The sequence below is a fragment of the Apodemus sylvaticus genome, chromosome 22, assembly GCF_947179515.1.
Source record: "Apodemus sylvaticus chromosome 22, mApoSyl1.1, whole genome shotgun sequence".
Lineage (NCBI taxonomy): Eukaryota > Metazoa > Chordata > Mammalia > Rodentia > Muridae > Apodemus > Apodemus sylvaticus.
Window position 1 is genome coordinate 48,486,613 of NC_067493.1, and position 279,326 is coordinate 48,765,938.

At 52.4% G+C, this 279,326-nt stretch overlaps 10 protein-coding genes and 1 non-coding gene across 17 annotated transcripts in view; 6 read left to right on the forward strand and 5 right to left on the reverse strand.

Moving 5' to 3' along the window:
- Cfap73 (cilia and flagella associated protein 73) overlaps positions 1-4,094 on the forward strand; it is a 6,446-nt gene extending 2,352 nt beyond the window's left edge. Inside the window, exons 3-7 of the mRNA XM_052167645.1 lie at positions 488-592; positions 852-1,046; positions 2,552-2,773; positions 2,954-3,112; positions 4,017-4,094. Coding sequence (XP_052023605.1) covers positions 488-592; positions 852-1,046; positions 2,552-2,773; positions 2,954-3,112; positions 4,017-4,094 — 759 coding nt within the window. The remainder of the gene's footprint in view (positions 1-487; positions 593-851; positions 1,047-2,551; positions 2,774-2,953; positions 3,113-4,016) is intronic.
- A 670-nt stretch (positions 4,095-4,764) lies between these two features.
- Ddx54 (DEAD-box helicase 54) lies at positions 4,765-19,648 on the reverse strand. Its single transcript, XM_052168010.1, has 20 exons — positions 19,433-19,648; positions 15,498-15,627; positions 14,366-14,436; positions 13,822-14,010; positions 13,679-13,728; positions 12,973-13,014; positions 12,755-12,850; positions 12,266-12,387; positions 12,115-12,176; positions 11,904-12,035; positions 10,834-11,044; positions 9,176-9,310; positions 8,685-8,915; positions 8,528-8,601; positions 7,718-7,915; positions 6,587-6,729; positions 6,390-6,503; positions 5,886-5,990; positions 5,432-5,547; positions 4,765-5,325 (listed from the first exon to the last, which is right to left on the reverse strand). The coding sequence occupies exons 1-20, from the start codon at positions 19,601-19,603 to the stop codon at positions 5,093-5,095; spliced, it is 2,625 nt and encodes an 874-aa protein (XP_052023970.1). The 5' UTR covers positions 19,604-19,648; the 3' UTR covers positions 4,765-5,092.
- A 496-nt stretch (positions 19,649-20,144) lies between these two features.
- Positions 20,145-24,041, forward strand: Rita1 (RBPJ interacting and tubulin associated 1). Of its 3 annotated transcripts, none has more exons than XM_052168622.1 (3): positions 20,145-20,435; positions 20,988-21,362; positions 23,093-24,041. In XM_052168622.1, exons 2-3 carry the CDS (start codon positions 21,094-21,096, stop codon positions 23,583-23,585), a joined length of 762 nt encoding a protein of 253 aa, XP_052024582.1. In that variant the 5' UTR covers positions 20,145-20,435; positions 20,988-21,093; the 3' UTR covers positions 23,586-24,041. The 3 variants fall into 3 exon arrangements, with proteins under 3 accessions (XP_052024582.1, XP_052024581.1, XP_052024583.1); XM_052168621.1 differs by having other exon boundaries at positions 21,010-21,362; XM_052168623.1 differs by lacking the exon at positions 20,145-20,435 and adding an exon at positions 20,634-20,760 and having other exon boundaries at positions 21,010-21,362.
- Positions 24,042-25,850: 1,809 nt separating this feature from the next.
- On the reverse strand, positions 25,851-39,442 carry Iqcd (IQ motif containing D). The gene is made up of 5 exons (XM_052168004.1): positions 39,375-39,442; positions 32,329-33,119; positions 30,176-30,409; positions 28,221-28,292; positions 25,851-26,322 (listed from the first exon to the last, which is right to left on the reverse strand). The coding sequence occupies exons 2-5, from the start codon at positions 33,046-33,048 to the stop codon at positions 25,972-25,974; spliced, it is 1,377 nt and encodes a 458-aa protein (XP_052023964.1). The 5' UTR covers positions 33,049-33,119; positions 39,375-39,442; the 3' UTR covers positions 25,851-25,971.
- Positions 39,443-39,792: 350 nt separating this feature from the next.
- On the forward strand, positions 39,793-95,293 carry Tpcn1 (two pore segment channel 1). 2 transcript variants are annotated; one of them, XM_052167489.1, is made up of 28 exons: positions 39,793-39,965; positions 42,945-43,188; positions 67,037-67,164; positions 70,921-71,097; positions 72,411-72,524; positions 72,986-73,116; positions 73,857-73,945; positions 74,532-74,566; positions 75,025-75,083; positions 75,327-75,426; positions 79,015-79,131; positions 79,303-79,427; positions 80,495-80,543; positions 80,862-80,925; positions 81,561-81,605; positions 84,778-84,834; positions 84,920-84,973; positions 85,263-85,335; positions 86,763-86,870; positions 87,847-87,918; positions 88,393-88,482; positions 89,310-89,425; positions 89,993-90,039; positions 90,481-90,549; positions 90,663-90,747; positions 91,875-92,014; positions 92,188-92,268; positions 93,207-95,293. In XM_052167489.1, the coding sequence occupies exons 2-28, from the start codon at positions 43,077-43,079 to the stop codon at positions 93,321-93,323; spliced, it is 2,454 nt and encodes an 817-aa protein (XP_052023449.1). In that variant the 5' UTR covers positions 39,793-39,965; positions 42,945-43,076; the 3' UTR covers positions 93,324-95,293. The 2 variants fall into 2 exon arrangements, with proteins under 2 accessions (XP_052023449.1, XP_052023450.1); XM_052167490.1 differs by having other exon boundaries at positions 39,793-39,950.
- Positions 95,294-95,605: 312 nt separating this feature from the next.
- Slc8b1 (solute carrier family 8 member B1) lies at positions 95,606-119,913 on the reverse strand. Of its 2 annotated transcripts, XM_052168016.1 has the most exons (17): positions 119,813-119,913; positions 119,381-119,539; positions 117,921-118,133; positions 110,546-110,698; positions 110,411-110,463; positions 109,557-109,615; positions 109,331-109,435; positions 109,079-109,246; positions 108,420-108,527; positions 105,831-105,890; positions 105,525-105,655; positions 104,208-104,349; positions 101,704-101,825; positions 99,736-99,889; positions 98,649-98,729; positions 98,119-98,186; positions 95,606-96,370 (listed from the first exon to the last, which is right to left on the reverse strand). In XM_052168016.1, the coding sequence occupies exons 3-17, from the start codon at positions 118,074-118,076 to the stop codon at positions 96,173-96,175; spliced, it is 1,758 nt and encodes a 585-aa protein (XP_052023976.1). In that variant the 5' UTR covers positions 118,077-118,133; positions 119,381-119,539; positions 119,813-119,913; the 3' UTR covers positions 95,606-96,172. The 2 variants fall into 2 exon arrangements, with proteins under 2 accessions (XP_052023976.1, XP_052023975.1); XM_052168015.1 differs by lacking the exon at positions 119,381-119,539.
- On the forward strand, positions 102,620-102,726 carry LOC127673439 (U6 spliceosomal RNA). The gene has a single exon (XR_007975170.1). It is a non-coding gene; the product is annotated as a U6 spliceosomal RNA (small nuclear RNA).
- Positions 119,914-128,832: 8,919 nt separating the features above from the next.
- Positions 128,833-146,738, forward strand: Plbd2 (phospholipase B domain containing 2). 2 transcript variants are annotated; one of them, XM_052168024.1, is made up of 12 exons: positions 128,833-129,156; positions 132,624-132,717; positions 137,386-137,544; positions 138,800-138,900; positions 139,097-139,340; positions 140,764-140,898; positions 143,429-143,589; positions 144,196-144,291; positions 144,460-144,531; positions 145,182-145,334; positions 145,784-145,946; positions 146,149-146,738. In XM_052168024.1, the coding sequence occupies exons 1-12, from the start codon at positions 128,870-128,872 to the stop codon at positions 146,314-146,316; spliced, it is 1,833 nt and encodes a 610-aa protein (XP_052023984.1). In that variant the 5' UTR covers positions 128,833-128,869; the 3' UTR covers positions 146,317-146,738. The 2 variants fall into 2 exon arrangements, with proteins under 2 accessions (XP_052023984.1, XP_052023985.1); XM_052168025.1 differs by having other exon boundaries at positions 139,097-139,311; positions 140,801-140,898.
- Positions 146,739-148,073: 1,335 nt separating this feature from the next.
- Sds (serine dehydratase) lies at positions 148,074-155,770 on the reverse strand. The gene is made up of 8 exons (XM_052168026.1): positions 155,523-155,770; positions 153,177-153,331; positions 151,877-151,916; positions 151,510-151,649; positions 151,338-151,429; positions 150,590-150,817; positions 148,855-148,979; positions 148,074-148,411 (listed from the first exon to the last, which is right to left on the reverse strand). The coding sequence occupies exons 2-8, from the start codon at positions 153,327-153,329 to the stop codon at positions 148,206-148,208; spliced, it is 984 nt and encodes a 327-aa protein (XP_052023986.1). The 5' UTR covers positions 153,330-153,331; positions 155,523-155,770; the 3' UTR covers positions 148,074-148,205.
- An 8,904-nt stretch (positions 155,771-164,674) lies between these two features.
- On the forward strand, positions 164,675-175,267 carry Sdsl (serine dehydratase like). Of its 2 annotated transcripts, none has more exons than XM_052168381.1 (8): positions 164,675-164,766; positions 169,184-169,352; positions 169,564-169,603; positions 170,304-170,443; positions 172,246-172,334; positions 172,944-173,171; positions 173,909-174,033; positions 174,917-175,267. In XM_052168381.1, the coding sequence occupies exons 2-8, from the start codon at positions 169,194-169,196 to the stop codon at positions 175,108-175,110; spliced, it is 975 nt and encodes a 324-aa protein (XP_052024341.1). In that variant the 5' UTR covers positions 164,675-164,766; positions 169,184-169,193; the 3' UTR covers positions 175,111-175,267. The 2 variants fall into 2 exon arrangements, with proteins under 2 accessions (XP_052024341.1, XP_052024342.1); XM_052168382.1 differs by lacking the exon at positions 164,675-164,766 and adding an exon at positions 164,974-165,063.
- A 17,066-nt stretch (positions 175,268-192,333) lies between these two features.
- Lhx5 (LIM homeobox 5) lies at positions 192,334-200,169 on the reverse strand. Its single transcript, XM_052169001.1, has 5 exons — positions 199,997-200,169; positions 197,722-197,945; positions 196,855-197,132; positions 196,028-196,193; positions 192,334-192,701 (listed from the first exon to the last, which is right to left on the reverse strand). Exons 1-5 carry the CDS (start codon positions 200,167-200,169, stop codon positions 192,334-192,336), a joined length of 1,209 nt encoding a protein of 402 aa, XP_052024961.1.
- Positions 200,170-279,326: the final 79,157 nt, after the last annotated feature.

Below are 279,326 nucleotides of genomic sequence, written 5' to 3' on the forward strand. Positions count from 1 at the left end.
GGATCCAGCGCCCTCTTCTGGCCTCTAAGGACACTAAACTCACATGCACACATCCCTCCCCTAGATACACACAATTTAAAACATAAAAATACGCCGGGCAGGTGGTGCATGCCTTTAATCCCAGCACTTGGGAGGCAGAGGCAGAGGCAGGTGGATTTCTGAGTTCGAGGCCAGCCTGGTCTACAGAGTGAGTTCCAGGACAGCCAGGACTACACAGAGAAACCCTGTCTCGGAAAACAAAACAAAACAAAACAATTTAAAAAAACCAAACCAAACAAACAAACAAAAAAAGCTCAGGGAGTCAGGTAGCCGGAACATGGAGTGTGTAGAAGAGAGGTTGGGGCCCGGGGGGAGGGGGAGGAGGGGATAGACAGATACACTAGCATTCGGAAGGGCACAGGAAGGGGTTGTGTGTGAGCAGGGGAGCAACTGCAGTTGGGAGTATTAGGTGAGCAGACACATACCTCTAACTGGATCCTACTCCAAGGAATTCCGCAGCACAATGCAGTCGGTGAACCAGCGCTGGACAGAGCTGGAGCAGAAAGGGCAGGCGCTAAAGGGCTCCGTCATCTGCTTTGACAAACTCCGGAAGGTCAGTGGAGCCTGAGGGCTGGAGGCAGGCTGCAGGGTCTCCTGCTTGCCAACTTTAGAGTAGCCCCTAAGTAGGAAAGCCACGTGGGTGATGACGGGGTGGGGGTGGGGTGCAGATCAGGTTGTCAGGAGGCTCAATTCGGACCTCGAATCCTAGCACCGGGTGGCTTAGAGCGCAAAGGTTGTGGTTTGGTGGAAGCTGAAGAGCACGGCAAGCCCCAGAGTTCTGAAGCTTCCCTGACAGCCACCCTCCTTCCCAGGAAACTGAGACCCGGCTTGCGGTGCGGAAAGCCGTAGAGGAGCGGCACAGAACGCGCAACCTGGACGGAGAGCTGCTGCGGCTGCGTGCACAGCTGAAGCAACTGCGGCTGCAACGTGCAAGGCTACAGCGCAAAGTGCAGCGCCTGGAGCCCTGCGCGCGCGTGCTGGAGAGCGCCCTGGAGCTGCGGCCGGTGGTGAGCAGGGCTGAGGGCCTGGGAAGCGCTCTGGTCCAGGGCGGTGCACTAGTTGAACTCTGACTGTATGCAAGAGACAGCACTCACTGAGCGCTCACTGAATACTAGGGACCTGCTTTGTCCTCCAGGCACCCCCTAAATCCGGTCAAATGAATCCTGTTGTCCACCCCGTTTTACGTGTCAGAAAAAGTTGCAGAAAGTTTATTAGCACTCAAGGTCATGATGTGAAGCAGGTGTGTGTGTGTGTGTGTGTGTGTGTGTGAGAGAGAGAGAGAGAGAGAGAAAAAGAGAGAGAGAGAGAAGAAGTTACTGGTGACAACATGAGGACAGACAATATTATAAATTTTATTTATATTATTTGTGGAAGGTTAGATTTTTAGAGAGAAATGTATGTGTGTCTTTGGTTGGTTTATTGAGACAGGTTTGATTGATTTGATTTGATTTTTTAAAAAAATGATTTATTTTATTTTATGTATATGAGTACACTGTAGCTGTACAGATGGTTATGAGCCTTCATGTGGTTGCTGGGAATTGATTTTAGGACCTCTGCTCCCTCTGGTCGGCCCAGCATACTCCGGCTCGAAAATTTATTTATTATTATAAATAAGTACACTGTAGCTGTCTTCAGACACTAGAAGAGGGCGTTTGATCTCATTATGGATGGTTGTGAGCCATCATGTGGTTTCTGGATTTGAACTCAGGAACTTCGGAAGAGCAGTCAGTGCTCTTAACCACTGAGCCACCTCTCCAGCCCTTGATTTGATTTTTGAGACATGAGACTATAGCCCAGGCTAGTCCTGAACTCCCTACATAGCCAAGGCCAACCTTCAACTCTGGGGGGGGGGGGGCGGCGTTGGTTTGTTTTAGTTTTAGTTTTGGTTGTTTTGTTTTCCTGAAACAGTTTTTCTCTTTATAGCCCTGGCTGGCCTTGAACTCAGAGATCCACCTGCCTCTGCCTCCGGAGTGCTGGGATTAAGGGCGTGTGTGTTATCACGCCCCTACATCAACTACTTTTCTACTTTACACTTGTGCTGCCACCAAGCTCGGCTCCATTGGGGCGGGGCAGGGCGGGGAGGGGGCGGGGGTGGGTGGGGAGGAGCGGGTGTTGGGGATTGGGGGTTGGGGGGATGGAGAGGGGCATTGAGACAGAGTCCCATTCTGTAGCCCTAGCTAACCAAGTACTCGATCTGTAGTCGAGGCTGGCCTTGAGCTTGAGGCAACTAACTCTCCTGCCTCAGCCTCCCAAGTGCTGGCATTCCAGGCATCAGCCACAAAGTTCTCCCAGTCAAAAACAAAGTAGTGTCACCAACAAGCCGTGGCGCCTAGTTAGTTCACTAGGTTTGATCACAGAGGCAGGAAGGACATGAACAGGGCTCAAATTTTTACACATTTCAGAGCCTGAGATGTCCCATGGCACACCTAGCCTGAGGACGCCCCCAGGGTGTGTTGGCAAGCCAGGTGGGCAATGGAGGAAGATTGCAGGCCATGTGAGACCCCTTCTTCAGTTTCAGGAGGTTTCCGACCTGGTGGCGCGCTTCGAGAGCCTGGTAGACACACAGGAGGCACTGAAGCTGGCCGAGCAAAAACGACAGGTGGAGATGGAGGAGACCCGCGCGAAGCTGCGTAATCTGCGGAAAGCGAAGCAGGATGAGATGCTCCGTCTGAGCCAGCAGCGTACGCAACTGTGCGCGCGGCTGGAGGCAGCGCGCGAGCTCACACAGCAGTGGGTGCGCATCCCCCGGGGACCCACCCGCTGTGCTAGCCAGGGGGGTTGAGGCAAGTACTTTCACCACTGGGCATCAGAGGCAGTGCTTGTCACCGAGAACACCTGTTAGGCAGATATAGGGCCTCCCCGACCCTAGGGCCGGGTCCCCGTTCAGTGGCGAATCTGGGCGTGCGTCCCACAGGAATCCAAGTGGACTGAAATTCAGAACGCAGCATCGGAAAAGACGCTGCTCCTGGGACGCGCTAGGATGGCTGTGCTCAACCTGTACCAGCTTGTTCGCCTGAAACGGGGTCGGAAGCAAATCCTGGACATGGAGGACATAGAGGGGCAGCTGGAGGAGGTGAGGTGCTCAGAATCACTCAGTGCTCCACACTCCTTTTGGGAAAGCCCACTGTTGGGACACCTAGAGGTTAACGGCCTTTTACAGGTAGTGTCCTACTACGCAGCCAGAAAACCACACTCAGTTGCTGGGGACTTCTACCCACCAGAACTGCAAGTGGACCAGTGTGTCCCATGCAGTGTCCATTAGATTCACTGAGGCCATTGTCCGATTGTGAGTTGCCCTGGTCCTTGGGATAACACATGGCAAATCCAGGAGGGTCTCAAGGTCATGTGAACCAGGCAGTCTTTGGCAGGGTCTCATCTAGCCCAGGTTTACCCCAGACTCTCTTAAGTAGCTGGTGATTCTGAACTCCCCCTTCTCCTGAGTGTTGGGATTATAGGGGTGCAGTGCCCTCTGGCTCAGGGCAGCGGGGCTATAGGTGTCCGTTAAGTTCCTATAGGCGAGCAATTGGCACAAAATGAAAGATGCTATGCCCGTGAGGGTACAAGGCAACACAGTAAGCATGATCCAAGGGAGACATGACCTGGCGTGGTGGGGGGTGGGACACCAGGCTGGCCGGGAGCCAGCTGGAAAGCTGTGAAGGGTCTGGTTAAGATTCATTTGGTGGCTGGGCAAAGTGGCAGCACACGCCTTTAACCCCTTTAACCCCAGCACTCAGGAGGCAGAACCAGGTGGAGTTTGAGGCTAGCCTGGTTTACAGAGGCCCTGACTCAAAAAAAAAAAAATCTGTGTTAGAGGCCAAGTTTGATTTGTACTTTACCAATAAACATAACGGTGGAAGACTTGTAGGAGGCTGGACTAGGCACTACCAGTGCCTCTCCAGTGAGGTTTCTGGGCCCGTCCCTGCCCTGGGCCTCCCTTTGTGGGGGTTGTAATCTGACCATGTCATCCCTGCCCCCAGGTGAAGCTGTTTATCGTGAGCGTGTCCGCCACACTGGCCAACTGTTCTGAGGCTAAGCCCGCAAATACTGCCCCCTAATCTGGCCAGGCGAATGGAGTGGGACCTGACGGACCAAGTCCCACATTTCTCGGTGTGCAGGCTCAACACAACTACTCTCTGAATATCCTTTCTCCTGGGGCAAGTTGGAGCGGTGGTGGCTCACGCCGTTGTGAGCCTTCCACAGGACACTTCAGTATGAACTCAAGTTAAGTAGACAATGGGGTTGACAGCTGGGCTGGTCACTCCATCTACAACAGGCTGGGGACAGGCCTCTCCCAGCTGGCTGGGGGCATTGGACAAGCTCAGACAGGACTGGTGCACTCCAAGATGGCCACTTGCTGTGGATCTGAGCAGCAGGTGACTATTGGTACCATCTGCTCTTCGGGCCCAACAAGGTGGTCTCCAATGTGTGTGCCTGGCTGCACTGGGGGCCCAGCTGCTGGAGGATGCCTGACACCCCTCCCCTTACCCCCAGAACCTCAAGCAAGAGGTGGAGAAAGCCACCAGCAGAATGGAGGACCGGAGGGATGGCGCAGGCTGGCTCTCTCTTCCACATGCAGAAGGCCAATGTGACCACAGCCTCCACCCCGCAGCGGTCCCGAGCTGCCTCCAGTGACTGGATCCAACCTCATCTTCCTCATCTCAGTGGCCAGGAGGGACACACAGCTGAGACACCTTCTAACATCTGAAGGAAACCACACTCTTGGTCTACTAGAGGCAGTCAAGTTTATTACATTAAAACTCAATACTGGGTTAGAGGCATCCACATGGCCCTGATCTCTGAACCCTGAATGCATGGAAACAAAAGCAGCTGACCTGCAGGCTCCGGACTTGGTCTGCCTGCTTTGCATAGCTAGACTCCTATGCATCCTTTAAGAGCTCACCCAACATCCCAGTCAAAAGCAGCCGTTGTTTTCTGTGGCCATACGGTACTGCTCCTCTAAGAGCAGCTCCTGTGGAACTGCTCAGCACAGGGAAACATGTCCTTGATATCCACACCCGGGCTACTAGGAAAGCCCGGGGCTGAGTCTGGCTCCTTACATCCTTTTCCTCATCTTGCCCTTCCTAGAGGGAGCACCCCGGCCAAAGGCGCTCTGGCGCAGCTCCTGGGCGCGGCGGCGGTTGCGTGCTGAGAGCTGCTTCAGGCCCCCTCGCTGCAGGAAGCGCTGCTTCTGGGCTTGACGACGCTGCTTGAGGATCTGTTCCTTGGTCTTGAGTTCTGAGCGCATGCGGCCTGTGGGTACACCGGATGTTCGGGGCTGGGATGCACCTGTCAACACAGGGATTTGGGGGAGCTCAGCCTTCGGCTCATATCCATCCCTGAACCTCACCGTGCCTGACTTTCTCCCTATTTCACCACCACCTGCTCTGCCCACCTTGACTACGACCTCGCTTTCCACCTCTGCGCGGCCCAGGGCCTCGCTGGTTGGATGGCCCTTCTTCCTCGGAGTCCCGGTCATCAATTTTCTGCTTCTGTTTCCACTTCTGGTAGCTAAAAGCCTCGTTAAGTAATTAACAAGTAGCACCCAAGAAGGGAAAGGCCTCTTATTAGGGGGATGATGAGAAAGCCACTCAATCCTATCCTAGACACAGCCCGCTCCTATAGAAGCAGCAGCTGAATGCCCGCTACCCGAGGCAGCTACTCCTATAGGAGCAGCAGGACACTCGGCCCCGCCCCTAGACGCAGCTACTCCTATAGGAGCAGCAGGACACTCGGCCCCGCCCCTAGAAGCAGCCCCTCCTATAGGGCCCGAACCAGACATAGCCTCTTCTATAGGGGCTGCAGCAGGAAGCTGCCTGGCCCCTCCACAGCCCAGCCTCTCAGGATACAGGTCGCGCTTGTAAGAGCTGCTGATAAAGCGGCCACTCTCGGTCTTGATCTTTTTCTTGTCCTCTTGGCCTGACTGCCCCACAAACCGCTTCTTCTTCCGGTCCCTGAAATGGAGATGGGAGGTTCCACTTTGAGGAGCCCGTTCCCTCCCTTATCGGTCAACTGCAGCCAGCCAGCAGAGGATTAAAGGAGAACAGCCAGCCACCCCAGGTCTGCCCTGGACACTCAGTTCCTCAACCACCCCTTCACCTTCCCTGGACAGCCCAAGTCTCAAAAGGAGCATGGGGGTTGGAGACTCGGGGCTCGGTCCCCACAATATATTCGAGCCCCGTGTGTATTGGGGGAGCTGCATCAGAGTCCTTGTGGGCAGAGCAGGTACGTGGCCGGCCAGGAAAGGCCAGCTACAAACATGGGTATGGAGCAGGGAAGGAGTCGCCACCCTGCTGAGCAGTCAAAAGGGGACCCAGAAGGCCAGGCCAGGGGCGCAGGGACCGACCACTCACCACTTGAGCTGCTGCCGGCCCCGGTTCATGTTCTGCGCTTCATCCCCCATCAGGTCAAGGACCGCACCAGCCACCTGCTGCTCGAAGGCCCCTCCGGCCGCACTGACTCTCAGCCTGCAGGTGGTTCGTGTGGGAGATTGATTCATGGGGCCCGGAGCCTCTGTCCACCCCACGCTGGGCCCGAAGTTCACACTCACCCCTGCTCACTGTCGAAATCCTTGGGTCGGTAGGGGACATAAAACTCCTGGTCTCGCTGGCGGGCCTCCTTCCTCCGCCTCTTGGCTTCTTGGTTGGGTCCTGGCCTAGGCCGTTTCTGGCCCACAACCTCTGTGAAGACACCCTGGCAGGCAGAGGCCCAGTGTCACCCTTGTGGCCTTGAGGAGCCCCACTAGAACTGAGGGCAGGACTTCCCTTTTCCTCTGCCAGAAGACATCTCCTCATGTCCTCACCTGCACGCACGGCGAACCAGCAGTGCACCCGGGCAGCAGGGGCGGGGCTGATGCAATATGCCACCACGCCCCTCCAGCCCAGATCTAGCCCTGACTGCACTTGGTACTGGCTCCTCCTGTACAAATAGGTTGCACCTAGGGTTTGGAGACTGGGCCTTCACAACTGTGGCTGTCCCTGCCTTGCTGGGACAGAGGGATGGAGTGGAGGGGGAGGAGGGACGGCTACCACGGGGGTGGGGGGGATACCACCCTCCAGCCCCACCTGCTGGGGCATCTCCCCCACAGGACCTCAGGCTGAACCCTTAACCACAGCCCAGGCCACAACATCTGGGAAACGAGCTCTGTCTTTTTTTAAGATTTTATTTTTAGTGGTGTATGTATGTGTGTGTGTGTGTGCGTGTAAATACACGGGGGTGCTGGATCTCCTGGAACTGGACACACGGGCAGTTGTGAACATATAACGTGGTGCTAGGAACTGAATGCCAATCCCGTGACAGCAGAAGGCCTCTGCTGATTTTGAGACAGGGTCTCAGTATGGAGACTTGCTGTCTACAGGCTGGCCCTGACCTGACAGAGATGTACAAGCCTGTGCTGCCCACGTGCTGGCATCAAAGGTGTATGCCAGGACAGCCGGTGGAACACGGGCTCTGAATTGCTTAACGGCTGACCAGCTCTCTGGTTACCAAGACAGAACCAGGCTGTAGCTTAGGCTAGCCTCGAACATGTAGCTGTCATCCTGACTTCATCTCCACACCCCTCTCCTGCACTGTAAGCTGAGACGATGCCCCGCTTCCACGGATGGCATGGGGAAATGGGGCTGCACCACTGGCTGTCCCTAGCTGTGTGTCCCCCAGCGCCAGCTGCCCCTGCAGTCCATACCTCCACAGTGTCAGCCATGTCCTCCTCTTCCTCTTCCTTCTGAGGCAGCTCCTTCTGGGGGACTGGGTTGGATGGGCCTTCCTGCCTTTCCTGTCGCCCCTGCTGGAAGCTGGCAATAGCTTTTCGGTCCCGCTGCCGCTTGGCACGCATCATCTGGCTACTTGGGTCCTTGCTGGAGGCATTGATCTCGAAGATGGTCTGCAAAAGAATACCATGTCTACTGATGACTAACTACCCACCTACCCCAGCCCTACCCCAAGCCAGCTGCAACCTGTATGCATGTTCAAGTCTTCACTGTGGGAGGTGGGACCCCAGACACCAGTAATGCACAATTAGAGGGCTGCCCAGAGAAAGTGGGTGTCTTGCACAAGGCCACACAGCTAGGAAAAGCCAGAACCCGGACATCATACTGAGGGGACCGGGCTTTGAACCAGTGCTTACTACTTTATCTGTGTCACTCTGGGTTTGCACTGGTCACCTGGTGGGCCCTCCTCGTCTCTGTCTCTGAACCCCGCCCACTGCACACGCCTGCCCACAGCTACTCAGGAGGAATGAACGGGCAGGGAGGATCACGGCTGGGGACGGAGGGCTCTTCAGGCCTCAGGAAGACAGAGAACCAACCACATCCCTAAAGGGATTCAGCCCATCTTTGAGTGGTAGGAAGTGGTGGTGACCTGCTGCCAAGGGTCACAGGAAGGCTCCAGAACAAGGGAAGGGCCTATGAGTGGCACCTGAGGAAGCTGTGAGCTCACAAGGAACCCTCCCTGTCCCGCCCCCCACTCCCAGTGTGGCCCTGGGTCCACCACTCACTGTGCGTGTGCGATAGTTCTTGATGCTGTCCACCAACCTCAGGCGCTGGAGCTCTCCCTCCTCAAAGCACGAGCCTGCAGGGTCAGGAAGTGCATGAGGCCAGGCTGGGCTGGGCCGGGCCAGGCCACCCCCGCCCCTCCACCCTGCCCCATCTCACTGAAGAGGGGGTGCAAGCCCAGCTCTGCCAGGTCCAGCGCCTTGGCTCTCTTGACGGATTCAGGCGAGGGCGCTGGCCGCGAGCGCACATACTGCTGCTGGGCGTTGTTGGCCACGCGGTGCAGGCCCTGGAGGTCCAGGGACGCCTCCATGGCGGTCTGCAGGCTGCTGTCCTCGTCGTCCACTACACTCTGTGGCACCCGGCCCAGCACTCCGTCCCTGCCAATTGCACCTGCCAGCAACAGGGCACCCTGAGGAGTCGGCCCACAGTCTATCCCTCATGGCCTATGGACACTCAACCAGACCCCCACTCTGGCAGCCACAGCCCAAGAGTAACCCCAGCACCCAAGGCCATCCCACAGACGCCGGTGGCTACCTCCTGGGGAGTGTAGTCAGACCCAGCACCCATCACCCGAAGCCAGACCACTGCACCCCTGCCTGCTCATGACCGCCACGGAGTGGGGGCCTGAGCCCTGTCCACCTTCATCTCACCTGAGGGCTCCTCATGAGGCCGGGCTAGGGTGACAGAGCGGCCCAGGAACAGGTGTAGGTCAAGCAGGTAGGGGACCTCATCTGGGGCCACCAAGGAATACGCTGTGCCACTTCGGCCTGCTCGGGCCACACGGCCTGCGGGGGAGAAAAGTTAAGTTTCAGCCAAGGGACCCCAACTCCCTGAGGGCTAGAGCTAGGCCAGGGCCTTTCCTGAACTGCTGTCCCCACCTACAGGGTAGGTGATCAGGGGTGGGCACAGGTTGGTACTGAGTGACCAAAAGCGGGGCAAGTACCCCTTAGCACAGGACTCAAAGTCGTGGGCCCTCCCACTTTGGGAAGATTTTCCCCCAAGGAATAATTAAGACTGCAAATTCTCGAGGGGCAGTGGTGGCGCACGCCTGTAATCCCAGCACTTGGGAGGCAGAGGCAGGTGGATTTCTGAGTTTGAGGCCAGCCTGGTCTACAGAGTGAGTTCCAGGACAGCCAGGGCTACAGAGAAACCCTGTCTCAGAAACAAAAACAAAAAACAAAAAAAACAAAAAAAGGTTTGGGCTAAACTTCTGAAAGGTCAGAGGACTGACTGGCCAACGCGCTGATGACCACCAGGGAATTGCAGAGCTGAGGACAGGGAGCCCCACCTGTCCCACCACTTGTTTGAACAATAAAGCCTGATGGGCACACAGCCAAGCCCGCTCATTTACGTATTCCCAGTGGAACTTTCCACTTAGTACTGTAGACTGAATTAGCTACAACAAAGATGGTTCAGTGCAGCATGTAGAAACAGTCACCCCTTTGGCCCTTTACTGCAAATGTGCCACCATGAAGGAGGACGTCACAGTAAAGGAAAACGTGTGTCAACGCCAGAGACCTGAACAGTGGCAGCTGGTGGGAAACAGCCCAAGAGGACCCCAGCAGAGTGTGGGGTGAACCGCAGGTGTCACATGTCAGCTAGGCTTACTGTTTGTGACAGTGTCTACATAGCCTTGGCTGGCCTCGAACTCCTGATCCTCCTGCTTCAGCATTCTAAGTGCTATGACCACAGATGTGCCCTGCCACGCCCAGCTTTCTCCCTTGTCTCCCCTCATTTGCAGGTTTCAGCCGGAATGGTCCGTCATGTGGCACCTGAGGAATTCCCCTAGTAGCTCTGGAAACCCCCCAGACGGGGAACCAGCTGCCCCGAGAGCAAAGGAGACTTGGAGATGGCAGGCAGCCACCAGCAAGGTGGGGCTCTGGGCCCCACAGCAGGAGACACGGCCAGGGTCTCCTGCAGGCCTTACAGCGAAGTGTCAGGACACAGACGCCTGCCCAGCAGCTGCCCCATCTCTGCCCTGCAGACGCGCATGTGAATCCAACCACACAGTCACACAGAGCACACCTCTTCCCTGTGCCCTGCTTCACTCCCATGCGTATTTTAATCTGTCTGCATTCACGAACACAGAACACAACTTGGTCTGCTGCAGTTTGCCCAGCATGAGCGACACCGTGGATTCTGTCCCCAACACCAAAAGAAAGGAAGCTCTGGGAGCTGAGGGATGCCTGTCGGGATCCACCTAAGGAACATTACTTAAGGCCTCAGTTTCTCCAAATTCCCAGCTGCCAGCACGGTACAGGGTCCCCCACCCCACCCCCCCAGGCCACCCGTGCAGCCGGCTCCTCACCCACTCGGTGCAGGAAGAGCTTGCCCTTGGCAGGGAAACTATAGTTGATGACATTGTCCAGCAGGGGGATGTCCAGGCCCCGGGCGGCCAGGTCCGTGACGATGAGGGTGGAACATTTGTTGTGTGTGAACTTGGCCAAGTTGATCTTGCGGGCCGTCTGGTCCAAGGCACTGTAGATATGGGCGCAGGTCACGCCCTGGCCCGTCAGCAACTGTTGAGAGCCAAGGTGGTGAGGTGGGGAAGCTTGGAGGAGCGCGGGCTGGAGGTGGGGCCTGGGCCAGGGTGATAGGCACTGTGGGTCTGAACTGCTCCCTGCATCAGCCTAAGAGCAGTGCCTGCCACCTCCCAGTTCTGCAAGGCTGCTGGATCCTGTGTGACCATGGGCAAATTACTCAAGCTCTCTGTGAGGGCCTCTCAGGACTAAGTGGTTAATGCACCATTGAGAATAAGCGAGCCCGAAACACAGGAAGCCGGTGAGAGCATCGACTGCTCTCTCCATGTTACTATTTCAGTCTCAGACGCTGGGGGGTGGGGGGCACCGTTAACATGTCGGGTAAATGAGACTCAGGCACCCGTGTGTCCTCAACAGCGCCCAGGTGTGCCTATTGGGGCGAGTCTGGCTAGGCAGCCCCTCCCCCAGCCTTCCAGGCTGCTGGGACTCCCCAGACTTGCATCTAGCTGCGGGTCACACAGGTGTGAATAGACAGAAAAGAAAAAGCCAAGGGCACGCCACCCCGCTAACATGCTCGCATTGTGCCTAGATGCCAGGCACGTAACAAACTGGAAATTCACCCCAAAAGATCCAGGTCCACTGGGAGTTGCTGCAGATGATCTGGACAGAAAGCCAGACAGGCGAAAATCAGCTTGGGGGTGCTGACAGTGGCTGCACCCTCACAAATGGCTTGCCAGTGTCTTCAGATGTCAGCGGGTGGAAAAGCCCCACCCAGGCTCATGGGCGCTCTGTTGCCGCCCTCTGGTGGCCTCCCTTGGAAGTGCAACTCTGGGTGCCGGGTGAAGCTGGTGTGAGACCTCTTGGGTTTCTCCATCCCAGAGTCCAGGTAATGGCTCACCTCTGTGAGGTACTCTGCATGGTGCTTTGTGGCTACAAACACCACGGTCTGGTCTTGGGGCCGAACGACATTCTGCAGCAGGTAGAGGAGCACGGCAGCCTTGGTGTCCTCACGCACAAGGAGGAAGGAGGTCTGTGGGGAGAGGGATGGACGTGGGCTCTGGGCCATGGCTGGCAGACCCTGCCTGAGGAAGGGGCCCAACGCTGCCTACCTTGAGCTGCTCATTCAGCTTGGCGTCTACATCCAGGCGGATGAGCACAGGCTCTGTGAGGCCTGTGGGGTGTCGGGAGAGATTGCAGGGGTCACAAAGAGGAGGCCCCCAGCCCCCACCCTGAGTCCAGCGCCACGCCCCACTGGCTCACCAGCCCGTGCAAATTCCACCAGCAGTTTGGGCAGTGTGGCCGAGAACAGGACCGTCTGGTGGCCCCCAGGAAGGCGGCCGATGATCTCCTGCAGCTGCTCGGCAAAGCCCATCTCAAAGAGCCTGCGGTGATAGGTGGGCGGGGAGGGTCAAGAGAGGCGCTCCTACCCTAACGAGCTTGGAACCCTGGCTGCCCTCACCCCAGGACCCCTGCCATGTGGTAGCGTCAATCTTCCCGTGTCTATCTCTCCACTGTAGGGGAGTGAACTCAGCCTTACGCGTCCTCAGCGAGCGCTCTCTACTGCCCACAGTCAGCATGGTATGGAACGTTCTTCTCAGTACTAAGACGGAAACTTACGACAACTACCATAGGTGCCCAGGGAAGAGTCTACTCCTACATGCATTCCTGTCTCCCATGGCCTCACCTCTCTCTGCTTCCTGGGCTCTGGGGACAACCCTGACAGTTGCCGGGGTACACCCGTGGTCTCACCTGTCTGCTTCATCAAAAACCACATACTCCACACTCTGGAGTTTTAAGTTCATCTCCACAGCCACGTGCACCAGCCGTCCAGGGGTGGCGATGATTCTGGAAGGAATACAGGCCAGGTCACCCCAGGCCCAGGGCCACCACCACAGCCCTCAACAACCCCCTCCCTGCCACTCTCTGTGAAGGGACCCCAGAGCATCACCTCCCATCAACAAACTCACATGTCGGGGTTCTCGTGCAGGGCTGCAAACTGGTCTTCCATTCTAGGGGGGAATCAAGGGCAGCCTGAGACTCAGTGCTTTTGGGTCTGCCCTCCCCACCCCACAGCCAAGCATCCCACACCCCGCCGTGGAACACACACTACAGGTATGGAAGCGAGAAAGGCTTACTGGGGAGACACTTAGCCAGGGCACTGCCCCCGACTGAGAAACCAGGGAGAACCTCAGACACAGGCTTCCTCTCCAGCAAAGCGCCGCCTAGTGACTCAGCCTGGAATTGCCAGCTTCACCTAGAACCCTAATTCCCCTAGGGCTAAGTGTCTGTTCCTGTCTTCCCATGAATCCCTGGTGCAGCCGCAGAAGTGGGGATCCTGGCTCCATGTAGCTTGGGGAGGCTGGGCTTTCTGACAATCACAGACTACACCCCTTGGAGGGGGCTAGAACACAGGAACAGGGCAGTCTAACCCCAGCCTCAGCACCCAGACAATGACGTACCCTGTATAACCAAAGTCTCGCCAACACTGTAAGCTGACGGTGTGTAAGATGTCCCTCTGCCCCGGCCCTGTCCCAGCTTCCACCACGTGAAGCCCTGGCCAGCTTGTCTGAACACACGGAGTTGTTGTAACTGACTAGCAACTCAGGCCCACAAAGGGAACCCACAGGGGTGGGCCTGCACAGGGAAGCTGGGCGTGGGGTAAGGAGGCCTTACTTGTCTCCTCCCAGGACCAAGGCGGTCTTGAGGCCGGTGAACTTGCCTAGCTGTGGAGAGAGGCAGGCAGAGGGGTCAAGGGCCGGCGGGGGCCAGCTGCTCCGGCCTCCTCCTGGCTTCCCACCAGGCCCAGCCTCGCATACCTCTTTAGTGAACTTCATGGTCTGCAGGGCCAGCTCCCGGGTGGGTGAGAGGATGAGGGCCCGAGCCCCCGTCTGTGCACTGCGTGCCTTCAGCCGCTCAAACATCGGGAGGAGGAAGCAGGCCGTCTTGCCGCTGCCCGTCCGGGCCATGGCCACCACATCCTTGCCATCCAAGATCACGGGGATGGTCTGCCAGACACAGGATGGAGGCACTGTCAGCTCTGGCCCCAGCATGGCTGGGCACGGGTGGGCCACAGGCCTATCAGCACACCTCCAGGAATGAGCACCCCAACTCCTGTGTTAGGAGACGCTGCCTCCCAAGTTGGGTCTCCACCTTGTCTCGCATGCAGCTAGCGTGCTGGGTGGTGATGATGGGTGCGTGTGTGCCGCCTGGGCAGGCCCAGCTCTGCGGGCCCAACCGTCTCCCCTCACAAGGGCTCAGCCGCATGAGCTTTAGCCACAGAAGACAGCAAGCAAGATGGCAGCTGGGCCCAGCGAGAGCTGTCACACGGCCGGTACTCACAGCCGCCCTGCTGCTCCTTACCTTCCTCTGGATGGGCGTTGGCACCTTGTAGCCCTTCTTCATGATCCCCTTGAACACAGGGTAGCTCAAGCCTAGGAGAGACATGGGCGTGGTCAGGGGCTGCGGGCCACAGCAGCCACCAGGACTATGCTGTCCACCGACACACAGAGAAAAACAGAAAGCAGAAAACAGAAGGCTAAAGGAGAAGACGACGCTAACCCGAGGCAGAGACGCCCTGCCTGATCCCTGTTGGAGTTCACTCACGCCAATATTTCTGTCCAAGACAGGGCCTTGAACTTGTCTCTGCGCTGCCTGAGTGCTGGGATCACAGCCTTGGGCCACTCCGACAGCTGTGACAGGGATGGGTGTTGGGAGATGGGGCCAGTGTGGGTAGGAGAGTGGCCCTTGGGGATCAAACAGACCCGGACCGAGGAGCTGGGAACCGACAGAAGGCCCAAAGACCAGTAACCAGTTCTACCTGTTGTCTGGTCAATCCTTCATCTTCACCATGGCCCCATGTCTGTCTCGGCTTGATCCCCTCATTATCGAGAGTCAGCACTGTGCTCTTGATCTAAACAGCCGTCTTCATCACTTCTCTGAGTCAACTACTTGGTTTCTTTACTCCATTCTCCCAAGGCTTTTGTCCTTATTGATTTGTAAGAACTCTTTACATATTGTAGATAACCTTCTGTCTGTCCCTTAGGCTGCAGGTATTTTTTTATTTTGTTGTGAGACAGGGTTTTATTATGTAGCCTTGGCTGCATGATATATATGCCAGCAGCTACTCACCACCATGCCCAGCTCCTTTGTGTTGCTATTAAAGCTCATTCAGTGGGCACCTCAATCATTGCCCTGGCAGCTACTGTTTGGTCAAGAGCAGAACACTTGAACTGCACTTCCCACACAAGTGTCCTGACAGCACTGCATCATCCTGTGGCTGTCTCTTCAAGGTTGTCCTCTTATCCAACACGGAAGCCTCTGCCACCTCCTGCGCCTGCAGGGGTGAGCCCTTTCCAGGCCTGCCTCAGTCCCACCTGACACCTCCCATACTTCCAGGTCTACGGTAGACATCAGTAGCCAAGAGGAGAAGGCACGACGTTACCCCCCCCCCCCTCAACCCTCACGGCCCCAGCAACCCAGCCTGTTTACCCACCCATGGACTGGAAGCCTCCGGACTTCTTCTTTTTCTTGTTCTGGGCTCGCACCATCTCGCGGGTGTCGGGCTCCACGTCTGACACGCACTCTGAGGTAGGGAATGAGGGCAAGGCTCTGCCAGGGCCCAGCTGTGGGGAGGACAGAGTCGGCTTCACTCCAGTTCTGACAGACCACATGGTGGCAGCCCCAGAAGCTGGGCTCGTGAGCTCTCCTTGGGTCAGGCTGGGGCAGAGGTGCAGGCTAGTTCCACAGAGAGGCTGGGATGCGCTGTGGAATGGCCACAGCACCAGCTGTCCCGGAACTCACTCTGTAGCTCAGGGTGGCCTCGAACTCAGAGCCCCGCCTGCTTCTGCCTCCCGAGTGCTGGGATTAAAGGTGTGCACCACCACTGCCTGGCTTCCTGTTTCTAATTTTTTAACAGCAATTTATTTCTTTTTTCTATTCTTTATAAAAATTCTGATCTCACTTCATGGTTCAGGTTAAGACTCCCTCTGGTGGTACCAAGGACGGAACCCAGTCCCCTGCTCATGAGACAAAATCCTACCACTGAACTATATCCCCAGCCGTCTTCTTATTCTTTATTTTTGAGACAAGGTCTTACTAAATTGTCCAGGCTAGCTTTGAATTCCACACGTAGCCCAGGTTGGCCTTGAACCTGCAATCCTCTGCGCCTCAGTCTCTTATGCAGCTGGAACCACAGACCATCAGATCTGACCTATTTCTGCTCCGTTCTTAGTTTTCATTTTGAAATTATTTAATTATTTCATCTGTCCGAGACTCTAAGCCTGCTATCATGTAGCTATAAAAATAAGATGAACCCAGATTCTGTAACCAAACACCAGGGATCTGATGCTGCAAGCTGACCAGCTATTTAAGACGCCCTGTTTGGTGGCTGCTATGCTGAACAACACAGACACACCATTTCCTTCAATAGAGTGCTCACTAAGCACAGTGCTGTCTTCCGTGCTGTCCTTTAAAAACGTATCATTACTGCAGTGTGCATGTGCACACATGGAGGCCCAAGTATGTGGTAACCATGGCCGACTTTCAAGAATCAGCTCGCTCTCTCCACCCTGGTGACGCAGGGTCTCTCATTTCTGCCGTTGGTGCACTCCTGGAGAGCATGCCTGTGAGCCTCTCCTCAATTCTCCTGCCTCCACTTTCTGGGGAGGTTGGGGTGGCAGACACATGTTTCGCCTGCATAGATTATGGGCACCATATGCGTGCAGTACCCAAGGAGACCACAAGATGGCGGTGGATTCCCTTGGAACTGGGTGAACTGAGTCCCAATCCGCTTTTACATTCAGCCTTGTAAGGTAGGTTCCAGGGATCAAATCAGACCATCAGGTTTAACAGGTAGGTGTTTCTACCTCCTGGGCCACCTCTCTGATTTCTCAATCTATTTTCTGGCTTAAAAAAAAAAAAAGGTTTTAAGCGTCTTTGTATAACTTTTCTGTTTCGCTTTTGGTCTTTTCCTGACAGGGTCTCCAGTGCCCAGGCTGGCTCTTTGAACCCCCAACCCGCTTGCCTCCACCTTCGGAGAGCTGAAATGGCAGGTGGGTGGCTCCAGAGTCAGTGCCTTCACTGTACTCCTTTTGATGACGTTCATCGGGTGCCTTTTAGATTCTAAAACTTCAGAGAGAGGCGATTGTATAACTTCTTGCGGGCCTTAGAAAAGAATGTGGTGGTACACATCTGTCATCCCAGCAGCAGGGAAGCAGGAGGATCAAGAGATCAAACCTGGGCTGGAGAGATGGCTCAGCAGTTAAGAGCACTGACTGCTTTTCTGAAGGTCCTGAGTTCAAATCCCAGCAACCACATGTTGGCTCACAACCATCTGTAATGAGATATGACGCCCTCTTCTGGTGTGTCTGAAGAAAGCTACAGTGTACTTATATATAACAATAAATAAATCTTTGGGACAGAGCAAGCAGAGGTCCTGAGTTCATTTCCTGCAACCACATGATGGCTCACAACCATCTGTACAACTACAGTGTGCTCATAGAAATAAAATAAATACACAAATTTTGAGAGAGAGAGAGAGAGAGACAGAGAGAGAGAGAGAGAGATATCAAACCCATCCCTGTCTCCTCCTGAGTCCAAGGCTGCTTAGGGCTACACAAGACCCTGCCTGACACCTTAACATGATAGGCAACGGCAGTCACCCCAATAGCCTCAGCATTCAGGAGGATCTCTGTCAGTTCAAGACCAGCCTGGGCTACACGGCAAGACCCTATCTCAAATCAAAACATAAGATGGGCGGTAGTGGCTCACGCCTGTAATCCCAGCACTCTGGGAGGCAGAGGCAGGCGGATTTCTGAGTTCAAGGCCAGCCTGGTCTACAGAGTGAGCTCCAGGACAGCCATGGCTACACAGAGAAACCCTGTTTCGAAAAAACCAAATCCCCCCCCCCAAAAAAAAGAAAAGCCATAACAAGTAAATAAAAGAAAAATTTAAAAAAGTTAATATAAGGCCAATAACTCTCCTGATGATTGTTAAGCTTTGCTCGTTGGGTTTTTCTTACTAGTTTAAGCATTCTGCTTGGGGATTCCATCCCTACCCCTTCTCCCAAGTTTGAAGATAATTAGGCCAGGATGACTTGAAATAACAGAGGCATGCCTAGCACAGCCAGCGCCCTGCCCAGACTAAAGGTGGGGGGGCAGGGCGGGAAGATGAAAAAGGCTGTCCCCACTGATCCTAAGTCGACAGACTAAGCACCCCAGGCAATATTTTGGTTTCACTTCACTGCACAAAGATATTGGTTTTTTGGGGGGGTGCTTTTTCAGTTTTATTTATTTATTTTTGGTGAAGGATAAGCCAGCTCAATGGTATAGTGTGGGCTTGGCTGCTCTCCCAGACATGTTTACATCAGGTGTGTGACAGATCTTTAATAAGCATGTGTTTCCCGGATTTGAGAAGCTTTGGTTGTTGTTTTTTCGAGACAGGGTTTCTCTGTGTAGCCCTGGCTGTCCTGGAACTCACTCTGTAGACCAGGCTGGCCTCGAACTCAGAAATCCGCCTGCCTCTGCCTCCCAAGTGCTGGGATTAAAGGCGTGTGCCAACAATGCCCGGTAAAATATTCAGAAATGATGGTAGAGCTCTTCCCAGCTCACTAGAAAGCCAAGTGTGGCCTTGAACTCCTGATCCTCCACCACTCCTACCCTGGGAGCTAAGATTACAGGTGTGTGCCACACACCAGCTTTTATGTGGAGACGGCATTCAAAGCCAGTGCTTTGCACACGCCAGGCAAGCGCTGTACCAGCCAAGCGACATTCAGAGCCCACAGGCTGGGTTTTGACTTGTAAAAAAACCTCTATGAGCAGCTTATGTCTTACTACAGCCTGTGCCGGGTTGGGCCTCAGCAAAGTCCTTGGCCTGAACCACGTGTGCAGCCTTGTATTTGCCAATGAATACCTGCATTCTCATGGCCTCTAGCAGTTTCTGCACATTTACTGACCACCTAATGGGTGCAGCTCATTGACTGAGCTGTGAAGGAGAAATCGAACAGTAGATATACCCGCTCTGCTCAAGGCGATGGGCGTCATGAACCGTAGGCTTTTCTGCCCCACTTGGTGCTTACACCTATGGCCCCAGGTGGATAGATACAATTGGAACCAGACCATTCCCAGTTTCAGTCCTGCTGTCCTCTCTGACAGTGCTGGTGAGCCTTGCATAAAGCACGACAAAAGTCCGTAAACACTAGTTTAGTGTAAAACCGGCTTCTCAGAAGAGTGGTCGGCCACTCCTTTTAATTTTATCAGCTAAGACCGCCCCAAACTCAGGCCGACCTTCCGCATTTGCACTTTCTATTGGCTGCTTAAACTGGATCCCGCCCCCCACGCGAAGGGACCCAATGAGGGCCCGCGATTAGTGAGACGGACAAACGGAAGGGCGCAGGCCGAGAGCCCGAGACCAGGGACCCCACGCTATTACCTTCCGCGCCCGAGCGTCATCCTCTGCCTGAATCTCGAACTCGCCATCCTCCGAATCGCTGTCGCGGCCCTGGGAAGCCCCAGTTCGGCGTTTCCGCAGCCTCTTCTTCTTCCAGGGCGCCATGGCGGGACGTGACCGCGCGCTAGGCCCCACGCGTCTGCCGGCAGCCATGCGGGCCGGGCACTCAGACCCGGAAGAGGGCGGGGCCTTCGGGGCGCTTAGACTGCGCGGGGGCGGAGCCTGTGGGACTAATGAGCCGCATCGGGATCCAGGCTTCACCCGTAGGGTGGAGCCTGAGGGACCAATCAGGTTCGCAGGCACGGAGCGCAACGTGGCTTGGCCAATGGGCGAAGCCAGAAGAACGAACCAACAGAACGGGGGCGTGGCCTAAGTGTTGTATCTGGGGGGCAGAGGCGGGGCCTGAGGGACAAACCAACTAGTAGGGGCGGAGTGTACCAACTGAACCGTGATAGATGCCTAAGGGACCTACTAACTGCGCGGACACTAAGCTCTAAGGGATGTGAAAACTGTAGAGAGATTAGAGCCCGAGGAACATAACAACTCAAGGTGTGGAATAACTTGAGGAATGTACCAACAACGCAGGGGCGGGGCCTAATGGCTGCACATTCAAGAAGGGGGTGTGGACTGTGGAACGTATCATCAGCGCGGGGGCGGGGTGTAGTGACGTACCAGTGCGCAGGGGCGGGGCATCGCTCCGGTTGCCCAGCACGGGATGCGTGTGGCGCGTGTAGCTGTGGGGCCGCTGCGGATTCTGTGCTATGAGGGTATCTGTGGCAGAGACGGAGCTTGCTGGCCGGAAGCTACAGTAGAAAAAGCACCAGGCATGGAGTACCCGTGACGCCTGCGCTTTCAGCTTTGTAATCTGTCTGGTGCGCGGTACTCCGCCGTTTGGAGCCTGAACTGTACTCGGGAAAATGGATTGAATTTGAGACTGGTTGGCGAGGACTAGAACGTACCACGTTTACAAAGCGCCTTGCACCAGGTAGGAATGGGGACGATAGTGTCGTGGGAGCCCCTTTCCCTCTTCCACCATAATTAGTTTGTCTGGTTGGTGCCACTCCCCTGCACGCCCGCAGTTGTACTATAAATATTTGTTGAGCATACACTGTAGGGTATAATTGTCTATTTACTTATTCATTAAGTATTTGCTGACGGCATTTCCCCCTGTCTTCGCCACTAAAAAGACAGGAGTGCCTGCTTAGCTCGCGGCATGCACAAAGCAGGGGGTTCGAACCCATGCATCTCAGACGCCAGGCGGTCGCGCAGTTCTACGTGGGAAGTAGAAGCGGGAGGAGCCGGAGTTAAAGGTCATTCTTGGCTATATAATAAAGTTTAATATAATGAGTTTCAGGCCACCTTGGACTACGGAAACCGGGTGGGGGATGGGCAAGAAAGTGAAGCATTTCCAAGGTGCCCACTAGACAACAGTCATCCTTTGAGAAGAAAACCAATCGCTTTCCCTCAGCAAGAAAAAGCCCTTTTGCCCTTGGGCTTGTTATTCCAAGCTATTCCTCTTACTTGTCCCTGATCATAGCTCACTCCGACCCCTTGCACAGGGAGCCCTCGGAGTCTGAGGCTGACTGGCACAGCATACTCGCTGGGCAGCGCAAAGAACCTGGTGGGACTGGCCCAGCGTCAGAATGCAAGCCCTCCATCTTCAGCACCGCAGCCCCAGCAGCTACAGGGTCAAGGCCAGCGCATCCTATGTGGATGAGACCCTGTTTGGCAGCCCGACAGGAACCCGGCCCACTCTACCAGACTTTGACCCACCCTGGGTGCAGAGTCGGAACAGATCCAGAGGAGCCGGCCCAGGACCGCCGAAGGTCTCTCCAACCAAGAAAGTCTGTGAGTCCCCCTCTTCCAGGGGCAGTACTCCAAACCTCACCCCAAGGAAGAAAAACAAATACAGGTGAGTGGGGGGTGCACTCCTGTACTGAGGCTGGCTGTCTTGGTCCCTTTCCTGGTTGCTATGATAAAATAATTCTTGGCAGAAGAAACTTGGTCGAGAAAGGGTTTATTCTGGCTGGTGGTTTGAGTTGCCCTCTGTAGTTATAAGAAATTGCAGCAGCGCGGGGTGGGGACGGCTGGGTCATGTTGCAAGTTTGCTGCTTAGTTCTCTCTCTCTCTCTTCCTTTCATTCATTCCCAGGGCATCTGACCCTCCCTCCCTTCTGACATCCCAGCCGTGTGCAGCTCACACCCCACACGGTGCACACTGGTGTGTTTGCGGGCACATGCGCATAAACACTAGTACTGAGGGGAAGGTCTGTCGTAGGCATAGCCGCCGGCCAGCCTGACATTGCTGGTTCCTCTCTGCCGCTCTCCTCCCTGGTGATTTCAGATCCTGCCAAGTTGACAATTGGAACTGACCACCAGAGTAGCCAACAGGCCTCCTGGGACTGCGTGCTGGTGACCTGCTGTGTGGCCATGGGCAAGCGCCTTGATTCTCGGAGCTGTGCATTTCCTCATGACATGTGGGACAAGTGTCCCCATTAAATGAGAGTGGGGGTAGCCTTGGCACAGCGGCCGATGCTTAGGAAGGTCTCGATGACGGCTGGTGTGGACTGGTGTGGCCTGGTGAGATGGCTCAGTGGGTAAGGGGTCTTACCTCGAAAGCCTGGTGGCCCGTGATTGCTGGAACCTTCGTAAAGGAGGACGAGAACTGACCCCACAGAGTTGACCTCTGACCTCTCCACTTGTGTGCCACTACCTGCATATACACACATATACACACCATGCACACGACAGTAATAATAGATTTAAAAGAAATTTTTTAAAGGAGATTCTTGAGAAAAAGATTTCCTTTGATTCAAGCAAAAAAAAAAAAACTTGTATCTCAGAGCTGGAGAGATGGCTCGGGGTAAGAGCACGACTGTTCTTCCGAAGGTCGTGAGTTCAAATCCCAGCATGCACATGTTGGCTCACACCCATACGTAAAGAGATCTGACGCCCTCTTCTAGTGTCTGAAGACAGCTACAGTATATTATATAACAAATTTTTTCTTAAAAAAATTGTATCCCTGCTGAGCTCATATAGACTTTTCTGGGGAAAAGTACATTTGTTTTTGGTTGCTCTTGGATGGGAGGGGCGTATACTGGTAGAGGTCAAAGGACAACTTGTAGGAGTCAGTTTTTCCTTCTACCATGTGCACCCTGAGGACTTGGCTTGGCCACAAGCACCCTTGCCCACTGAGCCATCTTGCTGGCCCACACTCCTATGGAGGTTTTTGCGGTCCCTGAACAACAGCATCTGCTGCTTCTGTGTTTGTGGCACTTGATGGACCTAACCAGTCCATTCATCTGGAGCTGAGCAGAGTCAGGAGGGGGTCTGTCATGTGACGCCTGAGCCTTGAGCGTGTACAGGTAGATATTCACAGGGGCGCCTGGAGTGATCTACCCTGCTCTCCCCATGCCAGTTAAAGGCCGTATTGGGAGTCCTGATGGTGGGGCTCCTAATGAGGTGCTCCCCTCCCCAGTGTGTCCCTCTCTCCTTAGAAGAGAGAGCGAGGCCCCCAGCTGCCTCAGACGGACACCTGTCGGTGTGTTAAAGACTGTTAGTTAGGCTTATTCATGATTGCCGGGCAGGCTCTGCTGCTTCCGAGGGGCGTGGCCCCAGGTCACCACGCCCTTCTCTTTTCCAGGTTGATTGGCCACACCCCGTCCTACTGCGATGAGTCTCTGTTCGGCACCAGCAGGCAGGGGTCTCGGACAGCCGTGGAGGATGCCGCCAAGCTCCGGACCCTTTTCTGGACCCCACCAGCCACCCCCAGGGGCAGCCACTCACCTCGCCCCAGGGAGACCCCACTGCGAGCCGTTCACCCAGCTGGACCCTCCGGGACAGAGCCCGGAGTGGCCACAGGCTCCCGGAAGGTGTCCCAGGATGGGTTGGGTGTCCCCCGCCCTCTGGGACAGAGGCGTTCCCATTCACTCACCCACCTAACTGTCCCCAGCACGGGGCATCCGGCGTCCAGTGCTCCCCAGACCAACGGGCCTTGGAGTCCCCAGCCTTCCATATCAAGGGCGACTGTCCAGAGTCCCCTGGTCACTCCCAAGGTATGCTCAGGCAGTGTCTCAGGGCCAGCCACCCCTCGGCGGGGGACCTGTCCCCGCAAGCCAAAGCCTCCTTGGAAATGAGATTGTTACCAGGAATGCCTTTGGTTCAAAGCTAGGACTCGAGCTCAGGTAGGGTCCTCTGGAGACAATGGTCCCCAGGGCCAACAAATGCTGGAGAAGCCTCCAGGGGGCTCCATGGTGAGGATGGGTCATATTTTCCTTAGTCCCCACAAGCTCAGGATGTCCCCAGCCTTCTCTGACGGGTGTTTGGGGTCTTTGAGTTGTCTCCTAGCTGTGTCTCAGCCGCCTTCTGTATTGGTGCCAAGTCCTACCCAGCTCCCTGCAAAGGATTCAGTTCCTACAGGGGTCTGGAGGCCTTGGGGGTGTCCTGGGCTGCTTATGGACCCCAGGGGTGGAGCATGGGGAGACGTTATTTTAATATTCATGTATTTATTCCGCGGATGAAATGTATTTGTATCACTGAAATGGTAGTGTGTTACTTTTTCCCCCTTAAGTAAAGGCCTCGGTCAATTTCAACAGACGTGAACCAGACAATGGGCGATCAGAGGATGTGATTAGATGTGACAAAAATGTCAGTGGCTGCTGAGGTCTGAAGACCTCAAGCAATGCTTTGTCTGCCCAAGGCCTGTCTCAGTCCTTCGACTCCACCAGTAGGTTGGTGGGCGGTTCTTGTCACCCCTGGACAGAGAGTCCTTTTCTAGCAATTGTCTTGTTAGGGGCGGGGATATAATTCATGGTAGAGTGTTTGCCTAGCATACAGGAATGGCCCCTGGATTCAGGCCCCAGCAACCTCCACCCCAACAAAACAGCAGGGCTTAGTGATGAGTCTCACCACTGTCTAGGGGTAGGCCAGGCCCGGGGACACCTGCAGAGGTGCCACAGGCATGCCCCAGAACAGACACACTTTGCGCTTTAGCCGTGTGGGATAGTTAAGCTTCTAGAGCTTGCTTACATGAAGAATTGGTTGGTTTACCTCTTGTTTTTCTGTCCCATCCCTCCATGTTGATAGACTCAGGCTAGAAACACATTCTTTCATCTGCACTAAAGGTTGGCTGAAGCCCCGGGTGATGCCACCAGCTAGCTGACACCAGGCCTGGAGTCTGGCTGCAGAGAGGCAACACAAAAGGTGGAAGGAAGGAGGGAGGCTGGAGAGAGGACCCAGCAGCTGAGAGTGCTTGCTGCTCTTCCAGAAGACCTGGGTTTGGCTCCTAGCCCTCACCTCAGATGGCTCATAACTGCCTGTAACTCCACTTCCAAGGGAGCCAGTACCATCTGATCTCTGCAGGCTCCGGGTACACGTGTGATGCACATATAAGGGTGTATGTGCATGCACACACACACACACAAAGATAAAAATAAACTATGAACGGAAGGGGTGGCTTGTGGGTTACTGCTTTGTCAGAGGGCCTGAGTTCAGGTCTCAGCACCCTCTAAGTGGCTCAGAAGGCCGTGAGCTCCAATTCCAATGAACTACACACCCAGCTGTGGCCTCTGTAGGCACACCCACATAAAGAAACCTTCTGTTTTTGCAAGACAGGATTAACACACACACACACACACACACACACACACACACACGTAACTCTTGTGGTCCTAGAACCAGCTTGGTAGACTAAGCTAGCCTCAAACTCAGAGATCTGCCTGCCTCTACCTGAGTGGAGGGATTAAAGGCAAGGGGGGGGGCGCTAGTGCCCCGCCCCCAACCCACCTCCTGCGACCGTTCTTTGTGTTTCAAAGTGGAAGGAGTCAGCCCAATGAAGTAGCAGGAGCTAGTAATTTCGGCATTTAGGAATCAGAAGCAGGGGGATCACCTTAAGTTCAAGATCACTCTTGGCTACATGGAAATAAAGTTACAGGATGGTTGCCGCTGCCCCGTGGGAGACCCAGGGCCCGGGGAACTGAGATGTCCCTTGCAGAAAGGACTTGTTAAGTATCTATGGGCAAAGTCTCAATTCATGAAATTCTAGCAACTAATACTTTTTTAAACTCATGGAGGAACAGTCTGAACACACAAAACCCTCTTGCTGCCATCCTGACAGTTCGGAGCGAAGGGGCAGATGCTGTGAGTAGCAGGCAGTCCCCACCCAGCAGGCCCGGGAAGCCTGGTGTTAATGTCTCCTGGCAGTCACCATAGCTTCTGGGCTAAGACTAGGGCCTCTTTTTATTTTTCAATGAAGATGTGGGAGAGGGTGGGGTTCAAAGTTTGCCCCCTCAGGACGGTGCGCCCACAGCCTCAGCATGGGGCAGACACTCTGTTGAAGGGTGATCCATTGAGTATAGTTTAAAATGGGTTTTGTTGTTGTTTTCTTTCTTTCTTTCTTTCTTTTTTAATTATAGCCATCATTAAAGCCAGGGATGGAAGGGTTGGGGCAGAACAGGGGCACAACCAGGAGACGGTGGGGCGTGGTTGAAGCTGGGCGGGGGGCGGGGCCAGCCCAGGCTGTGGTCACTTCTTCTTGCCTTTGGCCTTGGCCTTGGGTTTCTTCTCTTTGCCCTTCTCTTCCTTGGACTTCTCCTTGCCCTTCCCCTTGTCTTTGCCCTTGCCCTTGCCCCGCTTCTTCTTCTTGGACCTGAGCATGGAGCGCACCAGGTAGCCCTTCCACACGGCCTGGATGAGTGTGGCGGCTCTCACCATGCGCACCATCTCGCGCTCTGCCTCCACCCGCTTCTTGGAATTGATCTCGCTCTCGGCGCGGATCTGGGAGAACTCCTCCACCAGCACTGCGTGCCTCTCCTTCAGCTCCTCCAGCTGCAGCTTCTCCTCCTTGTGGATGCTCTCCAGGTCCTCGTATTCGTCCTAGGCGAGGGGCGTGGCTGGAGGCGCGCAGTGCCTGGTGCCCTGTTCCCCATGCGCCCGGCTTCCAGCCCAGCTAGGTAGGATGCAGAGCCTGTCTATATATTTATACCTGGGCTCGCTCCAGGAAAAGACCCGACTGAGCGGATCTCGGAATGGAGGGAGGAAGGAGCAAGGGTTGTGAGTTGTGCAAACCTGTGTGCTTTTGTTCTTGTGTAAAAGTACATGTAAATGAATGCTGTGTGTGTGTGTGTGTGTGTGTGTGTGCTGCGCTTGCTTGCTTGCGTAAGTGGAGACTTGAGGTCAAGGTCAGGTATCCTACGTCTTTCCACCTACTTCCTGCGTCAGGCTCTCTCACAGAACCTGGCGTTTGCTGATGTGGCTGAGCTAGTGAACAACAAACCCCCAGGATCAGCCTGTCTCTGCCCCCCTCCCCGGCGCTGTGAGTACAGGTGCACATTGCATGACAGGCATCCTACCGAGCTAGCCCGGCAGCTGTTGGCCCTGGGCTTGAAGTCTAGCTTGTCTTCGCCTTTAGGAGATTCCCCCCCTTAAGCTCCTGGTTTTCCTCGCTTGGAACCCTGGGACAATTCCAAATACCGGGGCCAGTTTCTGGGATCCAGAGACCTTTGGGCTTCGGTGTGAACTGGGTCCTTCACAGACACCTGGGTTGGAGGCCTGGTGCCCACTAGGTGGCGCTGTTGAGTAGTGACTGAATCGTGAAAGCGCCAAGGTTACCCAGTGGATACATTGATCGCTAAACAGACTGGAGGAGTAGGGCCCTTCTGGAAGGAAGTAGTTCGTGGAGGGAGAGCGGGGCGAACCCTTGAAAAGTATCTTTTTGGTGTGTGTCTACCTCCTCCTGTCTCCTCCTCCTCTTTCCTCTCTTGTCCCCGGCTACCCTGTCCCCCTCCATCCTGCACTCTATCCCTCCCTCCCACCAGCATCTACTAAGATGGGCAGAATACTTTGAGAACCAGAGCCAGGCAGACAGCATCCCCGCCAGCAAAGACCTGTGGTCTCACTGGAGTCTGTCTGTGGGGTTTGTTTTGTAGGACTAGACCCTATGCGCAGTAGGCAGGCACTGAACCACACAACCGCGTTCCCCAGCCAGTCAACCTCCACAGGGACCCATGAAACAACACCAACAGCCCCGCGGCTCCTGTATCGGGAAGGCACTGTGGTCAGGCTGAGATGGACCCTGTTTAACTTTCTCTGGGCAAGCCTGGGCTTAAACTGTCCTGGTGTGAATCCCCTGCTCTCCCGGGCAGCCCAGATCAGGGCCAGGAGCCACCTGTGTCACCTGCAAGTGGGTGGGGCCATACAGGGTCACCAGACCCAGTCCGGGGCTCAGGTTCAACAACTGTGTCTCAATGACCCTACCGCCGGGATACCAGGACAGAAGTCACAGCCTGTGTTCCTCACGGTCAGACACAAGCTGGAAACACTCAGCGGGTATATCGGGGCACAGCTCATGAGCGATGCCAGTTTGAAATCTTCAGACCGACAGTGAGGACTGTCTCGCTACCCTGCCTTATCCGGGAACCTGGCACCTGGGCCTTTTGGGTGCAGAGTGATGGTGGCAGGGGGTGGGGTGGGGGGATGTCACCTGTGAGCCGGCAGGAGCGGAGCCGGCTGGAGGAGAGGACCACGGGAGGATGCTATTAGGTGGAGCCACGTGCTTCAGGGTGAGTATGGGTTTCAGCTTTTCCTTGCTTCCTACCCTGTACCCAATACACACACACACACACACACACTGCACATATACCCGCCACACACACCTGGACATGCCCCTACAGACATAGGATCTCCGGGGGAGCCTCATACCTCGGTCACCGTAAGCAGCTCCTACCCGACCTCCCATCCCTCCCAAGTCCTCAGAAGGAACCCCCAGCACCCACCTGCTTCTCGCTCATCTCCATGTCATATTTCTGGATCCAGTTCTCGATTTCTGTCTCCACTTTGTATTTTTTCTTAAAACAAACAAACAAACAAAAAAGTCCAGGCAGGGCCTGTCAAGATGGCTCAGTAGGTAGGTAGAGGCACTTAGGAATGAGTTTAATTCTCTGACGCCACAAGGGGGCAGCAGAGAGCTGATAACAGAGTTGTTCTCAGATCTCCACACAGCCTTGTGGTACCTGTATGTATACAGATACATACACACAGAGACACAACATGCATACGCCCAATAATAATTCTTTAAAGGGTTAGCTCCAGCTGTAGGTGAGGCTCAAATCCTTTGCCTAGCATAGTCCCAGTATTTAGAAATTAAATTTAAAAAACATTTGGGGCTGGAGAGAGGGCTCAGCAGTTAAGAACACTAGTTTCTCTTCCAGAGGACCTAAATTCAATTCCCAGCAACCACATGGTAGCTCACGACCCTTGGTTACTCCAGTTCCAGAGGATCAACATCCTCTTCTGGGCCTCTGATGACCCTGTACACATGCAGTGCACAGACATACACATAGGCAATACAACCATGTACATAAAATCGAAATTGAAAGAAGGGCTAGCAGGGCAGTTGTGGCACACGCCTTTAATCCCAGCACTTGGGAGGCAGAGGAAGGCAGATTTCTGAGTTCGAGGCCAGCCTGGTACACAGAATGAGTTCCAGGACAGCCAGGGCTACACAGAGAAAGCCTGTCTCAAAAAAAAAAAAAAAAAAAAAAAAAAAAAAGGAAAAAGAAAAGAAGGAAAGAAAGAAGAAGGGCTGGAGAGATGGCTCGGTGGTTAAGAGCACTGACAGCTCTTCCAGAGGTCCTGAGGTCAATTCCCAGCCACCACATGGTGGCTCACAACCATCTGTAATGGGATCTGATGCCCTCTTCTTCACTGTGTCTGAAGACAGCGACAGTGTGCTCATTAATAAATAAATAAATCTTTAAAGAAGAAGGAAGAGGAGGAGGAGTTGGGTCTCTCCTGCCACCACGTGGGTCCCGGGGAGCAGAGTCGGGCTAGCGGGCCTGGCAGCAGGCTCCATCGCAGACTGAGCTCTCTTGTTGTGTGCTCCCTTCACCCCCCAGCGCCCCCTCTAGACAGGTTGCAAGAAACTATAGGTATGACACTGAGTGGGCCCCTTTTAGATGGATATTTGCATTTTATGCAGATTTTTGCCTCAAGTGAAAAGAAGCAGATACCTGGGTGTTGCGATGGGCGCCTGTGATCACAGCCCTTGGCAACGAGGGGTAGCCAACTGCTGTGATTCAGAGACTTCCCTGGGGTACACTGACTGACACGGTCTTTACATTGGTGTGTGGGTGTGTGTGTCTGTATAAGTGTGTATGTGTGCAAGCACAAGGTGAGCTATGGGCAGAGGGCAGAGGTCAACTTGCAGGAACTGGTTCTCTCCTACCATATGGATCCTGGGATTGAACTCAGGGTATCAGGCGGTGGCAGGCTGGCTTCAGCACCCCGTACCCCCACCCTCCCGCCTGACACACATCTTCCACGAGATGCTCAAAGAGCAGGACACTGGAAAAGACTGGGGACTGGTGTGTAAGACGGGGTCCTCGGAAAGAGACTTGAAAGGTGGCCGGGGCACGGCTGCGACGGGGAACAAATGAAGCAGCTGGGCTTGGCGCATGTTTCATTTCGGAGCTCCTCGGAACCAGACACAGAGGGGTCCTGTTCAGTTTGCCTGAGGGATGCAAGCTACTTCAATAAGGGGTCCTCATGCGCTGGGCTCCAGGGAGTCAAGGAACGTTTTGGAGGTCACAGAGCTTCGGTGCCCTAATTCTGGGATAGGGATTTGGCCTCCTTGCTCCCAGCTCTTGGCTTGGGTGCCTTCCAGGAGATCCGCACCCCTGGGCCAGCCCCGCCCCACCCCCACACTGTACCCCCTGAGACCTCGGGGCACCTTTCTCAGCGCCTGCTCCGCCTCCCGGTTCTCCATGACCAGGTTGTGGTACTGTGCGCGCAGCGCAAGGATATCTTGCTGCGTCTTGGCCAGCCTGGCCTGGGAGGCCCGGTAATCCACCTTCTGCTGCTTCTCCGCCTCCTGCTTCGTGCGGAGGAGGCTGCTCTCTGAGAACTTGAACACCTGGTGCAGGTGATTCTTCAGCTCCTGGATCACAAAGTTCTCCTTCTCCACCTAGGCCGGGATGCCCACAATCACAGGGCAGCTCGCCGTTGGCTCTGCCCCTCCCCCCCTAAGGTTCCAAACCCGCCTTGCTTATCTCAGGCCTGGGACCACAAGCTCCCCTCCCCTAGGGAAGGGGGTTGACCAACTAAGGCCTCCAGGCCAAAGGCAGCCAGCCCTATCTGTCAATAAAGTATGACTGGGACACGGGCCTTCAGTCCTGATACTGCCCATGGCTGCTTCCACACTAACAGCAGAGGCGTGTTGAGACCGCTAGCCTGATGAGTGTAGTGTGTGGAATGTGTGACCCTTTGGAGATGGGGTACAGAGCCAGAAAGAAAGCCTGCTGGCTGTCGCTCACCTGTGGCAAGTGTGCAGGAAGACAGTAGCCACAGAGGACCCACAGCCACCAAGATGCAACAGATCTGAGACTCATTATAATATGCTAGTGAGTAAAATCTGGGTGGGGCATGAGGCCGGTTGGAGGGCGGGGGATGGGGGCCAGTTGGAATGCACATACAGGTGCACCTTAAGCTGTCTGCAGAAACTTTTGGGTTTGTTTTTGTTTTGTTTTGTTTTGTTTTGTTTTGTTTTTCGAGACAGGGTTTCTCTGTGTAGCCCTGGCTGTCCTGGAACTCACTCTGTAGACCAGGCTGGCCTTGAACTCAGAAGTCCACTTGCCTCTGCCTCCCAAGTGCTGGGATTAAAGGCGTGCGCCACCACCACTCCTGCAGAAGCTTTGGATATTCAAATAGTCAAACTCTTCTGTAAGATGCAACACAGCTCTGTGTTGACAGCTAGAGTGGCCTGCATGTGTGCAAGCGTGTGCATGTGTGTGCTTGTGTGTACAGCCTCAGCAGTCATCCACCTCTCTCTTTGGCCTGGAGCTTGCTGGCTATGCTAGGCTGGTGGGCCACTGACTCCTAGGGGCCCTCTTGTCCCTGCCTGCCCATGCTCAGATGACAGAGCTCACTTTCAGGTCCCCAGGCTTGCACAGGAGGCTTTGTCTTCAGGGAGTCATGCCCAGCCCTGTGCACGTGAATGCAGGTGCCTGTGGTGTCCAGCAGAGGGCGGGAGATTCCCCTGGGAGCTGGAATTCCCAATGTTTGCAAGCTGCTGGACATAGGGCCTGGGAACTGACCTCTCTTGCTCTGTAAGAGTAATGTGGCCCCACAGTGGTGGCGCACGCCTGTAATCCCAGCACTCTGGGAGGCAGAGGCAGGTGGATTTCTGAGTTTGAGGCCATCCTGGTCTACAAAGTGAGTTCCAGGACAGCCAGGGCTATACAGAGAAACCCTGTCTCGAAAAAAAGTAATGTGCATTGGGGGTGGTGGTGCATGCTTTTAATCCAACACTTGGGAGGCACGGGCAGGCGGAAGTCTGTGAGTTCCAGGTCGGACTGGTCTATGGCATGCCAGGCCAGTCAAGGCCGGATAGTGAGACCCTGTCTCAAATGGACAAAGCATGCGCTTTAGCCTCTGAGCCATCTCTCCACCTGCCCCCCACACCACATACCTGGTGTCTATCCTACATGAGACAAAGAACCCACTTAGCTGGTGACACAGACCCTTTGCCAACCCCTGGCTGGGAAGGTCTTCCTTGCTTGTCTGGCTTAACCCTGCTTTCCGTGCCCTCCTTGTGTTAGTTAGTGGCGCTGTCCCTGGTCCTTCTGGCCGGAGTTCGGTTCTCTTGAATCATCCATTGATAGCGCCCTGTCCTTGTCCTTCACTGAGCTCTGGAGGTTGGGCTTACCTACAGACATTTTACCTCCTAGTAAAATGCTCAGAACGATCTCTGACAAATAAACAAGGGAAAGAGCTATTGGAACCCGGGAGAGAAAACGCAAGTTCCGGAGGGGAGGGTTGGCCTGTTGGGGCGCGGTTTCTTCTCTCCCTCCCGGGATGCGCATGCGGGGTGCGCGGGAGGCGTACCTCTGACTCCTTGTTCTTGAGCACGTCGGCCAGCTCAGCCTGGAGGCCGTCGATGACCTCCTGGTTCCTCTCGCTCCTCCGGCTGATGTCCTGGATGAACTGGTTCTTCTCCTTCACCTCCATGGGGCTGGTGAGGAGCTTCTCGAAGAGGAAGCTGCGGAGCTCCACCAGGCCGTCGAGGAGGCACTGGGCCCCTGGGCTCCTGCCCGGGGCCTGCATCTGCAGCAGCCTGCTCAAATGGGGCTGGCTGAGCAGGAGCCTCAGGACGGTCTTGGTGGAGTCTCGGAACTGGTGCGTCAGCGGCCACAGGCTGGCCTTCTGCACCTCCAGCGACAGGAGGCGCTCCCGGATCCAGGCTTCCTCCGCTTCCTCCTCTTCCTCCAGCTGCTTCTGTTTCCTCTGCAGGATGCCGGCCATCTCCACCAGGGTCTGGCCGATGTCCACATGCTCTCTCATGGTGTTCACGAAATCCTCAGGCAGCGCGCCCTCCAGGGCCTCTGGGTGGGACTCCATGTAGGACATCAGGGTTATCAGCTCTACCTTGTATATGGCCTCGTCCAGCACGGACATGATCCTCTTGGCTTCAATGGTGCTGAGCTTGGATTTGGACGGGACCAAGGTCTTCATCGGCTCTGCCGGGACTATACCTGTCCGCAGCGGGATCCTTTGGATGGCCAGCCCGGGGTAGGAGGGGGGTATGCTTAGGTGCTCCAAGGCCATCTCCAGAGAGGCTGCCACTGAGGAGGCGGCCAACTCAAAGGCTCTCCTGGACTTCACACTCTCTGGCAACCCTGCAAAGGAAGGGGTGGCTGTTAGGCACAACACATCACCACTGGACAGAACCTCAAAGCTGCTTTTAGCTCTTTTGTCTTTGAGGTTTGGTTTGGTTTGGTTTTTGGGATATGGTCTCTTATAGCCCAGGCTGTCCCTTCCTCCCTATCTGAGGGCAACAATTAGAGGCGTGTACCACCCTGTCAGGTTTATCTTTCAGCTTCCTGATGGTGCTTGAGCCAGTGGGGTAGGAGGCCCGAGGGCGGAGGTTGAGGCCCCAGGCACATATGTCAGGCAAAAAGCAGCCCCTGTCCTGAGGACCAACCTTTGTAGGTTATCCCAGAGGCAGAAATAGAGAGGTCAGCTTGGGGCAGCTGAGGTCTCCCAGCAGTGTCAGCAGCAGGAAGCCTCGTGTGTAGGGCTCAACCTCCAGGGGCAGCAGACCCCCCGAGGAGTTGTAGCTGTGGCTGGAAGCGCTGTTTGGCCAGAGATTGACCCTAAACCAGCAGGAAACCAACCCAAGAGCCTGGGGTCACTGGTGTCCTCAGCCTGCTTCTTCTTCACGCCCCTGCTGACTGGCTCTGGCATCCCCTCACGGATCTGATTAACTATTTACTCTCTTTCCCTTCCCCGAAGAAGCAGGGTCTGCCAACACCATCAGGGGCTCGTCAGGGTGTGTGACACACTTCTATGACTGGGGAAGGCTGGAGAGAGCATTTGGAGGGGGGTGGGGGAGGGCAGAGGACTCGCTCTCAGAGCCCAGGCTCCTCAACCTCAGGCTTGGACCTTGGATTCCTTGAGGTCTTAGCCGCCAGCCCCGGAGGGGACCGTGGCGCCTATGTCTCTGTGGAGGCCTGTGTCCTCCACAGGTGAAGGCACCCAGGCGTCCCTCAGGCAGCAGCCTCTCCCTGCCATAGGTGCTCGTGCTTTATGCAAACCCCACAGTGTGTTAGAGCGTGGGTTCCCAGCCGACGGAGCTGTGCAGGGGTGTGGGTGGCACGTTTCTTTAAGAGGTGGGGTCTGGTGGGGATTTCCTTTTTGGGGGATGGGTGAGTGCTGAGACCGAGTCTTACTGTTTGCCTTGACTGGCCTGAAACTCACTGTGTAGATCAGGCCGGCTTTGAACTCACAGAGAACCACCTTCCTCTGCCTCTGGCTCCTGAGCGTTGGGACTGAAAGCTGTTGGTAACCATACTTACTACCTTTGTCTGGTTCAAGGTTCTTGGGTCATTAGGGGTGTGCCCTTGAAGGGGACACTCACATTGTGCCTCTGTGTCTGTCTGTCTGTCTGTCTGTCTGTCTCTCTCTCTCTCTCTCTCTCTCACACACACACACACACACACACACACACACATCTCGAAACCACTGAGATGTGAAGAAGCTCCTCTCTCACAGGCTCTGCCGTGATGTGACAGTGCAGTCCCACCACAGTCTCCTAAACAGCAGAGCCTCTAACCACAGACCAAGCCAGCCTTTCTCCCTCCCAGTCATTCACCTCAGGGGCTGTGTCCTGCTGAGAAAGCTGAACGGACCCTGCTGTTGGTGGAACTGTCCGTCAAATAGTTCTGCCCACTGAGTCCGGGAGCAGGAACTCTGACTGAGGGGAAGCGGCAGGGGTGGGAAATGCCAAGCTCCCTGCTCCTTCTTGAAAACCCTGCTAATCCAGACCCTGAAGTGTGTGTCTCTGTGTGTGTGTGTGTGTGTGTGTGTGTATGTGTGTGTGTGTGTGTCGCGCGTGCGCCCGCTCCTTGGCTGCTGTCTGAGCTCTGGCCCAGCCGTCATTTGTGTTTGCCATGAGAGAGACTCAGCTGATCACGTTTGCAATCCAAGAGCCTAGGCCACAAATGGCAAGGCAAGGGTAAGTAACTAACGCGGCCGGCGTCTAAGGACAGAGGAGAGAGGCGCCAGGTCGGCTGTGAAGGATGGCTGTGAGGAGCCTCCCTGGCCAATCAGAACGCACCCAGAGCCAGACCTTCTTAGAGGCTGAAGACTCAGCCCGAAGTGGCGCCATCTTGCTTTCCTGGGACTCGCTCATTCCCTCTTCCTGCTCTCTCTCTCATCCCACAGGCCCTAGGGGCCTTTTCCTGACTATAGAGTGTCCTGGGCGGCTGCGGTGCCTCTCCCAGGTCCCTCAGATGAGGAGTCCCTGCCCCAAGGCCACAGGACGAAGGAAGGAAGTGTTGGACGGACGGATGGACAGATGGGCAGGCACACTTTTCTGCTTGTCCTCGGAGTTCTCCCGGGCATTAATCAAAACTCCCAGAATTCCCCGAGAGACGAAGGCTGGGAACTCAGAGCCACAGGGAATGCTTCCGATTTGCTTTCAGCCAAATTGCCTCTTTTGCTTTAAAGGGCAAGCTTGTTTTCTTTGATTACCAAGACGCCCATCAGCTCTTGACAGCTCATTTGGGTGAACAGGGGGGAGAATGCGAGAAGGGGACCGGTGTGGGGAGAGGGGGTAGATGATGACGCCAGCGAAAATTACCCAAGAGTCGACTCCTTGAATTCTAACATGATGGTCTCCCTGTCCTTTTCGATAGCACCGAACTACTTCTTCAAATTGTTGCCAACCCTGCCTCCCTTTGCGAGATTCCTGCCCAGAGAGTAAAACTGCTGGACCGGGGCTTTAATTGTCATGAATTCTATTGATTCATCTTTATCATGCAAATGTGCCTCCGCTTCATTCACATAGGCCTTTGGGATATTTATTACTGCTCTCTTATTTTGAAATAAATTTTTTTCAGCTAATGGAGCCCCACAAATACTTGGAGAGAAGCTGGAAGAAGGAACCCCATCACCTGTGACTATGGGAGGTCAGGTTTAAGAACAAGAACTTTTTTAAAAAAAAATACTAGCCAATATTAGAACTTATCTATGTGCCCAATTGTTTTAAATACACAAGTGATCCCAGCTCTCTGAAGGTGGGGGGCAGGATCAGAAAAGTACAAGACCATCCTTGGCTACACAGTGAGTTGAAGGCTATCCTGGGCTACACAGTGAGCTGTAGGCTATCCCAGGCTACACAGGGAGACTGTCTCAAATGAAATAAAAAATCAAGAAGTACTCTCTGTTTTGTTTCTTGTTTGTTTTCAAGAAGAGTTTCTCTGTGTAACCCTGGCTGTCCTGAAACTCTGTAAACCAAGCTGGCCTTGAAACCACGCTCAGGGGCTAAAGATGCTGGTTACCAACAAAAGGATCTGAGTTCAATTCCTGCAGCCTACAGCAGAAGGAGAAAACCAACTCCTGAGAGTTCTTGACTTCCATACATGTGCTGCAGTGGCATGCCAGCACATTAACACACACACACATACACACACACACACACACACACACAAATACTACTACTACTACTACTTTTACCGTAAGCAGGAGTTTGCTGGGGTTGGTGTCTTCCAACATACATGAGGAACTCAAGCCCCAGGTTCAGAGAAAAACCCTTTCTCAGAGGAACACACTGAGAGCCACAGAGGACACTTAATCTCTCTTCTGGTTTGCGTGTCAGATGCCTTGAATTCCTTTCTTGGTCACAGCGAGCTTTAGAAGTGTGCATTTCTGGTCATATATGACTGTATTTTTGTTTTGTTTTTGTTTTTTTCGAAGCAGGGTTTCTCTGTGTAGCCCTGGCTATCCTGGAACTCACTCTGTAGACCAGGCTGGCCTCGAAATCCACCTGCCTCTGCCTCCCAAGTGCTGGGATTAAAGGCATGCGCCACCACTGCTCAGCCATATATGACTGTACAATGAATTATTTTGATTGTTTAAAAAAGAAGGAAGGGCTGAGAGTGACACATTTGCTTAGCATGTGTGAGGTCCTGGCTTCCATTATAGCACTAATGCATGTACGCATGTACATGTGCACACACATATACACATATGCATACACATGCATACACATATTCATGCACACACATACACACAAATAACTACATGAATACACATATACATGCACGCACACATGCATGCACGAATGCACAAGCATGTATGCACACATATATACAGACATACACATGAATACACATATACATGCACACACACATACACACATATATGCACATCCATATACATACATACACATGCATATGCATACACACATATCACACACATACGTACACACAAGCATACACATACACACATGCACATTCATCCATCTACACACATGCATCATACATGCATAACACATACAGACATGCACACACTAAGAAAATAAAACAGAATTTAAAATTCAGGCTAGAGAGATGGCACTGGGAGTGAGATGCTTGCTTGCTGCTTGAATCTGAAGCTCCTTAACACCCATGAAAAAGCCAGATGTGACACACAGAGGAAAAATGAACCCTCCATCTCTAAAAAATATTAATCACCAGAGTGTAAGATATCAATATAATTAATGCATGTAGGGAGCACAGACTTCGTATTTGCCTGGTGTTTTGGTGCTGGGAAGTAAACTACTGCCACCCGACTGCAGTTTGAGCCCACGGTATTCTTTCAATATTTAAGCCTGCACTGAGGCTAGGAGGGAAATGCATTTCTTTGTCCATTAAAAGAAAAAAAGTCTCCTGAATTCGAAAGCATTTGGGTTAAAGTATTTTCACTGGCTACAGGATCTAGCCTGTTGCTGTAACGAAAGTTCAAATATACTTTCCCCTGATGCTCTGTTTGTTTCAAATGTCCTTGGTTTTTGATCACTTTTAATTCCAAGAACTACGGCATCAAAGAAAAAATGTGTGTGTGTGTGTGTGTGTGTGTGTGTGTGTGTCTGTGTCCATATAAGTGCAGGTGTCGTTGGGGCCAGAAGAGGGCACCAGATCACTTGGAAGTCGAGTTACAGGCAGTTGTGACTCACTTGATGTGGGTCCTGGGAACTGAGGCTCCTCTGTGAGAGCAGTGTGTGCTCTTAATAGCTGAGCCATCTCTCCTGCCTCCCAAACCCACCCATCCTCCATTTTATGAGACAGGATTTCGTGCAACTCAAACTGCCTCCACTAACCACACTAAGCATTCGATAAACCCTGTTAACTGTGTGAATTATTCCCTGTATGAGCCGAGAGAATGTCCTAGGGAGTGTTTAGACACAGAGAGTCAGGGTAGAATGAGTCATGGTGGGGAATCACCACCATTAGCTGGGCAGTCATTCTGTGGCTGTGCCCACGCGGGCTCTGCATTGCCTCTCCCCATTCAATCTTTCCAAGAAATTCTTCTTTGTCTTCGGGATGCACAAGGAAATCACATTTTAAGGATATGAGCTAAACTGTAAAGCTAATGTCAAAGGCAAACTCCTGTGTATGTGAGGAAAATAGCCAGGCAGGAGAGATGTCTCAGTGTTTAACAGTACTGGCTGCTCTTGAGGAGAATCTGGCCTTAGTTCCTAGCATACACGTACCAGCTCACAACCACCTGTAACTCTAGGTCCAGGGGATCCAGTTCCCACTTCTGGCTTCCTCAGTCACAGCACACACACACACTGTGCACATACCCTGTGCGCACACATACATTTAGGCACCTACAGACACATATAAAGCAAAAATAAACACATCTTTACATTATTTTTAAAAGAGTGAGTAATGGCTTTTTCAGGGGACTAGAGTTTAGTTCCCTGCACTCAACTGAGTCAGGAGGCTCAACAATTGCCTGCCAGTAATTAATTTCAGCTCCAGACTTTAGATGGTCCAAATCCCCTTTCCTGTATTCACATTCACATCCCCCGCCAATACAGGCACAGTGATCAAAATAATAATAAAAAACTATAACAGACAACAAATAAGGGGGGAAAACTAGTTAGACCAGGGGTGGTGGCACATGCCTTTAATTCCAATACTTAAAGGCAAAGACTGGTGGATCTCTGTGAGTCTGAGACTAGGCTGGTCTACAGAGTGAGTTTGAGGCTACATAGTGAGACCCTGTTTCAAAAACAAACAACAACTCTTATTTTAAGCATACACCGAAGGGAACAGTTGACCTGGCAAGCTCATCTCGGAACATAGTGGTGCAACCAACCCATCCCATTACTTGAACTAAGTTCGCTCGATGTCTTCATAAATCGTACCAGTGAGGGAGGGGCGGGGCTGTGAAATGACAGGTGGACCAGACAGGACTATCACCAGAGGATGCTGGGGGTCCTTGCAGGAGGCCTAGAGGAGGACTTGATGGAAGTAAGGCAGGGGAGTGAGGCCCTGGAGCTGGACCGGATGGCCGTGGGGACTCCTGGGGGTGGGTCACTGGACAGATTGCTTACTAGGTGCACACAGCTTGCAGCCCCGGGCTTCCCCGCTGTCACTTACCGACTCCTAAAGATGCAAGTTTCTCTGCCCACAGTTAACAAACTCGGTGGCCCCTGTGTTGCTAGGTTACGAGCCACTCTTATAAGGCGGGACTTTGCGTTTGACTGACCTGCTTTTTCACCATTCAACTTCTAATCGGGTTGCCCTAGCTCCGCCTCCTAAAAGATGGCCAATCAAAATTACCGACTCTCTCTGACGTTTCGCCAATGGAAAGACCCAGGATTCCCGTTGGTTGAGAGAGTGAGGCGGGGGAAAAGGGGTGGTGCTTCCTCGCCCCGCCCTCTCTACGGGAGGAGGGATGTGAGAACAGTGAGTGATGTATAGTTTATCCTGTCAAATTTCATTGCGACCTCTCGAATGGCCAATAGGCTGTGGCGTAGCGCCGTGGGCGGGGCCCGCGGGACTGAGTGACAGGAGTCGGCGGATGCGAGGGCTGGTGCAGCTGCCGCTGTGGCAGCGGTGAGGCGGTGGTGGCGGCTGCTGAGACTCTGCTGTAGGGATATTGGCGGCAGCAGCTGCGGGCTGAGCTGCGCTGTGCAGACCCGGTGCACGGTGCGGGATCCTGGGACGGCGCGTGTAAGAATCCGAGGGGTACGCAATCTTGGCCCGAGGGCAAGGGTCAGGGGTCAGAGGGTGCAGAGAAGGGGCTGAGACTGGGGCTGGGTGCTCCCGAAGCCCGAGGCGGGGCCCTGAGAAGTGGCTCGCGTGCTCTCTCTTTGCAGATCCCCTTCTCTCTGCACCCCTTTTCTTTGGCCTGACTTCCTGGGGCGACCCGGATCGCCACGGGGATCGTGGGGAGCTAGATCCCCAAGCGAACCTTTCTCCCTGCTCACCTCCCAACTGCGTTCTCTTGTGACTCGGCCAGGGACTCCTGCCCGGGCCAGTCTGCCCCAGGGGACAGACCGCAGGATGGCAGCTAGCTGTCTGATCCCGGGACCTTCTTCCAGGGGTGACCTTACCCCAGGGGTGACTCTCTGGGTCCTCGCTAGAGTAAGAACCGAGGTCTGCCAAAGGGCAGTACCTGAGGAGCTCCGAGTCTGAGTCTGCTGTGTGACCTTGGACAGTTTCCTTCCCCTCTCTGGGCCCTGTTCTTTTTTTCTTTGAAAAGTCAGGCTCTTTGGGAGGCAGAGGCAGAAGGATGGCAACTTCAAAGCTATCCAAGGCTCGATAGGGATATCCCCGTGTCAAAAGAAAAAAAAACAAGGAAGCGGTTGGTGGATTTCACTTAAGTGGAGTGCAGTTTCTAGGAATAGTTGTGGGGCCGCGCTGAAGTGGAAAAGTGCCACCTGCATTCTGTGACTACTTGTGGCTGTTTACTGGTGAGAGGCGAGTTAGCCACGCTAAGTGGCCTCATCTATAAAGTGGGCGCTAGCCAGCCCAGGCTCTATCTGGGGCAGAGCTGTTGAGTCCGAGCCAGGAGGTTGTTTCCTGTGGGTGGGGTCTCAACTGTGTACTGTAGATGTTCAGTGGCCTCTCTGGACCCCCCTCGAGATCAGTCCCAAATTGTGACGCTGGAAATATTTCTAGACGGTGGAGATAAAGTCACTCCAGGCGAGAGCCGTTGAGGTAAGACTAGGGCACAAGAATGACGTTGTACAGTCTGTTAAGAGAGAATCCACTGGGAAGATCTCACTAGGATGCTAGCGGCGAACATTAGAAACCTGTTGTCAGGAGTTGGGAGTGTCTTACTTTCCAAATGTATAGAGAATACACGGTTAGAGCCTCCTCATGGCTTCAAAGAACATTCTTGTAACCCCTCTGCCGTGGACTGTGTTAGAAGAGTGAACGAAGCCTGTGCAAGGCACTGGGGGATGAGAGAGTTAAGTCAAAATTCAAGACACAGTGTCCGCTCTCCAGTCAGCCAATTGACGGTATCTTGTGGGAGTTCCTCTTCTGTCTCCCCTTGTTGAGATTTCAAAGCAAAATAAATCCTCAAATCTGGAAAAGGACAAAACAAAACAAACAACTCCCCCTCCTCCCCACAAACTCTACTTGCAGGAAGTTTGCCAGGCAGAGCCTTTCAGGATTCGCTGGCCGCGGCTGCACAGAGTGGTGTTTATCTCCGCCGCCACCACCGCCTCTGTGCTCCGCCTGTTGATGTTCCCATCTTTCCCCGGAAAGGAGCCCTTGCCCAGTTGTGCTGCGGTGGCGTTGGTTTGGAGGCATAGGCCACAGCTGGAGGCAGCAACCTGCTGCTGTCTCTGAGTTCAAAGGTCACCAGGCCGGATCTGCTGAGTCCTGCTTTTCTTTTTATCTCAGTAAGCAGAAGTGGTCTGTGTAAACAGCTGCTGGAACGGGACAGTCCCGAGGGTTTAAACCTGGAGGGAAGGCTGGGCTTCTGAAAAGGACTCTGATTATAAGTTGTAAAGAATAGGCCTGCGGTTTTTCCTTATCCGAACATCTCTGTCTTGTCAAGGGGGGAAAGGGTTGGAGGGGGGGATGCACAAAGTCCATGCAGAAACAATGCAGCCACCTGCAAAGCCAGGATTATCTTGTGTATTCCCAAGAGTAATTACTGCCCCCTGAGGACAAGACGTGGAGACTTTAGGAGGCGCCATACCTGGTTGAGTGGGAGGAATGTGGGCCTGGAGTCATACTGTGCAAGGCAAAAAGCTGTGGGCACTCTGTAACGTCACCTGTTGCCTCTGTTCCTACCTGATGTATAGAGGTTTTCGGGTATTTTTTGCTTTTGTTTTTCTCAGCTGTGTAGCCCTGGCTGTCCTGGAACACACTCTGTAGACTGGGCTGGCCTCGAATTCACAGAGATCCACCTGCCCTATCTCTGAGTTCTAGGATTAAATTAAATGCATGTGCCATCACACCAGACTCTGATTTTATTTGTTGAGACTGTCTCTTATAAATCAGGCTGTGTAGCCCAGGCTAGCCTTCTTGAACTCTGACTTTCCTGCTTTGGGCCTCCCAAGTGCTGGGATTATAAGCTTGGGTCATCACACCTAGTCTGACCTTCTTCATATGTTAGTGCGCCTATAGCACCATAACACACACACTAACACACACTCACTCTCTCTCTCTGTAAGTAGACTTACTATACAGTCCAACAGTCCTTAAACTGTGTCACTCTCCTGCCTCAACCTCCCAACCACAGCAGATGTGGCAAATCCTTACTCTTTTTTTTTTTTTAAGTCGCAATCCAGTGTGGTGTGGGCTGTGGCTTAGCGAATAGAGTGAGGTCTAGCACACAGTCCTGGGTTCAGGCCTCAGTTCTCTATAAACTGGTCATGGTACACACTTGTAATCCCAGCAGAGGCAGGGGATCAGATGTTCAAAGTCATCTTTTACTTCATAGCAAGTGTGAAACCAGTGTGGGCTGCATAAGTCTCTCTGTCTCTCTCTCTCTCTCTCTCTCTCTCTCTCTCTCATTCATATACACACACATACACATAATTTTCATACTGTAAGTTGCCATGATAAAAGATAAACCTGGTTTTAGCCTGGCCTCTGGTTGTACATCCATTGCTGCTACCTGACTCCAGAATATGTTCATCAGTAACAATTATGTTTTAATTGTTACCTTTCTTTCTTTCCTTTTTTTTTTTTTTTTATCCTCAGACCCTAGAAGATGCCTCTGATGGAACAGGCTCTGGGAAGCTTCTCTGGCCTCGTGGCTTTAAACAGGAGCCCAAGCCAGAGGCCATTTAAAGCCCTGGCCATTGTATCCTGAGGACCGCAGGTCGGGAAAAGATGGCTGTAAGTTTAGATGACGACGTGCCGCTCATCCTGACCTTGGACGAGACTGAGAGCGCTCCGCTGGCTCCTTCCAAAGGCCTGGGCCAGGAAGAGCAGCCCAGCAAAAGTAAGCGGGTGGGTGGGCCAGTGGGCGGGCAGCTCAGAGCTTGTCTGTTCAGAGAGAGATGGTGGGTGGGCTTCGGTCTCCGGGAGATGAAGGACCCTGTCACCCATCTCAAGGGTGACACAGACTTTGCTCTTAGGTGACTGTGGGTGTCTGATGCCGCAGCCCAGCTGTGCAGTGCTTTTGCCCCCACCCCCACCCCGCACCCTCACTTCTGGCACAGCTTTGACCCTGTGCCAGGAGATGTCAGGCAGGTCTCTCTTCCTTGCCTCAATCCTTGTTAACAGAACATCTCTGTGGGTCCCCACCTGAAGCCGGCTGTGGAGATGAGCTGCTCGCTGCCGTCTCGGGATGGGGGCAGAGGGCGAGCCTTGTGGTGTATTGATCAGGGCTTTGGGGTTTCACATTGCCTTTCTGGGAATGGAAGTCTGTTACAGAGTAAACCCCAGAGAGGAGAGGGGGTGAGCTGGAGGCGTCTTTAAGTGTCTTTCTGGCAAGAGGGAGAGGCCTTAAAACCCTTCCTGGTTCCCATCCCGAAACCATCTCCTCATTCGCTCAGGGTGAGGGTTCCGGAGAGGCTTAAAATAACTTGCCTTTGCCGGGCGGTGGTGGTGCATGCCTTTGATTCCAGCACTCTGGGAGGCAGAGGCAGGTGGATTTCTGAGTTCTTGAGGCCAGCCTGGTCTACAGAGTGAGTTCCAGGACAGCCAGGGCTATACAGAGAAACCCTGTCTCGAAAAATCAATATATATATATATATAATAACTTGCCTTTGTGAAGAGTCCTGAAAAGTTAGGGAACAGGGCTTGAAGGCCTCCGGTGAGTGCAGTCCGCCTGCCAGGGTGGAGGGTCAAAGGATACCACACAGGCCCACGGGGAAGATGCCATGGACCAAGCGGCATTGAGCCTGGCACTCCCATCTCCTTTGTCCACAGTTGAGCTTTGGGGATCTCGGAGGCTTTCCGGGATGGAGGAGACAGTGCCCCGGGGTGAGGAAGCTGGAGAGGACTGACTCCCTACAAACCACCAACGCTGCCCCCTCACGCTCACTGCCATCCCAAGTGGCTGTGCTGGGTGGTCCCAGAGGATCAGACAGGGAGGAGAGACCTATTTCTCCTGCGGGCCGTGCAGGCTTGCAGAACTCTGCCTCTGACTCCAGTCTTGACCAGCTTTCTTGCCAGGAGCTCTTCCACAGAAGGCTGTAGCTTTCCTGTTTTACAAAGGAAGAAACTTAAGAGAGGTTGTGAGTTTCCCAAGGCCACACAGCCAGCTCAGGAGTGAGGAAAGGTTTGAATTCTGACCCGTCTGACTAAAGTTTGTTCCCTTCTTCCTTTTTTCTTCCTCTTCCTCACAGTCCTCCTCCTTCTCCTTCCCCCTCCTGTTTTTCTTCACCAGCTCTTAACACGCATGGGTGGAGGAGGCCCTTACTTAGGGTTGGCTGCTATTTTTATTTGAGTTCATTTATTTGTTGTCTTGAGGTTTCAACCCAGGGCCTGGCAGAAGCTAAGCTTGTCTTGTGACTTCAAGACAGTTATTGAGGAAAAAAAAAAAAGACAGTTATTGCTACCTGTATTTTATAGAGAAGGAAATGAGCTCACTTGACCAGGGTCACACAGCCAGTGGGCAGAGCCCTCTCTGCTTGCTGCTTCCATATCACTGCAGAGCTGCTCTGAGGAGAGAGGGGGGGGGGCAAATGAGTCAGCGTCAGGGGACACCCCTTCAGGAGGATCTCTGTCACCTGCAAAAGGGAGTGGACTGAATGGGGTAGGGTGGCTTGCTTGTGCCTGCCAAGAGGCGGGTCCATTTCTAAATGGGAACCTTGGCTGTCTTCAAGCTCTTCGATCTCTCCAGAGTGCCCGGGCTTGGGGTGGGGTCCTGTTCTCCCATGCCAGGACATTTCTGAGAGTGACCCAGTTCTGTAAGCAGGCCTTCAGCTCGGGCCACCAGTGAGGCCACTGGATCTTGCTGAAGTCTGTTGCTGATTCTCGCTTCAGAACAGAAAATGACATATCCCTTGCCACAGGGCATTGTTTTCGGCTCGAGGTACCTGTGCCTCAGTCTCCCCTCTCACACTGTACTTTCTAAAAGCTCTGAGAAGCAGAGGCTACGTGCCCCTATAGCTGGCTGAAAGCCAGGGCCTCTCTAAGGAGAGATGTTGTCTTATTCATGGTTTCTACGGCTGGGATAAAACACCATACCCCAAAGCAACTTGGGTTAGGAAAGTTTTCTTCTTAGATTTCTAGGTAGCTCCCATAATGGGAGGAACTTAAGGCAGGAACCTGGAGGCAGGAGCTGATGCAGAGGCCATGGAGGGGTGCTGCTTACTGACTTGCTTCCCCTGGCTTGCTCACCCTGCTTTCTTATAGAACCCAAAACTACAAGCCCAGGCATAGCCCCACCCACAATGGGCGGGGCCCTCCCATACCAATTATCAATTAAAAAAATATACTGCAGACTTCCTACAGAACAGACTGATAGGCAGCATTTTTCTCAAGTGAGATTCCCTCTTCTAAAAGGACTCTGGTTTGTCTCCAGGTGAGAGAGGAAGCCCACAGACCTTCATTCAGGCATAGCTATTTCATGCTTAGATGCTTAGATTTTTCATTGTCCTGAGGTCCCCTACTGTCTGAGCTGTCAACATGAACCACACCCAACCCAGCAATTTCCTCCTGTCCTAAAACTGTTTGGGGACTCTCCCTTCCCTCCACGGTGGACCCAAGCGGTTTTGCTCAGTGTCCCACGCCTTCTTTCCTGCCTGATCCTGTTTGGGGGGGGGCGGGGGGAGGATGCCAATGACATTAGCCTGCCTCCAGTCCGGTGAGTCTCCAGTGCTGTGTTCAGCCTGGGGTCTGGTCGGGCAGTCGGTCCGGAAGACATTCCTGAGCCTTCTGTTTGCTTAGAGGATTCCAGTTGGAGCTGAAAATTCCTTCTGCTCATGCAAGTCCTTTGGGACCTTGTCAGCCTCCAGACAAGACAGAGAGAGTTAATGAGTCACTTTCTTGCTGTCTCCATGGGCAGGGAGATAGCCACCTGTGGTAATGAATGATTCAGCCATCCGGTCACCTGCTGGGTCCTGACTCCATTTATCTTTGGACCCCTTAGCTCAGCGCCTGCAGGAGCCGGGGACTTCTCAGGCGAGAAGTCCGTGCTGGAAATGAACCGAGCTGATAGGGGCCTCTGCGCTGGTAGGTGTGGCTGACAAGTGGGCCCTGTCGGATGTGATTGACATCCTGCCTTGCCAGTGGCTAGAGTCTCATCTCTCCCAGTAAATACTTCATGGTCCTGGAGATCCCAGGCCCTGGTCGACCGTGGCTGCAAACCCCGGGGACCTTCGTTTTACCTCGGTGACCTCTAAAGATACCATCTTGAAACCTAAGCGCCATATTCTGAGGCTTTGGGAGTCAGCCTGTCGCCGTACGGGGTTGTTTTCTCATTCGTTTACTTCATTTGTTTTTGTGTGTGTGCATGTGTATGTGCTATGGCGCCTGTGTAGAGGTCAGAGGTCAGCCTGTAGGACTCGGTTCTGTTCACCGTGTGGATCCCAGGAATCAAACTCTGCTTATTGGACTTGGCAGCTGGGGTCTTTACCCACTGGGCCATCTCCCCAGCCCTGGGAATTTTTTTTCTTTTCATTGTTTTGTTGAGGGGGAGAGGGTTTGAGATTGGGTCTGTCTGGGTTGCCAAGGCTGATCTGGGAACTCAATCCTCCTGTCTCCCTTGAGTGACAGGGAGTGGACCACCACACCTATCTCACATGGTCTTTGAAGCCCACAGTGCTGGTGACCTTTCCTTCAGTGACTCCCGACTTCCTCGGGTGGTTTCAGTTTAGGAAATACACAGTGTGGATCTGGAGACATGTGGATTTTATATGAGAACGCTAACATCTTTGATTCTAAGGGCGGCTGGTAAGATGATGCTAGGTGACTCACAGGCAGAAGGGTGTCAGGCTGAGGATAGAGAAGGTAGTTAGCGGTGAGGTATTTAAAACTTAGAAATGAGGGAAGAACCTTTAAAAGGGTCCTGGGGCCAGCGGATGGCTGAATGGTTAGAGACGATCAGTTATCCGCATGCGTTCGAGGCAGTGATCTCGGCTGTGTGTGCATGCCAGTCTGTACAGTGAGTGTGCCCCGTGGCTCCTGGCAACTCACACTAGGATTTGCCCCCCAACCCACCCCCGTTTAGGCCCACACACGTGTTTTTTGGTGAGGAATGGACTGGAGACATGTGGATGGATATACCACGGGCTCCTGGCTCCTTTGGTGTGATACTGTTGTAGTTTCTTTTTTTTGGGATTTGGTTTTTTCGAGACAGGGTTTCTCTGTATAGCCCCGGCTGTCCTGGAACTCAACTCTGTAGACCAGGCTGGCCTCGAACGCAGAAATCCACCTGCCTCTGCCTCCCAGAGTGCTGGGATTACAGGCGTGCGCCACCACCGCCTGGCTGCTGTTGTAGTTTCTGGGTGACAAGCTGGTCAGGGATGAGGCCTGAGGGGACAGAGCAGAGAGTCTTGATCCTTGGGCCTTGGACACTGTGCCATGTCTATAGGGAAGGCCACCGTCCCCACAGGAGCCTGTGACACCCAGGCTCCTTCTCTAGAGACTTTATACGGCCTGAGCCAGCTGGTACCAGGTACCATCTAGATGACCAGAGCTGCCGGCCTCAAGCAGATGCAGCCAGGAGGAGCTGGGAGGGTGTGGTGGGACCGTTCTCAAAGGATGGTCAGCCCAGTGGTCCCTCTGTGCAGAAGTCTCCCTCCCTGTATAGCTCTTTAGCTCGGGTTTTGTTGTTGTTGTTGTTGTTGTTTTTGTTTTGTTTTGTTTTTTTGAGACAGGGTTTCTCTGTGTAGCCCTGGAACTCACTCTGTAGACCAGGCTGGCTTCGAACTCAGAAATCCTCCTGCCTTTGCCTCCCAAGTACTGGGATTAAAGGCGTGCGCCACCACTACCCTGCTGAATAGCTCTTTCTTGGGCCAAACTTTTCAACATGCTTGTCAAAGAGGCAAGGACACCCGAGTGCCCTCGGCTGCTTTTGTCCCGTGGAGCCTGTGTGGCGGGGTGGCTGTGTGGGTTCTGGAGTCAAGCCCCAGGCCTCCGTTTCTAGCTGAGAACATAACTCGCTTTGACTAGCTGCCGTAACCCTAGCTGTACGTCAGTGTTCTTACTGCCCTGCACCGGACAGGGGGGCGGGGACTTGGTGAGATGCCGCAGGTCACGTGTTCGGTGCGTGGCGGGCTATGACATAGATAGGCGATGAGGCCGCGGACTGGGCTCTTCCGTGGAACGTCTGCAGTGTATTTGAGATGTCAACCTCAATCTCGGCGCTCCCACCCCAGCAGGTGCCTCCGCCACGCCAGGACTCCGAGGCAGTGTAGCGGTTGGAAACCAAGAACAATTAAGTTTCCACCGCCTCCCGCTTGGCCTGGCCACCTGGCCCTGCCGGAGTCATTCCTCTGGCTTTTATAGGGCTTTACCAAGGCAGAGTGCCGGATGTCACCAGATTGTTGGTGGTACCAATTAAAATGAGGGAGCACCCAGCACGCTGAGATGGAGCCTCATAATGGAGACTCCAAACCTTACGCTTCCTGGCCCTCCGCATCTTCATGGGGGGGATCCTGTCTGTCGCCTCGGGGCCCCCTGCCACGAAATGCCATCTCTCCCTATGCACGGAGAAAGCCACCGCCTCTAAATGGCAGGCACAGCAGCTGGGTGCGGGCCGGCACCTGCTGCCCTGTTCCGCCAAGCACCCGAAGGAGGTCTGAGATCGCATGTGCTCTGGAAGTAGTTTATGAGCCAGAACAGTTGACCTCCCAGCCTCCAAGTCAGGGAGGGGAGGGACACGGGAGCAGCTGGAGGATTTACTGTGCTGTTGATCTCGTGGTTTCTGGCCACGGTGTCTCCTGGGATTGTCTTGAATAACAGCGCAAGGCCCCTGGAGGGAAACCCCATGCATACCCTTACAGAAAAGAACCAAGATCGATGCCCGAAGCGTTGGGGCCCTTCGTGCTCAGGGACCTGAGGGGTAGGTAGCTCTTCCTTCTGATCTTGCCTGAGCAGATTCCCTGACGTGACGGCTCTCTGGCTCAAATTCCTCTCCCACTGCCTGCGCAGTCAGTCTGAGAAAGTTCACCGAAAAGTCCCAGTGAGCTGGGGCGGCTCCTGGGACGCAGTGCGCACGTCTCCTGTGGCATCGTGACACCCCCCCATCCCCCACCCCCTACCCCCCGCAGACATCTAGGTCAGAGCTTTCAAGATCCTCCCACTGGGAGGGATCTGAGGTTTTCAGAGGTCGAAGCCTGTCCCGTGTCATAAAGGCACGCTGGAATCCAAGCATCCTAGCTCTGTGCCTCCATCAGGGAGTGGAGGGAGGTTGAGGGGGCGGGATTGGGGGGGGGTCTCACTCCCAAGTTGGTTTCTAGCTTCGGTTTTCCGAACTGCTGTTCCGCGCGGTGCTGGCGGTGCTGGCTGGCATCCGAGGCAGCGTTCCGTGGTGTCAGAATGGCCACCCTGGTGGTTGGTGTTTCGTTGTACAACGTCTGTGGGATCACCAGCACCGGGTGGCCTGGACAGAGGGCAAGGGAAAACCCCAGCTTCCGGTGCTGAGCCGCGGCTTCCTCCTCCGCGCACCCTCCCCCACCTGCCTTCACTACCATCCCCTTACGCCAGCTCCACACTGGAGCCTCTGGGTTTGTTTTGGCTATGAAAATAGGATGTGTCAGGAACCAAGATTAAGGATCAGGAAAGGAAGGACCTAGGGAGGCTTGGAGGCGGGGATAGCCGCAGGCCATGTGGATCCCAGACGTTGGGTCCCTGTGGCAGGCGACCAATATGGAAATCGATTGGGAGATGCCCCAGACTGGGGGCCGCTGGCGATTACGTCTTTGATTCCTGCGACCCTTGACCTTGCTTACGTTCTGTCTGGGTGTGTAGCTGGTGTTGGAACCCTTGGGCCAGGCGTCGTCGTTGTGTGTTTGTATAATCCTGCCCCGGAAGGCTGAGGCAGGTGGATCATTATGTCAAACCCGGAAAGTGTAGTTGTGAACTCTCGGAGCTTTTGCGATTGAAGAAGCAGCCTTGGACCTGCTGGCACGTGTGCTCTCCGCAGGGCCAGCTGCCACCCTGCTCTGTCCAGTCGTCACAGGGTCACAGGCTGGCACTGCCAGAGCCAGCTAAGGACGTCTTAACGTTGGCTGCATCCTTACGCCTACTCACGTCAAGGAAAGCCGTGCCCACATGGCCAGCCACCTGTCCTGGTCTGAGGTCATCTCCCCTGGGTGTCATTCAGGGAGCATCAGAACCGGTTGAAGCAGGCTTAGCTTGTCAGGCAGAAAATGGAGAGTGCAGAGGGACCAGTTTTTATCCTGCCTGGGTTCAGGCCATCTTTCTTTACCAGTTTTGGGGTTTTGTGCTACAGCCCCAACCCCAAACCCCTCGGAGCACACCACAGGGGTGCAGCACCGAGCCACACCCCTCTTTCGGTGACTTCAGTCATGATAGCTGAGGACTCCACCACTGAGCTACACCCCCCAGCCTAAAGGTGTTTACGTGTACGGGTGTGTTCTGTCTTTGACTTGGTGTACACGTGTATTCTGTCTTTGACTTTGGGATATGGAGTGGAGATTCAAGGAGAAGTTACACGTTTAAACAAATAATTATGTGGGGTTTGGAGAGGTAGGTAGATTAGTGGTGAGGAGCACTGGTTACTCGGAAAGAGGACCTGGGGTTCTGTTCCCAGGACCTACGTTAGGTGGCTCATAGCCACCTGCAACTACAGTTCCAGGCTGAACTGGCGCCCTCTTTTGGTCCCCGTGGGTACTGCACTCACATGGTATGCTGTCGAGCAGGCGCACTTGGGCACAGAACACAAATACACAAATAAAAATAAACGGTGCTTTTAAAAGTGTTTTTTTAATGTAATGATTTGTTGTCTGGCCCTTCTTAAACCTTTGCCGTCTTGGTCAGCTATGAAGGTGGCTCTTTCTGCTGGCTGGCTCGTTTGTCTGAAGGACAGTGCCCTGGTGGTTGCCAGAAATGGCCTGTGGAGGTGTTGACAGGCTGGGGAACATTTAGTGTACCCGTTTTGTCCCATGTAATTTTGCTTGCTCCTGAATCGCAACACACATATTTTTTTGGAGGTAGAGGTTTGCCGGAGGGGTCGCGACCCACAGGTTGAGAATCACCGCCCCAGCGATTTGCGGTGGTGCGTGCCCCACATTTTAAAGGGATAGTGATCAGGAAGTGAAAGCCTGTTCCCGGAGAAGGAGTCAGACAAAGCTGTGTTGTCGCGCGGTTGAGTGGCACAGCAGGGTTTTAATTACAGGGTGGGGTGGGGAGGCAGGATTCCCAGGGTGCCTTGCCTGCACCCCAGGCCTGCGCTGAGATGTGGAAAGAACACCAGAGTGATGGAGAGGCCACAGGTGCCTCAAGCAGGGGCTGCTGTCCTGCCGCAGGGCTCTGAAGGGTCACCCCATCCACCTCCAGAAAGGTGCTGGAAATAGTGACAGGACCAGGTGGGGACTGGGGGCGTCGCTGAGCGTCTACAAGGCCCTGGGTTCAATCCCAACCAGCCACAAAAGGGAAGGAGAGTTAGGGGAGGAGGAAATGACAACCTGGAGGCGGGCCAGGACACCATGGTGCCCCTTTGGTTGGGCTCGGTGTTTAGGGGGCACCTGGGTGGGTAGTCAAGTAGGCATTGTACTTGTTCGAGCCTTACCTTCTGAAACCCCAGTCTCCCACATTCTCATATGTGCCTGGCGCCTTAGGCACAGAGTTTATAGCCCTGGCGGTGAGTTCTGATTGCCCGACTGTGGTAGGAGACATTAGAGCACAGAGAGACATTGCTTAGTGTGAAGGAGCTGCATCCATTCAGGTAGCCGGGTGGGCACGGGCAGGGCTTCTCAAACTGTTTCTATTATAAGCCCTTTGCTTTGTTACATTAAAAAATCACACACTCACACACACACACACACACACACACACACACACTGTAGCTGTCTTCAGACACACCAGAAGAGGGCATCAGATCCCATTACAGATGGTTGTGAGCCACCATGTGGTTGCTGGGATTTGAACTCAGAACTCAGAACCATTTCTCCAGCCCCCTTACAGCCACTTCTTTACAATATTTTTAAGCATTATTTACTGTGTGTGTGTACCCATGTGTGTGTGTATGTGTGTGTCTGTGTGTGTGTACCCATGTGTGTGTGTATGTGTGTGTCTGTGTGTGTGTGTGTGTCTGTGTGTATGTGTCTGTGTGTGTGTGTCTGTGTGTCTGTGGGTGTGTGTGCACGCACACACACATGTGGCAATCAGAGAGCAGTTTATGGGACTCAGTTCTCTCCTTTTAACATGTGGGATGTGAGTATCAAATTCAGGCTGTGAGGTCTGAAGGCAGGGCCTCTATCCACTGGGTCATCGCGGTGGCCCAAGAAATTTATTTTAAAGCAATTCTTTGGTATATATAATTTTACCATTTATTAAAGATGAAGGCCGATTACATTCTAAGTGAGAATGATGTGACTGTTTGCTTTTACACGCAGGATCAAATCTTGGCTGAGTACTTGACGCTGCAGGCTGCAGGGACTCCATTTCCTAGAGCTGATCAATATTTGGAGTTGATCGACAATACTGAGAGCACTGCTTTGCATAAATACTTAGTGCACAGAGGCAGGAGCGAGTTTGGGATCCTCTCAAACGGTTGAAATTTCTGTCCTAATCCTAAACCAGAATTGATTGAGTGATTTTTTTTTTCTTTTTAAAATTTAAGAAACCCAAGTTAGCAGCTAAACCGTCAGTATTTAAGATCAAACATTCTAACCGGACAGTGGTGGTGCATGCCTTTAATCCCAGCACTTGGGAAGCAGAGGCAGGCGGATTTCTGAGTTCGAGGCCAGCCTGGTCTACAGAGTGAGTTCCAGGACAGCCAGGGCTACGCAGAGAAACCCTGTCTCGAAAAAAAAAAAAAAAGATTGAATGTTCTAATATTCTGACAATACAATACAAAGATATATGCCAGAGAAAGACGATAGGAAAAAAATTTAAAGTTTTTGTTTTTCATAACTAGGCCCCTGTATTCAGTAGGTCTCCACCACAGTTTTTAAAAATGGGATCTGGGGAGAATAGGGGTCACAGCGGGGATGAGGGGCCAGGCCTCTCTGGCAGGGGATACTGATGCGTAGGCATGTGTAGACAGAGGAAGTGTGATGCGGCCTTTGGGACAGGGTGGGAAGAGCGTAGCAAGGGTGTAGAGTATGGGATGAGCCTGGGCTCTGGGGTCAGGTCAGCTGAGTGTCCCTGGTCAGCACATCTCTCAGCTTGGGTCCCCTCATTCATAAAGACACAGTCACACACAGACTGTCCTTGGATCAGTCCTGAGATTGAAATGGGAGGCCTCCGAGTGAGCACACGGCCTGGAGCATTCCAGGTGATGGCTTCTGGAGCTAGCAGTCACAGCACACAGAGAGGCCATCCCACCGTGAAGTGCCCAAGCTGTGAAGTGCGTTGGGTGGGACTGTCGTATGATGATGTCATAGATGGCTGTCCCACGGGGTGGGTTGGTCTTGGAGACTCTCTGTCCATGTGGTGGGGGCAGAGCCAGGTTTGGCGGTTTACTCTTTGGTCCAGGCTCCCCACTGTCCCCCGAGCTCCCCCCAAGGCCACATGCCTCACGCCCTGCTCACCCTGGCAGCAGGAGGCAGGGGCAGGAAGTGAGAGCTGACCTCAGCACCCTCCCGTGCCCTCCCTCATCCCTTCCGCCCAGACCCAGATCACAGAGGCCTCCCAGTCCAGGCCGACTGTCCCAAGCACCTGCTGTGCTGCACTTTCCACCCAGTCCCCAAGCCTCCTCCATCCCGACCAACCAGGGATGGACAAGAGCCTCACTGCTGTGGCCGAGCTCCATGACTCTGGTCCGCACAAAGCAGAAACCTGCTCTCCGGAGCTGTGATGCAGGGCACGATTTCTTCATGGAAGACCCCATTATAATCGAGGGGACTCCCTGGAGAAACTTGTGGAGGCGTCCCGGCGTACTGGCCAGTCCTTCCTCATTCTCCGCAGGTGTCACGCTCGCTCCTTGTAAAGAAGCCACAAGCAAAGTGACATTGATGCCACCTAATGACAGTCTCCTCAGCCACCATCACTGCCCTTGCTCTGTGTGTGTGTGTGTGTGTGTGTGTGTGCGCGTGCGCGAGCACACTCCAACAAACACTTGTGAGCCACCTTGGCCAGGTGACAGAGAAGGTGATGACCTCAGGGCCTTGTTCTGGCTGCTTTAGGCCAAGTGTCTGCTCAAAATCCAGGTCATTCCATTAATAGAGTTCAAGGCCAGCCTGGGCTGCAGCGTTTGAGACCTTAGCTCAGAACAAACAAAAGAGAAGGAGAAAAGTTGACACTGTCAGGCTGTCAGGAAAAGATGGGAGAAGATGCCCGAATCCTGGGTGTCTCTAGAAAGGCCGATTCTCAAGCTAGAGAAGACGCCCTCTAGGGGGCAGCCTGCTGACCTGTTCACGCCTCAGGCTGCCTGGCAGGGAGGGGCCGAATCTTAGGGACTGCCCAGGAGACTGGAAGCGTGAGTTCCCAGCCACGTTCCCACCTGAGTTAGATGGGGGTAGGGGGGTCCCATTTTAGTTACTAAGTCCGTTGATGTTCTTTCACAGGGGATAAACCGTGCAGAACTACGTTAGGCTTCAGCTAACAAGAAATAGTACACTTTTTTTTTTCTGGAGTCAGGATGACATGTAGCTCATGTGTAGCCAAGAATGATCTTGAATTTCTGATCCTCCTGCCTCTACATCCTGAGTGCTGGGAACACTGAACCATCTGTCCAGACCCAGTTTTTAAACTTGCATTCATTGATTGATTCTTGGTTTTTTTTTGTTTTTTGTATTTGGTTTTTCAAGACAGGGTTTCTCTGTGTAGTCCTGGCTGTCCTGGAACTCACTCTGTAGACCAGGCTGGCCTTGAACTCAGAAATCTGCCTGCCTCTGCCTCCCAAATGCTGGGATTACAGCGTGCACCACCACCGCCAGGCGATTGATTCTTATTATGTATTTATGTGTGTGTGCGCGCGCGTGTATGCGGGTGTGCTAGGGTTCACATGAGGGGACCAGAGGATGACTTGTGGGAGTCACTTCTCTCCTTCCACCTGTGGGTTCCTGAGATGGAGCTCAGCCGGTCCGGTGTGGCCTCAGGCACCTGTGCCCAGTGAGCCATCTTGGTAGTCCTGCTGTTTGTTGTTCGTTTGTTTTTTGAGACAGAGTCTTACCATGTGGCCTTTGACTGGCCTGGGATTTATAGACCAGGCTGGCCTTACACTCCAAGAAATCTACCTGTTTCGGCTTCCCAAGTTCGGGGTCTTTGTGTCTCCAGTGCTCTTCCTGCCTTGGAGGCCCGGCTCCTTCCCTTCCACCCCCAGCCTTGACTCGATGCCATGCAGCTGATCCCAGATCCCGTCCACCCTGGGCTCTACCCCGCCGCACCGCGGCCACTCACAGCCCAGCTCCTGGAGACCCCCATTTGTTGTTATCTAAATCTGGGTTCGCCCTGCAGAGTGATGGGTTCATTAACAGTCGTGAGAAAATGGAATTTTGGCAAACTGTTGGAGAATCAAAATATGATTATCCCCTCCTCATTCACCCAGCTCAGGCAGGGTTTGTCAGTGTAGTCCAGTTGGTGGGACCAGTTTGAGCTGGCTGGCTGGGATGGGGTGGGAAGGTCGAGGTAGGTGGCTGTTGTTTCTGAGTTGTTTGTTGGTCACACTGCTCTGCTGTTCCTGGCACTACAGGCTTCACAAAGGCCAGGCCAGGCCTTGTCTATCTTCCCCGTGCACTTAATATTTGAGATGGAGTCACAGCTTCACCAGCCCCTGGAGTCCTCTGGGGTAAGGAAGAGGCTCCCTCACGTTCATGTGACCACCCCAGAATAGCCTGAGTGAGGCCTGCTTTGCAGAGCAGCCTACATTTGGAGCATGGAGGCCTCCCTCAGCCTCCAGCCTGCCTGCATGTATTCTAGTTACAGCGTCGGCCTGTACTGCTTGGTGCCCCCTCCCCCGCCCCCTATCTTCCTTCGTATCTGAACTCTCCAACCCTGCCATTTGGAGACCGCCTGCCATTGCTTAAAGCTCTCTTTCCTTAGTGGAAATGCTACACGTTGACGTTTCCTTCTCCGCTCAGCTCTTGTGTAAAGTCAGCTGGGTGACAACTGAGCTCGGCCCTCGCTAACAGCCTGGAGCCGGTCCAGGCCACCGGCTGCATCAGCTCGCCCTTGTGGGCGGTCGAGAGCAAACGTTGTATCTTCTCTCTGTGGCTCTCGAGGGTCCCCTCTCCTCACGAGCCCGGCTGTTCACACTTGGCTGGCTTGCCCCATCGTTTGCGATCACGGTCATCGTGGTGCAGACCCCGAAGCGGGTTCTGGGACCTCCCTCACCAAGGCTCGGTTTTATTAGTATTGAAGCCACTTGGCCCCTAGGCCAGTCAGTCGTTTTAGTCCGTGACATAGTGGGTTTCTTCCCCCCTCATTTTTATTTGAAGCCTGGGCAATGTCCCAGAATGTGGAGGGACAGCAGAGCCTGGAGCTGAGGGATGACTTGGGAGAATTCTTAGGCCATAGGACTCTGTGATGGAGGGGCAGAGTGGTGGTAATGGCCACAGATAGTCAGGGATTTTAACGTTTCTTCAGTTGTGCAGGCTTATTTTTCAGCACAAGAAAGAAGTTGGTGTGGTCGCTGAACAACTTGGAACAAAACTGTAAGCTTGTTTTGTTTGTTTGCTTGTTTGTTTGTTTGTTGGGCTGAGCCTCAATTCTTCATCTGCGAGATGATCTCATTACCGGCTAAGTGAGAGTCTGTATAGAGGTTAACAGATTAAATGGGTGGTTCTCTGTGTAATCCAGTCACAAGGGAAGGCCCGGCTTCAGAAGCTCAGTAACAAAGTGTCAAGGTCCTGTCATCAACAAAGTAGCATCATCATCAACAAAGTAGCATCGTCATCAACAAAGTAGCCACATTGCAGGTATTGCCCTCATGAGTTCTGACTCAGAGGAGAAGCTCCCTCTCTGAGCCCAGCTCTTCCTCATTCTGGTGTGACTTCCTCTTAGGGAATGGGAACTGGTTTTCTGACTCTGGTTATCCTGGCTGAGCATCTGAGGATAATTAACTTCCTTGATTCCCCAATCCTTCCCCTGATCCCCACCCCCATGCCCTGGGCAGTCAGGAGCTCCCCTCCAGGGCTCTAGAGTGAGTTTCTTCACGATGTCTCTTTCAGGCTGTTGTCCTACTAGACAGAAAGGGAGACTGAGGCAAAAGGACACAGTACTTAGTTCAGGCCTGGTCAAATGACCACCCAGGGTTTCAGCTTCCTGGGAGGCCCATTGTGCCCCAACATCTAAGTCTTCTAGGACATAGACTTCTTCCTAATGTCACTTTCTGGAGATGCCTGTATTGGGGAGGCCGCTTTGCCCCTGACTGCTGCTTTTCTGAACAGAGTGGCAGCAGCCCCAGCCCCAGATGCTGCAGATGCTGCAGGTGCAGCGTTCACAGAGCTGGATCCAAGAAGCCTTCTTTGTGAGTGACCCTGAGTAGCCACTGGGTAGGGACTATGTGGATTCTGGCAGGGCACAGCTGCAGCCTTGGACTGTTTGGAGTTGGGAGCCAGTACGCCCTCTGAGCATGGGCTATCTGCTGGGCCCAAAGGGGCCCCAAGAGCCCCTGGTTCTTCTGCAGACCTCTCCTATTTCTGGAGGTGGGTGGGTCTCCCAGTATCCCAGGTGCTTCCAAGTAACCATGGGTCAGGTGTCTGTATAGACGCTGGTCTGCTGTAAGAAGCGGCGGATGGATTAGTGTGTATGTGTGCATGTGTGCACATGTATATCTTGAGCATGTCTGCGATATTTGTGATATTCTGAGGACTTTGTTAGGTGAGCCACTAGTCAGTTCAGAGAATAAGGAGTAGTGGTGGGCAAAGAGTCCCACTTTGGGACATACCCCACGACTGGAGAGCAGGTGTTAACAGTCCAGGCTGGCCCTCAAAATTCATGGCCTGCAGAAGGTGGTTCCAATTTATGGATTAGCTAACCACTGGGGATGACTGGGATCTGACAGCTTTATGCCCAGAATAGCGTCGAGGGGGCTGGGATCATTGTGGCTGTGGTTGGTCTCTGGTGCAGGCGTGCCGTGGCCGCCATGGAGCTTGTAGCTTGACTCAGGTAGAGTGAGAATAGTCAGGCTTGAGTAAAGGCCGCGTGGGTGTGTGTCCTCAGGTGGCTCACTGCTGAGTGGCCGGAGCCGTCCTTGGAAGTCGGTGGCCCAAGTCTGTGTCTGTCAACGGGCCTGTGCGCCAGCCGCCTCCCATCCCACAACCTGGGGCTGTCAGAAGCAGCAGAGGAGGGATGAGAACTCAGGCTCCACCTCTGGCCTTGGGAAAGTCTCTTTTCTGCCCAATAGCGCCCCCAGTCTGTGGATGGTGGGAACGCAGCAGATTCCAGCTCCTGAGGTGGGTCAAGGCATGGTCCCCAGGGACTCCAGTGGCTAGCTTCACTGTGGTCAGTCCCCTGCCTCAGCCTTACCTCTTCTCTGTGACTCTCTATGTGTCTGGACTTTGGCACTCTCTGTGCCCCCCCCACTTATCTGCCCCCCAAGTGCGAGGGTTATAAGACATGGCTAGTGCCTTCTCTTGGGGGTTTGGGGGCAGGGGGTGCACACTGCTGACGGTACCACCTGCAATGCTAGTGATACCGCTGGTCTCCTTTCTCTGAATCCCCTGCCTGCCCGTACCCCTCCCCGACCCCTTCCAGACTCTCAAGGCCAGCTGGTTCTGACCTGTTCCCTCCTGCCTTCCCCTTCTTAAGTTTATTGCTTTCAACCTTCTGGTCCCTTGCCTGCCAAGTCCTAGGAGGGCAAACTGCACTGACGAATCCCTTTGGATTCGGCCGTTCAATCTCGGCCAGGTGGTTGAAGATAGCTAGAGGCGGCACACTGCTTTATCCTGACCGCTTCCGAGCCAGAATTTCTTCTAGAACAGAGCTTGACCCGTGAGCTGTCCTACGGCGCCTTCTGTGCCTCCTTGGGTCCAAGTAACCTTTTGGCAGGACCGACGTTGGGTTGCTGCCAGACACTGAACTAGGGAGGGTCCTGGGTCCCAGAGGCCACCCTGTGCCTGGGTATGCCTTCACTAGACAAGCTGATACCGGGATCCACGCTCCACCCCACCTCCCAGCCAATTACCAGAAAGCAGAGGTTTGGAAGAGGGCAGCGTGCCTCCTGGCTTCTCCGCATTCTGCTTGGCTTCTATCTGGGAGTCCTCGAAGTGCCACCCGCACAGGAGCAGTGCAGCGCCATGGCCCAGGCGAACGCTCCAGGCTCCAGCAACGCTCTGCTTTCTAACCCCCCCCCCCCCCCACCTTCGGCTTTGCTCGTGGTGTGGGACTCTCAGTGACAACTGGCAAACAGTTGCGAGACTGCTCATTGTCATTCTGGTGGGCTCTGGTTTCCAGAGGGCTCCAAGGGCTTTCCGGGTATTTGCATTTATTTCTGCTGTGCTCAGAGCACAGCTGGCATGGGTCCCAGTGCACGGTGGAGAAACTGAGGCTCCACGGAAGAGGATTACTGTGTGGCAGGGGTATTTTGCGATCAAAGAGGGACATGCATGCCTGGTGCATTTTTAAGAGCGTGAGTGGCCTAGGGCAGTTTGGAAAGGAGAGTGCGGCGGACTTCCAGTTCTAGTCTCCTGGATCGGGCCAAGTCACTCATTTCTGGTTTTTTGGATCAGAGCTCCTACCCAGGCAGCTCCCGGGCATTTTACCCAAAGCTACCTCTCCAGGCCTCAAGGCCAACCGGGGCTGGCCTGCCTGCTGGATGTGTGGAGGCAGAGCAGCCCCTCTCCTGCCCACCCACTCCCTCTGGTCTTCCCCCCTCCCTCGCCTCTCCTCCCCTGCTTTATAGCTGGCATATGGAAGCCATTTCTATTTATCCACAGCGCCAGGATGCTGCTTCTTGCTGTGCTCCAGCGAGCGGAATCCTCGGATTCCCCGCAGGGCCATTTCAGAGGCTGCATGCGAAGCAGCCAGCTGTTTGCAGGGAGCGCCTGGGCCCGTTACATCAGCGTAGAGGCGGCATGGCCATCTGTGCACGCAGGTCATCCTGGGCTGTCTGAGACTCGGGGTTGGAGGCGGTGGTTGTGTTCTGGCCTATTGCTTTCTAGTCCCTCTCTCTGTCCTCCAGTAACGTCTCATGTCTCTGGGCCCATGGCCAGGGCTTAGGGATGGAATTCCGGGGCAGGGACCACATAGACCTTTAGTGGTCAAGGTTTTCATGTCTGTCCACTCAGCTCGATTTCCAAGAGTACTGCCCGGGGCACTGACAGTGCTGAACACACTGTGTACTTCTAGGGAACTTTTCCCCAGGCTCAGGGGGTCAACTTCCTGTTGGCTGAGTGCCCCCACCCATCCACCCAGCCACCTTCTCTGGTTTGTTCCAAACTGTGCGTGCCAGAGCCAGGGAATCTGTGCTTCCACTGCCCACGCAGGCCGGTCCCTGCATCCGGGCGAATTTCTAGCTGCCTCCCAGACAAGTGGAAATTCAAAGGCCCAGGGCAGCGGTTGTCCTGAGGAGGCTGGGGAAGGCTAACTCCAGGACCATTCCCTGATGATGTCATTCTGACCTCTCCATCGTGGTGCTTGTGGTATGTCTTGCCTCCTGGCCGCACAGGTCGCCTGAAACGGTGACCTGCCAAACTCCCAGGGGCTGATGGGGTCTTTAACGGGCTAAGTTGGAGAGGGCCTGTCACAGTAGTCCATGATGAGAGGCTACACCAGGGTAGCCTCTTTTACCTGAAGACCCATCATCTATTTCTCATGGGAGGCTCTTCAGGAGGAGGCTGGGCAGGTCCTGTTACCAGGGTAGGTTTGTGCCAGTGGTCACTGGGGCTGGGACTGCAGCCAGGGATTCTGTAGCAGATTCAGGGAGTCCATCCTCAGTGGGACAGGGGATATAGATCATGCACTGTGGTGACTTACAGAGGAGCCACAGGGCAGTCTCCGTTTACTTCCAAACTGGCCTGTGTTCATGGGAGCCAGGCCCCGGGAGCAGTTCCCCACCTGAATTTGCCCGAATTTGCCCGCCACACAGTCCACCTTCTGCCCTTCCATGGGGTTCTTAATTGTCCTTTCCTGTGGCACCCTGCCAAGCCCCTGAGCACAGCTCACACAATAGGCCCTTAAGAGCTGGAGCGACTCCAGCCTCAGAGCTAGGCAGACACGCAGGCTCGGGCAGGGGGTTGCAGCTTAGACTGCAAGAGGCTTTGGACCCAAAGCCACCAAAACCTCCACATGAAAGGGCTGGGAGGGCTGATGGCTCCCTGCCCACCACTTATGACCTTTCTGTAATCCCTCAATATCCTAGCCAGCCACCTGCATGACTGAAGGAGGGTTTGCAGAGTCACCTGTGGCTTCCTTGAAAAGCCCTTCAGTGACCCTGGTTACCCAGAGCCTTTCAGGCCTGTCCCCACGTGAGAGCCACTAACAAGTCCCAGGCCTTGCCAGGGTTTGTGTTGCGTCTTCTACAGCGAAGGGTTACATGCTTGGAGGCACAGGCGTGGGAGGGGGAGCTCAGATCCCTTGCCCGGACATTGTTTTCCCTTTCTGTGCTTTCTGAAAGGTCTGTCCTGGTTCCCCTTTGTATAGATCCCCCCCCTCCACCTTTAAAAGAGTACAGAGGACCATGGCATGCCCATTAACACCCCCGAGTGCTGCCTGGTGCGCTCTGGGTAAATGCTGCCGGGTCCTGCACCCAGCCCCGGGCCCTCTGCTCCTCGCCACCTGTTGTTCAGTGCTCTGTAGGCGTGTGTGATCTTCAGGCGAGATCCTCCAATTCACATCAGTCCTGATAGATTTGTTGACTCTTTACACACTGGGCTCACACACACGCACACACACACACTCACGCACACACACACGTTCTATGCTTTGAAGACACCATAGAGACCATAACAAAGGCCCGTGTCCCTACGGAGCTGACATCTGGCCAGGGGAACAGGCAAACATGCCAGGTTCTGAGCATTCCGGGACCATGTAGGGGTCAGAGGTCAGAGACAGACAGATGGTCACGGGAGTTCACAGCGGAGCCAAGGGCAGCCTCTCCTGAGACAATGTGAGGGCGGGAAGTTGAAAGACCTGAGAAAGCTGACTGCTTAAAGGTCCCCTGGGCAGAAAGTTCCAGAATAACGAGGGGCCAAGATGGTGATGGAGAAGAAAACGTGAAGGGATCAGAAGATGGGAAGGAGGGCCTTTTCAACTGGACTGTGTGTTGAGAGTAAATGCTCACAGTTTCCCAGGGAGGCAGACACTCTATTTCTGAAGCAGAAGACTAATACCAGCTGACTTAGGTGTGTGTGTGTGTGTGTGTGTGTGTGTGTGTGTGTGTGTGTGTTGTGCTGGGCATGTGGGGGTGGGTATACATGCTCCATACGTGTATGGAGGCTAGAGGTTAGATTCCAGTGTCCTATTTGAGACATTGAGTCTCTTGTTGAACCCAGAGCTTACATTTTCAGCTAGACTGGCTGGCCAGCGAGCCCCCAGGACCCACCTGACTCCCCGTCTCAGTCTCAGTGCTGCTGTTATAGCTCACCACATGCAGTTCCGGGTGGGGGGCTTCATGTTTATGCTGCAAGCACCTTCTCAGCTGAGCTGTCTCCCCGGCCGGTCCTGCTGTGGTTTTCTTTAGGTGGTTATGTGGAACTGGGAAGTTAACACACACACACATATACACACACATACACAAACACACACATACACAAACACACATATGCACACACATACACACACACACACACACATATGCAGGCACGCATGCACATTCCAGATTTCTCTGGTGTAGAAAAGGTCTTGGGGCAGGATGTTGTAAGAACAAGCCCAAGGGAGTGTCTGGGTTGGTCCAGGGGTGAGATGGCTCCAGCTGTGGCAAGCAGAAGAGCCTGTGAGAAGATTAAAAAGACAATTAACAGCCTGGGCTATACAGAGTGAGTTCAAGAACAGCTAAGGCCACACAGAAAGACCCTGTCTGGAAAAAACGATAAACACACACGCACACACACACACATACACACACACACACACAAAGACAATTAAACTGACACGTGTACCTATTTTATACAGTATTTGGTGCTTGTTGGCAGTGGTCAGACAAGGAAGGGTTTGAAGCAGGAATCTGTGTGGAATCTTTTTGATCCCGGGGGCGGGGCCTGTCAACTTCCTGAGGCCCCCTCGGCCTGTGTTGATTCAGCTGTTGCCTGTGCAGTTACAGGCCGAGGACAGTACACTCTTAGCACCCCTCCCCCAGCCTGCCTCCTCAGAGGGGCCGTGCTCCTCTGCCATCCCGAATCCCCCAGGCACATCCCAAGAGCCCCAATCACCCATCCACTGAGTCCAGACAACGTTACTCACATCTGGACTCAGTGCCAGCTGCAGAAGTGCAGAAAGACTCGCTCTCTCCCTCGCGACGAAGAAGCCACTCTGTATCTGGTGCACAAGCCAGGCCCTGTAGGTGTTTGTCATTTTAGTGCAGGCTAGAGCGGCTGGTGGGCTGTGGTCCATGTGTGCTAACAGTGTTACTGTTATCTCAGAGCCGAGCAGCTGGGCAGTGATGTTGGGCACAGTCCTAGAGCTGGTCAGCCCTCAGGGCAGTGCCGGAGTGCGGAGTTGTTTCTCGGACCACCCGCATCTGCCTGCCTGCTTTTGTTGGCTGGTTTGTTGGTGTTTTGTTTTATTTTTGTTGGTTTTATGAAGCTGAGGATGGCCAAGGCTTAGGTGGCCGGAAGGAGTGGAGAATGATTGTTATTAGGAATTTGTTTGGTGCATTTTTCTTCTTCCTTTGGAGGCAGGGTCTCACTATAACCCAAGCTTGCTAGGATCTTCCTGTGCCAGTCCCCAAAACGCTGGGATTGAGTGCATTAGGCCAGCCACTGTGCCTGGCCTAGTTTGGGCTTCAGGTTAGTTGGTCACCTGACCTCTAGGTGTTTATTTACACCCACGAATGAGATTGCTCCACAGCCTGGCCCTCAGCGGCTGCCCCCGGCAGTATCACCAGAAGTCAGGGCAGACACCGGATACTCACACAGGACAGAATGGAGTATACTCAGTAACCCAGAACTGACAGACTCTCCACACAACGAGAATGCATTTCAGATTGCATAGACTGAGGGGACGAGGCAGGCAGATGCGCAGACTGGACAGTCCGTCCTCTTACAGAATGCCGTAAGGCGTGCAGGGGCATCAGACAGGGTGACGGCTAAGTGATTCTCTGCGGCCGGACGGGAGGCAGAGGAAGCCGTGGTTCTTTCACTCTTTTATTTAGATTTATTTTTTTTTTTAATGTATTTTTGGTCTTTCAAGATAGGGTTTCTCTATGTAGCCCAGGCTCTCCTGGAACTCACTTTGTAGACCAGGCTGGCCTTGAATTCAAAGATCTGCCTGCTTCTGTCTCCTGAGTGCTGGGATTAAAGGTGTGCACTGCCGCCTCCGCTTGGCTTTATTTTGTTCATCGTTTTAGTTTAGTTTTTATGGTGCTGGGGATTGACTCTGGGCCTCGTACACACTAAGGTTGTGCTTGCTTGCTGAGCTGTGCTTCTGGCCTTTTGATGTGTGTGTGTGTGTGTGTGTGCGCGCGCGCGAGTGCGTGCATGCGTGCCCGTGTGTGTGTGTGTGTGTGTGTGTGTGTGCATACCTATCTATCTGTCCATCCATCCATCCATTCATCATCCATCCATCTATTATCTATCTATCTATCTATCTATCTATCTATCTATCTATCTATCTGAGACAAGAGTCTTGTTATAGCCCCAGCTGATCTGACCTTGCTATATAGACCAGGCTAGCCTTGACCTTAAAGGGATTCACCTACCCCCACCACTTAAGTGCTGTGACCAAAAGCATGTGCCATCAGACCTGGCTTATTTTCAAACTCCTAATACGTGTGTTTATTTACCATGTCCGTTTGTACATCGTGCACCTGTGGAAGTTAGAGGCCAAGGCAGGGATCAGTTCTCTACTTCATCCGTGGTGGGTCCTGGGGGTCAAACTCAGGTCATCAGGCCTGGTAGCAAGAGCCTTCCTCTAACCCGCTGGCCCTCTCTCCAGTGACTCCTATATTTTATTCTGAGGCAGAGATTTCAAGTCTGGGCTGGACTTGAACTCTGTAACCCAGACAGGCTTTCAATTTGCAGTCCTCCTGCCTCACACAAAGCCGCTACACCAGGCCTGTGTTACACAGCCCCTCACCCCCTTGTTTAACTTCTTGGTGTAGCTGCTGCTTTCACAAGTATGCATGGACGTAAAACATGCGGTTGGGCTGAGGGTGTAGCTCAGCAATAGAGTGTCCACAGGGTCCTGGGTTCCACTCCCCATGTCTCCAAAAACACAATTGTCAAGCCGTGCACTTTAAAACGTGTATGTTTCAGTGTCAACGGTCCCTTCCCTGTGGTTTTATAAATTTGTGGGGAGAGCCTTGTGGATGGCTGTACCCAGTGACCCTGGCCTGCATTTCCAGATTAGAGAGATCTTGGGACCTGGGGACCCCAGCAGCCCCAGCCTCTTTTGTTCTAGCCTGTGTTGTGTGTGCACCACACAACTGCTTCCCACCAGCTGTGCAGGTAACAGCGCCCAAACATTGGGTTCCTCCTATGGTAACCTCATTTGCTGTGGGTCTCAGGGAATCTGCTTGTCATAGAATAATTTCTTCTCAGTAAATTAACCGCGCGCGCATGCGCGGGACTCACTGCCCCTTGTTCACATTCACTGAGGGCATCCGGGAGACCGAGGATTGTGACAAGCCAGGCTGACAAGCTTTGGAAGTCAAAGGGTCCGGTTGACCCTTTCTCCCGAGGCCGCGGGAGCACAGAAAGAGCTCCTCCTTCCCGGCTGACCCAGGACAGGTGCCAGACTCAGCTCCAGTTGGCTGGCTCCAGTGCTCACCACGGTCCCCAGGCTCTGCTGGCAAGCCCTGGTCAGCTAGCTGCCTGCGAGCCAGGGCCGCCTCTGTCCAATCCAAACTCTGTGGCTGGGGGTGGGAGAGGGCACTGCGCCAGAACAAAGCAGGCACGGGTTCTAGGAGAGGTGAGCAGGGCTGGGGGCAGGAAAGCAACAGATGGTCCTGTCCGTGCACCGCCCCCCCCACCCCCCGCGGGGGAGGAGAGGAGTCACTGCGGTTAGATGTCTGACTCAGCCGGATCTCCACAAGCTTCCAAAAGTTAAAAGTCTGTGCAGCGAGCCCTCCCTTCTGACCGTCCTCAGTCCTCCCAGATAGGCGGATTCTTTCTTGTTTTCCTTCCTGTGTTTCTTTTTCTGAATATGTATAGACATGTGTGGGTTCAGCCTTTCCCTCCCCCACTCCCTCTGCTCTTTTGTGCTTCTTTTTCTTTTTTAAGAGAATTACATGCATTTGTTTATTGGAGGAGTTGCCGTGTCTACACGCCCCTCCTCCCACCATGGGAGTCCTGGGAGTGAACTCAGGTCATGCGGCTTGGTGAAGAGTGCCTTTATCTGTTGAGCCAACTTGCTGGCACATTTTTTTTTTCTTTTCTTATTTAAAAGAAAGTATTTTTGACCGGCCACCCTGATGCTTGTCGGTAGCAGTACAGGTTGGCACACTGACAGACGGACCACCCACTGGCAGCAGGAGACTGTGCCACACTGGGCGTAGCTTGATCTTAGGAGACCTCAAAGCCCGCCCCCACAGTGACACGCTTCCACCAACAAGGCCACACCTCCTACAGTACCCCTCCCTGAACCAAGGATTCAAACACACGAGTCTATGGGGGTCATTCCTCTTCAAACCACCACAGTTTCTGAGTTTCTCCCCTCTTCTAACACAGATGGGGGCAGCCACAGCGTCCACAACTCCCAGGTTCCCAGTCTGGTCTCCGGAGCCGACGGTTCCCCCTCCAGTCCCACCGGACACAACTGGGAGATGAATTATCAAGAGGCGGCTATCTACCTCCAGGTGGGTGTGTCTGGGTCGGTGCCCGGGGGTGGGGAGGTGGGGGGGTGGGCACTGGAGGCTGGACTGAGGGGGAGGGGTGTGCTCAGCTCAAGAGCTCAGAAGCTCAGAGCTCAGAAGTGTGGCTCTGGTCTGCATAGTTGTCCCTGCTCTAGACTAGAAGTGGAGGTGGGGGGTGGGGGAGTGGAGAATGAGGTGGGGGAGCTCATCTGGTTGTGCCCTAGGAGCTTGTGTGCCGGGTCCTCCTCTGAGCCCCATTTGTGCCCTGGGTCCCCAGTCTGTCCCTTCTGTCTTCCAGGACCACACACACAGCCCCAGTCAGTCCTTAGGGAACTGTGTCTGCCTTGTACTGTAGCAAAGGATTGTTCATGCAGTGGGCATGTTTGTTGTTGGGGGAGGGTTTTGTTTTTGTTTTTTGAGAAAGGGTCACTTTATGCACTCTGGAACTCACAGGGATTCTCCTGCCTCTGCCTCCTGAGTGTTGGGATCAAAAACATGTGCCACCATGGCTGGAAGTGTTTAGGGAATTTTTTTTTTTAAGTAATACTTTTCTTTAAAACTATTACATGTTTGTTAACAAAAATTCAGATAGTCTCAGGCAACATAATTTCTCCCTTTTGTTTAAGGGACTTGCTCTTGCTGTGTAGCCCTAGCTGCCCTGAAATTTCTTATGTAGACCTGGTTAGCCTCAATCTCACAGAGCCCTGCTAGCCTCTGCTTCGGGAGTGCTGGGATTTCAAGTGTGCGCCTCCTGCAGCCATTCTGGGGAAGGCCCTGTTTAGCTATATCTGGGATGCAGGCCCTGGGTCATCAAGGGCACTGCTGCCAGTGGCTTCCTCTGCTCAGAGATTTACCTATTAACTTTCTCACCCTGGGGAACCGTGAGTGTAGAGATTCTGGTGCCCTGGAGAACCCCAGAGAGCAGAGGTCTGGGGTGCACAGTCTGTATACAAACCCAGAGCTCTCTCTCTCTCTCTCTCTCTCTCTCTCTCTCTCTCTCTCTCTCTCTCTCTCTCAAAGATTTATTTATATGTAAGTACACTGTAGCTGTCTTCAGACACCAGAAGAGGGCGTCTGATCTCATTATAGATGGTTGTGAGCCGGTATTTGAACTCAGGACCTCCGGAAGAGCAGACAGTTCTCCTAACTGCTGAGCCATCTCTCCAGCCCAACCCAGAGCTCTCTTTGGGAGCTGATTTAGATATTACGATGTGGATACTCAGCCCCTCTCTGCTGGTAGAGACAAATGTCCCCTACTGGCCATCCCCTGTGTGGTTAAGGATCCTGGAGTTGGGGAACTGAACCTCCTATCAGGCTGTCTCTCGTCACACCTTCTTCCCTAGCTGTTGGTTGGAAAAATTGCACAAGAATTGTATTGTTTAAGTAATTTAAAACAGAAGCTTTTGGGCCTTCTGGGCCCCTGACATGGTGGGAGACCCCACCCTGCTCAGACCACAGGGCTCTTCTGCGGCCTCCCCTGGTCACGACCTGCCTCTGCTTCCTCCATCTGGCCTGCGGTTTGTCTTCAGACACCGACAAGTGCAGCAGCCTGTGGCTTTAGAGAAGTGACTGTGTCTCCCATCAGCTATGGCCATAGCCTCCTGGGAAGGGGAAGAGGGTCGTGGGGAAGGCAGGGTGGTCCCCCGGCGTGATTGCTCTCACCACGGCATTCCCAGATGTGGGTATCTGCCGCAGCCATTTTCTCTGGGACTCTGAGCTACCGAGGTGTGGGTGAGTGAGGTGCCAGCCTCAGTTCTGTGACATTTGCGGTGCATTGTTCCTCCTGGGGGGCTGTCCTGTGCATCAAAGGATACTGAGGGGCGTCCTGGAGTCTGTACAAATTGGGGTGCTGCAGTCTGCCACATTACAAAAACAAAACCCTAAGCAAGGAGCTACGTGTACACAAAGTACAACAGAGGCTCTACTGGGCGGGGCTGTACACTATAGGAGTCTCACTGGGCATAGCCGCTGGGCGGGGCTGTACACTATAGGAGTCTCACTGGGCATAGCCGCTGGGCAGGGCTGTGCACTATAGGAGTCTCAGTGGGCATAGCCGCTGGGCGGGGCTGTGCACTATAGGAGTCTCACTGGGCATAGCCGCTGGGCGGGGCTGTGCACTATAGGAGTCTCACTGGGCATAGCCGCTGGGCGGGGCTGTGCACTATAGGAGTCTCACTGGGCATAGCCGCTGGGCGGGGCTGTACGCTATAGGAGTCTCAGTGGGCATAGCCGCTGGGCGGGGCTGTGCGCTATAGGAGTCTCAGTGGGCATAGCCGCTGGGCGGGGCTGTGCGCTATAGGAGTCTCAGTGGGCATAGCCGCTGGGCGGGGCTGTGCACTATAGGAGTCTCACTGGGCATAGCCGCTGGGCGGGGCTGTGCACTATAGGAGTCTCACTGGGCATAGCCGCTGGGCGGGGCTGTGCACTATAGGAGTCTCACTGGGCATAGCTGCTGGGCAGGGATGTGCACTATAGGAGTCTCAGTGAGCATAGCCGCTGGGCGGGGCTGTGCACTATAGGAGTCTCAGTGGGCATAGCCGCTGGGCAGGGATGTGCACTATAAGAGTCTCACTGGGCATAGCCGCTGGGCGGGGCTGTGCACTATAGGAGTCTCAGTGGGCATAGCCGCTGGGCGGGGCTGTGCACTATAGGAGTCTCACTGGGCATAGCCACTGGGCGGGGCTGTGCACTATAGGAGTCTCACTGGGCATAGCCGCTGGGCGGGGCTGTACACTATAGGAGTCTCAGTGGGCATAGCCGCTGGGCGGGAATGTGCACTATAGGAGTCTCACTGGGCATAGCCGCTGGGCGGGGCTGTGCACTATAGGAGTCTCTGTGGGCATAGCCGCTGGGCGGGGCTGTGCACTATAGGAGTCTCAGTGGGCATAGCCGCTGGGCGGGGCTGTGCACTATAGGAGTCTCTGTGGGCATAGCCGCTGGGCAGGGCTGTGCACTATAGGAGTCTCACTGGGCATAGCCGCTGGGCGGGGCTGTGCACTATAGGAGTCTCACTGGGCATAGCCGCTGGGTGGGGCTGTACACTATAGGAGTCTCAGTGGGCATAGCCGCTGGGCGGGGATGTGCACTATAGGAGTCTCACTGGGCATAGCCGCTGGGCGGGGCTGTGCACTATAGGAGTCTCTGTGGGCATAGCCGCTGGGCGGGGCTGTGCACTATAGGAGTCTCAGTGGGCATAGCCGCTGGGCGGGGCTGTGCACTATAGGAGTCTCTGTGGGCATAGCCGCTGGGCAGGGATGTGCACTATAGGAGTCTCACTGGGCATAGCCGCTGGGCGGGGCTGTGCACTATAGGAGTCTCACTGGTCCTTCTACACGATACCATCACTCAGTGGCCCGTCCCTTGGCCACTGTTTGGTGTGCTGGCCGTCAGACTTCTGGCATCAGTTCCCCATCTTCAGTCTCTGGGAAGCTCCAGCCTTGTCCTGTTCACCATTGTGGAGGAAGGCAAGGAACTTTACCTTGCCCACAGAGAAGGCTGAGAAAGCCTGGCCCAGACCGATAGTTTAGCCTTTGCGTAGACTTTTTACTTCAAGCCTAAGTGGTCGTCCCCTGTAAGGATCAGACACTTTTCCGAGCTCCAGAGACCTCCTGGCTTGGCAGATTTAAGCAGCAAAGGTGGGGCTAACCTGTCTACGGCCTGAACCATGTGTCACCCTCTGCGACCTGCCCCTCTTTCTGCCCTACCACCCCCCCTCAGGCACCTCTGTGCTCGCCCGCTCACGCTCTCCTGTCTCTGTAGGAAGGCCAGAACAACGACAAGTTCTTCACCCACCCCAAGGATGCCAGGGCGCTGGCCGCCTACCTCTTTGTTCACAACCACTTCTTCTACATGATGGAGCTGCTCACGGCCCTGCTCCTGCTGCTGCTGTCACTCTGCGAGTCACCTGCTGTCCCCGTGCTCCAGCTGCACACTTACGTGAGTGCCCTGGGAAAGGGAGGCATGACGCCTTGTCAGTGATTTCAGGGGACCTAGCGCGGAACGTTCTGGAAATATAGAGAAGAGGTGCAACTGCTCCCTGCTCCCAGCTGGAAGGGGTGCGCCTCGGTTTCCCAGTGACACTGTGGACAGGCTGGGGCCTTGCAGAGTTCACTCAGAGACCTGTCACACTGGGCTACCCTGTGGTCAGGCCTGGGAGGGCCATGGCCCACATGGGTGTGAATGAAGCCCCACTGTGGGTCTTCCTGGGGCCATTATCCTGCCATCCTTTGGGGAAGCACCAGTAGAGAGTTGGCTGTTCATATGTCCTTCTTTTTCAAAGAAATTAGTTATTAGCGTGTGTGTGTGTGTGTGTGTGTGTATGTGTGTGTGTGTGTGAGTGTCTGTGTCTGTATGTGTGTGAATATGTGTGTATCCGCATGTACATGTGTGAGTGTGTGAGTGTATTTGTGAGTGTCTGATTGTCTGCATGTCTATGTGGTTATGTGTGTGTGTGTGTCTATGTCTGTGTGTCTGTGAGCATCTGTGTGTATGTGTGTGCATCTGTGTATCTGTGTGCATGTCTGTGTTTATATGTTTGTGTTTCTGTGTGTCTGTGTATATCTGTGTGAGTGTCTGTATGTCTGTGTGAGTATGTGTGAGTGTTTGTGTGTGTGAATATGTGTGTACATGTGAATATCTGTGTGTATGCATGTGTGTATACGTGTGTGTGTGTGTGTGTGTGTGTGTGTGTGTGTTGTATACCAGTACTCATGCCACAGCACATGTACCGGGTCAGAGGACAAGTGTGGAGTGGGTTCTCTTCTGTCTGTATATGGGTTCAGGGGATGGAGTGCAGGTGTCTTTACCCACTGAGTCATCTCCCCAGCCCTCGCAGCCGACTTAGAAGTAGTTAGTTATCTTTGGTGTCTTTCGCCTTCTTTTTGTTTTTAATCCCTGTTTTTGTTTCCCGAATGCCTTTTGTGGATTTTCTTCTATAAGTACCGCACAGTTTTCCCCAGAACAAGACTTTTATGTTCCTTTTAGAGTCTTAGACTCCTTCCTTCCTAACTGTATACAATGTGGGTCTGCATTTCCATCTCTTGAATGTCAGGTTTATTCTTAGCTGTCTGGGAAAAGCTCTGTCTCCAAGCCTTGTCTGGCATCTTGAGGTTTAGTAGATGTCTCTCTCTCTCTCTCTATCTCTCTCTCTCTCTCTCTCTCTCTCTCTCTCTGGTATTTGTGGTGTGTGTGTGTGTGTGTGTGTTCCATGGGTGGCCTCCTTGAAGACGCTTTTCACTCTGTGGCTGCAGGTCCATGCTACCCTGGAGCTCTTCGCCCTCATGGTGGTGGTATTTGAACTCTGCATGAAATTGCGGTGGCTGGGCTTGCACACCTTCATCCGGCACAAGCGCACCATGGTTAAGGTAATGTAGCTTATCTTCCTTCTGGGCCCTGTCACATCAGCGTCTACGGCTCCATTTAAAATCCCCAGGCCCCAGTGTATGCTCCGGAGTGTGGCCAGGTGAGGTGATTTGCATATGCCAGGAACCTATAGGGTTATGTGGGGGCAAATGCCCTGGCATCCCCAAATGAGCAGGGCTGGAAAGAGCTGAGTCCTGAAGGCCTTCCTGGTGCTGTGAGGTTGTCGGGAGAACATCAGTGGGCACCCAGGGTGGTGTTTCACTGTCGAGAGGACCCGCACGCGCGCACACACACACAGCTTCATCTCAGGCCACATCTGTACCGGCCGCAGGAGGGCTCACTGATGTTGTTGAGAGAGGCAGAAATGGAAGGAGCCCTGCTGGTCCCTGTGCTCATCGGTGTCTGCTCAGTACGATGGAGGCTGGGTCAGGGAGCTAAGCGTGTCCTGACCTGTCATCCCCAGACGTCTGTCCTCATGGTGCAGTTCATCGAGGCCATTGTGGTGCTGGTGCGGCAGACGTCCCACATGCGGGTGACCCGGGCACTGCGCTGCATTTTCCTGGTGGACTGTCGGTACTGTGGCGGTGTGCGGCGGTAAGGCCCGGGCACTGGGTAGGCAGGGCCCTCCCCTGTCTGGGTGTGTCACCTCTCCAGCCCTGCAACTGTAGAGTCAGGCAGACTTCTCAGCCCTGTCCTGCAGGCTCCTCCCACCCAGTTCAGAGCCCTGAACTCAAGAGCCGACCCGACCCAGAATTAAACCCAGCCTTGGAGACTTCATCTGGTTACTTGGCCAGGGACGTGCTGATGACAGGGAATTGACCCTTTATGTCCAAAGCTAGAAACAACTATCCTGGGGTGTGTGGCTTAGTATGCGTGTGTGCATGTCCCCCACTTCCTGTGGATAATGACCTTGGACCCGAAGGTGATGTAGCCTTCTGCCATGCCTTCCCTCTTAAGGGACCGTCACCTGGTGGAGGTGACTGAGCTAGAGCACACACACACACACACACACACACACACACACACGTACACACACATGTACACACATGCACACGTGCACACACACACATGTACACACACGCACACATGTACACACATGCACACGTGTACACACACACACACACGTACACACACACACACACACACACACACTGTTGTTGTCCCCCTAACCTGCTGAGTGGAGGCCTCGGCTCGGGTACATTAGGACTGAGCTAAGCATGGTGCCCTTCTGGGTCAGTAGGTCATGTATACCAGACGCATCTCCACTAGCGCATCCCTCCACCTCAGCCCTCCCACCCCGCCTCCTCCCCTCAGCTGACCATCTTCTTCCCCAGCAACCTGCGGCAGATCTTCCAGTCACTGCCGCCCTTCATGGACATCCTCCTGTTGCTGCTCTTCTTCATGATTATCTTCGCCATCCTTGGTGAGCGCCCCGGATCCTGCCGGCCGGTCTTCAGTCTCAGGCCCCATAGGCTGAGAAGGCTGCTATCTGGCGCTTCTCACTACATCCCCACGTGGTAGAGGGGCCGGCGCAGCTGGGTCTCGCTGTGTAGCCCGGGCTGGCTTAGAACCCTCGAATGTCTTGCCTCAGTCTCCTGAGGAAGGGAGGCGTAACATCCCTGCCCAAGGCCTGGCTTGCCTTTTGCATGATTGGCTGCCGTGTGCTCATAGTGCAGAGCTAACTATGAGCAGCCTGCATATATGATCCAGCCCACGGATGGGATCTGTTTAGGTTGAAAACCTCGAACTGTCAGCCTACAATTCAATCTTACACAATAATAATGATAATAATAATAATAATAATAATAAACAGATTTCCAGCCCTTTTTAAAGAATAGAACTGAGAAAGCCTAGTTCCTAGGTGTCAGCAGGCTTGCACACAGGGGCATGACCCCCATTTGCTGGCTTGTGTGTTCCCCAGAGCCCTGTAGTCCTCACCGAACCCTCCCTCCCCTCCCCCCAACTCTGCTCTAACTCCAGTCTTGGTCTGTTTTTCTCCCACATTCTAGGTTTCTACTTATTCTCCACGAACCCTTCCGACCCTGTAAGTAATGCATTCTTGGTCCCTTGTCAGACGGGGTAGCCGGGAGGACCCTGGCCATGTTAGGAAGGGCTCCCTGCCTGGTTTCTGGTTCCCAAGAGTCCCCCAACCCTCAGACCTGAGCCACAACTTTCCCTGAGAGCCGAGGGGACACCCCCCTCTCTGTTCTTACAGGTGGGTGGGGTGGGTGGGCGGAGCTTCCAGGATCAGGTTTGGAAAGTTGGGGCATTTCAGCACAGTGGAGGAGGGGAGCTCCTCACAGGGACACGTGACACGTGACACCCGGGAAGCTCCCTCATTCCCTTAGCTGGTAGCCTGCTCCTTCCATCAGCGCAGGCTCAGAAAGCACAGGCTCCCGTGTGCACCATACCTCTGCCCTTGCATTCTGAGGCGGAAGGGGGAGAGGCACTCCGGAGGAGACTGTCCAGACCTGACAACACCCCCCAACCCTTCCCTTGCAGTACTTCAACACCCTGGAGAACAGCATCGTCAACCTGTTCGTTCTCCTGACCACAGCCAAGTAAGTCTGGGGTCACTCCCACCACTGACCTATGTCCCAGCTCCAGCCCAGAGATGTTTCTCGCCTCGCCTCGCCTCCCCCCCACCCCCACCCCCATTCCCTGACCCCTGGGTCTCAGTGCACACAGGGCTGAGTGGAGGGAAGGGGGTGATCTGGGAGTGCGGGGGGGGGGGGGCGGGGAGACAGCTGTCCCTCACAAGGTGCATCCTTAGAGGCTAAGGTGCCCCTCCGCCACGCACACAGCTTTCCAGACGTCATGATGCCCTCCTACTCCCGGAACCCCTGGTCCTGCATCTTCTTCATCGTGTACCTCTCCATCGAGCTGTACTTCATCATGAACCTGGTGAGTGTCTCCCTTGGCTCCACCGCAGTAGTGGGCCCCTCGGACGTAGACGTGGGGACACCAAGCAGGTGCGTCCCAGGCCCACAGTCTGGTGTGGCACTCTGCAGAATGCTGTGAGGATGGCTGGGGTTTCCCAGCTCTGTGTGGCCACTTTGTAGATGGTGCTGGATCTTTTCTTACCCTATGGTGAGAATTTTGCCCTAAGGAAACCAGCCAGGCTCTGTGCAGAGAGGACTGTGTACAGATCCAATGGCACTGCATCCTGCCCCTCCGTGAATCTTGAGAAAAAAATCTATGCAGGGTGCATCCTGTGAGGGGCACGGAGCTCCTGCTCACACTGATGCCGTGAAGACACTTGCCGGGGCTCAGGGCCACCAGGAATGTTTGCTGACAGCACAGGCCATAGCCAACACCAGGCCGAGACCCACAGCAACAGCGGAGTGAGCAGAGACCAGGGCGTCCCATAGCCTTTGGGTTTTGTGGTGCCGTGAATCAAACCCAAATCCTCTCAGATGCTGGCCAAGCTCTGTACCCCTGGGCCACCCCAAGCCTGCTGGATTTGAGATTACAGGGGTGGGCCAACACACCTGGCTTTATGTGGTGCTGGGCATGGAACTGGGGCCTCGTCCATGTTGGGCAAACACTCTGCCAGCTGAGCAATGTACTGCCCTTGGGGAGGACCTGGGCTCCATTCCCAGCACATAGTGACAATCAGGAAGCAGGAGCTGATGCAGAGGCCATGGAGGGATGTCACTTACTGGCTTGCTTCCCCTGGCTTGCTCAGCTTGCTCTCTTATAGAACCCAAGAGCACTGGCCCAGAGATGGCACCACCCACAAGAGGTCCTCCCCCCTTGATCACTAATTGAGAAAATGCCCCACAGCTGGATCTCATGGAGGCACTTCCCCAACTGAAGCTCCTTTCTCTGTGATAACTCCAGCCTGTGTCAAGTTGACACACACAACCAGCCAGTACAATTGACCCCTTGTCAACTTGATACACAAACACATCACTATTAAGCCTCAACCCTTACTTTCTTATTCATCCCCAAGATCTAAATAACTTTAAAAGTCCCACTGTCTTTACATATTAAATTTTCAATCCCTTTAAAACATCCAATCTCTTTTAAAATTCAAAGCCTTTTTACAATTAAAAGTCTCTTAACTGTGGGCTCTACTAAAGTACTTTCTTCCTTCAAGAGGGAAAAATATCAGGGCACAGTCACAATCAAAAGCAAAATCAAACTAACCGTCCAATGTCTGGGATCCACTCAGGATCTTCTGGATTCCTCCGAGGGTTTGGGTCACCTCTCCAGCTCTGCCCTTTGTAGCAGTTCTTCTGACCTCCAAGGACTCCTGCACACGCATCTGCACACACATCTGCACACGCATGCTGCACACGCATCTGCACACACATCTGTACACGCATGCTCAAGCACACACATATGAATTAATAAAATCAAAAGATAGACAAGAAGTGAAAATGCTCTCTCTGTGGTTTGGTGAAATCTGAAAATTTGAAGACTTAACAAAGAAAGTTCTTTCCCCCTCTCTCCTCCCTCCCTTCCTCCTTCCCTCCCTTCCTCCCTCCCTCTCTCTCTCCTTTCCTACCTTCCTTCCTTCCTCCCTTCCTTCCTTCCTTCCTCCTTCCCTCCCTCCCTTCCTCCCTCCCTCTCTCTCTTCTTTCCTACCTTCCTTCCTTCCTCCCTCCCTTCCCTTCTTCCTTCCTTCCTTCCTCCCTCCCTTCCTTTCTTCCTTCCTTCCTCCCTCCTTCCCTCCCTCCCTCCCTTCCTTCCTTTCTTCCTTCCTTCCTTCCTCCCTCCCTCCCTCCCTCCCTTCCTCCCTCCCTCTCTCTCTCCTTTCCTACCTTCCTTCCTTCCCTCCTCCCTCCCTCCCTCTCTCTCTCCTTTCCTACCTTCCTTCCTTCCTCCCTCCCTCCCTCCCTTCCTTCCTTCCTTCCTTCCTTCCTTCCTTCCTTCCTTCCTTCCTTCCTTCCTTTCTTCCTTCCTTCCTTCCTTCCCTCACATCACAAAGTAACACACCAGCTGCCTCCTGAAGTGGTTTTAAGTTGTCATCTACTGAGAGGCACCAGGAGAAGCAGACTCTTTTTCTTTACTCTCACCATAGTCTCTGGAGACTCGAGAAACCCCACAAGGCAAGGGTCTCCTCCCCACCAACCGGCAAGCAACGCCACAGCGGACACTGACTGGTGTCCTCAATACAGTTCCGTGTGATGCAGTCCACTGTCACTCACCTCTGTGGGTGACATTTACTCTGGGACTAAATATGCGTGGCCATGGCCTGGGAACACGGATCGAGGTTACCCCAAACCCCGTGTTCTGGGAGTAACTCTGCCACCATGAGAGTTTGTCTGAACAGAACAAAGACATGTCATAAGTCAAGGCACTTTTCAAATACATTGGTGGAAACACCACTAAGGAGAAGGCCAATTCTGCCGTGGACCTCCTGTGCTGACTGAGGGTGTTTGTAGCCTTTGGATCGACGCTCTATTTGTACATACGTTCTGAAGGATTTCCCTAATAGCCACCAAGGCGTTAAGTCAGTGCAGAGGTGCATAGGAAATGGCTGTGAAGAACCCTGGGCTCACTCCCCGGAACTTCAGGCAACTGTAAGCACCAGAAAACAAATTCCTTTGCTTCTGGCTCACTAGCTACATATCGGGGTTTCCCCGTCATTTTCTCAAGTGACTCGCAGAACCAGGGAGAAGTGTTTACAGCTTTTCCGTAAAGGAATTGTGAGGAGTACAGATGGAGGTTTGCGTGGGCACCCTCCCGCCCTCTCCAGACATCCCCCTGCAGGAACCTCCCTGTGTGAGGCTCTCTGGAGCACCCCCAAACTCTGTTTTCACAGAGACTCCATCACACAGGCATGATGGGACAGCCACAGGAAACTGTATAGAAAGGGTGGCTGCCAGGCTGATTGGACAAAGCCTGTGTCTGTCAACATTCCCTTCTAGAAAGAGGCGGGACTTTGGGATACCAATGTTCGGATGAGTAGAACGAGGGAAAAATCAGAGAATTTCCATGTGGCTGGCACTGAGTCTGAACAGCTGGGAAGGCTTGGGCTTGGTGCCACATGCCTGTAACCCTGGCACATGGGAGGTGAGGCAGGGGGATATCAAGTTCCAGACTAGCCATGGCTATATAGTAAGACTATATCTCAAAATCTAAGAGAGAGGGCCAGGGGGATAGCTCAGCAGGTAAAGGTACTTTTCTACAAGCCTCACAGCCTGAGTAGGAAAAGCAAACCCTGTCCCCCCAATTGTCTTCTGACCCCCCTCCACACACTGTAGCATGCAGCACACACAGACACACACATGCATGCATGTGTAATTATTTTTGGTAAGTCGGGGGTGTTTTTGGTACCCAAACATACCCCTGTCTTTATTCTCATCTGTAGCTCATCTCCTTAGAACAGTCCAACCACAGGGCTGAGTAAACTTACGACAGAGCTTGTCTGCCCATGCACCCTAAGTCTTTCCTATGTCCCCTGCCTGGGGACAGAGGGTGACCCCTGGATCCTGCAGGCTCCCTCAGGACAGCCAAGGACTCCATGCTTGTCCTTCACAGCTCCTGGCCGTGGTGTTTGACACCTTCAACGACATCGAAAAGCACAAGTTCAAGTCTTTGCTGCTGCATAAGCGGACGGCCATCCAGCACGCCTACCGTCTGCTCATCAGCCAGCGGGTAGGGCCGCGGGGGCAGGGTCACAAAGAGGGACTTCATTCTCTCCCCCTACCATTTTGGCTTGGCAGAGCTAGTGACCCTGTGGCCGTCGTATTGCCCATGGGAGAAATGGAGGTGCCGTCTGTGTCCCCACGTCCCCCTGTTCTACCGACTGCCCTCCCTCTCCCACAGAGGCCGGCCGGCATCTCCTACCGGCAGTTCGAAGGCTTGATGCGCTTCTACAAGCCCCGGATGAGTGCTAGGGAGCACTTCCTGACTTTCAAGGCCCTGAATCAGAGCAACACACCTCTGCTCAGGTAAGAGCGAGGCAGCGGCATGTCAGGGCAGCGCTACCAGACTTTCCAAACCTATGGTGAAGTGGTTCCGGGCATTAGGAGGTGGGTGTGGGGAAGCCTTTGAGAGATGCGGATTACACCACAACTCTGGCATGGTCATGTCCCCTGGTAATCTCTTACAAGCCACAGAAGCCAAACAATAGTCTGTTTTCAGTCTAGGCTGAAAAGAAATGTTTGAGGCTGGGTGCGATGTTGCCTGTCTCTGTGGCCTGAGGCAGGAGGATCGGAAACTTAATGCTGCCCTCAGCTATGTAGAGGGTTTGAGACCAGCTTGGACTATTTCAGACCTTGCCAATACTACTACTACCACTACTGCTACTAACAACAACAATAATACGCTGGGTGGTGGTGGCGCACGCCTGTAATCCCAGCACTTGGGAGGCAGAGGCAGGCGGATTTCTGAGTTCAAGGCCAGCCTGGTCTACAGAGTGAGTTCCAGGATAGCCAGGGCTACACAGAGAAACTCTGTCTCAAAAAACCAAATAATAATAATAGTAATAATAATAATAATAACAATAATAATAATAATGAAGGCAAGTTGGCTCAGCAGTGAAAGCACTTTTGCCAAATCTGATGACTTGAGTTTCATTCCTGGGACCCACATGGTGGAAGGAAGAATCAGCCCCTGAAAGTTGTCCCCCGACCTAAGGGAAAGCGTCCACCCCTCACCCTCCCACTCCCCCCCCCCCCCAGGCACACATGCATGTGTGCACCAGAGCTTGGAGGACTGGGAGTTCCCCCTGCTCTGAAAGTGAGGGCAGCAGGCTCTTTGAGCAAGACTTATTCTGCCAGTCCCCAGAGGACTCTCTTGCCCTCAGGGGCCGCCTCTGCAGGACAGAGGTAGTCAGGGCCAACTGAGTCATCCTAGCCCGGGGAGAACAGAGGCAATCGGAGAACAGAGGCAATCAGCTCGGGGCTAGGTCCCGTAGGGTGTCCATCTTCCTGTGAGGGGCAGCCTTGGGCAGGTGGGAGGAGCAGAGGATCAGTGTCCCACGTCACCTTCCATCCTTTCACTTTGCTTGTGACAGCCTGAAGGACTTCTATGATATTTATGAAGTTGCTGCTCTGCAGTGGAAGGTGAGTGCCCCTGCATCCACGCCCAGCAGTGAGGAGGGCAGCTCAGCCTTCAGTGGCTCGCGTACCTCAGCCCCAGCTACTGGAATCCAGACCCCCACGACCCAGCCTTCCCAAGGCTTCTCTGAGAGAACAGCCAAGTGCAAATGTGGTCCACACGTGGGCCTCAGCCCCAGCTGTCCAGTTTATCATCCTGATCCCTAAACGTCACTGCTGCTCCCAGTTTAGCAGCAGGAGCAGGAGGCTAGCCCCTGTGGAGGACTGGGCTAGGCTCCGGTCCCCCGCCCTGCCCTCACCTCCTCTGGGTCCTCTGCACTGCAGGCAAAGAAGAACAGACAGCATTGGTTTGACGAGCTTCCCCGGACAGCCTTCCTCATCTTCAAAGGTGAGTGTGGGGGACCAAGCATGGAAGTGAGCAGTCAGCTCAGGGAGGACCGGGAAGGACCCGGATCAGCAGTTCAGAATCCAAGGGCCAGGCAGGCGCCCGTAACCACAGCAAGGCAGAGTCTCAGACAACAGGAAGATGGCAAGTTTGCGATCATTCTGCGCTACATAGCAAACCCCATTTCGAAAATAAACAAACATGGGCAGTGGTGGTGCAAGCCTTTAATCCTGGTTCTTGGGAGGCAGAGGCAGGTGGATTTTTGAGTTCGAGACCAGCCTGGTCTGCAGAGTGAGTTCTAAGACAGCCAGGGCTATACAGAGAAACCCTGTCTCAAAAAACCAAAATAAGTAGATAAACAAACAAATAAGTAAAAGAATGTTAAGCCAGATACCCACTGTTTTTCATGGTATAGTCACCTTTTAGTTGAAGGCCAGGTTTGTTTTGTTTTGAGACAGAGTTTCTCTGTGTAGCCCTGGCTGTCCTAGAATTCACTCTGTAGACCAGGCTGGTTTCAAACTCAGAAATCTACCTGCCTCTCCTCTGCCTCTGAGTGCTGAGTGCTAGGCTAAAGGTACATGCCCATGCCCGGCCTACCTGGAACCCTCTAACCTTTACATTTTCTTCTTTTCAAACAGGGATTAACATCCTAGTGAATTCCAAGGCCTTCCAGTATTTCATGTGTAAGTGCAAACCACCACATCTCTGGGCCCCTGTCCTCCCGAGTCCTTTGTTCTTGAAGGTAGAGAGACATGAGATCAGAAGGTGCCAAGCACCGGGTTCTGTCCCCAGTACTCCTCAAAAAACAAACAAAACAAAAAGTCAGCAAATCTAGGCACGCCTGGATCGCCACGCTTTTTACGCACACGTGTAGTCACTTCTTGGTCCTCTGCTCCCTTCCTTCACCCCCTCACTTCAGTTCTGTGTCTCTGTTGCACGCCTGGGTCCTTTGACAGGGCCCCTCCTGTCTCAGATTGCTTCCTCAGCAGACACGAGCCCTTCACCGAGTTTAGTTAAGGAAGTGGGTCTGTTTTCACTCTGCCCGCGTATCTAAGTCCTTATAATTTGGTACTTAAGTTCAGAGTCGTGTGGTCTGACATAGTAGCCATAGAACATGAAATTCTCCACGTTTAAGCCAGTTGAGGGGTGGGGAACCTAGCTGAGCGTGGTGGCTCATGACTGTAGTCCCAGCACTCGGGAGGCTGAGTGGTTGTCACAGATTCAGGGCCAGTCTGGCCCAACAGCAAGCTCTTATCTGAAGAAAAAAAATTCAGCGGCTGGAAATATCACTTGGTGGCAGAGTGTTCACCTGTCATGTCCCCGGTTCCCCCAGCGTCACACAGAGGTAATTATAGAGTAACAGACAGTTCAAGGCCCCAGCATGTCTCATGCACTCGACAGCCAGGAGGGGCTGGGGCAGCACCCTCTGAGCTTCCGCGGATTCTGTCCGGCCGCGGAGCTCTGATTCCTTCTGAGAAGACATGATGTTCAGAGGCCACGGTCTGAGGAGCAGACTGACTGCTCCCAGGCTTTCTGCAGACGCAGCCAGGGTTCTGTTTATTATTGACTTAGTACTTATTTGTGAAGGTGATCATTTGATTCAGAGGTCTTATTTGAAGCGAGGAGGCAGAAACCCATAGAAACACAGCTCCTCTGTAGATTTTCTTTTTATTAAAAAAAAAAAAAAAGATTTATTTGCCGGTCAGTGGTGGCACACGCCTTTAATCCCAGCACTTGGGAGGCAGAGGCAGGCGGATTTCTGAGTTCGAGGCCAGCCTGGTCTACAGAGTGAGTTCCAGGACAGCCAGTGCTACACAGAGAAACCCTGTCTCAAAAAAACCAAATCCAAAACACCAAAAAAAAAAAAAAAAAAAAAGAGAGAGAGAGAGAGAGAGAGAGAGAGAGAAATTTATTTATTTATTTTATGTACATGAGTACACAGTAGCTGTACAGATGGTTGTGAGCCACCATGTGGTTGCTGGGATTTGAACTCAGGACCTTCGGAAGAGCAGTCAGTGCTCTTCACCGCTGAACCATCTCTCCAGCCCCTCTGTAGATTTTCTTTGAGTAGTGTTGGCTGTTCTGGAGCTAGCTCTGTAGACCAGGCTGGCCTTGGAACTCACAGAGATCCTCCTGCCTCTGCCTCCTAAATGTTGGGATGAAAGGTGTGAATCACTGCCGACCAGCTGGTGCTTCAGATCTTTAACCCCAGGGCTTTTACCTACCTCTACTATTCTGACATGAGGCACAAGTCCCCAGGGTCCTAGCAGCAGCCCCAGCACAGGACCGTGTCAGCTGGAGTATCACCTAGGGACATGTTTACTTGGTGCACAGAAAAAGTTCCTGCCTCTCTATATGAGGGCAGGTTGCCAAGCCTTTTATTGTTCTGAGACAACCTGGCTGGTTGGTCTAGAACTCACAGAAATCCCCCTGCCTCTGCTTTCCCTAGTGCGGGGATGAAAGATGTATGTCACTGTAGTGCCCATCTTTATTTCATTTTATTTCAGATTTTCAGGGCTTCCCTGTTCTCATTAAACTTTGTATCATAATTCGTAGTGTATCATATGGCTTCAAATCGTACTTTCAGAACCAAATATGTTCCAGTAAAGTATAGAGAATATCCTTTACCTCCCAGTGGCTGACTTTTATTTTGACTTATTTTTCCATTGTTTAAAAGCTATAAGAAGGTCAGCAAGATGGCTCAGGGGGGACTGGAGCTGTTGCCAAGCCTGAAGGTCTGAGGCAGTTCCCTCGGACCCACACAGTGGAGGGAGGAAACCAACTCCCACAAGTTGTCCCCTGAGTGCCACAGACACCTGGTGCCACACATCCCACCCTGGTCCCCACAAATAAATAGCAAATAAATAGGAGAGAGAGAGAGAGAGAGAGAGAGAGAGAGAGAGAGAGAGAGAGAGAGTATTTAAAACTGTAAGAACGGGGCATAGTGGCTAAAGCCTGTAAGTCCAGCAGTCCCGGTGTGGAGGCAGGAGGATCGTCAGGATTTTGAGGATAGCTTGTGAGTACATAGCAAAGTCCAGGCTAGTCAAGGCTATATAACAAAATCCTGTTATACATACATACATATATATATATATATATATATATGCAAATAGCTTAGATATAGGAGCACTGTTAGGCTCTCTTCCTCCTCTGTAATGTGTTCCCATGGTCGGGAAGTAGAGACCACAGCACAAGTGACACACAGAGAGGGACCACATGGCTGTATGGCTGTGGGTGGCATGCTCCCCTCCCCAGGAAGGAGCCAATCCATCAGCCAATCCCTGACCCCCATCATGTACATGTCTCCTGTGTCTAGATTCTGCTCCTGGGATGGATCCCAGAAGGGAGAGTGTTGTGTAGACGATCCATGACTGTGCGATGTGGCGTGTTCAATGTAGTCATTCCAGGGGGGGAAAAAGTTTTACTTTCACTTTATTATTTTACGAGTGTTTTGCCTGCCTCTGTTATCGGTGGACCATGAGTGTGTTGGAGCACGCGGAGGTCAAAAGAGGGCGTCAGATCCCTGGGACTGGAGTTACGGATGGTTGCAAACCACCATCTTGGGTTCTGGGAACTGAACCCAGGTCCTGTACAGGAGCAACCACTTTTACCATCCCGGTCATTTTAAAGGCAGACAGGCCCACATATGCCAGCTATCTGGGTCGGCAACTTGGATTTGTCTGAGCCCGGTTGCTATAGGGATGTAAGCTGTGCCGTTAGCCACTCCTGCCTGTTTCCCTAAAGGATAGTCCCTGGTCGATGCTGGTCTATAGTAGGAATCCTCCAGGGAAGATGTGTGGCCCAGTGCCCCACCCCTACCCCCTCTGACTCCCTCTCACGGCTTTTCCATCACAGACCTGGTGGTGGCTGTCAATGGTGTCTGGATCCTGGTAGAGACGTTCATGTTGAAAGGTGAGCTCCGGCAGGGGGCCCCTCCCTGATTTCCTCAGAGCCCCCAGGCTGACCGCACCCGCCATGCCTGCCACCTGTCTTCTAGGTGGGAATTTCATCTCAAAGAACGTGCCCTGGAGTTACCTCGTGTTCCTTACCAGTAAGTGTGCTGCCCGGCTCTGGCCCAGCTGCCTGCTCCACCCAACTGTGAGAGCTCCAATCAGCTACAGCATTTCATAGCCCTTCCCTGAAACCCATCTTTGAGCCCCCTGCTTCAAATCCCTGCACTTCTTACTGCCTCCTGGTCACACAAGGTGCTCCACCATGTCCCTCAGCCTGGCCTTTAACTGGCCCCCAACATGTCCCTCAGCCTGGCCTCTAGCTGGCTTTCTTCCCCAGTGGGCTAGGAAGAGCCCAGATCAGCCCCTGACGTCTCCCTCTTGTCATAGTCTATGGAGTTGAACTGTTCATGAAGGTGGCTGGCCTGGGCCCTGTGGAGTACCTGTCCTCTGGATGGAACCTGTAAGTAGAACACACCATCACCCCGAGGCAGAGGTGTCCACGGTGGCCACCTTCCCCACACCCGAAGGGCAGGTGGCTCTGGGGACATGGGGACACCCCTGGAAGTGCAGAGGACAGCAAGGTCTGTCTGCTTGTGACCCAACACTGCTCTGTACTGTTACCTATAGCCGCTGGGGCCACCCACACCGGTCCCCACTGGTCCCCACTCTCCCCAGAGTCATCCTAGTCAGATGTCTTCCTGGTCATCGGACCTCGTCTCTTTCATAAGGGCCACAGAAGAAATCACCTCCTCTTGGCTGGCAGTGAAAAAACCACAGGGCAGAGCTGATCTGACAGCATGGGCGGTCATCCCAGCACTCAGGAGCAGAGGCAGGAAGAGCAGGAGTCCAAGGACTCCAGAAAACAGCTAGATATTTGTCCCTAGCTGGGCTATGCAAGACCCTGGGTGTTCTGTTCTGTTCTGTTCTATTCAAGATCAGGCTGGCCTCAAACTCAACAGGAATGTGTCTGCCTCTGTCTCCTGAGTGTTGGGATTAAAGGTCTACACCACCTCTACCCAGCTATGAGACACTTTACAAAAACAACAACAAGCTGGATGGTGGTGGCACACACCTGTAATCCCAGCACTTGGGAGGCAGAGACAGGTGGATTTCTGAGTTCGAGGCCAGCCTGGTCTACAGAGTGAGCTCTAGGACAGCCAGGGCTATATAGAGAAACCCTGTCTCAAAAAAACCAAACAACAACAACAACAACAACAAAACAAATAAAAAATGAGAAGGGCCGCGTGGCCTCCATGTGGCTCTGGAGGCCATGTTCCCTCCTTGAGTTAAAGCTAACTCATGCGTGAAGTCAGGCCACACTTACGAGGGCTTGGGTCATCAAAATAAAACCAGAGAGATGGAGAAGAAATCAGGGTGACGCCCCACCCATCTCCACTTAGGGTGGGGTACAGGGTTTATCCCTCAAACCCAGAAGTCCAAGTTCAGACCTGGACAACACAGAGTTACCGTATCAAAGCGGCGACACACACACACACACACACACACACATATGGGCAAAAGACAAATGGGCTGAAGGTTTGTGTGTCACCCCTGCGTGTCCCTTCCCAGACACCTTGCCACACAAGGTGTGTCTTGAGTCCTGCCTTCAGTGTGGCCAGCAATCTAGGGGCTACCGAGGCAGTTTCTGGGCACATGTGCCCTGGGGTCAGAACGCCCAAGGACGACTCTCAGACCTGAGCTGCGGCTGGGGGACGGCCAGCTAGCTGTAGGACATTGTCCTGAGCACACCGGGCAGGCACAGCCCCACTGTGCGCTGTGGCTGGTCCCCACTGTCTCCGTGGAAGCCAGCTAGGAGCAGGGCTGCGGGAGGAAACTGGAAGGGAAGCCTGGAAGGCCACTGACAAACCGGCTCCTTCCCGGCCCCAGGTTTGACTTCTCGGTCACAGCGTTCGCCTTCCTGGGACTGCTCGCCCTGACGCTCAACATGGAGCCCTTCTATTTCATTGTGGTCCTGCGTCCCCTTCAGCTGCTGAGGTGACCTGCAGGCTTGGGAGTGGGCAGTGAGCGTTGAGGGCTGGGGACCCTTGGGACCAGCCCATGAGATTTTTTCAGCTGGTGGCGGGGGTGGGGGCGCATCTTTAGCCTGAGCTGTTCAGGATAGGGGCACACTGCTCTCGACGGGCAGAGTGGCCCAGCCCGCAGCCCAGGAAGAGCCACACTGCCGCCTTGGCAGTCTTCAGTCAGGGCATCTTACCTTGTCTGACTGGAGGTCCCTGGTCGTTTCTCTTTCCTGTTTCACCCTGTGTTCCTGGGCACTCTGTTCCTGCTGCCTGGCTTTCTCAGGTCCCTGTGGAGTCGTTCCCACTTGCCCATGTCTACCTCAGGGCTTGGGTTCTTAGAGACCCGGAGTCAGGGCTGTCTGGACTGCCTTCCATGTCCCCACTCTCCTCCATTCCTCCAGGCCTACTAGAGGGGTCGAGTGATTGTGTACCCCATTTCCTGAGCTTGTCCGATTGCGCACCACCTTTCCTGAGCTTGTCTGATTGTGCACCCCCTTTCCTGAGCTTGTCTGATTGTGCACCCCCTTTCCTGAGCTTGTCCGATTGTGCACCCCCTTTCCTGAGCTTGTCTGATTGTGCACCCCCTTTCCTGAGCTTGTCCGATTGTGCACACCCTTTCCTGAGCTTGTCGTGTTTCTGAGCTGCTGGCTTCACCTGTTCTCTCCAGTGGAACACTTGCTGCATTTTTTAAAAACCTCATGATATAATTTGGCTAGCTCAGCCTGTGACTCCTTGGAGAGTCTTGGCCTGGCCCCAGTGTCCCGGATCTGTCCCGTCCAGTGCCACAGTTGATGAGTCCCCAGGGAAGTGAGCTCTGCTGTGCAAGGTTTCTCAGCCTTGCCTTGATGTGGGGAGAGGAGGGCTTACAAGGCTCTGGCCCATCTGAGGAAGGAGCCGTGTGGCCATGCCCCTGCCTCTGCGGTCCCAGCAGCCCCGTTCTCGCCTCTCAGGTTATTTAAACTGAAGAAACGCTACCGCAACGTGTTGGACACCATGTTTGAACTGCTGCCGCGAATGGCCAGGTACTGCCCATCTCTGAGCCTGCAGGTCCAGGCGGCATGAGGCTCGTGTAGGGGTTTGGGGAAGCGGGAACAAGGAGGAGTCTCAGGAAGGCTGGATTCAGGGGTTCGGTGGGGTGACCTTCAAAGAGACAGAATCTGGACCCTGCGGGTCCCCTCGGCAGCGCTGGCCTGGCTGGATTGTCTAGCGGGGAGGGCAGGGGGCCGTCGACTTACCACCTGTGTCTACGTTCACAGGTAAGGGGTCACCTGTGAGCCTACCTTCACAGGTAAGGGGTGCATCTCTGGTCAAGGGGCATCTGTCCCTAGCGTCCCCCACCGTGAGCCACGTGGGCCCTCCCCTGCAGACACTCTGCGATGGTCACTTGGCCAGGGCTAGGGGCATGCCTCCCGCAGTCAGTGCCGGGGGAACCAGGACGCGCTGCAGCGGCCCCCGTCCCCTCCCGCCCTGACCTCCCTGTCCCTCTGCCTCCCCAGCCTCGGCCTCACGCTGCTCACCTTCTACTACTCCTTCGCCATCGTGGGCATGGAGTTCTTCAACGGGCGGCTGTCCCCCAACTGCTGCAAGTAAGTGGCTCGAGAGGCTCCAGGCCTGGTCAGCACTGGGCTTTGCCGCTAGGCTGGGCACACAGAGCCGAGTGACGGTGTGGAAGCCAGAGAATGCCGTGTGGGAGCCAGCATCACCCGTCCCTAGATGGGCTCAGGCTTCGGTCGACACACCCCTCCCCTAGCAGAGTAACCCTTTCCCCCCGATATACTCCAGGAGACCAGAGAGATGACACATGGCCAAAAGGTCGCAGGGCTGAGGGACAAAGAGAGAGGGTGACACCTCTGTGGCCCTGCCCCTCCTCTCCAAAAGGGGACGAGCTTAACCCACCATCACTGTGACCGGTTATGACTGCCCACGCAGCCTTGGCCACTGATAGGCCACCAGTGACCCTTGAATGTATCCAGCTGGTGGACAGCTGTACCAAGAGTCCATAAGCGATGGTCACCGTCTCTCATTCCAGCCCTCCTTCTCGGTCTGTGTCCCTGTCAGGCCGGGGACACAGGGCATAGCCTTGCTAGTGAGCGCTCCCTGGGACTGTGAGCACCTAACTCTTACAAATAGCAGAGGATTATAAAGCTGTGATAAACAGGGTCCCCTCCATGTGGAGCAACTGGGTCAAAGCAGGGACACATAGGAGCCTGGGAGAACAGAGGAGACCCCCATCTCACCACCCCTGCCTCCTCCACGGCAGGTTGCAGACATGCGCAGCAGTGGTGCATGGGGCAGGATATGGGTGGCTCTGAGAGGCGAGGGGACGCCTAGCCAGACCTCGGTTTGCATGCTTGTCCCGGAGACGGTGGTCAGTCATCTTGTAACCCTCCTGCCCTCTTGTCTCCCTCGGCAGCACCAGCACGGTGGCCGACGCCTACCGATTCATCAATCACACCGTGGGTAACAAGACCAAGGTGGAGGAGGGCTACTATTATCTCAACAACTTCGACAACATCCTCAACAGCTTCGGTGAGCGAGTCCTAGAGGGCACTCTCCCTCCGTAGCCTCTGGGCACCCTTCCTGAGGTCCCTTCTACAGCAGTGCTGTGCGGTTGTAGAACAGGCGGGATCCAGGCTGGCCCGGGCACCAGACCTCACAGTGGCAGAGAGATAAGGAGCCGTAGCTGGAAGGCTGGGGTGTCAGCATGGCAGTGGCTTGGTGCCAGCAGGAGGGTGGGGGAGGGGCAGCACTTTTGCCATCTCAACAGTCACACAGCCCCTGACGGAGGTCCCGGGGCTCCTCTCTGCTCCCTGGTCCCTTGCGGAAAGCCTGACAAGGGGATGATGTCCCCGTGTTGGACATGGCCTCTCAAAGGAAGGGAGAGCCAGCCCCTCATGGCTCCCATCCACACCCAGTAAAGTCTGCTACTCTTCCTCGCTGCCAGCCTTAGCCTGAGCTGGCCTGCCATGGACTCTTTAGTCAAAGGGCATGCCTTTTGGGGAGAGGTTGGGCACAGGCCTCCTTGCCTGCACAGTTACTCTCGGACAGACCGGGGCTGTGACATTGGTCTGAGGCGAACCTCCATTTCCCCTGCAGTGACCTTGTTTGAACTCACCGTTGTCAACAACTGGTACATCATCATGGTAAGCTCTGGGGCTCCTCCCCTCCCACCCCACCCCACTTTGTCCTCTCTCAGGGCCAGGGAGCCATTTTTCTTCCCATTCCCACAGGGTGTAGGGTCCTTTATCATCCTCTAGTGGAAGGTCCCCCAGTTGCGGATGTCATCGCCTCTCTGCCTTGTGCGGCTGGCTGTCTCCCCTCTCTGTGCACCCTGACAGCCTCTGGGTATCTGACTGTTAGTCAGCAGTATACCATGCCAGGCCCTGTGGTGTGAACCTGGAGTATCAGCTGCTTGGGAGATTGAGGCAGGAGAGGGGGGAGGGGCGCAGACTATCTGTGCTGACCTGGGCTCCAGTCAGCCATACTGGAAAGCGCCAGGCGCTCAAATCCGAGGTTTGGGTTCAGGAGATGGTGGCTGGTGCTCCCCACAATTCACTCACTCACTCACTCACTGCCCCCTCCAGGAAGGTGTCACCTCGCAGACCTCCCACTGGAGCCGCCTGTACTTCATGACCTTTTACATCGTGACCATGGTAGGTCACACTACAATCATTCTCACCCCCACCTCCACCCGGGGGTACAGTGTTCCAGAGGAAGGGCCTCATCTGACAGGACTACAACCCCCACAATGCCTCTCTCTGGCCAGGTGGTGATGACCATCATCGTGGCCTTCATCCTGGAGGCCTTCGTCTTCCGCATGAACTACAACCGCAAGAGCCAGGACACGGAAGGTCTGTACGGGCCACACCCCCAGCACTGGCCGCTCCGCTGGCCATCTGTCCTGCTGGCCATCTGTCCCGCTGGCTGTCCGCAGGCCTGTGGTCTCTGCTGTGGCAGCTCAGCTTCTGCATTTGCCTTCTCTGTCTCGGTCTCATTTGTATCCATTAGAAATCTAACGGAAAAATGCCCACAGTTTCCAAATGTATGACAAGCAGCCGCCATCCCTTCACCCTGCGTAGGAAAGGCTGTGGGAGGAGCGGCCCTTCATCTCTGTAGAGACTGTACAGTGGCCCTGTAGACTCTGTAGTGGCCCTGTAGAGACTCTGACCAGTGCATACTAAGAGCCAGGACAGAGAGACAGCTAGTCGTGTTAGCCGACACCATGTTTCCCTATAGTACACCCCAGCGGGAGCCTTTGGTGCAGCCACCACAGTTCCCTGACATTACACTCAGACCACCACAGGTCCCTATTCTGGGCGTGAGCAGTTCACCACAGAGGTGAACAGTGTCCCTCCTATAGCCCGGTGGCCTGGCTGTGCTCGCTACTTCCTGCATGGGCACCCATCTTCCTTCTTAGCTATGTGGCCGCTCAGGGGTTTCCGTGTGCAGCAATGTACAACACCCGGATTGCAACCCCGAACTGAAGAAAGGAAAGGACACATGAACATCAGAGCAGACCTCCCGTTCCTACCTGCTGTTAAACCAAGTGGTAGCAGGCTAGTTTGTTTTATAGATGCACACAAACGTGTGATTACAGTCAGTCTCACTATGTAAGTGATCCTCAAATCTCTGCATCCTCAGTGCCACCTGATGCTTTTCTGTCTTCTTGGAGACTTTCTCTTCAAGCCTCTCTCTGTGACATAGGTGCTCATGTAGCCCAGGCTGACCACAGACTTGCTAGGCAGCCAAGACTGGCCTTGAGGTGGTCCATCCACTCTCCATCCCCTAATACTGAGACTACCACACCCTGCTCTCCCCGATGGCCCATGTCCCTGTAAGCTGTTGGCTAGACACAGTACCTTCCCAATGCACACACCCGCTAGCAAGGGGAGGGAAGGAGGGACCACTGCTTGGGACGGAAGATCAGACTCCACAGTGGGGGAAAGCAGTTATGGGACCCGGCTGTCCTCGCCCTCAGTGGACAGTGGCATCGTCATCGAGAAGGAAATGTCCAAGGAGGAGCTTCTGGCCGTCTTAGAGCTTTATCGCGAGGAGCGAGGCACCTCCTCTGATGTCACCCGGCTGCTTGACACCCTCTCTCAGATGGAGAAATACCAGGTAAGGGGCCACAGGCTCTGCAGCTGCAGAGGGGGCGGGGCCTGCCACTTCAAGCTGGTGGCACCCACGTAGAAACGCCAGTGGGGTAGGAGCAGCCCCCGTGGCTCAGCCCTAGGGCCCAGCCCCAGGTGAGTCCGTGCCACACATATTTCACAGACTCCGTTTCTCCCTAGCAAAATTCCATGGTGTTTCTGGGACGGCGATCAAGAACCAAAAGTGACCTGAGTCTGAAGATGTACCAGGAGGAAATCCAGGTAGGAGCCGGGGCCCTGGGAGGCAGGTGGCCTCCTTGTGGAGGGCCCAGGGCTGAGGCTTGGCAGCCTCGACGCTGATGTATCGTCTGACACATTGCTGCATTCCTCGGGTGGCTGCTCTCCCGCCCTGTCCACTGCGTGTCCATGCTGCTCCTTGGAAGGCTAGGCCCCCGGTGGATCCTCTGGGGTCTCTGGGACTTCCTCAGCAGCAGCTCCCTTATCACAAGGCGTTTTGGTTGGTTCCCTTGCATATGTGGAGGACACTGAGTCTTGGTGTCACTGACAGACCCCACCCCCAAGTGACAGAACAGTCTGTCCCTCAAAGAGCAGTGGGGGCAACTGTACTGTCCAGGAGCACTCAGGCCACCTAGAGGCCAGGCCACCCGTAGCTTCTCCCAGCCTGCCCAGCCTCTCTGGTGTCAGTTTCCCCTCTGCTAATGAGGGCACAGCTATGGGCTGTCTCTGGAGAATTCTTTAAGCTCTGATGGTCTGTGGCTTGGGTTCTGTTTCTTTAAATATGGCGGAGCTGTTTAAATACGGGGTTAGCTTGCACTACCGGAGTACCCCAGACCCTGGAAGCAACTGGCTTTCTGGGGAAGCTGGGAGGAAGTGGCTACGAGTTTCTAAAAGGCATCCCCTGTGGCCCGTTGGAAGGCAGCAGCAGCCACGTCTGAGCCAGGACCTGGCCTCCTCCAGAGCCTATGTGACCTGGCTCAGGCTTTTAGCTTTTTCTCTATTGGGGGCCATTGTCTGTATCTCCAGGGTTGTGTTGGGGAGGTTCTCTCAGTGGGTAGGCCTGGCTCTGGCTCTGCTGCCCTCCCTTCCCCCAAGGAGAGGTTCTTCTGCTGTCCCTCTGGGTGGGGCCTGTGTGTCCCTCACATCAGCTGAGGGAGAGTTGGCAGGCGAGCCACCCTGGGCAGCACCCGTCTCTTTTCTAGGAGTGGTACGAGGAACATGCCCGGGAACAGGAGCAGCAGCAGCTCAGGGGCGGTGTGCCCGGACCCACAGCCCAGCAGCCCCCTGGTGGTCGCCAGCGCTCCCAGACCGTCACCTAGTGGATTTCATCAACCAAGCCAGCCTCTTCTATGCAATAACACCATAGTATTATGTACTACGATGTATGGAAACCACGAGTGTACGTAAACACACTCACATATATGCACATATTTACACAGAGACAGAAAAGGACTAGCCAGGGTCCGTTGGAATCACCTCACTCTGTCTTCCTGAGCTCTAGACATCGGCTTAGGCTGGAGGCCCGGGCCTGGCTGAGTTCTTCCTACCATGGAAAACTCTAGAAGCCCTCTGTTCAAGAAGCCCCTCAAATAGGCTGTCTCGTCTTAGCAATGCCGGCTTTCCTGGGGCCGGGGGGGGGGCGGGGTGAGGGGCTTGACTGCCTCCCTGCTGCAGACTCGGGCTTGGTCCCTGCATCGTCCCTACCTGTCCCCCAGCCACCACAGGTATCTGTGTCTGGTATTAGGGACAAAACCACTAGGAAGAAACCCCACATCCTGCAGGATGGCGTCTGTAGATGACAGTGTTCGCAGGTTCCCTTGAGGGATCAGGGCTCCGGACCCAGCGGGAAGCCTGACAGAGGCCAGAGATGGCTGAAGACAGCGGGGCATCCTCTCAGGCTTCCAGACCTTTCTTGTTGCTGAAACCCTACCACAGCCTCTCTGGGAAGCTCTCCCAGCAGGAGAAGGCAAACTGAGGCCCTGGGAATTTGACTTGCTCAGGAGAGTTCATCTGAACTGGCGCCGAAGGCAGCCCCCCTCACCCCCCATACCGTCATACATGCAGTAGACACTGTTTGGTGAGGGGGCCACACCCAGCACAGGGACACTTATCGTCCGTCACAGCAGTCCCTGGCTGGCCACCACACCACAGATAGCTGCTAAGGTTCTCATAAGCTAGGTGGGGAGGGGAGGCGGGTCAGGTGACCATTTCAGCCGCCTTGTATGAGGCCTTGTGGGAGTTCTTTTGGGTACTGAGGTGACAGAGGGACGGAGCCCTGGTCACTTCATCCTGCTGTCTTGTCCACAAGGGGCTGAAGATGGACAGGGCTGCCGGAAGTTGCCTGGTACCCTGGCCCTTCCAAACCTGCTGTTGCTTGGGAGTTGGAGTGGGCGGGCATAGGTCGCCTCCTGTTCTCCCAGCTGTAGAACCAGGGGCCAAGCTGGAAAGTGGATGCTTTGACTTAAAATAAAGCACAGCCCCCCTCCCTACCACACCCCCAGGAAAACCTCTGGTTTCCACAGAGTCAGGAGACTGGTAAAGTCCCTTCCACTTCAAAGAGCTCTTTTGGCCTCCACCAGAGCTCAACCTGGACTCTAGGCTACAGCCCTGAGAAGCAGCTTCATTTTCATAGCTGGCTGCCTTAGCTTCTATGTACAAGTGGCGAGTGGCGCAGAGGCCTAGAAGGATGGCCTAGGGCCTCTGAGCAACCAGCCTGGTTCTAGGCCCAGGCACCGCAGTGAGGGGAGCAGGCTCAGGGGGAGGAAGTGGTCTTGGGGCCGCCCAATGTGGAGGCACTAAAACCCCTGGGTTTAGCACATACCAGCCAGGTGCCTGAGGAAGACAGAGAGCTGTTAGGCCAAACTGCAGCCTGTCGTGTAGCCTGAGAAAACCTGTCCCCACAGAGTCACCTTGAGCACACACCAAGCTGACCCTCAGACTTGCTAGCCACACAGGGAACAGACTGTGTCACCCAGGGCTTTAAGCTGATGCCCCCTCCCTCAATTCAGCTGAGTGGGAACTGGTGGCTCAGTGTCACAGCCTAGCAGGGGCAGCTACAGAACCACGCTTCTCCAGACTGGGGATGAGGCACACTCTGTGGGGACAGTGTCCAGCCCCTCCCCCTTGCTTCTCCAGCCCCCACCCCAGCCTTACTCCACACCGTGCAGACAATCATTTTGTATGGGTTGAGAGCCACGTCGTCGTCAGAAGGTTTTATACAGTGATTTGTTACCTACGAACCCACTGTGCCCAGATTTCTGGTGTGCCAATAAAGAGCCTCTGCTTTCTAGACACGGCTGCAGCCTCTGATTTCCAGCTTGTTGGTGGGTGGGCCACTACTGACCCCACATCTCCCGGAACCCAGCCTTAAGGTCATCTGCCCAGGCAAAGAACCAATGAGACCCGTGGGACTCTTCCGGCACCCTTGAAATAACTTGCCTTTTATTTTTTGGGAACAACAACAACAAAAGCCCCAAAACAACAGTCAAGTCTCTTAGTTACAGCTGAAGGCAGTCAGGGAATGAGTGGCATTTTTAAAAGGCTGGTCACACCACTTGCAAGACCCCCCCCCCCCCGTCAGTCCCCCAACCCCCATCCCCATCCCCAGCTCCCCTTGAGGTAGGCACAGGGCCCAGGCTGGCTCCTGTTTTGTAGAAGGGGGAGCCAGAGTTCGGAACACAAAGTTCTAGAAGTGTTTAGATCCACAGTCCAATGCAGCAGCCACCTTTTGGGAAGGGCAGTGCCTGCCGCTGTCAACTTGACCTGTTTCCTCTGGCTGACCTGGCTGAGCAACCCAGTGTGGTTTCCACGTGTGGAGTGTGTTCAGTCCATCCTGCTGGTGCGCAGGACTCAGAGAGTGGGAGAACCTACGAGGGAGCCACAGGGCTGTCCAAAGCCCAGCAGGCATGGGAGCTAACGGGCTGCCCTCCCCAGAGCCTCTGCTGTCATTCAGATCCCGTCATTCCCACCTGGGGGCTGTCCCCAGCAAAGCCAGCCTCCAGATCCCCACACTAAGGCTGTCAGTACCAACAGTCAGGACCTTCCCATCCATGCAGAGCTCTGGCGGTGACAGACTACCTTCTCAGGAGCTACACGGGCCTCCCCACTCCTGTTCTCCCCTCAGAGGCGAGCAGGATCACCCCTAAACCTCCAGGCCAAGCAGCTTCAGTCAGACTTTCTTCAAGTGAATCACCCCGAACTCCGTGAGTAGGACCGTGACAAGGAAACAGAAATAAAAGAGGAGGAGGCAGAGGCCATAGGCCTTGCTGAGCCGGAAACACTGGAGAGGAACGGAAACCAGGGAGAAGACCAGGCTGAGCCCCAGGGCACTGGCCAGCACCCACACCAGCAGTCCGTCTGGCTCCAGCTGTGGGGAGAATGGAAGTTGTTCAATACCCACCCTGGAAGCCCATGTGCATCATGAAGGGGTGATTGGGTCATCGGTACACAGCTATAGGGTCTGCCAAGTGGGACAGCAAGACTCGATTTTGTTGCTAATGTCTAGACCTTATCTATCAGCTTCCGCATCCGCCTGCTCCGCCATTTCTTCCTGGCCTCCTACGTTAGCAATGATAGACACGTCCTGTCCTGGGGGGTGCTGGGGATTCAAACCCAGGGCTTTGTGCATGCTGGGGGAACACCCTGCTAACAGAGCCACAGCCTCAATCACTCAATGCCCTTGCCCTGTAGCTTAGTCTGGCTTGGAACTTGGGGCAATCCTCCTGCCTCAGTCTCCTGAGTACCAGGATTACAAGTGTGTGCCGTGTCTGGCTCTGGCTGCATACTGCTACATAACTGACTTTTTATGTAGCTGAGGGTGTGATCCTGCATCAAGACACTGTGGTGGCAGAATGCAGGAAGCAAGCATAGGAGGGTGGGGGAAAGAGGACCAGGGCTGGGTATGGAAGTGTCCGTTAGACACATCTTTTAGCCCTTCCGTGTTTGAACGGTGGAGTTGAAGAAACAGCAGTTGTGTGAATGAATGCATGTGTTCGGGGCTTGCTGTCTGTCCAGCCCTTCTTTACCAGGCCTGACTTCTGTGCAACAGTATGGGTGGCCTCAGGTGCAGTACCTAGCACTTAAACTGAGTGTGCAGTGTTAGCTTTATACAACCTCTTCCTGAATAAGGTCACTGAGGCATCCTGCCTTGACATGGGGGGGGGGGTGTCTAGTCTGAGGAGGCCCACATGTCTGTATTGGTGTCTAGTCCTGCCTTCTGGAGTTTTCCAGCCTTTGAGTTTCTTAGGTGGAATCTCTTGAATAACAGACTCAGGCCCCAAAGAATCTTGTTTAAAATGCAGATGCCAGTGTGTTTGCTTGGCTAAATGAGAGCCTGTATCAAAAGAAGGAAGCGTGGCCAGAGATGGAGCCATTGGTAAGAGATGCTTGCAGCACAAACATGATGACCCTGGGTTTGGCTCTCCTAACATGCCTGTAACCGTAGCACGGGAGGGTGGAGACAGAAGGATTGCTACTAGCCTAGCCCTAAATCAGTGAGCACCAGATTCGGTGAACTAGCTCCCTGTCTGGAGAGACTGAGGAAGAAAGTCACGGGAGGTCACTCAATGACCGCCTTCAGTTTCTGTGTCTGTACAGGTGTGTATAACTGTACGTACACACACACACACACACACACACAGAGAGAGAGAGAGAGAGAGAGAGAGAGAGAGAGATCGCAGGTTTCAGGGTGGCTAGCTAGGGGCACAGTAATAGTACGATGCTCAGCATGTGTGAGCCACAGGTTTGACTCTCCCCAGGTTCCCACAAACTGCAGACCCCAGATTCCACTTCCCAGAGCACACGTCTTAGCATCCACAAGAGCCCAGGCTATCCTGTGTTTAAAACCCCTCCCTTAGTATGCGGACCCCACCTCGTCTTCTCCCAGCTCCTCCCTGGAGCTATCAAGGAAGCGGGGTGTGCTATCATCACTCCCCATCACTGGGACCCCACCCAGTTACAAAGCCAACCTTTCAGTCCTGGGCCTGGGACCAAAGCCTCAGGCCACCTGCCCATTCCACACAGGCTGTATCTTAGTTGCTTGTCCAGCTGGCAGGGAAACTCCTTCCAACCCCCATGCAAAATATTTTCCTGACACTCTGCAATCACACTACCGACCTTCACCTCCGAAGCATGGTTCCGGATGATCTGCAGCAGGCAGCCCAGCCCCACGCCAACCAGGATGTCTGATTATGTTCAGGAAGCATTGCTGGAGCCCACACCCAACCTAGCAGCCCCACCTCACAGCTGCTCCACCCCTGCCCTGGGCTCCAGGGTTAATGCCTCTAATAAACCGGGTGTCAAGAACCCAGTTTGCCCTCGGCCTATGGGAGTCAAGTGGAGCGTCAGAGATGCCTGATACCTGTGAGTGCTCCGCAGTTGGGGGAAACTGAGGCACCTCTATGCCTTACAGAAGCTAAAGATGCGACAGGCTAGGGGACAAGGCCGCAACCCCTATGGCTCACTCCAGGTTGTTTTGTACTAACCCGAGGTCATCACAAGAGTCCCACAAGATTGGAATCTCGATTCCCCATCTACAAAAGCCACAGGTCCCCAGCTTGTCCCTAGAGTGGGGTGCTCAGAGTCTGCCTGTGACTCTCAGAGCCGAGACACTGCACAGAGGCTCACAGAAACACCGCAAAGGATACTGAAGATGATGCCGCCAAAACAGGCGGAGAAGGCCATCCGGGGGTATCCCTGGCGGGCCAGTGTGAAATCTGAGAACGCGTCTGCACAGAGAGAATACATTGTGAGGGGCGGGGTCCTGTTTGCGTGACTAGTCAGTCAACAAACACAGATAAAGGCCTGCGCTCCCTTGGGGGTGTAGCACTATACCCCACAAGCTTTCGGCACCTCTGTGTGCTTTGGCTAAGATGCTCAAAGAGCTGACTGAGAACAGGTAGATCCTGGGCTCCCAGCTCCATGCTAGAATGGTCCAGTTCCTTGTGCAACCCACACAGCCATAACTGGCTGCTGTGGCTAAACAAGTGCCAATAGGCTGTGTATCACCCCACGCCAACACACACACACACACACACACACACACATACACACACATACACACACACGCGCGCGCATGCATGCACATACACACACATACACACATACACACACATACACGCGCGCATGCATGCACATACACACACATATACACATACACACACACATACACACACACATACACTCACACATACACACACACACATATACACACACTCATACATACACACACACATACACACACATACACACATACACACACGCGCGCGCATGCATGCACATACACACACATACACACATACACACACATACACGCGCGCATGCATGCACATACACACACATATACACATACACACACACATACACACACACATACACTCACACATACACACACACATATACACACACTCATACATACACACACACATACACACACATACACACATACACACACATACACACACACACACACACACTAAACATGGTTGTAATGGGTTTCACATCCTTTCTGAATTCTGGGGATCTACAGAGATTTTCAAGCACCAAACTAGGAAAGCCGCTATGGGATGTTCCAGTCCAGTGGCGGTTTAGTGACACGCTCCCCAGCCTCTCAGTGTCACTCAAAAGTGACAGCGGGCACCCCGCTGCTGGTGCAGAGGAAACACACCCTGGATGTCCTCTCCAGTTACAAGTCTGGCTAGGGAGAAGAAGAGCCACCCTGGAGCTCCCAGTTACCTCCGATGCTGTTGCCCCAGGCCAGGAGGGTTAGCCCTAGCACGGTGTTGCTCAGGCGGAAGACCACACCCAGGGACCTCAGGATGTTCACCACCTCCGTGGCAGCTGCATTGATCCACAGGGCGCTGGTCAGGAAACCCAGGAAAGCAAAGAGCTGCGGAGGGAATGGGGATGCTGATGGGACGCGTCCTATCTGTAAACTGGGCAGCAGGTACCTACAACACAGTGGCAGAGTAGCGGTGCAGGTGGGACCCAGACAAATCAAAGGTTCGATGCTCGCCGGCAGGCCTGAGGCCTTGGGTGCCACCCCAACACAGCCTTCTTCAGATCAGGGATGGCCCTTAAAGACACAACTGCCATCAAGAGACCAGGCACAAAAGACACAGGCTACTATGATGTCCTCAATGCCTGGGATGCAGCTGGGGTGTGATGGGCACAGCGCAGCAGCCCAGGTGGGAACATCTCAAGTTCAAGTCCAGCTTGCTTAGCAAGACCCCCAAAGAGGGCTGAGGATATGGCTCAGTGGTGAATGCTTGTCTAGCACCACAAAGGAGGGAGGAAGGGATGGATGGATGGAAAGACAGACGGGCGGAGGGAGGATGGGCAAAGGAATTTGCTCTCAAGTCTGACATCCAACACTCAGTCTTCCAAATCCACAAAAGTAGGAGAAAGCCAACTTCCACAGGGTGTCTCTGACCTCTACAAACACACACACACACACACACGTGCACACACACACACACACAAGTGCACGCACACATGTAGATGCATATGAATGTAATAAAAATAAATAAATATATAATATAAATATATTTATATTACATTAAATATATTTATAATATATTATAAATATATTTATATTACATTAAGTATATTTATAATATATTATAAATATATTTATATTATATACATATACATATATTTATGATATAATATAAATATATAAGAGGGACGGGGCCAGGCATTGGTGGCACACGCTTTTAATCCCAGCACTTGGGAGGCAGAGGCAGGCAGATTTCTGAGTTCAAGGCCAGCCTGGTCTACAGAGTGAGTTCCAGGACAGCCAGGGCTACACAGAGAAACCCTGTCTTGGGAAAAAAAGAAAAACAAAACCAAAAAAACCAAAAACCAAACAAATAAAAAAAAAAAGAAAGAAGGAGGGGGAGAAAAAATCCAGAATAAGCAAAACTAGAGAGACAGACAGACAGACAGACGGAGAAAAAGTTACAGGGGCTGGTTGGGGCCGCGGCTACCAGGCACACAGCTCTGAGGAGGTGAAATGGCCTGAAACTGCTCACACCACTCTGAAGAGGACACACCCATTGGCACGGGGGTGGGGGTGGGGGTGGGGGGAGGGCCCAGCAAGGCAGAGCACTGGCCTAGTGTGCTTGAACTCTTGAGTTCTAGCCTCAGCCCCCTGAAACAACCACACCTGATCCCAGCACGGGGAGTCGGAGGCAGGGGGATCCTGAGTTCAAGGTCATTCTGGGCTACATAAGGCTTTGCGCCATAAAAGCAGGAAGCAGGACCCGGAAGGGTTGGCTCTGTCTGCACTTAAGAGCATTTGCTGCTCCAGCAGAGGATCTGGGTCACTTCCCCATGTCCACATTAGGTGGCCCATAAGCGCAGGTAATCCTGTTGCAGGGGATCCAGCGCCCTCTTCTGGCCTCTTAGGGTACTAGGCATACGCATGGTGCACAGACACATGTGCAAACCAAACACGCAAGTCATACACATAAAAATAAATAAATCTAGAAAACACAAAAAGGGAGCAAACAAAAATAAAAACAAAAACATAAAAGCTGAAACTGACATGTGAGTAATATCTTAATAAAAATAAGCTGTTCACCTCAAAGTAAAAAGAAACCCAAACAGGCAAATGGCTTGGGGTTCGGCTCACCTGCAGGGTAGACTCTGCCATTCACCATACCTCTCCAGAAACACACCAGGCTAGCTGCCAGTTCTTACCCGGTGCAGTCTAGGGGGTTCTCTGTTAGATGTGGCAAAGAAGGTCACTGAAGCCAGGGCTGTGCCCACGATCACCACCACAGCCCAGACCGGAAGGAGGCCGCCAATCTCATAGACGCCATCTGTGGGACAAGAAAGGGAACTGGGTTTCCCCCAGGCCTGGCTCCCCACTTCCTCTCACCAGTGCCCACAGTGACCCAGGGGGGTTAAATAGGTTCAGAAGTTCAAGGCCAGCCTCAGCTAAGTAGAGAGTTGAAGGCTGTCATGACGTAAATGAAACACTGTGTCAAAAATGTCAGAAAGGGGGTGGGGGGCAGCATTCTGAGGAAGCAGCTGGCTCGGTAGACAGTGCGTAGCATGCACGAAGCCTGGGTTCTTCAGCATCACATAAACCAGGCATGGTGGTACATGCCTGTAATCTTAGCTCTCGGGAGTCGGGAGATGGGGGATGGGAGGTAGGGGATTGTGGGGGTGGACAGGGGCAGAAAGATCAGGAGGTGTATGGTCATCCTCTGCTGTGTAGTGAGTTCAAAGCCAGTCTGGGATACCCACTGAGACTCTCTGAAATTAAAAAAATTAGTGAGGGGCTGGAGAGATGGTTCAGTGGTTAAAAGAATTGGCTGCTCTTCCAGAGGACCCAGGGCTCAATTCCCAGCACCCACAACAACAGCGACAGCTAACATCTGTTTGTAACCCCAATTCTGGGATATCTGACACAGACACACATGTAGGCAAAATACCAACTCACATTAAAAACATAAAATAAGCAGCCAGGCAGTGGTGGCTCATGCCTTTAATCCCAGCACTTGGAAGGCAGAGGCAGGCAGATTTCTGAGTTTGAGGCCAGCCTGGTCTACAGAGTGAGTTCCAGGACAGCCCAACACAGAGAAAACCTGTCTCGAAAAACCAAAAAACTGTGTTTGCTTCGGCAGCACATATACTAAAATTGGAACGATACAGAGAGGATTAGCATGGCCCCTGTGCAAGGATGACACGCAAATTTGTGAAGTGTTCCATATTTTTTTCTCTGATAAGTGAATATTAATTAGCCCAGAAGCTCTGAATGCCCAAGGCACAAATAGCATAACAAATGACTCCCATGAAGAAGTATGGAGAGGGTCCTGATCCTGGAAAGGATTGATCTAACATTGGAGGGGAGTATCAGGACAGAGAAAAAGGAGAGAGGTGATTGGAGAATGGGTGGAGAGAAGAAAGTTTATGGGACATATGGGGAGGGGGGATCTGGGAAAGGGGAAATCATTTGGAATGTAAACAAAGAATATAGAAAATAAAAAACCAAAAGACCAACAACCAACCAAAAAACAAAAAACCATAAAATAAAATAAAAGGTGAGAGCTGGGATCAAAGCACAGGCCTGCTCACATTTAGCTGTGTGAGGCCCTGGGTTCCACCCTAGAGAAAGCCCCAGTCAGGGGCTGTAAAGTAGGCTCCAGACTTTCCCTGGTGAGAGGCAGGGCTATGACTCCCCCAGGGACAGAGGCTGCAGGGGACTAGGCTCCCAGGCACCCATCTGCCTGCTTCCCCCTTCAACACACATCCCTCCACAAACGTGCTTCTGGGTTCGCCCTGGCGTGAAATTCATGCAATGTGCACCCACGCCTTTGGACGCAGGCTCCCACCCCACCAACCTTGGGTTGAAGGGCGCTGCCAGAAGAGAGAGAAAGGAGGTGCGGGTCACCTCAGGACATAAGAAAAAAAAAAAACAAGGGCAAACCCAGAAAGTGCCTGGTGAGTCTATGTGCTCTTCAGCCAAAGCAAGGCAACTGCCATCCTGGGACCGATGGGGAAATCCACCGTGCTGGATCCAATGTCATTCTGGGGCCCATGGAGGGTTCCGGGGTCATACGAGCTGCCTACACCCGTTCAAGAGCCACCTCTGGATTCTGCCACGCGTTCCTTCAGGACTCAGGTCCAGATCTCAAGACTTTGATAAACCTGGGAGATTTAGTGTGAAATCTCCCATTTGGTAATTTTTTTTTTTTTTTTAAAAACAAGGTCTCACTGTATATAGTTCTGGCTGTTCTGGAACTCACTGTGTAGACCAGGCTGGCCTCAAACTCAGAGATCTACCTGCTTGTGCCTCTCGAGGGCTGGGGTTGGTTAAAGGAGCTTGCTACCACACGCGGCCTTGTTCTGTAAATTTTCTTGATAGTAGAACTGGACGTGAAATCCAGCACCTCAGCTGCTAGGCAGGTGTTCTATCTCTGACCTCATCCATCCGGCCGCCCTCCTCAAGCCTTTGGTGGACAGACGGTTGGACTTGGCCCGAGAGCCACCTCTCTACAGTTCTACCTGCAGGCAGCAGGACTGAGCTGCTGATAGGGAAAAGATTCTTGGATATGCATGCCCTGGTCTGATGAGACTCTGGGATAGAAGGAGGAGGAGGAGGAGGGGGAGGAGAAGGGGGGGGGAGGAAGACGACGACGATGATGACCTCAACTACGGAGGCAGCGGGGGTGGAGGGGTGGGGGAGGGGTACTCACAGACCCCCGACTGCAGGGTCAGGACCAGGACCAAGGGGCTGATAACTAGCTGCAGACAGTTGAGTGGCCGTTTCCAATTCCGATCATCCTTGTCGGGGTCCACAACGGGTACTGTAAGTAGCAACAAGAACTCCACAGGCAGCTGGGGGAGTGGGAGGGCATCAGCCGGAGTGGGGGGGGTTCAGCAGACCTCCCCTCCTCTGGAGTGCTGGGTTGCTGCAAAGCACCCACAAGCAGGCCCAGCCCCACGCCTGCATGCATGCTGTCCCCCTCTCTGCTTCCGCCTCCTCAGAGCCAGGATTAGAGGATTGTTCCCACACTCCATGCATGCAGTGCGGGGATGGGACCCAGGGCTCCATGAGTGTTAGGTGAGTGCTCTACCAGCGAGCTATGTCTCCAGCCCAACAATCCCCATTTTATACTGAAGAAAATAGGTTCAAATGACATCATAGCCACGGGTGGGAACATAGTTCATTCTTTATTCCTGAGACTAAATAGAGGCCTAAAATCTACCCAGGACACCGATGGGTTTTCCTGTGCAGGAAAGACACCTTTCTTCCTTTATAGAGTGTAGACAGCCCTGGGTCAGGTCACTAGCCAAGCTTGAGGACTCAGTTTCCCCACTACATCCCAGACTGGACACTAAAAGGGCATTTCAGTGGACTCCAGCTGACAGGCCACAGTGGTTGCGGATGATGGCATACAGCTTTAACCTCAAGACTCAGGGAGCAGAGGCAGGTAGATCTCTGTGAGTTCACAGTCAGCTTGGTCTACACAGCAAGTTCCAGACCAGCCAGAACTACACAAGTAAGACCTGCGTGATGGTTTGTTTTATATATGCTCGGCCCAGGGAGTGGCACTATTAGAGGGGTATGGTCTTGTTGGAGTGGGTGTGGCCCTGTTGGAGTGGGTGTGGTCTTGTTGGTGTGGTTGTGTCACTGTGGGCGTGGGCTTTAAGACCCTCATCCTAGCTGTCTGGAAGTCAATCTTCTCCTAGCCACCTTCAGATGAAGAGGTACAACTCTCAGCTCCTCCTGCACCATGCCTGCCTGGACACTGCCATGTTCCCACCTTGATGATAATGGACAGAATCTCTGAACCTGTAAGCCAGCCCCAATTAAATGTCCTTATAAGAGTTGACTTGGTTTCAAAAAAACCAAAAAAAAAAAAAAAAAAAAAAAAAAAAAAGAGTTGTCTTGGCCATGGTGTCTGTTCACAGCAGTCAAACCCTAACTAAGACAACCTGTCTCAAAGCAAAACAGGAGCCTACAGTGTATTAGTCACAAGGCTGGAGCCCACAGCCTGGGCCTTTCTTACCTTGACCACCTTCAGAAGCCTCCAGGATCTCGACTGAGTTCTCCACTTCCTGTAGTCCAGGGGGTTCAGGGCTTGGATCAGGATCTGGGCAGTGGTCTCCTGACCCAGCAACAGAGGCCGGTACTCATCTCCTGTGTGGTCCAGGCAGGGCAGGTGTGGCCACGAACGGCTCACCCAGGAAGGTGTATTCACATTGCCTTCCGTGCCCTCCCAGCCCGGCAGAGGGTCTCTGAACCAGCCCTAGCTCAGCCCAGGGAAGGCTGACCCCGGTGCCCTTCTGCCCATGGGTCCAGGACCCGCCCTCACCATAGTCATAGCTGTTGGCGTTGGAAGACATCTGGTCCTCCTCTGACTCAGACAGCAACTCTGTGGGAAACAGGAGCAGGGCAGGCATGGTCATCATCGTGTCCTCATGACATCCCAGAACCTTCCAGAACCATGCCGGCTCAGGGGCTCACCCCGGGACAAGCGTCCAGGCCTTCCTTCCTCCCTCCATCCCTTCCTCTTTATCCCCCTCCTTCCTTGGCAGGGTCTCATATAGCCCAGGCTGGCCCTGAACTTCTTCCCGCCTCCATTACCCTAGTGTTGGGATAATAGGGTCACACCGCCGTGCCTGCTTTATACAACGCTGACAATGGGACCCACAACCCTGACCGTGCGAGGCACACACTCTCCCTGTGCCCTTAACTTTAGCTTTCTCAGCAATGGCTACACACACTCAGACATCCCTACACTGTGGGAGCATGACCCTCAGACCTCAAGCTGTGGCAAACAATACCAAACAGGCAGGTTAGTGCCTAGATGCTACATTGGTGCTCTCTGTCTCTCTCCCTCTGTCTGTCTGTCTGTCTCTCCATCTTTTTCTCTGCTATATATTCCAGGCTATCCTAGAATATCTACATATACCCCCACATATATAACATTTATTTATTGGATGTATGTGTATGCATATTTTCATGTGCACCCATGTAGAGGTCAGAGGACAACTAATGGGACTTGTTCCCCCCCCCAATATAAGGATCCCGCGTCCCCTTGAACCCAGGTCCTCAGGCCTGGCGGCAAGCATCTTTACCTGCTGAGCTATCTTGCTGCCCCCAGCCCTGAGCTTTTGATCCTCCTGCTTCTGCCAGCACCCCCAACAAACGACTACAGCGCTTTCTGCTTTGTCTAGAAGGTTCCTTTAAAGTTCCAGCTCTCAATAGGCTTGGAATCTGGGAAGAAAAGCCTCGGAGGAAAGTGGCCCCCAGCCCTCACCAGACAGGGGCAGGTCCAGACTTCTTTCTGCCTCCTTGTGACCTCAGCCTCTCTCAGAATCACTTGTCTCTTCCCATGTCAACCAGCCAAGCTTCCATGTATCTGCATACCCAGCAGAGGGACAGGCTCTGAATTCTAATGGCTTGCTTAGTGGAGAGGGGAGAAATCCTGGTGGGCTTCCTGGAGGAGGGCCCTCTGTCTCTGCTCTATGCCAGAAACAAGACAGCACTGCCCTCTGCAGGCTCACAGGCACACACACACACAGGCTTTGTGCAGACTGGTAACAGAATGGCTGGCAGGTTCCCAGGTGCAGCCTTTGGGGTCTGGGTCAGCACCTCATGATGGAGTACTAGTTCCCTACTCCAGCTCCTTGGCCTTGAGAGGACTTGATTTCTCCCTGTGTCAGGAGTGATGTAAGAGTCCCCATCCAAAAGAAGTGTCACCAAGGGGATGGAATCACATGACATACCTGGCCTGCGTAAACCCTTGCATCCTGTGCTCTGCTCTTATCTCTGTTGAGTGGGTATTTGTGAGTGTGTTTGTTTGCATATGTGCAGTGTATTGCATGTGTGCATACATGCATGTTCATGTGTGCAGTGTATTGTGTACAGTGTATTGTATGTGTGGATCTATGTAGTATATTGCATGTGTGCAGTGTATTGCATGTGTGTAGTGTATTGCATGTGTGCAGTGTATTGCATGTGTGCATGTGTGCAATATATTGCATGTGTGCAATGTATTTCATGTGTGGAATATATTTCATGTTGCAGTATAATTCATGTGGGCACGTGTGCAGTGTATTGCATGTGTGGAGTATATTGCATGTGTGCAGTATATTTCATGTGGGCATGTGTGCAGTATATTGCATATGTGCAGTGTATTACATGTTTGCATGTATGTATGCAGTGTATTTTATGTGTGGATCTGTATAGTGTATTGCATGTGTGCAGTGTGTTATGTGTGTACAGAGTATTGCATGTGTGGATCTATGTAGTGTATTTCATGTGTGCAGTGTATTTCATGTGTGCAATGTATTGCACGTGTACAGTGTATTGCGTGTGCGCATATACTCAGTGTATTACATGTGTGCAGAGTATTGCATGTGTGGATCTATGTAGTGTACTGCACGTGTGCAGTGTACTTCATGTGTGCATGTGTGCAGTATATTTCTTGTGTGCATGCATTCAGTGTATTATGTGTGTGCATGTGTGCAGTGTATTATGTGTGCCTTCTGTGGACCCTGTTTTGCATGCTGTGCATCTTTGTGTATTTTGTATGTGCTTGTTATGTACATATGTGCATGGGCAGATGTGTGGTGCACTTGTGTGTATGTGTGTGCGCGCCTGCGCTCTGTACATGTGCCTAGAGGGTTCATCTGCACTCTTCCCAAGGGCAGAGGTGCACACAACCTGTACCAATGAGGTCGACTACAGTAATGCGTGGAGACCTGTGACCCTGGACTTGAATGTTCTACAGCTCACCAGCACAAACCCGGGTATGGATGTGGTCCAAGAGGGCGGAAACTATGGCAAAGAGACAAAGAGATGGCCGGGCGGGACATGGCCTGGCTTTGGGGGACACGAGGCAGCAGTGAAGAACAGAGGTACACGTCCCCTCTGTCCCCTCGTGACGGTTACTCACCTGGTGTCTCCGATACGGAGTGGACCAGAGACCTGCTTCGCTGCCGTTGGTAGACCCAGGTGCAGATGATGACTGTGACCACGTAGAACACGTAGAGGCCCAGGTAACCTGCAGGCAGAGGTGCAGATTGTCACCAGGTGTCCTGGGGAGTGAGAGGCCATCTCTGTGGCTCTACCTTGCCTATGTACCACAAAGCCCCTCAGTCAGAGAAGAAAGCATGGGCGCTCAGTACCCGGTAAGCCACCATGCAGGAGCCTAGAGCAGCAGGCAAGCGGGCTCTGGGCCGCCCTGTCTCTGGCCAAGTCCCTTCTATGGCTCCAGCTCTTGCCAGGCTCCCATTTACCAACCCCTGCCTTCTTGCCAGGGAAATGGGGGAGTAAGTCCCCTCTGTGGCTGATCCCTGGGCCATGTGTCCCTTCCTGACTTCCCTGGCAGTCTTTTGGGCCTCTCTTAATCAGAATTGACCCAGTTTGCTGTGAGGCCCCCTGGGGTTACGATCACATCTGAAAACCACCCGGTTCCCACCCCTCCCTCTCCTCCCCCTATTCTCTCTGCTCATCCTTAGCTGGCTTAAGCACTGCTTGTCACTTTGGATAAAATCAACCCTGTCCCCAGACAGTTCCAGAGATTCTGTCCTGGAGTTGCCCCCGACTGCTCACCCAGTGCCCACGCCAGCGTGATCCTGCCAAGATAGAGGGCGGTGAAGGTTAGGAACACGGCCACCATATAGAAAGCGATGTCCCTGAGGAAGGGCCTGGAGGCAGCCATGAAGGGATGCAGGATGGTGATACCTCCGGCCACCACAGTGGTGACCAACACCCCTGCACCTAGAAGACCAGAGACCAGAGCTCAGGAGGCTGCACCCTGGGTCATCCCCAACACCTCCTATACCCCAATGGGGCTGTGCTCACCAAACAGAGCCCCGATGGCCAGGCCAGCAGTACGTGGGTCCGAGAAAGCCACTAGAGCGCTGAAGATGTCTGGAGCGCCATTCCCAAAGGCCAGGAAGGTGACACCATGGGGGAATATGTCAAGGGGATTCCAGGAAGACCATGCCCCGGCCCCAGAGCCGCCACCCACCCTGAAACCCTGCCTCCCTCGCCCACCCTCTCCTACAGGGAGCTGGACCAAAAGATACTGCCACGTTGTGGGAGAGCTTGAGGCTGGTGGAGATGGCTGACAGGTTTGGGCAGAAGCTAAAGGAGGAAGAGCCAGCTGTCAGGTCTGCTGGGAGGCAACCCGGCCAGTAAAGTGTTTGTCTTGTAAACATGAGCATCTGCACAATCCCCGGAACCCATGTGAAAAAGCTGGGCGTGGTGGCGTGTCTTTGTAATCCCTAGTGCTGGAGAGGCAGGGGTTCACTGGCCAGCCAGTCTAGACCAATCAGCGAGCCCGGGCCAGTGAGAAATCCCCATCTCGAAAGAGAATGCCTAGTTAGTGTCCTTAAGAACAACCAACACCCGCAGCCAGGTGGTGGCAGCACATACTTATAATCCCAGAACTCAGGAGGCAGAGATAGGTGGATCTCCGAGTTCAAGGCCAGCCTGGGCTACAGAGTAAGTTCCAGGACAGCCAGGTTTACACAGAACAACCTTGACTTGAAAAGCAAGCAAGCAAACAAACAAACAAACAAACCCAACACCCGAGATTGACTTCTGGGCTCCAGAAGCAGCATACACGCATGCGTGAAGACCCTCTTCTAGAAGCACAGAGATACGCATGCGCGAAGACCCTCCGCCATAAGCACGTGTGTACGCATGCGTGAGGACCCTCGGCCGTAAGCACATGTGTACGCATGCTCGAGGATGTTCTGACATAAGCACATGTATACGCATGCGTGAAGACCTTTCACTAAAGCATGGCCACCAACGAGCACGCCACAGTGATTGGCCCCTGCCCCATCAATTTCCCGAAAGCATGTCATTGGATCTCAGCTCTCAGGATTGCATTTTCCCGTCTATAAGCTGGACAAGAGCCCAGGCCACACTCACAACTTGGCCGCAGTGACTCCCAGGATCAGGAAGAGGTAAAGGAGCCAGAAAACCTGGTGGGGACCAGAAAAGTAGACTGAGTTATGTCCCTCCGCAGACCGGTGCCAGTTACCAGGTCCCAGGGCACAGACTCACATAGAGGGTGATGGCCAGAGGGAGGAGGTTGGGGGCGAAGTAGCAGAAGATGCCCTCGAGGTAGTCCAGGTAGCCGCCCTCGCTGCGGCAGTCGGGATTCCTCCTGACGAAGTCACAGCGGTCAGATGTGTTCAGGCTACACACAGTGCGGCACTGCGGAAAGGGAAGGCAGGGGATATGGGTGACAGAGCCACCCTAGTGTAAGCACTTGAATACCATCTCCCTTCAGTCTGTCCTTAACCCCCTTCAAACCCAAAGGAATCCACCGGACATTTTTCGTTTTAAAAAAAAAAACAAAAACGTGTGGGCCAGCAAGATGTCTCTGTGGGTAAAGGTGCTCACTGAGGACCAAGCCTGGTGGCCTGAATTTGATCGCCAGGTCCCAAGTGGTGGCGATGACTCCACAAGTTGTCCTCTGATTTCCACATTCATACCTTTATTTACATAAAATAAACATTTAAAAATGCGATCAATTTAGCTTAGCAAGGTAATTCACGAATACAAGTTTGTTCCAAATTAAAACAGTATGGGCTGGAGAGATGGCTCAGTGATCAAGAGCAGAGAGGGTCAGAGTTATGGTCCCAGCACCTACATCTGGTAGCTCACATCTGTCAGGGAATCTGATGCCACTGGCCTACTAAGGCACCCGTATCATGTGTACACACCCGAACACAAATACACAATTAAAAATAATAAAAAAAATGCTTAAAAAACAATATATAAAATGACTACGGCCGGGCGGTGGTGGCGCACGCCTGTAATCCCAGCACTCTGGGAGGCAGAGGCAGGCGGATTTCTGAGTTTGAGGCCAGCCTGATCTACAGAGTGAGTTCCAGGACAGCCAGGGCTACACAGAGAAACCCTGTCTCGGAAAAACCAAATCCAAAAAACCAAAAAAAAAAAAAAAAAAAAAAAAAAAAAAAGACTACATCTCCTGTCCCCAGCCCCCGCCCACCGTCTCCCTCTCTGGCTGCTCTGTTGCCACTTTCAAGCACAAACCGCCTAACGGAAACTTGCCCTTTCCTTTACGCTAGTACAGATATGGTCTGTCACTTGCTCTACAGAAACTAGGAGACCCCGAATCAATCTCATTTCTGCGACTTGCTTTATTATCAAGGAACGTCACCTATAAGGAACATTCGTAGAGAAAAAAACCCACAGCAGGGACTGAGTACACCAGGTACGGTGTGGGAGCTCTAAACACGGATGTGGGCCGAGTCTGATAAGGAAACTAAGACAACATTGAAGGGGCAAGAGTCTGGTGGGACCAGGACAGACAGACAGACACGCCATAGCTTCCATCCCCCCTCTGTTCCCCTCCTTTTGAGGCACCTTCTTTTCTGGCTCTACTGTGTAGCCCTGCTGTCCTGGAACTTGCTAAGTAGACCAGGCGAGCCTCAAACTTGGAGATCCACCTGCCTCTGCTTCCCAAGTGTACAAGTGGGATTCCAGGGCCGGGCAAGCCACCGTTCGCCCCCCCAACCCCCACCTCACTGTAGTCTTTCCGATGACAATGGCTGCATTCTCAAGCTCCCGGGACACTCAGAGGTCTCCCTCAGGGAGGGACTCACTCAGCCCACAGTGAACTTTCTCACACACGACTTGACAAGTCAGAATATTTGTTCAGGGAAAGGCCGGAGAAGTGAAAGTCCTGAGTGGGGTGTCCCGGGGCTGGGCCGTGGCCTCTAGAAGCTGAGGCGAGCGATGTGTGTGTGTCACACAGCAGGAGGCGTGCCAGAGAGGTGCACACGATGTCATTGATGTCATTACAGGACAGAGGAGGTTAGGAATGGACACAGCCTGAAAGCAGGGCCGCTGGCTGCACTGTGACCCCAGGAGCTCTGGCACTGGAGAAGGGAGTCAGGAGTGAGCCAGCACCTCTCCTCTGTCACCAGTGAGGCATGCTGGGAGAATTTTATGGGGTTAAGGTCTTATGTAGCACAGGTTGGCCTGGGGATATGTGCTGTGCTGGGGATATGTGCTGGGGATAACCTTGCATATTTCTCTCTCTCTCTCTCTCTCTCTCTCTCTCTCTGATTTATTTATATGTAACTATACTGTAGCTGTCTTCAGACACTCCAGAAAAGGGTGTCAGATCTCATTACGGATGGTTGTGAGCCACCATGTGGTTGCTGAGATTTGAACTCAGAACCTTTGGAAGAACAGTCGGTGCTCTTAACCGATTCTCCAGACCCAACCTTGTATTTCTGATCCTCCTGCCTCCACCTCCCTAGACTTGGATCCCAGGCAAGCACTACTATGGTTTATGCAGTGCTGGAGAGGGAACCCAGGGCCTTGTACATCCATGACACCACTCTGCAGAAGCACTCTATAAGCAGCTCCCTGTCAGAAAGCGGCCCCACTGTGGGCTCACAGACTTGGACACCAAGGAAGCCTGGGAAATAGCTCAATAGATTTTAATGCCTAAGGGAGAAACTGAGGCACAGAGAGGGAAAGGGTCACCCCACCCCCACAACCACACAGCCAGCTATTGCTAGACTTGTTTCATTCGGTTTCACCCAGCTCTCCCCGGCAACGGGCAGCTACAGCTATAGCTGCAGCACAGTGAGCCCTCTTTTTGTTCAGTCTCTCACTCCTGCTCCCTCATCCCCATCCTCAGGGTCAGCCTAAGGAACACAGACAGAAGACAGGCAGACAGACAGACAGACAGTCACACACACAAGAATGCAGGACGATGACACACGGGACACTCCCAGTGTCCCAGAGACACTAGAATGAGTCAGCAAGGCAAGTCCTCTGACAGTGGCCTCCCGTCACATGGCCTGACCGCCCAGCCCCTGCCAGAGCTGGATCTCCCTCCCTCTCTCCCCCAGGCCCAGCCCTCTCCCAGCCTACACTCCCTGAGCAGCACAGGCCCCAGAGCAGCAGTGCTCTGGGTCTGGCCTAAGGAACACATCCACATCCCCACAACCCTGCCACCCTCTCCCCTGAGACTTCACTTCAGCTCAGGAGAACTCAAAGGACTCAGGGGTCAGGCCTGGGCAGCCAGTTCCACGCCTGGGGAACCACACAGATTGCAGAAATGCTAAACACACAGGGCCGCTTGGCCTTCTGGGAAGTCACGTGCCCTTCTGAAAGACATCCAAGTTCTAAAGCAAAAACAACCTCCTGTCCCTCGGAAGCCAGGGAGCCAGGCAAGTGGCAAACCGGATGTGGCCTGGGACCACAGTGTCTCCCTCTATCCAGCCGGGTTATTGCGAAGGACAGTCAAAACTGGGCGGTCAGCAGCCCCTGAGTGTCCAGCTATGTGACCTCTGGACATGGCTGCGGTCTCTGAACTCTGATTTCTTCACTCAAAGTGCTCTGGCCACTGTCACCTTGGTGTCATTTGTCCCTGCATCCTCCACTGCCCTCCCTCTGCAGTCTGATGGGGATTGAGGCTGTCGGAGCCCTCCTGAGTCCAGGAAGAAGCCAATCAGTCCACTAGGAAGGCAGGAACCTTTAAACCCTTAATCTCTGTCAGCAGCAGCCAGGAAAGCCCGACTCTTGTGTGCACTGAGATGTCCCCAAAGTGCCAGCGCAGGTACCTGAATACACACAGACAGATACACAGACAGACCGGCACACAGACAGAGCTACACAGACACAGACAGACAGACACAGACATATCACACAGCTACTTGACCACCCTGTCTAGCTGAGCTTATGGAAATAGTGTTCAGGCCCCAAGCCCTGGCTAGACCTATGTGCTGATTACCGTGGTCATGGTTGAGGGCCTGACAGCACTCTGGGAGGCAGAGGCAGGTGGATTTCTGAGTTCGAGGCCAGTCTGGTCTATAGAGTGAGTTCCAGGACAGCCAGGGCTATACAAAGAAACCCTGTCTCAAAAAAAAAATCAAATCCAAAAAACAAAACAAAACAAAAAACCCCAACAAAACAAAACAAAACAAAACCAAAACCAAACAAACAAACAAAAAAACAAACCACTGAGGGCCTGAGCGTCATGTTCTCTGGGATTAGCTGGTGGCCTGGAGATCCTCCCGAGAGAGTGGAAGGATGGTCAGACCAAGGAAGGCAATGGGAGAGAGACCATAGGGGAAACCGAGGAAGGACCCAGATCCAGCTCAGGGCAACTCCTGGAGACTAGCGAGGCGGGACAACCACAGAGGAGTCTCAGGACCGAGCAAGCCCCACCACACCAGGCCGAGCCCCAGAACCAGAGGTAACCTGTGCCTTTGCCAGGACCCAGCTGGCCTTGAGTTCCTGACCCTCCCGCCTCCAGGTTCCAAGTGCTGGGATTATAGCTGTGCACCACCACCAGCAGGAGCTGTGTTGTTTTGAACTTGCAGCAATCGCCCCCCTCCCCTCCATCAACCACGGTACCTAATGGCCTGGGTTCAATTCCTAGAACCCACATGATAAGAGAGAAGTTTGTACATTGAACTCTGACCTCCACAAGCCTGCTGTAGCACACACACACACACACACACACACACACACACACACACCCCACAGATAAATCTAAAGATAAAAAGGAAGGTACTGTAATGGTTTGAAATTGTTGAGCTGAGCCTCCGCCTTTATGCGGGGCCTCCCTTTTTCTCGCTTTTGCACAGTATTCCAGGCACAGGGCCCTCCCTCAGTGAAAAAAACATCACCTTGCCCCTGTGCCAGGGCCTCTGCACCTACTGATCAGACCTCAATAAAAACACCACAGCACATCTTTGATCCAACACTCAGGAGGCAGAGGCAAACCAATCTCAGAGTTCGAAGCCAGCCTAGTCTACAGGGAGAATTCCAGGACAGCCAGGGCGACACAGAAAAACCCTGTCTCCAAAACCCAAGGAGAAAAGAAAAGAGAATGAAAAGCTTGCTTCCCAGAGCCCTGCCCTGACGGCCGGAGGCGAAGCAGCTGGCTTTCGCCATCTCGCACCACACCCACATTCTTTTAACCCCGTTCTTTTTTACTTTCTGTTATTCTACGGTTTATTTCTTGGCCTGTTTCCAGAGCAGTGGAAGCTACAGGGAGGACAGGATGGCTCTATAAGTTCTCTGTCCAATTCTTGCACACTGCAGGGGCTCAATAAACATTAGGTACCCCGCCAGGCACAGTGGCACAAATAACTTAGTCCCAGTACTCAGGAGGCAAAGTTCCAGGCCAGCCTGTCTACATATAGAGACACTGTCTAAAACACACACACACACTCACATACACACAAATCCTCACACTCTCTCTCTCACACACACACTCACACACAACCCCCCCCCTCTCTATCTCACACACACACAGCAGCTACCAGCACAGCAGCTCGTGTCTGTAATCCCAGTACTAAGGAAACTTAAACAGTAAACATTAAACTCTTGAGTTTAGGCCAGCCTGGGTAGCCTGGGCTACAGCGAGAGTTCTGGTGTAAGAACAAAACAAAACAAAACAACAAAAGCAGAGGCTGCACAGTTGCATACACTGAGGATGGTGGCCCTCAGGCTCCAGGCACAGGGTCAAATGTCCTGCTCTGGAAGTGTTGATGGAGCCCGTCCCAGGGGAACGAGGCCCTAAAGACGAAGGTTTGGTTTGTCACAAGGGAGCCATGGCGCCACTCAGCTCACAGCCAACTTCACAACCTTGACCCTCAGAGTCAGGAAAGCAGCAACCACATTGATAAGCCAGTAACTGCAAACTGCCCACCCGTCTGTAAAATGGGCTTAATTGCCTAATTGCCTTCTCAGAGGGCGGGGTGAAGACATCCCTGCCTTGTAAACTTGGTGTAGGCAGCAAGACTCTCAGAGCAGGTGACTTGAGCCTGTGATTTCTGACACAGAAAATGCAGGTGCCAGGGCGTGACTCAGTGGGTAGGGTTACGTGCCTAGCATGCTTGAGGCCCTGCGTTCTACCCGTAGATCTACGTAAAGCAACCAGGCATGGTGGCACATGCCCGGACTCGCAGCCCTCGGGAGTGGAAGGCTGGAGGATCGGTTCAGGGTCACTACATAGTGAGTTTGAACCAACCTGAACAACATGAAAGCCCGTCTCGGTCGAACAAAAGAAAGGGCTGGGTGGATGGCTCAGTGGTTAGAGCTGCCCACCCAGTACGTATGAATCCTGGAGTATGGATGCCCCAAGAAACCACTTAAATGCTGGGTGGACACTGAAGCCACCTGTGATCCCAATCTCAGAAGGAAGAGGGGGTCCACAGCTCAGGGTGGCTAGTCAGCATGGCCATATCTGTTGGTGAGCTCTGGGTTTGACTGAGAGAGCCTAGTCAGTGGGCACAATGGGAGAACAAGCCATCTTGACATCAACTGCAGGCTTACCCTTGCTCACACACACACACACACACACACACACACACACACGTTCGTGTGTACCTGTCGGATGCAAGCCTCTACATATGCAAACATGCATGCACGCACATACATATTACACTACATATCCCCTCTCACATATACATACACATTTCACACACACACATATACACACACACACAAACACACACACGGGGAAAGAAAAAGTACAGGTAGAGCTCCCAGGTGCCCCTGCCTTGGGATGTATGGTGGCCTCTGTCCATCTGCCTTTGTCTAACCCACCACTCCTCCCCCAGGGACCCCCAGCCACTAGGACACCCTCAGCTGATCAGGCTGGAGCCGTGGGGACGCCATCCTCACCTCCGCCTGCTCTCTGCCCGATCCACCCGTGTATTCCCTTTTTTGTGTCTCCAGCACTACTCCAGACCCAACCACCATGTTCCCAGGCTCCCAGCCTGGAGGCGGCAGGGGGAGTGGAATGGGGGGCGGGGGTCCCCATCCCTCCATCGGGCTCTCCTCTCTCAAGCTAGCCTCTTCGCAGTAGCCAGAGGGACTCTATAAATCAGGGTTTGACCATCCTGTCCCTCGGTTTAAAAATCCCTCCTCTGGCTCCCGATTCTCACCCTCTGCCTCAGTCCACGTAGCCTTTTATTATCAGGCCCACATCAGCTCTCCCGCCCACCTGGTTAAACCTTACACACACTGATCAGCCCTTCCGGCCTCCCTGCTGTTCGGGAACACACTAAGCTAGAACCTGCCGCGGGGCCTTTGCACGTGTTCCTAGTCTTTCCCCCACATGTCTGTCCGTGAAAGAGGCTTCCTCCCTTCCTTTAAGGCCTGGCTCCAAGATGATCGGTTCACAGAGTAAGTTGGTCACAGACCACCGGCCACTGCGGACAGTCACAGCCTCCCCACACACTGTTACTGGCTACACAGTTCACTGTTGTCTGAAATCTCTAACTTTATCTGCGGGTCGAGCAGACTGAGCGCCTGTAGATTCCCAGAGTCACATGCCTAATGATTAGCTGGGATTAGAACAGACACGCCCCCACCCCTACCCCCACCCCACCCCACTCCCCGACCCACCTTCCTGCCCTGCCAAGGTACTCACATCCGCCATGGAAGCCTGGTTGACACCTCCAGCGGAAAATTGGATGTGTCCATGGGCTTTTGTGGATGGGTCTCCGGCCCCAGAGGCCGTCTCCAGTATCAGAGCCACACAGAGAAAGCCAGGCGCCCAGAGCAGTCCCAGCCATCTGCCTGCCATGGGCCCCCCTTGGGGCCTGACCAGCGCCCTCTGCTCACGGGCTGGCCACTCCAGTGCCTGCAGGGTGGGGTAGGAGGAGGGGATTTTATCACTGCAGGCTCCAGGAAGGAGCCCAGAGATCTTTTCCCGCAGAGCCAAGTCCCTATCCACCCATTCCCATTCAATAGCCCTCCTGGACCTGTATCACGTGCTTCCTGCTCTGGAGCGAACCCGCCCCCCTCACTCCCCTAGGTGTCTCCCTGACACCTGCTCCTCCGGAGGGCGTCAGGCCTGCAAGAGACTTAGGAAGGAGCCAGAGGCTGAAGGGGATCAGTGTGAGAAGTATCTATCCAGTCGGTGAGAACGAGGAACTCAGACTTTTTTTCTTTCTTTTTTGCTTTTTTTGGGTGGGACATCAAAGATGGACCCTAGCGATTTACATATGCTAGACAAGCACTCTACCACTGGGCTATAATCTCTAGCCTTGGTGATTTTTAGTTGTTTGTTTGTTGAGACAGGCTAGCCTGGAACTCACTAGGTAGCCCAGGTTGCCCTTGGGCTAGTGACAGTCCTCTCGCTTATGGTTCCGAAGTGTTGGGATTATAAATTTGAGCCACAGCCCGCTTCCTACTTTTTATTTTGAGGCAGGATCTCCTAAGTCTGCCAGGCTGACCTGGAGCTCATCGGTGGCTGAAATGTCAGACGTGCACTAGCCACTGGGTCCCAGCCTTAAAAAGCACACTTTTTAGTGTGGACCTGGCTGTGACCAAGGAGGCTGGTGCATCGAAACCTCACAACCTGCTGTTGTATCCCTCCGTGGGGAAACTGAGGCACAGCAGGCAACCTCACTCTCATTCCTCACTGTCAGCTGAAGCGCCACCCCACATCGCCCTCTCAGTGTTCAGAGAGCTGAGAATAAAAGTTCTCCAGGCTTCCCAGAGTCGTGTGGCAAGGAAGAAAGCCACGAAGCCAACCGTCCTTGCATGGGGAAATCGAGGCCCGGAGGGAAGTGAGTTGCTCAAAGCCGCCTAAACGGGGACCAGCCAGGGCGGCGGGTGGGGCAGCAGTAAGAATAACCCACTTCCTCCAGCCAGGGGGGAAAGAGCTTTATTCTTCAGTCCAAGCAGAAAACTGGCTCGAGTCTTAGGCAAGCTGCCTCCAATGTTTTGTGCATTTTATTTTCTGCAATCTGGGATGCAAAGGCCATCAGAGATTTTTTTTTTGAGGGGGTGTGATTCTTTGCACAAGCATTTCTAAGTCGCCACCCCTCAAAAAATCGCAGGAGGGAAAAGGACAAGTTGAGGGGACCCCAACCTCTTCCTCACCTGTTGACAGGGAATGAGTCTTTTCCCTTCTTTTTCTAGCTACTCCACTTGGCACGGACGTGGAGTGGAAAAACACACAGCCCTCCAGTTCCCTGTCTGCATTTTCTGGTGTGAGCAGCCTTGGGGGAAAATCTGGGCTTATGGCCCCTGGGTCCGCATCTGTAAAATGGATTCGAGCGCTGACCCAAGGGGCAGCCAGACACCGCATCCCCAACACAAGCCACCTCTACACCGTCCGCCGGTTTCTTTTCCTCATTTCCAAATAAAGCACTTATTGAGTGCCTCCGCATGCGGACACCTGTGTGCAGCGTTGACCGCGAGGGATGGGGATGGGAACCGGGCAGTGCTTTCTGATTTGGGGTCCCAGCTGGAACCGCATTTGAGAAGCTGAAGTTGGGGTGACGGGTGCTCGGGCTGCGTAGCTCCTCTTACCTCGGGCGGTGCCTGGATCCGTGGGCTCGGAGTCTTCCTCTAGCCGGATGGCCAGCGCCACAACCTTCCGCCCCTAGAGTCCCGGCCCGGCCCGGAGCAGCCAGGCCACGCCCCCACAACCCCGCCCCACCTACTTACCAGTGGGACCACGCCCAGGTCCCCCTCTATCCCCACCCAGGACACGCCCTTTATGGCTCGCTCCGCCCCAGTCCTTAAAGACACAGTCTCCAAGCCGAGGGTGGGGGTGTGTGAGCTGTCCCCATTCTCCACCTGCTTTCTGTCCCCAGCCTGTCACTTCTGCTTTCAGGCAGAAGCTATATTGAAAGCACAAGCACGTGGGTTATAGACTTCGGGAGGCCCGAGAGAAGTCTGAGGGGAAAGCTTGAAACTTCTGTGGGGTGGAAGAGTGAGAGCTGTGGTAAATTAAGGGGAAATGTCACGTGTACCCATAGTCCCGGCACTCCGGAGGCAGAGGCAGGAGGATTGTGATTTTAAGGCCAGTGTGAACATCACAGCAAGACATTTTCTTAGTATGATGGTGATAAAAACGTTGGTGATGATGGTGGTGGTGGTGGTGATTTCTAAGTACTCCCAGTGAAAACTGTCTCCTGTCCTGCAAGCCGTCTGACTGTAGAGCCTGGAACTCTCTTCAGCATTCGCCTCTACAGTATCCCTTGGATGCTAGGCACACACTAAGCCCCTGAGCTGCACCCCAGCCTCGAAGACTACAGCAAACATCAAGATGAGCTGTAGTATAGCCCTGCAACCTCAGCGTCTTAGGAGGCTGGTGGGATTAAAAGCAAATTCAAAAGCCTGCCCGGGTTCCCGTTCAAGGACAGCCTCAGCATTCAGTAAGAGCATTTCCCAGAATGCAAAGTAAAAAGGTGAGCTGCGGTGCCGTGAGAAATTCAGTGGCACTGCGCTTTGCTTTCACAGTGTTCTCAGAGCCTTAGGATTAGTCCCCAGAGCCACGGTTAACTAAAGAGCACACCGGGGCTGCTGGGATGGCTCACTGGGTAATGTGGGCACTGACGCTAAACCCCACAACCTGAGCTTACTCGATCCCTGGAACCCAACAGTGACAGAAATCTTACTCCTGGAGGTTGTCTTCTGGCTTCCGCACGTGCACCATGGTATGTGCACGCGCGCGCGAACACACACACACACACATGCACACACACACATATGCACATGTGTTCACACACACAGATGCACACACAGGCATGCACACACGCACGTGTGCACGAACAAACACACCCCAAATAAACAAATATATTAAGTAAGCTGCATGTAGTATAACATCTGGCATGGTAAGAGTTGAACAGGTGGGAGGGAGAGGAAACCAGTCAGGATGTAAAATAATAATAACAATAATAATAATTATTATTATTACCCCGTTGCTGGCACCACTATGCTTTCTGTTTGTTTCCTTGCTTTGAGACGGGATCTCCCTATGTAGCCCTCATTGTCCCAGAACCAGCCACAAGCTCACAGAGTTCTGCCTTCCTCCATCTCCCTAGTGGTAGGATTAAAAGTGTGTGCCACCAAGCCCCACCATCCTTACCACAATTTTCAAGTGTACAGGACCTGCTTCAATGTGCCGTGTGTCACAAAGAGCAGGTAGCAGTATTGAATTCCTCCCCTCAAAGGGGAAGGTTTCTGAAATGTATCAGTTAGCTATTGCTTCATAACAACAACCCCCAAAGCCACAGATCTTATCCACCAGCATCTTGGTGATGCTGAGTATATGTCTGATGTATACTCAGCTGAGTATATATGACTGATATATGTCTGAGCATCTGAGACACACGATTTTGGGAGAAACTCTGTGTTAAGGTTCTGACCTAAGCCCTTCTCCTGCCTGCATCTCCAGCCCGAGGCTGAGGCTGCTCAGACATTTCCCTTCCCCTGCATAGCCTCAGGGCTTCTCTCCTGTTGTCCCCTCTGCATAGCTGATTCCTGGGCCCGACTGGTAAGTAGGTGGGGCTCATATGATACCTCAGGGGGAGCCAGCACAAGGGACTGGAGAGCAGAGGGGGAGCTATACCCACTTCTGGGAATTTATGGTGGAAGTTAAGAGTGAAGAATAGTACTACTTCCTCCAGAGCCACTGTGGAGAGGAAACAGCCCCTGACTCTGCCAGGGCATGTGAGACTCAAGACTCTGATGGGACCATATTTGGAAAGTATCAGCTGCCTCTGCTTTCTGGTCCACGGAAGTGTCCAGCAGGGCCTTTTGTGAGGACCAGAGTGGGACAGTATTGTGTGTCAGGAAGGGAAAGACCCCCAAAGTCCCGCTGAGTGGATGACTGCTTGTAGCATCGTAAGCAGGCTTGCCCTGTCTTCAGTCTCTATTTTGAGGCAAGGTCTCTCTATGTAGCCCAGACTGCCTTGGACTCCTGATCCTCCTGCCTCACTCAACCTCTTAAGTGCTTGGATCACAGGTATGTGCCGGCATGCGGCACCTGTCCCCAGTCCTTTAGGAACTAAATCAACAAAAGCTGGCCTGGGCTGGGCTGTACACCTCTGAAGCCCTGGGTTCCATCCCCCGTATTACATAAGCCCGAAGTGCTGGGGCTTACCTGTAACCCCAGTGCTCAGGAGAGGATTGGGAGGAGTATTAGTCAGCGTTTTCTAGGGTCACAGAACTTATGGGATGTCTCTATATATTAAGGGAATTTGTTGTAATGCCTTATAGTCTGTAGTCCGACTTCCCAACAATGGGCAGCTGTGGATGAGAAGTCCAGGGATCTAGTAGTCGCTCAGTCCCACGAGGCTGGGTGTTTTAGCGGGTCTTCTGTAGAAGCAGACTGCAACAGATGTACTGGCCAGTAAGTGCAAACAGGCAAAGAAGAGCAAATCTTCCTTCTTCCAGTGTCTTTATGTAGGCCTCCTTCAGAAGGTGTGGCCCAGATTGACAGTGTGTACTATCACTCTTGGATCTGGGACTTGTTTTGTCCCAGGCTGACCTTGCATTTAGAGATCTCCTTGCCTTAGCCTCCTGGGATTGAAGGTGTATACCACCTTACCTGGGCCTAAGCTTTCCATGGCCACTATGCCTCAAGATCTCCATGCCAAGATCCAGATCAGACACTTGTGTCTTCCAGCCTCAATACCTAGATCACAGGTGAGCCCTCCAATTCTGGATTGTAGTTCATTTCAGATGCAGTCAAGTTGACAACCAGGAATAGTCATAACAGGAGGTCTAGGCCAACTTTGGCTACTGAGCAAATTCACCTGGGCTACAAAAGATTCCATCTCACCGAGCGGTGGTGGCACACGCCTGTAATCCCAGCACTCTGGGTGGCAGAGGCAGGCGGATTTCTGAGTTCGAGGCCAGCCTGGTCTACAGAGTGAGTTCCAGGACAGCCAGGGCTACACAGAGAAACCTTGTCTCCAAAAAACCAAATCCAAAAAAACAAAACAAAACAAAACAAAAAAGATTCCATCTCATAAAAATTCAAAACAAAACTGGGTGGTGGTGGTGGTAGGCTGCAGCAGAGGCACTTGTATGCCTTGGATGCAAAAGGCAGGTGGATCTCTGAGTTCAAGGCCAGCCTGATCTACAGAGGGGCTTCCAGGATAGCCAGGGTTACACACAGAGACCTTGTTTCAAACAACAACAACAACAACAACAACAACAACCAAAACCAAGCAACCACAGCAAACTGAAGCTACTGACTGGGATCTACAATACTTGTGACTATGAGTCCGACAGGAGAGGAGCTGTAGTCTCCATTTCACTGATGGGAGAAACAGCTGCTTAGGGCGATGAAGTGTTTGTCTCCAGGGCCTGCACTGGGATGAGGAAAAGTCTGGATGGCAGCCGGACCTTTCCCTCCAGGCTCGACCTCCTGGTTCGCACACGGGTAAGGCCAAATCTGCCCCCCTACTTAGGTAGCAAGCCACCAGTTTCGGAGGTCAGGGTGTGGGTGGCAGCTGGGACATGGTACAAGAACATGGGGACAGTTCTAGCAGAAGTGGTAAGGGGTAGCTAAAGTGGAGAGAGAAATGGAACTTTCTATTTCAGTCTAAGAGACCTTGAGACCAACAGGTTCCTTAAAGAATCAGGAACCTTACCTTAACTAGTACCCTTCTCAAAGATGCTAGCTTCCGTGGGCAGAGCCACAGGGCATGTGGTTAAATCCAGAGCCGGGAGCTTGTTACTGTTGAGGGAGCTGAAGAAGTAGCTGACAGTGTCACTGCTAGAGAAGTTTCTTATGGGCTCTGCCTGTCCCCTGGGCACTCCTCAGCTGGGATGTCCCTTCAGGAAACAGTTGAAAATGGTTCTTGTGGATCACAAGGGCCTTGGAAATTCTTGTGTCCTTTGCCTCTCCTGCGTGACTCTGAGCTTTTTTGAAGTCACAGCAGGAAAGGTTAGGCATGGCTCAGAAGGAAAGTGCTGGCTGCAGCAGTTGGTCCAGCACACTTGTGCAATAACCAGAAGCTAGCCAAGTGCTCGCTCGCTCGCTCGCTCGCTTGGCACAGGGGATTGGATGGGAATACCGCTGCTTGCCTGTGGACACTGCTTCAGCGATGTGTACAACAGCTGGGCATGGCGGCTTACGCCCCTCATTCCAGAGCATGAGGTAGAGGAAGGAGGATCTCCGTGAGCTCTAGGCCAGGCAGGTGTACAAAGTGAGTTCCAGGCTATCCACAGTTGTGTAGTGAGACCCTGTCTGAAACAACCAAAAACATAAAAAAACAAACAAAAAATCCAAACCCAAACACACACACACACACACACACACACACACACACAACTATACATGTAGTAAAAAATAAATATGTAATCCCATTCATGTAATATAATATAAAGCCTGGACTTTCAGGCTCTTTTTGTAAAATTTATTTTATGTATGTGAATACACTGTCACTCTCTTCAGACACACCAGAAAGGGGCATCTGACCCCATTACAGATGGTTGTGAGCCACCATGTGGTTGCTGGGATTTGAACTCAGGATCTCTGGAAGAGCAGTCAGTGCTCTTAACTGTGGAGCCATCTCTCTAGCCCTAGTGGGGCTGGACTCAAGGCCTCAGGCTGCTAAACATATGCTAATGATCAAACTTGCATGTGGATACCAAAGGTTAAAATTATATGTCTTTCTCAATTATTCTCCACCTTAATAATAATAATAATAATAAATATATTATGTAAACATACTATATAATGTAGTTTTATAAAATATATATTATAAATATATTATATGTTATATAATATATTATGTAAATAGTTATTATTATTACTATTTTGAGTCAAGGTCTTTCTATGTAGCCCTGGATGGCCTGGAACTCATAGAGAACCAGTATGTCTGGCTCCACCTTATTTGTTTGTTTGTTTGAGACAGGGTTTCTCTGTGTAGCCCAGGCTGTCCTGGCACTCACTCTGTAGACCAGGCTGGCCTTGAACTAAGAAATCTGCCTGCCTCTGCCTCTGCCTCCCAAGTGCTGGGATTACAGGCATGTGCTAGCCTGGCTTAACTCAGGTCCGTAGGTATGCATTTCCCTGTGTAGAGGCTTTAGAGTAGCAGCTCTCAACCCGTGGGTTGTGACTCCCTTGTGGAGATTGAATGACCATTTCACAGGGGTCACATGTCATTTCTGATATTTACATTATGTCACGATTCATAACAGTAGTGAAATTACAGTTAAGAAGTAGTAAGGAAATAATTTTATGTTGGGGAGGGGTTTCACCATAACATGAGGAACTGTGTTAAAGGGTTGAGAATCACTGGTTTAGACTATTACAACACGCTTAGAAGGCACACCCAGCCTGGGGACTAGCATAGACTTGCATTTGTGAGTGTGTGTGCATGCGTGCGCCTATGCGCATGCTCTGTGTATATTATTCCCAAGCGATCACACACCTCTCTTGTGCCTTGCTGGTGTGCCTAGCATCTGGTAGCTTTCCTGTCGGTTAAGGTTAAGCTGTGTTCATTTAGTCCATTGCAGAGGTGAGTCCAGCGACCCTCGGATCCTGACACCATCTATGATCAAGGGAGGATTGGAACCCAAAGCAGGCTCCTCCCCCTCCAGCCAGGGCCAGGCCTTCCAGAGGGAGGCAGAAAAGTCCTGCGTGGCCGAGGTTGTGTGCGCCCCCTGGTGGCTGGGAAGGGCAGTGTCCATGGTGCTTCCGAACTGTTCGACTCCCTGTGCTGAATGAAGAAGGTTCTAGTTTTGTGACTAGAAGTCATTTTACCTGATGGGGCCTCAGCTTCCCCAGCCTGTTAGGGTCTTGGCGACAGAAAGTGTCTGCAGTAAGGGATTAACAGATGACAACAGTGACTCGGATTTATGCCAGAGAATGCCAAGGAAGTACCTCTAGGATAAACAGGCAGTTACGTGTTAAAGGTAGTATCGTTTTTATGGTTTGATTTTTTTTTTAAAAATTTGAATGTGTATGACAAAAGTTCTTCTTTTTTATTAGACTTATTTATTTATTTATTGTAGAGTACACTGTTGAGGTCTTCAGACACACCAGAAGAAGGCATCAGATTCCATTACAGATGACTTTGATCCACCATGTGGTTGCTGGGAACTGAACTCAGGACCTCTGGAAGAGCAGTCAGCGCTCCTAACCACTGGGCCATCTCTCCAGCCCCTGTTTATGTTTTTAGGTAGAGCCTAATGTCCCCCCCCCCCAATGTCCTTTAACTTAGTGCATATCTGAGGCTAACTTTGAACTCCTGATCCTTCTGCTTCTGCCTCTAGAGTGCTGAGTTTAAAAGTTTAAGTTAAAGGACATTGTGTTTTTTGGATTTGTTTTTTTCGAGACAGGGTTTCTCTGTATAGCCCTGGCTATCCTGGAACTCACTCTCTACTTTTTCTCTTCTTTAAAGATGGGTCTGGGCTGGAGAGATGGTTCAGTGGTTAAGAGCAATGGCTGCTCTTCCGGAGGACCAATTCCCAGCAACCAATGGTAACTCCAGTTCCAGGGGAAATAGAGAGAGAGCTGAGACCTGGTGCCCAGACATGCCATGCAGGCAAGCCACTCATTCATATATATAATATATGAATTATATATATATATATATATGTATATATATATATATATATATATACATATATATATATATATATATATATAATGGGGTCTTACTATTTAGTCTATGTAAGTCTCAAGTTGGTGATCCTCCTGCCTTAGCCCTGTGACTGCTGGGCTTACAGGTGTGTGTCTTTAAATATGTCCCTCAGGAAGCACCTTTCCTGTCCTGTGAAACAGTCCAGAAAGTTATGCATCAGGGTAGGGGTAGAAGAACAAGTTCTTTTTTGGTGTGGGGACAATGTCTCACACTGCAGTCGAGGCTTGTCTGAACCTCTTGCAATCCTCCTGTCTCAGCCCTCCTCAGTGCTAGAATCATAGGCATGAGTCACTTCGTGGTTGGCCAGAGGCACAGTTGGCCAGCAACTTGACCGAACATGTTGATCTGAGGTGAGGACAGCTTATATGTTCACGCCCTTGGCTTCTGGGGTCTGGGGTTGCTGGTTGAAGGTCTGACACTTGGCATTGGTTGAAATGCCAATCACCACCTCCCTTTGTGTTACTTTTTTACATAAATTCTCACTTTTTATTCCAGATCAGTTTTGCAGTCTTCGAGAGCACGGGTACAGGTCCTCCAACATCTAGCTTTAAAAAAAAATTTTTTTTGAGACAGGGTTTCATACTAGGCTAGTCTGGAATTAACTCTGTAGCTCAGGCTAGCCTGGGTAACATATTGGGACTACTTCATTCATGGACAAATAGGAAAAAGAAGTTGTGGGCTGGGAGATGGTCCAGCAGTAAAGAAGACTTGATGTTCTTGCAGAGGACTTGAGTTCGAATCCCAGCACCCACATTCAGGCAGTTCACAACAGAGCCTCGGGGAATGTAACACTCTTCTCTGGCCTCCACCTGCATCTGCATTCTCAAACACACACACACACACACACACACACACACACATACACACACACACACATACCGTGTACATGCACGCACACACATGCACACACACAGACACACATGTACACACACGCACACGTGGGCACACACACGGACACATACACGTGCACATGCACACACACATGCACACACATACACACATGCACACATGTGTACACATACATGCACACACACGTGCACACACACACACACACACACATACACACACGGGTGCATGCACATGTACACCCTACAGATAAATTCTTAAAAGTAAAGGAAAATCAAGGCTGGAGAGAGGGTTCAGTGGTTAAGAGTACTTGTTACTCTAAGGAGAACCTGGGTTCAGTTCCCAGCATCCATACGGTGGCTCACAAGGATCATAATGCCAATTCTAGGGGATCCTAGTTCTAGGAGATCCTATGCCCTCTTCTGACCTTTGAGGACACCCACATGCTGCACATATACACACACATGCGTACAGATCATACATAATATAAAAGAAATAAATCTAAAAATATTAAAAATTAAAAGAGCTGGGCAGTGATGGTGCACGCCTTTAATCCCAGCACTTGAGAGGCAGAGGCAGGCGGATTTCTGAGTTCGAGGCCAGCCTGGTCTACAGTGTGAGTTCCAGGACAGCCAGGGCTACACAGAGAAACTCTGCCTCGAAAAGCCATAATAAATAAATAAATAAGTAAATAAATAAATAAAATAAAAGAAGTTGAGGAAGAGGAAGAATAAGTAAAGAGGTGAGGAAGAGGAAGGATAATTAAAAATCAAAACAAGCCTGCAGTCAGGAGGTAGAGGCAGGCGGATCTCTTGAATTCGAGACCAGCCTGGTCTACAGAGTGAGTTCCAAGACAGCCAGGACTACACAGAGAAACCCTGTCTCAAAAACAAACAAACAAACAAATTCCGCAAAAAATCAAAACAAAACAAAAGCAAACAAAAACCGGAAAGAAAAAGAATACACTAATTCCTAGGGAGGGAAGGATGCTGAGTGCTTTCCCACAGAGAGCGCGAGCCCTTTAAGGCAGGCCCCGCCCCTGCCGGGCCACAGATCCCGCCCACCCCGGAAGTCCAGACGCAGACCCCGCCCCTCGGGACCGAGTCACGTGGACCGGCTGCGGCTCGCGATGGCGGCCCCCATGGATGGGAGCCCCGGCGGCCGGGCGGCCCGGGCACTGCGGCGGGCGCTGGCGCTGGCCTCGCTGGCCTCGCTGGCCGGGCTATTGCTGAGCGTCCCGGCGAGCGCTCTCCCCACCCTGGGGCCCGGCTGGCAGAGCCAAACCCGCGACCCGCCGGTCTCCCGCATCCGCTCGCTGCTGCTGGACGCCGCGTCGGGCCAGCTGCGCCTGGAGGATGGCTTCCAGCCCGGCGCGGTGGCCTGGGCCAACCTCACCAACGCCATCCGCGAGACCGGGTAAGGGTTGGCCGTCCCCGTCACGGCCTGGTGGGTGTCAGGGCCCTGGACTGCCGCCCTGGGGAGTTCACAGCCGGGTCTGGCCCAGGGCTGGTGGGTGACTCAGTAACTCCTATCCCCAACCACAGGGGTTCTCCCCGAGGGGTCAGGGGACCTGCCCTCTTGTCCACATGGACCCCGCACTTACAGCGACCTGGACTAGAACTTGTCATGTAGACTAGGCGGCCTTGGAACTCACACAGACCCGCCTGCCTCTGCCTCCCCGTTCTGGGTCTAAAAAAAATGCTTACTCTACTGCCCTTTTGTCCCCTGCCTAAGGGACAGTGACAGTTGTCAGGAGCCCAGGCCATTGTCTCGCTCCAAGCCAGAGGGAAAGTTGCAGGTCCCTAAATTCACAAACGCAGGCATTAACCTTGTTAGGTGTTGCCGTTTCTGCCCATCCCAGGAATGAGTCCAATTCTCCAGAGTTAGGTGGTCAGTGTGATCGCTTGGCACTCTTGGAACATAGGCTGGCCCTGTGATCTGTTGCCTCTCACTAACTCCTCTGCTTTTTTGGGTCCCCACATCACCTCTGTGAACCCAGAACTTGATCGTGGCTTCTTGCTGGGGTCTGCACCAGGAATAACAACTTGTGCTCAGCTATTCTTATCCTGGTGTGTGGTCTTCAAGGACCTAGAGCTAAACAAGATTCAGGCTGGGAGAGATATGGGCAAGTCCCACAGGAAGCCGGAGCCAGCCAACCTGCCTGGAAACCCAGATTTGGGCTGTGTAAAGGGAGCATCTAGAACCTGCGTGTCCCCATTGGGTCCTCGGAGGGCACAGTCTCTTGCTGCGTGAGTTCTCATAGGTTTAGGGAACACAGTATGCTAAATAAATCTCCAGGCTTGGTGGTCCTTGGAAGGTTGCTGCAGACATCACAGCTGGGTGAGGTCAAGTTGGAACAGCTTCCTGGGAGAGAAGGCCGATGACTTGACTGCTACTTGAAGGGAACCCCAGCTCTGGCTGACATCAGGGGCACCCCCTGTGACTTGATCTGGTGGCTTGTTTCTCTGCTGACTCACAGTTTTGCTTTTGTTTAGCAGGGCATGACAAATCTCCGCTTGGATGCAGAGGCCTAGGAGTGTGTGTGTGTGTGTTGGGGACAGGGCTGGGGACTGGGACTCAGGAGACATCAAGTGGGCTGGGGATGCTTCCAGTTACGGGACTCATGGGGACAGGTCTTCCTTGGTTGTGTTGGGAATTTCCTGCAGTCTCATGTCCACTGTTGTGTGACCCAGAGCAGCGAGTGTCTCCCCTTCTCTGAACCTGTTTTCTTGCCCAAGGTGGGGTTCAAAGGACCACATAGTTTCTTTGAGACTTAGGAAGCACCACTGTTGGTGTGAGGTGAAATGAGGGAAGAAAAGGAGAAAGGGTCCTTTCAGCCACTTTTTGATTGGGGAAACTGAGGCCCGTCACCATGCTGGCATATTTCCTGTCATCTCTCTCCTATGGCATGTACCCGTTCACTGCGAGACTCCAGCAATACAGGGAGTTCATGATGGGAGACCCGTTTACAGGCAGGGAAACAGACCCTTGAGGACTTGGGTCAAATAGACACCTGGCCAGGCCTGGCCTGGTCCCCAGCGATGGAAGCTCAAGCCTTGGGGTGTCTGGCTCACTTTTGTGGAAGGTCAGGAGGTAGACTCTCCTGGAATTTGTGTCCCCCGTTTCTGGGATTTTCACCCTTGCCAATTCTGGGATTTTTGTTGGTAAATTCTCCTCTCCCCTCCTCCTCCCTTTCTGCTGCTCTGAGTTTGGCTTTCTATTGCTTTATTATTTATTTATTTGTTTATTTATTTATGGGGTGTGGTGGGGTGTCACCTGCACTATGGTGTGTATGGAGGTCAGGACGGCTTGAAGAATCATGTCTCTCCAGTAAGTCCTGGGGATCAAACTCAGCTCATAAGGCTTGGTGGTAGTTGTCTTTACCCACTGAGCCACCCTGCTGGCCCATGAGTCTGACTTTGGCTCACCACCCAGCACAGCCCTGAGACTGTTTGAGAACTCCATCTGTTCTCAGTGACTTTGAACCTGTGATCCTCTGTCCCCCTTCTGAATGCCGAGGATACAGTCGTGCGCCGTGATGCCCAGTGTAGGCAGGGCTGGGGACAGAACCCAGGGCTCAGCGCGTGCTAGGTGAGCACTCTGCCACCTGAGCTGCTTGTTTAAGCAGGGTGTGGTAATGCATGCCTTGAATCCAGCATTCAGGAGTTCGAAGCCAGCCTGGTCTACAAAGCTAGTTCCAGGACAACCACACAAACCCTGTCTCCAAAACAAAGCAAATAATTATGTATTTATGTCAGTGTCTATGTGAGACTTCGTGTGGCATGTATGTGCCTCAGGCCTGCAGAGTTACTTTGCTCTTGTGAGTTACCTGATGGGGGTGTTGGGAATGAACTTGGGTCCTCTGTAAGAACGGCCCTATGGTCGTAACTGCTGAGCCATCTCTCCAGCCTCTGGAGAAATTATTTTAAAGGCAAATCTATAAAGAAACTGAAAACAAGGGTGGAGGGGATCATTTAGAACACCTCCATGCTGGGGGGAGGTAGAGATTTGGGGAAATCAGATTCCAGTGAGAGACTTCATCTCAAAAAAAAAAAAGATTGTATCCTGACTTGACAGGAATCTTGTTCTGCCCTTGGTGACCTCTGACCCTCTATCACTGGGCATTGGGCAGCAGTGCTCCATATTAACAGTCCCAACGGCTGCTGACCCTCAGGGTGCTGAGCAAGCCACCTGTGCGACCTAGTGCAGAGGGACATGTGGGCAGAGCACATGGTCATGGGTGGGGACATTGCAGAGCCTCACAAAGTGGGACACGGGGCATCCGTCACTGTGAGGACGAGCTCTGTGCCTCAGTCCCCTCCTCTTCCATGTGGTGGGACCAGTAACAGTGCCTGCCTGGAAGGACTGTGCAGTTGCCACTGGACAAATTGGACGGCTCAGAAGGGCCGGCCAGCATGACTGGGAACATCTATTGGCATAGGTGGGGGAGAGGAGGCTGGTTAGCCTTTGTTTGAAGTACATCCTCTGCCCCAGCACTTCCTGTCTCGCTGTGTAGCCCAGCAGGTTTGCAGGTGCAGACAGGCAGGCCAACGTGTGTATGGGCAGCCCCTGCTCACCAGGCTGTCTAGACTAAAGGCTAGGCAGGCACGGTGTCACACATCTGTGATCTCAGCACCTGGAAAGCTGAGGCAGGAGGATTGGAGTCCCAGGCCAGCCTGGGCTACATAGTGAGACTGTGTTTGAAAAAGGGACAGGAACAAAAACGGGGCTGGAGCAGTTGCCTGGCACATGAAGGCCTGCATTCCATCTGTGGTGTAATGAACAAGAAGCCATACCCGAGGCTGCCTACAGCTGTGGGTCTGGCTGTCGCGGCTGGCTCTGCAGGGTCCCTGCTGCTGACTGAATGTCCTTCTCCCCTCCAGGTGGGCCTATCTGGACCTGAGCACAAATGGCAGCTACAACGACAGCCTGCAGGCCTATGCGGCTGGTGTGGTGGAGGCCTCTGTGTCCGAGGAGGTAAGGCCAGTGTGGGAGTCCAGGGTCCAGCTGCCTGCCCCAGGCCAAGCCAGGGCAGCCTTAGGGCCTCAGATGGGTCGCTGCATATGCTGAGAAGGGTCTCCACCTCCTGCCCTCTGTTAGGGGACAAAAAGCGCCTGCTCTTCAAGAACAGCACCTAAGCTGGGCCTCGGCAAACTCACCTGTCATTGCACAGCGCGGAAGGCTGAGGCAGACTGCTGAGTTTAATGACAAGGGTCAGGGCCCACCCCCCAAAAAGGGAAAACAGTGTAATCTATTGGCTTGGGGGTACAGTTCTAGGGTTGTGCAGTCAGACCACTCTCCAGTTCTAGAGTGTCTTCATCACCACAGAAGGACATCCTGTCCAGCCGACACTCCCCTCAGCCTGAGGCTTCACTAAGGCCGCAGTACCACGTGGATTATGTCATTCTGAATGTCTCATAGAGGTGCAATCATATGGTGAGGGTACCATCTCCTGGCTCCGGTGTTTGTTTTGAGGTAGGGGTTCATGTAGCCCTGGTTGGCCATACCTCAACTTGTAGCCAAGGATGTCTCAGAACTTCTGATTCTCCTGCCTCCCATTTCCCTAGTGCCAGGGCCACAGTAGTGTGTCACCACCCAGTCTATACAGTGCAGGGATGGAGCCCAGGCCCAGGCCACAGTAGTGTGTCAGCCCTTGGTCTATACAGTGTGGGGATGGGGCCCAGGCCCAGGCCACAGCAGTGTGTCAGCCCTTGGTCTATACAGTATGGGGATGGGGCCCAGGCCCAGGCCACAGCAGTGTGTCAGCCCTTGGTCTATACAGTATGGGGATGGGGCCCAGGGCACATGATGTGTGCCGGGAAGTGAAAACTTTTTAATAACTTGGCATAATGTTTTCTTTTGTTGTTGTTGTATTTATATATTATAAAGAAATGTTTTTTTAGGTTAGGTCATGTACAAAATAATAGGTTTCTTGGTGACATTTTAAAATTGATTGCATTTTAACTTATTTTGTGCATTTCTGTGTCTGCACATGAGTAGGTACGTGTGAGTTTGTGTGTGGATGGGTTCATGTATGTCAGGATTCATACATGGAGGTCAGAAGATACCTTTCTGAGGCCTGTTCTTCTCACCATGTGAGCCAAGGCCACCCCTTTACCGCTGAGTGGCCTTGATAGAACTTTTTTTTTCACATTATGATTTTCTTCCTTCTTTTCCCCCTTTTAAAAATTGAATATAATCTTCATTTACATTTCAAATGCTAAAACTTTTCCGTTTCCCCCTCCCCAAAACCCCCTACCCTTCCTCCCACTCCCTGCCTCCAAGCATATGCCCTTCCACCCAACCCACTCCCGCCAATAGAACATTTGTATTCATCCATGTTACTGTATTTACCTGTGCCCTCTGCTGCGTTCTCTATTCTTCGCATTTTGGGTGACCAGGAGATTGTCAGCTCTCCCGGAGCTGGAGTTGTTTTACAAAGGTTCAGGGAACCAAACTCTGGTCCTTCACAGGAGAAGCAAGCACCACGGAGCCATCTTCCCAGCTCCATCTTAAGGTGTTTAGAGACAGGGTTTCACTGTGGCTCAGGCTGATTTCTAATTCAAGATCCTCCTGCCTCAGCCTCCTAGGCTGGGATTACAGAGGTGTGTCCCCTCCCCCGCCTTTCTGATCCTGGAGATTAAGCCTGGGCCTCCCGCGTGTTGGGTCAGCTCTCTCCCACTAATCTCTACCCCCGGCTTCTTTGCACTGTTTGTTGTGAGACAGTCTCACAAACTTGCCCAGCCTGACCTTGAACTCACTCTGTTGGCCAGGCCGGCCTCGAACTTGTGACCTTCCTGCCTCTGCCTCCTGAGCACTGATAGACATCACCTCACCTGGCTCCTACTTTTGTTAAAGTAGCTCTCCTGCTTGTGTCAAGTCCCCAAAGAGCACAGTCTCTTGCTCATCTGGTTTGGAACTATAAAAATGGCAGTCACTGTCAGCCACGTGTCCGACTCATCAGCGATCAGCTTGGCTGTGGTAGCAGCTTTCCCAACACTTGGCTGCGTGGGAGGTGGACGCCCATTCTGGGAAATTACTGGGCATCAACTTATAAACTGAAACCCACTCAGGGTCCAGTGCCCACTACTTGAGTTTGTGTTCCATTGGTGACCCATGGACATGCAAGGGGTGTCCCAAGTGGTTTTAAGAACACCCAACATGGCATATGTGTAGCTGGTCATTGCTACTTTGGGGGTTCTTCTTTTTCCCACCCTTTATCCTCACACCCACATTTCACCCCCTATCGCTAGATAGAGGAAGAAGGACAGGGCGGGGGGTGGGAGGGAGACAGGGAAGAGAGAGAGAAGAGAGATCCCTGAATCTGATTTTTCTTGTTTCTTCTTTGAGCATGACTAAACAAACCACAGGTAACACTCCGGCTCAACCAACAACCACCCACCCTGCCTCTCAGGGCTCTAGCATTTATAGACCCTCTGAAAAATTCACAGAATTTCAGATATCACACAACTGTAAAAACTATCTGCAGCTGGCAAAATCACATCCCTGTTAGAGTACGAGGCAAGTCACAGTCAGTCTGAAGAGGCCCCACATCCCCGCACCTGGGATTAAAGTGAAAACGTATTCTTACAATAAGTCTTCATTTTTGAAAGAAATCAAAATTCCAGACTTGTCACTATGTAGGCAGGACTAGGCTGAAGGCCGGTCCTGCTGGGGCAGTGACAGACAGTGGGGGACCATGAGGCTGATGGATGTGCTGTGGGGGTGGGGGTCACGGAAGCAGCCTCTGTGGGATTCTGTTCTGCTGGGACAGTGACAGTGACAGTGGGGGACCATGGGTCCTGGGAGGTGAAGGTTAAATAGCCATTCAAGCTGGGGAGCAGCATTCGAATCCAGCTCCGTCTGGCCCAAGGCTCCAGGCAGGACAGTTTGCTCTATTGCTGCTTCCTGGAGATGGGCAGCTGAGCTTCAGGTGGGGTAGGGCAGGGCAGTGGGCAGTGCTCTGGAGGCCCTGCAAAGTACAAGAAGACAGGGGGCATTAGTGTGGCCTGAACATGAGCAGGGTCTGGGGTGTGTCACTGGGTGGGTGGCCCTCCTGGTGGGGAGTCTTCTGGTGGGGTGGGATAGGCTGGAAGTTACCTTTAGCAGCTGCCCAGAGAGTGTGGGGATTTGGGATTTTGCAAAAACAAAACAAACAAAAAACTGACCCGTGCATTGTGGCATGGGCCCCAGTCAGGCCTGTGATGTGGCATCTGGGTGTTTTGGGAACACAGGTACGTGCCCACCTGTGCCTCAGTTTCCCCAGCTGTAAAGTGGATGTGTTGGTTTCACTTCACTGTAAGGAAATACCCAAGACAAGGACCTCATAAAGCCTCACGGCTCCCACGATTCCAGTGCAAGGCCAGGCAGGTTATTGCCTTGGGCCTCTGCTGGGGTCTGGACAGCAGTGGCAGGGACATACAATGGCAGAGCAAGATGCTCCCTTCATGAGCCAGAGGGCAAACATGGCGGAGGACGAGAGTGGGATCCTAGAGTCCCCTTCCAGGACAGGCCTCAGAGACCTTAGGCTCTCCCTCTAGACCCTGCCTTCCAGCAGTGCCACCCAGTGGACCAACCCCATAACAGCTTCTGCACAGCCAGCCCAGGCTGGACCACTGTGTGGGAATGGCACCTACACGCCTTGCTCAGAGCGTTGGCGGCTGTGGCGTGTCCACCGTCTGCTGCTCACCAGCTAGAGGCACGGGCCAGCAGTCCCCACCCCCAGGAGGCATCCGCTGTGTGCCCTGGCCATTCCGGGCCAGGCTGACCTTGGTGGGCTCACCTGTGCTGCTGCAGTCGGCTGGCTGGGCGGCCTGGGATGACCTCATTCGTGTCCAGCAGCTGGAGGACAGGGCATGCTGGCCGTTGTTTCCCTCTGCCAGCAGGCAAGTCTAAGCTCCTGCACACTGCCCCCGGGCAGCCAGCAGCCGGGCACGCTCCGCTGGCCCAGTGAGTCACAGGGGGACTTGTTTTGTTTCCTCCATGCTTGGAACAGAGCAGGGAGCTGCTCAGAAACACATTCATCTGGCCAAGAGTCAGGGTTCATGTTTGCGGTGCCTGGAGTCATCCTAGCAGGCCAGATGCTAAGGCGTGTGAGCCGTCTATGGAGCCGGCAATGGCTGGGCATGTGGCTGCATTAGTAGGCAGCCTGCCTGGCAGGCACAGCTTCCTTCCCCAGCACGCTGAAAGCAGGCTTGGTGTGCACACCTGCGATCCAGCACTTGGCAGGCGGAGGCAGCAAGATTAGGGATTCAAGGCCAGTCTTGTGGACGACCCCACCTCTAAACAACAAAAGAAAACAAAATCAGACCTCAGGGCCGGGCTGCGGCCCAGTGGCCGGTGGCCTACCGAACATTTGCTCGGCCTCCCTGAAGCCCAGGGTGCAGTCTCCAGTACTCCAGCCACCGACAGAGACAACCCACGACCCTATGAATGATGGCAGAGCACATGGCTCAATCCAGGCCGCAGCAACAGAGGCGCTGCAGCCTAGTAGGCTTTCTACATCACAGGCCCCAGAGCAGGGAGACCTAAGAGGATGTGGCCCTGAAGGGGGCTGAGAGCCACGCTGCAGGTTTGGTAGTCCGCTAGCCTGGGGGCTGCTCCTCAGGGTCCAGCACACAGCAGCTGCCTGCCCTCTCTCCACAGCTCATCTACATGCACTGGATGAACACGGTGGTCAATTACTGTGGCCCCTTCGAATACGAAGTCGGCTACTGTGAGAAGCTTAAGAGCTTCCTGGAGGCCAACCTGGAGTGGATGCAGAGGGAGATGGAGCTCAGCCCGGACTCTCCGTACTGGCACCAGGTGGGCCAGGCTGCCCTGCTCGCGGGAAGGGAGGGAGGGATAGGAGAGGGAAAGAGGGTGTTCTTGGGTGTTCCCGGCTCCTGTGCAGCCCCTGGCTGGCCCTGAGGGAGCCGGAAGCGGCCCGTTCTCATGTCCATCAGCATCTGCACCCCCTCCCCAAGCTGCCATCCTTCCATCTGTCCGCTTGCGGACCTCCAGCTGCCTATGCTGGCCCAGATGCCCGGCCCCACTCTCCTGCTGTCAGAGAACCTCGCTAAGTGGTGGCGCGTGGCTCTCGCTGTCAGGAAGGCGGCAGAAGGCTGGACACAGGCGAACACAATTTCAGCGGAGAGAGGGAGAGATGAGCACACAACATAGCTGTGCCTGGCGTTCCCTCCCTAGATTGGGTGCCAAGGACAGACAGGTCCTGGGTGGCTGGCGTGGTTGTCAGTGCAAAAACCACAGACTCTGAATTCTCGGCAGACATGAGGGTTTAGCTGTGCGGCACAGGCCACACACATGTCATTACCACCCCTCCCCCATGGTTCTCCCTGCCAACCCATCTCCTGCCCTCACTGCTTCAGGTTTTCCTCCCTCACATACCCATCCACCCACCAACACACAGCAACCCATCTACCCTTCAGACCACCCTTCCCGTGTGCCTGCTCCCTTCTGTCCCATTCATCCGTCTGTCAGTCCGTCCATCCATCCATCTACTTATGAAAGTACCCATATACCAAACGATACATCTACTTAGCCACCCACAGGTGCACACATCACCCATCCATCCTCCAAGCCATCCATCCACTTTCCTGTTGATCTATCCATCCTTCTGTCTGTCCGTCTATCCCTTCTGTTGATCCATCCCATCCTGTCCCCCAATCTATCTTGTCTATACTTAAGTTCTCTGTGCATGCCCAGCACCAGTCAAGACCAGTGAGGGTCAGGGTGACGCCTCTAGTTATACTGCTGAGGCAGAACAGACAGCAGGGAGAAGGCACAGGTGCCAGGGGCAGCGACACAGCCAGTGTCTAAGACTAGGGAGGTGTTGGCAAGGGGCTTCAGCCAAACTGGAAGGCTTTGTGGAAGAGATGGCTTTTGGCCAGGTTCTTAACTGAGGGTGACATGGGATCAGTATGAGGATGTGTCATAGTGTTTATTCGTTGAAAGCAGGAGAGGGGTCAGGGCTGGCTGGAGTTAGTGGTGCCTGAGCCAGGTCAGAGCCCCTGCAATTATGAACTCGGGGTGCTTCATCCTCCCTCTGCCCCTCCCCTAGGTGCGGCTGACCCTCCTGCAGCTGAAAGGCCTGGAGGACAGCTATGAAGGCCGTTTAACCTTTCCAACTGGAAGGTTCACCATCAAACCCTTGGGGTTCCTGTAAGTTCCCCCCCCACCCCCACGCCACCCCAGCCTGCGCAGGGTGGGTACGGAGCTGTGAACTTCCTACTTATCCTGGTTCCGTGCCAGCTCTGCCACTTCCTATTCCCAGAACACAATGGGTCGATTGACCCACTAAGCTTCAGCTGTGACATGGCACAGAGTAGCCGCTGACCCTCCCGTCCTGCCTCTTAAGCCTGCTGCAGATTGCTGGAGACCTGGAAGACCTAGAGCCAGCCCTGAATAAGACCAACACCAGGCCTACCCTTGGTTCGGGTTCGTGCTCTGCCCTCATCAAGCTGCTGCCTGGCGGGCACGACCTCCTGGTGGCGCACAACACGTGGAACTCCTACCAGAGCATGTTACGCATCATCAAGAAGTACCGGCTGCAGTTCCGGGAGGGGCCGCAAGGTGGGAGGAGGGAGCATCCTTGCGGGAGGGTGAGCATGGGCATGCGCACAGGGAGGGGCTTTGGGCGGAGTTCTGGAGCAGTGCAGGAATTCTTACTTGGCAAGCAGGGCATCTCCTTCAGCTGACTCCCAAGTTTACCAGCACCATCTGCCCCTCTGCCTGCATCTACCCTCCTACCTTCTTCTTACTCTATCTATTCCTGGGTCTCCTGACCAGAAAGCGCTGCCTCATGTCCCCGCTGGCCTTGAACCTGTGTGTGCCCAACATAGACCGGCACCCAGTGAGGCAGGCAAACAGAGGCAGCTAGGAGAAAACAGTTGCACACGGTGGGGTGGTGCTGAATTAGAAATCCTCCTGCCTCAGTTTCTGTCTTACTGGGATGACAGGCACTGGCCACGATTTCTTACATTTGTAAGCCTTTAAAACCCTGTTGGAGGGTTGGGGACAGAGCGCCACAGCAGAATTCTTGCCTACCTGAGCAAATCTCCCTAAAGCAGTTCCACCAGCACGGTGTGGGCTGTGGAAGTCGGGTATAGAGGAAATCCCACCAAGCACTGCGGCCCTCTTGCACATGACACCCACAGCCCTTGGGAGGTTCTCCCTGCGGATTGGTTGTTTTCTGGTCGCTATTCTAAGGGCCTTTTCAATTTTTGTATTGCCTTCTTTCTCCTGTGGTATCAGTTGTATACAGTGACAAATCTCGAGGGTCCAGAGGAGATGCCCACCGCCTCACCTAGAGCTCCCCACGCACAGACCCTTCTGAAGAAGTTAGATCCAGCTACATTTTAAAATGAATTTATTTGCACATTTTAAAAACTAATGCACCAGCCCGGCAGTGGTGGCGCATGCCTTTAATCCCAGCACTCGGGAGGCAGAGGCAGGTAGATTTCTGAGTTCAAGGCCAGCCTGGTCTACAAGAGTGAGTTCCAGGACAGCTAGGGCTACAGAGAAACCCTGACTCAAAAAAGCAAAAAAACAAAACCAAAAACAAACCCACAAAAAACCCCCTAATACACTGTTCAGCAGTGTTTATGGAAAGCTGGTTTCCAGCTACGCTGAGGGGCACCTTGCTGTTCATCCTATTGCAAATTTGTGATGGGGGCAGTCGAGACAGTCAGCAGGGAACATCCCTGCAGCGGGGTGCCTCCCCCATTCCTTCTGCTCCTTCTGCCTGCCACCTTTTCTTCCTCCTCCCTTCCCCCTCCCCATCCTCCTCCTCCTCTCCTTCCTCTATCTCCTCATCTTCCTCCTCCTCTACCTCCTCCTCTTCCTTTCTGAATCAGTCTCACTGTGTAGCCCAGGTGGCTTTGAATTTGGGTCCTCCTCATGGTAGCATTCCAGGCAGGTGCCACCCACACATTTCATTTGAAGGGATGAGAGTGGCCTCGAGGGGACTGCTTGTTCCTCACTTGAGACCCCAGCCTTGTGGGATGGGGGATGGGTTGCCTACAGAGCCTGCCTGACCAGCTCCTGCACCACCCCCCACCAGAGGATTACCCCCTGATTGCTGGCAACAACTTGGTTTTTTCGTCTTACCCGGGCACCATCTTCTCCGGTGATGACTTCTACATCCTCGGCAGTGGGCTGGTGAGTGGCAGAGTCATGTGCTCCCTGGGGACATGGCGCATAGAGGCTCTGGGGCTAACATGAAGAAGATGAGGCTTGCAGGGCTTCTGAGCTCTGAAAGCACCTAGGTCCTTAGGAATTGCTGGTCTGGGGCCTCTGCACAGCCCCTCAGTGCAGTGACCTTGTTTCTATGTTCAGTGCAGACACCTCCTTTTTGTCAGTCTCTGCCCTGCCTTCCCCTCTGCCCACCCCAAACCAGGCCCCATCCTGAGGAGCCGCTTTGTTTCCCCTGCTCCCCTGGCTGGCGTCCAGGCCTCTTTAGAAGTCTGTTCCTGGTGCCTGAGATCTCACACTGATGCTGCCAGGAGACTCCATTAGCTGCAGTGTGTCCAGGCTGCAGCGGATGCACGGGGCACTCTGGGGCACGGTGGGGCTCATGTCCCTGTGTTCCTCGTGTGGGAGAGGCAGCCCCTGGGGACCTTAGTCACAGGAGCCCCAGGCCAACAAGCTTCCCCCACTTCCCACCCCCCATTGGGTTAGAGAGAGAGAGACAGAGATAGAGACAAAGAGGGAGAGAAGGGTGGGGAATGGAACCATGGGCCTCGTCGCTGGCCCAGCCCAGGAGGCTGTGGGACCCGCTGCCTTTCCTTGTGTTTGTGTCCTAGACCCCTTTACAGTGCAGGACGCTGGCGGCCTTCTCACACTCTCTGATTTATTTACTAACTTTCTTATTTTACTTATCGTGAGTCACAGTCTCACTGCATAGTCCTGGTTGCCCTGGACTGTGCCCTATAGACCAGGCTGGTCTTGAACAGAGAGCTCGCCCTGCCCGTGCTTCCCAAGTGCTGGGATTAAAGGCATGCGCCACCACTGTCTGGCCCTTTTTGTGCTTTTGTTTGTTTGTTTGACTGACTTATTTATTTATCTTTAAGGCAGTGCATCTCTCTATAGCCCAGCTATCCTGGACTCAGCCCAGGCCAGCAGCCCTCCTCCTCAGCCTTTTGAGTAGACTGAAATTACACACCTGTGCCAGGCCTGCTTAGATGCCATTTTTATTTTTCTTCTCTTTATATTTTTCATTCTGATTTTTTAAAACAGAGTCTCATGTAGCCCAGGCTGGCCTATGTAGCTGTCACTTCCTTGAGCCCCTGGTCCTCCTGCCTCCACCTCCCTAGGGCTAGGATAAAAGGTGTGCAGCACTGTGCCTGGCTTCGATGTCGCCTTCGTTGTCTTCTTCATCATCTTCTTCCTCCTCCTCCTCCTTCTTCTTCTTCTTCAGATTTATTTGTTTTATATATATATAGATGCACACTGTAGCTGTCTTCATGTCTTTAGACACACCAGAAAAGGGCAACGGATCCCATTACAGATGGTTGTGAGCCACCATGTGGTTTCTGAGAATTGAACTCAGGACCTCTGGAAGAGCAGTCAGGGCTCTTAACTGCTGATCCATCTCAGCAGCCCTTGATGGCTTCTTTAAAACACCGGCCTAAGCTCACACCTGAACTCCATTCCTTGGGTCGTGGAGGCAGGAGAATAACCAAGAAGAGTTTGAAGCCAGCATGGTCCACTGTGTGAAAATGTAAATGCCTCCAACATAAGTAAAACTTGGAAACACTCTCCTGGGTGGGCCTGCCAGCTTTTGGCTCCTTTTAGCCTCCTTGTATAAAGGAAGACTCAGGCCAGCACCCTTCAGGGCACAGGGGATTAAACTCTGCCTGGGGTGGGGTGGGGTGGGGGTTAGGGGTTGGTAGGAGCCTGGCCCATCTGCTCAGCACCCATGAACAGCTGGTTCTTAGCTTCTCCTGTCTCCCAGGAGGAGGCATCGGTGCCCTACTGTGTCTCTGGGGAGGCTGGGACTCAACCATCTAGATTCACCCTCCAGCTGCCGGGGTGTGGCCACTTGAGTTAAGGGTCCCGGGCTCTGCTTGGATGTTGACCCAGCAGATGTCAACGCTGAGATCTGACCAGTTCTGTTGTTTGGATGGAGACCAGACTCACCTTGAACTTGTGTCAGTCCTTTCCGCCTCTGCCTCTAGCGTCCTGGGTTAGAGGCGTGTACCACCTCGCCTGGCTGGTTCCCTGCTGGCTCTAATTGATGACACCAAGGTGTGTTGATGCGGACATGGGGCGGGGCTCCAGGGATAGTGAGGAGAGGCTCCCTAGCAGCCCTGGTGGCTGTGACTCTGAGACAGAGTGAGCTGGGCTGGGGTCTTCCCAAGGTCGCCAGCTGCTGGGGCTCCAGGTGAAGAGCTTCTCCTGCAGAGCTGAGAGAAAGGAGGGGTGGGCTGCTGGCTCTTGGGGGAGCGCCCCCCCCCTGTGATGGGGAGGCTCCTAGGAATGGCACTCCGGTCTCCAGAGCAGAGCTGGGGGCAAGATCCTGAGTCTCCCCCAAGCCGAGTACTTTTCCAAGGAACCCCTGAGGGGCGTGCACCAAAGCAGTGTGCACCAAAGCAGCTTGGGCTTGTGAGAAAAACATAAATATTTGACTTCTGAGCCAAGACCTGCAGGGCTGCCACAGAGAGTCTGCAGCCCACCCTGTCTCTCACAGGTCACCCTGGAGACCACCATTGGCAACAAGAACCCAGCCCTGTGGAAGTACGTGCAGCCCCAGGGCTGTGTGCTGGAGTGGATACGCAACATCGTGGCCAACCGCCTGGCCCTGGATGGGGCCACCTGGGCAGATGTCTTCAAGCAATTCAACAGCGGCACGTGAGCGCCATCCTGTTCCACTGCCCCTACTCGGGGACCCGTGGGGTTCCAGGGCCCTCTGCTCAGCCCCTTCTTGCAGATATGCTCACTGGGGTAGCTTGAACCCCCTCGTTTTATACGTGGGGAAACTGAGGCTCAAGAAAGAAAGGATTTCCTCTTCTCTTCTGCAAGCTCCTCTTCTTGGGGCTGTCCCCTTGGAAGAAGTTAAATGAGAGGGCTCAGATATGCTGTGGAAGGGAATGAGCCTGGGGCGGGGCCTGGGAACCAAGGGCGGGGTGGGCTAGTAGGGGCGGGGAGGAGAGGGAGTGGGTAGGTCTCAAAGCGCCTATGGGGCGGGGCCTGGGAAGCCAAGTACCGGAAGTGGTGCTATGAGCGCCTAACCAGAACAGCCCTTTAGGAAATTCTAGGGAGCCGTGGGCTGTACTTGAGCAGGGAGACAGCACACACAGCAAGAGGGTTTTGTGGGCTCCCAGCCAAGCTGCAATGCTAGGGTGTTGTCCCTGAGTCCTGGCTGTGTGGGGTACTGGGGCAGGAGAGCTGTGCTGGAGAGGGCTGGAGAAGGGTTCCGGGCTGGCCATGACGTGCCTCCTTCCTTGTGCCTGGCAGGTACAATAACCAATGGATGATTGTGGACTACAAGGCGTTCGTCCCCAGTGGGCCCAGCCCTGGAAGCCGGGTGCTTACCGTCCTAGAACAGATCCCGTGAGTCTCTGGGGCCGAGGGAGGAAGAGGAGGCTCAAGCAGGGGTTCCCGTGATGGGAACTGGAGGCGGGGCACACAACACAGTTCCTGCCCAGGGCACCAGGGGCCTCATCCTGGCCGAGTCCCCAGTGACTCCTCACTTGCTTTGTCCATCTCTCTTGGTCTCAGGGGCATGGTGGTGGTGGCCGACAAGACTGCAGAGCTCTACAAGACGACCTACTGGGCTAGCTACAACATCCCGTACGTGGCCCCGCTCTTTTTGTGTCACCCCCTCCACCCAAGTGTGTCCTCTCCGAGGCAGGGTCCTTCCCAAGGTGACATTTTAAACATGCAGCGCAAGGAGAGCAGTCCCTCTCCTGCTGGGGACTCTACATCAGAGTGGGAGCTCTAGTTTTGGAGCCTGCTGCAGGGCAGTTTGGGGTGGCCTCACCTTGGGACTGGGCGTGGCTAGGCATTCAGTAGGATCTGCCCCTGTCCCCCGGGGGGGTGGTGTGGTGGAGATGCCCATGCAGTGCCCAGGAGCATGGCTGGGTAGCCTGAGTCCCATGAAGCCAGTCTTAGCTGGGTTCTTGAGCTACATTATGTCCTGTGCTCTCCCAGGCTGGCATTGGGTCCCGTGGCCAGGATACATGACTACAGCCATCTACTCTCACTCCACAGTGTGAGGAGTGGAACTGAGGCAGGGATCCTGGCCCACACCCAGCTCCATGGCCAGAGAATAGTGAAGTGAGATTTGACTCTAGAGCTCGGGTTTATTCCTATAGGACAAGAAGGCCTTGTCACAACCTGACTGCAGTGACAGCTGTCCCACTGTGACCCCCACCCCCATGCCAGCCACGACCGGCTATGTGGCCAGTGGGAATTGTGGGTGACCACCCTTGTCCCAGCAGGTACTTTGAGTCTGTATTCAACGCGAGTGGGCTACAAGCCCTGGTGGCCCAGTACGGAGATTGGTTCTCCTACACCAAGAACCCTCGAGCCAAGATCTTCCAGAGGGACCAGTCAATGGTGGAGGATATGGACTCCATGGTCCGGCTCATGAGGTGGGTCAGCACACTCCGGGCTTGGCATGGAGAGCCGCCTCTGCATGACAGTTCCATAGAACCTGCCACCAAGCAGCTTGGTCCTCAGATGGCCGCCTGTTCGCTATCGTCCTTGGGGTGTCCCTTTCTCCTAGGAGGTGGAGATGCCTGCCCAGGCCCCAGGCCCCAGACTGGAGCTGAAGTGTGCCTGGGCATCCTGAGCCCTGCAGATGCTGTCAAGGAGCAGACTGGGGTCTGACTGCTTGGGGGAGGGGCTGCAGAACCTCCCCGGGAGAGCTGAGTGAGAAGGCTGGGGTGACCGAGTCGGTGGGGGGCGAGGGTGCTCTGCATCTGGCCCTGCCCAAGGCTGTGCTGGGCTAAGCCCAGAAAGTTCAGGAAGTTTCAAGGACTCTGAGGCAGGAGGAGCTTGGCCTTCCCTAGGGTGACTGCGTCCCTTCCTTCCCACCCAGGTACAATGACTTCCTTCACGACCCTCTGTCGTTGTGTGAAGCCTGCAGCCCAAAGCCCAACGCCGAGAACGCCATCTCTGCCCGCTCTGACCTCAACCCCGCCAATGGCTCCTACCCATTTCAGGCCCTGCGTCAGCGCGCCCATGGTGGCATTGATGTGAAGGTTCGCCACCTTAGCCAGTTGTCACATGCCCCAGGGAAGGGTGGGTGGGACAGGTGCAGAGTCAGAGGTTAGACCTGGGCCGAAGCTGGGTCAGTTTAAGGGGACATCTGCTTTGGGGTCAGCTTCAGAATAGTGTTCTAAAGAAGGGTGGTGGTGGTGAGAGTTGGGCCCCCCAGCTCAGCGTGTGCTCTCTGACCCTCAGGTGACCAGCTTTGCACTGGCTAAGGACATGGGCATGCTGGCAGCCAGTGGTCCCACGTGGGACCAGTGTCCACCGTTCCAGTGGAGCAAATCGCCGTTCCACACCATGCTGCACATGGGCCAGCCCGATCTGTGGGCGTTCTCACCCGTCAGGGTCCCATGGGACTGAGACTCTGCCTCCGCCCAGCCGCCTTCATTCTGTGTGGCCTGTGGGGTCACACACCTGCCATCCGCCCTTGGGGTTCGGTCGTCACCAGACTCTGGTCCTAGTGGTTTCCTTCACAAGGATACAGCAACCCCGTGGGCTCAGAGCCGGCTCCATCCCGAGCCCTCGGCCCTTTGTGGCTCTCCTCTCTGTCCCTGTCACCAGCAGGCTGGGGCTTGTGCTTGGCTGTGGGCCCAGTGGGACCCTGGGCAGCATTCTCCTAGTGCTGGTCCCTCAGCGCGCGTGTGAACTGATGGGGGACATTATGGTTGTCACCACCAGCCTGCGGGCCCATCCCCTCAGGAGGCAGCCCTGTGTCCCCTTCTGGGCAGCCTTCCTAAGTGCAGGAGCTTGAAAACAAAAACCAAAGTTTCTGGCTGCTTATAGCTGGAGGGTCTGGAGTCTTCTTTCAGCAGGAGGGATGGAGTGTCACCCCATCCTCCCACCCCTGCCCCAGCCGGGCCTGCCCCAGCTGGGCCTGCCCCAGCCAGGCCTGCCCCTGGCCTCCTGGTGGTGTCCCCGTTTGTGTGCTATGGGCAGCGAAACCCAGGCTAGGCTTCTGTTAAACAGGCCTTGTGGGCGGCACCACATCCTGCCTGTCCACTGCTGTCTCCTTCCTTCTGTCATTTCTCTCCCATGTCAGTCCACACTCCCACCGTCCATCTATATCGCCAACCACCTGCCCGTCCGTCCACCCACCTGTCCACTCTCCCATCCATCCTACCATCTTTTCACTCATCCATCTGTCCGCACAGCCACCTGTCCATCCACCCAGTCATCTGCCTCTTCATCCGAACATGTCCATCCATCTGTCCACCCGGAGCTGCACAGCCCCTTCCTTTTGGTTTTGCTCTGTAACTCTGTGCTCTTGAACTTGTGCCCCTCCCCTGCCTCACTGCTCGCCTGCTGGGATTACGTGAACAGGCCACCGTGCCTTTGTTCTGTTTTTCCTCAGTCCACCCATCTGCCTGTTCCTCCATCTCTCAGTCCATTTATTCCCGTTAGTCCTTCAGTTCATCAGCCCTTCTGCTCAGCATCTGGCTCAAGCGCTGTATTCTGGGTCCCCATCTGGCCCGCCCTGCTGACCACTAAGACCCTAAATCCTAGACCCAGAGACCCACAGGAAGCCAAGTCCCCTGTGTGGGCCCAGAGAGCTCACAGCCTGTGGACCAGAGGCCCTGAGATGTGTGGGTGGCTTTACCCCAGCCAGCCCAGGCCTGCCGTGTGTTCTCAGTTTTGTTGGTGGTCGGGGGGTTGTGTTTTCTGTGTCAGGTTCACTCCACTTTCTCTGTCCTACAGATACGTGCACAGGGTTAGTTTTCCAGACACCAGGGCGGGGCTGCTGGTGTTTCAGGATGTCCTTGTCCTCTCCATAAGGACTTCCTGTTAGCATTGGTGGCCTTGCCTATACTTCTCCCAGCTACCTTGTGCCCCACCCTGTGTGGCTTAGCTGTGGTCCTCTCTCCTGACTTACGGATGTGTGGGTCTCACTCTACACCAGTCCCCTGGGAGACACAAGTCCCCCGCTCCTCTGAGAGCCAGGGAAGGGGGGTGTAGAGGGATGTTGAGCAAGGCAAGGTAGCCAACGCCTGTCTTTCCAGCACTCAGAGGATGAGGCTGGAGGATCTCCTGTTTGAGACCATCAACCCTCAAACTACACATAGACCCCATATCAAAAACAAACAAAGCTCGAAAGATCTTCGCTCTATAAATATATATTTATTATTTACAATGGAAAAGTGCACATTATAAACACAGGTAAAGGAGGGTGGGCCACCATCAGGAGTATCCCCACCCACCCCACTCAGGGGTGCTGGCGACCCCTCTGAGGGTGGCCAGGGCCGCAGCAGAGGTCACTCAGGCAGCCCGTTCAGGCCCAGCTGCACCTTGAGTGCCTGCAGCTGTGCGAGGCTGATGTTGCTGCCGCCACACACGATGACAACCAGCGAGGCCAGCGGGGTCTGCAGCCGGCCCTCACCCTGCAGTCTGCACACCACGCCGCTGTACACGGCGGCCAGTGCAGCGCCACACGCGGGCTCCACCAGGATCTTCTCATCGTCTGCGGGCGAGGGGGCCAGTCAGATCTCAACAGCTCACAGTGGCTGGGACTGTTTGTTCTGAACCCAGCCTTGGTTTCTACAGCCTGCGCTAAGGGTTCTTGGCACCTGAGGTTGCTCTGTGTGGCAGCAAACTGAGATTGTTAACTGCAGTGTGCGTTACACTTGTTCCCTTTGGCCATCCTCCAGGCTGAGCCCAGGGACTTGCATTACAGATCATCTCAAAGTCGGGCTCACCCTGGGTCTCTCCCTTTGACCCTGGCTACCAGAAAGCTCAAAACTGGCACTTTCAAAACCAGTTTGTCCTCCCTGCTGTCATAGTACCATGCTCGTGGCTTTATGAGCAGTTTTCGTGTTTAGCATGGACTGGCTTTAGCTTTCATTCATGAGACAGTCTAGGCGGAGGAGGGAGAAAATGAAGGGCAAAGGATCCCACGGAACATACCCACGAACTTCTCAATGGCCGTCACCGCCTCCTGGTCGGAGATGACCTCGGAGAAAATGGGGTGTTCGTAAAACAGCTTCAGGGTCTGCGCCCCCACGGTGTTCACGCCCAAGGCTTTGGCGACACTGGGAGGTGGGAGTGAGGACGGGGTTGGTCACAGGGGGAGAGACAGGATAGAAGGATGCACGTGAGAGGCAGGGACTTCAGGTGAGCGGTGGGAGCGGGCAACCCCTGCCCAGCCCCAGGAACCTACACAGTGGTCTAGGGCATCAAACTGGCCTGACCCCGATGCCTGAAGACCCTGCTGTCCCCACCCCCAGCTCGTAACCTCCGCCTGCTTTGTTCACGCCTCCTCTTCCAGGGAGCCTCCCAGAGGGACTCCTTGGTCCCATGAATTAGGTTCTCTCCCTTCCTTCCTCCCTCTCCCCTCAAGAGATTTATTTATGATATATGAGTACACTGTAGCTGTCTTCAGACACCAGAAGAGGGTGTCAGATCCCATGACAGATGGTTGAGACACCATGTAGGTGCTGGGATTTGAACTTCCTAAAGGATCAGATGTCACATGCTTTCCATGCTCAGTTCTATAGAATGGGGAAACAGAGATGAGGCAACAGCTGCCCCGGGGTCATATTAACTTAGGGTTCAAAATGGCTGCCTGAGTGCTGGCTACGTCACCCGTATTCCATCTGGCAGGAAAGAATAATGGTAGCAGGCCAGCATCAGTCCCAAAGGGGACATGGTGCCCAGAAATCTGGGAGAATCTCTTAACTGATTCAGCATTCCCTAGCTATGACAGAAGCTGTCCTCTGCCTCGAAATCTCTATTAGCTGTACCCGTGGATGCCTACTGCAAATCTTACCCAGCCTCCCTTGCAGCTAGGTGTGGCCATGTGACCAAGCTCTACCCAATGCATGATGAGAACAAGTATAGACAGCTCTGATTCCTGACAGTTGGCCTGTGAGAGTTCAACATTGTGGTGATGCAAAAGAGAGTCCACACTTGGTACCAAATGGACTTTGAGAGTTGGACGTGGACCGTTTCCCAGATTATGGGCTTGCGGGACAATTCGCCCTTGGGATGCTGGGTGGCAGCCGTGAGCCACAGCTCTCCATGGGCCTATCAGCAAGAAACTGCCGGTTCATACTGTGTATGAGATGGCTTAGGTAAGGCGTCCAGCAGACCAGGTTCAATTCGTGCACAACAATCTCAGCTCTAATGATTGGTTTGCTGGGTGTGACCCCCACCGTCAGCTGGGGAGCAGCTCCACTTTGTCTTTAAAGTTTAAGAGCATCCTTCTGCTCTCACTTCCTCTTCTCAGATGGAGTGTGGGTGTGATGGCTGGTACGAAAGCAGCCATTTTGGACCCTAGGTCAACACAGAGTGATGGGACAAGAGACCCAAGGAACTCGGCTTCCTGCACCAAGGAGTTGCTCCTAATAGAACTAGAGTTCAATTTGGTTTGGTTATAAGTCCTTTGCACCCAAGAGGGTGTTTTTCCCCCTTGCTGTGTCCAGGATCAGCTATGACCAGCACATTTCAGAGGCCAGATAAGAGGGCGGCAAAGAAGTGAGGAGTGAGGACCTCAAGAAGTGATTGACATCACTTAAGCTCTGTCTATAGAACGGAATGATGTTCAAGGCCCAGACGGGCCACCTGTGGGCACGAGGCTTTGGGCAAATGACTAAAGTCCCAGTTTCACTGCTTGTGTGATGGAGAGGTGCCCCGGGCTCACCTGGTGATCTTGGGCAGGGTGACCAGCTTTCCTTCCTTGACAGCAGCATGGAAGCTGTGGGCACCGAAGGTCTCCATGGCGATGATGGGCACGTCCCCCCAGCCCACCTCCCGCAGACCCTGGACCACTCCGCACAGCAGGCCTCCACCGCCCACAGACAGCACGATGGCCCCGGGCTTGGCACTCAACGTCTCCTTCAGCTCCTTCACGAGGGAAGTGTGCCCTTCCCTGGGCAGGAGAAGAGTGGTAGGGTCAGGCCAGGGCTTCCCGAAGACACAATGGCTGGCCAAAGATGCCAGCTAAGGTCTCTATTTCCTTTATCCCAGGCCATGGTGAACCTGGCCTCTGACCTCCCTGCTGCCCAGCCCGGGGCCTCACAGGACACTGATTCTGTAGGAGACAAGACACACACCCCCTCATGGAGAGAGGAGATGGCTGTGGGTGTTGGTGGATACACCCCCATTTCTTACCCACCTGTGGACACATCCTTGGATACTCGTTCCCCACTGACTCCCAGGATTCCTAGGGGCCTAGCTTCAGTTGCTCATGACAGACTCTGGCACACGAGAGTCAATTCCATTGGTGCTCATTTGTTCCTAGCCCCCCCCGGATGAGCCGATCTCCCCGAATCTCTGTGTCTAGGGACCCTCTCATCGCTGGTGTGTACATCTGTGTGCTTGTGTGTTCTCCCCTGCACATGAGCAGAAACCATGCATGGGCAGCAGGGAGTAGGGTGGCTCCGGCTTACCAGATGAGAGGGTCATCGAAGGGGGGGATGTACACCCATCCCGGGTTGTTCTTTTCCAGAGCCTTGGCCAGTTGGATGGCCTCATCCAGCATCTGCAGGGGTGGGGGCGGGAAGACATTGAGATGATGAAGGACTCCGTCAGCCCCGCCCTCCACGACGGGTCTGCACTCACCTCGCCCACCACTTCAACTGTGGCGCCTTCATCCTTGAGCCGTTCGATGGTGAGGGCAGGCGTGGTGCTGGGCACAACGATAGTGGCCGGGATGCCCAGCCTCCTGGCAGCGTAGGCGGTGGCCATGCCTGCATTGCCCGCTGTCGGTGGAGAGGGCGTGTCAGGAGGCAGGGTCTGGGACCCCCACGTGGGGCCGCTCATCTCCAGAGTGACTTCTGCCTCATCCTGGAACCCCAAATCTGGGCGACTATGAATGGATACATTGCTGCAGAGACTGGGGCCCCCAGAGAGAAGCGGTGCCCGGTGCTGGGCCGCAGAACACACAGACGACGGAAGGAAGGGGAAGAAGGCCGCCCGGGGAACTTACCTGAAGAGCAGACGAAATGTTTACAGCCTTGCTTTGCCTTCTGTGGAGATGAGAGGATGGGTCAGGCCGCCCCCAAGTCCCAGCCTAGCTCATCCCCTCCCTCTGGGACATCTTCCATCTTACGCTGAACCTCTCTCTCTCTCTCTCTCTCTCTCTCTCTCTCTCAGGTGTATCTTCTTCCACAAGGATATTAGCTGGGGCAAGGAGGCAGGTGTCAGTCTGTGGGGACCTGCGTGGACACCCCTTAGCCAGAGAGAGCCCTGATATGTGAAACTTATTGTAAAATTATTTTCTTTTTTGTTTTAAAATTTTTATTTATTTATTTATTTATTTATTTAAGATTTATTTATTAATTATATGTAAGTACACTGTAGTTGTCTTCAGACATTCCAGAAGAGGGCATCAGATCTTGTTATGGATGGCTGTGAGCCACCATGTGCTAACTGGACCTCTGGAAGAGCAGTCAGTGCTCTTAACCACCGATCTATTTCTCCAGACCAAATTTATTGTCTTTAAAAAATATTTCTTTAAAATTTGTCTTAGCCGGGCAGTGGTGGCGCACGCCTTTAATCCCAACACTTGGGAGGCAGAGGCAGGCAGATCTCTGAGTTCGAGGCCAGCCTGGTCTACAGAGTGAGTTCCAGGACAGCCAGGGCTACACAGAGAAACCCTGTCTCTAAAACAACGACAACAACAAAAGAAAAAAAAACAAAAAAACAAATCAAAACAAAAATGATTTGTCTTATTTCTGTGTCTGCGTGTCTGTTTGCATGTATTGCCTATAGAGGGCAGAAGAGAGCGTTAGGTGTCCTGGAACTGGAGCTACAGGTGAGCCACTCAGGGGCTTGGATGCGGGTGGTGGGGGTGGTGGGGTGGGGGGGTGGCGGGGGTGGACATGGTTGGACATGCATGGAGTCCCAAACATTCCAAACCACTGAGCTATCTCTCACGCCCAATATTTATTTATCTTGAATCATATTATGCACGTGAGTGCAGTTGCTCCTGGAAATTAGAAGAGGGTGTCCGATCTCCTGGAACTGGAGTTATAGGTGGTTGTGAGCCACCATGTGGGTACTGGGGACTGAGCTCAGGTCCTCTGCAAAAGCAGCCAGTGCTCTCAACCGCTGAGCGGTCTAAACCCCAGTCCCTAACATTATTAATTCCTTAGACACAGGTTCTTGCTACGCACTCCGGGATATCATTCACTTTCCACCTTCCTGCCTCGGTTTGGAAGCCTGCCTCTACGACTGTCAGGTAGGAGGGGCTGCCCCTCCTGCCAGGATGCCACCCTGCCTCGTACCATCTTGCAGAGATGCCCGATGCCTCGGATCTTGAAGGAGCCTGAGGGTTGGGAGCTGTCCATTTTTAGGAACACGCTGGTGCCGGCCACTTTGGACAAGGCCATGCTGTCACGAAGCGGGGTCTTCACGTGCAGGGACTCCTGGGCGGCCATGGCTGGAGGCAGGGAGGAGATACCGAGGGTCAAGAGAGGCTGCCCTCCCGGGATCTATGATCCCTCTTTTCTACCCATAATGATAAGGAAAGGACACCGAGTCAAATCTCAGCTCTGATTACCTAGTGGCTAAGTAGGTGGCCAAGCCCTCAAAGCTGTCCCCCAAAAGTTAGAAGGTCACGAGGTCAGAAACGTCCTTAGGCTGTAGTCTTGGGCAAGGTCAGGGGAAGGGCCTGGCTCAGAATGAGTCACAAGATGGGGACAAAGCAAGGCTGGGGTCAGTCATGGTCTGTTTCTGCAAAGTCCCCAGGAAACAACCCCAGCTGACTGGTTCCCATGAGCGCAGAGCATGTCCACAGACACAAAAGAAATGGGCCAAATGGGGCACCTTCAAGACTAGCCCCCGGGTCCACACCACTCAGCAGTGTGCACGTGTGTGCATGTGCATATGCACATGTGTGTGTGTGTGTGTGTGTGTGTGCAGAGGCAAGAGGTCAGCACTGGTCAGTATCTTCCTCAGTTGCCTGCCAACTTACTTTTTGAGACAGGGTCTTGCACTGAGCCAGGGGCTCCCTAATTCAGTCCAACTGGCTGACCAGAGAACCCTGAGGTTCCCTAAGGTCCCCTGAGATCCCTCGAGGTTCCCTGAGGTCCCCCGAGACCCCCCTGAGGTCCCCCAAGGTTCCCTGAGGCCCTCCTGTCTCCTGCTCCCTAATGCAGGGACGGCGGGCATTTATTGCTGAGCTCGGCATTTTCGATGTGCATTCTGGGACTATGGACACAGGTTCTCATGCTTCTCCGGGAAACCTTCACAGACTGAGCCATATCCCAACCCCACACATGCTTTTGAAAAAACGCACTATGTTCTAACTATGTAGCCTAGGCTAGCTTTGAATGTTGGATCCTCCCTTTTTAGTTTCCAAATTGCTGGGATCACAAGTGTGCCCTGCCGTGCCTGGGTTCAACAAATACATATTTTTTTGGGGGGAAAAAGAGCCTTTTGGGTTTGGTGCAGGCCTGTAATACACTTGGGAGGTGAAGGTAAGAGGATTAGGCATTTAAGGTCAACCTTGGCTATGTGGGGAGTTTGAGGCCACCCTGGGCTACATAGGAGCCTGTTTCAAAACAAAACAAGAAACTAAAAAGACCTGGAGGCCCAGTATCAAGCTCTGAAAGGTTCCTTTTTTTTTGTTTTGTTTTGTTTTTTCCAGACAGGGTTTCTCTGTGTAGCCCTGGCTGTCCTGGAACTCACTCTGTAGACCAGGCTGGCCTCGAACTCAGTTTTTTTTTTCCTTTTAAATAGAATTTTTTTTCTGGCATGGGGAAGAGGCAATAGAGACCCCTGGCCCACCCCATCGCATAGCTCCCTCACTGACAGGGAGCCTTGACACAGGCAGGGGCTGCACAGCAAGTTCAAGTTTGGCTAACGGCACCCACTCTGAGGTGCCTTCGGTAGCCATGACAATGACGAAGCCTTTGGGTGACACTGGCTCAGCTGCTGTCACCCTGGGGCCCGTGAGAAGCCGAGAGGGAGAGAGAGAGAGAGAGAGAGAGAGAGAGAGAGAGAGAGAGAGAGCCAAATTCCTTGCGATCCTCCTGCTTCTGTCTTAAGAGAGACTCGACTCGTTGTGATCCTCCTGCCTCAGAGTCTCAAGCGCTGAGATTATAGGCAAGCCCACCAGTCGGGGAAAATGGCACGCATCAATTGTACTTCCAGACGTGTTTGCTTTGTCCTAGCTAGCCCTGTCCTGGTACACTGGGTCTTCTCTGGACCTAAAAGGCCCACCTGAGGCAGCCTTTGGCTAGTGGGTAGCTTCCACCACGCAGCCCCCTTCCAGGTGGCGCTGGGGAGCCCCACCTGGTCCCTGTCCCAGGCTGCAGCATTGGAAACCTTTGGGAAAACGGGCAGGGTACTCCGTATGACCTGCGAGAGAAAAGGCGCAGGGGTGTCTTGGCAAAGGTGGTCGGTGCGGCATGGGCTCCAGGACAGAAGCCTCTTCCTTGCCATCTGGGTCATGCGAGCACACAGCCTGTCACATGCCACCCCGCAACGTCCTGATCTAGAAGGTCCTGCCATCGTCCCATTTTACAGATCAGAACACGGAGACTTGATCTGGATGAGCCCCAGTCCCTCTCCCCTTCCCCAGTACCCTGCTCTGGCTGTCCCTGGCTGTCAATCGTGGGGCCACATACCCGGCACAGGAGGAACTGGACAGGGCGAGCGAGAGGGGTAGATTGTGTCTGTGTCCTGGGAGAGTAGAAAGTTGGCAGGATACTCCAGGGCTTTATCCTCTGGGCTGAGTCTCCGGGCAGCCAATGAGAGCCCAGGCGGGCCACGCCCCCAGCAAGCCACGCCCCCTGGTCCAGCCCAGGCAGGGCGGCCACAGGGGAGGGCATTCAGGCCTGGTCTCTAGTCTTCATTGCAATTCTGCCCTCCGACACTCTGTCCGCCTCACCTTCTCTCCCTGGTTTATTTATTTTTTTCACTTGCAAATGAAGACACTCCTCTCCCAAGGGCCTGTGGGACCTGTGGGTGGTGCAGCACTGAAGAGCCCTTGCCAGAGTCCTTGGGGGGGGGGGGTGAATCCCAGAATAACAGACACAGCCCAGCCACACGGCAGCTCACACCTTCGATCCCAGCACAGTATAAGAAGCTGAGGCAGGAGGACTACAAGTTTGAAAACAGCCTGGATCAAGGAGTGAGATCCTGTCTCAAAATAGAAAGAAACGGAAGGAGGGGGCGAGTATTGAGCTTGGGTTCAGCTACCTAACCCCAAATTTGTGTCAAACCACACCATACGTCTGGGCAGAGCGGAAATGAGACACAGCTCTCAGAGATAGTGAGAGGCGGGACTTGGGTGAGGGTTGACGCCCAGCCCTGTGATTGACACTCCTTGCTTACCGCCACCCCCTGCCATCCTCTTCATATATAAAAGGGTGTGTGCCTAAAATGAAGGGGATCTGGGTTCAAGCCCTGGCTCTGCCGTTACTAGATACAAGGCTCTGGGCAAGAGCCTTCGCCCCCACAACCTCTGTTCACGTGTAAACGGGGATTACACGGATACCTCTGTTCCAGGCTTTGAACGCGTGCGTGAGCCTGGTGTTAGGTGAGAGACTTGAAGTTGAACAGGCAGTCAGTGCTAGTAGCCTTCATCATCACCATCTCTGTTCACTGTTGACACCACTGTCAACACTATCACCCCTACCATCAGCATCAGTACTAGCAACCGTCATCAGCATCATCACCACCACCACCATCATCATCATCACCACCATTGCCTTTGGCCTGCCTGTTCCTGGCTGTGTACAGAGGACTGTGTGTCCACAGGGTTAAACTCACACGTGCACACACACACACACACACACACACACACACACACAGCCCATCTGCTTTTTTTTTTTAAAGATTTGTATTTTTATTTATTTTATGTGAGTACACTATTGCTGTCTTCAGACACACCAGAAGAGGGTGTCAGATCCCATTACAGATGGTTGTGAGCTACCATGTGGGTGCTTTGCTGGGAATTGAACTCAGGACCTCTGGTCAGCACTCTTAACAGCTGAGCAGTCCCCTGTCTGCTTCTTTTTTCTGGCTTGTGGTGTTATTGTTCCTTCTGATCGTCCACATCAGGGATGATCACGGGTATGGGTCAGGGATGGGGATAGGCAAGCCAGGACGACAGGCACACGGATGACACAAAGCCTGTGTGTGGACGCAGTCACCGTGTGCTCTCTGTACCAACATCTCATTGCCAGAGCACCGAAGTCCTGGTCCCACATTATGTGCCTCCTGCGCGTGGGTCTCACGTGTGTCAAGACACGTAGATGGGGACAGGCTTGGAGGACAGCGTTTGCTGAGAGCCACCAGGGCCAGAGGTAGCTGAGGACACTGGGAACTGAACCCAGGGGACACTTGGGGACTCATAGTATTTAGAGAGTACAGAACTGATGAGACAGGTTGGGCTGGGACAGGCCATGACGGGGCTGAGCCGTTTGAAGTGTCTAGATTTCATTTTTAATATCAAATCTGAGTCAGGGTCTCATGTAGCCCAGCCTGGCCTCTGATTCACCAAGTACCTGTAGATGCCCTTCAACTCCTGATCCTCCTGCCTCCACCTTCAGAATTACAGGCGCGTGCCAATTGCGCCCACTTCACATGGTACCAGGGATCAAAGTCAGGTCCTCGAGAATGCCGGGAAGGCCCTCTACCAGCTGAGCGGGATTCCCAGACCCCACTCGCAGCAGCTGCGCCAGCCTGTTTGCAGACGCCTCGACTCCCCCCGACACACACATCTGGATCTGGCACAGCTGTCCTGGGGCGGGGTGATTTTTGCACGGGGGTGGGCGCTGGACAATCTCCGGAGATGTTTCTTGGGTGTCATCAGAGTGTAGAGCACTGTGCACAGCGACATGCAGTTCCAGGGCTGCTGCCCTACAATGGAAAATGGAACAGCACTAGAATTCAACGGCTGCATCTGAGGAACCCAGACAGGTAACGGGAATGACACGCGGCCTTCTCTGCTCCTGGTGCTGTGGCCAGGACTGACCCTTAGGTGGACAGAACGTGTTTTGTTGTTTGTTTTTTACTTGCACTGTAGGATTTCCTCTGTGTAGCCTTGGCTGTCCTGGAACTTGCTCTGGAGACCAGGCTGGTCTCGAACTCACAGAGATCCACCTGCCTCTGCTTCCCGAGGTACCAGGCTCAAAGATGTGCACTACCAAACCTGGTTTACAAAACATCTTTAGCCGGGCAGTGGTGGCGCGCGCCTTTAATCCCAGCACTTAGGAGGCAGAGGCAGGTGGATTTCTGAGTTGGAGGCCAGCCTGGTCTATAAAGTGAGTTCCAGGACAGCCAGGACTCCACAGAGAAATCCTGTCTCGAAAAACCAACCAACCAACCAACCAACCAACCAAACAAACAAACAAACAAACAAACAACCACAACAACAAAAACATGTTTTACTCAACCGCTGCTGAAACATGCCCCTGAGGCATCAAATGGGCATATTGGCTCCTGCTCATCATCCTAGAGCATGGGAGGTTGAGGCAGGAGAATTGCAAGTTTGAGAGCATACTGGGATGCAGAAAGAGACTGTGCCTCTAAAGAGGAAAAAAAAAGTGGCCAGGTGTGGTGACAACATCTATAAGCCCAGCATGGGAGGCAGAGACAGGAGGATCAGGAGTTTGAGATCATCTTCAGCTACTTAATGGATTTAAAGCTAGACCTGTATACATGAGAGTCTGTCTTTAAAAAAAAAAAAAAAGGCTGGTAGGATAGCTCAGTGGGTAAAGACACTTGCTGCCAGGCCTGGTGACTTGAGTTTCATATCAGGGACCAACATAGTAGAAAGAGAACTGGATACCACAAGATTGTCATCTGATCGCTACAGGTGTGCCACAACACACATAAAACCCCCCTCACAAATAAATAGAAAATCTATCATCATCATCATCGTCGTCATCATCATCATCATCGTCATCGTCATCGTCATCATCAATCATTATTATCATCGGGGGTTTTTTCGAGACAGGCTTTCTCTGTGTAGCCCTGGCTGTTCTGGAACTCACTCTGTAGACCAGGCTGGCCTTGAACTCAGAAATCTGTCTGCCACTACTGCCAGACTAAAAACAATTAAAAAAAAAAAAACACAAACATTCTTTTAAAGAGAAAAGAAGCCAGGCCTGGTGACACATGCCTTTTATCCCAGCACTCAGGAGGCAGAGGCAGGTGGGTTTCTGTGAGTATGAGAAACCCCATGTCAAATGAACAATGAGGCCTTGCTCGCTCTCTTGCTCCCTTGTTTTGGACTCTGTGTCCAACTCCGTGGCACTGGCTGAGGATCTGGTAACCGTCGGGTTCTTTTCCCTGAGGTCACCTGCTGCAACCCTCGCTGGATGCGTGGGGACCTCCAGGAACACGCCTGGGTTTTCCTGGTGGCATTGTCTGTTGCTGACTCCCCAACTCCCACTGTGCGTCATTCCCAAAGACAAACAGTCTTTGCTAATGTGTAAAAATCAGCCAGCAAGCCAAGGTCAGGACCTGGCAATGGCCGGAGCCTCTCCCTGGGGTTATCATGACCTGTGGTGACCTGTGATGGACGTGGGGAGACGCCCAGGTCAAACACCTTGAGAGAAGAAGGCAGCAACAGAAAACCTCACACCCCAAGAGCACGTGCAGTCGAAGCCTTCCTGATTCTGTCTCACGTGGCTTTGTTCTTAGGTGAGGTGGGTGCTTAATCTGAGGTGACACAATTGTCAATTTGATGTGTGTGTGTGTGTGTGTGTGTGTGTATTTTCTTCTCCTAGGGTTGCAGCAACATACAGAAGTCAGAGCAGCTGGGTGGTAACTTCAGTCCTTCTGTTCCTCTAGCCCAGGCTGTCCCTTCATGGGCCTCCCTGACCCCCCACTCCAATGTTTCCAACTCTGTCACAAGCGCTTTCAGTTTCTCTGTCCAGGGGGTTTTGTTCTATGAGACAGGATCTCACCATGTAGCCCAGGCTGGCCTTGAATTTCCTTTGTAGCCGAGGATATCCTTATCTCGCCGCCACCTCCCAAGTGCCTGGGATTACAGGCCTGCAGCATTATACCCAGTGTTTAGTTATAAGTGAGTTTTTAAGTCTCTTGGGAGGCACACCCAGATTAAATGTCCCTCAGAGTTTGGTCCCTGGTCACTGGGCTGGCTGACCAAGTGGTCACATTAGCTTTTTGCACCTGATTCCTTCCCTTGATCTGGGAATGAGCTGTGTGGGGGAAGTGTCTCTGCCAGGGTTTCAAACTCAAGTACACCCAAGGTTCAGCCGAGGGCTGCTGGGGGCTGGGTGGCAGGAGACTGAGAGGACGCGGTGACCACAGGACAGTGGCCTTCCAGAGAGGATGGTATGGCCCAGGGAGGCTGATGGAAATAATGCCCCAAGGTGGGATTCTCTGGTCTCCAGTGGCTGAACTTCTTGGTCAGGGATGGGGAGTCTTTGAACTTGGCCACGGAGCCACGCTGAGTCGTGCACGGGAAGACCCGGATCCCTGGTGGCCTAACCTGCCGGATCTTGTTCTCACCTTGTGGGTCAGAAGTCATGCAAGGAAGGGAATGAGGTGAGGCCTGTGACAGGGTGATTGGCAAGCGTCAGAGGCTCTACCTACCTCAGCAGAAAGGTCCCTTTGTCCTGGGAACAGGGTGCACAGCTGGGCTGGGGGGGGAGTAAGGTGAAGATTAATGAGCAACCCAGAGGCCTGGATATGGAGGCTGCTTGGTGGCCTGAGGTGTCAGGGACAGGAGCTGGCTGACAATCAGCGGTTGGCTGTCCACGCCAGCCCCTCCACTCCCTCCCTCCCTCCCTCCCTCATCCCATCTCCTCCCTCTCCCTCAACACGGCCAGCAACTGCGTGACTTTGAGCAATGGACTTGGTTTCTCCCAACATGTTCCGGATCGTTGGAATGATTTTTGCCCAGGTAGTAGTACGCTCTGTGGTGGGATGACATCACAGTGGCTTGGCCGCCTCTGTTGCAGTCTCAGGGGACTTCTTTTACAGCCATCAGAATGACTTCGGAGCACCAGCTGCAGCCCTGGTGTCTCACACATCAGCTCTACCAGGAGAGGAGCCTGCAACTCTCCCTACAGCTAAGCCAAGGCACAGAGAGGCTGCCTGACGCCCCTAGGGTCACCCAGCTAGGAAGTGGTGTAGCTCCCTCCTGTGGGCAGCAGAGCCTGGCTCGAAGCTCTGCATTCTGAGTACGGAGCACACGGCCTCCCCATAGGAGCCCTGTGCCAAATCTGTTGTTTCATTTCTGTTTTCATTGAAAATTTAAAAATTGCATTTGTTTATTATCTCTGTGTATATGTGTGCATGTGTATGAATATGTGTGTGCATGTGTGTGAATGTGTGTGTGCATGTGTGTGTATGTGTGCATGTGTGTACATGTGTGTATGTGTGTGCATGTGTTTGTGTGTACATGTGTTCATGTGTATATGTGTGTATGTATGCATATGCATGTGCATATATGTGTGTATGTGTGTGAATGTGTGTGTATGTGTGCATGTGTGTACATGTGTGTGCATGTGTTTGTGTGTACATGTGTTCATGTGTATATGTGTGTATGTATGTATATGCATGTGCATATATGTGTGAATGTGTGTGTATGTGTGCATGTGTGTACATGTGTGTGCATGTGTTTGTATGTGTGTACATGTGTTCATGTGTATATGTGTGTATGTATGTATATGCATGTGCATATATGTGTGTGTGCATGTGTGTTTATGTTTTTATGTGTATGTGCATGTATACATATGTGTATATGTTGTGTGTGCATATGTATGTATGTGCATGTGTTTATGTGTTTATGTGTGTGTGTGTGTGTGTGTAGATCAGAGGTCTTTTTGGCAATAATTCTGTCCTTATACCATGTTAATCTTGGGAACTGAACTCATGTCATCAGCTTGGTGACAAGTGTTCATGCCTGGCAAACCATCTCTCTGTCTCTATCTCTGTCTCTGTCTCTATCTCTATCTATCTGTGTGTGTGTGTGTGTTTTAAGACAGTCTTGCTATGCAACAATTTCTGATGTTGAACTCACGGCAATCTTACTGTCTCAGCCTCCGGGGTGCTGAGATTACAGGTGTATCAGAACTTGGCTTTTTCTATTACTTAATATTTTCATTCATTCATTCATTCATTCATTCATTCAAATTACAGCCTGACCACAGCCTCCTCCCTCCTTTCCTCCTAGTCCCATCCTCATACCCTCACCCACTCTTCCATCCCCTTTTCCTCAAAGAAGGGGAGCACCCCCCAACCCTGTGGTACCAATCCACCCTGGCACATCAAGTCACAGGAGGGCTAGGCACATCCTCTCCCACTGAGGCCAGACAAGGCAGCCCAGCTAGGGGAAAGGGATCCAAAGGCAGCAACAGAGTCAGAGACAGCCCTGCTCTAATTGTTCAGGGACCCACATGAAGACCAAGCTGCACATATTTTTTCTTGCCTTTAATCCTAGCGCCCCGGAGACTGAGGCAGGAAGAGCTCTTTGAGTTCAAGACCATCCTGATCTACATAGTGAGTTCCAAGTCAGCCAGGGTTACATAGGGACACACCCTGTCTCAAAAAACAAAAAGGTATCATCATCCACCATCAGCACCACTACCATTATGATGATGATGATGATGGTGGTGGTGGTGGTGGTGGTGGTGGTGGTGGTTTTTGGAGACTGTGTTGCCCTGGCTGTCCTGGAACTCTATATAGACCGGGCTAGCCTTGAACTCACTGAAGTCTGCTTGCCTCTGTCTCCCGGGTACTGGGATTAAAGGTGTGCACCACCCTGGCCCAGATTATATATATGTGTATATGCAGTGTATATATGTGTGTATATGTATGTGCAGTTGTAATCCTAGAACATGGGGAGTGGAGGGGAGAAGTTAAGACATTCAGTGTTGTCTTCATTTGCATAGCAAGTTTAAGGCTAGCCTGGACTACACAAGACCCATTTCAGGAAACACTCAAGAGACTCCATTCCTAGAGGCTTGTGGTAGAGTGTGTCTGATGTGTGAGAGCCTTGGGAGTTTGCTATTGGTATACCATAGGCACATAATAAATGCAGATTCTCATCCACAGCTGAGGTACTCCGCCAGATTTCATCTTACAGGTACTATGGAGACTCTGCCTTCTCTGTCCTTGTGCAAGACTGGCTGATTGTCAAGGATGGGGGAGGGGCTGACGTGAGAGCAGAGGTGAGTTGGGTGGGGTCCTAGTCATAGATCAGAGCTAAGCATCTCCATCTGGCTCCAGGTAGCCAGGGGTTAATCGTCAATCCTGGGAGGGGAGAGGTCACGCGTCCCCATGGAAGACACAGGACGCCTGTGTTACCTGCTCCTTCCTGAATCTTGCCTCTCATTTTATGTCTGGGGAAACTGAGGCTCAGGACACACTCTAGGGTCTCAACCTTGTCTAGTAGGTTGGAGACAGAAGAGCAACAAGAGTCTGATCGTGGCGCTTGGAGCACAGAACCGGGCGGAAAGTTCAGACATCTTTTCCCTTGTAGTCCCATAGTGCGGGGATTAGAGACACACTACCACGCCTGGTGGGGTCCTCATACATGCCATCTCCCCAGACTCCTCTCAGTACTTCTGTGACCCCCAAAGTCAGCACGACTTTCCACTCCCTGCCAACCCCTACCCCAACATCCCACCGGCTCCCACGTCCCCTAGCAAGGGCGTGCGGAGGCCTGGGAGAAGGCAGGGGACACACTATCTTGTTTGAGGTTGAAGGTCTCGGGACTTGGCAGGTGGTAGGTGTCTGGTAAATATTTATTTATTGAGCGCATGAAGGGGTGAGCAGCCGTTGTTCTGAACAGTAAATAACACCCGGGCTTCCTCTGCAGGCTGCGAAATGGCAGGGATGGGAACACGGTGTGAGAGTCACTCTTCCTATCCAGACTGGAGGAGGAGGAGGAGGAGGAGGAGGAGGAGGAGGAGGAGGAGGAGGAGGAGGAGGAGGAGGAGGAGGAAGAGGAGGAAGAGGAGGAGGAGGAGGACAGCTGCTGGCTCAGTTCATCCTGTTTCCTTTATTCCCTTCCTTTCCCTTCCCTCCCTCCTTTCTTTCTTTCTTTCTTTCTTTCTTTCTTTCTTTCTTTCTTTCTTTCTTTCTTTCTTTCTTTCTTTCTTTCTTTCTTTCTTTCTTTCTTTCTTTCTTTCTTTCTTTCTTTCTTTCCTTTTTTCCTTCCCTTCCTTCCTTTTCTTCTTCTTCTTCTTCTTCTTCTTCTTCTTCTTCTTCTTCTTCTTCTTCTTCTTCTTCTTCTTCTCTCTCTCTCTCTCTCTCTCTCTCTCTCTCTCTCTCTCTCTCTCTCTCTCTCTCTCTCTCTCTCTCTCTCTCTCCAGGGTCTCTCTCTGAATCCCTAAACTACCCCTGAATTTGCTGTATACACCGGCGTGGCTTGAACTCACAGAGATCCGCTTGCCTCTACCTCCCAAATGCTGACATTACAGACGTGCGCCACCGCGCCTGGCCTGCATCTTTGTCATCTTGTCTCAAACACGAGCTGACCCCAATGCGCACCAGGGCAGGTGGCCTGACCCAGCAACAGCTCTGAACCCAGAGTCAGATCTGGAGGGTCTGTGTTATGAAGGAGTCCAAGATGAGGGGTGCACTCTGCCTCTTGCTGGCAACCCCTCCCCCTCCCCCGGGGATGTTTGCTTTCAGAACCTCCATTTCCCCACCGGCCAGATGAGCCGGGCTCATTCATGACCCGTGGGCTGCACAAGGACGACAGAGAGGGATGAACATCCCCACGAGCTCATCTTGGTCAGTTTTTTGTTGTGAGTCCTCACCAGGACCCCAGAATCAGGAGCTGTCCCTTTAACAAGGAGGAGGGGCCAGGCCCTGGTAGCGGAAGCTGATCTGGTAGCCTGTGAGTCCAGGTTGGTCTTGGCTGGACTGTCCTTTGGGGAGGTAAGGAAGGCATTGTGGGAGTGGCTGGGGGCCATGGGGTGGTGTGTTGGGCAGTAAGTGACTGTGAGGGTGGTCTAGTAGCATCTGTCCTATCTTGTCACCTCTCAGGAGGCAGGCCCTGTGGACCCTGAGGGACAGATAGCAGGTCGTGCTGGCTGACGGGGCAGTCAGTTAGCTTGGCTTTCTAGTCTTTTTCCTGACAGCAGGTGCTGTATGCCACTAAATGGTCCGCGGGGAAAGGATCCCACAACTGTGCAGGCCGGAGTGAGGGCTGAACCAGACGAGCAGTTCTCACAAGTGGGTTCTCGTAAGAAACTCACAGGGCCCCAGCTATTCAAGGCCTTTTACGGGGGTGGAACTGGGGTCCACACTGCTCAGTTCCAGCACCAGCCTCAGAGGTGAGAGGTGGGGTTCCAGACAGGGTTTCTCTGTGTAGCCCTGACTGTCCTGGAACTCACTCTGTAGACCAGGCTGGTCTTGAACTCACAGAGAACCACCCACCTCTGCCTCCCGAGTGCTGGGACTGAAGGTGTGTGCCACCACCACCTGCTAAGTTTCAGCTCTTACAGAAAATTGTCATCGAAGTATCAAATAGCCTATTTTTAGTGGATAATAATGATGATGGTGGTGGTGAAGATGATGATGATGAGGATATCAACAGACCCAGAGTTAAGATGCTACACAGTGTGGAAGTCCACACCTGCGCTGGAACTCTGAGCCTGTGGCCTTGTGTACCAAGCCCTCTGGGTCACTAGTTATAAAGTGGAGTTAAATACAGGACTCTGTCAGTGTTTTTTGGTGCCTTCTGAGATAAGAAGGAAGGAGCTGGGCATGGTGCCCAGCTCCCAGCAAGCTCCACACAAAAGCTAGCTCTTATCAAGCGATGCAGGGTACAGTGGGCAGACGCCCCCACTTCATGGGTGCTCTTAATCCTCTCAAGGACCCTGTGCTGCCCAGAGCTGCCCAGCGTGTGCTGTGCTTGATAATTAGCTCATTCTTATCTTTCGGGTCCAAGAGGCCTTTCCTGACTCCATACCCAAAGGAGACTGTTTCTAAAGACTCGTTTTAAGTATGTGGATGCTTTATCTGTATATACATCTACGTGGACACCAGAAAAGTTATCTGATCTTATGACACTAGGATTACAGATGGTTGTGAGCCACCATGTGGTTGCTGGGATTTGAACTCAGGTCTCTGGAGGAGCAATCAGTCCTCTTAACCACGAAGCCATCTCTCCGGTCCCAAAAGGAACTCTTTTATTCATCCTCATTAGTCACAGTTTCCTACTATTTTGTTGCTCTATAGATCTCATCAAACACAAGTCAGCTCAGAGGTAGGTATCTGTCTTCCCCACCAAGCCATCCCTGGGTCCTAAGCCCCAGCCTGGACCTTGACCATGCTCTCTAGAGCACACAGTAGGGTGTGCCTGCCAGCACTGGGAGAAGGTCCTCATGAGGGAACTTCTCTAGAGAATTCAGCTGGGAGCACGCCTGTGGGTGCCAGTGTTTTGTCTGCACCGCAGCCTGTGAGTTGGGGTATGTAATGGGTATTTGTTCCCACTTTACAGATGAGGAAACGGGCACAGAGTAGTTGAGACACATACTTGGGTCACACAGCCCCTTTTTACTCTGATCTTGGAAATCTATGATCTGGGGTTGTAAGACTGAGGTGAGAGTCAGGCCAGGGAATGAGGGTGTCTTAGTCACGGTTTCTATTGCAGTGATAAGCACCAGGACCAAAAGCAACTTGGGGAGGAAAGGGTTTACTTGGCTTACACTTCCATATCACTGTTCATCACCAAAGGAAGTCAGGACAGGAACTCAAGCAGGTCAGGAAACAGGAGCTGATGCAGAGGCCATGGAGGGATGTTCCTTACTGGCTTGTTCCCCTGACTTGCTCAGCCTGCTCTCTTATAGAACCCAGGACCCTGGAGCTGGAGAGATGGCTCAGCAGTAAAGAGCACTGATTGCTCTTCCAGAGTTCCTGAGTTCAATTCCCAGTAACCACATGGTGGCTCACAACCATCTGTAATGGGATCATGATGCCCTCTTTTGGTGTGTCTGAAGGCAGATACAGTGTACACACACACACACACACACACACACACACACTTCTTTGATAAAAATAAAAATAGGACCCAGGACAGAACCACCAGCCTAGGGATGGAACCACCAGCAGTGGGCTGGACCATTGCACATCAATCACCTACAAAGAAAATACATCAAGGCCTTTCCCACAGTCCATTCTTGTAGGGTCATCTTCTCAGTTGCGGGTTGCTCTTCAAAAATGACTGTAGCTTGTGTCAAGTGACATAAAAACTAGCCAGCACACAGTCTGGAGACCAGGAACAGCTCATAGGCCCCTTTCCCTGGGAGAGGTGCTGAAGCGGATGAGAAGGGTCTGCATTGTGTTGCCTTGTCTGGGGAGTTCCAGGGCCATCCTGACAAAGGATCAGATTCATGAACAGACCCCTGGTTCCCCTTTTTCAAGTCACTTAAATAAGAGGTCTGGGTTCCTGGACAGAGGAATGGGGTGCAGCTTCTGCCCCCTGGTGGCCCACCTTGGAACTGCAAAGAACCGGACCAATCTTTTCTGCTGTAGAGACAGAGTAGTTTTTCTTTTTTCTTTTCTTTTCTTTTCTTTTCTTTTTCTTTCTTTTCTTTTCTTTCATTTCCTTTTCTTTTTTCTTTACTTTCTTTTCTTTTCATTTCTTTTTCTTCTCTTCTCTTCTCTTCCCTTCCTTTCCTTTTTCTTTTCTTTTTTCATCCCTTCGGTTGGTGGTTTGAAACAAAGTCTTCTCAATATGTAGCTGAGGCTAGTGTTGAGGTTACTCATTTTGTAGCTCAGGCTGCCCCTGAATGCATAGCTGTGCCTTCTGTGGGATGGGTGGTGTGCTCGTCACCGTGCCTGCCTCTCCCCTCTTCTAAATTCGCTCTCTTCTTCCACCTTAAAGTGGGTCCCGGGGATCGAACCGAGACTGTCACCTTCCTGTGACAACATCTACTGAGACATCTCACCAGTCCCCCTTTACACTTTCTGTAAATTATTTTTATGTACAGTGTATGCTGGTGTGTGTTTGTCTGCCACATGCATGTAGTGACAGAATAATCCACAAGAGGGCACCAGACTCCCAGAACTGGAGGGATTCAGAGGGGGGGAGGACCCGAGAACAACCCGGGAGACCTGGCCCCAGGGAGACAGGCTTCAGGAAGTGGCTCCTTTAATTGGTGTTGAGGAGGGGGTGGCAAGGGCTTTTTAAATCTTTAGGGGTAGTAGGGGCTATCGGGGGTGGGGCCTGGGGATGCCTCATTTGCATAGGGAGGAGTTTCAGGTGCTTGCTGGACATGACCTTATAAGGAGAGGAGATGTTTAACCTGGCCGCGACTTCTGGTGTGGGCAGAGATGGGGGCACAGGGCTACATGTGCAGGGACATGCAGGCCCGAGGCAGGGAAGGATTGGTACCACTCCTGATCTCAAGGTTTCTGGGGTTGGATACAACTCAACCCCACTTCTGCTCTGGACTGGCTCCCCCTGGCTCTCTGGCGCCTATGGGGTGCCAGGAACTGAACCTGGGTCCTTCGCGAGAGCAGCAAGTGCTCTTAGCAGAGGAGCCGTCTTCCCAGGCCCCGCTTATTTGTTGTTTTGAGACAGATCTTGCATGGCCCTATCTAGCTTGAAACTTGTTATGTGGCCAACATAAAGTCATCACCTCAACAAGTTTGGACGAATGCAAACCACTGCAAAGCTACAGCCATGTGTGAAAGGCAAAACAAAACCTTACTGGTCAGTGTGGTGTCATACCATTATAATCCCAACACTAAGGATCCTGGTGGAGGCAGGAGGATGGTGGGTTCCAGGCTAGTCTGGACTATATACATGGAGAGCCTATTCCCTCAACCGCAACTACGATAAAAACATCCTGTGCTTTCAAAGACAGGGGTTGTGGCTCCTGTAGAACGGATAACTGGGAGAAGGGGGTGAGACTGCCAAGGGCAAAAGTGAAGGGGTAAGGAAGGGTCTGGACTCACTGACACCTGCTTGACCAGTGTTTTTAATGGAAGAAAATGAATGAATGAATGAATGAGTGAGTGAATGAATGAATGATTTTTAAAGTTTTTATTTTAATTATTTTTTTTACTATCCTTTGGTCACACCCTGTGTCGCCAGCACTGTGGGTAGTCACAGACATTAAGCGAAGGGTATCAAGGATAACCTGCCTTCTTCAGATTGGGAAACCAGGATGCAGAGAGGGGCAGATGCTCACCTGGATATTGAAGCTTGGATGCTGGATAAGATTTGGGGTGGTCGGGCTCAGGAGCCTCGTCCTCCCTCCCCTCCCCTTCCCCCCCCCGCCCCCCCCCCCCCCGTCACCACTAAGGAGTCAGAACGGTGCAAACTCCTTATGCCTCCTTGCAGTGCCGCCGGGATGGAGGGAGCCTCTGCAGAGCCCTTCCACAGGGTCACGCCCCTGCTGGAGAGCTGGGCGCTGTCTCAGGTAGCAGGCGTGCCCGTCTTCCTCAAATGCGAGAATGTGCAGATAGCCGGCTCCTTTAAGATCCGGGGCATCGGGCATTTCTGCCAGCAGGTAAAGGAGGGTGGGCACCGGGCTGTGGAGGAGGAAGTGAGGCACCATATGGGGGGAGGACTGTGGGGTGCGGGTGGAGCACGGGGCTGTGGAGGAGGAAGTGAGGCACCATATGGGGGGAGGACTGTGGGGTGCGGGTGGAGCACCCAGCCACATTCCACAAAGGTTTCCGTGACTAGAGTGATCCCAACTCCATCCTTTCTCCATCTAGATGGCCAAGAGGGGATGCAGACATCTGGTGTGCTCCTCAGGTGACTCCACACCTCTCTGCTTTATTGGGACCAGGGTGGGGGCAGGGGAGCCAGCTAGAGCAGGAGTCAATGTCCAGGGCTTCGCTTCCCCTTCCTTCCTTCCTTCCTTCCTTCCTTCCTTCCTTCCTTCCTTCCTTCCTTCCTTTCTTCCTTCCTTCTTTCGGTCCTTCCTTCTGTCCTTCCTTCTTCCCTCCGTTACAGGCTGACAGGACTCTGGATCTGCCTGTCTCCATCTCCTGAGTGCCGGGATTACAGATCTGCATCCCCAGGCCCAGCCGAGGATCCTGATTAGCCTCATCAGCTACCTCATCTGCTCTTAAGTCCCTCCCCCATGATCTGAGCCTTGTGGTGGTCACGAACAGCAGAGACCCACCCCACGGAGGTTTAAGCCATAGGCTCCAAGTTCGGAACACTCTTTGGATAAACGGTTTCAGACCCGGCTGGGTCTAGCCCGTCGTCTGTTCTGCGCTGTTGCTTTTCCTTTCTCCCGTCTTTCCTCTCGTCTGGTCCAGGCCCAGGCCCCACAGTAGTAGGTCATACTCACGTCTGTAGCAGTCACGGGTCAGGAGGTTCGGGGCTCTAATCAGCATGGTGGGTGGGCGGGGCACGGACACACAGGTGACTCATGGGGGACGGGGGAAGGAGCGGGGTAGAGGGGAGCACGAGAAGTCTGAGGACCTCCTTTCCCCACTCTTCCCAGGGGGCAACGCGGGCATTGCGGCGGCATACTCGGCTCGGAAGCTGGGCATCCCCGTCACCATCGTGCTCCCAGAGAGCACCTCCATGCAGGTGGTGAGGCGGCTCCAGGGGGAGGGGGCCGAGGTCCAGCTGACTGGGAAGGTAAGGAGGTGGTGCTGGCAGAAGCAAGGGGGAGGGGCCGGGGGAGGGGCTGAGGCAGGGCCGGGGGAGGGGCCGGGAGGGGCTGTGTCCTCCTCTATTCCACTCCAGGGCATCGCCTCCATTTATTTTGGGTGAACGCTGGCGGGAAACAGTGTTTTGGTCGTCAATCTTCTCTAGGGAGGGCAGGGAGAAGGGAGGAGGGGTGGGACAGGGGTGTTGCACTTTGAGGGCTCGGACTTCTGCCCCACCCTGAGAAGACGCAATTCAGAGGCCTGGGAAGTGTCCCCCCAACCCCTGTCCTCACTGGGACCTGAAAGGCCCGGTTAGTTGATAGGACAAAAGCACATGGGTGGTGACTGGGCCATTTCTTTCTTTCTTTCTTTCTTTCTTTCTTTCTTTCTTTCTTTCTTTCTTTCTTTCTTTCTTTCTTTCTTTCTTCCTTCCTTCCTTCCTTCCTTCCTTCCTTCCTTCCTTCCTTCCTTCCTTCCTTCCTTTCTTTCTTTCTTTCTTTCTTTCTTTCTTTCTTTCTTTCTTTCTTTCTTTCTTTCTTTCTTTCTTTCTTTCTTTCTTTCGAGAGTTTGTCTGTGTAGCCCTGGCTGTCCTGGAACTCACTCTGTAGAGATCTGAGTGCCTCTGCCTCCCAAGTGCTGGAATTAAAGGTGTACACCACCACATCCTACTCACTTGTACTTCCTTCTCTGTCAACCGCTCACACGCTCACACGCTCACCCACTCACACGCTCACCCACTCACACACTCACCCACTCACACACTCACCCGCTCGCCCCGCTCACACGCTCACACCGCTCACCTGCTCACACGCTCACAAGCTCATCTGCTCACACACTCACCTGCTTACACGCTCACACGCTCACACGCTCACATGCTTACACACTCACACACTCACCCGCTCACCCGCTCACATGCTCACCTGCTCACCTGCTCACACGCTCACATGCTCACATGCTCATCCGCTCACACACTCACCTGCTTACACGCTCACATGCTCACATGCTTACACGCTCACACCCTCACCCGCTCACCTGCTTACACGCTCACACGCTCACATGTTCACACGCTCACATGCTCACATGCTCATCCGCTCACACACTCACCTGCTTACACACTCACCCACTCACACACCTGCTCACATGCTCACCCGCTCACACACTCACACACTCACACGCTCACCTGCTCACCTGCTCACCCATCCATCCATCTATTCTGGAACAGGGCGGGCATGTCTATACCACCTGGTATTTACCCCTCCAGGCTCCACAGTAGGGCTGTGCCCTTGTGTGGGACACAGCAGTTTCACCCCAAACTCTCAATCCTTATGGGTGGAGTCTGTCCCAGGCACATGCTCCCGGCATTCACAGCCCACCTTGGTCACAGCCCAGGCAAGCTTCATGATCAGGGCACACCCAGAAGGCGAGCTCTGGGTGACTTATGGTGGACACAGGTGTCAGGGCCACCCTCAGACTACAAAGGCTTTCACAGATCAGCCACAGGGACCCAGATGATCTGTGGGGTTGATGGGATCCTGAAGTCGGCTCCGTGTGACCAGCTCTAGGGTACACTGGCTCTGCACACCCCGCTCTGCTCTGCCCTGTGCTCACACAGCATTCAGGTCCCTTTGAGTTTTAGGGAGACGCATGGCGTCCTTTGGCCCGTTTGGAGGTTGCTGTTCTCATCCTGGGAGGTGTGGTCTCCACAAAGAGGACCTATAGGAAACAAGGCAGGCATATGGGGGCTCCACTACAGTCTCTGTGGGGCCTCTGTGGGGGCTCTGCTTCTCTTAGGTCTGGGATGAAGCCAACGTAAGGGCACAAGAACTGGCCACAAGGGACGGCTGGGTGAACGTCTCCCCGTTTGACCATCCTCTGCTATGGTAAGGCTGTGGCTGTGTTCTTAGGCAGCCAGAGCGGGGGCGGGGGCGGGGGGGGAAGGGTGGGGGGAACCCTCATTGGACAGAAGAGGAAAGTGAGGAGAAGAGACTTCAAAGCCAGGCAGACATGGGTTCAGACTGGGCTGCTTGGGAATTGTGTTTTATGCAAAGCACTTTACTGCCTGTGCCTCGGTTTCCCCATTGGTGAAATGGATAATGTAACATGAAGTATCTCTATTGACTACGTGCTTGGGGCTGGGCACAGGCTGCTGGCATCCCCCGCTGCCTGCTCCTTTTCTGCAAGGGATAAGTAGCTACTGGGAAGCTGGTGCACAGAGAGGGCAAGACACTTGTCTGAGGGCACACAGCTGGTCAGGGAGCAGAGTCAGGGTTCTGCCTCCAGAACACCAGCTGGTCCCTCTTAAGGGATAAGGATATTCTTGGGAAAGGCAAGAAAGAGACTGGGATAATGATGGGGAGACGTGGGCAGGTGAAGGAATGAATGGACAGAGAGCAAGGACCCCCCACCACCACATTGTGCTGCCTCTGAGTGGCCAAGGAGGGGTCACCTATTCCAGAAGTCCCATCACGCAACCCCCTCACACCCCACAGGGAAGGCCATGCCAGCCTAGTTCGGGAGCTGAAGGAGTCGCTGCGGACGCCTCCGGGTGCTGTGGTGCTGGCCGTGGGGGGCGGAGGGCTCCTGGTGGGTGTGGCTGCTGGCCTGTTGGAGGTGGGCTGGCAGCAGGTACCCATCATTGCCATGGAGACCCACGGGGCGCACAGTTTCAATGCAGCCTTGCAGGCAGGCAGGCTGGTCACTCTGCCAGACATCACCAGGTAAGCCTGGGTGGGCGTCTGAGGGGGTAGAGTGGGGGGCACCCCATAGGTCTGCTTGTCCTAAAGTTCCAACCGCTGTCATGAGGATCCAAGTTAGAGTGTGAAAAGAGCCAGGTTTGTGGGTGCACCCTGTTATCCTGGTGCTTGAGAGGCTAAGGCTTGAGAGTGAGGGTCCAGCCTGGGCTAGTGTAGAGAGAGACCCTGCTTCAAAAACACATATAAGCAAGACAATCAAGGAAACAATCAATCAAGGAAACGGCCTGATGTCAATCTCTGAGTTCCTCATGTGCTCATACAGGTGAGCATACCTGCACACACACACACACACACACACACACACACACACATGCACATGCACAAGCACATGCACACGCACAAGCACATGCACATGCACGTGTGCACGCATGCACACACAGGCAACACACATGTATACACATCACAAGCACACACATCACATGCACACATACACGTCACACACACAAGCATCACACATACACACACATCACATGCACACATATATGTCACATGCACACACACATCACATGTACATGCATATACACACACATATATCACATGCACACACACGCATCACACATACACATACACACACACACACATCTGAGTGTGTCTGGGCCTCCTGACAGGGACCCAGCCATCACAGGATGTGGGTGACCTGGGGACAGCAGGGTGGGGCTCTGACATGCCTGCTCTTCCATCCTCCTCCCCCCATCCTGCAGCGTAGCCAGGAGCCTGGGAGCCAAGACCGTGGCTGCACGGGCCTTGGAGTGTGCAAAGGAATGTGAGGTCCTCTCTGAGGTGGTAGAAGACCGGGAGGCTGTCAGCGCTGTGCAGAGGTTCCTGGGTGAGCGAGGCCTGGCGCTCTGTTCACTCAACCTTGACCTCAGTGTCTGTGACTGGGCTGGCTGGGCAGTGGTGATGTCATGGGGGCGTGTCCAGCAGCGGAGGGCAGGAGGAGAAAGTCTCAGCAGCCTCAGGACTTTGCACAAGTTCTTCCCACATTCCTGTCTCTGGATGTCCGTCCTGGCCCCATCCCCACTGCTTGCCCATGTGATGACTAGTTATCCCCTATGGTGCCTCCTCCAGGAAGACACCCTGATCTCCCCACACCACCTCACTAGCCAGAGACTTCCAATACATTAACCCCTCTGCCTACAGCTGCCTAGTTTTTACCTACTGGTAAGGTATGGCTGGGTGGAGGTGGGGCTTTGTGTCTTAGCCACTATTATGTCCCTAAGGCCTTCCTAGCACAAAGCCAGGCAGAGAGAGAGTGAGGTGTTTGTTGAATGAATGGATAAATGTGCGAGTGGGGAAGATTAGTAATGGATAGATGGGCAGTGGAGAGAAAGAAGGATGGATGGGTGGGTAGGTGGGTGGATAGATGGACAGGAGGATGGATGGATGGATGGGTGGATGGATGGATGGATGGACAGGCGGGTGGATTGATTGGTGGGTAGATGGACACATTGATGAGCAGTCTGATGGATGACCAATCACATGATGGGTAGGAGATGGATGAGTGGCTCCTGATCAGATGGCTGGTGTTACAGACAAAGGCTACACTGATGGATAGACAGACAGACAGACAGACAAGTGACAGAGCGAGGAGCAGATCTGTAGGAAGTCAGACCTGTGATGGCACAGGAGAGAAATGGATGGATGGATGGATGGATGGATGGACGCCTTGATTGACAGCCCTTCCCTGTCCCCCACCCCCACCCCCACAGATGACGAGCGCATGCTGGTGGAGCCTGCCTGCGGTGCCGCCCTGGCCGCTATCTACTCAGACATCCTGGGGAGGCTCCAGGCTGAGGGCCGCCTGAGCCCCGCCCTGGCTTCTGTGGTGGTCATCGTGTGTGGTGGCAACAACATCAGTAGCCAGCAGCTTCAGGAGCTGAAAACCCAGCTGGGCTGCCGCTGAAGAAAGAATTCCAGGGACCCCAGAGGCTCCTGGACACCTCTGTGGTCACCCAAGGGGCTTCGTTTCCAGGGGGTCCTGTCCTCTTCCTCCAGGTAGCCCTCTTGGATTGCTCTCAGTGGCTCCCTACAGTCCAGTGAATAAACCTGCCTGAACCGAGCCTGCGGCTCCCAGGGGTTCTGTGTTGTTTTCTTCCTCAGGTTACACAACCTGAAGCAGATTTTGAGGAATGGGTCGTTCCACCGAACCTTGAAATGCGTCCCTCCTTAAAGATGATGTCACTAGCCCTCCTGGCGTGCTTAACTGCCAGGAACTTTTCTAAGAGCCCCTGAGTCCTTCTCGATATCCACATTTACCAAGATCCTGCCACAGTATGTGCGAAGGTGACAGTGCACCAAGGTCATGCGGCTGTCATGTGACCCAGCCAGGTGCAGACACTGATTCTCAGTGTCACTAGGTTAGTTACATCAGCGTGGGTGCTGGTGGAAGCGGGGTTGGGGCAGGGTCCTGTCCTATGTCTCCTGCCCCCTCCCCAGTCCATCGGGTCAGGCCCTCCAGACCTAGGAAATCTTGTAGCAAACACGATGATGTCAACTTCGTTGAAGCCACAAGGGGGCAGCAGAGTGCCTCCTATGGGGAAGCAGGCTCAGGGTGCATTTGTGTTCCCGCAACTCTGGGATTCCCCTTGACTCTAACACAACATGTGTGTGTGTGGGTGTGTGTGTGCTGAGGGCCCAGAGGGGGCTGGGACCCACGTTGCCCTTGTATGGGATCTTCTGATTTCCCTCACATCCTGCCAGGCGACAGAGCTCAGCTTGGGTAACCACAATCCAGGGTGAGACTCAGTTAGTTCCCTGGGGCATGTGGGCTGTGCAGCCTTGGGCAAGTGTCCTATCCTCTCTGGGCCTGCATCGCACAAGGCCATGACTCACAAGGGCAGGGTTCAGGCAGCAGTGACCGCCACTCTCGAACGTGCTGCCTGCACTGTGTTCTCTCCTGAACCCCAGAGACAGCCCTCACTCACCGAGAATCCCTGGGGCAACAGATACCTGGGGACCTGATTCCATCTCCTTGGAGCTACAAACTGAATTGGCCAGGACAGAGATTTTGGCGTTAAGAGTCCTGAAGCTGGATGCAGCCAGATCTCTCTCTCTCTCTCTCTCTCTCTCTCTCTCTGATTACTCTCTCTTTCTCTCGGTCTCCCCTCCCTCTTTGCCTGGCTCCCCTTCACTCACTCTCACTGTCCCTGTATTCTGGGCCGTGACACAGCCTAATGGAAGAGGATGACCTCAGATCCGCCACGTGTGTCCTTCGGTGGCAGTTCTTTCCCACTGTGAAGCCCACCCGTGGGAGTCAGGAGGACCCAGGGTCTAACCACTTACCGAGCAACCTGTACCTTGCTCGGGGCTTTTATCCCATAATAACCCATGCGGCACGGACAGCTGCTACCTTCATTCAAGTGAGGAAACCCAGTCAGAGTGGTCGAACCGCTTCATTTGGGTTACACAGCTCATGCGTAGACTCTGTGCTGTGCACCTTCCCCTCCCCCACTGTCCTCTGCTCAACCTGTGTCCCCTGCTGACCCTGCTCTCTTGGCTTCTGACTCATATACATCCCTCAAGCCCTCCATTGTGGCCACCTCCTCCCTGAAGCCTCCCAGGACTGTCCAGGCTGGCAACAGTCCTCCCTTCCCCGTGTCTGTGTCTGAGTGGCAGACTCTACTGCTGTCCAGGTGCTCCAGGTCACTCCCTCCACCCACTCAGCCTGTGGGTGTCTTTCTGGGAGACCTGTCAGCTGTTGCTTACTCCCTGCCTGGTTTCCCGAGCTGCAGATAAGAGCCCCGGCGGGCTGTTGACCCATCCTGATAACGTGTGTGTCCCCAAGCTCAGCTGAGACTCTCCAGTTGACACCCAAGGCATTTGAAAGCAGGGAGGGGGACGGACCTGGAGGGATAATCAGGGGACAAAGGAACTGGGGACACTGCCCTGCAGCTAGGGACTTGCTGTGGCAGGGCCAGGTGCAGGCACTGGGCAGACATCATTAACTCTGATGCCCTGGGTTCTCAGTTAGGAAAGCGGAGCCTGGAAATGGATCTGGGTCAGAGGGCATTTGCCTGGGGCTGCCCAGGGCCACGGCAACCTGTGTCTGCGAATGTGTGTTCCTGCTGACAAGCATCCCGCTGGCCTTGCTGTGGCTTCCCACTGTCCTTCTCCTCAGCTACAGGGTCCATCCAGACCCTCTGTCTCATCTTCAAGCTTTGTCTAGAAAAGGCACTGTTGCCACCCTGGAGCAGGAAGCAGGAGGGAGGGAGGAAGGGACAGTCAGCTGGCAGCTGCTTGGCCCTTTGGGTTGGGGTGGCATCCTGAGAAATGACACCTGAGCGTGACCTCTGGCTTCCATATGCGCATGCGCACACACATGAGCGCTTACGCGTATTCGTGTGCACACAATGTCTTATTGATGGCTGTTTTAAAGAGAGGAGAGGAAGATGGGAGAGGGTATGTTGCAGAAGCCACATGGGCCATTTGGTTATGATGGAGTATTTAAAGGACCTTCTGATGGGCTAGCTCATGACCTACATCGATATGAGTCTCTAGCAGGTAAGAGGGAAAGCTGAACTATTACACGTTCTAGGCAAGCACCCTACCACTGAGCCACACCCACAGCTCTCAGAAGGTACAAGCCTCAAAAGCAATGAGAAGGATGGGAGGAACCACAGTAATAGCACGTGCAAAGGTCCTGCGGCAGGATCCCATACCCATGGGCTGCCCTTTTCAGCCATGTGCCCAGTGTAGGACTCACGCTCCATCTTGAGCAAAGTTGGTCACTGCATGGACAAAGAGGTACCCACACCCCGCTTCAGAACTCCTTACAGGACGGTAAGCCGGCTAACCAGAAGGGTTGGCTGCCCATAGCATAGAGTGAGTGACCCCATGGTATGTGTGGACCACAGTGGGAGGATGACCACTCACACAAGGATCTGAAATAACAGCCACCAGGGTCCCCACCCAAGCCAACCCACTCAGGATTTAGATGAGTGGTTCTCCGCCCCTTTAATATAGTTCCTCCCATTGTGGCGACCTCCCCAACCATAAAATTATCTCGCTGCTCCTCCATAACTGTTATTATGCTATTGTTATGAAGTGTAAATATTTGATATGCGACCTCTGTAAAAGGGTCATTCCACCCTGAAGGGGTCACGGCCCACAGGTTGAGAACCACTGCCTTAGACGCATGCGCAGTCTAGAGTTTGGTTGGTTTGCTTGCCTGTGTCTCCCCAGCTATAAATCACGGCCCGGACTCTCCTGCTCTGGCCCTGTGGTCTACACGGAGCCCTCTCACTGCCTCATCTGCTCCTCTCTTCCTCAGTGTTTGTGCTGTTTAAATTCCACCAAAAATGTCACAGGCGGGCTCTGCGCCCGGTTTCCAAATTCCCTGATAAATCCAGCGGTTGGCAACCCCGGGAGACGCTTTGTGCAGCAGGGAACCCCATAAATCACCCACTGCCACTCCAGCGTGGGCAATATCTTATGTAAAAAGGTGTTTCCTGGGAGCGCCATGGGCAGGAGAATCCTATTACAGGCCGCCCCATTAATTATAGAGAGTCAAGCAGCCCCTTTCCTGCGATTTTTTATCTTAAGTCCGAAAACTGATTGCCGTCCCCAACCCTTCCCCGCCAAAAAGATCTAAAGAAAAAAAAAATCCAGTGTTTGAAGAACAAATGGCCAAGCTGCTCCTTTTACAATCGGCCTGGCGGGCGGGGGTTGGGAATGGGAAGCCGACTCTCTCTCATTCCTCGGAGGTAAAAGTGATGGAGACCTTGCTGGGCCTGGTCCAGTCTCCTGACTCCCCAGCCCCTGGAGGTGGGCTTGACAATAGCCTTACATTACCACAGGAGGAAACTGAGGCTGCAGTGGAAGCTTGGTTCATTCTTCTGAGACGTGGAGGTAGGCAAAAAAACAAAAACAAAAACAAAAACAAAAAACAAAACAAAACAAAAAAAAAACACTCCATGTTCAGTAATGAGTCCTGGGTTCAAATTCTACCTCTATTTCTTTCAGATCTCCGCCCCCCCCCCCAGCAGGTGGATGAACCCCCTTAGAACCTTAGTTTCCTCTTCTACAGAGTAGGAAATAAGATCTTGACAGCTTCCTGGAATAGTGTGTCCCCTGCTAGGGTGACTGGCAGCTTGTGGGTATTGCCTGTACCCCTGACTGCTTGCCATGGACCATGGGACAATCAGAGGACTTTAGGACAATCAGAGGACTTTATTTGTTTTTCATCTATCTCTCTCTCTCTCTATCTATCTATCTATCTATCTATCTATCTATCTCTATATCTATCTTTCTATCCATCTATCTATCTCTATATCTATCTATCTATATCTATCTATCTATCTCTATCTCTATATCTCTATCTCTATCTCTATATCTATCTATCTATATCTATCTATCTATATCTATCTATCTCTATATCTATCTATATCTATCTATCTATCTCTATCTCTATCTATCTATATATCTCTATATCTATCTATCTATCTCTATATCTATCTATCTATCTATATCTATCTATCTATCTATCTATCTCTATATCTATTTCTGTTTCTATCTATCTATCTATCTCTATCTCTATATCTATTTCTGTTTCTATCTATCTATCTATCTATCTATCTATCTATCTATCTATCTATCTATCAGTATCCTGTCGCTGTCTTCAGACACACCAGAAGAGAGGATCAGATCCCATTACAGATGGTTGTGAGCCACCATGTGGTTGCTGGGATTTGAACTCAGGACCTCGGGAAGAGTAGTCAATGCTCTTCATCACTGAGCCATCTCTCCAGCCCCCATGTCAGAGGACTTAAAGATCTGTGGATGCCCCTCCCTTACAGAAGCACCTCCCCCACAGTGTGCTGAGTACATGGGGCAGCCCCCGACCTTGGCCTCCTTTGATTTCACAGTCATCTCTCCTCTCAGACTCCCAGAGTTGCAGCCCATGTCCTGCCTGGAGTCTTCTCACAATCACCAAAGGCCTCAGAACTTACTCTAGAGCAGTGGTTCTCAACCTGGCAGGTGGGGAGGGAGGTGGTACCCCCCTTAGAGGTTGAATATCAGATATCCTGTAACATTTACGTATGATATCATATTTACATTATGATTCATAACTGTAGCAAAAATTACAATTAGAAAGTAACAAGAGGGCCGGGTGGTGGTGGCGGTGGCGGCGCACGCCTGTAATCCCAGCACTCTGGGAGGCAGAAGCAGGCGGATTTCTGAGTTCGAGGCCAGCCTGGTCTACAGAGTGAGTTCCAGGATAGCCAGGGCTATACAGAGAAACCCTGTCTCGAAAAAACCAAATCCAAAAAACTACCACCACCAACAAAAAAGAAAGTAACAAGAGGATAATTTTATGGTTGGGGGTCACCACACCATGAAGAAGTGTATTAAAGGGTCCAGGGGTTAGGAAGGTTGAGAACAGCTGTGCTAGACGGATTCCTCTGTTTGACACTCGATTCCTCAGGTCCCAGCAAAGTCAACTTGGCTTTATTCAGGCCTTGGCTCCAGTGTCTCCTCTGTGGACCCTTCTGGCCTGCAGCCCGCCTCTCAGATCTGGATTTGGAGAGACAAGGAGACACTTGTCCTGCAGTGAAATACAGTGAGACCCAGACTGTGGACCAAGAACCAGTCAAATGAATTAAGAGAATAATGAGCCTGGGGTGGAGAGATGGTTCAGCAGTTAGAGCACTGGCTTTTCTTCCAGAGGACCTGAGTTCAATTCCCAGCAACCACATGGTGGCTCACAGCCATCTGTAATGGGATTTGGTATCCTCTTCTGGTCTACAGGCATATATACAGGCAGAATATTACATTAAAAAAATAATACTAATAATAATGAGGCTGGAGAAATGGAGAGACAGCTCCGCAGTTAACAGCACAGGCTGCTCGTGCAGAAAGAGGGTCTCATAGCACATACACAGACTCCTGTAGCTCTTGCTCTAGGAGATCTAATGCCCTCTCTGACCTCTGTGGGCACCTGGACACAGGTGGCACACACACACACACACACACACACACACAAATAAAACAGGTACATTTTAAAATAAAAGAGCGTGCCAGGGGTGATGCATGGGCCTTTAATCCCAGCACTCGGGAGGCAGAGGTAGATGGGTCTCTACCTCTGGTCTGTAGAGGAAGTTACAGGGCAGCCAAGGCTACACAAAGAAACCCTGTCTGTCTGGAAAAGAATAAAGCAATCAAAAGACAAAACAAATCCCCCAAAATGTAAACACCAATTTAACAAAAGTAACATTGTAGCTGGGGCCTCAGGGCCTTACACCCTTGCTCTACTCAAGCCAGGCAGATTCTCCTTTGCTTAAAAAGTTGCTACATTGTTCACTTTTTGTTTCACAAACGTGTTCCAAACATGTTAGCCTATCTTGTTTACTGACTTTTCTGTGGTACCCAAAGCTAGCGTCCCTAGCCCAGGGCAGGAGAACACCCTCCCAACATAGATGTTGGAACCTCTGTGTCACTCACCATTCTATTAGATGGGGTCTCACAACGTGGTCATGCTCAAACTCACCATCCTCCTGTCTCATCCTGTGTGTCACCCTTTTTTCTTGTCACCTGCAGCTCCTGCCCCCCTCAAGATTTCTTTCTTTCTTTGTTTATTTATTTATGTGTAAGTACACTGTAGCTGTCTTCAGACACCCCAGAAAAGGGCATCAGATCTCATTACAGATGGTTGTGAGCCGCCACGTGGTTGTTGGGATTTGAATTCAGGACCTTTGGAAGAGCAGTCAGTGCTCTTAACCGCTGAGCCATCTCTCCCAACTCCCTGCTCCTTCTTTCTCATGGTTATGGTGTCTCTCTGAACAACACAGCAGGACATAATTGTTAACACTGTATCCTAATCCAGAGGAGTATCCCGTGCCCACACTGCACAGACCCTGGGTGAGTAGTTGAATAAGTGAGCTAGCTGGTAGGGCCAGGATTTCAGAGATATATACAACATGGCACAATGGTGCCAAAGTCAGTCCCAAATTGAGATGTCACAGGTCAGCAGAGAGATGTTTTTAGTTCTGCACAGTGGACCACCCAGGAGCTAGCTCTCTGGGCAGACACATTCCCAAAATGTCACCACCTCCAGCCTATATTATCTTTCAAGGGCCTGTCCATCTCTTCAGCATCTCTAAAGATTCTTTTGAAAGCTTTTAGGTATATGAGTGTTTGCCTGAGTATGTGTCGGTACCCTTGGGGGTCAAAAGAGGGTGTCTGATCTCCTGGAACTGGAGTTACAAGATCCTCTGCAAGAGCAGTCAGTGCTCTTAACCACTGAGCCACATCTTTGTTTGTTTGTTTGTTTGTTTTTGTTTTTTTCCAAGACAGAGTTTCTCTGTGTAGCTCTGGCTGTCCTGGAACTCACTCTATAGACCAGGCTGGCCTAGAACTCAGAAACCCACCTGCCTCTGCCTCCCAAGTGCTGGGATTAAAGGCGTGCGCCACCACCACCTGGCTTACTAAGCCATATCTTTGATGGTCTCAGCTGTAGATCTACTCTCCACAGGCTTTGGAAAGAAAGCTTCATTTCTACTGGAAACTGGAAACCCATCTTCCTAGAACTCCACAATCCTGTGTATCAGAAACAGGGAGGATGAGGAAGGTGGCTTCACAGCTTCCAGTCCCAAGCTGAGCCCTCTGTATGTTTGATAAGGAGGCCTTGGGGACACCAAGGACACCATGCCATCACCAGGGCTCTGCTCTAAGCAGCCATAAGGCTCAGAATATAGTGATGAGAGACTTCCTTCTGGGGTGTCAGGTCCTCAGAGGACTCCAGTCACTGAGTGGGGCTCGTCCCACCTGCAGGACCCCAGTTGTCCAGATAACAAAGGTTTTACCAGATGATGCTGATTTTTGATGTCAAGGATCCAGGCTTCAGGCAGAGCAGACAACATTATCTGTAGCTGGGAGCTGAAACTGACAATGACCCCAGAATTAATTGGGGGGCCTGTGGCTCTCAGAGCAGGACATCCATCTGTTGTCTTTAAAGAAACCCAAGTAGATTTTTTTCATTGTTGTTGTTTTGGTTTTTTTGGGGAGGTGTCAGAGAAATAAGGAACAGCAATAAAGTGACATATATAGGCAAATAGTGAGAAAACAAATGTGTCAGATGGTAGTGACGCAGCCTCTCATCCTAGCACTTGGGAGGCAGAGGCAGGCAGATCTCTGAGCTCAAGGCTAGCTTGGTCTACAAAGCGAGTTCCAGGACAGCTAGAGTTATCCTGGGGAAGGAGGAGTGGATGGATGGATGGATGGATGGATGGATGGAGAGAGAAGGAGAGGGAGAGAGAGAGTGACAGTGAGAGAGAGTATAAATGGTATTTTGTGTTCACCCCATGATATCCCCTGGAGGGATTGAAGTGGAACGAGATAAATTTTGAAAAGATCCTGATTGCTAGGGCCTTGTTAACTGGGACCCTGAAGCTAACACAATGCCACTTCCATATTTACTGGTTTTCTTTTCAGAGCTAAGATCAGACCCAGGCCATGGTGGATGCTGGGTGAGGACTCTTCCACTGAGTGCTAGCTATCCCTGGCTTCCATTTATCATTTTAGAGTAGGGGTCTCACTGTGTCACCTAGTCTGGTCTCAGACTCTTGGTGACCTTCTTGCTTTGACCTCCCAAGAGCAGGAGTGACATGTTCACCCTGCCCCGCCTGGATAGTGCTGGCTTAAACACGTCAGAAGCATTTTCTCAAAGAGGGAAATTGAACAGATGGCAGTACTCACCCTTTGCTGCAAATGGAGATTGTTAGCCCTACCAGGTCTTTCTTGGCGGATTCTGTGACAGAACTGTAATATATGTGGCCTTGTATAACCTTGACAAATACATCTATCTATCTATCTATCTATCTATCTGTCTGTCTGTCTGTCTGTCTATCTATCTATCTATCTATCTATCATCTATCTATCATCTATCCATCTATCTACTCTATCTATCTATCTATCTATCTATCTATCTATCTATCTCCATCTATCTATCCATCTATCTACTCCATCTTCTGTCTGTCTGTCTGTACATCCATCTATCCATCTGGTCTCAGACTCTTGGCTCAGACTCAGCCCTGGCTGTTGTGGAACTGACCATGCAGACCAGGCTGGCCTCAAACTCACCAAGCTCCTTCTGCCTCTGTCTCTTGAGTGCTGGGATTGAATACATGCACCACCATGCCTGGAGACCTCATCTGTTTTCTCTCTCTTTTTCCCCTCCGGTTCTCATTCCCATCCTTTTTTCTTTTATGAGGTAGGGTTTCATATACCCCACCCCAGGCTGGCCTCAAACACGCCGTGCCGTTGACGATGACCTTGAACTCCTGATCCTCCTGCTCCCACCTCCATGTTGGGATTTCAGGGTTTAGTACCAAGTCTGTTTGCACAATGCTGGGAGTGGAGGGCAGGGCCCCTACATCCTGGGTGAGTGCTCTACCCGGTGAGCCCCATCCCAGCCTGGATTCCCAGCCATTTCTGAACCAAGAGAAAGAGAGACGGCGGGGACTTGGATGTGATGTTTGGATGTTCATGTATAATCCAAAGGACATGCCTGTGTTTCTCCTGGGGCCCACAGTCCGAAGTGCCCATCCCCCACCCCGAAGTGCACTGCAGCTGTTGTTCTGGTTCCTGTCAGCAAGGCTCAGAGCTTAAATAGAACTAAGTTCTCAGATCAGATCTTGCTTTTGATCCAAAACCACTGTGAAGTCTTCATAACAATTTAGGCCACATTCTGCTCCTCCCTTGACCTCAATCACATTCCTGGCCAGTGGGTGCATCAAATGCCCTGCCCCTCATCCCACTGGAAGATTCTCTGAAGTATTTAAAATTGGGGTGTGTGTGAGAGAGATGGCTCAGAGGACAAAGGCATTTGCTGACTTTGATCCTCACTTGGTGGGAAGAGGATTGTCACTCTGACCACCACACATGCGCCATAGCCCTCGGAAGATCCCCACCTCCAATAAACAAATATAGTTAAACATGTGAAAGCATGTAAGACAGCTAAAGATGTGTCGATGGGTGGATGGCTCGGTCATGAAAAGCACATATTGCTTTTTCTGAGGGCCTGAGCTCGATTCCCACCACCCACATTTCACATGCCTCAGGACTGCCTGTGACACCAGTTTCAGGAAGGTCTGGTGCTGTTGGCTTCTGTCCAGCATTCATGTGCACTAACACACACACACACACACACACACACACACACACACACACACAGAGAGAGAGAGAGAGAGAGAGACAGACAGACAGACAGAGAGAGAGATGTAATTTTTTTAAACTTTTGTTTGTTTTTGGATTTGGTTTTTTCAAGACAGGGTTTCTCTGTATAGCCGTGGCTGTCCTAGAACTCACTCTGTAAAACAGGCTGGCCTCGAACTCAGAAATCCACCTGCCTCTGCCTCCCAGAGTGCTGGGATTACAGGCGTGTACCACCACTGCCCAGCCTGAGAGAGATGTAATTAAAAGTAATAAACAATAGAAAAACTGAGAGAAATTTACGTGAAGAAATGTATAAGAGACACACCACATATGTCTCCAGGAAGCCACAGGCACACGATGAGGTAAGGGGTGTCCCTCCAAAGTCCTCAGGATCGAATTATCTAGTGTTGAGGTGTGGGCAGAGAGAGGTGGAGCTGAACTTAAGCAGGAGGGGCTGTCTAGAGTATGGCTGGAGCCGGGCTGGATGCGGGGTCGGAGAAGTTTCCGTCCATCACGGTAACGGCCCATTTGCAGTGACTGGCCGCCCAGGTGTTAATAACGCTAATGGCATAGGAAGGGGAACCTGGCCATTGAGCTGAGCAGGAGAAATATGCAGAGGAGCACCGGGGTTCACATAAATCAGCTGTGCGAGGCGCAGCGACTGAGGCGGGACTTAACATTCCAGTCAGGGACCTGGCGCTCTCCTCATCAGAGCGGCTGAGGGAATTTATTCTGTTTATATGTTTTTACTGCATGAGAAGGCTGGAGAGCAGAGCCCTCCACAGCCATTCTGCATTTTAAATATTAGTCCTGAGGATGGGGAGGGGTCAGCGCTGATGCTCTGACTGGCAGAACAGGGGACAGGGACGGCAGAATGCACGCATACTGGTGCTGGTGCCCGAATGGCTTAGCTAATGTCCAGTATTGGTCAGATCTTAACTGTCTATGGTCCATGTGTTTCTAAGGACACTAGGGGACAAGTGATGTTTTCTTTTTCCAAAGCTGGGGACTCAGCCAGAGCTCAGTTCACCTCCTTGCCTATATGTATTTTAAAAATTATTATTATTTTTTAAGACAGAGTTTTTCTGTGTAGCTCTGGTTGTCCTAGAACTCACTCTATAGACCAGACTGGCCTCAAAATCACAGAGATCCGCTACCTCTGCCTCCCAGGTGCTGGGATCACCATCACTTGGCTTTAAAAATTCTTATTAAAGGTTAATTATTGTTTTTATTTCTCTGTCTGTCCCTGCGTATTCCAAGTGAGGGGGGTTGCCGAATGAGGTCAGAAGGTCTCCTGATGCTGGAGTATAGAAACAGTTGTGAGCCGCCATGTGGTTGCCGGGAATCGAACCCAGGTCCTTTTGGAAGAACAGACTGTGCTCTTAACATCTGAGCCCCTCTTTCGTCCCTTTAATTCTTGGAAGCGGTTTACTTTTGAATTTAGGTGCTGGGGAGGTAGCAGGAGATTAACAGAGACGTCATCTGTAGAAGAAATAAGGAAGAGGGTGGGTGGCAGAGAGGGAGAGAATGGAATGGTGGGATGAGAAGGGGGCGTCCTATGTCATTCGGCCTTGGAGACTCTCATGCGGTTTGACTCTTTGGTTAGCTGGGTTAAACCCTGGAGGGGACTTTAATTCCAGTCATATTTCTAACAGCAATGGCTCTGCCAAGATTCTGCCCTACCCCTCAGTTCTGGGGATCGAACCCAGAGCCTGCATGTGCGAAGCAAGTGCTCTGTTATTGAGTCACTTCCCTGTGTCTTTTGTTTTACTTTTGAAACAGAGTCTTGAACAGGCTAGGGCTGGCCTTGAACCTGCAATCTTCCAGCCTCAGCTTCCCAAGTAGCTGCAATTGTGTGCAAGTAGTTGGGATTATATGCGTGTGCCATTGTGGCCAGCTAAGAGTCCCTGAATTTCATCTGTCCTCTTCCTTATCAGCATCCATCCACCATCACCCATCTGTTCATCTATCTATCCTTTTATCTGCCATCCATCCATCCTCCCACCCACCCACCAATCCACCATCCTTTCCAATATTCATTCATCTATCATCCATCCATCCATCCATCCATCCATCCATCCATCTGTCCTTCCCTCTGTGCATTTATCTATCCATCCATCTCTTTGCCCATCTGTCTCTTTGTCCATCCATCCATCCATCCATGCATGCATCTCTCCCTCCCCCAATCCATCTGTCTCTCCCTCCTTCAGCCATTGTCCTTCCCTTCTTCCATCTCTCCATTTCCTTTCCCTCTCTCCATCCATCATCCATCCATCCATCATCCATCCACCCATCCATCCATCATCCATCCACCCATCCATCCATCCATCCATCATCCATCCACCCATCCATCCATCCATCCATCATCATCATCATCCATCCATCCATCATCCATCCATCCATCATCATCCATCCATCCATTAATGCTTCTGTCCACCTGTCTCTCCATGCATGCACGCATCCATCCTCCATTCATACACCCTGCACTGTAGCCTCTAGGCAGCTGTTCTGGGCTCCTTTCTGGGTTCAGCGCCAACACAGACTCTCAGAGCTCAAGCCCTTGACGGAGCACCTGGCTCTGGCCTTTCTCTCCTCCAGGAGTGAAAGCTCACTGCACCTGCTTGGCCTGGACCTCTTCCTGCAAAGTGGGAGTGACTCAACTGTGTGCTGAAGGGATGGGTGTGTGTAGCCTTGAACATCTGTCTGCACGATGCTTCTGTTGGTGCCCATGTGTCTGCCAGGGAAGAGGTATGGCCCACACATGTCCGTGGTGAGCTTGCATCCCAGTGCGAGCTCTGCTGTGCCCATGAACAGTGCTCCCTGACACCCGGGGGTTCGAGCATCACCATACAGACAGGTGGCTGAGGTACCTGAGCAGCAGGAGACTCCTTCTCTCCTCTCTGGAGTCCCCTCCCCCTCCTCTACTCTTCCTCTTACCCTTTTCCATCCCTTTCCCTGCATCCTTCCTTCTTTCTTCTACTGCTTCCCCTCCCCCAGCTGCTCTTACAACCTGCCTTCAGAGAAGTCAGGGACAGACCTCAGCTTCCAGCTCTACAGTCCTCACGCACTGCCAGAATCAGGGGTTCTGGCGGAGATAGGGGTTTACAACCCCCTCTCCCCCACACCGTGCTTCTAGAATCTTCTGCAGCCAGGGCACCCCAGAGGAACAGAGAGGGAACCAGATGCACGTGTGGGCTGAGTCCTGACTCTGCCACTCTGCAGCTGTGTGACCTTGAGCAAGTCCCTCGACCTGACCTTCGCTAGCATCCCGAGGGGACAACAACACCTTCCAGGGCCCATGCAGAGAGACCACCGTGAGGGGGTGAGGGCGTGAGGGTGTCTACTCTAGTGCTGGTGGACCAGCAGGAAGTAGGTGAGCCCTTGTAGGCTTGTTAAAATCAAGACAACAAAACCTACACAAAACCAGGATGCTCATCTGGCCCAGGAACTAGAGACTGAAAGCGTGGCTCTGTCTAGACCAGTGGCTTCCAACTTTCCTAATGCTGCGACCCTTTAACACGGTTCCTCGTGTTGTGGTGATCTGGACCCCCAACCGTACAATTACTTCATTGCTACTTCATAACTGTAATTTTGCTACTGGTATGAATCGTAATGATATGTGACTCCCTACAGGTTGAGAGTCACTGGTCTAGAATGTTGTCATGAACCTGAAAGATGTTCTGATTGAGCAGGTAACCCCACGACTGTGCTCCGAGCACAGCACTGGACTTCAAAAGAAAACGGAAGACCAACAGAGTGAACTCACTGGACTCTTGGGGGCTCTCAGAGTCTGAACCACCAACCAAAGAACATACAGGGGCTGCACCGAGACCTCCCTGTTCATATCTAGCTGGTGTGCAGATTAACCTTCATGTGGGTCTCGAACAACTGGACTGGGGGCTATCCTGAAAGCTGTTGCCTATACTTGGGATATGTTCGTCTAGCTGGGCTGCCTTGTCTGGCCTTGAGAGAGGCAGCACCTAGCCTCGCAGAGACTTGAAGTGTGCTAGGGGTTGGGAGCAGGGGAGGATGGGGGCGGGGAGGACCACCTCACCACAGTGCCTGCGGGGCATTCTGGGTAATGGGCTTTTCTGCCTTTTGTTGGTCTAAACACTCGCTACAGGTCTGTCTAACGAGCAACTAGCTGTTATCTGATGAACACTGAAGAGCTTTACGCAAGGGGGGGGGGGGATTTTGGCCACCTTGTAGGCCACGAGGACAACTGAACAGGTCCCCGTTCTTGTGCTCATTCCAAGCAGCCCATCCCCAAACCCTCTTCACTGCTGATGCTAAGGTGGGCGAGCTCCCCCTCCTGGGCGGAGGGACAAGGGGCCCCAGAGGCAGCCAGTTCTGCTCATTTTCACACCTTTTTTTCTGCCTTTCTGGACCTTTCAGGCCTGAGTAGAAAGGGAACGAAAGAAACAAAGAAACGGCTCCCACAAGAAAGTCCCAGCTCCCACTTCTTCAAGTCAGGAAACTGAGGCAGAGAAGAGAGAGGGTTTGATTTTGACTGTGGTCTCAGGCCTCTTAAATCATATTCAGGGGCCTTGACATGAAGCTCAGTGGGTAGAGCACTCACCCAGCATTCATGAAGTCATGGGTTCAATCCCCAGGCCCCTCCCCACACCACAGCAGCCAGAGTGGGACACACCTGCAATCTCTGTTAAGGAGGCATTGCCTCAAGTTTGAGGCTAGCCTGGGGTTATATAGCAAGGTTGTCTCAAAGCGCAAATCAACAACAACATCAGCAGCAACAACAACATCAGCATATACTTTCCAAGGCTTGGAGAGCCTGGCTCACTTTCCAGAGCCCGTCTGCTCTAGCAGCCTTAAAGATGACTGTACCTGCTGTGCACCTGGCTGTAATGTTTTCTGTTTTTGTTTGCAGCCGTTTGGCATCACGTGCAATATAAATAGGGATGAAATTAGAAATCCCAGGGCTGGAGAGGTGGCTCAGCAGTTAAGAGCACCAACTGCTCTTCCAGAGGACCTGAGTTTAATTCTCAGCAACCACAGGGCAGCTCACAACTGTGCGTAACTCCAAGATTTAACACCCTCACAACCAGACACATTGGTGCATGCAGGCAAAGCACCAATGCACATGAAATAAAAATAAATAATTAATTAAAAAAAGAAAGTAGAAGCCCACCCAGTTCCACCCTGTCTCTGAGACAAGCAGCCCACACTGGTCTAGAACTTGCTGTCCTCCTGCCTCAGCTTGCCTAGGCTGGGAGTACAGGTGTACACCCTGCATGCCAGACTACGCTTCCTTTGACATAACTGAGACAGACAGAAATAGGCACCTGCTCATTTCTCAGTCATCCCGAAGGCCTACTGTGCACCTGGCAGGCTTGTGATCCAACTCTCCAAATGGGATCAGCAAGAGGGTTCAGCTGGTAGAGGTGCTTGCGGCAAAGCCTGAGGATCTGAGTTCCATCCCTGGGACCCATCTGGAGGAAGGAGACAGCTGACTCCCTAATGTTGGTCTCTGCACGTACACATTGCGTGAGTGCACACGCGCACAGTATAAAATGAAATAAAACAACAGAACAGAACTAAAACTAAAGCCTCTAGCACAGTGCTTCCCAACCTTCCTAAGGCTGCGACTTTTTAATACAGTTCTTCATGTTGTAGTGACTGTCCCCCACACACTAGAAGATTATTTTTGGTGCTACTTCATAACTGTAATTATGCATTTGCAATGTAAATATCTGTTTTCCAATGGTCTCAGGTGAGCCCTGTAAAAAGGTTTGTTTGTTTTTTGTTTTGTTTCTGTTTTTTTTTTTTTTACCTCCCAGGGCGCTGGTCTAAACATGTAGGTTTGAGAATTATTGTCCTACTGGGTGGGGGGAGGGGTCTTTGTAACTTTCAAGCTGCGATGTTGAGGGCACCTTCAAGATACTGGATGAAAAAAAAAAAAAGACCACACAGAACTGAGGGAGAAAAGAATTTTTTTATTATTCTTTCTTTTTTTTTTAAAAAAAAAGTTGATTTTTTGTTTTTTTGTGTGTTTGTTTTTGTATTTTTGTGTGTTTTGTTGTTTTCTTTTTCTTTTCTTTTTTTTTCTTTTTTCTTTTTTTGTAAACCTCTTTCTGGAGCCCCTCCCCAACTCTGCCCCACCCTCCTCTTAAAAATATAAAAATGTCCAGCCCCAGATAACTAGAGTACAATAAATAAACAGTAGACACAAAAACATACTTTATTTGTTTCTTCTTTATACAAAATAAGGAAACTAGAAGCGTCCGACTTCCAAAAAAGTATAATACTGTTCGTCCTGATGGCCCAGCCTCCAGGCCCCGGGCAGGGAGAGTGATCCGTGGCCAAATGCCCAATGACTTGGCGCCCGGCTCAGGGTCAGAGCAGGGTGGGAGGGTTCGAATCCTGCCAGGCCCCTCAGACTCAAAGGATAGCAGAACAGAGAGTTAGGCTCAGGAAGGCCGGGCCCTGACCGCGCAGCTTCCTAGACAAGCTGACCTTGAGCCACCAGGGGGCGCCAACTCGCCGGTGGATTCGTCTTCCAGCAAAGCCGCCATTCACCAGCCCTCCTCCTCATTTTTCTTCTCTGGCTGAGGCTTTCCTCATCTCTCTCTCTTTATCTCTCTCTCTCTCTCTCTCCCCTTTCAACCTCTCTTTCTTTCCTTCCTTCTTTTTTTTTTTTAAAGAGAAAGTGAGAAATAGGATTTCACAATGCCTCGGCTCGCAGGGAGCGGTCTCCGCTCGTTGGTCTCATCCCCCCCCCTCTTAGTTCAAAGAGGTGATGGCGGGTGGGGGTCCGGAGGGCTTCTAGGGTGTGCTTGGAATCTCGACCCTCCAGAATATTGACTTTGGTCCCGAGAAATTGCGCAGGCGCGTGCCGAAGCTCTGAAGGGTTGGGGATGCGAGTTGCCTGGTGGGTGCGAACCCAAGAGAGGACTCTTGAGGCTTACCCAGGCGGCGTCCCGGGCTTGGTGGCAGGGGACAGCTCGGCCCCTCGGCCTTACCATACGGCCGCTTCGTTGAGCTCAGGGTTGGGGTGCGACAGGGGTCCGCTGTAGCCGCTGGTGCCGCTCATGGGGAAGGGCGGGCTGGGCCCGCCGCTGAACACCTCTCCCGGCATGGGGTGCAGCGCGCCAGGCAGGCCCGGCTCGGGGCTCGGCGTGTCCGGGTGCGAGATCATGTCGGTGAACCTGGGGTTGTCCGCGCCGTGAGGCCCGGCCAGCGGCGGTTCCAACGCGCCCAGCGGCGTCGAGCCAGGTCCCGATGCTGCCAGGAAGCTGGAGTCGGCCGGGGACTGCGCTTGTGACGGCGGGCCGTGCGCGAAGAAATCGTAGTTGCCTCCCGGAGCGTAGTAGTCGCTTTGGTAGTCTGCGGGGAGGGACAAGGGATAAGAGACAACGTGAGGACAGACAGCCAGGGCCGACAGGGACCTAGAGGAACACGCGAAGGGGACTGGAGGATGCGAAGGCCAGGGCGCCCAGATATGGCGATTGGTACCAGATATGAGGAGGGTGCGGGAGAACATGCCACTGACTCTAGGTTAGACCGAGACTTCACGTGGCTCTGAGAGACTCGGGGAGGAAGCCTGGCACCCCGAGGATGGAAGGGGATCGAGGAGGAGGACCACGGGTAAGGATGGGAAGAAACAGAGAGAAATACGGAAAGGCCGAGGGACTGGGAGAGACGCAGAAGCTACCAGGACGCTGGGCAGCAAGAGACTGAGGAACCGCTGGCTCCCAAAGATGCGAGAGACGGAGATGGCCCGTAGAGGCCAGAGGCGGAAAGCCAAGGGAAGTCTGAGCAAGAGATGGAGAAATAAATGCACACGAGGCAGAGATCCGCAGCGGCGCGGGGTTGGTGGGGAGGTGGTGGAAACTAGTCCCAGGCGAGTCAGCCACCATGCTCTGAACACCTAAGTCCACGCAGTGGCGGGAGCGCACGCCCAGGAACAAACAAACAAACAAACAAACAAACAAGCCGCGGTAACGGTGCAAGGTGAAAGAAAGACTATGAGAGTAAAAAGACGGATGAGCCCAGAGACAGACAGTAGACCAGGAGGACCAGGGGTCGCCTTAGGCTGGGTGGCTTCAGGGCTCGGGATAAGGAGCGTGGGGACCAAGCGTCTGCTAAGGCGCAAAACACCAAAGAGGTTCAGACCGGCGTTGCGGGTCCCAGCAGGAGAAGCAAGACCCGGCAGCCGCCAGAATGCATTAAACGGCGGGCGCCAGCGGCGGGCAGGAGGCCTGGGCCCGGGGCGCAAAGGGCTCAGAGCCAGGGAAAGCCTCAGTGTCTTCTCCGGTTCCTTTGCTAGTCATGTTTAGAATTGAGAAAGCCAAGCTCAGTGACAAGCAAGGGGCCCGAGGTCAGGGCCACTTGCGGGTTTCTGGAGGAGCAGAGCCTCGTGAGTCTTGCTAGGACGCCCAGGTTATTTTTGAAGTATTTGGGGGCCGAGACCTTTGGAAGAGTTGACACAGATAAATGCAAAAATTCAGGGATGCAGGATTCATAGGTCAGGTGCTCAAACCACCGCAAGAAATTGCTTCTGTGAACACCCTCTGGTCTCCCCCTCTATCACAGCTTCCTCCGCCTCCAGATCGGCCCCTCCAAGACTGGGGTGCAGGATTCCCCCCCCCCAAAAAAAAGAACACCTAACAGCCTGTTGAAGAGACAACCCGCTTTGTAGAGCGGGGAAAACCGGCGACCCAGGGGCCAGGGTCTCTTCTGAAAATTCATAACCCTTTGCTCAGTCCCCGGGTCCGACCGAGTTCACAGGCGGGTTCTGAATGTCACCGTCACCCCCGCCCCTCTTTTTTCTTTTTCGGAAACCCTGAAACATATCCAAATCGAGAGTGGGAGGAGGGTTGTCTAGAGACCTTCCTGGAGTGGAGGTAGTTTAGGGAATAGCTAAAACGGGCGCCAGTTACTTTTTGAAAAACCTTAAATTCCATCCTGCCCGAAAGTGAGGAAGGTTGAGAGACGAATTTGGGGGCCCTCAAAGGAACGGAAAGGAAGCGCTCTAAGCAGGGAAGGCCGCGGCCCCAGAGCCGTGCGCGCCGCCTCCGCCCATATGGCGGCCGGGCCGGAGGTAATTGGAACAAACGCTGTCTGAAAAGGGCACAAAAGCCGCAGCTGAGGCTTTGTCCGAGCTCCCACGGGGAGCCGCGGGCCCGCCACCCGGCCCCTTTCTCGCCCGCTGACGCCGCCGCCACCGGGATCTCCCAGTGCGGATTAGGCGGGGCTGCCGAGCTGGGGGTTGGGGGTCCTACGCCCCCCATCCCGTTTTCGGAGAAAAAGGGGGTTCTGGTGTTCTGTCCTCCATCTTATCCCGCAGGTCTGCAGAGAGGATGGGGTCGGCAGGATCAGTGCAGGGTGGGCTGGGCTCCCGGAAACCTTGATTAACTACTTAGGTTGGGGCAGGGGTTTCCAAACAGGTACCGCCCCCACTATCTCTGGGTTTCGCGTTGAGATTGTGTGTGTGTGTGTGTGTGTGTGTTCGCGGGCGCGCACGCAGAAGACAAGCTAGATGGAAAGATTAGACATCCTAGGTCACGCCCATCACCGAACGGTTCCGGCTTCCCAATCCGCGCCCCCCCCCCCCAACTCCCACCACATTAAAATCACCGCTTCACGATTTGCCAGCAGTTTTCTGGGACCTCGGCCTGGTCTACAGATTAACTTTCCAGACTTTCGAACATGGACGTCCGGCCTGGGGTCCTCTTACTTTCTCTAAGCGGTGGCTTGGCCTCGCTTCACCCCCTCCACCTCAGCATTGTTCCCGAACCCACCTTTTAAAGGGAACCGCTTTTTGCCTCTGAATCTGGGTTTGGAGCCCCCAAACAGGGCAACAGCTCAGGGGCCGTTGGCTTTAGACACTCCCGATGGCTCCACAAATCGGAGATCCAGAGAGATGCATCCTCCCCACGGAGGGCTCTGAGCCGGGAGGGTAGTCGGACAGTTCCCCTCCTTCCTCCTTCCACACCAAGGAGCTGGGAGGAAGGCGGGGAGCAGGAATGGGGCACAAGTCCCAGGGAACAAGAGAGGGAATGAGTGGAGGGAGCTGGGGTTCAGTCTATTAACAACTTCCTCTGTGCAAACCTGCCTGTCATCCCCCAACCTCAAAGATGAGTCGGGAGCATAGGCCTCGTTCTAGACTAATCCATTTGGAACCCAGGGCGTCTGTCACAGAGCAGAATTGTTGCCTTTGAAGCAGGTTACGAGCACGCAGGCTCCCTTCTCCCCCACTTCAAGCTGGTGGGGTTCCAGTCTTCTTCAGGTTCCGCCAAGGCCACGGGCCTTGAACAGTGAAAGTTAGGCAATGAGGCGGTGGAGAGAGAGGGCTTTGGCGTTTGCCCGCCCTGCTCCCATAGGACCCGGGAAGGGAAGTGTGCCTCCTTCTGAGATGAGTGGAAAGCGCCGGTGTGTGGTTGTCTGCAATCTTATTTCAGCTGGTCCACTTAGGTCTCTTTGCAAGTGTGTGTGTGTGTGTGTGTGTGTGTGAGTCCATATGTCCTGTGTGGGTGTGCATACTTATGGGTGAGTAGCCTGTGCTAATGAGTCTGTCCAGGAATGGCTTTGTGTATATCCTGCGTGGGTGGGGAAAAATAAGGGCTGCCCTATCGTGGCCCAAAACTCGAGGATGCCCAGAAGAGCTGTGCGCCCGGGCAAGCAGTAAAGCGTCCCTAGGTGCCCCTTACCTCCGTAATAAGTGTATGGGGTAGACCCCAACATCTCAGACTCGTCCAAGCGGCCGCCCAGGGGACGCATGCGCCGCGGACTCCGGAAGAAGGCGTGTCTCCGGGCACCCAGAGCGCTCAGTTGTTTCATGCGGCGTTCTTTGGACCTTCGGTTCTGAAACCACACCTGGGACGAAGGAAGGGGCAGGGAGACCAGGGTCAGGAATGGCCCCCCTCTTCTCCCGCTGGGGCTGGCCCTGCTGGGTCCTAGCGCCTCGGGCACACCACAACTCCCCCCCAAGCGAGGGCTGGGCCGGATTAGCCCAGGAGGGGCGGAGAGGGGCTTCGGCGAACCAGCCAAGGGTGAAGGATTTGGTGGACCCGTGGGGTGACTCATAAAGACCCCGGCTTCCTGGTCCTCAGCTTGCCCGCGGCCAGACGGCTTTATAAAGGCCTCCTGCCCTGCCAAGACCTCGCCCGCGGCTGCAGAGCCAAGCTCCAGCCGATTGTCGCTTTGCCAGCGCTTCGGCGAGGACATCTCCCTTTTCTGTGCTTGGAGAGGAAGGGGTCCCGGAGGCCAGAGAGACTTAAGTCATTAGCCAGTCAGGGTGGGGTGGGGAGGTGAACGGAATTCAGAGAGGTCTGGCGATCTTGTTCAAAATTCTCATCGCTGGGACAGAGGAACTGGATCAAATCTTTTGGCTAAAAATTCCCCTTCTTCAAAGGGTGCCCAGATGGCCCAACCTCGGGTGCACGACTGTCTCTAAGCAAACCCCTCCCACCCCTAGGCTACGCTGCCTGCCGGGAGGTACACCTGCTAGTCTGGTGGGCTGGCCTGTCGGTCGTACCTGAATGACCCTCATGTTGAGGCCTGTCTCCTGTGCCAGCTGTTCGCGGATGTGGCGCGTGGGCTTGGGCGTGGCTGCGAAGGCCGCCTTGAGCGTCTCCAGCTGCTTGGCCTTGATGGTGGTGCGCGGGCCCCGCCGTTTGGTGCCAGAGTTCTGTTCCTCATTCTCGTTGTTAGCGGTCTCCTTGTCCGATGAGGTCGAGTTGTCGGTCTCTTTGGGGTCATCCTGTAACGGATCCTGGAGGTCCGGGGACAAACTGCGGTCCGTACAGGACGACACTGCGGGGTGATGGATTGGGAACAGGACAGCGGCGTCAGCGCCATCTCTCTCCCAATTCAGAAGACCAGGTTCCCTGCCTTGGTCTCTGAGTTCCCTCCCAAATCAGGGAGCATCCCTACCCTGGACTCTCTTCAGTCCGGGCTTGGTTTGAAAGGACCACCTCGAGTCCGCAGCTTCCGGGAAACTCCCTCTGAAGAACCCTTTCTTCGTAAGAAGTGCAAAGCAAAGAAGGGTACACACTACCCACTCTCACCCCTCCCACCCATCTCTCTTTCCTCTAAGTAGCTATGAGACCCCTGGTCCTTCTAGAATTTGCCAGGACATCAAATGGCACTGAAGGAAGACTTTTGTCGTTCTAAATTGGGTTGGTGGCGGCTCCAGAGGACGAACCTGGCTAGGGTTTCCCCTGTAGAACCGGCTTCTGTCTCCTCATCCCTGAAGCCCCCTAGCAAATACATCCCAGGCTGAAATTAGACCAGCCAGCCCCGGCCCAGGACAGGCACCGCACGGGTGGGGTTGAGAGTGAGTGTCAGCTGGTTGTTGGAGGCAGACAGAGGGAAGCTAAGGAAAAGGCCGAGGCCTGCATACCCGAGTTGAGGCTTCCCTCCTTGAGGCTGGAGGAACTTAAGTAGTCGTCCTTGCACACAAACTTGTTCTCGTCAATCACGTAGAGTTCCTCTCCGGTGGACAGCTGCTTGTTGCATACCATGCAGGTGAAGCAGTTGAGGTGGAAGACTTTGCTCCTGGCCTTACGCACGAGGTCGCTGGGAGAGATACCTTGCGCACAGCCGGCACACTTTGTGCCAAAGCGCCTGTGGATGGAGACAAGGCTCCTGTCAGTGTGAGGTGGTGGGGAGTTGGTACTGGTGTCCAGATCCTCTTCAGTGCTGACCTCTTCCAACCCCCCTCTGGCGTCCCAGACACCCGTATTTTCGTATTTGCCCAGCGGAAGCCTAATTCTAGTCTCTGGAGTCAGGGCTGGTTTGAGGAGAGGTGGCCCCGCTTTTAGTGTATTGATTCAGGCTGTATAGGGCTATGCTGGAAGGTCTGAGAGTAAAACTTTGCGGCAGACAAGGGTTTAGGGAGGTCCCAGGACACCTTCCCCTCTTCAGGTCCATCCCAAATCTGCTTTGGATGTTTCCGGAGCCTACAAAGGGTTTTTAGCCAGTGGAGCAGGTTTTTGGTATTTTTTGCTTTGCCTCCTGGATTGGGGTGTGCGTATGTCTCACTGAGGACCACCATGTCTGTCTGTCTGTCTGTCTGTCTGTCTGTCTGCCTGCCTGCCTGCCTGCCTGTCTTTAGCAGCAGGGTGGAAAAATCTGAGCAGAAAGACCCAGAAAGACCAGAGAAGCTTCCTCTTGTTTTCTAGTGCTACCTGGGAGACCTGCTAGATCCCTAGTCATCAGAAGCTGGGGACAGAAGGCTCTCAGAGGAGTACATTCTGGAAACAGGAAGTCAGTTTCTGCATACACACACACACACACACACACACACACACACACACAACCCTCCTCCACCTCTGCCCCCCACCCGCCCAGCAGTCAGCAGAAGAATGGGAACAGAAGCTGATCTTAAGTCCTGCCCAGCCAAGACCTGGGATCACTCCAAAGCCCTCTTTCCCTTGCCTCTGAACAAATCCCTTTTCTTCCTTGAGCTCTGGAAGACAGTACCCCCCACCCTGCACACACAATGGGTGGTGCAGAACCTAAAGGAAGGGGTACAGGTTGTGTGGAGAGGAAGAAGAGGGCTCAGGACCCTGGGGGGACCCGTTCATCCACTCACACCCATGTCTCTAAACAGAGTGAATTTGGGTGACATTGATGCAGTGAGAGCATTAGAAACCATAAGTCACTTTTGGCCTTATCCGGCAGCATAATTGGCTATATACACCTTATCAAAAATCATTAGGTGCTTTGCAAGCATGCCACATTAGGGGCGCCAGGGCCTCTGGGGCCGGGGAGTTTACACGTGTAAAGGCGAGGCTGACATTTTCTCCTATTCAAATTCCCAAGTGCCCGGCCACTGGGGCAGGCGACTGCCTTTCTCCTTTGCCAAGCTAATCACGCCCCCTCAGTGCCTGGAATTCAGACTCACAAAGCCAGTCTGGGTGCCGGGTGGAAACAGACAGAAAGCTCAGCTCCCAAAACCCCACACGTTCCTAGGCTGCCCCTTCAGCATTTCTCATTTGGGGAAACTGAGGCCCACAGAGACACTGGGTCCTGGCCTGCCTGAGGGGCCATACGGACTTGGGAAGGGAGATGATACACTTCAGAACAGATCTGCTGATTCTCAGCTGCCACTTCTTCGGTGCCTTTCCAACTAGGAAGAAAATGAGTTGGGCGAGGGTGGTGAGGGCAAGGGGAAGGTTCGTCCCCCCCCCATCTCCAGAAGATCCCTTCTTAGCTATGGTCCTTTGGGAGTGGGAAGTTTCTGTTTGTCATCAGATCACCCTCTGGGCTTAGGGTTTCTGTTTGGAACAAGAAGGTCCCAGCTGCTCTGAACTCCTGGCACACACCTTTGGGATCTGTAAAGGGGAGTCTTGAAGCGTCTGTCCTGGGGACTCAGGTGTGGGGAAGGGGGCCCAGAGCAAGTTGCTGAGCTTCCGGCCTCTGCCATCTGGCAGGATCTCTGCAGCTGCCTGGCAGACCCAAGGTGAGGCAGCCAAACACCGTCCTCCTTCCTCTCCTCAGCCTCAGCATCCCACAAGCAGAGGACAGGGTTTGAGGAGGGCATAGGCCTATCTGCCCACCCCACCCCACCCCCCAAGCCGGGGTGGGTCTCTTGGTCCCTTAATTCCCAAGGAGCCAGGGTGGAGCTCGGGCCAGCTAGTGGTAGGCAGCAGGGCGCGGCGGGGGCCTCTTACCTGAAGAAGTCGTTTTTACAGTACAGCTTGCCCTCCCGGGAGAAGCACTTCTCCGAGAGGTTGGTTTTGCACTCGCAGCACTGAACACATTTGATATGCCACGCGCGGTCCAGCACGTTCAGCAGAAAGCGGTCGAGGATGGGCCGCTCACAGCCGGCACAGTGCACCATCATAGCCGCGCGCCCCGGCGGCTCGGGCCGCCTCGTCCTCCTTGGGGCCCCTGGGCCCTTAGGGCCTCTCGGTCCCCGCTGCTGTGGCTCTCAGCCTGCCTGGTCTGTAGGCTTCGGTAGGGGCGAGTCCGATACGGTTCAACCAAGACTTCTCGGGGTCAAGTCCTCCGACGCTCTCCGGCCTGGCGTTGCACTGCCCAGAGTGGCGTGGAGGGCGGCAGCGGTCACAGCCTCATGTCACGGGTCGCGCCAGGTCGCTCGCTCCAGCTTCGAGCAGGTGTCCTCGGCGGCGGCTGCTGGCTTCGGCACTGGCGAGCGGCTTTCGCGGTTGGCGGAGGCGCCGGCACTTTCCCCCACTTTCAAGCGGTCCCGATCCTCATCTTTGTCTGGCCGCCGCCTAATTCGCGCATCCTTATTCAGATTTGGTGACGTGGTGCGGCACGTAGGGGGCCGGGCGGCCAATGGGCGCGCCGTGGCCATAGCAACCTCTTAAATTTATAGCATATCTAAATTGGCTACAGCGTTGCGGTCAGGACAGAGCAAAAAAAACAAGACATCAGTATTGCCGAGTATTTGCTAGTACCTGGTTCCCACGCTAAGTAAGTATTTACTTTCTAGTTTGGGCCTGGAGGGGTGGGGGCGCGATCCAAAAACCAGGGTTCTTTTTCTCTCTCTCCAAAAATAATTTTTGGGGGCAGGGTTCCAAGGCCTAGTTAGGGAGGGACCTCCCACCAGGTTCGCCACCCTCGCAACCTGTAGAAGTTGCTCAGGCGGGGAGTGCGCTGTGGTCCCCCTGCTTCCGAACCCGCCCAGCTCCCTCTGGCTTTAGACCGCGGCTCGCTCGGGCTCTGAGCGTAGGAGCTGGGAGACTCGGCACTTCTCCCTGCCGTCGTTTCTTTTGTCACTCATGGGGCTAGGGCTCAGCAGGGTTTTTCTCACCAAGTGGCTGATGGCGGGAAGCTTGGGTAGCTATGTGCTCCACCCCCCACCTCCAGCCAGGTTGACTCAGGGATGTCACCTGGCCTGGTCTGGGAATCCCGATTGTCATTTCTAAGTGCCTAGCTCACCCGGCGCTGGGGGAGGTGTGGAGAAGGAGATGGTCTACCTCGGATGGGTGTTCCGGCAGGTAGATAGGAGGCGGCAGCTCACTACGTCTGCCCCTGCCACGTCGTCTACATTCCAGGTCAGGCTGGCCGGAACCCTGGTGAGTGGGTCACTCTGCAGAGCGAGGGAAGCTGGCCACAGCCGGGTGTCATAAGCACTTCCGAGCCCCAAAATGCTCTAAGTTCGGGCCCTCTTCTAAAGTCAAAGGCAGCTTCGCAGGTGTGTGGGTCCCAGCAGGTGTACGCTGCGGAGGGGCTCGTGGGCTTGGAGGGGAGAAAAGGGATCAGGCCTTGTTTCTGCGAGGCAAACCAGGCCACCATTGCTTCTGCTTCAGGCGAGGTAGGTTGGGAGAGTGTTTTTGGATATTTGCTTGCTGCTGGGAAGAACGCTGATGGTGTGGGGCTGGGGCCCAAGGGTTGGAACCATAGAGGACTTGTGCCAAGACTTGGCTATGAATGTCTGTTTGGGCGTCCTTACTGAGTTTCTTAGTAAATACCCACTGTTTGAAACACTGTCATTTTATTTGTAGTGTGTTCGCGATCAAACCCTGGGATGTGGAGGGATTTAAAAAAAAATTGTTTCTTTTTCTTTTCTTTCCTTCCTTCCTTCCTTCCTTCCTTCCTTCCTTCCTTCCTTCCTTCTTTCTTTCTTTCTCTCTCTCTTTCTTTTTTTTTGTGTGTAAATTTTCCCTTTATAATTTCCTGTGGTCCTGCTAGGGTTGTGTGTTAAAGTGTGCATTAAATATTTTTGTCGGTCTGTGTCCCTCTGTGCCTGCTTACGCGTGAGTCGATGGGTGTGAGAGGGAAGTTTTGTTTGTGGAAGAGTGCCCAGTAAGCCTGTAATTCTCTCCTACATTTATCCTGATGTGAAGGTGTATTTTAATGTCTGAATGTGTGTCTGTGTAAATACGTATGCTCCTGCTAGAGATCCTATGTGCAACAGAGCTGAGCTGTGTGATCCTGGGCACAGAATTGTGTGTGTGTGTGTGTGTGTGTGTGTGCTTGGACAGTAAATTTTTATTTACATGACTCTTGTAGGAGTGGAGGAAATGTATGTGTATCAGTAACAGGGATTCTTTTCATGCATTGGGGAAAAGAGGAAAGAGTCTCATCAGTTGAGTCTTTGGGAAAGTGTTCCCCCAACTTGTGTGGGTGCTTCACCTGGTCGTTCCTTTGTCAGGGAGACTGGCACCTGCAGGGCAGTGTAGTGCAGGAACCAGGGCTGGGAAGGTTGTGTTGCATTCAGGCCTCCTAGGCCTGTGGAGAGATTCGGCCTCCAAAGGAAGCTCTGAGGCGAGGCAGTGCCCGCCCAGCCTGTTTGCCTGGGGCAGGAGCGCTCCTCGAGCGGTAAGGAGACGAGGAGGGGCCCAGAGAAGACAGGAGTTCTGTCCGCTGCAGCTGAGGCAAGCCCACTGCCCTGCGCCTGCCTTTGTCTCTTGGAGCTTCCCCCAGCTTCCTGATTCTCCTGGAGCGCGTCTCTCTTTAGCTCAGTGCCTCCTCTTTTCCTGCTCCCGGTGGCCCCCCAATCCTTGCCCTCCTTCTTTCTCCATTTCCCTCTCTCCCGTGGTCTCCTCTCCGTGCCTTTTTGCCCGATTTGGAGTCTGGCTTCCATCAAAACACTTCAAAGGCCACTTCCCATTATGCACTGCTGCTGAGATGTGTGGAGAAAACTCACATCCTGACACTACAGTCCCTCAACCCTCCTCCTCCTCCTCCTTTCACCCCTCCTCGGCCCATTTGTGACCACACACTACTTAAGTCACCATAAGGAATCTCAGGTGCCCGGCCCCTCCTGTGTCCCCAGCCACACTTCTGTGCACCCAGCCCCCGGCTGAGTCTCCACTCTTGGACAAACTCATCAGCCCCAATTCTCCTGGAATGTCCCCTGAATGTCAACGTGCAGTCAAGCCCCTGCAACTGAATGCCAAGCCAGGGACAGAACTGTCGTGGAGAGCAACCACCCTGGGGGGGGGGGGCGAGCCTGGCTGTGGGTGGGCCACCTGGGGTTGAACCGATGGTTGTAGCATTTGAGGGTGGTTGGAAGGACTTGCCTACTCATGGCCTTTCAGAGTCACCTGGGTGCCTCACTGATGCGTGTGGTCCAGCCCCATTTACAGACACCCCTCCCCCCTCCCATGCCAGCCTGGCAGTCACAGCAGCTCCCTCCACATCACTCTAGCTCTCGGAAAAATAGCAAACCAGCTATTTCTTATATACTATCCAGCCCCAACAGCACTGACAGATGGCCACCCCAGCAGTGAAATTCCCTCCTATATGTAACTAATAAACGCTTGTGTCTTAACAGGGTGATGCGCCAAGACTCAATGTCACTTATACAAGATGTTGATGGAATTTACTATATATATAAAAAAAAAATCTCCCTTCTAGAGTAAAGAGTATCAACATTACAGCTCGACAGACGGTGCGGGGATAAATGAAACAGACAAAAGACAAACAAGATAATAATCTGTTTCCAATCACTTAAGCCCTGTAGAGTTAGTAAAATGTTGCTTGCATATTCCCCCTTGAGTTCGGTAATTAATTACTGGCGAAGAGACGCACACCTCCCGGCTGGAGTGGGAGCTTCCAGGCCCGGAGAGCTTGGGCATAGGGGGTGGGGGGTGGGGGGTGTCTTTTTTCCCCCGGTCTCCAGCTGGGGACACTGGACTGGACAGCAGTGGAGGAAGGAGGCGCCTCTTTGCTACGGCCGAGAAGGACATTTTCCTCACAGTGCCTCAACTCCTCTCTCCGTGCCTTTGAGATTCTTCAGCCAACAAGAAAGGGGCCATCTCCAATTGCCTAAGTCCTTCTAAGTCTTCTTAAGTCTCCGATCCACCAGAATGGCCTGATTTTTTTTTTTTTTTTTTTTTTTTTTTTTTTAAAGAAGGAGCAGGCTGGAGGCCCCGCCAGCGCGCGGGGCGGGGTGGGGGGCGGGGGCGGGAATCCAGGAGGTTTACCCCTACCCTTTTCTCCCGGAAGCATCTCAGGTGTCGCAGCAGCCGGTCTTCTCGCGACCTCGATCATTACCCCCCCAATCATGTATCTTCATGCTCCCCCCCACTCCCCCACCAAGAGCCAGCGAAGCTTTAACATTAAACAAACGCAGCGAGCGCCTGGGAGCTGCGCTCTCGGCCGGGTCTGCGCGGCAGCGGCGGCGGCGTTACAAATTGTAAATTTAAATTGCTCTCCGGATTCATTACTTCCCCTCTTTGATTTCAGCCAGCCGTGAAAAATTATACTGGTGTACCACTGAGAAACTGCTTTGCCGCAAAGAGCCTACGCCTAATCACTGGCTTTCTCCCTCCGACAAGAGTGTAATTATTTTGTTTTGGGTGTAAATATAGGCGGCCCCGCGCACAGACACTCAGCATCCCGTCGCGCACGGCCCGCCGCCCAGAGGCACAGGCCCGGGGTAGGAGCGGGCGTGGAGACCAGGCCGGAGCGAAGCGCCCGCCTGATACTTCAGGATGACCCTGTCTCTTGTCTTTGCCATAGGAACTACAAACCTTGGGTTTCCAAGCCCAGGCGAATGCACTCTGGTGTTGTTCTGTGTGGGTCGAGGTACAAGGTCAGGCCCAGAAAAGTGAGGTGGGGCGCGAGTGAATGAGAATTCTCGGGCTCCCGTAGGACCCGCAGACCTGAATGGAGACCAGGTCCAAGTAGGGACAGTGTCCTGGCCTAAGAGGGACACGGGTGACGGAACTGGGAAGGCTGATGCGCCCTACTAGCGCAACACTGTGGACTACTGGGTTTCCGGAGCATCTTTGCAGGGCTCGGGATCCTCCGGTGCCATGTCTGAATACTTCGGAATTAACCGGGGCCGTTCTGGGACATTTCCAAACCGGTCGAAATTTCATCCCCATCCCCTCTTCCGTTCTCCCTCCTTTCTGGAGAAAGCCCTCCGAGGGTTGGGAGATACACCAGTAAGACCGTTTTTTGAGACACAGCAGAGGAGTGCTAAGTCTAAAAAAACCCATCTGGTCCAATATCTGAGCCTCCTGCCTAGACTACTGGGCAGCGGGATGGAGTTGGGGGGGGCGTGACGAAGAGGGGACCGGGACCGGACGGCAGCACCCCTAGGTTACCAGATAGGAAGACAGCTAGGGTGTCTGGGAAGTTGGACTCTATTTTGTTAACGCTTAGCACCGTGGCCCAGAGATCCCAAGCACACAGGGCAGAGAGTGACCGTCGCTCCTTACCTTCCCCAGATTCTAACCCCCCCCCCACACACACACACCAGCAGCAGGCTACATCTAGTCCTTGGGCTGTAAGACACACTCGTTCCTAGGGCGGAGTTCAGGCTCCACGGAGGCCAGAGCCTGGCTTGATCCCTCTCAGCAAGAAGGGGACTTGGAAGAGATCAGACAACACCCTACCCCCCCCCCACACACACACACACACTTGCAAACCAAGCTGACATTTTGCTTAGAAGGGAAAACCCCACACTTAGGGTCTTCGTTGGATTCCAGGTTGCTGGTTTCCTTGTACACGCCAGGGTTGAGAGTTGAGCATGGCTGAACATTTTGTCTTCTCTTATGGGGAACAGGGCTGGATGCTGCTTGGTGGAGCCCAACACCAAGTCTGGGACCCCTCTGGTTCCACAGTATGCATAGTATGCAGAATCCATCCACTGAGCCCTGGGAGGGGCTTCTCTGAAGTCCTACGAAGGCAGGTGACCTGTGATGCCCCTCCAAATGAAGAGTCCCTGGCACACCTAGTATGCTTTTGAGTTTTGGTTTTGTTTCTCGTCTGTTCTCTCTCTCTCTCTCTCTCTCTCTCTCTCTCTCTCTCTCTCTCTCTCTCTCACCTCTTCCCTCCCACCCCCTCTACCCACCCCTCAGCTCCCCACCTTCTTTTTGTTAACCTAATTTGGGTTGCTTTAGAATTGGCCCGACTTTGGCAGCTCTGGGTGTGAGTGCGTGCGTGCGTACGTGTGTGTGTGTGTGCATGCATGTGTGTTTGCGCGCGCGCACGCGTGTGTGTATTTCTCAGTTGCTAATGATTGTGTGTTGATAGAGTAATGCGGTGGCCTCATTAGCCTTTGTTTAGAAGGTGTTAAAAGGGAGATCCGCCTCGGAAAGCGGCGGTTTACACAGCAGCGCGGCTGAACCCGGAGCCACACAGCGGGCAGGGGAGGGGGGGAAGGCGGACCCGCGCCCACCCCCTAGGGAGAGGGGAGGGGGCGGAGAGGCGACCCCCAGCTCCGGCCTCCCAAGGCGGATGTGTTTACCCCCGCTGAGCGCCCTCGGCTCGGTGGGGACCCCAGCGGAGGGGACAGCACTGGCTCCAAAACTCCTGGGAGCTGCACAGCGGGGTTCCGTGGCCTTTCCCAGGTTTCTTGGTCAGGATGGGGTGGGGCGGTTGGGGGTTGGCAGAATGCTATTTCAAAATAAGAGAGAAAAATGAAGGATTTTTTTTTTTTGAGGGTCGGGAGTGAGATATTTTATTTTAAAGACACTTCAGACTAGTCGGGAGCGATTCGGAGTCTCTGGGTTGGTTTGTTCTGCAATCTCCGCTTTAAGGGGTCAGCGAAGAATCCCTCCCCGTCCCCCCCACCCCCCCCGCCAACTTGTTCTCAGATGGCCTTTTGGGACCTCCGTTTTGAAAGTTCCCCCCCCCCCCCATCTATCTTTCCTAATGCTCCATTGGGAACGAATTTGGGAGAATATAGCAGTAGCTGGCCGGCCTACTTTTCTGCATAGCTTGGCTGGTGTGAGTAACTTTGTTGACCCGGGGGTGAGAGGGGTGCCTGTGCTCGTTTTTGTTGATGCCGGAGGGTGGAGGACTCAGAGACAAGGTTCTCCGCCGTTGGCATTTTCTACCCTATCCCTCCCCCGCTCTGCGAAAAGCTGGGTTTGTGGCTGAAGCCTATTTGAGAAGAAATCCCATTTCATCCTGGGTCATACGAAAAGGCTTGGGGGGGAGGGAAATATTTCGAGTAGGCTCAGTGGGTGCCCTTGTCCAACTCGGAACTAGAGCCCTTTCCCGATGAAAAAGAGAAAGAACGCTGCCTGCCGTGGTCTTGCAAGGGAGATGGATTGGCGTTCATCGTGAGACTATTCAACCGAATTTTTCTTTATTTGTGGAGGTGCTTGCATGTGTGTGTGCGGGGGCGGGGGTGGGGAATAAGGCTAGGTTTTCTCTTATTGCTGGTTTCTCTGCATTCTGGTTTTCCCTTCCTTGGATTTATCATTACCAATCTTGGGATGAGACTCAGGTAGTCTGGGTATCCTAGCTTGATAAACGTGTACCTGCCCGGAGTCAGAAATGATGATTTTCTTCCCTTTTTCTGTAGGTGTGGCTCATGCTTATTTTCTTCATCTTTTTTTTTTTTCCTTTTCCCTTTTGGAAGTGTAGGCATTGTCAAGAGACAGGCTGTAGGAGGCTGCAGAACGAATTGAAAACTCTTCTTGGCCATTTAGAATCCCTAACTCCCTCTCTAATCTGTCTTGTAGTTAGAAGCGAGATTGAGCGGGAAACCAAGTTAAAACCAGTTCCCTAGATGCTGTGATATGAGACCAGGATCCAATTCGGACGACACGGGAAGACTGGAACGCCTATAGCTCGCGTCCCCGTTCCTTCTTCCCCCTCCCTTTCTCCCTCCCTTTCCCTCTTTGTCTCCCCTGCAGGTCTGTCGGCGGAGGCAGGGGTGTGCCAGCGGTGGCAGCTAGGCTCTGTATCGACGTGAGAGTTGGGAACGAGACAAAGACAGGAGCTGTCCGCGGTGCTGAAGCCTCTCAGAAGGGCTCCTGCAACCGCCCTGACCTCTTAGAGCCTCCTGCCTTCTAATCCCATCTTTACTCAGGGTTTCCCCTGCGTTCAGTTCACTTTTGTGAGGGCTTCTTCTTCAAATCAATATTTTTAATGGAAGTCTGTCTGTCTATCTATCTATCTATCTATCTATCTATCTATCTATCTATCATCTGTCTCCTACCTGTCCATCCATCTTGAAGAACAAATCGTTTGATTAAAAGCAATTTCTTCTTTCCACCCCAAATACAGGACACGAGAAAGGTTTCTTTTAATTACACCCATAATAGTTCCAAGCAGTTGTTTTTGTCACCCTCCACTCCTGGCAAAGATGTGGACATGTGTATTTAAAACAATAAAACCCAAACACAACGAATACCAGGAATCTGCCCTCGCATTTATTCTGGGGAAAAGGCAGAGGGTTTGGTTTTAAAATGTTAATTTGCGGAACACTTTATCTTCATGAGTAGAGAAATATTTGAGCTAGAGAGACTTCATATGAAGGGGTGCAGACCTAGGCTCCTCCCCTGTGAAGAAGTGGGGCTTATGAGGGCAGAAGGGTGGGAGAAGAAGCCAAGTTAACCCTTGAAGACATGCTAAGGCTTGCTGCCAAACACGTTTCAGAGATTCCTTTTAACTGATTATTTTTTAATTTTCAAATGTTCATTGCATCTTGCCTGCATGTGTGTTTGTATGGGAGTGTTAGAAGCTGTTAGAAGCTGTGGACCTGGGGTTACAGACAGGTGCGAGCCATCATGTGAGCACTGGGAATTGAACCAGGGTCCTCTGGAAGCACAACCAGTACTCTTAACTGCTGAGACATCTCTGCAGCCTCCCTCTTCAGAGTTATTAAGGAGACCATTCTTTCGGGAAAATTCGGGCTCGAAAGGATTAACCAGTGCTTCATTTTCTAGACACTCTAGGTGTCACATAGGTATCTGGCAGGACACATAGCTAGGCAGCCAGTCCTCTATATGTGGTAACATGTCTGAATAAGTTTATGTAGGGGAAATTGAACCCCTCCCCCAAAGTATTCCATCCTGGGGACCAAACACTTCTGCCAGTTCCTAGGGATCTGAATACTTACCTTCTGTTGTCTCAGAGAGATATCACCGCCCTGGGCACACTGGTGCCACCTCTTCATTTGGTCTCCACAGTACCTCCAAGTCTCTCTATTGCATTGTGTCAATCGGGTTCATGGGTTCACTTCACAGGGAGCGGGGTGCAGAAGGACCAGAACTCTCAAAGTTCTGCGATGAACTTTGCAATGAAGACTGTGTTGTGGCTTGGGACAGATGAACTTTGCAATGAAGACTGTGTTGTGGCTTGGGATAGATAACACTTCAATTCTTCTAGACCCTGGCTCTTATTTTCTTATTCCAATCCCTATAGGCTTTGTCATGAAGGCCATTTTACCTCAAAGAATACACAACCTTGTGGTGTCAGGACAGTTGCCCTTGACCTTGGCTGTATAAGAATAAAAAGAACAAGGGTATAGTTATAGTGTGTGTGTGTGTGTGTGTGTGTGTGTGTGAGAAAGAGAGAGAGAGAGAGAGAAGGAGGGAGGGAGAGAATGAGTGTGTGTATGTGTATGTATGTGAGTGTGTATGTGTGTATTCGAGTGTGTATGTGGGTATGCAAGTGTGTGTGAGTGTGTGTGTGCATATGTGTGTGTATGTATGTGTATGTGAGTGTGTGAGTATGCAAGTGTGTATATCTGTGTATGTGTGCATATGTGAGTGTGTGTATGCATGTGTATGTGAGTGTGTGTGTGAGTATGCAAGTGTGTATATCTCTCTCTGCGTGTGTGTGTGTGTGTGTGTGTGAGTATGCAAGTGTGTATGTCTCTCTCTGCGTGTGTGTGTGTGTGTGTGTGTGTGATTTCCTAGTCTTTACTGTACCTTGAAGAGAGGTGTAGATGTTGATCTTGTCCCCATGTTACCCACAAGGAAACCGAGTCCTAGAGATGCTGATGAATACTATAGTTACACAACCAAGCTCTGTGCTCATTAGCCTGCCCATGAGTGTGCTCGGAGGACCTGTGCTTTCTTGGGGACCTCACTAAGTCTTTATGATGCTATTTCTTCATTAGCATGGTCTCTTTGGCTTCCTGAATCATTGTGGGCTGTGGCCTGGACTTGTGGAGTTGGTGTAACTAAGTACTAACTTTGAAGACAAGAGACAAATGTGGTGAGAAGCCAGCCACATCCCCCTGCCCTGCCAGGCTTGGCTCCGCGTCTGACAGGCTGGGATGAACAGTCTCTTAGAGCTCCGGCTTGGGGTCATCTTTCGTCCTTCTTTCTCTTCTGCCTTGGCTCCAACGCATAAGCAAGTTGGGCTCACGATGTGTCCAGAACACCTCCCAACCGCCCCCTTCCCTTTCCTCGGTCATGCTGGTTCCAGCCAGCACCACCCAGCCTGTTTTATGGTAGTAGCCTTCTAACAGGAGTCTTCTACCGCCCCTCCCCTCTCTTCTATTCTCTATAGATGTCTGAGGTTATATTTTAGAACAGTACATTAAAGCTTGTCACTCTGCCTCTGACCCTCCAACAACTCCTCACTGCACATAGAATAAAATCCATACTTCCCACCCTGCTGTGCGGGTCCTTTTGTGAGGGCTCCTGCCTCTCACTCCTAACACGCCCCCCTTCCACAAGCCACATCAGCTCCCCTGCTGTGTCGCACACTGACGAGTTTTCTCACCTCAGGACCTTCTTACTGGGCTGGCCCCTTCTGCCCTCAAATCCTTGCAGGGTTGGTCCTGCCTTTGTCATTCAGCTCAGCTGTCAATCCATCCACGTCCTCCCCCCCCCATCAGTTTATTAGAGCTGGTCCGCCCCCAGCTACGCTCTACCTACCTGTTCTCTTTGTTACCTTTATCAATATGTATAATTATCCTCCTGTTATATTTAGCTGCATATTGTCTATCTTCCTTATAATACCAGTTCCACGAGGCCAGGGAGAGTGTGCCTGTCTTGTTCATTGTTGGATTTCCCAATGCTTGACTCATTCTCTGCAGCACAGCTGTCCAATGCATACTTGTTGACTGGGTGTATAATGAGAGCTTCAGAACATGAGTAGGTATGGATGTAGATGTTGTTCATTTTCTTGGGTCTGTGGTGAAGCAGCTGCCTGGGTAGGATCCCAGGTTGGGAAATGCATGACAGAATATATTCCTCGAAACCCCAAGAGGATGCCCACCAGACAGGGAATCAAACCAGATGACATCCATGCATCTGTAGCTTAGTTTTTTTGTTTTTGTTGTTGTTTTTGCTTTTTGTTTTTGGCTAGAGTTGGGGGTTCTCAAATCTTTCTTTGCTTATAGGTAAGAGTGTAATTATGGGAGAGACTGCCATCAAGGAAAATATTGACGTCAGACACTTTAGGGCAATGGTTCTCAACCTGTGAGTCGTGACCCTCTGGGGTTCCCGTATCCTGCATGTCACATATCTACACTGTGATTCAGAACCATAGCAATGAAATAATTTTATGGTTGGGAAAGTCACCAAAACGTGAGGAACTGTATTAAAGAGTCCCAGCATTAGAAATTTTGAGAACCACTCCTTTAGGGGACCGCTTCTGCTCTCCTTTTTTATTAGCTGGGTATAGGATAATGTAGCAGGTCAGATATAGAATCCATGCCTTGGTTATAGACTCTGGTGCCCTCTTGCCAGCCCTGTGATGTGGGTGAGTCCCGTAGCCTTTCCATACCCTGAGTTCTGCATCTGTGGGATGGAGACAAGAGTGTATCTACCTCAGAGTGGTCACTAGGCTCCATGGTGTGCTTCCATAGCGCTACAGCCTCAGTCAGGAACGGAGAAGGGAGGCAGGGTACCAGAGGAGTGGGCAGAGGGCGGGGCGGTAGAAAGGAGGCTGGGGCCTGATGGCTGCTCTTCTTTGCTCCTCCCTGTCTTTGATTTGTGGAGGGTGAGGAGCATCTCAATGGTGTCTGTGGGAAGGACAGACACTGTCCCCTCATCTATCCAGCGGGACAGAGACTGTGACTGCCTTGCAGGGCGGTGGGAGCCTTGGGGAGATGCTGTGTGAGAACTGGAAAGCACCATGCGTGGCAGATGGCTTGCTGTGTGTGTTCTACGTCGGTGTATGAGTGTGCTCACACGTGTGGGTGTATGTGCATGTATGTGGAGGCCAAGTGTCAGCGCTGGGCGTCTTCCCAAGTCACATCCCACTCTATTTTTTTGAGACAGGATCTCTCTCTCATCGAAGTTGGAGTTCACCGATTCCACTAGACTGTCTGGTCAGCAATCACCAGGAATGGCCTGTGTCTGTATCTGCAGGAACACTCGTGGCTGCCTTTATTGCTTCTTTGTTTGTTTGTTTGTTTACTTATTTATTTATTTTTATATGAGCGTTGGGAATACGTCTCAGATCCTCACACCCATACATCAAGCATGTTCCTAACTTGAGCTGTCTCCTGGCTCTTGGGGTTTCTGCCTCTGTTCAGAAGCCGCCTTCCTTCTCCAGAAAGAGGAGTGGGAACAGGCTCACAGCAAACTCACTCTGTTGAGCCTGGAAGCGATGAAAGAGAGGAAAGGCTGCCCGTTTTCTAAAACGTCCCTCACGAGCTACGGCACATGCACCATTAGCGTTTGCTCGGACCCAGAGTGGGGCTGACCTGACTGAGATGCTACCCAGGGGTTTCTTCTGACTCACCGTGGCCCCTGTTGCTCCACAGAGCACCCGCTTATAACAAAATAAAAATGTTCTACAAGGATGTGTCTTCCTGTCTGTCTGTTGTCCAAAACAAATCATGACGATTCAGGACCCCCAATAGGTGGGCTGGGCTGGATGTGGGGGCGGGGCTTATGCAGGCCAATGAGATGCATGCAAAGCCCAGGCACCTACTGTGTGCAAGGGGCAACTGTTCTAAAGGCGGCAGATGTTGCTATGGACGACCTGTACCCTGTACCCCAGCTGCTCAGAGCCTGACAGGAGGACCCCCACACCAGCACGAATCTCCACACCTTTTGTTTTGACATTGCTTGTTTTATTAAGATGTCGTCCCCACTACATAGCCCAGGCTGGGTTTGAAATTGTGATTCTTCTGACTCGGTATCCCAAGTTGTGGGGACCACAGGGCTTGAGCCACCACATTAAGCAATGGTTTTCTTTTAAGCTTATTTTTGAGGGAAAGTGCCATATAGCTCAGGCTGTCCCTAAACTTGCTGTGTAGTTGAGGATGAACTTCTGATCCTCTTTCCTTGGCCTCCTGAGTGCTGGGATTACAGCTGTGAACACCACGCCTGGTTTTTGGAGCTCTGGACATCAGACTCAAGTCTTTGTGCATGCCTGCCAGGCTCTCTCTCTCTCTCTCTCTCTCTCTCCAGAGCCACACCTTCAGCTCTTATCATAATTTTCCAATTTTATTACTTTACCTTTCCTGCAGCTCTGGGACCACTTCTGCACGCTGCCCACGCTGGACAAGTGTTCTTGCCACGGAGCCTCCAGCAGCCGTCTGTATATCACCGTGGCATCAGAAGAGGAAGAGGTCTGGACTCCTGGTTCTGGCTCCTCCCTCCGCCAGCCCCAACCTGCCCTGCCCCTTATTTGCATGTCCTTGCGGCTCCTTTATCACAAGGAAGGCCAGACCTAGTGGCTTTAGCCAAGGTGGTAAATCTCTCCAAGTCTCACACTGTTTAGAAACCAAGGGGGAAAGAAACAAGCCAAATAGTAAAAGAAACTCCTAACTCCACATCAATGAAGACGGAGGATGGATCCCACAGTGCCTGGCACCAGGTGAGTGTCCCCTTAGGGATGGATGACAAATGGCAAGTCTGAATAAATAATAATAAATGCACAAGAGGCTTCCGGAGTCAGTGTCTTGTCTGTATGGAGCAGAAACATTGACGGTTTCTGCACTGGGTTCGAGCTCTTAGGAATAGAAAAACAAGGACAATGGTCCTTCAGTGTGAGGAAGGAGGCCCCCTGAGCCCCTGGACCAGTTGCCTGTACGGAACCTGTGGCAGTGGAGACCAGGTTCCATCCATCGCCCAGGTCAGAGCACTGAGGGCTTAGCTGGACAGAGGATAGGATCACTGCCTGCTCCTCCCACTTTCCTGAGAGCCAATGGGGAGCCCCCAGGTCTTCTATACAATATCCACGTGCCACTCTCCTTCTATTTTATTCATAAAAACAAAACAACAACAACAAAAAACACAAAACACTTTTCAGCACTCTGGGAGGCAGAGGCAGGCAGATTTCTGAGTTCGAGGCCAGCCTGGTCTACAGAGTGAGTTCTAGGACAGCCAGGACTATACAGAGAAACCCTGTCTTGAAAAAAACAAACACAAAAGACCAAACCAAACCAAACCAAACCAAACAAAACAAAACAAAAAAAACACTTTTTTTTTTGTCTCACTGTGTAAACTCGGGCTAGCCTTGAACTCACAGAGATCCTCCTGTTTTTGCCCCCTGAGTGATTAAAGGCTTGTGTCACCAAGCGTGGATTGTTTTAAAAATATGTTTTTTAGGTTTATTTTATTTTGTGTGTATGCATGTTTGCCTGTTGTATGTATGCACACCGTGAGCATGTCCAGTGCCTAAGCAGACCGGAAGAGGATTCAGATCCCCTGAGACTAGAGTAACTGATGATGGTGAACTACGTCGTGCATGCTGGGAACTGAACCCGGATCTTCTGCAAGAGCAAAGTATTAACCTGTGCTACTAACCATGGGGCCTTTCCCAAGACCCTCATGCCCAGCCTTTAAAAAACAAAAACAAAAACAAGAACAACAACAACAAAGACCTGGAGAGATGGTCAGGTGGTTCAGAGCACTTGCTGCTTGCACAGACTTGGGTTCAGTACCTGGCATCCTCCACACAGTGGTTCATAATTGTGCAACCTCACGAACACACACACATGTCCAGAGAGAGAGAGACAGAGACAGAGACAGAGAGACAGAGACAGAGAGACAGAGACAGACAGAGACAGAGAGACAGAGACAGAGACAGAGAGACAGAGACAGAGACAGAGAGACAGAGACAGAGAGACAGAGACAGAGACAGAGACAGACAGAGACAGACAGTGACAGAGACAGAGACAGACAGAGAGACAGAGAGAGAGACAGAGAGGGACAAAGAGAACATGCCATGGTGTATATTTGGAGGTGGGTGGCCATCTTCAGGGGACGGCAGAGCCTGAGGGTGGAGGCCGCTTTATGGATGGAAGCAACTCCTTTGACCCCCTAGCAGGACAAGCTAGAGCCACCAGGGAACACTGGCATCCAGGGGTCCCATGCACTCTCAGCCTTTACTCTGAGAGAGCCCCCTTCCTGTAATTTCCAGGGTAGTTCATCTCTGTCTACTTTCCCAAGTCCCCTGAGTGGGGATATTTGAGGTAACCAAGAACGAGACTGAGAGCCGGACGGTGGTGGCACACGCCTGTGATCCCAGCACTTGGGAGGCAGAGGCAGGCAGATTTCTGAGTTTGAGGCCAGCCTGGTCTACAGAGTGAGTTCCAGGACAGCCAGAGCTACACAGAGAAACCCTGTCTCAAAAAACCAAAACCCCCAAAACAAAAACAAACAAACAAACAACAACAACAACAAAATATGAGACTGAGAGAGCTTAAATCTCAAGGAATTCTGGGGACCTCCCAACCTTCCAAGCAGATGTCTGTCTGTCTGTCCTGTGTTTGCTCATCTCTCAGGTCCTCCAGGGACCTGGCCAGGTGAAGGGTGGCTCAGAGGTCACTGGTGTCTTCAGGAAGAGACCAAGGACAGCCTCATCAGGTCTGGTTTCCTCCAAGTGCCAGGTTAAAAGCAAAAGATAGCTCAGCAGGTGAAGGTGATCACCCCCAAAAGTGATGACCCAGGACCCACAAAATGAAAGGGAGAACAGATCCTTAGAGTTGCTATCCTCTAATAGTTGAGTGCTCGCTCTGGCCTGTGTGTGCTCACAGATACATGCAGACCATTAATGATAATTAATGAAAAAATAATTATAATGATAATTATATAATTAATTTAATAATGATAATTATCTGAAAAAATTAAAGATATAGAAACGTTGTCTGTTCTTTTCCTTATTATACATAGTGCCCATGGACTGATTTATCACATTGAATCTTGTAATAATTAAGGGAAAAGATGGAGTCCAACCCTACCACATAGTAACTTGCTACCAACTTTTTTGATAGCCCTGGGCTGCCTTACACTATCAGTTCCTTGCTGTGTGACCTGGGGAGAATTACTCTACCTCTCTGGGCGTGAATCTGGAAAGTGGAGGCAGTGGACCGGATGCCACAGGCCGGCATGGGTATTTTGAACTGTTCCTCTGCACTGGAGGGCTGTGTCCATGGTGGGCTGTGGGAAGGTTGGCTAAGGCCTCTGGATGCTCCTTCCCTGACACCAGTTTCTCCATGGGGGATTTGCTGTGTGCTGTGGGCGATACTTGGCCGGGGCCTCACATCATCCCTCCTTCGAAGCTTTCCTTTCTGCCTTGGTGAAGAATCAAATGGAGCATCAGATATTTGTTGAACCCCGAGATGGGAGGGGGGAGCTGATCAGACCACATTCCTGCCCTTGGAGTTTAGTGGGGGGAGATTAAACATAGATTCAGGAAAAGATGGGGGTATGATAGGAGGCTGGAGTGTGGCTGGGCGTGGCTGGGAGTAGCTGGGCATTGGCTGGGTTGGCTGGGGCGTGGCTAGGGATTGGCTGGATTGGCTGGGGTGGCTGGGGATTGGCTGGGTTGGATGGGGATAGCTGTGGGTGGGGAGTGGCTGTGGGTGGCTGTAAGTGGGGGGGTGGAGGAAACTCTGCTTCAGAGAAAGCTCACAGACCATTGCTCCCTCTGAGACTGGGCAAGTCCTTCCTCCTCCTAGGCACCTCATGGTTTCTCTAACTGGAGGCTGGAGTTGTTCTCAGAGGCAGGTGTAGCAGGTTAGTGGAGATGCTTGAAATAAGATGGCCGTATTCGAGAGTCCTGATTTCTGCTTCTAGGTTTACTGTGTGACCTTGGGAGAGTTGAGAAAGCTCTCTGTTCTCCTCCGTCTGTCAGCATCTATGAGTTGGGAATGGTTTGCCTTCAGTGCAGCTTACACTGACCAGATCCTCCTGTTCCAACGTGTGAGCACTGCCAGCCTGTGGTACTGTGGAGACCTGAGCAACATAGCTGTAGACGCTCTTTGGAGCCGAGGAATCTCAGAGAAAGGACTCAGCAGGCAACAGTCAGTCAACAAACATGTTAGTAGAGAAGACGGGTCAGATTGATCATAGTTCCCCGTGTGCACTGGTCTCAAAGCTCTCTCCCTTTCTCTTCCCCCTCCCTCCTGCCAAAGCCGCCTTCCACAGGCTTCCGCTTCCATCCCCTCTTCCCTGCCCATCTTTCATACCTCAGCCGGGGCAAACCTGACTAACCTAGTCCTGTGCTGAGTGCACGATACTCCTGCACATCTTTCTCCCAGCCCCACAGTCCCCTCCTCTCTTATCCAAGGAAATAGGAATGAATGAGTGAGTGAATGAATGAATGCACAGATGGATATACACAAGGAATGAATGAAGGGGTGCAAGCCTAGTGAAGGAAGGAAGGAATTAGTGCAAGCCTGTCCTGGCTGGTTTTGTGTGTCAACTTGACCCAGGCTGGAGTTATCACAGAGAAAGGAGCTTCAATTGGGGAAGTGTCTCCATGAGATCCAGCTGTGGGGCATTTTCTCAATTAGTGATCAAGGGGGGTAGAGCCATCCCTGGGCTGGTAGTCTTGGGTTCTATAAGAGAGCAGGCTGAGCAAGCCAGGGGAAGCAAGCCAGTAAGAAACATCCCTCCATGGCCTCTGCATCAGCTCCTGCTTCCTGACCTGCTTGAGTTCCAGTCCTGACTTCCTTTAGTGATGAACAGCAGTGTGGAAGTGTAAGCTGAATAAACCCTTTCCTCCCCAACTTGCTTCCTGGTCATGATGTTTGTGCAGGAATAGAAACCCTGACTAAGACAAAGCCTAATGCACCAATAAGATGCAGGCAATGAATGAATGAGTGAAGTATGGAATAAATGAGTGAATGAATAAACCATAATATGGATAAAAGAGATAGTGTAAGCAAGGATGGATAAATGAATGAGTGAAAACGGGCGAGGAATGAATGAATGAACAAATGAACGGCAGCAGGAAGTGGGAGGGTGAATGAATGATTGCAGACATGCTGATGGCCAGGGGGTTCAGGGTTTTTAGGAGGCATTGGAAGCGACGGGGGAGCTGGAGCTTTGGCCTGGCTTCCCTGAGGTCCACGGATGTGGAATAAACTGCATGTGTTTAAAGATTATGACTCCATGAGCTTCGACAGGCAGGATCACCAGTGGTTGCTGGAGTCTCTTGAGGAGCCCCCTCTTTCTCCTCCTCTGCACCTCACACCTAGATCCTCCATCTAGTCCTACGACTGTTGCCATTTCCTAACTCTTGTACAAGTGGAGGTACAGGTACTCATTCTTTAATGTCTGTGCTAGTCTTGGGCTCTGTTATTCTAGATAGTCCCGCCTTGGCTTAGCGAGGGGTCCGAGGCCACTGTGGGTGCAGTGGCTCAGAAACACAAGGTCACAGATGAGCAGCTGGCCAGGAGTCTCTCATTTGCACAACACATGTGCCTGGCTCCCCAGGCTCAGCACTGCAGGACTAGACTCTCTTTCTATGCCCTCTGGTGGGCGTGGCTGATGGGGACCCCTGGAGGGAGGCGGAGTTAGCAGCTCCCCCTTCTGTGTTTCCCACCCACCACATTCTCCTTCTAGTTGTTTCTTTGGACATTTTGGCAAAGTGGAGACTCACTTCTTGAAAACTTAGTATAGAAAGCACTCGAAATGGTGCCAGAGGGTGTGGTGGCGGACTTCTGAGACTCCTGCTAGCACTCCAGGGCGGGGACTGCATTGATAGCTGTGAACATCCCTAGGTAACAGGAAGGTGTGTGTGAGGGTGAACTTTAAAGCTGACCCTTTCCACAGTATGGAATGTCGTGGACATCGGCCTGGGTGGATCCTAAGTGGTCAGAGATGTTGAGACTCACCTAACCCTGGGTGGGTCCCCGTTGTCTTCCAACCATGCAGAGAGCCTTGGTGCTCAAAGCAGTTAATCTTGTCTTTTGAGGAGCCAGGTGTATGTTCAGTGGAGCTGGTCATGGTTCACGGTCAACATGGCCTCATCAGGTCAGGGGTCATATAGGAAGACGGAGAGAAGTGCATGCAAACGAACTTTCCTTCCCAGAAGCCAGAGTATTAGTGCCTTGAGGTACTGTCTTAATGTTGCCTTAGGAATGGAAGTGTTTCTGCAGTAGCCATGGCTAGAGCTGCTTTCATTGTCTTCTGGGAGGAATTTTAAATCACTGTGAAATACTTTGGAAAGGAAGCCATAGCTGGACAACACAGAATGGGATCACATCTATGAAAACCCCTGTGTGGGTGTATGCACATGAGTGCAGGTGCACCTGTGGACCAGAAGAGGGCGCCAGAACCCCTGGAGGTGGAGTGACAGGCAATGGGGCCAATCTAGAGCAAACTTATATCTGTTAAGCTCTGGAAGATGGGGCTGGGTGCCTGGAGATCTGTAGGGTTTTAAGTCTTTGGTGCTGGGCTTCACCAGTCTCCTCATTGGCTCACTGGCCTAGGCTTGAGGGGAGTTGTATAATTGGTGTGGTTGGAGCCCCATTTAGGGTGAGCAGACATTTGCTCTCATCTCCCCAGGAAAAGCTGGGCAACACAGACATACACAGTGTCAGGGGAAGGTTTACTTTGTAAATGAGGCACAGCAAGAAATTAGCAACAATCGCTAATGAACCAGAGCGATTCAAAGAATGTGTAATAAAGCACTGTGGGCATAGTTCTGCCCCTCTCCCTGAACCTTGTTCAAAACATCTCCCTTTTGCAAAGTGTGTGTGTGTGTGTGTGTGTGTGTGTGTGTGTGGGATGATGGGGGACTGGAGTCAGTGTCTTCCCCGACCACACTTCGATTTATCTACTGAGGCAGGGTGTCTCCCTGAACCCAGAGTCTGCCACCTCAACTAGTCTAGCCATTTGGGTTCCTTGGGGATTCTCTGTACCCACCTCCCAAGTGCTGGAGTTAGAGGTGCCTGGACTTTTATGTGGGTGCTCAGGATCTGAGCTCAGGTCCCCAGGTTTTGTGGCCACCCACCGAGCCACCTCCCAGCTCTCAGTCAAATCTTGAACCAGTGGTTGGATTTGCGCTGTCTTTTATGAAGTGGGTGCAGCAATCCCTGGGTGGGGACCAAGGACAGGGCAGAGGCAGGGATTGAGGGATAGCTCCCACAGTGTGGACTTGCTGGATGCGGGTGGGGCAGCTGCATGAGACCCTGTGGCTCGAGTGCCCTAATGAGGAGGGAGTGGTGGATATGGTCTGGGAGGAGATGCGAGGGCACTGGATTCTTGAGAGCTGTGGAGTGACCTCTGGACACATCAAATAAACACTGACCTAGAGTGAGGTGGGAGGCCGAGGCTGACTCTGAGATCAGATCGCTTAGTGCTGTGTGCACGTGTGGGTGTGTGTACATGTTGGTGTGTGCATGTTTTGGTGTCTCCATGTGTCACTGTGTGCACATGTCAGTGGTGCATGTGTTGTTGTGTATACATGTCAGTGTGTGCATGTGTCAGTGTGTCCACATATCAGTGTGTTCATGTGTTGGTGTGTGCACATGTCAGTGTGTGCATGCGTCAGTGTGTTCATGTGTTGGTGTGTGCACATGTCAGTGTGTGCATGTCAGTGCTGTCAGTGTGTGCACATGTCAGTGTGTGCATGTGTCAGTGCTGTCAGTGTGTTCATGTGTTGGTGTGTGCACATGTCAGTGTGTGCATGCGTCAGTATGTGCACATGTCAGTGTGTTCATGTGTTGGTGTGTGCACATGTCAGTGTGTGCAGGTGTCAGTGTGTGCACATGTTAGTGTGTGCATGTGTCAGTGTTGTCAGTGTGTACACATGTTGGTGTGTGCACATGTCAGTGTGTGCAGGTGTCAGTATGTGCATGTGCCAGTATGTTCATGTGTTGGTATGTTCATGTGTCAGTGTGTGCACATGTTGGTGTGTGCACATGTCAGTGTGTGCAGGTGTCAGTATGTGCATGTGTCGGTATGTTCATGTGTTGGTATGTTCATGTGTCAGTGTGTGCACATGTCAGTGTGTGAATGTGTTGGTGTGTGCAGATGTCCTGTGTGAAGGTGTCAGTGTGTCCAGGTGGTGTGTGCACACTTCTGTATGCCCGTGTCAACGATGTGGCAGACTGTCAGTGTGCATGCTTCTATGTGCAGGCATCTGCGGTATATCAGCATGTGCACTTCTATGACCTTTGTGTGTCTTTACATGTGTGTGCCTGATGGCATGACTTGGTGTAGTTCTGTGCTCGTGTTTGTTCCTATAGTTGTCTGTTTTATTTTTTCAAGACAGAGTCTCTCCATGTAGGCCAGGCTAGCCTAGAACTTGCAGTCTCTCAAGTCAGTCCCTGGGGGTGTCTGGCTATTGTGTCGCTGAGCTACCAGCTTCTTGATGGATGAGGGAGCAGCATAGGAAACACCCAGTGGGTGAGACAGCCCTGACTATGGATCCAGAGGAGTATGGAAGGACCTGCTGTTGGGCATATTCACGACTGAGCACTAGCTGGGGGACTCAAGTATACCCCAAAATCTCATCCCTACTATGAAGTGAGAGCCATGGTCAACTTCACTTTAAGTATATATAGGGAAGCTCAGAGAGGGCAAGCCATTTGCCTACAATCACACAGCAAGTGAACCTAAGAAGAACTCTAGAATGCATTTGTTTGTTTATATTTCATGTGCATTGGTGTTTCGCCTGCATCATGTCTGTGTGAAGGTATTGGATCCCATGGAACAGGAGTTAGAGACAAGGATAAGCAGCTACGTGGGTGCTGCTGGGAAGTGAACCTAGATCCTCTGGAAGAGCAGCCAGAACTCTCAACTGCTGAGTGCCTCTCCAGCCCCAGCAAAAGTGGTTATATTCATACAAAAGACCTTTGCTTGTGGACCAAAGACCAGCCATTCAGCACTGGGTGTTTGTTTGTTTGTTTGTTTTTGGCTATTTTAAATTAAAACATCTTTGGTTTTGAAATAAACTGTCAAAAAACAACAAAACAAAACAACAAAACAAAACAAAACAGCTCGGTGGTTAAGAGCACTGGCTGCTCTTCCAGAGAACCTAGATTTAATTCCCACAGACACGCATGCAAGCAAAATGCCGATGCACATAAAATAAAAATAAACCATTTGAAACAAAACACAATAAACAAACAAAATACAAAACCAAAACAAAAATATCCAGATTCTGGGTTAGGGAGGTAGTGCAGTGGGAGAGCCTTTATTTGCTTATTGTACTCCTGGGCTCCACCCCCTGCTCCGAGGAAACAGAAAAGAAGACAGTGAAGGAGCCTTCCCAGTCGCACAGCACTGTGGGTCTGGTCTGCTGGCGTCCCTTGCCCACAGACCAGGAGATCTGAGGACCACAGGGTCAGGGAGCCCTGGGTGGGATGACTCATCCTTGGTGAGTCCTGCAGGAGGAGTTCAGGGTGGGCGTGATCAAGGAACTCCATTTGGCAAAGCCACAGGCCAGGTGGTCAGAATTAGCAGGAGGCAAAAGCTGGGAGCATGGGCCCCCTGGCCCCGGAAGCAGAATATTTGGAGGTGGTTTTAGGCTCAAGGTCAAAACTACAGGCCAACACACACTTAGACACCCGGGGGAGGTGGGGTGGTGTAGGACACGGGGAACTCTTCGGGCTTCTCAAGCAGAGGAGAAGCTGGCAGAGTAGGTGATGCGTTGTGCGCATGCGTGCGCATGTGTGATGGGGGGAGATGTGTGATGGTGCACAGAAACCCAGACGGGGTAGTGGGGCTAGAACAGGGGACAGGGAAGCCTGGAAGGGGACAGGAAGCCACTGACCCTCCTGTCTGTAAGTCTGGAGAAGCAAGTGGTGGACTTTTTTTTTTTTTTCTTATGTGTGTTTGCTCGGGGGGCGGGCAGTGGTGGAGAGGAAATGTTCTGACGTGGGGGTGAATTTAAATTTATAACCCTGCCAACCCGAGAAGGCTTCCTGGAGGCAGTGGCACCGCTCTCAGGGAGAGGTGAATCAGGAAGAGATGAAGGCAGAATCGGTCCAATGTTCAAAGCATCCTCCTCCAGAGGGGTCTCCTGCATCCTGCGCTCAGCTTACTGGGTCCCCCGAGAGTCCCCAGGACCCCTCCTGAGTGTGTGTCTTCCATCAAGATGTGGACAAAGTTGATTAGTGTGGGCGGCAGCCAGGACTGGCGTTTCTAATTAACACGCAGGCGGGGAGAACGCGCTCTCTTCTTCCCGACTCTGTATTCAGCTGATTGAATATCAGGGCCGAGGCTAAACTATGAGTCAAAAATAAAGCCTGCGCGCTCGTTAAAGAGACAGCGTTCCATTTCCAGGGCTCTGCTCCTCTGGCAGCCAGGGATAGAGAGGGCACCGAAGCTTTGGAAAAGCCCTGAGGCTAGGTTGGACATGGGGACTTTCGGGTTCCAGGCAAGGGTCAGCGAATGAGGCTGGGGTGCAAGGGAGGCTGGGATGGAGGGAGAAAGGGGGGACTCCAGGTGGGCCTGTGGGCCCCCCACGGGGGAGAGAAAGGAAGAAAGATGGACTGCAGAGAGGAAAAGGCGAGAGGCAGCTTGCTGCGGCAGGGGGAGAAGGGTAGGCAAACACGGGTTCATTAATCTGTGGTTCGTCTGTCTTTCCTGTGAGGTGGATGGACTTGATGGATTAATTAAGTCGCAGTCTGTAAAACCGGTTTATTTGCATAGCAAACTCCTGGGCCAGTGTGCGGTGAGGTGAGTGTGCGCAGCGCAGACAATTCGGGGGAAATTACAGCCTCATTAATATGCTAATCTGGTCGCAGGCCTGGAACGGAGTTTTGGGTTGGTGGTGCTCCGGGGTGGTGGGTGTTTGGTTGCCTAGCAACCCTTTTCTCCAGGTAACCCTTCTCTGGCTTGCCCTTGATATCCCCAAAGGAGCGCCGCTGTGGAAGAGGAGGTAGCTGGGAGCCTGCTGCTGTCACAGAACAGTGGGCAAAATAAAAGGAAGGCGCACACGTCCGCACGCGAGGCCCCATTGTGCCGGTGTCTTTGCAAACAGACTGGGGAGGGGAGGGGCAGGGGAAAGCTGCGTGGGTGCAGGGGACAGACGCCAACAGGCAGAAGCAGTGTGGGGTGTCTGTGGAGCCAGACGGAGTGGGAACACCCTACACACACACACACACACACACACACGTGTGTGTGCACGTATGCGCATTTTTGTTTAACAAACAGACCCACATAATGAGACACTCCGCATAGGTGATACACCCCCCAAGAGACTCCCCAAACCCAGTCCTTACCAATGTCACCACAGACACACAGGCACGAGACGGTGTGGCGTTCACATAATATAAATGATAAATAGACAGTTGTGTGTGTGCCCAGCTGTGCTGGCGGGTCCTGGTGGGTGAGAGCGGTAGGTGTGTGCATTGGGGGACACACAGAAACATACACATACGAAGCACAGCCTAAGCCCAGGGAGTCCTTGGGCATGGCGTCGGACAGCATAGATGCAGCATCCTGTACCAACACCAAGCACCTGCAGGCTCACAAACAGAACATGCAGTATATGTGATTGGTCCCAAGACACAGAAGGCAGAGGCAGGTGGATCTCTGAGAGTTTGAGGCTAGCCCCGGCTAACCAGGGACACATAGTGACACCCTGTCAGGAAAAAAAACAAAAACAAAAACACAAAAAAACAAAAGTCCCCAGGCAGGGGGCCATGCAGAACACAGGCTCCTCCCATCCCGTGACACATGAACTAAGTGTGCTCCTGATATTGAACGCACACGCTAGTGGTCTTTCTGCACCCCGACACCCCGTAACCACCCAGTTTTGTTCTTTCTCTGCCAATCTGGAAACATCAACTCTTCCAGGTGTTTCTGAGAGGTTATCACCAAAGCTTCTTTAGCGTCCTCAGAGAGTAACTACATGTAATTACGCCTCACCCCACCACAAAAAGACGCCTGGTTCATATGAATGTACAGGTGAATTCTGCATAAGATAATGGGAGGGGAGGGATTATTATACAGACTGTTCTTGAAGGAAAGAGAAACTAGCTGGGCAGTAGTGGCACATGCCTTTAATCCCAGCACTCGGTGGGGGCAAAGGCAGTTCAAGGCTAACCTGGTGTATAGACAGCCAAGGCTACCCAGAGAAACTCTGTCTTGATAAACAAACAAAAACAACCAACCCACAAAAATCCAAAACAAAACAAAAAGAGAAGCTGCTCAACTCACAACTTTGACAGAAAGTTGTCAGTTCTAGACAAGAGGTCAGGAGAAGAGACTCATTAGCTGTCTGAGAAATACCTATGGAAATGGTAACAATATACTATGGTATAAAGAGTGGGGGCCATCAGGGACTGGCGCGGGTACAGTCTGGGGGACAGTCAGTCTGAAGAGCTGGAAGTCCACACTTCATGGCACTACGTATTGGCAGAGCTGTGAAGCTCAGGGTGTTTAGACAGGCTTGCTCAGTGCTGGGGTACTCACATAATAGTCACAGGCAGACATGGAGAACACATGGACTTGTTCCCAGCAATACATGGAGAACACATGGACTTGTTCCCAGCAATAGGGCCCATGCTGGCAAACAGGCAATTGACAGTCCGTCATCAGGAGAGTAGGAGAAGAAACCCAGGTGTGCGTCTGTGCATTCCATCTTGTTGCTAGAGAAATGCCTCCTCCTGGCTTCTCAGAGAACACATCTCTCAACTACCTACTCAAGGATCATTTGTATACCTGCTTCTATCTACATAACTATCAAATATTGATCTCAGTGCCTGATATCTAATCCATTTATACATCCATTCATCTCTCTATCATCTCTCTGTCCATCTATCTACCTCTCTCTCTCTCTCTCTATCTATCATCTATCTGTAGTGGTTTGAATATGCTTGCTCCAGTGAGTGGCACTATTAGGAGGTATGGCCTTATTGGAGTAGGTGTGGCTTGTTGGAGTGGGTGTGGCCTTGTTGGAGTAGGTGTGTCACTGTGGGGGTGGGCTTTGAGACCCTTCTTCTAGCTGCCTGGAAGCCAGTCTTCTGTTTGCCTTTGGAACAAGATGTAGAACTCCCAGCTCCTTCTCCAGCACTATGCTCACCTGGACACGGCCATGCTTCCTGCCTTGATGATAATGGACTGAACCGGAGCCAGCTCCAATTAAATGTCCTTTAAAAGGAGTTGCCTTGGTCATGGTGTCTCTTCACAGCAATGAAAACCTTATCTAAGACTTCTCTCTCTCTCTCTCTCTCTCTCTCTCTCTCTCTTTTTCTCTCTCTCTCTTTCCGCTATGTATCTATGTATTTATCTATGTACGTATATATGTATGATTCTATCTATGTATCTATGTATCATGTGTATGTATGTGTGTATATATGTTGAATCTATGTATCATGTATATGTATATGTGTATGTATGTATGTGTATATATGTATGCGTGTATATATGTATGTATCTATCTATGTATCTATGTATATGTATGTATGTGTATGTATGTATGTATGTATCTATGTATCATGTATATGTATGCATGTGTGTATGTATGTATGTATGTATCTATCTATGTATCTATGATATGTATGTATGTGTATGTATATATGTATCTATCTATCATCTCTTTAGCATCTACCCATCTACCTATCATCTGTTCATCTCTCCTTCCATGTTCCTATGAAATTTTGGGGATGCTATAGTCTGTAGCTCTTTTTCCTTATTATAGAATTGTGCTTAGTCTTTTCCATGTGTCCTGTGTAGGCAGGGTGGTGGTGAATTTGACCTTTTGATTCATTTTGGTCACTGATGTATTAAAGGAAATTCCACAGGCAGAGGTTTTAATGTGTGTGTGTGTGTGTGTGTGTGTGTGTGTGTGTATAGTGGGCTGGGGAGGAAATGTAAGCTTTTGCATGTTTATGATCCTCCATGACAAACTGTCCTTTTAGCCTGTTACCTGTGGCCTTCAGGAAGTCTGGATCCAAGCTACACAACTGGCATCCCATCCTAGATGATTAAATCACAGCAGAAACATCGCTGATGCTCGGAGCGATGGGGGCTGAAATGCATGGTGGGTGCTATAAGCTTCAGAGACTGCATATTCATTTTAAACATTTATTTATGGATTTATTTGTGCGTGTGCATGTGTGTGTACATGTGAGTGTGCATGTGTGTACATGTGTGTGCACGTTTGTGTACATATGTGTGTGCGTGTGCGGGTGCGGTTGTATAAGGGGGCATGCTCTTGTGATACTGAATAAGTGGAAACCAGAGACCAACTTGCGGCAGTCGGCTCTCCGCTTCTACCGTGTAGGTTTTGGGAATTGAACTCAGGCCATCCAGTTCGGTGACAACCGCCTTTCTTGACCGAGACATCTTGCTGGTTCCTGCGTGGTTATTTGTTACACAGCGCTATCATAGCGACAGCTGACTGGTACAGGAAGAAGGCAGGGGGGTAAGAGCTTTATTTGGCTGTGTAGACGACCGGACCCATCCCTTTAGGAGTGGGGATGAATCCTCCTACTCACTCACTTCCTGGCCCAGTTCTGCCTTTCCTCAACCCACGCTGGAGGGTTCTGCCTTCCGGCCTCCTTCCCGAGGGCCAGATCTCAGTCTTCAAAGATGAGATCATCACATTGGCTCTGAGCTTCCTTCCCATCATGCTTTGCACTTCAGCCCTTCCTCCCTGAGACCTTTGCCTACGCTGATCCCTCCCACCTGGTATGCCCTTCCCTTGGTTAATCCTACTTACTTACTGAGATCAACCCCAGAAAATACCTGTCACAAGCGTTCTACGTAAATCACATTCACACCATGGGGCCTTCACACACACGTCACCCCACTTCATCTTCTTGAGAGCCTTGTGGGTAATCTCGCTGTCCCATTTTACAGAGCCGCCGAGGCTCAGAGAGGGTAATTGATTTGCCCCGAGTCACACAGCAGCTGAGTGATGTCAACAACCAGGTTTAGGTCAGGGCCAGTCTCTCTGAGGCGAGTGTCAGCTCTGCAGCTCTGTTGGACCTCTGCCCTGAGATGTCAGCTCGAGTCAGGGAGACTGCGCTGTCCCCGGAGCTATAATGTGATTGGACCTGAAGCTCTCACCTTGGGGAAGACCCTTGTCCCTTAAGAAGTTATAAATATTTCATTTTCCTCTTTTCTACAGTCCTGTCAGGCCTGAGATGGAGTTCTCGATGGCGGCCAGCTGATGGACAGATTGGCGTGGCTCAGTATTGATGAGTTAAGAGGTTGTTGGCTTTCTGTCTTTCTTTTTTCATCCTCAAGAACAGAAGACAATTTGACAGCCATTTTCCCTGAGGTGGGGGGTAGGCAGGGTCAGCCACCCGGGAACAGAAAGCAAGACTCAGGGAGGACCACCAGACAATTCCACCAGCCAGACCTTGAACATTGACCCTGAATCACAGCCCCTCCCACAATCTCTTCTGCTTCCCTCAGCTGAGGCCTGGGTCTCTCCTGGCCGGCAGCAAGCCTTCCTGCCTGTGCCCTTAGTCTCTCTGTCTCCTCTTTACGTTGGTCCATCTCAGTCTCCTGGCACTTTCCCACACTCTGCAAACATGAGCCTGACTCTAGGTATTTTGCACCTATTGGTTCCTGGGTTATAATGCTCTTCCTGTTAGCCTGAAGGATAGCACAGACATAACGGTGCTTGCTGCCAGTTCTGAGGGCTGGAATTCCATCCCTGGAACTCATGCTGTGGAAGGAGAGAAGCAACTCCTTCAGGTTACCTTCTCACACACACACACACACACACACACACACACACGTGCATGTATACACTCGTGTGTACATGCACACACACAGAGACAGTGTTTAAAGATATTTTAACAAATAAAATATCCTTCCTGCCTCTCTAGCTTGTGCCATGCCTCCTGCCCAGGCCTCTGTGCCAATGACCCTGGCCCAAATACTTCCCCTGTGTTTGTTGAAAGTTCAGGATGCCAAGGGCTTTGGATGGATAATTTATCCACATTTATGAGCCCATCATGTGCTCTCTGTCTGCCTGTCTGTCTCTCTGCCTGTCTGTCTCTCTCTGTGTCTGTCTCTCTGTCTCTCTCTGTGTCTGTCTCTCTGTCTCTCTCTGTGTCTGTCTCTCTGTCTTTCTCTGTCTCTCTCTGTGTCTGTCTGTGTCTCTCTGTCTCTGTCTGTCTGTCTGTCTGCCTATCTGTCTCTCTGTCTCTGTCTGTATCTGTCTGTCTGTCTCTCTGTCTCTCTCTGTCTCTGTCTGTCTGTCTGTCTGTCTGTCTCTCTGTGTGTGTGTGTGTGTGTGTGTTTTCATGTTCCCATATGTGCAGGTGCACACATGTGCTTTTGAGTCCCAAGACCAGAAATTGATGTCAGGCTCCCTGATGTCATCTTTACCTCATTTTGTGACACTAGCTCTCTCACTGGGCCTGGGTCCCCAGGATTCTCCTGTCACTCCCAGATCTGAGATTGCAAGCACACACCAGCATTCCTGGCCTTTATCGTGGGTGGTGTGGACTGAACTCAGGCCCCCAGGGGTGTGTGGCCAGCACCCTGTCAACTGAGCTGTCTTCCCAGCCTCCATTTGTTTGCCAGTTGTTATTTGAGCAGACCCTGGGCAAAGCTGACCCACACCTGGGTCTGTCAGCAGAGTTATGTTGGAAGCTAGCGGTGTCTGGTCCCTTGGATGTTCCCTGGGTGTTTTTGCTCTGCAGGAGCTAGTCAGTGTCACCAGCAAAGCTGGCAAAACTAAGATTCCACAGTATGGCTGGTCACAGAGGAGCTGCCTTCCCAGACTGGAAGGCTCCCAGGTTACTGTGGTCCTAGTTACAGGAGTGTGTGTGTGTGTAGCAATGGATGGGAGACACTCTGTGGTTTAAAGATGAACCACTTGCAACCCCCTATCCTTTGCATCCACTGGGGGGTGGGTAGCTCCTGATGCCTTCCTGGGACAGGGCTCCATGTCTACCTTGCATCTCTTGAGGGTACAGAACAGGAAACTTGAGCCAGAGAGTGAATTTTGTTAGCTTGTTACCTGGTGCATGGCTTCAGGTCCAGCTGGGACCTGGGCCGCCTCCTCCAGGCTTTGAGGCCTGCCAGCTGGGTAGGGCACAGTTTCCTGGAAGTGAGGAGGGAGAGATGAGCTTGCCTGCACAGGGAGAATAAAAGATTGTGGCAATCCGTGCACGGTGAGGACTTAGCATATGGTACTAAGAAGCATGGGTCTTCCTAGATTACAGTGGGCACAGTGGCATCTCAAGGATCCTTGTAAGCCCATGGTAGGGATGTCAGGGATGTAAGGGGAGGGGAACAGAGTCACTGGGAGACGGAGAAGTGACTCTGCAGCTGGCTTTGACGATGAGGGACGATGAAGAATGGAGGCAGCCTCGAGAAGCCAGATACACAGAAAGAAAGTGCCAACTGGAGCCCGTGCAGAGACACTGTCCTGCCGACACTGTGGCCACCAGAACCTGTGTGGGATTTCTGACCTCTACAACCAGAAGGTGATATATGCTTGTGACTTGTAGGCTTGTAGCCATCCATCCCCTGGCAGCAGCAGAAACCTCATATTTAGGAAGTACTGAGGTAGCCCTGGTTGGATCTTACTGTTCTTCCCATCTTTGTAGTCTGACTCCTCTCAAGTCAATTTCTATCTCATTTGCTCTGTGTGTGTGTGTTCATGTACATACATACTGTGTGAATTTGTGTGTATATGCCTGTGTGCCCACAAGAGAACATGCACAAATGTGCATGGATGCGTGCATGTGCACATCCATGTGTGCATGCATGTGTGCTTGTGTGCACACATGAATGTGCATGGGTGTGTGCTCTCAGTTCTCCAAATTGCACAATAATCCATAACCCCACACTGCTGTGGTTGGGGCCAGCTTCCCAGGAGACTTATCTGAGTCCACAGCTAACCCAGATGTGCCAGGGTTTCCATCCCTTCAGTCCCCTCCCCACTAAGCCATCTGAAACCACTCCTCTGCACACTCCCCATTGATCCTCAACCTGTTTCTCTTCCAAATCGCTTTGTGACAGGGGCCCAATAAATTCACCAGGTCTATTGTCACCATCTGTGTCTTGGTTCATTGAGGCCAGCAGCAGGGAGGGACCCAGGCCTGTGAGGGGTAATCCCCATCCTGTTCCTCCAGGGAAAGCGGTCAGAAGCTTGCCTTCCTCGTCGTGGAATGTTTCTGCACTTTTGTCAAGAGCCCAGGTCTTTATTATTGTATTTCTAAGGAGAGGACAGCAGGCAGGCTTTCTCTGGAGACAGTTGGTTAGGATTTGCAGCCAGTAGGGACACCTCATTGTCAGACAGGCCAAGCATATAGTTTACTTACCTCATTGCTGCTTGTCTGGGCAGAAACATGTTTTAGATGGTTTTTGTAAACATCTTTGTGTGTGCACATGTGTGAGTGTGTGTCACTGGTATGTGTGTGTATGTGTGTGTATGTATGTGTGTGCACAAATGTGTGTGTGTACGTGTGTGTGTGTGTGTTGACTGGTGTGTGTATGTGTATGTGTGTGAGGGTGTATGTGCACGTGTGTATGTGTGCATGTTCACTGGTGTGTATGTGTGTGTGTGTGTGTATGTGTGTGTGTATGCACATGCATTGCAGGGGCCAGAGGTCTACCTTGTTTTCTGAGACATGGCTTCTCTGGACTTGGGGCTGATCAATGAGGCTAGGCTGACTGACCAGGGAGGCCCAGTAGCCCTCCCAGCACCATGCCTCTGCCCCCCCAGCACTGGGATTGCAGGCACATGCTAACACACTCAGACTTCCCCTTATATGGGTTCTGGGGATCCAACACAGATTACATTTGTGTGGCGAGCACACTACTGTCTGTGCCACCTCCCCGCTCTGCATCTTGTGTTTTTGAAATTGACAGGTTAAATCAGAGACACATGCAACCTGGGTAGCATCATCTTTTCCAGCGTGCCTAGGCTGCAAACAGCTCAAAAGAGCTAATTTACAACTTGTTTGATTTCTCACTTCAGCCCTGCCATGTCTGTGGGAGTATCTCTTCATTTTAGGTAGGAAGAGGAGGTCACAGAGAGGTTATGGGCCTTATCCAAGGTCACACAGCTGGTCCAGATGGAGCCAGGATGGGAACCCAGGAGAGGTGCGTTTATCCACTGTGCTGTGGGCCTTTCTCTTGGTGGCTACAGAGTTACCATTCTCAAGGGCGACTTTCATGTCCGTTTCCCTCCTACCTCTACCCTGCCTTGTCCCTCCTGGGTGGGTCTCTATAAATCCCTTTCTGAGACCAGAACTTCCTATGAACTCTCAGGGTACCTTCCAGGCACCCCATAAGACTGACCCCGCCACTCTCCACTGCCATGGCCCGGCTGATCTTTGCTATGACACCAGGAGGAAGGGGCATAATTAAATCCTCCAGCTGAGAAGTGGCCAGCTCAGGACTCCATGGCTTTCTGTTGGGGACGGTGCACTGTGCTGGTGTCTTAGGGCTGCTGTCCATGAATCACCAAGCAGCCAGTGACTTAGGAGGATGAACATTGTCTCAGAAGCAGACTGCAGCCCACAGGGAGCCTCCCCGGCTTGCCCCAGCTGCTAGAGGGTTGCCACAGCCAATAAGGATGAATCTCTAATCCTGCCGCTGCATCCTCCATCCTCGTGAGAAAGCATTTGCAGTCCAAATATTTATTCCCTTTAAATTAATTAGCATGTATTTGGTTTCTGTATGTGCGCGTGACGGTGCACACGTGGAGGGCAGAGGACAACGACGTGGGGCCCGTTCTGTCTTTCTACCTTTGCATGGGTTCCAGGGATTGAACTCAAATCCCCAGGCCTGTGCAGCAAACACCTTTATCCAGAGAGCCATCTTGCTGACCCCAGTTTAGTTTTGAGACAGGGTTTTGCTCTGTAGGGCTGTTGTTGAACTCAGGATCTTCCTGCTTCAGCCACCCCAACTCCAGGCTAACAGGCCTGTAGGGCCATGCCCTCTCTTGGGAGTCCTGACCCTCCCTGAGGCTGAGCTGACTGTATTATAGCCCCCCCGCCCAGCTGCTGGCCCAGCAGTAAGAGTTATTAGGCCCCATTATGAATTGGATTTTAATCTCTTATTAATAGTCGTGCCATTACAGTGTCATGGAAGCAATTAGGACCCCTCCCCTTCTTCTCCCAGCTTGAGACACTCTGATCTCCCCAGCCGAGGTGGGGTGTGTGTGCTGCGGGCAGGGGTGGGGGGCGACATGTTAGGAACTTACCAGTTAGAGCCCAGCATGGCCCTACCCATCCATCCATCTCCAGGGAGGAACTCAGGGGTCTTTCTAATCCTGTCTCTTACAGATGCCAAGGGTCTGGGGGAAGATGCCACCCGCATAACACAAAGTCAGTTAATGGGCATTGACATGTGACTCTCCCTCTGACCCTACCGCCATCGCCTGATGCCTTCTGGCCCAGATTACCTTCCCTTCTTCAATGTCCTCAGTGTGACAGCTGGGGACAGCTCCTGCCCACAGAAACCAAAGGATGGCAGAAGGGGAAACTGAGGCAGAGAGTATTTTTTTTCCATACCTTCAAGCAGGGTCATCAACATTTGAGAACATCATGACCAGAGGCCTCTGCATCTGCCTTGTGGCTTAGTTCTAAGTTCTTTCTCCCCAGAACCAAGCAAGGAAAGAGGCTGTGTCTGGGAACCTTCGCAGGACCAGAGGACCTAAGACTGTGGGGGGCTCCACCACTGCGGACATGCAAGACCCTTGGCCATGACCCTGGGAGGTCTAGACCTGTCTAAAGACTTCACACTTTCCTCAGCTGAAAGTAAGTTGTGTTTAAGCTCCTTTGAGGGAAAGGAGGAAGGGGAGGGGAGCTTTGGAGACTAAGGCAGGGCAGAGTTCTATCTCCTAGGGAGCAGTAAGGTCCAGATGTTGCTAGGAGAATGCCTGGAACTTCCCCAGAAGGAAAGGTCCCCTTTACCTGATCCAAATCACAGCCCTCTTCGATAGGGCAGGCAGGGGTGAAGGGGTTAATAGCTTCTTCCCTAGACCCCACGCGCAGAGGCTCTCCAGACAGGCAGAATGGGCACAAGGTTCCATCTGGTCTCTGGTCCATGCCTTCTGGACCTGAGGTGACTGACAGGCCACAGCCGGCCCTGGCTGGGGACCTACACCAAAGGAGACATGGACTGTGGGGTGTGGGGTGAGAGCTGGGGATGACAGGGAGCTGGCTGGGGTTACTTTGAAGAAAGAACCTTCCTGGCAGGGCTGGGGACGTAGCAGTGGATGGATAGTGTCAAGTGGAATGTCTTTTTAGGGGTGGCCATTCATTCATTTGCTCATGAATTTATTTGACCAACACAAGTTGAGGACCTGCTATGTGCTAGGTGAGGTCTATGAGATGCTAGGGACTCAGGAGGCAAGAGGCATAAAAGTCCCACATACTAGAGGCTTCTTTCTTCTGCTTCCTCCTCCCTCCTCCTCCTCTCCCTCCCCCCCTTTTGGTGAAGGTTACTTTCATGGCTCTTTGTAAGGTCTCATCATTTCCTCCCGTGGGGTCACAAAAGCAGAGGACACTGGCTTTATCTCAGGTTCATGTATACTAGTATATATCCCGTGTTAAGGCCGTTCATCCTAGCCATCTGCCTCCTGGACTTCACTCCTCTGCCCACCTCACCCCAAGGCCAAAGACTGGTCCATCTGCCAAACAGAAATCCACCGGATCCCTTTAGGCCCGGTAGCTGCCTCTGTCTTCACTCCAACAGGCCTCGGGGTTTGCAGGGTCTCTTACTTTCTCGCCAGTGGTTCCCACCACTGAAGAGGGTGGGCGCCTGCCTACCCGGGCTTCTCCAGGACTGGCCCTGTAGATGTGGTGTCCTGGGAGGGCGAGAAGGGTCCCTAACAACCTCAGTCCAGGAGGCTGCCGCTCAGTTGCGTGATTACTGAGGGAGGGGCGGGCGATAAAATGATAATGGCGCGTTTCGACCTGGGGACCGGCTCTGGAGCTGCGGTAACTCCCGGCGATGTGTGATGGAGGGCGAGGGCGCCGCCCGGGCTGCAGCTGAGAATGGAGCGTTCACAAACAAGACGTAAATTGGATGCAAACATCTAATTAACCTTCTCCCTCAGTTCCCTCCCAGAGGCGGCCCTCCCTGGGCTCCCAGTGCGGTCTTCCCTCAGGGATGGATTTAGGGGAAGAGAGGAGGGGCCCAGCTGGGAGTGGGAGGGGGGGGGAGGCGGTGAGGCCTTTGCCTTTCTTTTCTCCCTCTCTCTCCTCTCTATCTCTGTCTCTCGGTGTCTCTCCTCTCTGTTTCTCTTTCTCCTCTCTGTCTCTCTGTCTCTCTCTTTGTCTCTCCTCTCTGAGCCTCTGTCTCTATCCTCTCTATCTCTGTCTCTCCTCTCTCTCCTCTCTGTCTCTTTCTGTGTCTCTGTCTTTCCTCTCTCTCCTCTCTGTCTCTCCTCTCCCCTCTGTCTCTCTCTTTCCTCTCTCTCTCCTCTGTCTCTGTCTCTCTGTCTCTCTCTTTCTGTGTCTCTGTCTCTCCTCTCTCTCCTCTCTGTCTGTCTCTGTCTCTCCTCTTTCTTCCCTTGCCTGTCCTCTCCTCGCCTCCCTCCCTCCCCCATTCCTGTCTCTGGCTGTCTTACTCCGTGCTCTCCCAGGTAAAGGGCCCCAGCTGTAAAGCCCATTCTTTTCTTCTTTCTCAGGCCGGGCGGGCAGTGCGACTGCACAGTCAGCAGAGATGGAGACTTGGTGGACTTGCTTTCCTATCCTGTTTGTGCTGCTTCCTCCCCAAAGCCTCTTTCTTAGGAAAACTCCCTGCAGCAGGACCAAGGAACTGCTGAAGCTCCTGCCAGAAAATCTCTCCCACCCCCAGCTCTCCGAGTTGGCTCCCTGGAATACATTTGTGCAACAGCTATTTAGTGAGTGCCTACTGTGTACCAGCCACTATTCTAGCAATGAGGTATAATAACAAACAAACAGTTGTCACCCAACACCCCTAAAACAACCAATTCCATAGTCAAAAACTGTCCTCTTTTGGGGGATGCTGGAGGTGGGGCTTGGGCAGGTAGACAGGGAGCCCAGAAGATGGGTGTCCTAGGGTGTGGATGCTGGCTGGGACCTGACTTCCCTTCACAATTACCCCATACTGCTGGATTCACTTTAACTTTTCTTCTTCAATTTTTAAACATCACTATGCAAGGAGCTTGAAAAAAATAATAAATTAATTTGTTTTCAGGACAGGGTCTCTCTGTATAGCCCTGGCTTTCCTGGAACTTGTTCTGTAGACCAGGCTGGTCTTGAACTCACAGAGATCCACCTGCTTCTGCTTCCAGTGCATCCACCACCACCACCCCTCAGTCTCTAGTTATTTTTCCTAAACTTTATTTGAGAGTAACTTGCAGATAGCATCTAGCTACCAGTTCCATCCACCCCAGAGGATCTCTCTGCCTGTGTCCTACTACACAACACACATTTCCTTACAGAGTCCTGGAAGGATGTTCAGGGTTAGGAGAGCCAAGAGGACACGACATATGCCTAGTCAGATTCGGCAGCAAAATCCATTCTTAGGGGTAAGGTTAGTGCTTAGAGATAGAACATTCACTGGGCCCATGCCCAGTATCCTGAGCACATGTATGTGCAGGTAAGACACCCATGTCCTGTTGGTCAGGGTGCTCAGTTGCTACGTGCCTTCAGGCTCCTTCCAACAGGACTGTGTTCTCATCTTGGAGTTTCTTAGGGTTCAAGCCTCCAGACCATCTATCTGCTCAGGAAGATGTTTTTCAGAATGGTTTGCATTCTGGGCTAGGACTAGGACCGTGGCCCAGAGGGTAGACCGCTCCCCTGGCATTCCCCAAACTCTGTGTAAACCCAGTGTGATGGTACACACCTGTAATCTTAGCACTAGATAGGTGGACGGTGGAAGATCAGAAGTTCAAAAGTCATCCTTAGCTGGTAGTGAGTTCAAGGCCAGCCGGGCCTATGCGAGACCCTGTCTCAGAGCAAAACAAGAGAGACGGTGTTTGAAGCCTCTGTGTTCTGGCTCTGGTGAGATGTGTGCAGCTGCCTAGCATGCTGGATACCATGTTCATCTCTGTGCAGTGTGCCAGGAAGCCTGAGTTGTGGATTCTGTCGTGGCCAGGGCTTAGCTGGTGCCTGCTGGGGTTTCCCTGTGGGAGCTTTACTCTTTTCTGTAATTAAGAAGTAATCTTTTGGGGCAGTGTTTTGAGGTAATCAAACACTGTGGCTCTCAGACTTTGAGATAGCCTCTGGAGATTTTGCTGGGGTCCATGTCTACATTTCCTAAAAACATATTGCTCACTCCAACATTCCTGCTGGGTTCATCAGATGGCTTTTCTCTGTAAAAAGGAAAATTACCCATCCATCCATCCATCCATCCATCCATCCATCCATCCATGCCATCTATCCATTCAGCCACCCATCCATCCATCTATGCATCCATGTATCCACCCATGCATTCATCCATCCATCTATGCATCCATGCATCCATCCATGCATATATCCATGCAGCCATCCATCCATTCATTTACCCATCTATCTATCCATCCATGCATCCATGCACCCATGCATCCATCCATGCACCTGTACATGCGTCTACCCATGCATGCATGCATCTATCCATCCATGTATCCACCATCCATCCATCCATCCATCCATCCACGCATCCATTCATGAATCTATTCATGCATGCATGCATCCATCATCCATGCACTCACCATCCATCCATGCATCCATCCATGCACCCATGCATCTATCTGTGCATCCATGCATCCATGTATGCATCCATTTATTTACCCATCCATCCATGCATCCATCCATGCATCCATTCATGCATCCATTCATGCACCTATCTATGCATGCATGCATCCATGCACTCACCATCCATCCATGCATCCACCCATCCACCCATGCATCTATCCATGCATCCATGCATCCATGATCCATGCATCCAGCCACTTACTTATGGCAGCAGAGGTTCACTTGATGACAGCAGTCTTTGCTTGTGACCACTCTGATGCCTTGCATTTGGCTAAGGGAAGCCATTTCCCACTGCTGTTATGTCCTAACCAGCCCCCCATCATTTTCCAGCACTAACTGCCTTTGTAGCTCAGGTGGTACATTTTAGTCTCTCCTGGCACCATCCCTGCTGCTGCCCAGTCACCAGCATGTCTCCAAGAGTCTCTGTTCTTTTAGCTTGAAATGGTGAATAAAAGTGCCTTCATTGGGTGTCATCAAAGTAGGTCCTTCTGGATCTATCTGGGAGCCTCTGACTCTTCAGTTGAGAAACATCGCATAACTGTCCCCATTTCCTGGGTCGTATGAAGAGTGTAGGAGCCAGCACCTGTTATGCCTTCAGAATCTACCCAGACGGGGTATTCTGTGTTTGTTACACACATAACATACCTACATACCATGCAAAAATATGTAACGTATAGACATAGTGATAGACTGTGGTCTATACCCTAGAGAAAAGACACTGGAGCTATTTGACATTGGGGAGCTGGTCTAGAAAGGACTTTTCCACCCTTGGGGAGATGATGCTGAAACAGAGACCTGAGGGGTTCTGGGAAGTGGGAGCCATGCCTAAAGGAAGCAGGAAGGACAGGGCAGAGCATCGTGGGTGAGGCCAGCGCCCCAGGTTCCCGGAAGCCACACCTCCACATCTTCATCACAATTATTATTATTATTGTTTTCTTTTTGGTTTTTTCGAGACAGGGTTTCTCTGTGTAGCCCTGGCTGTCCTGGAACTCACTCTGTAGACCAGGCTGGCCTCGTACTCAGAAATCCGCCTGCCTCTGCCTCCCAAGTGCTGGGGTTACAGGCATGCACCACCACTGCCAGACTCGTCATCACAATTATTATTGTGAGTTTTACAGGGACCTTCAAGGATCACATAGATTTCTTGTATCCCAGATTCCCTCCATGTCTGGGCCTACCCAGCATGCCCTTGATCAGTCTCACTCAGTCTCTGTAACATTAGGAGGTGGCCCTTCTTTTTAGTCTATTTGAGGAGAAGGCTGAAGGAGTTGGCCAGGCACAGCTGGCAAGCGGGGGATGGGACCAACATCCGACGCCAATGAGAGCTATACCCAGCAAAGAGCCTTCTTTCCCATTCTTGCTGTAAGACTAGGCAGGCCTCAGTTTCCCCACCTGTCCACACAGCAACACCTTGTTCCCTGACTTGTGCTGATCAGATCTCTCCCTGTAGATCAGGTGCTCTGGGTGGAGATAGACAGCTAGCTTCCCCACAGCTGCCCCTCCCCCACGGCCCTTCCATCGGGCTGCGGGCCCCCCTTCCTCTTTTCACCCCATCTTCCCCAGGGGCAGTCAGCCAGGAAAAAGAGTCCCTCGGCAGCGATGATGAAGATGGATGTGTGATTGATTCCGTGCCCCCCTCCCCCTGCCCTTATGGTAGAAAATTAAAAGACCATTTGTTAAGGGGCGCAAGTCCTCAGGTGCGTCCCCAGGCTGGACAATCTGTCTCTGTGAAAAGGATGCTATTATGAGGGAGGTTGGGTGCAGGCGGAGGGCGGGCCTGCAGGGGTGGCTGTGGAGGGGGAGGCCCAGACAATGGGGGGGGGGCACAGAATAAATACGCCGAGGGAGGGAGGGAGGGAGGGAGGGAGCATGCCAGCCGCGGGGCTCCTGGCAGGAGAGGCTGAGCGGGCGTTCTCCGGGCTGGCGGTGCTCATGTGCTGAGTCTCCACAACCAATTCCTTTCTCATGACCCTTGTCTGGGACCAGAAGGGTGTCACCCCGGAGCTCTGCCGCCTCCCATTAAGGGCCCTCTTTAAGGAGCCGGAGTCTCTTAAAGACCTCTGTGTAGAGAGGGTTGGGAGGAGGGGTCTGTGCCTGAGTCCCCTCCGTCCTCTTGGGGGTCTTTAAGTGATTAGAAGAAAGAGGCCAGGGCCCCAGCGCCGCTCTCCTGAGGAGGGCATCTGTCATTGAGCTGTTACTGTTTTTTTTTTTTTTTTTTTTTTTTAAAGATTGCATTGGGCTCTTCCCGCTGTCTGCTGTGGTCTTTGTGTGCCTGGTTTTTCCAGGCAAGGTGTCCGACTCCGAGCCTGTCTCTCCATCCTCCCCGGAGCTACTTCCTGACTCAACCCCCTGCCTGCTACCCCAACCTCTGGGCCTCCTTCCCTACCCAGTGCATGGTAAGCAGGTACCCGCCAGCGCCCAGCACCTCTCTTGGTACCTACTTCTGACCTTCTCCAGTGGTTCAGGAGAAGGAGGAATGGTTCAGTGGTGGGGTGTCTGGTGCCTGGTCTCAAGCTGACATCTTCTGGAACCCAGAGAACACATGCTTTTTCAGACCTCTTCTGGGAGTTGAGGAATACCATCCTCATGGGACTGACGGAGAAACTGAGGCTCTGCTGTGCTGAGGATAGTTAGACAGATTGGTGTGTTTGGAACTGGTTTTCAGGCTGCTGAAAGGACGCAAGAGAACTGTAGGAAGGAATGCCCAGCTAGCCATGGGATTCTAGAAAGTTCCAGCAGCCAACCTAATAGGCAGTAGGGATTTATGTCTTCAGTTTCTCAGCCTAGAGACAAATTTATATGTATGTGTATGTGTACGTGTATGTATATGTGTATATGATGTACATGTACATGTATATGTATATATATAAAGATATCTATCTATCCATCTATCTATCTATTTATCGCTGGGTGTGGTTGGGCATAACTGGATTCCCAAAACTTGAAAGCTGGAGGCAGGAGGATAAGGAGCTGAGGGACAGCCTCAGGTACATAGTGAGTTTGAGGTCAACCCAGACTACTTGAGATCCAACATCAAAAGCTAACCAAACTGAACAAATGAAACCTAAAACCCCAGAGAATCCAAACGTTCTCTTCCCCAGCTAAAGAGCCAGGCCCTCTGCAGCCTACAGACTGTCCTCAGCTGACCCTCCTGCCCTCCCCTGCCCTCCAGCTCTAGCTCAGCAAGCCTTAAACTGTTGCTCCAGGTTCTTTACTGCAGTCCTCCCCTTGCCTGTATGCCTTCCCTTCTTTGTCCATTGAGCATGTTTGACTCATGTGGGTGGATTTTAAACACCCACACCCAAGCCTCAGGGAGAAGGGATCCTGTGCTGATATTTCAACCCCCTCCAGTGTCTATGAAGTCCCAGAGGGTTCAGGAGTCCTAGTCAAGCCATCTCTGACATCCCTGGGGCTAGATCAAGTGTCTTAAAACACAGTCTGTGTAGGCACTATGCTCTTCCCCACCCCGTGGGTACCGGCCACATGTGTTTGGGTGACGTGTGTCTTAGACATCTGCCTGGGTCCCAGTTGTATACCTGCACTTGGCATTTCATGGGGCCAGTATATGGGACAACTTTGCTAAGAGAAAGATGATCTCTGAGAAGAATCTATGGGGGGCTTGTCAAGATGTCACCTACTTGTCCTTTTCGCTCAGGGGCGGAGTCACAGGGCTTTTCGAAGAGAAGTCCTCTCATGTCCCCCTCTGAACCTGTCTCTCCTCGAACCTTGAACTGTCCTTCCCACCCTATACCTACCTCCAGCCTTTCTTTGCAACCTGTCCCTCCCCTAGCACCCTGTGAAAAATGAAACAAACCAAAACAAAAAAACCTTGCATGAAGTCACAATAGAAATCTCGGAGACCCGTGTAGCCTCAAAAGGTACATTCAATGCCGCCGTGCCACTTCATGCTTGGAAGGAGAAGAATCTAAGCAGCAAAACAGAAAAGCTAAAGTTGTTGACAACGAGTCAATACTGCAAGGGTTCGAATCCTATCATTACCACCTATGTGCTGTGTGACCATAGGGGAATTGCTTTAGCTCTCTGTGCCACAGGTTTCTCACCCTAACCCAGAAGCAGCTGCCCAACAGGACATTGTTACAGAATACTGCAGAGCTCACGTGTGTTGTGCTGTGTGCTGTTGACAATGGCAACATTGCTGAGGTCGATTCCCTCTTGACCCTCTCTGGCTTCCTAGGCAGCTGCAGGGATGGACAGAGATACCAGGGTTTGGGGAGGGAGCCAGCTGTCCTCAGAGGGACGGGGAGAGCATCTGGAGGGAGAAGAGAGCTTTGCATAGAGCTAATATGCTAATAGGTAGACATTGAACCACTTTAGGGGTTTTGGTCCTTTCTGATTTTTATATACTAAAATGTTCCCTGTATTATAACGGTACAATGGAAGGCTAGCATTTGAAATATGTATTCAGTCTTGGGAAGATGAAGGGTTGACATCTTATAATGCACACTCATTTGGGGTGGGTGGGGTGTGGCTCAGGGGATAGGAGAATTCACAAGTCCAAGTGGATTGAAGATATATTGCATTCATTCAGGGTGGTCTGCATTTCCACAACACGGGCAGAACAATCTCAAAGACCCAGGGAATGGGGCAGGTGAGGCTCAGGCCTCCCCCTTCTCTCTCTTTCCTCACGTTTGCGTGCATATGTACACATGTGGAGGTCAGAAGTTGTTGGCTCTTGGGCACCTCCCAATTCTTTGAGACAAAGTTCCCTATTGGTGTGGACTGTCACCAAGAAGCTACCTGGTTAGCAATCCCCTGGGGATTTGCCTCTTTCCGCCTTCCATCTGATCATCACTGGAATTTCGAGCTTGTGGCAAAATACCTGCCATTTCTGTGTCTTCTGGGGACTTGGTTTAGGTCATCACACAGGTGAGGCAAGTGTTTTTCCCAACTGAACAGCGTCTTTCAGTTTTCGGAGACATCCAGGCTGATCTCCAACTTGACATGTAGCCAAGGCTGGCCTCCAACTCCAATGCACTTGCCTCCCTCATCTCCTAAGTGCTGGCATTAGAGGCATGTCCTGCTCCACCCAGACACACCTTTGCATGTCTCTTAAACTACAACTGGGGTCTATGAGACCCATAGACCTTGGCCCTTTTGTTGGTCTGCCTTCCTCTAGGTTCTGGTAGTCTCCAAACACATCCAGGGAAGCTCCACCCCAGGGCCTTTGAACATGCTGTTTCTCTGCCTGGGATGCCCAGCTTTCATGGTCACATGACTTTTCTCATCCAAGCTTCACGGTGGCTTCTGTTGAGCCCTCTATGGAATGTAGAGCCCCTGCCCCCTGCCCCATTGCCTTAAAAAAAAAAGATTTATTTGTTATTATATGTAAGTGTACTGCAGCTGTCTTCAAACGCATCAGAAGAGGGTGTCAGATCTCATTACAGATGGTTGTGAGCCACCATGTGGTTGCTGGGATTTGAACTCAGGACCTCAGGGAGAGCAGTCAGTGCTTTTTACCGCTGGGCCATCTCTCCAGACCCCTCCCCATTGGTTTTGACTGTATCACGAGGCCTGTCTCTCCCAGCTCTGAAATTGGGCTGGGATTGTGCCTCAGCTGGTTCAGTGGTTGCAGAGTTATCACGTAGCTTGTGGTGTGGTGACATTTCACAGGGCTCACCTAAGACCATCAGAAACATCAGACAAATGTTTCCTGTATGATTCACAACAACGGCAAAAATACAGTGAATGGAGTATCAACTGAAATAATGTTATGGTTGGGGTCTCCACAACTCGAAGAACTGTATTAAAGGGCCACAGCATCAGGAAGGCCGAGAAGCACTGGTCTAGAATGTCAGCTGAAAGGTTGTGTCTGGAGGTTGCCGGCCCTCTCCCGATTCCCGTCCCATCCTATACCAGGGGCCGTTTTCTGCAGGCTGAGAGGATGCAGAAGCCACGGCACACCACCTCTGCCCACCAGGACAGCTTTCTGGGCAGTTAATCTTCTGTGGTACCAGCCTCTTTTGGAGAGCTGCCAGCCATTAGGTCAGGCTCCAGTCACCCAACCCCAGCTGCTGTCTCTTCTGTGACGGCGGAGCAATGCCCACCTCCCCTCGCTGTCCCGGCCTGAGCTCCCAGTTTTCCTACCACCAAGGAATAAGCCCTGCCCCTCCTTCACAAAACAACTACGATGGCCTTTGTGTCCTCCGTGGATCTACCTGGGATTTGAGGGGTTGGAAGGAGCTACACGTGGGGCAGGAAGCAGTGCGGGCTTCCCAGGGGAAACCAAGGCTGGAGGTGGAGCCTTGCTGACCCCTCTGCATCAGAGCTGCCTCTTTGGTTCTTTCCATATCTCAGTCAGGTGACAGTTCCTTCCCCATCCTTCCCAGTGAGGTTCCTGGCCTCTAATCAGGGATGCTACCCCACACCCAAGGCTGTCATCCACACATCACCAATGTCCCCTGCAGGCCAGACTGTCCCAGCAAAGGACCATCCAGTGTCCGGGTTCTGTGTCCCAGCCGCACTCACAAACTGGCTGGAACAGATAGACAACTAGATCCTCTCCTGAATGGATGGCTGTGTTGGGTCCCTGGGGCGGAGGTGGGGGCGGGGGGGGGGGGGGGAAGGCCTGGCAAGGGGAGTTTTGAATTCCCCTAGGGAGTCTGAGGCAGTGCAAGTGTGGGAGAAAGAGAAAACATCCAGTAACCCAGGCAAGATGCCACTTCCTACTTACTTCCTGATTCAATGGTATCTGAGGCAAAGGCTGGTGGCTCACACCAGCTTTCAAAGGCTGAGGCAGGATGATCAGATCTGGAGTTTGACACCAGCCTGAGCTACATAGAAAGACTTTGCAACAAGCCAATAAATAAATAAACAAACAAACAAATAGATAAATAAATAAATAAAGTTGGGGATCTAGCTCATTTGGCAGAGTGTTCTTCTAGCATAGTACAGAGCCCCGGGCTTCATCTCCAGTAGTGCATAGACCAGTTGGTGTCATCTCAGCACTCAGGAGGTAGAAGCAGGAGGACCAGAAGTTCAAGGCCACTCTCTGCTATGCAGAGAGTTGGAGGCCAGCCTGGGCTACATGGAAACCCTGCTTGGAATGGCCGAGGGAGAGAGAGAGAGAGAAGGAATCTGAGACTTAACCAGGCCAAAGGCTGTGCTCTCAGGAAAGATGGGAACAGTGCAAAGACTCAGCCTGTGCCGAAGTGCTTATGGTAAACTCAAGAAGAACTCTAAAGATAAAACAAACAAACAAACAAACAAACAAACAAACAAACAAAAAAACCACTCACAGCCCTCAAACAGACTCAAGCTGGACAGCAAGGTCTCCTGTACAGCAGGGGTGGGCAGGGCAACCTTCTCAGTGCAAATGACAGGCTGGGACGCACCTCTGGGCCCCAGTTCTGCCTCCAGCTCCCGACCAGATTTCTGGCCAGGAAGAGCATCTGTGTTCCATTTTCCCTCCTGGGACCTTGCAGAGTGCCAACAGTCTGGAGGCATCGCCAGCGCACATCTGTGACGCTAATGGCTTTGGGATATCTACGATCGCCCACCTCCTGAGGTCCTGTCACCAGTCAGCAGGGCTCTTTTCAACTCCTGCCTCTCAGAGGGTTTAAGATGGGTTCTCAGCAGAGTTGGGGGTCTCCTGGCTTTGGGGAGAGATGCTAAGGTCTCTGTTTTTACACGTCAAACATTTATTTATTTATTTATTTATTTATTTATATCTTGCAATATAGCCCAGGGTGGTTTCAAACTCCTGACAATTCTCCTGCCTTAGCCACATAAGCCCTGGAGCACTAGGTAGGCATCTGCCATCTCACCTAGATGTTCTCAGCTTACTTTAGAATCAAAGTCAGCAAACTATCGCCCTTTGTTAATACACCTGTCTTTGTAAATAAAGTTTTATTGGCACGCATCATTCCCACCCCCTTTGCATTTCATGTTGGCTGCTCTGAAAACGCTGTGCCAGAATGAAGGCTGTGAGGGCCACAAGGCCCGATACAATTTGTCACAGAGAACCTTCATGGGGAGAGGGTGCAGGGGAGGTCACTGGCTACATACTTGCTGTGAGTTCCATTCTAAGCAAGCAGCTGAAGAGAGGAATCCGGGGAAAGTGTGGAACCAGGCTCTGCGAAGCCAGAGACAGGAGGATCCCTGGGGAACCACTGGCCAGAGCCCACCTTCATGTCCAGTCTCCAGTGGGAGACTCTGTTACAAACCAAGAGGGCCAGAGACGTGGATCACAACCAAGAACACCTGCTGCTCTTCCAGAGGGTCCTGATGTGATAGTCAGAACTCGTGTGGGATGGCTCATGAAAGCTACAAGGGATCAGATACTTTCTTCTGGCATTTGGGGTCGCCTGTACACACACACACACACACACACACACACATATACACACACACACACACACATTCACACAGAGAGAGAATAGACAGAGAGGAGGCAGGGAGAGGGAGAGGGGAATGGGGAGGGAGAGGGGGAGGGGGAGGGGGAAAATGGAGGGGGGAGGGGAGAGGGAAAAGAAGAGGGGAAGAGAGCAGAGGGAGGGGAGAGGGAGAGGGAGGGGGAGAGGGAGAGGAAGGAGAGGGGAGGGGGAGAGGAGGGGGAGAGAGATCTCAAGTTGCCATCTAAATGTTTGTTCCTTTGAGTCTCAGCATATTTGCACCCCTGCCCCCCTTCTCCCCACTCCCCTACCTCCCTAGCCCGCTCTTATCTCCAAACTGAATTCCAAGTCCTATATTTCTTCTGTTTGTCTTCATTGGTCCAAGCTGCCATATTCTCCCCCTATTCTAAGGCATTCACTTCCACCCTGGGCTCACATACTCCCCGTGCACCCTGCCAAAAGGGCTTTGGTGAGCCATCAGTCGGGTTCTGTGTCACCACTTAATTCAAACCATCTATACTGTATATTCTCCCCCAGAGCTGCCCAGGCTCAGCCTTGCTGACTGATGTCTCTTGCTCTGATCCCCACAGTATGCAGCTACTCCCATGAGCCAGTTGCCCTGGTCCTGTCATCAAGCTGTTTCTACCCCAGGGCCTTTGCATTGCCTTCTCTTTCCCTTGCCCATCTTTGACTTTTATTCTTCTGTATCCTGTTCAAATGTCACCGGCTCATTCTAGAGAACCCCCCAATCCCTGTACTTATATGTCTGTTCCAGCATCCTCAAAGTAGGTTAGAAAGCCCACAAAGGAAGGTGGCTGTGTCAGTCTAGAAAGAACTCCCACAACTCCCCAGGATGCAGGACAGGGTTTGTAGGGACCTCAGGAATCTTCGTCGGAGTGAATGGATCCATGAACAAATGAATGAATACCTATTTTGCAACTGTTACCAGGAAGATTAGCTGCTGCATGCCAAATGTTTGGCATTCTCCCGGGCACAAGGTAGGTGCACACTGGAGTTGGTAACTGTGCAGGAGGGACAGAGCTGGTCCAGCCTGGGTCAGATCCTGGCCTTGTCTCCATTCGCCCTGCTCACTAGCAGGAGATGGTGTGGGACTCGAGGCCTCTTCGGATGTCCTGTCATTGGCTCTTTGCTTCTTGGAGTCCAGCCTGACTGGATGTTTTCCATCCCGGCTCCTTTCTGTGCCTCTCCATCTCCCTGTCAGATGTTGTACTCATCCTGGACCCTAATTGAGACAGCAAATTCCAGGGACAGGGCTTGCAGCCAACCCTGCCAGCTTTCCCAGCCAGGAACAGGAAGAGGCATGCAAAACTCCAACACAGCAGGCATCGTGCAGATCCCTGTCTGTCACCCCCATGGGTAGGATGGGGCTCTGCTCCCCTCTTCACGGGAGGCCCTGCTGGCCAAAGGTATGAGTCCCAGATCTCCCCTGCTCCTGCCAAGAAGCACTGAAGGCTCCCTGCTCCTGCAGCTGCACACCAAAGGGACAGCTCTCCGCAACATGGAGACCAGGTGGGTCTTGGCGATGAGGAGTCCCAACCACGGTGTCAGGTCCAGATGCACAACGTGCTGGCTCCCCGAGTTCTCTTCCTGTCTTGGTTTGTTTGCTTTGGACTGCTTGAGTGGAGGTGGGCCCTGGCGTCCCCATCTGCTTCTGCTTCCCGCGCTCTCGAGTACACGGTCCCCTATCTGCTTCTGCTTCCCCTGCTCTCGAGTACACGGTCCCCTATCTGCTTCTGCTTCCCGTGCTCTCGAGTACACGGTCCCCCTTGTGAACCAGAGGCAGCGCTACACGCCAGCTGTCCACTCGCAAAATGTTGGACCAGATCCTGCTTCTCAGGGATGCAAGGAATAGATTTGTCAAGGTGGTTTCTTGTGTACTGCAACCGTGTCACTTTTATACATCAGGAAGGTGGGTGCTACAATCTTAGAGAGTGTATGGGTGACGTGTTCCGGAATTTGGGAGTGTGGCTGTAACTCCTGACTTTGGGATGAGATGGCAAAGTGCTCCTGAGAAGAATCACAATGTTGAAAGAGAATGGCCCCTTCCTAAGGTTCAAGGACAGCTTGTGCTGCTGGGCAGAGAAACCCTGGAATGGCCACTTGTTGTTTATTTAATCCCATGATCAAGTGACTCATCCATCTATCACCCATCCATCCATCATCCATCCATCCATCCATCATCTATCCATTCATCATCCATCCATCCATCATCCATCCATCTATCCATCTATCATCTATTCACCTATCCATCATCCATTCATCCATCTATCCATCCATCATCTATCTACCTATACATCATCCATCCACCCACCCATCCACCCACCCATCATTCATCTACCTATCATCCATATCCATCATCCCTATATTCATACATCCTCCATCCATCTATTTATCATCTGCAATTCATCTATTACCCATCTGTCTTTTTATCCATCCATCCATCCACTCACCCACACATCCATACACCCATCCATTCATCATCCATCCATCCATTCATCCATGCATCCATCCATGCATCCACCCATCCATGCATCCACCCATCCATGCATCTATCCATCCATCCATTCATCATCCATCCATCCATCCATGCATCCATGCATCCATCCATCCATTTATCCATGCATCCATCCATGCATCCATCCATCCATGCATCTATCCATCCATCCATTCATCATCCATCCATCCATCCATCCATGCATCCATTCATCCATTCATCCATGCATCCATCCATCCATGCATCTATCCATCCATCCATCCATGCATCCATCCATTCATCCATCCACACACATCTATGCACATTTTATTTATCCATTATCCATTTATCCCTCTCCTCATGTTTCCTCTCATCCCTCTATGCAACTACCCCTCTCTCTCTTCCTCTCTCCCTCCCTCTCTCCACCAGTCTATCTATCTCCTGTTCATCTACACACCCATCCATCCCAGGGTGAGCAACCTTAATGCTTACCCACAGGGTTTTCACTGCTGCATGTGTAGGATGTCACCCGGTCCTGAAACAATCTCTTCTAACAGTCTCAATTTGTCCAGTAGAGGACTCAGGTTGTATTGCCTGACCTTGGGCACCATATCATCTCTGGTTACAACCCCAGTTTACTCACGGTGCAACAGAGCCAGGCTTGGATAGCCCCACAGGCACCTGGGCTTGGCTCCCCCTTTACAGTGCTGATTTCTTTTAGCTATGTCTCCTTTGTTGTTACATTCTTATGTAGGCATTTGTTTACTTTTCCATTTAAGATCAGAAGTATCTTTGTAAACTTAGTTTATTTATTTGCTTTTTGTTTTTTGAGACAGGTTCTCATGTAATCCATGCTGACCTTGAACTCATTATGTGGCAAAGGCTGGCCTTGAACTGTTTGTGTGTGCTTCTGTGTGTGTGTGTGTGTGTGTGTGTGGTGTGGTGTGTGTGTGAGTTTATGGGTACCACATGCATGTGATGCCCATGGAGACCAGAAGAGGGTGTCAGATTTCCCAGAGCTGGAGATTCAGGTGTTTGTGAGCTGGTCTGAGTGCTTTGAACTCATCCTGGGTCCTCTGCAAGGGCAATAGATGTTCTTAACCATAGAGCCATCTCCAACTCCCGTCTCAGTCTCCTATATATTAGAATGAGAATTGTGTGACACCACAAGGTTCTGAACCAAACTATATTAAAAGGCAGATTCTATCAAATTACACATGTTAAATAAGTCGAGTCTGAGGGATTAGGGAATCCAAAAATGTCTCAGGTATGGTGGCACACACCTTTAATCCCAGCACTCAGGAGGCAGAGGCAGCAAATCTCTGAGTTTGAGGCTAGCCTGGTCTACAGAGTAAGTTCCAAGACAGCCAGGGCTACAAAGAGAGACACTGTCTCAAAAAACAAAATAAAACCAACCAACCAAACAAACAAACCAAAAACCAAAAACCAAACCAAACAAACAAAAAACAAAAAGACTCAAGTCTGAGGGAGTCCCACTCTGTTCAGACCATGTAAGCAACCGTTAGGTGTGACAGAAAGCACCCACTAGGTATGATGGCATTGTCACCATGGTTCTTCCAACCTTGGTACCTAGATTTGGACCTAGATTTTTGTGTATGCCCAGCAAGCTATCTACCAATTAGCTACACTACACCCCAGATCTCTTTTTACTTTATATTTGAAACAGGTTTTCCCTATGTTCTTCAGGTTGGCCTTGAACACACTCTGTAGCCTATGTGAGCCTGGAATTTGTAATCCTCCTGCCTCAGCCTCCCTGAGTAGCAGGAATGACACGCCTATGCTACCAGGCTGGTTTGCCTTGTGGTAGCTACTGGAGAGGTAAGGATGTGGGGGGCCAGAGAGGTTAAGTGATTTGTCCCAAATCCACAGCCTTGTAAGTGACCAGTGCAGGATTTGAACCTGGGGAATTCAGCCTCAGAGATGGTGCCGGCCATGACCCAGGGACAGCACACTTAACTCTACCCATAACCTTACAGGAGCCATTTTCTAATTGGTTTTATCCTGGTACTTAGCAGCTCTGCAACAAGCAACTATCCCATTAAGCTACACAGCCTAGTCTGAGTCCCGTCCACCAAGAAGACTACTGTGTCCCCACAGGGATGTCGGTGTCCTCTGCTTTCCTGGCCAGAGCCCTTCGTTCTGCCTCTGGTGTTGCCTCTGGTAACTTCCCGGCAGGGGCAACTGTCCAGAAGCTTCCCCAGCCTCGCCATCCCTGTCGGTGGGTGTCAAGGAAGGAGAGCCAGGCCTGCACCGGCTCCACGCTCAGCCATGCTGAGTCCTGCCTCCTTGTCTCTCTACCCTTGGGACAAATGTCTCATTCCCCAGGGTGTCAAGGGGAGAATTAATCACCCAGGGCCGCTCAGTCAGCCCGCTGACTTGGCAAGGGAAAAAGACAAAGAGAAATAGGGTATCTTTCGGATTGGTTGGGTCCCCCATTAAGGGTGGAAAATGCTTGCTTTGCGATTCCAAATGGGCAGCGTTCAAGCAGGCAACTCCTGTCCCTGTCACCTCGGGAAAATCGCTGCTCCTGCGCTTCTGCCAAAGGTGGCTGTCTCCTCTCCCCGGTGTCCCCACCCTGGCTCGATAAGGTCCCGTCCTTCCTGGAATCATGTCTCTGCTCCTCCGCCTGCCTGCGGAGTGGGTGCCTGCTTTCTGTTTCCTTGCTTTGCCAAGATCTCACCCTTGGCCGGGGCTTCTCCACGCCTTTGCCCAGGAGCTTGGCTCCTGAAGGGCACCTGGCCATCTTTGTTGTAGCTTCGACCCTCACACTCAGTTTCAACCCATGACAGGCTTTGGACCTTTCTGATCTCCTCTGCCTCCTCCCCCAGGGTTCTTCAGGGCTTGGGGATTGTAGGGAGGTAGGAACCACTAGTCTATGATTTTTGAAAACGTTTCTCTTAGACTGGAGAAATGGCTCTGTTTGTAAAGCACAAGGACCTGGGTTCAAGGTTCAAAACAAAACTGGGGTCATGTGGCCACATGCTCGTGCTAGCCCAGCACGGGGGGGGGGGGGAGGGTGGAGGGACACCCCCAGCAGACACTGGTGGGAGAATCCCCAGGGGATCAGCCACCCAGCCTAGCTTACTTGATGAGCTCCAGGCAAATGAGAGATCATGGCTCAAGAAGCAAGGGGGACAGTGTCTAAGGGAGGATACTAAGGTTGACCTCTGGCCTCCATCCATGCTCATGCACACACACTTAAGTATTTGTATATACATGCATCCGTATATACATGTATCTGTACATACATGTACCTGCACATACATGTATTTGTACATATGTGCACCCGTACATACATACATACATGCACACATGCATGCACCTGCACATACATGTATGTATACATACATGCACCTGCACATGCATGTATTTGTACACACATGCAACAACACACACATGCACAGACACATACGTGTATTTGTATACACGTGCATCAACACATACATGTATCTGTACATACATGCACCCACACATGCATGTATCTGTACATACACAAACTCCCAACTCCTTTGCTCATGAGTAAGGAACATGGCTACAAGAACACAATAAGGAATGAGGCTGTCACAGGATAGCCCAGCTCTTGTTGGGTTACATCAGGCAAGCCCAACAAGAAGATTGGTCTCTCAGATCTTCAAGTTTCTTCAGCAGTGACTTCAATGCCCTCTGCCTGGAACATCAGCAGACAGGCAGGGTGCCTGATGCCACTGTCCCAAGAGAAGGGCATGGGAGAGTCTCTCTGAGCCTCCTTAGAGTCAGGCACATTCCTACCCCTGAGCTTGCAGAGAGGCAGCATTCCGGGTACTCAGTCCTCAATGTGCTGGTCCAGCCTGGTGGAGGAGGTGTGGTGGGGTTCTGCTGCAAGATGAAAGGAAGATGGTGGGAGGGCACCCACATAAAAGCATCCTTTAGAGCGGAGGGAGGGGCTTGCCAGCCAGGAATGGGGAAGATTGATGTCTGCTGGAAACAAAGGCGAGTGGGGAGGTGGCCCCCAGGCCTGTGCGCCTTCCACAGGTGAGAGAATTGATGGGCAGCCGGCTGAGTGACAGATAATTTCAAACCAGCGTCAGTGTGGCTGTGGGCCCTCAGCTTTTCTAACAAGCTTGACACCAGATTGGAGGGGAGATGAGGGGCTGATAAGACAGCCAGGGTCCTTTGTGAAAAGCAGTTGCCCTGAGTGGACACATGGGGGAAGGAGGCCCCCGGGAGATGGACAGGTCTTTCCCTCTCTGGCTCTGACATCTTACAGTCTTTGTGTGTGGTTTTCATTCATTTTCTCATTGGATACTTACTGAGCAGCTATTATGTGCCAAGGACTGAGAGGGTGCTGGGTGCAAGACAGACCAAGTCCTCAACTCGGGGAACTGTTCTCAGTGAGTTGTAAAGTTAAAAGGTAGCTTTGTGGAGAGGGGCGGGCTTGGGACAGCTTTCTTTGAGATGACAGGGGACAGAGAATAGTGTGAAAGTGAGCCATCGATCCAAAGAGCTGAGGCAGGGGTGCATAAGAGGACACTGCCTGTTCAAAGGTCCTGAGGTAGAAGTGAACCTGGCTAGCTCTGTGTGTGTATGTGTGTGCAGTGTGTGCATGTGGGTGCATTCGTGTATATGAACCTTGGATATAGGTCTTCTTCCTACATTGTTTGAGGCAGGGTCTCTCTGTTTTCTGCTGACCTGTGAGATCCCAAGGATTCTCCTGCATCTGCCTCCTGTGTCTTGTAGGAGTTCTGGGAATACAGACACTCACACTCTATATCCAACTTTTGCATGATTTCTGGGGGTCCTCATGCTTGCGAGATAAGTGCATTTACAAGCTGTCTCCCCATTTGGGGCGTGCCTAGTTCTATGTGTTGAACTGCACCCACCCCTCCTAGACACTCCATAGCATCTGCGATAGGACTATTTGTAATTGTGAATTCTGTAGTAGTTCCTTCCTCTATGCTTCAGAGGGTGGAGCTAAGACCAGGGAAGGGCTGTTTGCTTGTGGCTGGAGTGGCCTGAGTAGTTCTCACTCCCACGGTGTCTGGGGCTCCCTCTGTGACCAGCAGAATAGTGTGACTTTGTTAAGTGGGTTAGCTTCTGCCTGTGTCCCTGGGACTGGCCTCTCTGGAGAAGCCAGCTGCCAGGCTATGGGGACGGAGCCCTGGGATGCCACAACCTCCAGCCAGCAGTCTGTGCTAGCACACCTGGGCTTGCCAAGCTTCTATCACGTCAAGGGTGACTTCCTGAGAGGCCTGGAGCCAATTGTCTTTCATGTTCAGAGCCATAGAAATGGAGAGATCAAAGGCAGGAGAGGTGGCTCAGCGGTTAAGAGCACTGGCTGCTGTTCTTCAAGAGGACTTGGGTTCAGTTCTCAGCACCCACATTGCAGGTCACAGCTGTCTGTAACTCTAGTTCAAGGGGATCTGACACCCTCACACAGACACACATGCAGGCAAAACACCAAAGCACATACAATAAAAATAAACAAATTATTTAAAAGAAATGTGGAGATAGGATGTGTTATAGGGCGTCAGCTTGCCACGCAGCAGAAGAAGATTTATATAGAATTCCAGGAGGAGGACCAGAGTCCTTGGTGCCGGGACCCCAGGGTTTGCCCCTCCTTCTGTCTCAGGCACCTTCCTATTGGGTAAGGTTTCTTAAACTTCTACCTACCCAGCTCAGGATGCATAAGCAGGTTGATCTCTGAGTTCAAGGCCAGCCTGGTCTACAGCGTGAGTTCCAGGACAGCCAGGACTACACAGAGAAACAAAATCCAAAGCCCAAAGCCAAACCAAACCAAGCAAATAAACAAACAAACAAACAAACAAAAAAAACATAGCAGTGTATCTTCTGGCCATATATTTTTGTGCCCAGCAGTGGTGGGAGGCAGGTTTGAGGCCAGCCTGGTCTACATAGTGAGTTCCCGGACAGATTTCCACTCACAAACCATTTTTGCCTAAGTATTTTTATATGATTCCAAGTATGTGTGTGTATTACATGTATAAATGAAATAGTTAATAAACCATAAAGCAACCTTGGTGAGGGGCTGGAGAGATGGATAAAATACTTACGGTGCAAGTGTAAGGAGCTGGGTTCAAATCCCTAGAACCCATGTGATGTCAGTCAAGGTAGCCCATTTGTAATCCCAGTCTTCCTGTGGCTGGATGGGAGGTAGAGGCCAGAGGATTGCTAATGCCTGGAGGGCGAGCTAGCCTGGAAGACTCTGTAATGAACAAGAAGAGAGACCCTGCCTCCAGAATGATATGGAGGGCTGGTGAGAGGGCTCAGCAGGTGAAGGGGCTTGCGGCAAGCATGATGACCGAGTTCAATCCCTGATACCTACATGGTGGAGGGAGAGAATTGATCCCCAAGCTTATGTCTGATTTCTACACATGGGCCATGTTAGACTCTAGAGCAAAAAATATAAATATAATTTGAAAATTAAAACTAAGTTGGAAAACAAGGGAGAAGCTAGATGAGAGGTGAGGACTGAGATCTGAGGCTATCCTCTTACTGCACACATGTGGTGTGCTATGCACACACTGGTACCCCATATGAACACCATACACACACACAGGCGCACACACACACACACACACACACACACACACACACACACACACACACGCACACACACACCCTAAAAAATGAAATTTATTTGAGACCAATTATTTGGTTTACATACAATCTTACCATTTATTAAAGATGAAAGCAAATTTGCATGCTAATGAGACAAAAAAATGCTGTTTAATTTTTACACAAAGCATCAAACCTCGCCTGAATATTTGACACTGCAGGGCATCCTGGAACATCTTTAATGCTTTTCAGAGTTGATTAATGTATTATTTTGATTTGTTTTTACACACATTTATTTATTTGCATGTGTATGGGTGTGTGTGTAATGTGCACCTCAGTACATGTTGGAGGTCAGAGGTCAACCTACTGAGGTTGGTTCCCCCCTTCTACCGTGTGGGTCCCAGGGATTGAACTCAGGCTCTCAGGTTTGGCTGCAAGCCTCTTTACTAACCGAGCCATCTCGCTGGTCCTTGACTGATAGCTACTTTGATTTTATGATTGTCAGTGCCGACTGAGGAAGTTTAAGGAGCTGAGCTTTAGTTCATCCGTCACTTGCTTCTTCTTGCTGTGCCAACCCAGGACCAGACAGAGATGACAGTGTAGGGGTGACAATGGCTGCAGGCCTGCGGGAGCTGGGCTGGGCCATGGTGAGAGAACATTTATGGCATTCTGGGCCTGACACTGGGGTCTGAGTAAGACATGGGAACGCAGAGTGAGGGTCCCAGGGTTGGTTTCGGGCTGGTGACCACATGAGCCTTCATTACGAGCTCGGTGCTCTGGGGATGGATGGGTCCTGCACAATGGCTTCTCCTGAGCCCTTCAGGATACCCCGCAATGCAAGTTAAGGCTAAAGAACTCTGTTCTCAAATGGGGTTTCTCAAAAGGATGGTGCCCTGCTGCTTGGCTTCCGGCGTGGGCTTTTGGTGTGGACGTCTGGTGCTGGTGGCATTTCTTCCTTTCTTTCTTCCTTCCTTCTTTCCTTCCTTTCTTCCTTCCTTCCTTCCTTCCTTCCTTCCTTCCTTCCTTCCTTCCTTCCTTCCTTCCTTCTCTCTCTCTCTCTCTCTCTCTCTCTCTCTCTCTTTCTTTCTTTTTTGTTGTTGTTTGTTTTTTGAGACAGGGTTTCTCTGTGTAGCCCTGACTGTCCTGGAACTCACTCAATAGACCAGGCTGGCCTCGAACTCAGAAATCCACCTGCCTCTGCCTCCCAAGTGCTGGGATTACAGGTGTGCGCCACCACTGCATTTCTTATCATCGAGTTTTTCTTCCTCAGGGTCCTCTTTGGCAAACCTTGACCCTGACCGCTGCCGAGAGCTAAGCAGTTGGTCACAGCGGGGCCCTGGTCACAGCCGGGCTGTGATCACAGCCATGACACAGAGAAGCAGAGCACTGGTCCTGCTCTTGGCAGGATGCTGGAGGTCCTCCACCACACAGGGTGGGGCTGGGCCTTGATGATTTTGTGCCTGTGGCCCAAGTTGGATGTCCCAAGAGGGAAAACCATTTTGGCTTATGTAGGTGATAAAGTCAGAATGTGACATGCTTCTGAGAAGTTTTGAGATGTGTGTCTGAGACCATGTGCAGGAGCCCTTTCTCTCTCCCACCTTCCTTCCTTGCCTCCCTCCCTCCCTCCCTTCTTCCCCTCCTTTTCCTCCTCTGCCCCTCCCTCTTTCCCCCTTCCATCTCTGTTCGTTCCCCCCCCCCTTCATCTCTGGCCCCACCCTCATTCTGTGGTTCACAGGAAACATCCCGGAGTTCAGAAGTGCTGACGTTTGCATCAGGACATCCCAGGAAAGCCAGATACTGACAGGCAGCCTGACTCTAGAACCATGGACACCAGGACCAGAAAATGGGGTTAGGTGAGCTCTCTTTAAGGAGCCGCAGTCTCCACGTTGCTGCTGCTGCTCCCAGGGAGAGAGAACTCACTTCCCAGGAGCTGATAGATGCTACGCCGTTCATGTCCTTATACAGTGGCCCAGAGGTCCCTTTACTCCACTCTCACAGGCGTTTGGAGGTTGAGTCCCTTGTGTGGGTCACACAGAAGTAAATGGCCAAGGTGGGATTTGAACCCAGATTTCTAGTTTCATCTAACTCCCTTTCCTCAGCTTTCTAGAGCTGACAGAATCTGTGTCTACAGGGCAGAGGGGAATGAGACCTCATCCCCGCCCTGGTACTAATGTGGAAGGGGAAGGGGGACTCATGGCAACTCTATGAAGAGAGAGTTGTCCCTTCTTGATACACGGGTCCAAAGAGGCCCAGAGGGGCTAAGTCATTTGCCTCAGTTCATACTGTGAGTCCGTTAAAGCTCCACTGTCCTCGCCCAGACTGCTGTATCTGTCAGCTAATGACGGGTAACAAGCAGTCCCAAGCACCATAGCTTTCACATAGCAATCTCTGATCCCAATCCACCCACCTGAACACTGGCTGGCTTCTACCCAGTGTGGCTGGCCTTCAGTCACTCCTAAAGGAGGAAGCCTCATTCTCCCGTGTCTCTTGCTTCAGTGCATCAGCACATGTAACACATTTTTGACTTATGATACTTCTACCTCGTGATGGGTTGCCAGAACGTGACCTTCCATAAACGAAAAAGCATCTGTGTGGTGAAGAGTCCCGGCCCCAGGAAAACCATGGGAAGGATCCCTGTTCTGTTTGAGGGCAGAAGGTGCAGGGGTCCTATAGGGAGTTTGAGGGGATCCCAGGGAAGGTGAGAGAGATAGAAAAGAGGAATTACAGAGAATCCATGGAGGCAGAGAGCTGGTCCTAAGAGGGATGCGAAATTGTTCTTGGAAGCAGTGAGCATGTAGTGGACACCCAACAAGTACTGCTGAGCAAGAGAAGGAATGACATTCGGTTACCCTGTAACTAGATACTAGCATAGGTGTTATCTCAGAGGAGGAAACAGGTTCAGAGAGTTTACATAGCAATCTCTGATCCCAATTCACTCACCCATACACTGGCTGGGTTCTGTCCAGTGTGGCCGGCTGAGACTAAGCCAGGTATGTGGCTAGGGATGCTGCAGGCTGGCTGGCTGGCATCAAAGTTCCAGGGATCCCTCACTCTCATGGCTGCTGGCCTCACCAGGGTATCATGGCCTCACCAGGGTCTATCATATGAGGAAAAGAAATCCCTGCTGATCCCCGCACTCCAGCATTGATCTGAGACCCAGGCAAGTACTGCCCACCTGCAGACTCCCCGGGCACACTGGTTTTGTTCCGTCCACTCTGAACAGCCACCTGACTTGTGGACATGAATATGATATTTCACAGCACGGAGAGGAGCCAGCCCTTTGTGGCCCTGACAAAATTCCTGGGAAAAGTAGCTTAAGGGAGGGAGGGCTTATGGGCTCACGGTCTCAGTGGTCTCAGCAGCTGCCTCCATTCCTGAGGGGTGCTTAGCTCAGAAAGTGGGAAAAAAGAAAGAGAGAGACAGAGAGAGAGAGAGAGAGAGAGAGAGAGAGAGAGAGAGAGAGAGAGAGAGAGAGAGTCCAATTGTGTATCCCTCAGTAACACGTTCAGGTATGAATCTGTACATACCTCATTGCTCGGGTGAGGTCACGGGCATGATCCCATCACTTCCCTAGTTCTACTTCTGAACCCTGGACAGAGCCTTCAACCCAGGAGCCTCCTGAGTCTCCATATCCAAACCAGTCCACGTTCTACCTTGGGCTGACAGCTTTAGCTTGTGGCAACTATGCTGTGCTCAGGGACATCTGTGACTCAACCCAACAAGCCTACTGTTCTCATTTCACATGGGGAAACTGAGGCGCAGGCCTTTTGATGACCTGTCTCTGGTGCACGTCACGAACACCCCTTTGCTTCCCCTCTCTTCCACTGTCCTCTTTGGGGACAGATGTAGTGTCCAGAGGGGACTGAGCTCTCTATTTATCCCCTGCTGAGCCTTGGCAAGGAGAGAGGACAGTATGAGTTGGCTCAGGCTACCCTCTCCATCCCACCCTCTGCCCTTCCAGTGTCCTTGACCCTGGATGCAAAGAGGTCTCCATCTCATCTGTGTGGCTCCTGCAGAAAGCCAGAGATGGTTCCCAATGCATCACTGAGTGGCGGTCACGCCAGTACTGGGGTGTCATTTCCATCCGTCTTTCTCCAACTGCAGCTGTCAAGGAGCAAAGGAGGCCTGTTGGGGGGAGGAGGGAGAAGATGGATGGGGTTGGGAGGATGGGCTCGGGGAGGGGAGGGATTACAGGAGGATAGAGGGAGGCATGAGGCTAGCCAGGACTGGCAGAGTCTGGGAGAAGATAGCATTTGGGATTTGTTCTGTGTGAAGTGAGCTTCAGCATGAAGCCAGGAACCACAGGTTGTCTGCAAGTTCCAGAAAAGAGCGCCGGCCAATGGGAAGGAGTAAATTAAGGAAAGTCCTTCAAATCGCTAGGGATTTGGAGCTAAACTTCACCCACCCCTACACATAGCCTCTCTTCTTTACCTGGTAAGTTTCCTGAGAGATGGGTACCGGGTCCCTCTCTGCCTCAGGATTTAGCATCTGATTTACAGTCATGTCATGTCGGGGAGGCAGCGGCTGGTCTCCGCTGGGATGAACATGGAGTCCAAGGAGAAGCAGCCAGAAACTGGATGCAGGGCAGAGCCACTCTGCAACAGAGCATTCTCTCTGTGGGGGACTGTGGTCACAGAGATGTAAATGAATGTCAGCCGGCTCCCTCCTTGAGTGAGGACAACCTGGAGAACGTGTTTACAGAGCAATGGGTTGCAATGGGGAGATGGCTCAGTAGATGGTCTACTGTAGAAGCGTGATCCCCAGCGTCCACACGAAGCTCCGGAACTCTGGCGTGGTTCATATCTGTAGTCCCTGGAGGGGTGGGGAATAGGATCCTCGGAGCTCATTGGCTGGCACCCTAGCCAATGAACGCCAAGCTCAGTGAGAGACCATGCCTCACAAAACAGACCTCTAACTGTGAGCTCTGACTCCCCCTGCAACTTCTGGGGTAATTTGTTACTCAACATGAGCTGACTAATACACTTCAAGAAGACCCCAAACCTTTTTGCCTCAGGACCTTTGCCCCTGTATTTCTTTGCCTGGCCTCTTCTTTCCGTGACTCCAGAAAGAAAAATTGATTCCTTGACCCTCATTTTCCATTTCATGCATAAACCAAGACATCTTGTCACAAAGATCATAATTTCTTATTGCCTATGACTCTGTCCCTTCCCGTTAGCATCACCCTTATCAGGCTTTGCCTATCTGTCTCCATGGTACCTGGGATACCACAGGTGATCAACAACTATTTGCTGAATGGGAGGAAGAATTTGTAGCAAGAATAATTTTTTTTTTTTAGGGCAAGTGTTACGGTCCTTGTATGTGCAGGAGCAGGAAGGCTACAGAGGGGACATTGCGACATTTGGTCACCCCTCACTGTGCTTGGTGGGAGAAACTTGCCGCATCCCTGGCTGAAGGCTGGTGCTGAGCAGACACGCTACGGGCCTTGGCCAGCAGTCAGCACTCTGCAGGAATCCTGCTATGGTCATCTGCCCACACACACACACACACACACACACACACACACACACACACGGTCACCACCCCTTTGTCTTTCATGTGCATCCTGCCAAACGCAGAGAGAGCTTCCAGCTTATCGCCCATGTGGGAAAGCCATAATCCTCCAAGGGCTCTCCAGGCCACTAGAAATAACACCGAATTTTGACCTCAATCCACAAACTCCTTGACAGACCTGGCCTCTGCCCACCTCTCTGTCATTCAGCGCCAGTCCGCTCTTCCTGATGGCCTCCTCCTTTCTCTTCTTCTAGCGCTTTTCTGTGTGGACCTCTCCCTGCTCCATCTGTTGGGTCACAGTCCCCTGGCTCCAGGCATGGAGACGTCCAGGCTGCCCTTCCTTTAGGTCATCCCTCAGAGAGTCTTTCCCTGTTTGCTCTGATCCCCTGGCATCTGTTTCTCTCCATCAATGTGTTTATCATAATTCGATATTTTATGTGTTGACTTGATTTCCTGCCCACCTCTCCTCCACAGACCACCAGCTTTAGAAGGCCACGAATGTTTCCTTGTTGATGGGTAACAATCTTAGTGCCAGAGAATGCCAGGGACAGCAGAGCCCAGCAAACATTGCCTGGATGGATAATTGGATGGATGGATGATTGGAAAGGTGGATGACCAGGTAGATTAGTGGATAGGTGGATAGATGGGTAGGGGGATGGATGGTAGATGTGTGGATGAGTGGATTGATGGATGGATACACGGATGGGTAGGTGGGCAGGTGGATGGGTGTAGATGGGTAAGTTGATGAGTGATGGATGAACCAATAGATGGATAGATGGATTGGCAAGTAGATGGGTGAGGAGATATACGGATAGATGTTAGGTGATGGATGGATGGAGGGTTGGATGAATGGATAGATGGATGAATAGACAGAGATATAGATGAGCAAATAGGTGAATGGGTGGCTAGATGGGTCAATGGATGGATGGATGGATGGATGGATGGATGGTTAGTTGAATGGGTAGATGGGTGGATAGATGGATGGGTGGATGGTAGATAGATGGATGGGTGGATAGATGGATGGGTGGATGGTACATAGGTGGATGGGTGGATGGGTGGATATACAGATGGGAGGATCCGTGGATAGGTGGATAGATGGGTAAATAGGTGGAGGCCTTTTCTGTATTTCCAGCTGCGCTACTCATTCCTCTGGTTACAACCTCTATTTCTGGGCTCCATCAGACCTAGCTTCAAATCTTGGCATTGCTATTTGCTTCCTGTGGAACTTAGAAAATCTAATCTCGCTCATCTGCCAAATAAAAATAATAGTCTCCCTTGATGGAGCCCCAGGAAGGACGCAGGGAGACCCTGCAGGGGAAGACAGCATGGGGCCAGGCACTCAAGTGTTAGAACTTTGTCATCTCTGTCCCCACACCCGCTCCCCATCAAGTCAGCTCTACCTTGTCTCCCTCTCACAGAGGAGAGAGGCTGAGGCCTGGGGGAATTTGGGGACTGAGAACAGTGCTTGCCACACTCTCAGGGCACACTAAATATTACCTATATTACCTCTCTCCTTAGCCCAGAGCTAGGTGGGTGATGGGGCCTGTGGAAAGCTAGGTAAGGGACCCAGAGGAGGGACTGAGGGGCAGGGGCCTGGAGACAGCTAAGGTTTATCAAACCCAGCGTGGGGCTTTAGACCCGACTTTGCCATGTCCTAGCTGTGTGTCATAAGGAGGCGGAGGCTTCCAGTCCAGGACCTAAGGCATGGTTGGCACTGAAGAGCTCAGCTCTATTAATTGTCCTGATTTCCCCTTTTTCAAGATGGGGCAAGGGCCAGCCGGTTTTGTTTCTTTTACCGGTCCAGGAGCCAGGCACTACTTGCTTTGAAACGGGAGGAGGGGTTGGAGGGAAGGAGGGGGGCTGCCATTTCCTTATATGAACTTCCGCACCCTCAGGGCAGCAGTCCTTGGTAGCCTGCCTGGACACAAAGCCCTGTCATCCAAGAAGAGGAGGAGCTCACAGTTTGGGGACTCCTGGGGTCTCACAGCAAGGGAGTCCCAGGGAGAGTTGTGTGGTGGCAAGATTAGGAGCAGGCTGCTCCAGCAGGATCAGGAGATAACCAGCCCTCGGACGTGCATGCCTTTTGTGCCTTGGCCCTTGGCCCCTGAGGGATTTCTTTAGAATTTGCCAGGGAGGGTTCCACAGACAGACCCGGGAACTGACTGATTGTTGAGACTGCTTGGTCCCGCCCTCCTCTACCCTGCTCTGGCCTCTGAGCCGCTGAACCTGTATTTTCCCAGATTCCCTTGCTGCAAGAGGTTAGCTTCCATGTGAGGGGTGGGCTGGGTAATTTCTCCTCTTTCCTCCTTGATTCTGCAGCAGGGACCTCAACTTTGTCTCTCTGTCTCTCTGTCTCTCTGTCTGTCTCTGTCTCTGTCTGTCTCTGTCTCTCTATATCTCTGTGTGTGTTTCTCTCTCTGTCTCTCTCCTTCCTTCCTTCTTTTAAATAAAACTGTATTTATTATTCTTTGAGAATTTTGTACGTCTGTAACATTTTCGATCCTTTCACCACCCCCACTTCCCTGTCTCACCCCTGGCTCACCTGTTCGGAACCCCTTCTTTCCCCCAACAAGTCTCTCCTATGTTCACATCTTGGTTTATTTTTTGTGGCCCTCTGGGTTTACTCATGAGCATGAGCAACTTACTGTGACTACACCACCAAACACACTGAGCCCCCTACTAAGTGTCACTAGCTCCCCAGGAAGGGGCGGGGCCTCCGGAGTCCCTCCCTTACCCATGATTCCTTACTCAGCTTCTCTTCCCTTTTGATACCCCTGACTGTCATGACTCTCCCTCGGCCAGGCTCCTGTGGGCTGCACCCCCATCTACAGTACCCCAAGAGAACCGGTTAGGAATTTTACTCCGGCCGCTGCAGCGTGACCAACGGCACTTGAGGGTTTAGGAGTCACACGTACGTTTGAATTCGCCTTTCTTTCATGAGTAGTTGTATCCACACACTGTAATGTACATTGTATAGTTCAATCTGTAGCTGTGTTTGTGTGGCCAGACCACCGTGGAGAGACCAGGAAAGCCTCACTTAGGGGTTGAGGGTTGGACAGCTCTCTGCATTTCCAGGTGGCTGGGCGGGGCTTCCTAACAACGTGGTGGCTTCTGGGAAATCAGATTCTTGTGTGGAATCTGGCTTCAAATAGGAAAAAAAAAGGTGGAAATGTTAGTTCTCTGACAATCTGGGCTTCGGAATTTTATGACATTTTTACATTTTTTTTTTAATGACTTGAGACTAGGTCTCATGTAGCCCAGGCTGGCCTCAAACTCACTATGTAGCTGAAGGTGACCTTGAACTCCTGATCATCCTGGTTCTGTCTCCTGAATGCTGGGATTGCAGGTATGCACTACCATACCTGGATCGTGATGTCCTTTCTGTGTGTGTGTGTGTGTGTGTGTGTGTGTGTGTGTGTAACCAAGTCAAGGCTAAACTCAAGGCGTGAGGAAACAGACTCTGCCTCTTGACACGAGAGGCATGGATATGGGTGTACACTTTTTAATATTCATTGCACCCATGTTAATATTATAATATAAATATCTTAAATGTAAAATAAAAGCTTCAGATGGATCTTAATCTAGCAACACAACTACTCTGGCTGGAATACAGACACACCCTTAGCACACACCTTTAATCCCAAACAGTGAAGGCAAAGTTGGTTTGTAGAAGGAAACAGCCATGTTTAAAAGTGATTTCTAACTGAGAGGCAGACAAAAGGAAAAAGCAGAGAAAGATTTGACAGAATAGGATATGCTCAACTCTCAGGAGGAGAGAGAGGTCTAATTTCTTCTACAAGGCCCAAGATATTACTCACCTGCTTAGCTACATTTGCCAATGGATTAACCCATTGATGAAGCTGGTGCCTTAAGATCCGGTCTACTTTCCACAGCATCTGGGCAATGAAGGCTTCAACTCAGGAGGCATAAGGTAAGGGTACATAAAGAGATAGAGTACAGGCAGCACATCTGTCCCATGCTTTCAAAGTTTTGATGGGAAATTTTGTTCTCTTCAATCACCTGGGTTTTTTGAGGCCTTCAGAATGCAGATACCAATTCTCTGCATACAAAATGTTATATTGATTCAAATATTTGTTCCTCACCCCTTATCATTCCATGATTAGTCCTATTATTTTCCCTTCACAGATAAAGAAACTGAGGCACCTAGAAATGCATGATTTGTACATGTTTATACAGATGGGTAACGGAAGAGGAAGGATCTGAACCCATAGCAGTCTGTGCTCAATCATTGCACAATAAGTTACCATAAACATCATAGCTTTAAATAAACATCTATTCACTCCCAACTTTTGTGAGCCATAAATCTGCAAATAGCTTAGTTGGGGGCCTCTGGATCAAAGACTGTCAGATGCTCCAACCAGTGTCAGCCCTATAAAAGTCATGTCAAGGGTCAACTAGGAAGAGACTTGCTTCCATTTTTGTTCATGTTGCTGTTAGTGGAGGCTTTCACTAGTTTGGGGCTGGAAACAATGGTTTCTTGCGCCACGGATCTAGAATTGTCCATAATACTGTAGCTTGAATCCTAAAGTAAGGAAATAAAGAACAAACAGAAACAATAGTTTTTTGGTTTTTCAATTAAATCTTGGCATGATACCCGTTTCTTTTGCAATAGTTTATTAAGTTGAAATGAATTAGTAGGTCCATTACACTCTGGGAGAACTATGGGTACTATGTTAATGGCTGCCATCTTGGAATTAGCCATATTGGAAGCAGCCATGTTGGAAGTAGCCATCTTAAAGTGGCCAAGGAGCTACAGAGAAGGGAGATCACCTCCCTTGATGCTGGACCCTATTCTGCCAGCCCTTGGGCATTCCTTCCCTCTCACAGTGCTTTTCACACTATGCTTGGATGTGGTTAGTATATTTGTTCACAAAGCACTGCTCCCTGGCAAAAATACTGGCTTAGCCCTTGCTTTTTCAGTTCCCATAATCTCCTATTTTTCCCCACCTCCGTCCTCAGTATGTCTTATCTCAGGTCTCAGGGCACTATGCTCTCTTCTCTATGTCAGTATTCTCAGTTCTGACTGGTTGGGACTCAGTGCCATGGCACACAGCTGCGTCGGGCACCTAGGAGATACTAACGTGTTAGTACAGAGGTCGCCTGTGCACGGCACCTTTCTGCCTGGTGATGGGTCCGTGCCTCTGAACAGAGTTCTGTTTGCTATGGGGGAGGCAACTCACGCTGTGAGGTGGACACTTCCGCCTTGGTCCCTGGTTTGGATCTCAGTATTTTACACTCTGGACCTCATCCTTCTGATATCCATCCGCACGAAGCTGCCGCATTCCACCTGCCCTCACAGGTGAGCGGGGCAGATCTTACTGACAGGAAATGAAGAGGAAAGGATCTCATGACCCTTCCTCCCCAGTTTCCACAGGGCTGCTGAGAACAGACCCTGGGAAGAGGGAAGCGAGATGCTAAGAATAACGGAGGCCAGATCCACATGGACCCCATCCAGTGTTTTGGTGACACATTAAGTGTTTGATGAGAGAAGTGGGGTTGGGAGGAAGTGGGAGTTGGGATGGAGCCTGGGGTCTACAAAGCAGGCAAGGGCGTGTCAACCAGATGCCTGTGGATTGTTTCAATACTAGACACAGGTTCAAACACTCTCGCACACGAAGACACACACAAAAGTGCACACATACGGATTGGTTTTGCCTCCGCTCAGTAAAATCCACATTTCACACAGATCTCTGACCTCATGCCTCTCACAGGGCTAGTGACTCTGAACCACTGAAACTAACATGGTCCCCCAAGGGGCTTGAAGTATGGGGGTTGCTTTTCAGACACATGCTAAATATATTCCATGGGAATCCTTTCCTCGTAGATAATACTTCCTTCTGTCTTCTCCATCCCTGACCACCATCGTGTTTTCTCTTCATCAGCACCCACACAGTGGGGAGAAATCAGATGGAATGCACTACTTGTTCATCTGCTCCCTTCCTACTGAGGAAGTCATGAACACAACATCCACCTTTGACAGCCAGGCTCACAGGTATGCATTTGTACACACAGAATACACAGATGGACATGGGGAATGCACAACTCTTACAGACACATGAATGCTCATGAACACAGAACAGGGATACAAACACAAGCACACCATACATATAACATGTGCATGTGCACCCATACACACACACACACACACACACACACACACACTACAAGTCTTCCCTTGACTAATTACTCCATCGTGTGTGTGTGTGTGTGTGTGTGTGTGTGTGTGTGTGTGTGTGTGGTGTTTCCCAGCATCCCCCCTGGCAGGCACACGCCGGCCAGCCACCACTTGAATTAGCACCAAAGGATTATGGGACCCTGGGCCATTAATCTAGGTGACAAACAGGACTCAGAAGGCATATTTGCACCCCGAAATTGAAAAGATTAGGACATATTTGTCAAGGATTGGTAGGGCTTTATCGCCTCCACGGCAGATGCTGTTAAATATTCATGAGCCGCATAAGTGGGAGAAACCCTAGCTAGACTGGGCACTTTCAGAGGCGTGGGGAGAGGAGGGAGAGATTTATCTGAACTCAGCAAGGGCTGAAAGGCAGGGGCTCCTTCCTGTCCCTCGCTTCCGAGCAGGGTGCGATGGGATGTGTCAGGGAGGGTCCTGCAGACTTCTTTGTGAGGAGGAGTCGAGGGCTCAGGTGGACCAGGCTAGGCGGGGTGACAGGAGGGGAGGCGACTCTTCTCTAGGCTCTTGTCTGGATGCATTGTGAGGGATTGTTTACTGCCTTCTGCCAGCCCCAAAGAGGCAAGGAGTTCCCAGGGGAGCACCCCTGCCTTCCTCGGGTCCTCATCCTTCTGCCTCCCCAGTGTTTATCCCAACAGTAGTAGAGTCAGTTGAATGCAGAGGAAGGATAAAAAGCTTAAAGCCCTCCTCTCTGGATCCTAAGGCTGGTTCTGCAGGTGCCTTAAAAAAACCAACCTGGGCACATGATTATGGGGTCAAAGAGGGAGCTTGGACCGACCCAGGCACAAATTCTTGGTCTCGGAGATTTGAACAAGCCACTGAATGCTCCCAAGGTGCCACTTTTTCATCTTGAAAAATGGACCGAGAAGCAACACTGTTGTTAAAGGGTTAAATCAAACTATTGGTGCCTGGCATTCAGGAAATGCTGTATTAGCCATTGTTGTAGGAAGACTGTGGTTTGTGGAGGGCTCTTCAGGCCAATTGCCATCCCTACTGTGGAGCTCAGGCACTGGACAAAAAAGGTAAGGCTCTTCTGTCCAAAAAAAAGCCAACCACAGCTTTTAATTCAAAGGGACATGAATCAAAATTAGAAATGTTCTTCCCCATTTTCAAAAGCCACATCTCAGCTGCTCCCGCAGCACTGTGGCTGCCGTATTACGTAGCCTGGATATAGTCTCCCATATTACATAGCCCGAAAATGGGCTGCCATATTGGGTAGCCTGGATGTAGACTGCCATGTTGGATAGTGTGAACATGGGCTGCCATCTTGGATAGCTTACATGTGAACCCTTGTCATGGCTGCATTACATTCTAATGGAAGGTCTTTAGAATGAAGCTATTCTAATGACCTGTCCAACTCCATGATGCTGGGTTTAGTTTGCCTTTTGGGGGCTGAACATGTTTGGCAAACTATGTTATACCATATGGAAGCACTTCCTTTTAAAAGATCTCCACTGTTGTAAAGGCAGCACATAGAATTTTCCACATGATCTAAGCCCAGAATGGTCTTCACCTTCAGAACACATTATGACCCTAAGGATGCCTGGAATGCAGTTTGGAAAACTGTGAGGAAACTCAGAATCACCACAGAAGGGCTGGTGAGATGGCTCAGCAGGTAAGAGCACTGACTGCTCTCCCCCGAAGGTTCTGAGTTCAAATCCCAGCAACCACATGGTGGCTCACAACCATCCATACTGAGATCTGACACCCTCTTCTGGTGTGTCTAAAGACAGCTACAGTGTACTCACATATAATAATAAATAAATCTTTTGGGCTGGAGCAAGCAGGGACTGAGTGAGCAAGGCTAACTGGAGCGAGTGGGCTGACCAGAGAGAGAGAGAGAGAGAGCAGAGCTGACCGGAGCGGGCAAGCGGAATTGACCAGAGTGAGCATAGGTCCTAAATTCAATTCCCAGCAACCACATGAAGGCTCGAGACCATCTGTACAGCTACAGTGTGCTCAAATACATAATAAATAAATAAATAAATAAATAAATAAATAAATAAATAAATAAAATCTGACAAAAGAAAAAGAATTAGAAACACCATGGAAGACATTCATAGCCAATTATAAAGGAAAGTGTGGGCGCACAAAGTGGGATACTTCACCATGACTAGTTGTGTGAATGTGTGCCTGTGCCGTTCCTATTGTCAAGAACTTGTTAGCCATTTAAATCATTTCTAAGTCTTCAGAGCCCAGCCCAGTGCCTGGTACATAGGATGTCACCCACCCATCCATCCTTCTATCTATTATTCATTCAACCATCCATCCATCCATCCATCTATCCATTCATTCACCATCTATCCATCCATCCACCCATCCATCCATCCATCCATCCATCCATCCATCCATCCATCCATCTATTCACCATCTATCAATCATCTATCATCCATCCACCCATCCATCCATCCATCCACCATCTATCCATCATCCATCCATCCATCCATCATCCATTATCCATCATCCATCTATTTATTCTTCCTTCCTTCCTTCCTTCCTTCCTTCCTTCCTTCCTTCCTTCCTTCCTTCCTTCCTTCCTTTTATTTGTCATCCACCCATCCCATAGCAGACTCCATCAGCATGTTTATATACATGTACCCTTCATTTCTTAGCAGGAAGGGTGTTCTGTACTTCTGGGAGTTTTTCCTGCCTGCGGACCAGGCTGCCTACAACCACTGCCTGAGTTGTCCTAGGCCTTTCCCCGTGTGGCCAAAATGGCCTGTTCCTTGTCTTCCTGCTTAGCAGCTATGGACAGAAAAGCCTGTCTGTCAGGCTGTTTCCCACGGTCGAGGGCAACCTCAAGGTGTCTGCAGGCTCTGGCACATTCTTACCTGGATAGCCACTAAGCTCCCAAACTCACATGCTTGCCTAACCCAAGAAGCCAGGGCTGGATTCTGCTAAAGGAAAGATCCCTTCTACAAGATGCAGTACTGGCCTTCAGGGGAGCTGTGGAACGGAGAACAAGCAGGCACACAGCTGGGTGGATTTGGGGGCCTCTGACAGGTGTGCCAAACTGTTTTCTTTGTCCTTTCCCAGATAAGAGCCTACGGTTTACCTGGAGGTGGGGGTGCGGCAAGAACGCTTTTATTTGAGCACGAAATGAAGGAGCCCAAGATAGGACAGGGGTGGGGGTGGGTTAGTTAGAAGTTCTGGGTACATTGTCCTAAAGCAGAGGTTTTGATTGGGAGGTCCACTGGCCATCTTTCTTCAGGCCTTGGGGACCTTAAGAAATGGCAGCTCCAGAAGTTAGATATGACCCTGCCCCCAGCCCCCAATGGCTGGAAAGGGGTTCTTTATGAAGCAGAGATGGAAAAAAGGCATCTCTGTCAAGTACCTGAGTGCCATGCAGTACAATGGCAAGCGATGGTCTTCAGGGCCATCTGGACTTAAAGTGGGTTTGCTTGGGTCACCTATGAGGGTATGGTGGGTGTGGGGCAGGGAGCAATGTGACAAAGAGAGGAGGAACGGGGGACCTCGCAGGGCTGAGCAGCGGCTTGCAGGATCCTGGGGGAAGGAAGCACAGTGCAGCCATCTGCCTGGTTTACGGTTCTGCTCTGTATCCCTTCACCTGTCACTGAGGCATAACCTCTCTGTGCCTCTGCTTCTGTAGCATGTGGGCAAAGGTAAACCCTCCGAGTGTCTGGGTTCTTTTTTAAATCAAAACAAAACAAAACAAAACAAAACACAGGTAGCCCAGGCTACCCCTTACAATGTGTAGCAGAGGATGGACTTGAATTTCTAAACCTCTTTGCCCCCACCTTCAGAGTTCTGGGATGAAAGGCATGGTCCACATTGCTTGCCCATCCCGTGCTGGGACTGGAACCCAGAGCTTCACGCACACAGGCAAGCTAGCCACCAACTGAGCTGCCACCCCGGCCCTTGGAAACTTCTGGTAAAGATAATGAGCCAATCCCCATAAAATCGGAACGGCGGCCGCCCAGCCCAGTTCTCATGACTCTTCCAGGCTTTCAATGGCTGTGATTACAATTATTGCCATTTAATCTACTTTAACCGTTTGGGCACAGGCAAGATGATCTACTCTTACAGATAAAAAATGGACACTCACATCAGCTTTTAAAGCCTGCCCAGCGGTCACTCAGTTGGTGGCATTTGTGTGTGTGTGTGTGTGTGTGTGTGTGTGTTTAAACTGTGCAAAGCTCCTTCTTCCCCCTTCTTCCTGGTGTGATGCTGGAGAGAGAAGGAAGGTGTGTGATCAGTCTTGGCAGCAGCCTGACTCACGCAGCCTCAGCCCAAGCATCAGGCAAAGCCAGTAATCTACTGCGGATCCATCAGGCACCACGGTGAATCTACTGACTCGGGAGCGAGCGTCTAGGAACGGAAGGCCCTTTCCGTATCCCGATATCCTCCACTGGGCTTTGAGCTGCCGTAGACGCAGACGGTCCATGTTGACCCTTTACAGGAAGAGGAGAGCAGAAGGTTTCCAATCAAAATGGTCCCAGAGGATACGGGATGGATGACTGTTTTCCAGACCCGTTCCAAATATAAACCCAATAAATGACGTTTTGTCTTGGATCTGCCTCACCTGTGACGGCCCCTTCTCCATCACTACAAGCAAGGGGGAAGATGAAGTCTTTTGTTGGTTTTTGTCTTTCCCAAAGGAAGAAATGGAGCTGGAGAGTGGGAGGAGGAAGACAAACCTAACAACAACTTCCATCCCCAAGCTACAGCCCCATCACATTCTCCCATCCAGGGACGCCCCTCCCCCATCATGCCCCTTTGAGCCCACCCAGCCACCTAGAGTCTTCGGGGGCGGGGGAGAGCAGGGAAGCCTGGGAAGAGAAAGTGGGAGGCTTTTTCCTGCAGCTCTGTCTGTGACATCGGGAGAGCTCTCACCAGCAAAGTGTACCTTGATCTATTTCCCTTGGTAGCGATTTCAACGCCAGCAATAACAGAGATCCATCACCGCCTTCGCGGGCAGTGGAGGGCGGTGGGGGTTTGTTTTTCTTCTGGTGTGGACGGGAAGCTCTTTATTCTCTCCTTGTTTGGGGTGATGTCTGTCCAGAGAGGCCATCGAAGCTCTGGGAGGGGAGGCTGTGTAAGGACTGGGATAGAGAGCCAAAGGAAGGGCAGAGCCTAGGCCCAGCATCTGACCTTGCAAGGTCGTGCCTCAGTTTGCTCCTCTCAAGAACTGGGAGGAAATGCCGGACGTGGTAGTTCGTGCCTTTAATTTAGTCACTCAGAAGACGGTGGCAGGGGGATCGGTGTGAGTTTGAGATCAGTTTGGTCTACATAGCAAGTTCCATGGTAAAGCTAATTAGGGCTGCATAACAAGACCTTCCTGTCCAAGATAGATGGGTGGATGGATGAATGGATAGACGGATGGATAGACTGATAGATTGATAGATTGATAGATAGAGACAGTGTAGAGATGGGGTCCATCCCAGGACGAGACTGGAAGGCTGATAGCAACAGGCAGCCATGGTTAGAGATAACATAACAGTTGTCAATGCTCACATAGGTTAAAATGAACTAAAGCTTTTGCAGTAGCTGGCAGGTGTGTGGCCATTGTAAACACAGGCTTCACATTGTGGGCCCTTGTCCGTGGCAGGGAGCGTTTCCACTTCGTATCTTCTTTGTCGATCCCTTTCCTGCCTCGTGGAAGAGAGGTTCAGAGAGGCTTGGTAACTTGTCTAAGCACACACAGCATGCAGCAGGTTCTGTCGGTGTTTAAAAGCAGATGTCCTAGCCCTCAGCCAGTCCTCAAGGTGCAGTCCCTGTGTCAGCAGCAACTCAGTCTCCTAGCATTTGAAAACGTCCCCAAACCCAGTGAACCCTAAGCTTGGTGGGTTGGGGGCTCAGCCTCGTACATCTTAACAGTGATCAAGTTGAGGGTTCTTCAGCTAAGCTTGCCTGGGCGTGAGGCTCATTGCAGTTCTGGCGAGGATGACAGATTCAGTGAAGGTACTTTCTTTGAATTCATGTTCTCACTCTCTCCATATGAAAGCCAGTGAGGATGTGATAGGCCCAGCACCCTAGGATATATGCACAGCTGGGTGCATCTGTCACACATCAGACTCAGCTCCGGGCCTGCCAAGACCTCTCCTGCAGACAGCCCCTGAGATGGACCTGCACCAGTCATTCTCTTCATGGTTGTACTCTGGTGAACTCTTGTAAGAAGAAGTAGGGTGGGATTGTGGGTAACAGGAAACTCTGGGGGTGTGGCTTCAGACATGGCCTGATTGAGCAGAAAGGAACTTGGTCCTTGCACTCGGCGGCATGAGTCAGTCCCTGTAGAGAGGTACAAAGCCTGGGGAAGCATCTTCGTCCAGCAAGAGCCTTTCCCGAGGCTTGGGAGTCCTGGCGTCTGAGTCTCTTCACAAGCTGCTGCTACAACCTGTGGGTAACAGGGCCTCAGGCTGGGGCTCTGGGGAGCCTGCCTCTCACTAGGTGTATCTTGTGAGAGTCCTCTGCCAAATGGGAACAAAGGTGTGTGTCTTCTCAGCTTCCCACCAGGAGAATTTTGATAAGTGACATGATCGCTGTGTGACATGGTTTACTGTTTGCCTGTCACCATTCTAGGCTGTGCTGGGGGTTTCATGCACAGTGGCTGAAGATGTAGTTTACTCCTGTCTCAAAAGAGGTAATAGAGACTCAGAGAGTGCCTGAGGTTTTCAGCTACCAGAGAGTATGATAGGCTTCCTGGCAGCTAATGCCCAGTCCAGTGGTACTCTGGTGCCCCGAGTTTGTATTCAGGAACTGTGTTCTGCAGGGTAGGTGGTCCCACCTCTCTCAAGAGAACCATCCAATGGATGCTGCTCCCAGCCTTACAGGAGCCCAGGCGCTTCCTGTTACTACCAGGGGAACTGAGGCGTAGAACTGAAACCAAGAAAAGCAGCTATCCAATGGGTTCTCAGTTCAAGGCTTTATCCCAGAGCCCTGGTATTTCGGGAGGCTACAGAGCAGTTCTGCGCAGCCCTGGATGCAGAGGGGGAGAGGCGTCTATCAGGTGAGTCTCTGCATGCTGACCCAGGGTAGACATCTAGAGCAGACTCAGGCTGGCTGTGCCTTGGGCCTCAGATCTGAAGGCAGGATTCTGTTAGTCAGTGAAGACTAAAGAAAGTCACTGGGGCTGCCCGGCTAAAGAGGAGAGCCCGGCTGCAGAAAACTAGGAGAGGAGGTAGCAGTGGACCTCTGGGGGCCAAATTCAGCTATGGGCCCGTTCACTTACATATCCTGAAGGCAGGGTAGAACTTCTGCAGCAGAGACTACATGGCAAGAAACATTTACTCCCCAACCTATGACCCATGGTCTAGACAGAAAGCTCCCCCGCCCCCAGGACAGGGGAATGGGGCTTGAGATAGGCTGAAAGTGATAAAGTGGGGGGGGGGACCTCTGGTCTTGGACCAGACCTGTCCCTGAGCTCAATGCATTCTTATATTGCTTGTGTGATATTCCCAGGGTTGAGGCAGAGTGGCAGAGTGTGGAACCAAGTGGGAACTTCTCAGATAAGTAGACAAGTGTTCTGATTCTCTAACGTGATCATGTAGCCCAGGTTGACCTATGTCTCATGTAGCCCAGGCTGGCCTATGTCTCATGTAGCCCAGGCTGGCCTATGTCTCATGTAGCCCAGGCTGGCCTATGTAAGTGTTGGGATTACGGGCATACACTTCTACACCTGGTATATGTGGTGTTGGGGATTGAACCCAGGCAAGTTCTTCATCCACAGAGCCTCTTGTCCAGCCCTCCTCCCATGTGCCCTTGACTTTCAGGTAAGGCTATTTTTGTCTGGGCCTCAGTTTTCACATCTATAGAGTGACTATGATAAACGACTCATTTTCAGTCCTGTCTGTAGAAATCTTCTGGGTGTTCCTACCCCACTTCCCCTCCCCCCCTTTTAGAGGAAGGATTTAGGACCTGAGGTCTGACTCCGGGAGCTCAGAGGAGCCAGCAAGGTCTGGTGAAGAGAAGATGCTGGAGTCAAGAGGGCCAGGGGGAGGGACTCGGGGGCGGGGAATCAAAAGACAAAGGCCCAGGGTTGTGAGTGGGGAGCAGATGGGGAGGAGTGGTCCCCGGTGGGACGCAGGAGAACGTCTGGCCACAATCACAGGCCCAGCAGTGGAGCGTGAGGCCACAAGCAGAACTCTAGCTTTTGGCGGAGAATGAGACCTGGGGGCTAATGAGCCCAGGAGGTGCGCAGACCGCCTTCTTGTTAATTCCTGCTCCTGGAGCAGCCGGGAAGGCAGCAAGGGCCAGAGCTGGGCAGCTGGGCCCTTACTCAAGGCCTGGCCAGCTGGTCAGCCCCCCGGCGGCGGCTCCTCGCCAGGCCAGCAGCACACCGTGAGTCTGCTCAGCCACCTCGGACCCTGCTGCCACTGGCCTTGGGCAAAAGAAGTGGGGACCAAAGCCCTGGGGAGAGTGTGTGGACAGCTGTGTGCTAGCCTCAATAGTGAATTGGTCCGGTGGCTTCCCATGAGGTCAGGGTCAGGAAATGGACCACATCCTGGAGGTGTGGGGTGGGGGGAAATGTTCAACATTGGACTGGAGACACTTTCTGTTCGTAGAGTGCTTGCTGCGCCTGCGCGTAGCCTTGGGTTCAATTCTCAGCGCTGGCTCCAGCCACTGCGGCGCTTGGGAGGTGGAGGCAGAAAGATCAGACATTCAAGGTCATCCTGGGGTGAGTGCAAGACCAACTTGGCTTAAGAGACCCTGCTAGTGTTTCACAGTGATCGTGATCATGTGATCTAGTGATGTCAGTGACATCAGTGACATCGGTGATAAGGACTCCCAGCTAGGAGGGTGAAGGCAGGTATTGGCTCCAGGTGTTTCCGCCTTTGGTATTTGGAAAATTCAAACTGATTCCTTGCCTCTTGAAGTCAGGTCCTGGCTAAGTTGCCTTGAACTTGAGAGCCTTCTGCCTCCACCATCCGACTGGCTAGGGTGACTTAATTTCTGTGCTGTGGTGGCCGAGCCACACCCCAGCCTCTGCTCACCAGATGCCACCAGCCCTCACTGCGTGAAAGAACATTTCTTCAGAGATCACCAGATATTCTCCTTTGGGAGCTGTCACTGATAGTCCTTTTTATGGATAGGAAAAAAGAAACCTTAGAAAGTAGACATTGTATGTATGCCTTACCGTATAAACTCTAGTCTAGAGTCTAGACACCAGTGGTTCTCAACCCGTGGGCCACATATCAGCCATCCTACATACCGGATAGTGGCATCATGATTCCTAACAGTAGCAAAGTTGCAGTTTTGAAGTAGCAACGAAATCATTTTATGGTTGGGGGTTACCACGACATGAGGAACTAACTATATGGAAGGGTTGCAGCAGCAGCAGCAGCAGCAGCAGCAGCAGCAGCAGCAGCAGCAGCGTTAGGAAGGTTGGGAAGCACTGTGCCACACTACAGAGGACTGGCTATTAACATTTTATACTTATTTTTATAGAAATGAAACTTCCCTCCCCCCCCACATCTACTTAGAGAGCATCACGCGCTGCACACTGTTTTATAAGTAGTTTGTCTCACTTAGCAACCTAGCACGTACACCTGAGAGTGAGAAAAGCTGTCTATGGGTATATAGCATGGTACACCGTGTATTAGTATGTACACATGCACACACACATGCATATATACACTCACACAACACACACATACATACACATGCAAACACAACATACACATGTATATGCATGCACATACATGCACACAGAACATGCACATGCATACAAATGCATACACACACAACACACATGCACACACAACACACACATGCACATATATGCACACACAGTACATGCACACACACACCACACATGCATGCACACATGCACGCGCGCGCGCGCACACACACACACACACTTTTCTGACACACAAAGCCTTCACCAGGAATCCTTCTGAGAAGCCGTGTGACAGCACACAGCATAGTGACAGGGGACCCAGACTTCTTTTTGCACACTTGCTTGTAACGGCACTCTTGTATTTAGTCTTCATTATAGATCTAAGAAGAACAGGCTCGGGACTGGCAAGACTGCTCAGTGGGCAGAACAGCTTGCCCTGTAAGCCTGAGGGCTACAGTTTGATCTTTAGGGCAAGAAGGCAAAATCGTGCCCTCTGAGCTCCATATGTGTGCCCTCCCCATATCACATACAATGACAATAAATAAAATAAAGTTGATAAAATGGGCTTTGTGGTAGAACATGTGTATACTTGCCTGGAACATAGAAGACTCTGATTCTATCCCCAGTGCAGCCAGAACCAACCAAGAGAGTGAAACACCCAATACACAGTATGGATATCTTTCTTGGCAATTAGTCAATTCATGTAGCATGCTTTTAAAAGCTATACTATTCTGCGGGTGTGCTGGCCTGAGTTTCTTGGACTGTAGGCGTGGGTTTCTGTTTGATGATAAAGAACACGACCATGAGCATCTCTGGCCCCCAGATGTTTGGAAGCTGCTGGAGTGACCCCAAGATCTCGCCCCAACTTCAAAGAAGCTCTTGGTAGCAGCATCTCATTTAACCATCCCAGCAACAGCAAAGCTTCGCTATATACATCAGGGAGCGAAGAGAGATCCCAAGAGGCCAGGACTGTGCTCAGGGTTGCACAGGGGATTGTGACCACTGGAGAAGGGCTAGAGGACAGTCAGTCAGTCACCTAAGTTTCTGGTCAGAGAAAGTGGAAGAGAGAAGTCTCTTGCTTTTCAGTCATGGCACACGGGTGGCAAATTGCCATTGAGTTGGCTAGGAAGAAGGCTATGGAGATACGGTGTGGAAAGGAGGTGTGGCTTGGAAAGTCAGGGGAATCTTTGCCAGAATATTCTGTCTCCTGACCCCTGGGGCTGCCGGTCACATCACCCTGCACTTGTGGTAAAGCTGCCGAGAACTAAATGCACCCACACAGGAGGGCAAAGTCAAAGGGAACACCCCTTTAGCCCGTGAGAGGCCTGCAAACTGCACCCTTGTCAGCTCCTGCTTGTGGTTTGGTCTAGAACTCTGCAAGATGTCCTCTGGGCGATGGGCACAGCAGCTCTCTCTGACACCTCAGCAGCGCTGTTTAGTGCTCTCAACATACCACGCTCCCTGAAGAAGCTCAGCTTGACATGGGAGGTCTGTGGTAGAAGCTGAGCCAGTGTGACTCCAGCAGTGATTCCATCCATCCATCCATCCATCCATTTGTCTGTCCGTCCGTCTGTCCATTCATCCATCTATTATCTATCATCTATCTATCCATCTATCATCTTTCTCTCTATCATCTATTATCTATCTATATATCTTCTATCATCTACCTATCTGTCTGTCTTTCTCTGTCGATTATCTACTAATATCCATCTATCATCTGTCTATCATCTAACACTTGTCTATCATCTACCTATCCATCTAGCATCCATTTCTCCATCTATCATCTGTCTATGTATCTCTCTTCCTACTTATTTATCCATGTATCTATGTGTCTATCATCTATATATCTATATATCCATCATCTATCTATCTATGTACTGTGCATCTATCTGATGTTTATTTTTTAAATTTTATTTTTATTTTATGTGCTTTGATGTTTCGGTTACATATTTACATCTGTGTATGGGTGTCAGATGCCCTGGAACTGGAGTTCCAGTCAGTTGTGATCTGCCACGTGGGGGGACCAATCCAGGTCCTCTAGAAGACCAACAGCGCTCTTAACCACTGAGCCATCTCTCCAGTTCACAGTGTCTATTTTTTTCCCATACTGGGAGATGCTAGGCAAGTGCTCTACTACTGAGCCTCACCAATCTAAACAAGCAGGTCTTAAAAGAATTTGTCCTTGAGATGAGCCAAGCATCAGGGACTCTTCCCTCACGGAGCTCAGTTTAGAACAGAATACGTCAGTGACTTTGGGCAACCCTCAGAGCAAGAAGGCAGCCCAGGGCAATGACAGCAGGGAAGGTTGTGGAGGCATTGTAGTCCTCTTTCCAACTTGGGTGAAGACAAAGGTAGCCATGTGGTGGTGTAGGTCATTTTTCCTGTCCGGGCAGCAGGTGGACTGTTGTGAGCATCCCAAGGAATCAGCTAGTCAGCTCTGCCAAGCTGTAGACAGAATCCTCACATTGGAGCTGTAAGAAAGAGGCTGAGAGAAGAGGAAGAGTATGGCCTCAGCTTGCACAGAGTAACCTAGCAGGGATTCAAACCCAGGCCTGCCAACTCCAGGTCTCTTGGCCTCCATGGGATGAGAATCCTCTCCTTGCTGAGACAACAATGCACGGTGAGGTGCAACTCCACAGCTGCGGAGATCTCCTCCAAGAGGCAGATGTGGGCAGCCAAGTTCCTGGTCCCCCCAGCTCAATCTCCATTTCAAGCTGAGCCCAGCCTTACCCTGTCCTCTGGCTACCGCAGAACTGAAGGGGGTTGGGGGGTGGGGGCAGGGGTGGGGGTGGAGCCTTCAGCTCCATGGGCAGACTATACTTAGAA

What these genes read in the sequence shown, in the direction of transcription:
- Ddx54 (XM_052168010.1), bottom strand. Translation starts at nt 19,603, where the DNA reads ATGGCTGCCGGCAGACGCGTGGGGCCTAGCGCGCGGTCACGTCCCGCC. An exon ending in TTGGTCCTGGGAGGAGACAA is followed by an intron (nt 13,015 to 13,678) that starts GTAAGGCCTCCT and finishes ATTCCCCCCTAG; the next exon opens with AATGGAAGACCAGTTTGCAG. An exon ending in ATGCAGAGTACCTCACAGAG is followed by an intron (nt 11,045 to 11,903) that starts GTGAGCCATTAC and finishes GGCTCTCAACAG; the next exon opens with TTGCTGACGGGCCAGGGCGT.
- Rita1 (XM_052168622.1), top strand. Translation starts at nt 21,094, where the DNA reads ATGCAAGCCCTCCATCTTCAGCACCGCAGCCCCAGCAGCTACAGGGTC. An exon ending in AGGAAGAAAAACAAATACAG is followed by an intron (nt 21,363 to 23,092) that starts GTGAGTGGGGGG and finishes TCTCTTTTCCAG; the next exon opens with GTTGATTGGCCACACCCCGT.
- Iqcd (XM_052168004.1), bottom strand. Translation starts at nt 33,048, where the DNA reads ATGGCCTTGGAGCACCTAAGCATACCCCCCTCCTACCCCGGGCTGGCC. An exon ending in TCAAGAACAAGGAGTCAGAG is followed by an intron (nt 30,410 to 32,328) that starts GTACGCCTCCCG and finishes ATCCCGGCCTAG; the next exon opens with GTGGAGAAGGAGAACTTTGT. An exon ending in TGGAGATGAGCGAGAAGCAG is followed by an intron (nt 26,323 to 28,220) that starts GTGGGTGCTGGG and finishes CCCCTCGCCTAG; the next exon opens with GACGAATACGAGGACCTGGA.
- Tpcn1 (XM_052167489.1), top strand. Translation starts at nt 43,077, where the DNA reads ATGGCTGTAAGTTTAGATGACGACGTGCCGCTCATCCTGACCTTGGAC. An exon ending in GATTATCTTCGCCATCCTTG is followed by an intron (nt 73,946 to 74,531) that starts GTGAGCGCCCCG and finishes CCCACATTCTAG; the next exon opens with GTTTCTACTTATTCTCCACG. An exon ending in CTGTCCTCTGGATGGAACCT is followed by an intron (nt 85,336 to 86,762) that starts GTAAGTAGAACA and finishes TCCCGGCCCCAG; the next exon opens with GTTTGACTTCTCGGTCACAG.
- Slc8b1 (XM_052168015.1), bottom strand. Translation starts at nt 118,076, where the DNA reads ATGGCAGGCAGATGGCTGGGACTGCTCTGGGCGCCTGGCTTTCTCTGT. An exon ending in CTCTGGCCATCACCCTCTAT is followed by an intron (nt 110,464 to 110,545) that starts GTGAGTCTGTGC and finishes GGTCCCCACCAG; the next exon opens with GTTTTCTGGCTCCTTTACCT. An exon ending in CACGCTGGCGTGGGCACTGG is followed by an intron (nt 108,528 to 109,078) that starts GTGAGCAGTCGG and finishes CTCTGCCTGCAG; the next exon opens with GTTACCTGGGCCTCTACGTG.
- Plbd2 (XM_052168024.1), top strand. Translation starts at nt 128,870, where the DNA reads ATGGCGGCCCCCATGGATGGGAGCCCCGGCGGCCGGGCGGCCCGGGCA. An exon ending in AACGCCATCCGCGAGACCGG is followed by an intron (nt 129,157 to 132,623) that starts GTAAGGGTTGGC and finishes TCTCCCCTCCAG; the next exon opens with GTGGGCCTATCTGGACCTGA. An exon ending in GGGAGCATCCTTGCGGGAGG is followed by an intron (nt 139,341 to 140,763) that starts GTGAGCATGGGC and finishes GGTTGCCTACAG; the next exon opens with AGCCTGCCTGACCAGCTCCT.
- Sds (XM_052168026.1), bottom strand. Translation starts at nt 153,329, where the DNA reads ATGGCCGCCCAGGAGTCCCTGCACGTGAAGACCCCGCTTCGTGACAGC. An exon ending in ACATTTCGTCTGCTCTTCAG is followed by an intron (nt 151,650 to 151,876) that starts GTAAGTTCCCCG and finishes CTCCACCGACAG; the next exon opens with CGGGCAATGCAGGCATGGCC. An exon ending in TTCGATGACCCTCTCATCTG is followed by an intron (nt 150,818 to 151,337) that starts GTAAGCCGGAGC and finishes TCTCCTGCCCAG; the next exon opens with GGAAGGGCACACTTCCCTCG.
- Sdsl (XM_052168381.1), top strand. Translation starts at nt 169,194, where the DNA reads ATGGAGGGAGCCTCTGCAGAGCCCTTCCACAGGGTCACGCCCCTGCTG. An exon ending in AGGTCCAGCTGACTGGGAAG is followed by an intron (nt 170,444 to 172,245) that starts GTAAGGAGGTGG and finishes TGCTTCTCTTAG; the next exon opens with GTCTGGGATGAAGCCAACGT. An exon ending in CGCTGTGCAGAGGTTCCTGG is followed by an intron (nt 174,034 to 174,916) that starts GTGAGCGAGGCC and finishes CCACCCCCACAG; the next exon opens with ATGACGAGCGCATGCTGGTG.
- Lhx5 (XM_052169001.1), bottom strand. Translation starts at nt 200,169, where the DNA reads ATGATGGTGCACTGTGCCGGCTGTGAGCGGCCCATCCTCGACCGCTTT. An exon ending in GGAGGGAAGCCTCAACTCGG is followed by an intron (nt 197,133 to 197,721) that starts GTATGCAGGCCT and finishes ATCACCCCGCAG; the next exon opens with TGTCGTCCTGTACGGACCGC. An exon ending in CCCATACACTTATTACGGAG is followed by an intron (nt 192,702 to 196,027) that starts GTAAGGGGCACC and finishes CCCTCCCCGCAG; the next exon opens with ACTACCAAAGCGACTACTAC.